This window comes from Andrena cerasifolii, chromosome 4 (genome assembly GCF_050908995.1).
Source record: "Andrena cerasifolii isolate SP2316 chromosome 4, iyAndCera1_principal, whole genome shotgun sequence".
Lineage (NCBI taxonomy): Eukaryota > Metazoa > Arthropoda > Insecta > Hymenoptera > Andrenidae > Andrena > Andrena cerasifolii.
Genome location: NC_135121.1, coordinates 1493847 through 1737639, shown reverse-complemented (window position 1 = coordinate 1737639; position 243793 = coordinate 1493847). Strand labels below are relative to the sequence as shown.

The 243793-nt window shown below is 41.3% G+C and overlaps 7 protein-coding genes, 3 long non-coding RNA genes and 1 pseudogene across 10 annotated transcripts; 4 read left to right on the top strand and 7 right to left on the bottom strand.

The window, feature by feature from the left end:
- Positions 1-1117: 1117 nt before the first annotated feature.
- LOC143368050 (ubiquitin carboxyl-terminal hydrolase MINDY-3 homolog) lies at positions 1118-208772 on the top strand. The gene is made up of 5 exons (XM_076810408.1): positions 1118-1473; positions 60269-60698; positions 153818-154086; positions 206209-206506; positions 207080-208772. Exons 1-5 carry the CDS (start codon positions 1371-1373, stop codon positions 207384-207386), a joined length of 1407 nt encoding a protein of 468 aa, XP_076666523.1. The 5' UTR covers positions 1118-1370; the 3' UTR covers positions 207387-208772.
- Positions 16666-18635, bottom strand: LOC143367929 (E3 SUMO-protein ligase ZBED1-like). The gene has a single exon (XM_076810196.1). It carries the CDS (start codon positions 18406-18408, stop codon positions 16666-16668), a length of 1743 nt encoding a protein of 580 aa, XP_076666311.1. The 5' UTR covers positions 18409-18635.
- Positions 31755-36102, top strand: LOC143367928 (uncharacterized; annotated as a pseudogene).
- LOC143367927 (uncharacterized) lies at positions 36449-37508 on the bottom strand. The gene has a single exon (XM_076810195.1). It carries the CDS (start codon positions 37154-37156, stop codon positions 36449-36451), a length of 708 nt encoding a protein of 235 aa, XP_076666310.1. The 5' UTR covers positions 37157-37508.
- LOC143367925 (uncharacterized) lies at positions 85300-86632 on the bottom strand. Its single transcript, XM_076810194.1, has one exon. It carries the CDS (start codon positions 86350-86352, stop codon positions 85300-85302), a length of 1053 nt encoding a protein of 350 aa, XP_076666309.1. The 5' UTR covers positions 86353-86632.
- LOC143367924 (uncharacterized) lies at positions 88812-93721 on the bottom strand. The gene is made up of 4 exons (XM_076810193.1): positions 93226-93721; positions 93074-93082; positions 90731-91394; positions 88812-89414 (listed from the first exon to the last, which is right to left on the bottom strand). Exons 1-4 carry the CDS (start codon positions 93627-93629, stop codon positions 89208-89210), a joined length of 1284 nt encoding a protein of 427 aa, XP_076666308.1. The 5' UTR covers positions 93630-93721; the 3' UTR covers positions 88812-89207.
- On the top strand, positions 141193-142482 carry LOC143368095 (uncharacterized). The gene is made up of 3 exons (XR_013085149.1): positions 141193-141392; positions 141912-142046; positions 142258-142482. It is a non-coding gene; the product is annotated as an uncharacterized LOC143368095 (long non-coding RNA).
- Positions 163410-164270, bottom strand: LOC143368098 (uncharacterized). The gene is made up of 3 exons (XR_013085151.1): positions 164127-164270; positions 163911-163959; positions 163410-163838 (listed from the first exon to the last, which is right to left on the bottom strand). It is a non-coding gene; the product is annotated as an uncharacterized LOC143368098 (long non-coding RNA).
- LOC143367923 (uncharacterized) lies at positions 167726-172940 on the top strand. Its single transcript, XM_076810192.1, is given in 6 exon segments — positions 167726-168123; positions 168226-168313; positions 168572-168664; positions 168666-168685; positions 172725-172753; positions 172798-172940. Coding segments are annotated over 6 exon segments (597 nt in total). The 5' UTR covers positions 167726-167899.
- On the bottom strand, positions 193470-194598 carry LOC143368338 (uncharacterized). The gene is made up of 3 exons (XR_013085216.1): positions 194214-194598; positions 193884-193941; positions 193470-193786 (listed from the first exon to the last, which is right to left on the bottom strand). It is a non-coding gene; the product is annotated as an uncharacterized LOC143368338 (long non-coding RNA).
- On the bottom strand, positions 194708-195843 carry LOC143367922 (uncharacterized). The gene is made up of 4 exons (XM_076810191.1): positions 195449-195843; positions 195082-195186; positions 194915-195002; positions 194708-194843 (listed from the first exon to the last, which is right to left on the bottom strand). The coding sequence occupies exons 1-4, from the start codon at positions 195489-195491 to the stop codon at positions 194708-194710; spliced, it is 372 nt and encodes a 123-aa protein (XP_076666306.1). The 5' UTR covers positions 195492-195843.
- Positions 208773-243793: the final 35021 nt, after the last annotated feature.

Below are 243793 nucleotides of genomic sequence, written 5' to 3'. Positions count from 1 at the left end.
AAACCTTCCAGATGCGCTGCTCGCTTCAAGCCCACATGCGTACAATAAATCTTTCGACTACAAAGGATTTTGAATTACGCTCTACATCTAGCCTCGATATCCCTAGGTCTTATATTAAGTGCTAAATTCCTGTTCCTATTAGTAATCCTCTAGGTAGTGATCGGAAAGTGTGTTCCGCGTTTTCTATTGGTCGACGCAATTGGGGTCTAAACCGGAAGTAGAGAGAGCAAGAAACTGTAAAAAAGAAAGAGACAGAAATACTGATAGAAAGAGACGGAAATACTGATAGAAAGAGAGAGAAATACTGATAGAAAGAGATAGATAAATGTTTAAGTTATGTTATTTCCGGTTTTGCTTCAAAATGGCTGCGGTTGTACCAATCACTCCCTAGAGGATCACTAGTCCCTATTACTGGCTTCACTTTAAAAAATATGGAAACGTTTTAAAAGTGCTCATTTTGCTATTTCTTCCTAAAATTGGAACATTTTATGATATAATTAACACTTTACATCAGTGCAAATCATGATAATCATCAATTTATTCATGTTTGTAAAATACGTGTTAGTTGCCGTTTCCCGTCTTTCAGACTTTCAAGACATCTGAAGACGTCTTAAAGACGGCTTATAGACGGCGTGTGCTATCTGGGTAAGGATTTGAGTAAATTCATCGAAATCTTCATATTCATTTTTGATTTTTTTTTAATATGATTTAATTGTTTAAAAATGCAACCTTCTCGTTTGTAACACATACATTAATAGTTTAACTTACTTAAGAAAAATTCTTTCCCTATTTATTTATGCGAGTTTTTTTGTATGGCTTCCTTAAGTATAAAGGCACTGTGATGGGGACAAGGCACCGTAATCGGGACACGTACCCTAATAAATTCGATGTAACGTAGGGCGGTATTCTCAGTCGCTACTTATTCTTAAGCAAATGCTTAAGCATTCGGCATCCTTTACTAGCTACTAGGTTAGAAGAGGATGCCGCATGCTTAAGCATTTGCTTAAGAATAAGTAGCGACTGAGAATACCGCCCCTAGTAAACCCACCACTGCCTAGTACTAAAGTCGGCTGTGGTCTATCCTATACTTAATCGATGCCTATACCTCGTCCTCATCTGTGATATTTCTGTGACCGACTCTGGCTACATTTGTTTCAAATCTTTAAGTGTGGCCACATTTAAAATGGCGACGATCTTGGTAGTCATCTTTCTCCTGAGATAGGTTATACGACACAAGTTGGCATTTTTCAAAAAACGCCGAAACAATCCAAGCTTGTCAGTGTTACAAAAGTAATATTATGATTATATTGAAATAATTGATATCTGTGCATCGCGTATTAATATTTCATTGACCGAAGAAAACGTAAATAATGGCTGAAAATGTTCAATGTGATGACGAATTTTTGAGGTCCATAAAAGCACTGCTCTGGGGAAATAACGCAAAAGAAGATGTGTTTAAACGATGGGCCCAAGGTAAGTTTAGTTTTCGATATTTTTCCGTAGTCTTCATGATTCGTTCATTGTTTTTAATCAAACTTCTATTATTTTGATATTATGGTACTGGCAGCTTACAGGTTATTTATTTAGTCTATTTTAATTACTATTTTCACGGAACAGAGATAGCGCGATAACAAAAACATGTTAATTAATTATTTTATTACATATTTTTAAGTCCTTACAGTAATGTTTTACAAATGTATTTATCACTTTTGAGAAGACTAAACAATTACAAACTATTAAGTAATGTTGAAACATTGACATCATAATATATATATATATTGAATTAACACTTTGGTAGTCCCTATTACATATTTGTAATCCTGGTCATTATTATATTAAGGCTTACCGAACTTAATTTATGGTTACTTAAGTTTTGGTGTTGTATCACATACAGCGAATTCTGAATTTCACACTGACTCTGAGCTAGTGCCAGAAAATGACTTGAATTGGTTGATTCTTATAGAGCTATCTTAGTCTCTATCAGAAACAACCAATCCAACTCATTTTTTGGCACACACACAGAGTCAATGCCAAATACCGAATTCGCTAATAATCATCGTGATATCTGTATTTATATTTTTTTCAAATATTGCTAGCATCTTCATATACCCTACTTTATTCTCCAAAAATTTACCAATTTAAAAAGTTATGTCGAGGGATGTATGTGCAAACTCAACTATTTTATACGCAAAATATAAGAAGTGATGTGTTCATTTATTTCACAGGGTTTTGCATGGTTTGAAGAAATATTTTGATGAATCTTGTATATTGTCAAAATATTGAAGTGAATGAATCGAAATACACAGATGTTAATATTAAAACTATCTAACGATAACATATCAATGTATATAAAATGTTAACCTGAAAAGTTTGGAATTATGAACTAAATGGACTTTTTATTCCAAAATGTGCAGTTATCGATGTGATAAATTCTGTTCAGATAACTTATGCATTTTTTCGCAATTTATATTATAATAAACATTTTATTTTGAGGTTACAGTGTACATGTTATTACTTGCCTATTTGTTAATCCCTTGCCTTATGATTTGATTCCCATCAGCGTGTGCCATAGCCAAACTATAAATCTCTGGCGCAATGGGCCAAACATGGGTGCGCCACCAATACATACAAGTCTCACTCGTGCTTCTCATGTGGTGGCACAGAATCCGCGCCACGAGTCTCAGTGGTGCTTCTCATGTTGTGGCACAGAATCCGCACCATGAGAGTCACTCGTGCTTCTTATGTTGTGGCACAGAATCCGCACCAAAGGACTCACTCGTGCTCCTCGTGTTGTGGTACAGAATCCGTAAAACGAGTCTCATTCATGGTTCTTATGTTTGGCGCGAAATCCACACCACGAGTCTCACTCAATATTATAAGGCAAGGTGTTCATGAAATCATTTATTTGTAACAGTATAAAAAATAATACATTTTCATAATGTAATCTTCAGTATTTTCATAATGTTCTGGTATTGAATTCATTCATGAATCAATATACAGGGTGTCCGCGGGAAGACTGGACAGCTGGATATCTCCTAAAGTATTGGAGATAAAATTTTTTTTTACTTGGAATTGCATGGTTCAAGAGGGCCAATTTATTAGCGCAGACGAATTTTTTCTTTGATTATTATTTTAAAAGATACGATGGTCAAGTTCGGTTTTTTAAATGGATCTATTTTTTTGGAAGAGATCAGTTGATAGTGCGTTCCAAGACAAATTCAATAAGCATTAATTTATACACTTGATTTCCACTGGTTTTTGAGATATTGCACTTCCAAATTTACTGATTTTCCCTGAAGAAAAGCTGCTGGAATAGCAAGCACCGGGGGCAGTCTTGCTGGCGTCACGGGTAGCATTGCCTGTTGAAGCTGATACCTACCTGCCAAAGGTCTACGCCAGGAATGGCAGGCCCAAAGGTTGGACAATTCTTTTCCGTCAGAAATGCTAGGTAGGTACATCTGCGGTATCGAAAAGCGCACTGTTAATGTTTCAAAACGTCATAAAAGAGTGACCCAAAAATGAAGCCTTTTTTAGCCTCTTTTTGGTCCCACGATTTTGGAACTGAATTTTGTGCCAAATGATACCTTGTGATGAGACACCAATCAACAAATTTTTAAGCTGAGGTGACAATTAGTTGGTCGGACAATTAGTTTATCCGGTCAGGCATAATAACAGCGATGCTGAGCCTCGCCCCTTCTATACTTTGCATTTTCTAACTCCACGACGTTGTATTGATTATTTTATAAAGAATAAAGACGATTCATTATTATTATTAGTTTCTCAGATATGGGAGGTCAAAGAAGTGAAAATTCGTTAACGCGTCAGCCCATATTCTATGTCAGTTCGATAATTTAAACAATTATTTCCAGGAGTTTTGCTGACTGCTAACAACGAATTTGAACTTAGATTTTCTAAATTCACGAAAAAAGAAATATAAATGTGTGTGTAGTGGGTGCTTTTTTTAATATATCATCCACCATGTTGAATCGGCCATTGTGAATTTTGAATATTTAAGTTCAAATTTATTGTTAGCAGTCAGCAAAACCCCTGGAAATAATTGTTTAAATTATCGGACTGGCATAAAAGTTCGGACATCGAAGCGTATGGGCTGACGCGTTAGCGAATTTTCACTTCTTTGACCTTCCATATCTCAGAAACTAATTGTCACCTAAATTTGAAAATTTCGTGTGGTTGATGTCTCATCATAAGGTATCGTTTCCAATAAAATTCAGTTCCAAAATTGTGGGACCAAAAAGAGGCTATTTTTTGGGTCAATCTTTACTTAGAGTTTGTACGCAAAGAGAAGTAGGAAAATATGACTCAGTTTTCAACTTCAATAGTCTTTTAGTTCGCACTTGCTTCTACGCTTGGATGGCCGGTTCTTTTGGGAGGGATGCAAGTTGGATTGGTTAGGGTTAGGAGGTGTGAAAGTTGCTAGACCAGATTGTATTAGGATCAGGGGGCTACCACTCTCATTTGCGATTTTGAAACAGTGTTTCAACTGCCACCTAGGCAGTTCCAACTTTTTCGAACTAAAATTCAATATGGCCGTGATCACGTGTTCATGATGATTCAGACACGTCCAGTGTTTTAGTCGAGTAGCAAGTAATTTACCGTTTGTGGACACTAAAATTTAGTTGAGTAGTTTAATAAAACAATGGAAAATTATTGAATTACTCACTACTCGATTAAATTACTGGACGTGTCTGATCCTATCGAAAAATAAGTTTTATAAAATCAGTTTGACAGTAACAGGTATGTATATGGTTGAATATATATTTTTTATGTAGTATATGTAGAATATCTTTTTAAATTATATTTTTTTTATAGAGCTATGCCACGACATATACTACATTAAAAATATATATTCAACTATATACATACCTGTTACTGTCAAACTGATTTTATAAAACTTATTTTTCGATAGGATTGTTGATAGGATTGATGTGTCTGTTCCAGCCTTTACAGATAAATCATGAACACGTGATCACGGCCATATTGAATTTTAGTTCGAAAAAATTGGAACTGCCTAGGTGGCAGTTGAAACACTGTTTCAAAATTGCAAATGAGAGTGATAGCCCCCTGATTAGAACCAACCGGATTGGCATCCCTCCCAAAAGAACCGGCCATCCGAGCGTAGAAGCTAGTGCGAACTAAAAGACTATTGAAGTTGAAAACTGACTTATATTTTCCTACTTCTCTTTGCGTACAAACTCTGTGTAAATTTTATGACGTTTTGAAACATTAATGGTGCGCTTCTCGATACCGCAGATACACCTACCTATACTGAATCCATCCTAAGAAACACCAAACGTCCATACCGTTTTGCGACCGTTCTGCGCAGCCCCTACTACTGCCTACGGGCCCGACGCAGGTGATTGCTCGTAGCGCTTTACCTGCCGGTTTCCCTGCCCTTCCAAAGGCAGGACGTGATCGATGTCAATGTAAACGGTAGTTCTTTGGTTCCGAACAGATATAACATCAGTTAAGGAGGTGTTCTAAATAGTCTATTTAGAATGCCATTTATTACGTTTTTTTTAGGATTTATATTCAAAGGAACGATAAGATTTTTGTACAAGTTTTTTTCCACATATTTATTGATATTTAAAGTATGTACAGTATTTCCTCGTTAGCGACTCGATTTTGTGTACACGATACCGACTCTTCGCTATCCCCACCACTTTTGTCTCACTCTTGCCCGGCGAAAGCTGGAGCGAGATGGAACGAGAGCAAGCGAGAGGCACTGAAAGCGAGCGAGGACGGTACGAGACCGACGACGCGTTGATGTTTTGTCTCGCTCCGTCTTTCGGACGCCTGACATTCTGTCCTTTGCGCTTGCGACCATCGCGCACGCTCGCCGCGCACGCAGTGTTCCATCTCGCTCCCCCCTCCGGCCAGAAAGAAGCGAGAAACGAACACTCGGAATTAGGGTTCTGTTCACGATACCGACTCAACGCCGGTCCCGACCAGCGAGTCGCTAACGAGACAATACTGTAAATTAATTTTTTGAAGTAAAAATAATCAAAATTACATGAGTTGTATTTGATTTTATGGAGTCCTACTGGCAGAAGTCGAGTAAAAGTGTTAAAATTTCCAATTAATTATGAAATGACTGTAATTTTTATGACTATTATCTTCTCTGTCAATAATAGTTATTAGTGACCAAAAAATATTTTCGTTGACAATAATGGTTATTTGTAATTAAAAACGATATCCATCATCGATAATGGTTATTCATAACCAAAATGATTTAATGAAAGATATTAACTCTTATGCCATAACTTTTAAAATTTCGGTTATAACAATTACTGTGTCTGAAATTTACTAAGTTCATTCAAAACAACTGCAAAACAATTTTTACAAAACACAGGCGGTTGCCGTGAGTAGTCGGAAATAATTGTGCCACCGTGTGTATGAAGGCGTCGCGTGCGGAATGGTTGACAGAGAGGTAACAGGCGGTAAGGCGGAGAGAAACGTAGGCGGTTAAGTGCGGAGTCGGACCAATCAGCGCCCTCTCAGAATCATCTCTGCGCGGAAAAGTTTTTCTTAGGATGGATACAGTATAGCATTTCTGACAGAAAATAATTGTCCAGCCTTTGGGCCTGCCATTCCTGGCGTAGACCTTTGGCAGGTAGGTATCGGCTTCAACAGGCAATGCTACCCGTGGCGCCAGCAAGACTGCCCCCGGTGCTTGCTATTCCAGCGGCTTTTCTTCCAGGGAAAATCATTAAACTTGCAAGCGCTATATCTCAAAACCAGTGGAACTAAAGTGTATACGTTAAAGCTTATTGAATTTGTCTTGGAACGCACTATCAACTGATCTCTTCCAAAAAAATAGTTCCATTTAAAATAATAATCGAAGAAAAAAATCGTCTGCGCTAATAAACTGGCCCTCTCGAGCCACGCAATTCCATGTAAAAAAAAATTTTATCTCCAATACTTTAGGAGATATCCAGCTGTCCAGTCTTCCCGCGGACACCCTGTATAAGCCAGGCCTGTACAGGGATTTGCTTGTAGGCACCGAGCCAGGCCGCTCTTGTCTCTCAAGAGCGAAAGGTCCCCATGGTTGGGTACAACTACGACTCTTGCCTTTGGTCGCAACCACCCGGTTGCTCTTCGAAGGCAAGAGCAAAAGTTGGACAGGCCTGATATAAGCAACCAATGTAATATCAGTTCCGGTTGCCTGAAACAATTTGTAACACCTAATATTCAGTGTGTGGAATACTATTCGGCCAGGCTTTAGGTTTAACATTATAGAAGATAAAAAAACTTAAATTAGGGAAATTTAAATGGTTTTCGAATAGTGTAGTACTGCGTGTGTCTGCTTCGGAGGTGAAAACGTTTCAGAGATTCCAAGGTCACCTGAATTTTTCTAAATCGAACTATGTAGTTTTTTTTATACATTAATCGATGTGTTTATTTATTCTCTATAAAGGATTATTAAAGTAATTGTGTCGAGAAATGATTGGTTAAAAAAATATTTTAAGTAAAATACCCGTGCTTCGTTACGGTAGAAATAATTACAAGGAATTGTGGCGTGCAAAAGTATTCGGCCACCGTTTATAATCGCATAAATTTTTTAAAATTAATCCAAACGACTTGAGTTTTTTTAGAAGCTAGAAGGATTAGTTTGCTAAGTGACGTGATTCGTCGTTTTGAAAAAAAGCACTTGGTCGAAATAGCAAAAAAAAAATAGTAAAGGTCGTTTTTTTAAACTTTTTTTGTGAGCCTGTAATGAAAATTAAAAAAAAACCGTTTGTAGGTTTAAGTAAGGTTTATATACATGCCTAAAATTTCATTAAAGTCGGTTAACGTTGCTCTGAGCTATAAACGCTTAAATATCGCAAAATAAGGTCGAAAATGGTTGATTTCGGGAATTTCGCGATTTTTGACCTCATTCTGTGATATTTAAGCGTTTATAGCTCAGAGCAACGTTAATCGATTTTGATGAAATTTTAGGCATGTATACAACTTGCATAAATCTACAAATGGGATTTTTAAATTTTCATTACAGGATCAGATAACAAAGTTGGAAAAACGACCTTCACTATTTCTTTCGCTATTCCGACCAATTTCAATTTTTTTCAAAACAACGAATCGCGACACTTAGCAAACTGATTCTTCTAGCTTCACAAAAAATCTCAAGTCGTTTGGATTAATTTTAAAAAAGTTATGCGATTTTAAACGGTGGCCGAATACTTTTGCACACCACTGTATATATATGTACATGTTGGTTTTTAGGCGTTTGTAGCTAACCTTTGTAAGTAAAAGCCAAGTTGATATCTAATCGGGCCTAAGAGATTTTAAGGAGCCCGAGAAAATACAGTTTGCCCCTTTTCACCCTCTTGGGGACGGAATGTCCAAAAATACTTCCTAGTACTTTCTAAATTTCACATTCGTAGGTTAAACAGTTTGAGCTGGGGAGCTGGGCGTGGATGAGTCAGTCAGTCAGTCAGAATTTCTATTATATATATAAATGTAATTTTGCAATGTAGTACATATTTGGACCTGCATTTCCATGCTTTACTCATGTTTACTAACAATTTCATCATGCTTGTAAATATCAGTTATATTTTTGTATCTGCAAGTGTCTAGCGTTTCTTGTGATCATTACTTTTATTTATTCATTTAAGCGATTCAAGATTATGTGATTTACCAAATCAATAAATGGAAAAAAGGAATGCATGGCATGTGGTAGCGAATGTGTTATGTGAAACCATTTGAGTAAACCAGTGTCTAGAATGTGGTAGCGAATGTGGTATGTGAAACCATTTGAGTATTCGTTTGTAGTTTAAATAAATTATTCGATAAAGAAATTATCTAAATTGCAAATCTTTCTTCAAAAATACCTGTATACTTTTTTTCATCAACGAGAAAATAATTACCCAGTCAATGCTTTTGGTAACTACAATACTTGAGGTATGAGATTAAGTCAGGCTTACAAACATGATGAAGTTGTTTGAAAAAGCATGGCAGCGTAGGTCTAAATATGTTCTGTGTTGAAAAATTACATTTGAAATATCTTTTAAAACTAATCATTTTTCGACCCAAGTAGCTGAATGCTTATTTGTAGAGAAAAGGGCATTCTATAGCGCTATGTGTTTGTAGTTTATGAATATTGTTTGTAATATTATACTCGCATTAGCATTATTATCAGTGTAAAAGTCGTAGAATTTTTGTTACAAAGAAGTCAGAAATTCAAACGAGTCGATTACTCACAAAACGGCCGCGTGGTGCTCACTGGCGCTGTGATCCGCGCCACGGATCATGCTGTTTTCTATAGCGTGTCTCGGGAGGCAGGAGTGGGGTTGACAAATAGGGAAACCGCTCAGGCTTGTTTTCAGTGGGCGAAGTTGCGCACATCCACGCATGCGCGTGATGATCCCGCGACGTCAAATCAATTTGGCGGAACAAGCAACTAAATAACTATTATTGTTTGAAATCAAGAGATGTCTAAAGTTGAAAATTTACATTTTTTTTCAAAACCGAATTTCTCGAAAACATAGGGTGATAGCGACAAACGGTTTGCGGATTCGTTTTCAGCGCACAAAAATCTATAAGAAATGGCTATTGAGTGTCATAGATCAGACAGGCTGTTGAATGGGCTCTTGAATCAATGAAATATGTTCCTTTTTCACTACAATCGCGTTACGTCTCAAAACAGAAGCACATAGCTACTCCACTTCGCGACTATATATAAAACACATGTACTTAAATAATATTTTCTGATGCTCAACTGTGAAATATGCAAATTTTATGAAAATATAGATAAGTCGCGAAACTTGGTCAAAAATTAAAAACTTTGATCCGGTTTGGACCCGGTCAAATATTGACCGAATTAAAAAAAAAAATTGCCTCCATTTGTGTTTCCCAGACGCAACTTTTCCGCACTAGGCTGTTTAGAGTTTCGAAAATTTTATTTTTTCGGCCCACCCTAATATACACTTACATGTGTAGTGTATTATTGTACTACTTAAACATAAATATAAATTCATTTAAAAACTAAATTTACAAAATAGATCTAAATTGTTTAATAAAAATATGGATATAAAAATACGCGTATAAAATTTATAGAGTAATTCATAATTCTAGTATTTCTGCATGAAAATCTTCTGTTTCTGTAACTTCACCCGGTGGGTATACATTTTCCATCGTGTTCATTATTTGGAAATCTCTTTCTCCCTGGTCAATTTTATGATCATTTGATGTTCCACATTGAGGTTACAATAAATATTCTATGAATGTGCCATTCTGCTATACACAAATACAAACATTTACATCCAAACCAATATCATTAACAAATATATTAAAACAGAATTTTATTATTTCATTTTGATGACAATCTTGTTGCATTTTTTGCCACACATGAAAAAGATTCCGATTCTCAGTTTCACCCGTCCATTGATCTTGCCTTATAGAGCATCTGAATGTCTCCAGCTTTGCTGGATGAATATATTGCTCAGAGGTTTGTAATACTGATGCAGCACACGAAGTCGTTTGCACATCTGTTGTTTCCTGACTTTCTGTTGATCGCTTGAAAATTTTTGAGAAATCAACATTTTCCACTGCAAATGGATATAGTCCACAAGCTCTAAAACCATGACTTAGAATTGTTGGGAGGTCCATTTCACTGAAAACTTTTTTCAGTAATACAGCGAAATCACTTTTTGGCACACTCAGCACTTAAAGAAGTATAGAGTAGAGAAAGCTCTAAATTTGTATACAGTAGAGAAAGCTCTAAATTTGTATAGAGTAGAGAAAGCTCTACTCTATACAAATTTACACTTTTTCTCCAATGCGTTTTTAGTGGAAAAAACATGCTCACGTCCATCGGTTGCATGAAGTGAGTTGCATTTGGTGGCAAAATTGCCAATACTATGCCACGCGTGTGGCAAAACTCGCTTAGCGGCTGCGTCAAGTGCGACACATGCCCGTCCATAAATAAAATTATAGGTAATTCGTAATTCATTTTTACGATCCACAGCCAAAATGTATTTGCAACATATTCATAGAAAAGCATGGCAGTCATCCACCCTTTGTCTGAGGTACCAGCACAAAAGTCCAATGGTAAATTGGCATATATGTTACTGGGGACTCTCTTATAATTATTGACTACCATCGTTGGGACTAACTGCTCCGCCGTGACAAGGAGTGACAAATTTCCTTTCTCGTTGTTATTTACAATTTTGTACACATTTTTTAATCCTATTCTTGCAAGTACGGAACCTCCTTTGGGATTTAATAATAATGAGATCTCGTCGCTATTAACCTTTAGAGGGCCGGGCTGACCACTATAGCGGCCACCTAAGAATTTGGATACTTAGCCGGTCATTTTGGTGGTATATATGCATAAATTTTAAGTAAATAAAATTTACAATTTCAATAAAGAAATCCCGGCACTCTAAATGTTAAAGATCCTAATAGCATCAATATTCTGTAGATTTTATTTTTTAAGATATTTGCCAATATCATTAAACCACGACGTAACATTGTCTTCGGAGACTGAAGTTCGTGAGAGCGAAACATTTTCGCACATTCTCACTTTTAATTGTGGATGTCGACGTAAGAACGACTCAGACCAATGCCGACCTGGTCGACCATTGTTGGAAGGAGTTGAAATATTTAATTTTTTAATTGAAACACCCACACTATTTAATAAGTGTTCTTTGGTCACCGGATTTCCATGGGTCGACATAAATAATATCCACTTTACAATTCTATTTTTGTCGGCCCCACTTATGACCGTAGTAGGTCCTGATGTATTGCTATTGTATTTTTTCTTTATTTTGTCATGGATCGTCATTTGTGGTACGATAAATACTTTGCTGGTAGTATTTATAGGAACACCCGATTTCACTGCTTCCAAGGCGTTCTTCACTGCGGCTTCATTATATGTTTTACGTTTCTTCACAATTTTACTCATTTTGATAGTTGCTGAGATAAATAATATGAAATGATATACTTAAAGAGTACAGGTATAATGGCCATTAGAACTGTTTATTACATATACAGGGTGTGACATTGTTCGGAAAACACTCGAAAGTTGATTGTAAAAGATTCTTAGACAGGGCAGAAAAATAATGTGCACTGGCTTTTGCGTGTAACACTTGTCGCAATGTATTTTAAAAGAAAACACTTAACCAACGATGTTGAGTTTAACAATTTGAATGATTTTAAGGTGTAGTGATAATATTTATCATTGCGCTGTATTGTGATTATTCAAGAAACTGATACGCCGCGTGGATGCACCACGTGGTGTCCACGCAATACTATTTATTGGGGACTTGTGAGTGGTCAGTGGTGATTGTGGATCTTATAAAAAGGAGTGGTGATATGGATGTAAATGATTGGAACAATAAGTGAGTGTGAAAAACCAGGGAAGGATTGTAGAATTGCACTGCGCTTTTCGACACGATTTTTCGCGGTGAATAACACACAAGAGAGAATGATTGAACATGGCCGTCGACCGTTACGCGTCTTCACTCTTCTCCTAGAGCGCAGCGCGGCACCCCGATTGGCTCATCGATCCGCGCTGATTGGTTGATCGATCAGCCCAGATTGGTGTTGCTCATAGATCAGCGTCGCTGAATCGCGGCCCGCGAGGTGCTGCTGTAGAAGTGAGTGTGGCGGAGAGGGGAACTAGCTTAATCCCAAACAGCCATCTTTTATGTCGGTATGTGAATATTGAATAACTTAAAAAAAACAACCGATTTCCACATATGAGGTATTTTTATTTAATTTGGTCTTTTACAATTTATTTGGACTAGTTTTTGAATACAACATCAATCAAGTGGCGGCCTTTATTGGCCAAAGCAAAATGTGTCCTTTTAGCTGCGTTTTCCATCACTTTTTCGAGCATCTCGGGCGGTATAGCGATGATTTCGGCACGAAAGTTTGCCTTGAGCTCGTCAATGGTCTGAGGCTTGCTAGCGTACACTTTGCTTTTCAAATAACCCCACAAACAGAAGTCCGGAGGGGTCAAATCTGGAGATCTGTGGGTGGCCAGTCAATGTCGCCTTTTTTGACACCACACGTCCAGGGTATTTTCGTTGCAGAAACTACATTGTTTTATTTGCAGTGTAGCATGGCGCACCGTCTTGTTGAAACCAGTAACCGTTCAGACCTTTTTCACACATTTGTGGGCAGACATAATGAGCCAACATCCACCGATATCGATTCCCATCGACTGTTTCGCCTTCTCCGAAGAAAAATGGCCCAATGATGGTTTTGGCGCAAACGCCGGCCCAAGCAGTCACTTTTTGGTCATGCAATGGTGTTTCATGGATCTTGTGTGGATTCTCCGTTCCCCAAATGCGGCAATTTTGCTTGTTAACGGCGCCAGAGTGTGTGAAATGGGCCTCGTCAGTCATCAAAATTTGCTTCCAAAAATCAGGTTCAGCGTCAACCATTCGAGCAACTGTTTGGCCGTATTTCAAGCGACGTGAACGGTCTGTCGGCAATATTCTTTGAGTCAATTGCACTTTATACGGAAACAAATGCAAATCATCCTTCAAAATGCGCCGCAAGGTGGTTCCACTGACGCCAAAATACTGAGCGCGGAGACGATACGACACATGTGGGTTCTCGGCAACACTCTCTCTTACCGCCTTCAACCAGTTCATTGGAACGTCTTGGGCGTTGATGAACGGCACGTCGACGATGTCCCACTGTCCCGTGCTCAACAAAATTCGACGCCAAACGACGAATAGTGTTGTCAGACGGTGCTTCTTGGCCACGATGTTTTCGACGATATGCACGTTGAGTTAACACAACTGAACGACTATTTTCAATGTACTGCGTCACTATTTCGGCGCGTTGTTTCGGTGTGAAGCGATTCTTGGTTAAAATTGTACTGAATTGACGTTTCAAAAACGTGTTTATTCAAGTCAATCCGTTGATAAATGTTAAAGTTATTCAATGTATACATACCGACATAGAAGATGGCGCACCTTGTATCAATAAACCCACCACCGGTTATGAATAGAGTATAATATGTACATAACTATTAGAATTAAAGTATATATATGTTACTATACGGACGTAACGGAACCATGGCACACATTGCTCTACGAACGATCGCAGTACGAACAGAACGATCTGGAATGAAAAGGGAGGGAACAAAGCAAAGCTCTCGTGGCGGGAAGCGTAAACCTCTTCATAATATTATAAACTAATTTGTTAAGTAAATATTGCATAAATCTTTATTAATTTATACTTACAGTGTCTATGTGTATTAATATTCTATGTGTATTAATATTCTGATGCTTTCTGAGAAGGAAAATGGAGGGCAAATAAAATTGGATTTAGCAGTTACAGAGGGAGCCAGTGGGCTTCGAGGGGCACGGTAATAGGGACAAGCGTTAAATTCCTGTCCCAATTATCGGATTCACTTTAAAAATACGAAAACGTTTCAAGAGTGCTCATTTTGCTATTTTTTTCATAAAATTTGTACCTTTTATGATATACCGTCACCAAGGGTAACTTTGACCACCTTTCGTAAATATTTCTACTTTCCTTCCTTGTAACTTCCAAAATAATTCAAATTTCATAATGAGGAAAAACACTGACAAGGGAAGGTCCCAAACCTGAAAATTAAAAAAAATCTGAAACTTTGTGAATGTGTAGGGGATTTCTTCCTGATTACAACGCAATTTTTGTTTGCTGCCCAAATTCACTCGAAGGGGGTGAAATTAACCTCTGAAAATTCGGCTATTTTCCGATTTTGTGTTATTGTCTCAGCAGATGTTCGTGTGGAGACCCCCCTTTCCACCTCTTTTAACGCATCATTTACGTCTTTCTGACAATATTTTTTCATATAAACTGTCTTTGTTTTATTTTGTCCCTTTCTGTCCTTGCCTATTTAGTTAATATAGAAATATTTGAGGTTATATGTGTTATGTTTTAACACTTTGCCGGCCGCTTATTTATCGTATCGCCGTTACGTTGCTGCCGGCGAGTTTCACCGCTGGCGAAAAGAAATCACGCGTACGTGACAGCGGCCGATAATAGTTGGCGAAGAGAAGTCACGCGTACGTGACAGCGGCCATCAAGGTGTTAAGCCGTTGTTTGCGGCCATAAAAGTAAATGAACGAAATGTATACAACTGAAAAAAAATATAGAATCTAATACAACATCGTTACAAATAATGTTTAATATTAAATAATTACCTTAACTATCACATAGAAAATGTAAAAACGAAGCATATATTTGAAACACGTGTCGCGGCTAGGTACTACATCTGCCGCAGGAGTGAGCACTTAAGGCGTTAGGCCACCTTGGACGAAGCAAAGTTATAGTCATTTTCGGTAATTTGTTTTTTAGGGAAATATGTGAAATGAAATAAATGGAAAATTCTATATGATGCCTGTTACTGTACTACTCTCGACGGAACAAGTCGTATTTTTTTTCGAACGAAATGGCGGGGGTAAATGCTATTGTGGCACATTCGGGGAATTCGAGGTCGCATTCGAGTCGCGGTGGCAGTCCCCTGACACCTTGTCCCTCGTCGTGGGGTACCGTGTTTCCTGAAACAACTCAAGAAACGGGGGGGGGGGGGGCTACGAAGGTAGCCTCCGCAGCCCAGTCCACTGATTAGCTTACAACTACTCTTCCGATTCTTCGTAAAGATCTTCAACCAGTCCTCGAGCAAGAGTCTTCCTTGATCTTCGGTCGACGAACGACCCATCTCGATTAAACGACTCCACTCTTCGGGGGTTTGGCGATCCTGCGACGGTATTCGACCTCGAACTTCCTCCGTCGTGACTTCGCACTCGGCCTTTCTGCGACGATGCTCGCCCTCGAACTCCCTTCGTCGCAGCTCAGCAACTCGGCGCACTCCAGGCGCCTCCACGCTGCTCCGGTGTGGTCGGTGAACTCCTGGACGTACCTGCGTCCCTGTCGGAGTCGCACCTCCACCACCAACACTCTGACGCTCCCTGTATAGCGTCCTAACTCGGCCTCTTGTGATGATGATTCCCCGAATCCGACGAGCCCCTCGATTCTTCTTGCACTTCCAAGTCGAATCGGCATAGCTGCACGTTGTATCGGAATGACGTTCGAGGACTCATGCCGTCCTCACGGAAAACCGTTCCTTTCCGTCTCAGGAGATGTCAAAACGTCAATATTGCACGATACTCGCGAGAGAGCCAACTTCAGTGCGTACTAGGGATGGCGATACATGCCAACTGTACCGATATTTCGTATCGATATATATTGAAGGACAAATTATCGATACAGATGAAATATCGAAAACCAAGTATCGATACAGATGAAATATCGAAAACCAAGTATCGATATCGTCAATATCGATACTTTTATTCCATTACCCACATACATTTAGGACGACTTTTAGGCGTGTTTAGACGTTTGTATGCTATCTGCGTATCTGCAGTTCGAATAAAATAAAAAAAGAAAAGTAAATATTTTTTAAATTACAAGGTTTCCATGAACAATACAACAATTAGAAAAAATAGTTTTATTCAAAACGTATTTTCATTCAAAACATATTTTCATTCAAAACATATTTACATTCAAAACATATTTTTATTCAATACGTAGTTTCATTCAATACGTATTTTATTTCAATACGTATTTTATTTCAATACGTATTTTATTTCAATACGTATTTTTAGTCAATACGTATTTTTAGTTAAAACGTAGTTTTATTCAAAATACCAATCTTCCAGTTAAACGATTTCTGTCTTCATTTAAAATTCTACCGGCTTTAGAAAATAATCGTTCGGATGAGACGGATGTTGCACATATTGTTAAATATTTTTTAGCCAACTTGCTTAAATTCGAGTTACTAAATTGATTCCAAAATTTCAGTGGACAATCTTTCATTGGTATTGGAGGTTGATTTAAATAATATTTCAGTTCTTCCGGCATTTCATTTTGGTTTACCACTTCCTTCGATTTGGTAGAAGTTATTACCAAATTTTCATGGTACGACCATAAATCAGTTTTTTGAACTACTGTCTGCGTGGAAGTTTGCGTTTGTTCTGTATTACTAGTATTTAAAACTATACTATATACAGCCCTGATTATTTTGTTAATAGCATGTGAGCAGGCTATTTTATCCGGAAAGTGAAGTCGCTTAAATCGTGGATCCAAAATAGTGGCTATTGCAAGATTTGATACTTTTCTTACGCAGCCAAATCTTTGATCGAACTGTTCTAATAACAGTTGTTTCAATCGAACACCAGTATTTGTTTCAGGATTTGTGACTTGTAAATTTCTTCTTAGAGTATTTACTATCGGAATAATCTTACTGCCTGTTAGGTAAGATTCTCCGGATACAATATTTGTAGCATCTTGAAATGACTTTAAAAGTTGAGCAAATTCTTTAATACTCTGTAATTCTGAAGAAGTTAGCATCTGTGGAGCTGTAGGAAACTGTAACAGTATTATACCTATTTTTTCTGATAATTCTATAAATCTGTCAAGCATAGCATATGTAGAATTCCACCTTGTTTCTACTGATTGAACAAGCTTTAGATCTGAAACCGATCGCAGTTTGTCAGCAACAACTACAGATTTCTTGAAGTGTTTTACTATCGTTTTTACTTTCTTGCATATAGATTTTATACTATCGTTAGTATCGTTAGTATCGTCAGATTCCATCATGTTTGCAGGTACCAAGTTTAAGCTGTGCGCAAAGCATGCTAAATGTTTATCGACACCAAAAGCATCTCTGATAGCTTTTTTTATATTAGCTGCACTGTCAGAGACAACTATTATTATACTATCTTTATTGATCTCCCAATCGTTTATTACTAGCCGCACTTGAAGGTACTCGGAGGTATGTGTCTCATCCAATTTAGTTACACCAATTGCAATGGATTTATATTCATCATTTAGTATAAAATGACATGTTACTCCCAGATAGCTCTTCACATTTAATGAGTCCGTCCAAATATCGGTGGTAATAGATAAATGCTCTACGTTTGAGAGCTGAGATTTAATCCTATTCGACATCACCACGTACTTTTCCTCTATCATGTTTGTTACAGTTTTTCTGCAAGGTAATTTATATAAGGGAGTGATAGCTTTTACAAAAGTTTTAAATCCCTCTTTCTCAACAATCTGATATGGCATGCCATCCTTTGCGATCATATATAACAGTTTGTTAGTTATTTCAGCAGCTTTTAATCCGTTGTCTTGATATGACCTTTGTTTGACGAAAGTCGCATCTAATTTGAGCTGCTTTTTGGATATTCCGCTTAGTGCGGCTGATGATGCTGAGGGCCCAGAAGTTACAGATCCTGTGGATAATGTCGGGGCTGGATCTACTTCGTCAAAATGTTCCAAGGCACCATCTTCCTCTTCATCCTCATGCCTCCGCTTTAGTGTCGGCGTAGACTTATCTGTGGTAGTATGAGCCGTCACCATTTCAAGTTTGCGATGCATACGCTTAAGGTGAAATCTTAAATTCGTGGTATTGCCACATCCCTTCACCTCTTGCTGGCAAATTATGCATATTCCTCCCGTAGATGTTTTTATGAAGAATTTCCAAACTTCGCTTTTTGAGGGCACTAAAATAGACAATTAAATAAGATAGACAACAGGTTAAATATTTTAGGAAGAGATTCTACAACTACTATATATTATACGATGAATATTGAAAATTATGAAGAGAATGTTTATGTTTGTAAAAGGATCATAGGAAATTTATATGCATACTGTTGTGTGATGTGACAACAGCTAAGACACCAATGAATTTGAAATAATTATGTTACCAATACCAATGCTGAAACGTACAAGTAAAATCTGTTTAAATCAATATAAAGCATGCGTGTGCGACAAGAAAACTGATAAATAGTTCATAATTACATAAATAAATAATATGTGATACTCACCTTTCAATAAAAATTCCGCGTGACCGGCACGTGCCACGTGCATACGAATTTCAATATGGCCGCATCGTTGTACATCGCTGTTCCGTTATGGTTTCGTTCAAGGTTTAATTATAACGGTTGAATGTATCGAAATACGATATTTGTGATTATGTATCAATACTGCAATATATCGTTACATTAAGTATCGATACAAAATATCGAAATTCGGATTGAAAAATATCGATATTTCGATGTATCGATACCTGTATCGCCATCACTAGTGTGTACGTTCAGGGAGACAGATTACATGTGGGGGGTGGTGGGGAAACATATGGGGAAACATGGGGAAAACATATCGGGACCAGTGGAAAACAGTGGGAGAAACATATGGGAAAGCACTGGGGGAAACATATGAGAAAACACTGGGGGAAACATATGGGGTACGCCCCGGTACTCTTGCATCAGTAAACCAGGACCAACATTGTCCCACACGCCGTACGCTAGACCATCACAGTAAACCAGGACCAATATTGTCTCAGACGCCGTACGCTAGACCATCACAGTAAACCGGGACCATCATTCTCCCAGACGCTGTATACTAGACTATCACAGTCTTCTCAGAGACATTGGTAAAAGGGATAGTGGACAGAAGGCCAAAGTCGATTTCACCAAGTAGAAGATTTCATAAAAGCATTAGGTGGTCTCAATACACATGGAAAGATCCATCTCACAATTTGTTCTATTTTTCGCGTCTTACAAGAAGGGACCGCGATCACGAGATATGCGGATAACCTCAGGAGACGTCAAAACGTCAACACCTCCTTGTCATCGCGGGTGACTCGTCGAGGAGCCAACTTCAGAGCGCGCTCCCGTCCTTTGCGAAACGCGCGTCACTCCCGTTCCGTTTATCGATGACCTGTCGTTTTATACGTTACCCAATGAGAACGATACAACTATACTCCCTTTCATTTAAGAAGGAACCTGCCGACCGACGAGTTTAGAGCGGTTCTGCGCAGGTTGACGCTCATTGGTGCCGGGAGCAGCCACTATTGGCTGTACCCCCACCAACTCTTTTTCGGAGCCAATGAGCTCATTCTACATGCGCGAAACGGGTTCCTTCTTAAATGACTTTTGGTGTAGGATCCGGATTCCCTATTAGTAGGTCGGCTTCCCGTGCTCCCAGAGCCGACCCAGCAATGGCCAGTTCCCCTCTCCAGCAGCTTCCTCGCCGAAGCCTTAAAACCGCTCCGATGTCTTCGACCGTCGTCGTCGCTCCGCTGCTCCTGTGTCCATTCCCCGATGTCGGCGGGCCTCGACCGCCGTCGCCGCTGCGTCAGTGGCTGTCTCTCGCCGCTGCCGCTGCTTCTGTGGCTGTCCCTCGTTGCTCAGTTGCAGGGTGAATCGCACGCAACGGCTCCTTGCGTATCGCATGCAACAGCTCCTTGCGTATCGCATGCAACAGCTCCTTGCGTTTCGCACGCAACGGCTCATTGCGTATCGCACGCAACACCTCCTTGCGTATCTTCGGGATCCGTGGCTACGCATCCCACTTCTGACACCAATGTTGCGCCGGAGCGTTTCCACCACCGGCCACCCCGATGCAATGGATAGAATAATGGTTACACGGGCGTACACACGACTGAACTATATTGTTACATAGGGCAATATCGGTTACAAATGTACAACCCGCACGTTCGAACGCAATGGCGTTCGGTATAAGACCGTCTTCTTCTCGGCCTCCCGATCGCCCTCTTGAAGGGGGCCGACCTTCTTCTATCTTCAGCTACGAGCACCACCAGGCAATACACGGGCCGATACCCGGTGCTCGCAACAATACCATTGGTAATAGAATTTGAATTATCCAATCCTTTCGCTCCATATATTTTAAAGGCTTTTTCAAAGGTGCTTCCATTGTCTGTCACAGTGGCAACAATTTTATTTCGGCTTAAACTAAATTCACAGTAATTGGTTTCTAACATGTCCACTACTCTGTTAAAAGTATGTTTGGTTCACAGTCTCCGACAAGCGAGACATGCTGCCCTTCACTGATACGTTGTAGAGGCAAGCCAGAGAACTGTGACACCGAAGAAAAACTTCTCTTACTTGACGACCAAACATCAGCCGACGTGCAAACATATTGAACATTTTTCAATGTCGTTTTAATTTTTTTTTACGCTTGAATAATAAATCTATTTTTCTGCTGATATGATATCGGTTCCATAACGGTTATATATCGGTTTTATAAGAGTAATGACACCATTGGTTACGCATCGGGTATGCACGTTACGTTTTAAAATATTTACGATCAATGTCACATTTTTCGAATGGAAATTCCATTTCAATCAAAATTGATTTGCCTAGTCTTCTTATTATTTGCAGCTCCACGGTGTCTTCCTTATCATTTTTATGTTCTCCTTGGATTCCCTCCTCACGCGATTTCTTCTTCTTCTTCCTTTTCCGCTTCACGGATTTCTTTTTCTCCCATGTACGGTAAAGATCCACAGACATTTATAATTAGTAAATGTGAGAATCATGGTATACCTGCCAATGGTTAATGGTTATAGATGATTCCAGCGGCAATCGGGAAAGTTAAATAGCCTCTGCCGGCGCACACTGGTATAAAAGTCACGTAGTGGCAGCAAATGTGGTTCACAGAAAGGGAAGACGAAATCTGAACACGCTACTGTTTTCATTTGACGCGTGAAACGGTGCCTTTGAAGTACAGTTTCCCTTTTGCCGGTTATAAGTTGTGTAAATCCGGAGATGTTGTAACAACTGTAACTACGTAGAATGTTTTGTAAACCTTTTATCAGTAAGACTTTCGCTTGCAAACAGTGGTCGAAAATCGCGGAAAACCTGGCCAAAATGCTAATCTTCATATTTATCATTTATTTTTATGTAGACGGATATTTTAGGCTAGGGCACGCGAATATCCAAATTTCATTTTAAAATTTTGTAATATTAAATAACTTACTTTTGTTGGACTTGTACTATGACGTTCAGGTTCGGCGAGCACCTGAAGAATGGCGGGAGATATTTGGTTTTTGCCTTGTCTATTGCGTTTCATCGAAGAAATTAATATGCATAGCATTACGAAACATGCTCCTATGCTGAAAGATGCAATTTATAGCTACCAATTTTTCTTTATCTTAGTTCTATATGGCCTAAGCTTTAAATTGGGCCTAATATCACCACGGCATTTTACGGCGTACGTAACTTACTTTGTATAAGTCTACAGGGTGTCCCACTAAGGAGTGGACAGCGCGATATCTCTTAAAGTATTGTCGATAAAAATATAAAAAAATAGGGAATTGCATGGTTCGAGGGGGCCCATTTATTAGCGCGAACGAATTTTGTTTTCGATTATTATTTTAAAAGATACGATGGTCAAGTTCGGTTTTTCAAATGGAACTATTTTTTTTGAAGACCTGAGTTGATAGTGCGTTCCAAGACAAATTCAATAAGCTTTAATGTATACACTTTATTTCCACTGGTTTTTAAGATATTGCGCTTGCAAAATTACTGATTTTCACTGGAAGAAAACCCTCTGGAATAGGAAGGACCGGGGTCGGTCTTACTGGCGCTACGGGTGGCATTGCCTGTTGAAACTGATACCTACCTGCCAAAGGTCTACGACAGGGTTCGCAGGCCCAAAAGCTGGACAATTCTTTTCCGTCAGAAATGCTACTTAGGTAGGTACATCTGCGGTATCCAGAAGCGCATCGTTACTTTTATTTCGCACTTACTTCTACGCTCGGATGGCCGGTTCTTTTGGGAGGGATGCAAGTTGGATTGGTTAGGTTAGGAGGAGTGAAAGTTGCTAGACTAAATTTCAACCATAGGGAGCAGATTGTATCAGAACCAATCCAATTTGCATCCCTCCCAAAAGAACCGGCCATCCGAGCGTAGAAGCAAGTGCGAAATAAAAGTAACGATGCGCTTCTCGATACCGTAGATGTACCTACCGAAGTAGCATTTCCGACGGAAAAGAATTGTCCAGCCTTTGGGCCTGCCATTTCTGGCGTAGACCTTTGGCAGGTAAGTATCCATTTCAACAGGCAGTGCCACCCGTGGCGTCAGTAAGACCGCCCCCGGTTTTTGCCATTTCAGAGGGGTTTCTTGCAGTGAAAATCAGTAAATTTGCAAGCGCAATATCTTAAAAACCAGTGGAAATAAAGTGTATACATTAAAGCTTATTGAATTTGTCTTGGAACGCACTATCAACTCAGGTCTTCAAAAAAAATAGTTCCATTTGAAAAACCGAACTTGACCATCGTATCTTTTAAAATAATAATCGGAAACAAAATTCATTCGCGCTAATAAATGGGCCCCCTCGAACCATGCAATTCCCTATTTTTTTTATATTTTTATCGACAATACTTTAAGAGATATCGCGCTGTCCACTCCTTAGTGGGACACCCTGTATACCTCTTCATTGTCTTCTTCATGAACACGAGTTTCAATACTTCTCTATAATAGATAGCACTGTCCAAAATTTAACTCTTTTTCTATTCTGTAACATTCAATACCCGTTTCTTATAGATTTTTGTGCGCTGAAAATGAATCTGCAAACCGTTTATCGTCATTACCCCCAGTTTTCGAGAAATTCGATTTTGGAAAAAAAAATGCAAATTCTCAACTTTGAACCCTCACGGCCACAACGATATAAGTTATTATTGAATTATAAACATTTAAACAAGTTTAAACAACGATCAAAGGGAAAAGGACACCCGTAATGCACCAATTTTTGCAGATATCTTTCTATATATTTAAAAAACTAAGCGTCTAGGAGAAAATCTGACTACTCCACGCTATGCAGCAGACATTTTTCCTCCGGAAACCATCAACAGAAATGGTGAAACACCTTTTGTTTTTAATACAGAAACGAAAGAGTTCGGCAAAACATGCGGCGCGGGGAGTACTAGCCACGCGCGTTACGTGATTCTGTGACGCTGAGCGGCAGTGGACGCGCATTGGCGCCACTGTCGACACCGCACGTTTTGCCAAACTCTTTCGTTTCTGTATTGTTAACAAAACGTGTTTCACCACTTCTTTTGATGGTTTCCGAGGGAAAATTGTCTGCTACATCGCGTGGGGTAATTAGATTTTGTTGGTTGAAATGTATAAAGGAGTATTTATTCAGACGTAGCTTACATGATGTCTCGTGAAGGAAACGAATAGATCGAATCGCTTGAAGTCAGCGCAGAGACTAGGAATAAGAAACAACAGACGGTATAGACCGCGTTCGTCCTGCGCATACTTAGGCGCGCTATATGAATTCGCTCGCCTGACAATCTCGTATCAGATTTTCTCCTAGACCCTTAGTTTTTCAAATATATAGAAAGATACCTACAAAAATTGATGCATTTCGCGGGTGTGTACTTTTCCCTTTGATCGTTGTTTAAATATATTTAAATGTTTATAATTCAATAATAATTTATATCGTTATGTTCGCGAGGAATAATAGAATAATATGACGGAACAAGCAACCGAATAACTATTACTGTTTGAACACAAAAGATGTTCAAATTTGAAAATTTATATATTTTTTTTCAAAATTGCATTTCTTGAAAACTGAGGGTGATGCCGACAAACGGTTTGCGGATTCGTTTTCAGGGCACGAAAACCTTCTAGAAACGGCTATTGAATGTTACAGATCACAATGGCTGTTGGACAGTGTAATTCCTAAGATCAAAAAGGAATATTAGTGCACCTTTCTTATAGACTGGGCTTCAATAAATCATAAATGCTATTAATATAATCATTCCGAAAAATGTGCTGTATATAACGTCTGACTTTAAAAGCTAAAAAATGATAAAAATAACGAGAAGCAAGTATCAAAAGTTATCACTTCACAGTTCCTACATGATAGCCATGATTCTTATTAATGAAATTATGCTATTTCTATCATTGAATTCTGAAGATTTTAGACCACTGTTGCACGTGAAGACAAGAAGGCGCACGCACGTGTTGTTTCCTAAGTTTAAAATTGACCATTTATGACTTTTTTCCTTTACTACCTACTATACCGGATCATAATAATCTGCATCATCTACTCCCACGGTTTAACAAATGAGAAACCAATTTTGGAAGACTCCCCTCCCCTGCTTGCCTAAAAAATGGAAACGTATTAAAACACGAAAGTTTCTGGAAGCATCGCATTTCCTTTGGTGACTTCACCGTTTTCTGTTCGCGTGGTGAATTTTTACGTGTTGTGTGTATTTCAAGAAATGGAGTGGAGCCAAGAAGCAATTATAAATTTCATTGACGCCCACAAAAGTTTTGTGGGACCCGAAACATCCGCTTCATTACCACAGAACGCGGCAGCAAGATGCGTGGGATGAATTACGCGAAGAAATGGGAAAAAGTGTAGAAGAATTGAAGAAGAAGATAGAAGGTTTACAGGCATCATTCAGGCGTGAACGATGTAAAGAGAGAAAAAGCATCGAAACTGGAAAAGGTGGTTAGTTTTAATTAAAATATTACTGTACTTACGCAGTGTTGACATTTTATTTTACAAACTCAGAGAATTGAATGAAACAATTTTTCAAATGCTTCTTACATTACATTTAAAGTACATTACATTACATTTATGAAGATATGAATGAAATATGTCCATGCATTCTTTATGAAAAATACATATATTACATTTTTATTTGTTTTTGCAGGAGCAGGCGTTGTTTATAAAAATTCCTGGTTCCCGTACGAATCTTTGCAATTTATTCCGGACAAAAACTCACCATGGCGATCATTGAGTACTGTAAGTAAATATATATAATAAATTTGAAAGTGTTCGAAAATGTAGAGTAAATTTGATGGTAATGAGGATATTTAGAAATATATTACCTTTAAGTACAACTGCTTTGCCATTTTAGGCAACTTTCGTTTAAGAAACACTCAGTCAATTCTTCGTGAATTTCTTTTGCTTTTAGTGGTGGTCTTCGCGTAACCCTTTGCATTGGGAAAAATGATGCGTGGTCATCACTCCTTCTACAATTTTTATTATTCATTTCGTTAGTGAATGTGCCGTCGATGGTCCCTGGCGGAGCACAAATCGCTGCCGAATCAGTATTTCTATTAAAAAAATGGTGTAAATACACCGTGGCCATGACGATTGCTTCTGCCTTTTCCAGCTGTAAAGGTTGAGTTGAGCCAAGAAATGGGTTTTCAGAGTAGCCGGAATATTGTAGATAATACGCTAAAAGTACTTTCTACAAATATTCGTGCTCTAAATAGCCTATAATTGAATACTCGTTGTTTTGTTCCCTTCGCGTGTTGTTCAGGATATACTTTCATAATTTTATCACTCAAAGCGAAGGCTTCCTCCACAATAAAGAAGTATGTCCTTAGAAGTACTTCAGTCGACCTTACGTTTACGGGAGCAGCATACGGAATAGATAAATTATTATTTAATAATTTAGAAAATTCCGTATTAGAAAATTGTTCGCTGTCCGAAATTCTTTCCTGGCAACCCACGTAACGGCAAAGTTAAAATTATACGTTGCATCGACAACAGCCAATAGTGCAATGCTGAATGTATTTTTATAATTGTAATAATCACAATCAATGCCGTTTTTTAATTGACACTGTAGCACTATATGTTTCTCATCTATTGCGTTCAATACGCGTGGGAATAGGGCGGTCCAAAAATTTGAACATTCAAATGTGTTGGTGCTCATACATTTTTTGTTCCTTTTGATGAGAAAATGTCTTACAAAAATTTCGAGGAAATTCGATAATATTTAGAACTGCCTAAAGGAGGTTGAGCTCTTACTGCTTTAACATGAGACTAGGAAACTTTAACTGAACACGAAAATTCTCAAATTTATTTCATATATTACAGTTCATTATACCTAGTGATTATACTATGCAACAATTTACAGAAAGTACCATTGCTTATTTCTCAGTCGGCTTGCTTTTCAGTCCTTGCGAAAAGTGTACTTTTCTTGGTATCTGGAAAGTGTTTCCGGCGGCCCACCACATCTTGAAAGTGTAATTGTTTCTAACTTTTCTGCTTGGTGACAGAAGAAGTGACAGTGGTAGTAAGAATGATTCCCCTTTCAGCACTATCGTTGACAACTTTAAGGACCTTCTTTGCTTCTTGGAAGGAATTAGTGCACCCATGTTCTTGGTCAGAAATGAACTACCCAATCGCAAAACTTCAAACAAGAAATGGGAAACAGATCAAATGAAGTAGTCAAGTGTTTTGTTGCTCAGGTCTTCTGTCCCGGTGTATCTGACCGATCTGCCTTTCGCCCTTGAAATGTGTGTTCTTGTAAGCGGCCCAGTGGGGCCATTTCTTGGTTCAAGTACCACAAATGGCGACTTATTGCTGCGATTGCCTTTTTTGAGATTACTTCAGAAGTTGTCCTGTAGTTAGAAACTTCGCCTGCTCCTGCAAAAACAAAAAAAAATGTAATATATTTTTCATAAAGAATGCATAGACATGTTTCATTCGCGTGGATCAACACAAAAAGCAAACCGAATTCAAGGTAGGATTTTTTCTCAAGACTTTTCAGCTTGAACTGTTTTAGAAAGAGATTAATCTTGAGCACGTAAAGCAATTTTAACATTCATTGTGCGTGATGAATAGCTCCAGGAACTCGGAAGTTACTACAACGTGGAGGAATCTCTCCTAAAAAATCAGAGTGAGGTCCAATACTTCTCGATAGTCTTCGCTAAGTAGATTTCCTGACTTACTCATGTATCATTTGCAAAATTTATTTCTTCAATCTTGAGTAACTTTGGCTCTCCGTTTAGCCGGCTGTCGCTGTATGGTTCGTATTCTCGCTTTTTAATCTTAGGTCAAAATGTATGGAATCGACAAAATATCAAAACATTTGGGCCAGACGTTGCACCAAATAATGCATTGAAGAAATTTCCACATACCGCTTTAACTACGTGTTGTCAACATGCTAGCCAAAGCAGTTCTTTCTACAGCTTTTGCTCGAGTAGAACACATGCCCCATTCAAGCGACCTGTATTAACGACAGTCGTATCAGAGAACATTCCAATGATCTGATCCTGAACGTTCCAGTCAGGAATTACCTGTAAAGCTACTTGTCCAATATTCTCAGGAAAGAACAGGAGTTCCCTTTTCAACTTTCGGAATTCCTAAAAGTTTTCCAACTTTGAGGCCGGAGACTAAAACTGCAACTCGCTGCAAAATAGCTGAGAGTAGTGTTTCTTCCAAATGGATTACTAAAAAAGAACCATCATACGAGCGGCTTTCGTGTTTGTAGTATGTTGGAAACGATGATGCGTTCTCGGCTGATGGATAAAGGAAGCTCGGCTGCGTCCGGGTGCCCATAAGTTCGTTAGGATGTCTCATAGAATTGAAGGTGCGATAAAATATTGGGACGCCCGCTAATTTTATTCCTTTTGGTGTGCTAAGTAAGTATGCAAAATTTCGGTACAATCGGACTATTCTGAACACTGCCTCAAGAAGCTTAAAGTTACGATATACTACACACTTTTTTATTATTTTTTATTTTTTTATCCACTTTTAGAAAATAATCGTTTTGCTTGGAACAGAGGTTGCTGGAATGTATAAATATTTTACCACCATAGTTCAAAGACTGGACAAATGGAAAATTTGTACCACCTTCGTTCTTGCACCACTTAACGATATCTTAACGATATTATCGATATATCGTTAACTATCAATAAGTTGATATATTTCCAGTTCCATCACACATTTGCGTACATACAGGGTTGCATATTAAAAAAACAGCTGTTTGTGAAATCGCAGTTGCGTTCGAAACTTTGAGACAGGGTTTACAATTGTTAGATCGAGTCGAAATGTCGCACACATATTTATCACAGCAAAGGGAAATAAATCAAGGGGCGTCTCGGACCGAATTCTTAAACTTAAAAAAAAAAGTTATTACAAGGGACACCCTAAAGTTCGTGCAACTGCAACCAGAATATAGGCTGCTTTCCTGTTGCTCATGTTCCTGCGATCTAACAGAGATGCAAGATCTCCAGAAGTAACAGTCGATGCACTCATTGTCGCACGCTTCTGTATAGTTTGCGACATTGATGAAGCTGTGTCATCAAAGCATATCTCCGTATCTTCGGCCAACTCATCATCCAGGTCACTAATTGGATCGGCCTGTTCGCCATTCGAAGACCTTGGCAACTGTGCTACCTCGGTCGCCTGACGTTTCCTCATTTCTTCCTTCTTAAATCGTTCAGCCTCTTTCAAGGATTTCATTGCTCCTTTACATTTCTTCTTGGAAAAAATGTATTCTCACCCCGCCCGTGACATATTTTCGTTGCAACCTCTTCAATTTTTATGAGGTTTAAAGCATCATGATAAGCAATGTAAGAGGGGAGATTGATTGACTTCACAAAATCAGCTTCTCTGCGAAGATGAGCAGAACTTTTACGATTCTTATTACGGTAAATGTTTCAGCACTTTTCCACTAATGAATCCATCTTTCGGACAATGTTTCTCTCCTCAGAATTTGGAATCCAGGCTTTGTTCCAAATCTCACAGATCTTCTGCACAGCAGTTTTTACGGCATCCTTTTGAGACATATTTGTCTTTTCGTGATAATGAAAGTAAACTCTCAAAACTTCAAGACTTGTTGCTAACACTGTGCCACCAAAACCTGCCAGTGGCTCGCCAATGAGGTAAGTGGCACATTTAGAGCACGTTTCTGACATTATTAGTTACTTGAAAAAGAATGGCCGTTGAAAACACGATCAGTGTTGATATGTGAATTTATTACCTTTTTACTCGGTAGTATCTATTGGTGAGAATTGACACACGCGTTCTTGCCCTCCAATACATCAGTACAACGAAACAAAAACGTACTGAAACGATAGTGATGTTTCCTCATTTAAACAAATGACGATCGAGGTACGAAGAATTTACATCGGACGGGCGAAGTCCCTGAGGTGGGAGTAGGTTATCATCGACGGGCGGTGACCACCACCCTACCACTCGCATATCAACTCTGGCTGTCCCGACAACAGTATCTATATGGTAAAACTTCAAACCTGATGGGGCAGTCCTAAATATGATCCAAATCGTTGAATTTTTTTGTGAGCTGCTTACTCGATAAAAGGAACAATAAAATCCTGAACACCAACAATTTATGAAAGTTGATTTTTTGCCTATGGTTTTTGAACCCTCTAATATGGGAATTTCCACAAATCGTCATACTTCGTAATTATAGAGAGCCACTCCTCTTGCGATATAGGTATCTAAGACAACAGTAATTAAATTAAATAATTACTTAAATAAATCTACGTGCGCGCTCCGGCGTGTGAGTAAGTGAGTGAGTAAGTGAGTGTGGCGGCCGTCATGAGTTCGACGTACGGTGGCGATGGACCTGGTAGGGCGACCGTAGAGCGAGACAAAAGAGCATGACACGGGCAGTCATGCGATGTGCTCATGCATCGATATTGAGGAAACCCCCCACTTGGGGTGAGCCAAACGGGCTTGGGATAGGCTGGGTCCGACGGGCGACGTCTCCAAGCGGCCGAAGGAGACGAAAGCCTGGGAGGCGCATGTAAGACGGCATTGGAAAAGCGTAAAAGTGTTCTTTTACTTCTTTTAGATCTGTGCTTTTAATTACTAATATTTTTTATCCCTACTCACGGGCACGTGGGAGTTATTAACCTCACTCCTACAAATTGTGTGCTCGTCTGGGATTCGGTCGAGATAATTGAAAGTGACAGTGTGCAGTTTTGGATAGTGAAAACCAAGTACAGCGCGTAAATAAACTATTGGTCATGGGTCTTAGGGGTGAATCTATCCCTCTGGATCAGCGGATATTTGTAAAAAAGAATGTCCGCAAAATTGTTTATAACATTGATAATTAATGTTAAATTTTTTTTACATGAACGTATTCTGCGCAATGAGAGGGGAAACGTTTGAAAGAAGTCATATATCGCAAACGAACTGTTTTCTTAGAAAAAGTTTGTAAAGATTTCTGAACGATTCGATTGTGTGTCTCGCACTGCTAAGCGGGACCAGGCTTTCCCCCAAGAACGGGAGTGAACACCCAGCCGGACGCCAGCATCCATTTAAAAAAGTGGTCTCCGTTTTTAAACCGCGAGGACAAGACCAGCTGCCCTCAGCCACTCCTCAATACCTCTGGACTCTACCTGAACCTTTGCTTCAAGGCCATTGAGTCGACTATCGGCAACCAGCAGGGCCACATCGTCTGCATACCCGACGACCTAGCAGCCTATAGTAAGCTTCCTGAACAGGAGGCCGTCGTAAACCATATTCCAGAGAATATAGCCCACGACGGAACCCTGCGGAACCCCCACATACATAGGCCGGCGGATTCTTCGGTCCACGGCCTCGTATGTGATCTCTCGCCCCAAAAAGTAAGAAAACAAAATGTCGTCCTCAGATATAGTGCGAAGTTATGTCTCCTCATTTCATCCGCCACAGCATCCCATCCAAGGGTATTAAGGCATTCTTGATCTCCAAAGTAAGTAGTGTCGCGTACCACTGTTTCATGGCCGCGGTGTCCACAAACTTGTGGGCCACGTCCAGGGCGTCAAGTGTCGATCTACCTTTCCTAAAGCCATATTGATTGGGCGAGAATCCGTTCACGCGAATCAGGTCTAGTATACGTTCTCTCAGTACATACTTGAAAAGTTTTGGCAGTGCGTCGATCACTCTCACAATCAGTGGCCTATGGAAGGCGGACAAATCCGGGTCCTTGCCTTCTTTGGGTATATCTCCCCCCCCCCCCCTCACCAACACTCTATTAAACAGTGCAGCAAACACTGTGGGGTACTCATTTGCGACGGCTTTTATCGCCTCCGGAGGGACCTCGTCCTGGTCAGCCGCTTTCAGTCGCGATCTCTCGTGCCGCCGAGGTAACCTCCTCAGATGTGATCGGGGTGAAAGTCAAATCCACCCCACTCCACACCGAAGTATCACCGAGGATGGCCCGTATCGCCTCCATCTCTCCGACTAAAACGTCGGGGGCTTCCACGGGAAATAATATATTCATTATTGCCATGACAGCATCCGCTGTTAGCGGTCCAGGCGGGGCCCTACACTTCGCATACTTCATAACTGCTTTGTAAGGGCCTCCCCGCACGTTCTCCCGAAGTTCTATTGAGGTGACTGCGCGCCAAACGGTATGTCTCACGGCTCTCCGGGTAAACACCGTCCGAGTAGATACTACCAAGGGGTAGGGTAGTGGTAGGCACATGCCTCTATGTATAACTCTACACAATCGAAACGCCCAGAAATCTTTAACAATATTTCCTGACCAAACGGTTCGTTTGCGACATATCGCTTCTTTCCAACTTGTCCCCTTCTCAATGCGCAGAATACGTTCATGTAAAAAAAGTTAACATTAATTTTCAATATTTCAGTAATTTTGATGTTGAATCTTGCGAGTTTGTTAACTGGGAAAGGCAGTTGTGGCTGCTGAAAACAACGTATCAGCTGCAGGATGAGTCCATGCGTGTGTTCATCGGTATGCGGCTGATGTGGAAAGCATTAAACTCGCCGCACTGCAAGTCAGAGCTCATCGAGATATCCATGGAACAGTTTCTGGGAGAAATGTGGGGCATGTTCTTGTCCCAACCGGGTCAAGCTTTATTGCGTTGGGAATTTGAACAAAGGATATCATTGGGAATCCAATCGTCTACCTCATCGAGGGAATACCGGATGTCGTGTTACGGGACAAGTCCCGTATGGGACGCTTTACAACGACGGCCTCCCTCATGCAAGCTTTAGAAATGGTCACCCTGCGGGAGAGAATATCGGTGCAAGCCACGCTAAGGAGAACCTTATCTCCCCCACCTGGCCAGAAGAGCGAGCAAGTAGGATAGGAACTACGGAAGGCCGACGGCAGCAAGTGGTGACCGAAAGCGGGGTCTCGGTGCTTAAAATGCTACAAGCAGCGTGATCAGGCTGCCGAATGCAGACAGGGCGTGAAACAGGTGGAAAATACTTGCGCTACGTCAGTACTGTCCAGTTTGTCTCCTGGGAGGCAAAAGTCGTCCCCAACATCGTCCGCCATTGTCATGGCGCAAAGACGCGGCCGAGTCAAAGTAACAGTGAAGCTCGGCGTCACGCATGGCGTCTGAACTTTCTTGTCTATTTTTTTTTTGACAATTCCAAATACTTTTTTGCAATTTTGACCTGAGTTTCGTAATGAGCGATCTCGAAAACCTTAGTGTAGTGTAAAGTAGCCGTATATGAGACACATTTTTTAAAAACACCATAACTCATGACTGAGAACACTTTAATTAAAATTTAATACACGGTTTAAAAGTAGGATATGTACTCTTTAGGTACCCACTGGAAGTAACTATAACCAAAATTCGGTTTCTCCATAATAAAATAAAAACGAAAGTCCTGCAAACACGCCGGTTATAAAAATGGGTTCCTAATATAAGACCCAGTTAGTTTTTTTGCTGAAACTTTTTGTTTCTTTTTTTACAAGTTGGGCATGTAAAATCTGTTTCTTTTTACCACCGCAGTCTTCGCGGACCCATCGATAACATTTCATACACTTAACCCAGGCTTGGGAATTAAGTGAACGAGGCGGCCGATTTTCAGAGGCAACGCCCCCTTTCTCCCGCCACGCGTCTTGGCCCCCGCGGCGGCCTAGGTGCTTGGAGCGCCTCAGGCCCGTACCATATGAACCGCGCGTGGCGCATTGGGGCGATATTGTATTAATAGGTTTCTACATCGTTCCAGAGAGCACGATTTTCGATGCGTTTTTATTTTGTTCACCCAATTCCCAAGCCTGACTTAAGCCATTGTTCACCATGTAGATCTGAAGAGTAGTAGAGGCCTGTGCAAAACAAGCATTCTGCATCATAAGTTTCTTCATCATCGCTTTCATCATCCAAAATAATTTCTTCTTTACTCTCATCAGTTGAACTCTCACTATCTACGGGTTTCCTTTTAGTGGATTTTTTTTATTTGTATTTCAACTTCTTGGTAACTGTTGCTATTTTCTTGTCTTTTACTAACTTGCTTTTACCTTTTTTGTCTAAGCTTTCTTCTAGCTTCTTTTTGTAGGGTTATGCGGCGATCACACCGGAACCTCGAGCATGCTTACTACGAGTTGTAATAGACACTTGTGGCAGTGATTTTATTTGTGATGGGCTTATGATTTTAGTCGAAGCGTTTGAATAATTCCGTTGAGTCGAGATTTCTGAATGGGTTTCTGAAACTTCGTCAAATTGTTTTGAAGTCCCTGGTTGAGCGTGCTCAATGTCACCTGGGGTTACACGTGCTTCTAATTGTTCAGGAATAAATACTATGGTCGAAGATGCTTCCTCATCGTCAAAAACAGGGAAATCATGTTCTCGAAAATATCTTTGTTAAGAGGAAACACACCAGTTTTCTTGAAAGCATTGACCGATGTCTCCATTGTAGCTGCTCGGTTATAAGCAGCAGCAAATAATCGAGCAACTTAAGAAGGCAGTTATAACTCAACCGGGGTGATTTCTTAACCAGGCTTTGATTTCTTTGACATAGTATGTTTTTAACGGACTCGTGAAGGCCACATCTATTGACTGTATGCAATGGGTGCTGTGTGGTGGAAGACAGACAATGGACACGTGATTTTCTCCAGCATTGGTAATATCACATCCGACTTCCGCAATCCAAAGTATCTATTATCCATAGCAAGACAGTACTGAACTAGTTTAGCTTCCAGTTATTGGCCTAATACAGGCTTTTTGCCAAGTGGCTTTGGTGCCAAACCTTCAGGAGAGAAGTGCGTATTTTTTACATAACGTTCCAGAGTTCTTTTAAGGACATCAAAATGTTTTGCCGCCGTTTTATAGCCCATAGTATGTTGTCTAACCGCTTTAACCGCCAATACCATCTGATCTTTGTCCCACCGTGTTCGTCTTTTAGCGGAATCGACCTAAGACAAAATTGGGCACCTAATATGAGACGGGTCTCATAATAGGAACTTCCAAGTGTCCCATATTCGGAAACAGTAACATGATAACTAATAAGAAGCTTAACGGTTACGTCCTCATTATTTAATGATATGCAACTAGTAAACCTTAAACTCCATTGCATGCACTATTGGGATTGGCAGTCGTGACGTCACCAAACGAAGATGGCCGGAGAGAGTAGAACGATTCTAGTTTACAATACGGCGTGAACGTACATTTTAAACTTAAAGTGCAGTTATTGTTTATTAAAATAATCAAAATGAAGCTTACAATAAACAACATATGTATTTTCACAAATTCAACACCTTCATGCCGCAATTTTCATGAAGATGAACGAGTTTTAAATGCGGATCACGTAATATTTTGCGGCAGGACAAGTGTCAGAAGTGGTGGGGATAGCGCCAAGCTCCTGACGTGTAGGCCAAACCGAGTTCTTAACGTAGAAATGTATACATCAGAATAGGTGTGCGTGAGGTCCGAAAAAATTCAGGAGCTTTATTGGTTAAAACATTGAATAAACATCAGCCACACGGCTTCGTTCAGGCGGAGTCGAGCAGCGTTCCCGTTACCCCACCATACCCTTCGGGGGCCCAGCAACTTCAACTGCCAATCTACGATCGTCAGGTGGTGGCGGCTGATTTCTCCTCGCGCGCTGCTCGCGAAACCGAACTCACCAGCCAGTATATCTGAACACGACCTTAAGTCAGTTTGTAAAGAGACTTTCAAAAATAAAATATCATGGAAAAAGAAAAAACAGTTTTGTGTGACAGGTTTAAGATGTTATGCTCTATACACATATACAAAAAATTAAGGTACCAATTTGGGAGCAAAAATCACAGCAGTATTTTTATCCAAAGGCGTTTAAAAAAACAAAAGCAATAAAGTACGGCATCAAATATGAACCATCAGCAAGGAGTGCTTATGAAAAATGCACTGATGTTAAAGTTGCACAAATAGGTTTAGTTGTACCAGAATTAAATCCTTGGCTAGGATATAGCCCAGACGGCGTGACTTTAAATGAAAATAACAAACCTAAAGAATTAATAGAAATTAAGTGTCCATTCTGTGGCGAAACGAAATCTATATCAGGCATTGCTCAATCCCTTACTTATTTAAATAAGGATTTAACATCGAAACAAAAACAACTATTTTGCATAGATTCAGCTTGGAATGGCAGTCTTGAATGTACAAACAACTGACTTTATTGTATACGCGTCTTTTGATAATAGTTTTCTTATCATAACAGTTCAATTTTAATCCTGAATTTACAAATAATATGTTACAATTTTTAAAAAATGTTTACTACAATATAATGTTGCACCATGTTTGTATTAAGGAGGGATTAATAAAATAATTTATGATTAAATTAAAATGCATTTTTGACACAATACAAAAAAATTATGCAAAAAACCTTTTATACAATATATATTATAACATAAGTTATACATACTTCTAAAAATTTAATTTACCAGGGTTGACTGGTGGCTCGCGAACCACCAGGGACACCTCCGCCTTGCTGCCACGCTGAACGGCCCCTTCCATACCTACCAGACTCTGACGATCGCAGTCGAAAAGAGAAGGAAAGAAGGAGAAATCCACTGTGATCGTCAGAGTCTGGTACTTAGGTACGAAGGAGGCCGTTTAGTGTAGCAGCAAAGCGGAGGAGCCGAGCCCCTGGTGGCTCGTGAGCCACCAGTTAGTCAACCGTGGTTTAGATTTACGACTGCACATAAAATGGTTACAATCTTCTCACTTTTTGGTGCAAGACCTGAGGCCATTTTACTACACAGTATTTCAAATACTTTTAATCGCTGGTTCAGTCTTTCAACATGCACTCTTGCGCTTGCAATATCTGCATTCTCTACAGCATCATCTGAAGAGTATTGAACTTGATCCTTAAGGAATGGCGGTCTAATCAAATTTACATTATATTCGGAACATAAATCAACTATTAAAAAACCTCTGTCCACCGTTACTGACACACCATCCTCTAGCTGTTGCAGCAAAAGACTTTGTTCAAATATTGCTTTATCAGAGGCCTTGCCTCCGTACGGTTTGCTTACAAAAGATATTATCCCACCTGGTGTTACTCCAGTCATAAATTTTATAGTGTATCTCCCTTTATAATTTGAATAAGTAGTTATTGCACAACATAAGTTTTTTGGTTTCTGTATTTCTATCTCTGTGCAGTCTAATATTATTCGAGTGTTGGTATACTTATTAAAACATAATGGCATATTTCTTAAAATTTCATCTCCTGATGGAAAATGAATATATGGTCTTAAAACCTCATATAAAATGTCTAACATATTACAAATAACGTCCGAACAATATCTGTGACTAACTACTGGGAATAAAATGGATAGAAATGAGTAACTTAAATTCTGTTTCAGTCTTATAAAAATCATTAAAACTCGTTCCTGAATACTTATTACACCAGTGTGTTTGCTCAATTGTGGTGCAGCTGTTTTGACAGCAGCTACAATACTGTCAAAGAATTTAAAATTTTGTATTCCAGTAGCAGTACTTAACTCTTCGTCAGTTTGGTAAAAAATTAAAAAAACAAGTGCTGCTCAAATTTCCACTTTTAACTTGTACTTTAACACCAATCAAACCTTTTCCCTCTACATTCAGTTGTTCAAGGGGTATGTCATTTTGAGCAGTAGTAAGACTATTGTCCTCTTCCACAAAATAGCAATTGCATTCAGTTTCTTCTGTCCTCGAATTTAACTCGATACGTTTCGTGCGATTTCCCAGTCCAATCTCTCTTTCGTTAACTGTTGTATTCCAAGGTTTATGAGTTTCTGTGCTCGACTGTGGCAAATTCCCAGTTGGTACAGCTGTTTCGTTCAAAGCACATGCTCCAGCTGAATAATTTAAAAAATAATATAATGTAAAAAAATTGACCGCTTAACTAATTATTTATTATCTATCAGAATATAAATTTTGTTTTTATCAAATTTAAATATATTAGCTGAATATTTTTTTAGGTTAAATATTTAAATAATGATTGAAATTTATAATACAATTGATATGCATACTAAATTTCAATACTTCAATAGAAAATATGAAAATAATAATATACCTGGTCTTGTGAATACAGAGTAGTCATCTTTAACAAAATGAAGTGAGCAAACTCTCATACTTTGCGTCACTTCTTTCGACTTCAAAAACTTTCTGCAACGTGTTTCATAAATGTGATTGTTTGAGACGCTTAATTTGTGATCCTCTAGGGAGTGATCGGAACAATGTATATCGTCACTGATTGGTTGCCGTGATTTTGGAGCAAAAGCGGAAGTAGACAGAGAAAGAAACCCTAGAGAGATCAGTCCCTAGAGGCTCACTAGCTTAATGGAATCCAAACGCCACCATGCGGTCAAAGCAACAACTACACGCTTAGTTACGAAACAAAACAGCATTCCTAAGGGATTCAAGTGTTCTGTAGCGGAGATAAGCTGGGGTCTCATATTATGAGAGGTCGTCATATTCGGTTACTTTACCCTATTCATTTTTTAACAAATCAAAGGTCCTCTTCATCTTTTGACCACTGTGCGGCGGGGCGAAGGTTCCCCAAACAGTCAGATGCAAGACGGGTGCAGAGGTTTCTGGGTTTAAGCGGGCATTTCCGGAAGCTAGTTCCGCGGAATTCCGAGATTGCTCGTCCGCTGACGGACTTAATAATAAAAAATTCCAAGTTTGTTTATGGGGAAAGTGAGCGAGAGGCGTTCGGGCAATTCACGCACATTCTATGCAGCCAGGCCCCTCCTACACCTGTATACGGTCGGTGTTGAAACGGAGCTGCATACCGACGCTTCTATGTACGGATTCGGGGCAATTCTGCTACAGCGCGACAGCGAAACCGGCACGTTGCATCCGACCTACTATACGAGTGGCAAGACAACACTGACCGAGCGGAACTATACTAGCTACGAGTTGGAGGTGCTCGCGATAGTCCGGGCGTTGAGAAAGTTTCGCGTACACCATTTAGGCGTATGATTTAAGATATCATGGACTGCCATGCGTTCGTGCTAACCATGCGCAAGCAGGATTTGTGTGTTAGGGTGGCCCGGTAGGCTTTGCTATTGGGGGATTTCGAGTGCGTCATCGAGCATAGACCGGACCGAAATATGTGTCACGTTCACGCACTCAGTTGCTACCGGTTGCCGTCGTGGTGCCTGTTAATGGAGGGGGCTACGGATAGTTCGATCATACAGCTGCGGGATACGCAGATCAGGATATGAAAAGGGTTTTCGGTCGTGTCGAAGGCGGAGTTGCCGGCGGATATGGAGTGAAAGGGGGCATACTTTTTAAAGACATAGGTGATGATATACGCTTGGTTATCCCAAAGCGTATATCGAGCGTGTACAGCACACGTTTATTCTGGTACTTGCCAAATTGGTCGATCCGAGGAAGGAGTGGCATCGTTTTCTCGACTTGGCTCAGCAATGTCTAAACACAATACATCGCAGCATAGAAACCACGACATTTCATTTGCTGTTAAGTGCGCAAGTGTGGTTGCGAGGCGATCCGCGGATTCGGGAACTGATAGAGGCCGAATGGGTTTCGCATTTCTAAGACGAGCGCGATGACATACGTGAGTGCGGTAGGAAAAGCATCGCGAAAATACAGTGCGAAAACAGGAAAAGGTACAATAAAAATCGAATTGAATGTAAAACGTATCGCGAGGATGATTGCTTTTGACTAAGCGTACTTAGCGCGGGCGGGAGTTGAAACTCGGAAAAAAGTACTTGTGCCCATACAAGGTAGTCCGCATGTTACGTCATGATCGGTATCTAGTTGAGAAGATAAGCAATTACGAGGGCGCGCGCGCGTGCGTGTGTGGCGCTCGACGCGAGCACGGTGGCAATGGCCCTGGTGGGTTAACCGACGCGCAAGACAAAGGATACGTGCAAAGTCATGGGGATGCGCTCGATATCGAGGAAACCCCCGATTTGGGGTGAGCCAAACGGACTGGGGACTGGCTGGGTCCGACTCGGAGGTCTGCAACGGGCAGGTTTCATCCGTCCGACTATAACTCGATGCATCCGAACTGCCCGGACCCGAACTTTCACTAACCCGCCCATACCCGCCCGACGCCGCCTAGCGCTTATCCAATCCGCCCGTATCCATGTCGGATGAGTCGAGTCAACGTTGATTTCTGTTCGCCCGAGACGCTCGAACAGTCACCAGTCACGGAAAAGAATGAGTCGCATACACGTGTTGACTGGTGACAGCTTCGGGCGTTTCCGTCCTTTCGGGCGTTCGGGTGTCTCGGGCATCTCGGGCATCTCGGGCGGACAGAAATCAACGCTGACCTGAATCGAAAGACGGTCGTGTACCGGGCGGGTTGACCTGCCATATACCCGTCCGTCGCAGAGCTCTGGTCCGACACGCAATGTTTGTAAGCGGCCGGAGGAAAAGAAACATCGGAAGACGCATGTAACAGCGGGTTCAGACCAAACGTGGGGCGCAAATCTGCGCTAAACTGTGCAACACGCAAATTAATTAAAAATTCAAAATCCTCAGATCATATTCTACAAATTTTGTTAAACTGTCCTGTGTCTTCTATACGTAGGTCGTTTAACAATTCGTTGCCTGTGTAAATGCATCTACTTCTTAATAGCGATGTAACTCAATAGTGTCGTTTCCGCATTTTCTCTGCTCCTTCTAAAGAAGTAACTGGTAAATTATAATGGATGTAGAACCTGCGACTTTGATACGGTCGTCACGATTCATAGTAAACACTTTAAGCACTGTGGAACAACTGCGAACATGACCGAAGCTGCTGAGCGCCGTTTTGCGCAGATTTGCGCAACGCGTTTAGCCTGAACCCACCTAAAGACCGCAGTGGAAAAGTGTAACGATTACATCTCGTCGGAATAAACGTGGCTGTTTTCTTACTTCTTTTAAACCTGTGCTTCTGTTTTATATCCTAACGTACGGGCACGTGGGAGTTATTAACCTTACTCCTACACACCTACAGTAATATATTGCCTGTTTATTAAACAAAATATGCCTTATAATTAATATATTCCTTCATATTTTTGTAGGTTAACAAATAAAGCTATGAAGAACTACCCAATGTTACTAATCTTGGCGTAAGCGATGACCTGTTTACAAGAGGAAGGAGGCACTATTGCAAAAACACCGTTAGCAACAAAGAAGAGAAGAGCTGGGTTAGATGAACAATTCGTTGAAGCATTTGAAATGTTAGAATCTTCGCGAGTAAAAACTGGCAAATGCTAACAATTTGCGAATATGGTGGCCGAAAAACTGCGGGCATTTGGCGAAAGCAAAAAAAATGCCGTTCAAGCGGACATCATACAATTATTTTTAAGAGCAAAAAATGGTTATTACAATCAGTATCCTCCACTGAAATCCCATTTCCCATACAAGGTGTCTCAAAATTGCGGGACAATCCCGAACATGCATTATTCTGATCCCTAATGCAGGGCAACATCGAAAAGTGACGTTTTACTGTTTTGGGATGTGAGGCTTCGTTCTCGAGATATAAAAATTTGAAAATTAGCGGTCGAACTTCCGGGCCGCACAGTTTAAGGCCGAAACTAGGACTGGAGAATCAATCCGTGCTGGTTCAAACCAGGAAAATGGGTTAGCGAGGCAGGCTCTATTGTGTGTGTAGGTCTATATATATATATGTGTGCCTCTGCGTGCGTGCAAGCGTACGCGCTTAGCTGGCTTGGCTTTAAACTGCACAGCCCGGTAATTCGACCGCTAATTTTTAACATCTCGAGAACTTTCAAGAGGACTTTCCGATGTCTGTTTGCATGAGGATATTGCATACTCCGGATTGCCCCGCACTTTTGGGACACTAATGTAAGTATATCTCACTTCCTTTTACCCTCAAAAATTATAAAGTACTATGGGTCCATCCCGTATAAATTATTCTACTTCATCTTCATCTTCTTCGCCCTTTCCTCTTTCACCATTCCCACAATATATTTCATTTAAAATATATATGTGTAACAGTATTATACCATAGGTTTATTGCATATTGTACTACCTTGTATAATTGTAAAAATGATACCTAATTATATACTTTTATTAAGTATGTATGAATGTATTCCATCTTACCTGTTCGTATTGTTGCAAACTCTTTACCAGTATTTCGTACACTTCCATCACGATTATGCTGACTGATTGTTTCGACACTTTGAAGAAATATTGAAAACTAGTGAAGGAATCTTCAGTAGCCAGATTTCGCATGTAATCGCCAACCTTTCTTGCGCGGAAATGTATTTTCGGTATTGTAGTTTTTTCTATATGTCATTTCCAATTAAATTCAATATCAGTTCAAAGTCAATCACTTTGGAAACGTAAGTCCGGCAATAATGCAGAACCATTATGAATGTCTTTATTCGAAAGGAGCTGTCTCTGCCACCACCGTCGTTATCTCTTGATTTTTAACAGTGTAGCACATACAGATATATGCAGCGGCCGATTGTTCTGCGGACATGATACTCGTGCGAAGGGTGAAACTATTCTGAAAGTTCTATACACATTTCGAACCGTACACTTGGGAATGTCTATGGGACATTCGGTGTTTATGACTAAATTGTCTTACTTCTTTTACCTACTTGACCATTGGACGTGTGCCATTCCTTTTATGCATCTGGTCTTTACCGACATCAGGTGGAAAGAGCTAGCGGCATCGCGGCGAACCTTATTTTCTTTTATGCATTGTCCTGAGGTTCCTTCTTCGCTGCCACATGACAGGCAAACCGTCAATCTGCACTACTCTAAACACTCTCTGTCCTTCAATTTGTAGCTGTCGCGAGCCATGGGACTCTGTTTGAACTGGCAAAAATCGGTAGAAATGTACGTTTCACGCGTAAGAACATGGCATCACGGTGTCTGAAGTGATGCTCGGCTCCGAGCTCGGGTCAGATCTGGATGCGGTTTAATAGGAGCCTCACTGTCAGGTTTTTTTAGGTTCTTTTCCGACCTAGGCGATGACTCCCATGCGGTTGCAAAATATCTATAGTGTGGTGTTGTAATACGTTTATCAACTATTACTTTATTAATGTGGCACAGGATTTCAATAGAGTACTTAGTACGCTTCGGCGTGCGTTCAAAACCGTCCCACGTACCATTGTCACGATACGTTACTCTCCCTCTCCTTGAGACACACATATATACTGATCCACGCACACACACACCGATACACGCAGGCCCGCAGGCCTATATCATTACATATAGTATTTGGAAAGAGTTACCAATATTTGCCCTGATAACCATCTGTCTCCAGTCTGACATCAGATTGGTAGCAGGGTCTGGCTCTGGCATGAGAGCGCAGAGTCTGACGTCAGAACCGTAGCAGACGGCAGAATCTGCTGCGGATCTGGTGCCGATCTGACATCAGGCACTGACATCAGGCTCTGCATCTCAGAACGCAGCCATCTGCGGACACAGACGATTACGGTTCTGATGTCAGAATCTGCTGCTCAGATCTGGCTATCAGGGAAGCAAATAGCAATTTATAATGTGAAGCAAATTCGCGTTAAGCGTTTCGAGGCAAGTTCGAAATCGCGCAAGCAAGCAGCGTAAGCAAAGCAAATTACCGTTAAGCAAGGTCTGTAACAGAACTTCCGATAGTTCAGAGCAAAGGAATCACTGACAAAACTGAACAACACACACGACAGGGCGTGGCAAGTACCCACTGTCGGTAAAGAAGATCTCTAGCGAAATGGAAGGTTCCACGTGCTGTTAGCAGCTAAAGCGCTTTAGTCGAGCCCTCAGACCATGGACATAGGAATATAGGGACGGAGAAATAGTTGCGACTTTAGGCGAGGGGAGTGATATTCATTTGAGGGGGGGGGGGGAGAGCACCTACATCTGCCTGGATTTGATTGGTTGCATTCTACGCATTCTCCGTACCGCTAATTATGAAAAAGTGTTTGCTACAGATTAGTACATACAGACGTCTAATTGTAAGTATATACTAACGGAGTGATTATTCACGAATATTAATTGTAAAAATAATGAAAATTGAAGAGAAATATGCATCTATAATTATTAAAATATATTAGGTGAATTAGAGTAGAGATACTGACGTAACATCATTTATTGTTCGAAATAACAGAAACCAAATTGCGATAAAATTAATGATAATTAGTATTACATTAATAGATAGTAATAATATTAATAAAAAAACGTAAGTATATTATACAGGTCAATAACATAAGGTATACTTCAGGTATTGTGTGTCATTTATTTATTGTCCTCTGAAAAGTACAAGTTTATTTAACCCTTAACTGGTATACTGTTTTTGGCAAACGTGACTGGTATACTGGAGTCGTGACAGACCTCAAATAAAAAAGGGCACAGAAATTTGTAAAGTCGACACTAGAGCAACCACTATGAATATTTTCTTTTTAGGTAATGTAGAGTATAATATAAGCGTAGAAAGTTAAACTATTATTATAAAATTAATTAGAAATTCAGTTTACCAACTTAGACAACCGAAAATTGTACATCGAACTTTGGGTGCTTGGGGTCATGAGCGACCCCAGAATACCAGTTAAGGGTTAATGCATGGCGCTGACTACATGAATTGTCGAGTCTACTTAATCCTATATAATAAAGTCTTATTTTTATGTATCTTTCGGAAATTGCGCGGATTAAATGTGCGAAATGATGTTCCATACATCCTTGATCATTACAATGTTCATTTAATTAATCAAATACGGTTGTCCATGTAAATTGATTTGACACATTATTAGCGATAAGCAAATGATCATTTTCGCCATTTTTAAATATTTTTGCCGAATTGTTTAAACATCTTATCTCTTTTTCGCACTTTCGGCAAATCGTTACAACATCAAGTGATGGCTGAATCAATTTCCCGCGACTTTTTGTTTGTATTAAATTATTTATATGTTCGCCATTTACTTCTAAAGCTCCGACGCAAATTTCGCATGTTAATTTCTTTTTTAATTGTTTGACGACATAGCCAGCAATATATTCAATTACATTTCGTGAAAATTCTGATACTTCTCGTATGTCTAAAACGTAATTGTGTTCGGAAAAAAAATTTTCACTGTCATTTGATTCCGTGTCATTTGACTCGTTATATGTGCGAACTAAGCGTGAAGTCGAATTTATGACATTTTCTGAATTTGTAGCTTTGTTGAACGATGATACGTGCAAAATTGCAATTCGTTCAAGTGGTATGCAATTACCAGTACTTGTACCCCGTATATCCGCATGAACTAAAATTTTCTTCATTGCGGCTTTAAACTGCCGGACTGTGGGGTTATTATTTCCCCCACCGTGATGACGAATACAACCAAATAATAATTCAATATGGTCCTGACTGATTTTATACAAAGGAATATATTTTAATAAATTACTCTTCTTGCAAAGGTTGTCAAACAATGTTAACACACTTTGCATGCAAATAAGTAATCCTAAAAAAAAAACAGTTTTGCGGCGTGAAGATATTAGAGAATTAGCATTTTCATTTCTTAAAGATATGATGTATGCTTTGCTTTCAGTAAATTTAAGTGTTACCGATTCAATATTTTCTGAATTTAGAGCTTTTTTGAAACCTATTTGTTTGATATTTTTGGAATTGAGAACATCAAATACATCGTTAAACATTTCTAAAAATTGTATTTTAGCTTCGCAGTTGTTAAAGTCATTCAAGTGCAATACGCTTTTACAGAATAGAAGCACATCGGCTGTGGATTTACTAAAAATTTGAGTTGCTAGACGCACTTTCACTTTCTGCTTTGAGTAATTGATATGGGCACTTCTTAATTTATTGTCTAGATGCATTCCTTCATTTGGTTGAATTTCGTGCAATTGTTTCAAATATGACCATTTTATATGATGGCCATTCCCATCAAGTAAATTCGTGCAATCTCCTAAAGTATTACGAATTAACTTAATCATGTGACACGGGTCCAAAACGGCTACAATATCCTCCTCTGTTGTGGGATGACGAAATGATGTGTGTAACGAATTAACGTTACTAAAGTTACATGTCTCATGTTAAAGAAACTATTTTCAAACCAGTCTCATGCATTGCTTCAAGGCACTGTACAGTGAAAGTGGTTTTATCTTCTGCAGATGCTCCTTTCATGAAGTAATATGCAACAGACACTTTCCAGCTACCATTCAGGCACACAATCATGAAAACTAAAACTTGTGTAGCAACAATATCAAGCTCGCAAGCAATATCTTTTCCATAATCGATATGGCCACTAAATTTTGAACCATCATATTCAACATGTTCGCAAATTGCCATTTCGTCAAACATTAAACATCCAAGCTACGGATAATTAGTGTTTTTTACACGCTCTGTAATGGAATTCATTGCTACCGAAGTAATACCAGGTTTCCCATTTACTGTCCTGTACCATGCAGATATAGTTTACGGGTGCGGCAAGCAATTATTAAATTTTTCACGAATGTATTCGTATGCGCGGGGTGAATAATAGTGCAGCGTTAATGCAAAGCAGCGCTATTGCGGTGAAAAAGATTTAGGCAAACATGCATTACGTTTTCGTAGCAGACATCGTTTAAAAAGTTCACCATTAGACGCACCTAACGTTTTCAATACCTCAGCTTGACTTTCTTGTAACAGATGTTTGTTCTTCATATCTTCTAAGACACTTTTCAGTGTCAATACCTCATTACTTTTGCGTCGTCATTTTTGGCGCATAGCTTGCATCTTCATTTTCATTTGAGTTTGTAAGAATTCGATTCTTTTTCTTAACCTGCATTTCTCTGGAGAATTATAAACAAAGATCGGTGACCATCCTTTTCGGAGTGCGAGATCCAACTGCAGCTTGCAGGCTCGTCGCTCTCCTTATGTAGAGTCTTACCAGTCGCTGCAACTCCAGTGTAGCGACGTAGAGAGGGGACTGGTGGGATGAGCAATGGGGTAGACGGGGAACTTGTAGATGACTCACCTAGTGAAAGGCAAGCCAGACTGGGTACGGCTAGGAGTGTTTTGGGACACTTCTCCGGAACTTCTTGCTGACCCAACTCGATCCAAAGCTTCAAGGAAACACGGAAGGTGCCATTGTCAGTTTTCTTCTGACAGATGTTATCCACGGCGGCCAGGGTAGTAGAGTTATCCGTGTCAGCAGGCCACCATTCCGGCGAACGGACCTTCATGGTAAAGCGTCTTCCGTTCGCATGGACAATAAATGGGCCACAGTTCGTAGAGGTGATAGAAAAGCCAGGATGCATCGCATGGAGAACGCCCATTGCAGATGCAACACTCACCAAGGCAGCTTCAAGATGGATGGAACGTATCCGGAACGGTCGGTCGGTAAACTTCTCGTAAAGGTTCTCCTTTCTCACGAGCATAGTAGCACCGACGGGAATCCAACCGACAGCAATCTTCGAAATTACCATTTCTTCAGCACGGCGACGTCTAGCATGTCGGCATCTAGGCATTGTAATGCAGTGGACCCCCCAAATGGGGATCCGGCTCGAAGGACCAGAACTTTCGATAGTTCAGAGCAAAAGAATCACTGACAAAACTGAACAACACACACGACAGGGCGTGGCAAGTACCCACTGTCGGTAAAGAAGATCTCTAGCTAAATGGAAGGTTCCACGTGTTGTTAGCAACTAAAGCGCTTTAGTTGAGCCCCCAGACCTCGACAAGTTAGCACAAGCTGGGGGGTACGACCCCCGAAGGGGAAGGGTCGCTCAACTAAGAGTTTGATTGTAAATTTTAAGTCAGGACTCACTATAGTTCCGCAACACGATCTGTAGTATAGGCCGTTTCTATCCCTGGTGTTGGTGCACAGTTGCCGAACATGTCCGACCACCTTCGCCTCGAGGCGCTGATCAGTCACCCGCCCAGCCCGCGAGTGCTTCACTACTGCTCCTAGCCGGCACCGTACCCACACCGAGAACAGGAGTTATCTTCTTGCAATTCCTCGACGAGGATCTCCCCTCCTCCTTCCCGCTACATTCTTCTCTGGTGGCTGCAGCCTCCCTGACCGCCCCACAGTGTGCGATTTTGGACAAAAATCGCTCGACAGCGCAAATCTTGACCGATTTCGATAATTCTTTTTTTAAAATACTCGTAAAGGACTTAGCAATAAGGGAGTGCTGCAGTAAACCCTGTATCCGTTGGTCTAATCCACAAAAAATATTATTTAGCATAACATAACATAAATAACATTAAAAATTAATTTTTTGTAAATTTAATATTAGCTATAAAATAAAAAATTTACTTCAAATTTACAAAACTTATATTTTAAATAAACTATAAGTATAGCTGATTTAAATAGTCACCATGAAAGAAATGGTGGTGATGATGGTAAAAATGAAACAAATGAAGGTGCAACTAATGATGCTGATGAGAATTTGAACTACAAAATACAGTATTTCCTCGTTAGCGGCTCGCTGGTCGCGACCGGCGTTGAGCCCGTATCGTGAACAGAGCCCTAATTCCGAGTGTTCGTTTCTTGCTTCTTTCTGGCCGAAGGGGAGAGCGAGATGGAACACAGCGTGCGCGGCGAGCATGCGCGATGGTCGCAAGCGCTTACCGTGAGCACGAAAACCGCTTCGCAAAATCTTGACGCAGGCCCGACTCACGGTAAGCGCTTGCGACCATCGCGCACGCCCGTCACGCACGCAAAGGATAGAGTGCCAGGCGTCCGAAAGACGGAGTGAGACAGAAGTGGTGGGGATAGCGAAAAGTCCGTATCATGTACACCAAATCGAGCCCGTAACGAGGAAATATTGTACCTGCAACGAAAGATCTATTAATCTTTTTGACAGTGCTGTTTTTATAGTTTCTTTTGTTCCCCTTCAGTTAAAAGGTAAGGATGCTGTTATTTGGTCAAATAAATCTACATTATCAGTCCACTTTTGCCGATGTATCAAATTTGAATTTATTAAACAAACTTATGCATACGTAAAAAATGAATACGAATATTACACAGCTTTTTTGAAAAAAGTTGAAACATATTGTTTGGATTTGAATGGCATGTCATTTGATTTGAAGTGCACAATGATAGACGGCAAAGTATGTAATATACTAACTGAGCAAAAAGCTTCAACTTGCTGTAATATTTGTCGAGTTGGACCTAAATTTATAAATAATCTGGATTATGTGAAAAGTCTTTAAAGTAATGAAGATTACTACAAATTCGGCCTTCCTGCACTCCACTGTTGGATCCGTTTCATGGAATATGTATTACACGTAGCGTATAATCTTTGTTGATTTCAGGCTTGTAATAAATCAAACTCACTTGACTTTATATTGCTGAGCAAGAAAACTCTTTATTGTACGACCTGTTGACGTAACCACATGGCATGCTTTTACCCGGTAGTAGAGAGGGCGCTTACCGAGCGCCTCTTTGAGGGCTTGCAATCGTCGCTTGTTTTGGCATAGCGCGAAATTCAAACTCCTCAACAATCTTGATTTAAAAAAACGTTCACCAAGGGCAGCCAAAGAAAAACAGTTAAAGAAATTAAGGAAACAAAGTATACAAAATTCTTTAAAATGTAATCTTTCATTACTTATAGATGTTATGTATGTGGAATTTTCCCATACGCCGCTCTCAACCGTTCTTCGAGCTCGCGTCTGCGAAGGGAAACCGCCCTAAAATCCTTTCGTTTATCACACAGCACTAATGGGGGTCGTGATTTCGACCAGCTGGATGACCATGGGAACGGGAGTGACACGACGACGACCTCGAAGGATTTCCTTATATGCAGATTCCTAACGAATCCCCACTAATTTTTGGACTATATAATCCCTTTGGTTTCTACCCTCTGCGGTTCAAACCTATACAGTCACTCGTAGAGTCACGTCGTGTCACACTCGTTGGTTAAATCTAGTAAGATCGGGCTAGAGTCCCCATCAGAATCACAAGTTAACCTCGTTGAATCTGCGAGTCCCGTTTATATTCTACTTGGCACTTTGAAATAGCCACTCGTACGCCCCGCATCGCCAGTTCGTCAACACCGTGCAACCTAGTGGTAATTTACACTATCTATTTAAATAACCAATCGCGACAGTTACATTTGTACAACAACTAATTATTGAATTTATGAATGGTGTTCGCTTGTAAATCGAGTAGATTCGTTAAACCCATCTTTTACCCAGCGGTCCTTATAATATTGTTGCGCCGGGGCGTTTTCACCACAGACCACCCCGACGCAAAGGAGTAGAATAACAGACACGGACGCACACACGACTGAACTATATTGTTACATCGACCAATAGTTTACAAAGGTGCGACCCGTACGTCCGAACGCAATGGCGTTCAGTACAAGATCTCCTTCTCGTCGGCCTCTCCGATCGTCCTCTTGAAGGGGGCCGACCTTCTTCTATCTTCAGCTGCGAGCACCAGCAGGCTATGCACGGGCCTATACCCGGTGCTCGCAACAATATTAGTAGCACATACCCACAGATACAACTTTACCGCTCGAGTTGTATGAAACTTAATTAAGAGTTACGAGGCATTACTAACATTTCCCGCGACTCCCTGATTACGCATCGGGTTCGTTCGTATCCAACAGCTGCCTGATTTCTCATCAGGGTCGTCTGTGAATAATCCAACCTCCTAACAGCTTCTCGACTACGCGTCGAGTTCGTCTGTGTACATTATCCTAGTGACTCCCCGATTTCGCATCCGGTTCGTTCACGACTAATGACCCTCCTGCGGCTCCCTGATTATTAAAGTCAGGTTCGTGCGTATTTGACTCCATTCCTAGAGGCTCCCTGATTTCGCATCAGGTTCGTCCGTCCTCTAACTAACAAGCTCATAAACTGAAATTCCTTGGGAAATACCCTTCTCGCCGGTCTCTCGCGTTGCCGCAGCCCCGGCTCGTAACATAGATATTGTTAAGCAAGCTTTTGGAACAACCAACACTGGTAATGTAGCTTGTTCCTTTTTTGCCCAAGCCCAAGGTTGATGGGACATTTAGACACAAAGGCAAGCTTCGTAGCACAAGTGGTGATAGGAGTTATAGGCACAAAGACAAGCTTCGTAGCACAAGGGGTGATAGGAGTTTAGGCACAAACACCAACTTCGTAGCACAAGGCAACCAGGGAAGGTTTAAGCAATAATCGCGCACCTAGGTGACACCCGTTAGAGCACAAGCGTGTGTATTTAAATGCTTGGTAATTGGATTTACCGCTGCATTAATATAAGAAGCAGCTTGTAATATTTCTTTGAAATAGAAGTAGCTGTATGGTCGTACAAGACCTATGCGAAAGTAAGCCTTGTAAACACTATAAGAAATCCCATCGTTCGCGAAGCGGGATCAGCTGTTGCAATAGCTTATTATGATTTTGAAAAAGATGCTCTACAGACGCATTATTATCTTTTACTATATTCAGGTTTCCCTGAATGTTGAATCACTTTTCCCTTTTAATAATAATAATAATCCAACCCTCTTTTCGGCCGATTTTCAGAAGCAACGCCCTTTCCCCCGCGGTACGTCTTGGCCCCCGCGGCGACCATGCTGCTCGAAGCTCGTCAGGCGCGTACCATATGAACTGCGCGTGGCGCATTAGGGCGGCAATCATATTAGTAGGTTTCCACATCACCTATTATCGATGCGTTTTTTTGTCAGTGGCATCCCCTGTACGTCTATTCGACTGTATCACATGATAAATAATAAATTTGGAAAATGTTTTTAAATTTCACTTTCAAAATTTTAATTAACCCTCGACTACGGACGCTCGCAGTGACACGGCGAACGGTTACCGGGTCATTTGGACCCACCGTAAAAGTTTCTTATACACATACGTTTTTAAAGTTTTCGTCCACATCTTTCCATGATAGTATTTTTTTTGCGAAACATATAAAATTGTATAATTTTCCAAAGACTCAACAGAAACACTTCTTACTTCTTAGTTATTGCAGTCAACACTGTTGCAGATATCCTTCCGCAATGTACTCTATCCCCGCTACGACTGAGTCGGTTCGTTATTGTTTAACTATCGGCGACCGTAGCAACAGTCGTGTCACGATGACCCGGTAATCGCTGAGCGAGGGTTAAAAAACTGGAAGAATCGACATACCCTAAACTTAGGAATTTTGCGCTCCGAATTTTCTCCATGTTCGGATCGACATATTTGTGCGAATGTCCATTTCCGAAAATGCGTAGCATTAAGACAGAACAACGTACACTGCTCAATGATTCCTCGCTCTTGTCTTTGGTAAGAACAGAGACGTTCAGCCTCCCCGTCGATATTTTAAAGGGTCTAGCAGGGTAAGCATGGGCTAATGGCCCCCATGCCGATTCTTGGAGTATAACTTTTTGGCAACAAAGAGAGGTTTGATTTTCTGTTAGGGTTTTCACAGGAAGTATCGCGAATCCAAAATAACAAGGTAGGATGTCTTTTTCAAAAGAATTTATGACGGACCTACAAAAATCATATACCTGTTGCTCGCGTTTTACTCCGAGATTTGCAGCTATCATACTATTTCAATTACCAGTACGCAATTTGAACAAGAAAACAACAATAGCTTGTGTGGCATCTTGTAACGAGTTATATCGGTAGGACGACGATCTGTCCCCCACCAGAGATTGTTACGAGCGATATAGGCTTATGGTGAGACCTCTCCCAAAAATCGCTTGTGTAATCAGGCTGTATCTTTGCGTATTTTTTACTCCCTTTGCCTCCATAGACCCCAGAGGACAGCGAGTTCGCCATCCTCTGAACGCAAGTCGATACCCACAGTCAATCTTAGGGACAGAATCTTCTTTCGCCGGAGTACATCCTATAGCCTTCATCTATCTAGCGGGTTTTACTCACTGGGCAAGCGGAACTAAGGCTTCCCGGCCAGGGCCATTGGTGAAGACATAGCCAGGGCACCAGAAAGGCGATTACCTCGACTCCTCCCCCCATCGGCAGCTCGAAACCGATAAGACTTAGGTTATAAGGACTACCAACCCACTTGTTAGTCAGCATGACCTAGCCGGGACCTCTTGTCCATTATTTAATAATAAACTCCATTATACCAATTACCTCGGCTTCATTCACTCGGTAGCCCTGGATCACCGTGCTGAGTCGGCACTACGGTACCTCCACCGCCCCCTCCGTCACCACTCCGGAAAGTAATTATCATTCCCCGAAATTTTATTCAGTTTTCCCATGTTAAACCTGTAAATACTTTCAACCGCTCTCCAGAAAGTGTAAAATCACCTACCGTATCTTTAATGTTTGAATTGTTATTAACTGAAAGATGTTCAAAATAATTTTAATTCTTTGGTATCGATTATATCGTTATTTGAATGTATTCTTAAATTCAGAACATCTTTCTAAAACGAACAGTTTTTTTAATAAATGACCAGGAATGTGCCGATTTCCTTTAGGAACATATAATCTTCGCATGATAAATACCTGCTTCCTGGTTTCAGCCGGTACATTCACGATATTTTTCGTAATCTCACAGACGAAATAGTACCTATGAGTGGAAATAATTCTAGCAAATGGCGTTTTTATGAATTCAGTAGCTACTTGTTCAACATTCCTCAAATCCATAAGAAATGATGGACCTTCTGTTGAGGATCACGATGGAGCAACAGATTCAAATTGAGGTCTTCCCGGTGAAGATTTGTCAGTTGATTCTTCGGATGAAAGTATTTCGGTTGAAGATGTTCTGTGTAAATATATTGCGGCTTAAAAAGCTCCGGATGAAGAGCAGGGTTCAGTTAAAGAAGAGAGTCCAGCTGCAGAAAAAGATCCAACTACAGAAAACGCTCTGACAGAAGATTCCTCAAGCTGACGAAATTCCTGAGATTTTTTCAAGATTGGAGGCGGTAGTCGTCGCTTTCTTGTACAGATCGCGCAATATAACTTTGCCTCTGAGCGGCCACTCAGTAGGCCGTACGTGCGAGAGAGTCTGACCGTTGGCGTTTTTTCAATTCCTTTGGAAAAACATGCGATCTCACACGGAGAAGTAGCATACAAAATAACAGGTTAGAGTCATATTCATGCGTGTGCGATTGTATGTTTTTCGAATCGAATTCAAAGAACGCCTACGGTCGAACTCTCTCGCACGCACGGCTGAATCACGGCCTACTCAGTGATCGCTCAGAGGCAAAGTTGTATTGCGCGATCTGTACATGTAAGTAAATGCAGCACCTTTTGCGTAACATGTCACCAATAGTCACCACTCTTTTCAGAACTTTAGAATACTTCACTGCATTAACTTCCGTCTTGATTTTCCGTATCTGAACAGGCGATTTGCGAACCAAGATATTACACCGAATACACTTAGCATGCAAGGTTTTCCATTCAATAAATTGTACTTTCCCAGCCGACATATTGAACACACAACCACAGATGAGCGCAGACTGACAAAAAAATATTTAAAAACACGTAACGAACAGCGTACGTGGGAAATTACATGACGGTCAAGCTGTGTCGCGGAGGAGCCAAGCCAAGCCAGGCCAACCAGCGTCGCACGCGGAATTGGTTGTCGACGCTGGTTGGCTTCGGCCTCACTTGCCTTGGTTAGCTTGACTTGGTTTGACGGTGGCGCCGTTTCGTTTCCCACCTTGACGTTGATTGGTTATTCCCCTTCCGCGAAATAGCTTCACCACCATGTAATTTCCCACGTACGCTGGTAACGAAGTTACTACTATTGCAGATATGCTTAGTGAAAGCATTAAGCAAGTCTAATTCAGAAGTGACTACAGATTGTAAAGACCAAAGATTAATTAATGCCACAAGTTTTGGGAGACGAAGCGAACCCTATGACACTCTATGCAGGACTACTCTCGCGCATTCATCTCTTGCGCTGCCCGCGATTCACACCTACAACATACTAGGGTAAAGGACCCAATTACTGTCACCCTAAGCTGTTTTACTTAAAATAACGAATAAATCTTGTGAAATGATACATAAAAAAAATTTAGCATACAATTGAAACTGTAATTTATACGATACAAAAAACAGCACTTAATTTTTTCTTCGTTAATTTGGAAAAAACGATCAAACATTTTAAGCGGATATTAGTAGAGTGAAAACGATGACATCCTTAGTAGCAAAAGAGAAAACAAGGCGTTAAGGAAAATGCTGTAATTATAATGTTTATGCTATTAACATAACAAAATATAATGTTTTAGATAATATAAGCATCATAGAAAGTACTAACGATCGGAATTCAACGATTCATTAAGTCTGTTTATTTATTAATTGGGTGATAGTGATTGCTACAAGCGTTTCAAGCATTTTGGTATTACTGCCGTAGCAGTAGTTGCTCATGTACGTGAGACGACATAACCTTAAAGTGAGATAAACAGTATTAGGTTAGCTGGCAGTAATTGGGGTGTCAGTAATTCAGTCTGTTGAGACGTCCATGAGGTGGGATAGGAATGAGTGGAAAACGACGTGACTCTAACCTCCAAGTATATTCTAAACATTAAGATACAAAACAAAGTATAAGTAACTCCGAACTCGCTCGATCCGCCATGACACCATCATCTACCACGGCCCCGTGACGCACGCTCTCTCGCGGCGCATCTGTAGGCTCGTGCGGTCCCCAACACAGTCAAATACATTTTAAGGGTATCTGTAATAGATCCCGAAATATATTTTTAAAATTGGATTTATACATAAAAATCAAAGTTTTAAGATCCACCAAATTTTTTTCATCAAGTAAACATATTAAACAATAATAAATAACAAGAACAACGTATACTTTTAGTCTATAAGTACAAAACTATAAGATAATGTCAGAGTCAACGCTTAAAGTGTCAGTAATTGGGTTAGTAATTGGGTTCTTTACCTTATTATTGCACAGAAAGAAGGCCCCCGGCAGGCGGTGCAGTCCGTCGCTAGCTCCACCTAAACGCCTGTCTGTGTGCATAGTAGTAACTAGATGTGAGCGGTTCCGCTAATATCAAAAGTACGTGTGCCCTGTCTTTAAGAGTGTGCCCAATTAGGTGACAAAAACCAATCGTCACAGCGGCGGACTGCACCGCCTGCCAGGATCCACATTTCTGTACAGTAATAGTACACTCTTGATACGCACTTCAGTCATCCAAATCCTCCACGTGCATTCTGAGAAACCATTCAGACGTCGCACTTCTGACACACACAATACTTTAGCATAAACATCCTTTCTCGGTTCCCATCGCTCTATTCCAAACATGCTTTATCAATCGAATAGTTATAATTGTCTTTCCCCTTTATATATTAAAGCCATGACAGAAATTTTAACACATATTTTGAAAAAAGAGAGAATTGCATGATCTAATAAACGAAAAGGCTAAATAGGAGCAAAATAACGCATGATTATTGTTGCTATCCATTCATAATTGTTAAGGGTAAGAGATTTGAAAACCAACTTTACATATTAATATAGTATACGGAATATTAAATAATACCGTAATTGACAGGATACTTGACAAGAGAAACGGTGGCATAAAAAGCAGTCCAAACTCAAATTTACATATATTTCAGGTTAATATGTTTCTCAAATATTCTTAAAACATTTGAAAACAAATATTGATCATTGTTTTATAGTAAGAAAATATATATAATTAACGAAAAAAAACTTAGCCTAAGGGGACTTGGAAGTTCGAGGCTCGAACCTACGTTTAAAAAGTTCACAGCGTTTTAGCAGGTCGATACTTTTTATTTCAAATATTATTTATTGTAAGACATAACAAGAATAAATCTTTTTATACAGTCTTTGGCATCAAAAACATAAAAAACTACCATAATATCACGTAGTCAGCTAATAATTACTCAGCGCATCTGAGATTCTTAGCCTAACAGTTTTCGTTACATGACTACTTATTAAGACATACCAATATACTGTTGCGCCGGGGCGTTTTCACCGCAGGCCACCCCGATGCAAAGGAGTAGAATAATAAGACACGGACGCACACACGACACCACTATATTTGGTGGTACATAGGGCAATGTCGGTTATAAAGGCGCGATCCGCATGTCCGAACGCAATGGCGTTCGGTTCAGGACAGTTTTCTTCTGCATAACTGATCGTCCTCTTGAAGGGGACCGACCTTCTTCTATCTTAAGCTACGAGCACCAGCAGGCAATGCACGGGCCGATACCCGGTGCTCGCAACAATATCATTAAACTATTTGTATCGCCGCAACGAACTTAGGAATGTAGGAAGAAAAATGGTCCGACAAAACTCCTGAGACAAATCTGTGTGTCGGCAACTTACGACTAAAAGCTTACGGACTAACCTATTATCTAACTATGTCAATGGAGTCCTTGGGGCGGCGGGGGGAGAACTCGTCATATCACCGGTCAACTAATTAGGCCTCAAAAAGCTCTGCTAACGGGCATGATGCTCAGCCATGTGTCTGCTGGTGCAACTCAACCACCAGTATTTCCTGAAATTCAATCTGTGAAAATGAAAGAAATCTCTCTCTGACATTTTAATGGAGAATTTGAACTGTTCGGTATCAAATATGATATCCTCTAGGCCAACTGCTTGTCCGCCTTATTTCGGCACCAATGGTAGATTAACGGCACATTGTATGCATCTTGGAGAAACCCCATCTTATCGCAATACATGAAGGCTTGCGGTGGGATATAGCCAGTTAGGATCTGTCTGGCCGTCATCACATCATCCAGCCTGCCTAGGTCTTTTGTAATTTCATTATCAATAGCAGGTAGTTTGCTGTAGTATTCCCTAGATAGTTTCAGCGTATAATATAATAGATCGATGCGAGCAATCTCCGCCCGATCATACAGCGTTTTGCTAATTGTAGAATTATCAACAAAGTGTAGATTATGGCGAATCTGTACAATTGAAACGGAAACTTTCAGAATAATAATCGCGTAAGCTCGGGAATTGTGTAATTCCCATCAAAATAATAATACCTAAAAAGTCTTTCATTTCATTAACAGTTACATTTATACTTTTCGCTTGCTTTTGCGTTGAATATAAATTGGTTTGATATACAATTAATTCTATTAATTCTTTAGAATTTTTTTTGTTGAAAAATATTAAATAGGCTCAAAACATAAAGTGCAACCATTCTCATTGAGTTCAAAATTTATTACCGGCAAATCGCTTTTTTCCCAACGAAGTGTTGGTTTCTTGCCGGAACTTTTTGGCCGCTTCGAAAGATTCCTCTGTCTACTGGATTTTGAACGCCTCCCTCTAGCTATGCATGCACCTCTGCTTCTTGCTATGCATGCACCTCTGCCTCTAGCTATGCCTGCACGTCTGCGTCTTTTTCTATCTGCAGTGTGGTCAACCGTGCCGATGACATCATTTTCATCCCCATTCAGTACCCATTCATTGAGCGTTCATCGCCGTCGCCCTAAAAGTTTTCGTAGCTTTCATCGTTATCATCGGAGCTATTACAAATATCGGAAATTAGCGGATCCGGCGGAGCAATAGCTCTCATTTTCGCTCGTGTCATCATTTTGACACTAAGAAATAATTTTAAAAAGCAACAGAAACCATTATGCGAATGAGAAAAAAATTTTCCTTTTTATTTTGTATACGCCCAGTGTGGCGTATACGTGACATGACTTTCAAAATGCAATTACAAACTAAAAATTGATCTAATCTTTACAAGCAATATTCTTTTAGTATAACACTTAATTTACACGTATCTACCAAATAAATTGTAAAAAAAAAATAATTGTTTGAGAAACCGATAGCTCTGAGCGGTAGGAAGCTGGTGAGGTTAGGAACGATAAAGGTGCACTTCAACACAGCACATATGAGTGAGAGTTCGGTGTATTTATATCTTTGACACGCCTCAAAAGTCAAGCTTATTACAATGAGCGTTAGCTGAGGTGAGCAAATCGCGTCGCGAATATATTTATGAGCGCAATGAGATCGATCGCACGTGCACCAACACGTGCGTCACTCGCGGCGATCCACAATCGATGCGAATGTTAAAAAATGCACATAAGCTTGAGAAAATGATTTCACTGGTGACGAATAATCGTACACTGCGGCTATATGAGCCTTTTGAGGATTGAGAAATTCACTAGTTGAGAGATAACGCGGATCGTATTCGATCCGTCTATCACTACACGCTACGTGAACAAGAGTGAGAATTCAAGATGGTGATCGTTTCCGTTACGCGTCGTCTCGAATATTCTCGAGAATCGATCGACATGGAGCGTTTTGATTGGTTGTAGTAATAAGCACGATGATTAATTAATTGAATTCAAAGTAAAAGCACCATAATTAATTGAATTGAATTGAATATAAAAACACAACAATTAATGAGCTCCGCGGGTGGTCAGTCCCTTTTTATAGGGCAATTGGTCACTCCTTCTCTAGGATTTGTCACATGACAAATACCTAGGTGGGAGACCCCATCCCACAGTCTCAGCTTGGGATCTTCCAGGAAGAATCTTTCCATCGCTTAAGAGCGATAAGTCTGAGAATTTGTTTACTACTTACTTATTAGTCACGTTCCTCCATTGCACCCTTTAGGTGTCTTTCTTCGTGACTAATACGCATTATTTTGCTTGACTCCCATTCTTATATTAATTCATATTTTATATTTCTATGCTATTGCTTACAATACACTCTGTACGATCGGCTTCGTACAGTTTACTTACTAAGGGTTGAAATTAAGTAAGATCGATTAGCGGGAAATAACGGGAGGGCAATCTTCTGGCGAGGATCAGGAGCACAGCTCTGCAAAGGTGGTGTCGACTCCGTTGGTTGATAGGGGCCTCCGTCCCACGCTGAACGTCAGCTGGTGTTGGCTGGGCCTCCTTGGTGTTCGTGCGGTCGGCTAGCTGATGTACAGCTGGCTGTCCGCTACCTCCTTGATGCTGGCTGTCCTGCTCGCTGTTGCCGCCCGTGCATTCTTCGCTCGATCTCTTCTTATCGTAGTTTACAGTGGCAATGCCTTATCGGCGATACGTTGTATAATGTTTTGTATAATGTTTTTCATACGAGGTGGTTATAATACCTCAGAGTACGAAATAGTAAATATAATGATTTAAACGTTTAATTAATATTTGACTCCACGTCGCTGGACGTGACAGTTCCATATTTTTATAATGAGTGCCTAGGCAACCGAGTTTAGGAGCCCGGTAACCTGCGAAGAGCCCTAGTTTGGACTAATTTTCATCAGTAAGATCTTGCCAACTCAGTACAAATAATTTCATTGGGATGAAATCAAAATGATACAAATTTCATGTTTTATACATGATATTAGATTAGTAGATAGGAGTGATGTTGCGACTAGCTTCGAGCATCGAGTGCTGGTGATCCAGAAGGTCACTTGCTTGAGGCAGTTTCAACAATTGATGGAGATAATTTGCAGGCAGTTATCGAATCACTTCGGCACGCAGTTAACGAATGATACGTATGACGTGCGATCGGATGAATACAGACGATAACGCGTGAGGTGCGATCATCAGAAATGCGTGTAAAAAGAGGGAGAAAATGAATAGAATATTGCAGAGTTATTACTGATTCACTTTAATTTAGCTGTTATTAAATGCAGATATTTTTTAGTTTTACTTAATCATTGTTCTTCTTCATTTCTACTAGTACGCCACAATACCACATCATTCAATTTCATTATTGCAGGATTTTATTTTAGTCCAGATGAACCCACAGCATTGATACAAGCGGAAGGAGGGCCTTGTGCAGTAATAGCTCCTGTTCAGGCCTTCATTTTGAAGCAGTTACTCTCTGAGTCCGACATTGCAACTTGGAACAGTATAAGTTCGGACAAATGCTATCAGTTTCTCGTGCAGGCTTCTACAGAAATTCTAAAGCAAGCAGCTCGAGAAAAAAGTCCAAAGTTTTCTATTGTGTATATGGATTCTAAGTTTTCGGATGAAGAAAATGAAGAGAAAAAGAGGTGGTCAAAAAAAATGTCCAAAATCGAGAACGAAGAAGAAGGAGGAAGTGTACGAAATGAAGAAAACGAGAACAAGAGTGAAGAGGTGTTATTGGTCGGAACGAATGAGGATTATATGGGTATCGATATCGATCACTTTCACTCGCAGTTAAGGTAAGAAATGATTTATAGTGTATAAGCCAAAACACTTCAAATGGCTGTCCCAAATAACTTTTAAACTGAACGTTGCGTTAAAAATTCTTGTACACAAATGTTGCATGGTTTTTAGGGGGGAATAGTATGGCATACTACTCCTTGTCGTTGTCCTTTTAAGGCTTACCAGTTAAGGGGGTGTGTCCTTCGTTCTGTTAAAGCTGAAGTGACGACCTGGTGGACGGCTCTAATGCCCTCCTTACCTGCTGAGCTGTATGAGAAAGACCTCCTCCATATCAATTTGACTTCTATGCTAGAGCTGTAGTTATTCGAATAATATCAGTAAATGTTTACATTAGTGAAGGATTCTCCGATTTCAATGACCTTGACATATGTTGTCAAGGTTAGCATACTAAACAGTTCCTTTTAAACTTTTTAGCGGTCGGCTTAAGTTTACGAGATATTCGCAAAAAACTTTAGTTAACACTATAATTACCGAATTTAATATATACTTTACGCGCCCGCGAGCAGAGGGGATTAGTGACCTACGAGCCTACAGTGTATGCTATACACTGTTGGAAAGATCTCGCCAAGACGAATCGAATGATACGATTTTTAACTTCGAAATCAGATGGGATCACCTCGAAAAATGGCTTCAAAGTTCGAGATTTTGCGGTTTTGAACAAAAGAAACCGGTAGTAAAATCCCATCCGGCCCGAGGGACCTCGGATAGACACCTGAGGGAAAAACGAGGGATGTAAGCGATACTCTAGCAGGCTGGGCGGCAAATATGCCTCATGACCTTAATTTCAGAGCCGTGTTGCGCCTGCGTTTGCCCTATGGGCCCCTTTCGTATGATCCGCCCCTGAAATGAAGGTCGTGGAGCACATTTGCCGCCGCAACCTGCTAGAGTATCGCTTGCATCCCTCGGTTTTGCCTCAGGTGCCTATCCGGGGTTCCTCGGGCCGGATGGGACTTTACTACCGGTTTCTTTTGTTCAAAACCGCACAATCTCGAACTTTGAGGGCATTTTTCGAGGCGATCCCATGTGATTTCGAAGTTCAAAATCGTATCAATCGATTTCTCTTGGCGAGATCTTTCCAACGGTATATAGCATAGGCTGTAGACTCGTAGGTCACTAATCCCCTCTGCGACTTAACATTGTCCTTTCGACGGCGACGAGAAGATGATTGTGTTAGCAACGTCTGTATAGGACCATTTCAATGTACAATTATGCCATGTTTTTGGGAATATCTCGTAAACCAAACCCGAGCGGCAACAAATTTAGAGGGAAATGTTGTTCAGAATGATGATCATGACAACATACGTACGTGAAGCTCAAAGTCATCGGAAAATCCTCCCCTAAAGTAAACATTTACCATAATTTCTTCGAATATACGAATGTTTGAATAATCAGAAGTATTCGAATGGTCGAATATTCGGTATGATCGAATTTCGGATTCTACTGAATAGGAATCTGAACATGAAATATTTTTTCACGCTTTATCGTGAAATTCTTTTTGTATTGGTTCGAGCAATACGTTTATTTTCATATTCTTAAACTGCGCGCCGCGGTCGAATACCCTTTTCCACGAGTACCCTCAAAATGTAAAGAAAATGCATGCTGATAGCTAATGCGCGTGTCAATATCTTTTTACTTATACGTAGAATGATCTAATATTTTGTACAAGATAGACCCTCTGATTTCCTAATCGTTATATTCTTGTTTCTTTTCCTAAATTTGTGGAACCAGTCTTCCCCTGCCATCTCTTTCTCTGTGTTAAAATGATGTTTTAAACCATGACGTCTTACAAAATCAAAAACGTACTTTCGGACATTCTTGGGTGTAATACCGAATTCGCGACTGGCTAAATAAATTAAGCGATCAGGGAACTTCTTTTCTGTCTCTGCATCCATCGTTGGCTGTCCACCACGACGCTTAGTTACTTAGGTCTATTTCTGTACACTCAGATGTGTTTATTTATATTTTCGTAAAGATCAAGAGTAATAAAATTTTGTGTATACAAGGTCTATTCTAAAAACATCAAAGAATATTTATAAATCATTATTTTTCATTAAAATTTATTAATAACGCAATTATATCAAGTTTTATTTTAAATTCGTCGGTGTACGAATACTTTCTACACCGACTGTACCTATGCGAACACTGACTCTGGCCACCGCGTATGCCACACTCCACGAACAACAGCATGTCCACATCAGTGAGCAGTTCCAATTCGACGCGCGTGTACTTAAGTATCGCGTCCCACGTGAATACGGGTAACGTACAATAATACGCGGGATCCAATTCGTAGCTCGCTTTAGAGTCGATGCGAAAGCTCTCGAACACGTCCGCGAGTAATAGCACGTCCGTTTTGAGATACAAGTCACTATACTCGCCTAACATCTGCGTATTAAAACTGTTCCACACGTTCGTTGCGTGCGCGTAATCAGACTCCGACGCGTCGCTATCGTTCAGTCTATTATGGAATGCTTCGCGAGGCGGCAGTCGCGTGTCGTTCAACTTGTCGTACGTGGTTACGTAATCGTATGGGAAGACCCCCTTCCTGGTCAGGAGATCGAATTGCTCGTCCGGTAGATGTTGAAACTCTCGTCGTAGAATCATCAGTCTCTCTTTCCCGAGATCCGACGCGAGTTTCTGCAGACTCGCTGCCAAGAACTTGACGGAATCGACGAATCGAAACTTCAACATTTTTCGCCAATCCTTGTGTTCGCCCTTGAGGTCCTCCACGTTCTTCGTCTTCGTTCATCTCTAAACGAGATGTAACGTTCTTTCGTTAACGGTAGCAGGCTGATCTTGCCCTTGAACGCGCCTGCCAACTCCTTGATCACAAAGTGCGCGTCGTAGCCGAACAGGTTGTGGAACACCACAGGTATCGTGCACGAACGTTGATACCGCAAGTTGCACGACCTATGAGCAGCGCTCCTGTACTCTCCCGCCGAGTGACAATGATCGCGCACTTTCACGTCATCTTCATCTCTGTCGAAGAGTCCCCCGCACATGTGACATACGGTCGCTTCGCGAAAACTCCGCCACTGTTGCTTCGTTAACGACGTCATGGGTTTCTTGGTGCATAAACACGAGAACGCAACGTTCGCAAATTCGCGCAGTTCGCGCACGAACCACTCTACACAATCGGTAACGCTGCGATACGCTCGATATCTACACAGAGACTCGTCGACAGAACAATGTACATAGTACCCTACCCTATAAGCTCTGTGACGTTGATACGCGCATGTGCGACTATGATCCATCGGTGATTGCTAGATGTTCTCCAGCAAGCACTCAAAGTCTGCGTATACAACGAACGGCACTCGTTCCTTGCGCTCATAATGTTCGAATCGTAAAAATTTGTCCTCGTCGGACGGCAATTCTACTGCACACTCGTTCAATCGCAGACAATCCACGGTGTGCTGCTGTAATCGTTCCGCCGATGAAGAAAAGTTCAGGCACCTGAAAAGTATACGGAAAAACAATGCAAACGCTTCGTCGCATATCGCTCGAAATCTTTTTTTTTATTATTATTATTATTTGCTTATCGCAAACGAACACTTGATGCCCGTGTCTGCCGAGTTGCCTGGAAATCAGTCGACAGAGACTGCGAATACACACGAAATGATAAGGCTGCAAATCCTTGGAATCTTGAACGAATAGCAGGCTCGCGTGTCTCCTTTCTCGCTTGTTGCTGGTTACGCGTAGAGACACACAACCTTCGTCATCGGACCATAGGTACACGTTCACGGATACATCGTTCGCCACCTCGAACTTCTGCAACTGGTCCATCGACATGGGAAGTCTCAGAGCATCCGTACGGAGTAGCGTCGAATAATGCGAATACGACACAATCCTTTCCGCGTGTGTAGCAGTCGGAAACAGACTGGCAACGACCGACCACAAAAAACACGTGTTTTCTTTACACTTAACGTTCACCACCGCTTGTTTTGCCACGACCACTTGTGGAAGCGGCACGTTGCAGCCGGCGCGGAGTGGATTGTGTTTGTTAATATTTATTAGAATATTCTGCACTGCCCGTAATGTACATCCGCTCTCGCGCTTCAGCAACTCCTCCATTGCGATCAACGTCGGAGCTACCACTTGCTTCGTGTACCACTCACGAACATTTGAAGACATAAAAAGTACTTGATTACGCGTTGTCACTCTTCATGTCCATATCGTCCCGCAACATGAATTCGGCATTCAGAACGGTGTTCATGGACACACTGCGATGCTTCGTAATGGCGTCTGTAACGCGTGAAATCACCGTTCGACGGGCATTCTGAAAGAATCGGCGTGGATCGGCGGCCGCCACGTTGATTAGCACCCAGGTCAACAAACGCTTCTCGAACGCGGTTTCAAGTTCCTCCCACACGACCTTGGGTGCCGTCGCTCGACCGGCGAGTCCGCATCCTTTGCGCGATAACCGTCCACGCACTATCGCACGCAATGTTTTTGTCCGTGTGAGCAGCGATACCATCCGCTGTTTCGTACACCCCGGCACGTGTTCGCTTTGCTGATACTCAACGATAAGTCGTATTGATTGATCAGATCTGTCCATTCAGTCGCGGAATTCCGCGGTGGTTCTCAAAAGTCCGGACATCCGAGACAACGCCACGAACGCGTTCTTCATCTCCATATTTTTTTCTTCCTCTCAAAATCGGATAGGTACACCAGGCCCAGTACGTTTCGGACGCTCTCGCACAAAACGACTAAATTCCTCTGATAGGAAAGTACATACGGGCATTGCCCTTACAGGATACAATCCCTTGTGCACTTTCATTACGTTATTTTCAATATCATGTAATAACATCTGTTTCTCGCGAGATCTTAATGAGACCCGAACTGAACTGAACACGGGTCAACGGGAGTTGTAAATTCCCGCTACGGTACTTCCGACATTAAGATGAACGCGGTACCCTAAACGACGCGTTACCGTGGTAAGGGTGAATAAATGACACTGTATGTGATGAAAACAATTAACACAGTATATTGAAGTATAAGCAATGAATGGTTACAATGATTTAGTGAAAGTTGACAAGATAACTGTTAGTCTGTACAGTTTGCTGTTTGTTTTCTCCTCGCTCCGGAGGAGACCGTGATTCTACCGAAATCTGATCGTGTCTGACTCTCTGACGGAGTCTCTTCTTCCAAGACAAAATCCTCCCTTTCAGGCTGATTGTTTGGCGGGCCATATAGTTAACGAACTTCTATTGGCCGCGACATCGCCAAAGGAACGACCCAACCAGCCCCGTAGAGAGGGAAATTTCTGGAAGACGTACTTGTCGATAAAGAATGAATTATGGATAAACAGCCTGACACTAAGACATCGTCTAAAAGGTTAAACAGGATGCCTGGCCAATGTCACCGAACCCCGCGACCGCCGGAGTTGGCTCACAGAGGGTCATTGTGAATCCACGTCAGTCGCCACCCTCCAACGGTCCCAAGTGTTAGGCGGGTAGAGGCGACAGACCCACCGTCTTCCAGGCAACCTCATAAATTACGGAATTATTTTCCCTCGGGCCCTTTCCCGAGCTAATTACGAAAAACCCGGACTTCGCGTACATGGTCCTTGTCCGATTCTATTACGGGTAAAATTAGCCTAATAATAATAAAATACAAGTACACTTAATAATAGATGTAACGCGTAACAACATCAATGGTGTATACACTATCGCTGTGATATACACCTCCTCTATGTACGCGTCTTTATACGTCTTCTGTCTGTACGTGACTTTGCCTCCCACAATGCATGACACGATACATTCCCGCGCACTACCGTATCGCGCTATATGGTTCAACAGTTCGCGCTTCACGCGTGTAAAAATTTCTACACCGTAGTTAAAAACCACGCTGCCTCGCGCAATGATTGCATGCATACGGTGTCGTACATCTTATCTCTCAAATAGAAAATCTTCTCATCCACCAACGAATACAATAATTTTGCGTATCGTTCCCACTCATCAACTAGCTGTAGCTTTTTATGCTGCACACTCACTCGCAATGCCTTGATATTGCGGACGATTAATAATAAACCACGTTCGCTGCTGCTGCTGCTGTCCAGTAATCGTTTTTTGTCTTGGAACTCATCGATAAGTTTCACGAATTCATCGTACCTGCATACCCAGTTCTTACATTGCCCAATCGTGCGCAAACCCATACAACTCTGCGACAACGTTTTATACACTTTCACAATTATATCCATTTTTTCAGCACTATAACTATGTTCGTGCCTCTTACACCTATTACTCCTTAACCTCCTCCAGATCTAACAGTTTCGAATACATCTCTAATTTTCTTACATTAAGATGTCTAACGATAAGTTGTACCCGACGTTTACTACTGCCGCGTACACGGTCTGAACACTGAAACACTTCGATAGGTCTAGTACATTGTCACACCTCTCCATAAAATCACTACATTGTGCAGCAGTACACAAACTCTTAGGCTCGATTCACACTATCGGTCCGGTCATGGTCCGGTCATGGTCCGTTCTCGTTTCGATCACATCCCTGAGTGTCTACACTATCGATCCACTTACGGTCGCGGACCGGTCGCGCTTTTGCTCTCGATGCGATCAGATCCGTACAGAAGTGGTCCATTCTTGAACTTCTCGAAGATCAGTTTATATCCGACCTTCGTACTGTCGAGTTCGTCCTCACTTTTTCTCACATAATGGCAGTATTTTCGGTTGAGGAACTGATTATAATTGCTGTCGCATTGGACGAAGAAAATGAAGAAAATGAACAGTATCAAACAAGAAAAAAAAAACAATAGGTCAATGTGGATTCACCCCAGTTTGATTGACAGAAAAATTGAAGGGGAATATTTCACATTATATTCCCATTTAGTGGATGATGGGGACAAATTTGTTCAATATTTTCGAATGAGTGCGGGTACATTCGAAATGATATTATCGAAAGTTGAAAAAAGAATTTTGAAAAGAAATACCAGATTTCGCGAAGCTATTTCTCCGAGGGAAAAACTAGTTGTATGCCTAAGGTAAGTAATACTCTTTTAAATATTAAAATACTAATAAGTGTATTAATACTGAGGTAGTCATCACAAAATGCAAAATTAACATACACATACCAATCTGTAGTGTGTCACGCGTTATAAATTTGGATACTTTGATGCGTCGTAGTTGTTCATAAATGATGCGCTAGTTTCATATTCCCGAACATTATGTTGTCGCAACGGAGTCAGACCAGCAGGTAGAGCACATCTTACATGTAGACTATTAAGTCGGTCCGATGAATGTACAGTTACTCACAAAATTGAGCGTACACTTATGTTGGTAGTGAAAATTGGCGGGAGAATGAATAAAAACGAACATATTTGAGTGTAAAAAAACACAATATATAATTATTTGTATCGTTTAGCGAACGATTAGTACATTTAAAAAGAAACATTAAGTATTTATGTATATTTAATTGAAAACATAAAAATACAGGTCTTTTACTGACACAAAATTGAGCGTACATATTGATATTTAGGGATTATAATATATGAATAAATAGATATTAATATTTTGTTGCATAACCTTTCGCTTCAATAACAGCTTGTAACCGCCTTGGCATGGATTCGATGAGTTTTTGAATGTAGGAAGGCGAAATATTGTCCCATTCTTCGCGTAATTTTAATTTGAACTCTTCTTTATGTGTACAATTGTGACTTAACAATTTCGATTTCAGTTCTCCCCAAACGTGTTCGATCGGGTTAAGATCAGGTGACTGGGGAGGGGTTTTTAATAATTTTGGCACATTATATAATAACCACTCTTGCACCAAATACGATGTGTGCTTCGGATCGTTGTCCTGTTGAAAGTGGTATACACGCGGTATTTGTAACTTTTCTGCAGATTGTTTTAAATTTTTTTTAGAATATTTAAATATTTCATTTTGTCCATTATACCTTCAATGAATTCTAAATTTCCGGTACCATTGATGCCTATACACCCCCATACCATAACCGAGCCTCCTCCGTGTTTTACCGTTGGCCATGTGTTGCGAACATGATGTTCTGTAGTGGGCTTCCTCCACACAATTTGCTTTCTCCCATCGCGTCCAAATAAATTTATTTTGGTTTCATCGGAAAATATGACACTTTTCCAAAAACTGTCATCACAATTTATATAGGTTTTAGCGAACTGTAAACGTTTTTCTCTATTGGCTTTAGAGATGTAAGGTTTCTTCCTGGCCACTCTACCGTGATACCCTTCTTTACGTAGAGTTCTTCGGACTGTTTCTACCGATATACTTTTTTTAATACGTGTTGAAACCTCCGTTGTTAAATTTTTCATATTAATTCCTGGATTTATTTTAATTTGTCTGCAAATAAATCTATTATCGATGTCCGATAATATCTTCTTTCTTCCTCGTCCAGGTTTATTACGAACTGTTCCTTCGTACTTATAATGATTTACTATTTTCTGAATTCTGGAATGGGGTTTACTCACAATTTTACCCACTTCGCGCAAAGACTTCCCTTGGCAATATAATTTTATAATTAATTGACGAATAGAAATGTCTGTTTCTTTCCTCCTGCTAGCCATTTCGCTTATACTCAATAAACAGATAACAAGTAGTCATTTGTTTTTAGTTTCTTAGCAACCGCATATCGAGACCCATTTCACGGGACTTTCCCTTCAATAATACCATCATTCAACCTATGCAGACCGCGTAATTTGTAAAATTAGTTACGTGTACGCTCAATTTTGTGTCAGTAAAATACCTGCATTTTTACGTTATCAGTTAAATATACACAAATACTTGACGTTTTTAAACACAAAATTCATCAATCATTCGCTAAACCATACGAATAAATATATATTGCGGTTTCACACTCAAATATGTACGTTTTTATTCATTCTCCCGCGAATTTTCACTACCAACATAAGTGTACGCTCAATTTTGTGAGTAACTGTATTTCCCAGACACATTTTGTTTCTTCCATATTTTGTATTATATAATAAACGAAATTCTTAATTATTTTTGGTGCTTTTACTTTAAAATAGACCAATTTAACATATATATATGAAACGCGTGGTAATGTTAAATTGGTCTATTTTAAAGTAAAAACACCAAATATATATAAGGCTCCTTAATTATTATCGCTAGCGATGAATAAATAAACTGAAATACGTTTCTCTGTAAACAAAGTTTAAAATTTTATTCGCTAATTTACAACAATTATTTACATTATTTACACTCCTACCTGTAAACAAAGAAACGACAATTAAAGTTTACAACTCTCGCTTCTCTATTTATTTTACTCGATCTATAATATCCTTTTGTATACTTTGTACATGTGCTCTATTACGTAATACCCATCTCCCCTCGTTCCATCTAGCGGTCGTCCATTAAAAGGCGCGCGAAGCATGAGGAGCGCGGCAAGATTCGGATTAACGAAAGTATACTTTCGTTACACATATATATATATATATATATAACGTTGCATATTATATATAAAAAATATTGGTGTTTCTCGTTAATTTCGTATTTTTGCGTTTGGTTCCAAACATATTGCCAGGGGTTGTAGCATTAAAGCTTTCATTGGCATTTTGTGTATGCCCGCCTAAGCATCTTTCTAATAGGTCGTGATTAGAAAGACTTTGGTAAATGGGAAAAATATTGTCCTCGACATCTGAATGCTGCGGAGGCGGGTGCTTGAAATTTATATCTGAGGCCTGAGCGGCACGATACCCGCACTAGCTGTCGGCACCTACCGGGCAATTATCGTGCCTTGGATTTTCATCCGTGGAACATAAATGAAAATAAGTTGCCATTATGGCTTTCTCCATTTCATCAGCGGATTCAATATTCCTCCTGATTGCTAATCCGTAGTATTTCGTTAGCTTTTTTATCGGGGTGTCAGTTAGTTTCCCTCTTCCGCCAAGTTTCTTTTCTTTCTTCATGTTTCGTAGCCGACTGCCCATTCGTTTTTCAACGTGGGAAACGCATTCACTTTTTGTTACATGGGAATCGTCTCCATACGGTTTTAAATCTAAAACAGCTTTAAATGTTTTAGAGTCACCGTCTCCGATGTAGTTTCCATATTTTACTCCATATTTTTCTTCGGATATAGAAAACTTTTCTGTGATGGAGTCGACCTCCATTTTTCCCGCCGAACGTTCGTGGTTTGATGAGCACTCTTCTTTATGTTCTTCATACTATTCGGCATACTCCTGTGTGTCTTCTTTTTGTCTCCAAATCGTACATGCTTGGCAGTAGCTGCTTTTGACAACGAGATCTACCACTTTGCCGCTATAGTAGCCAATCAGTGTTGTTACACCAAACAACGAAGTGAAGCCGCGTTTTTTCCACGAGCCATCGTCGGAAACTTTTAAATTTGTTGGTGATCTTCCTTTTTCCTCGGTTTCTTCTTTTTCCTCGTGTACTACTTTTTGGCATAAACTGTCGAATACGGTTTTCGTGGCAGTATGAATATGCCCCACCACAAGGTCGTACATGGGTTTACTGAGCCGTTGCTCGATGTCCATAATGCCGCAGAATAAATTTATCCCGTCTCTACCGACGCCTAAAAGTCGCATAGCGAAAACTATTCGTCGATTGATTTCATATCCGGTATCTATGAAAGGCCCCGATGAAATTAGGCGACGGCTGCAGTGGCACGAAACAACAACTTTAAATCCGAGGCCCCGAATTTTTTCTTTTTCGAATTTCACATCTTTTTTACAATCTTTGCAAATAACTATCTCTGACAGCGCACCAAAAAAGCTTACGAATTCTATTATTCGATAAGAAAACTTAGAAGCACATGTAATGTCGGAAGTACTCGCAGTCGATAATTTCCTAGCAGACGCACTTTCTCCTACAGGTTCATCTTCTTTTCCAAGATACTGATTCCCGTGAAACTTTCGCTTTGGAGGCTTCGATGCACGAGTATTGTCGTCTTTGCTTCTTTTTGGATAGGACATTTTGATGTACAAGTCTGTTGTTATGAGATGAAGAGCTGAAGTGGAAGCCCTCGTGTTCACTAATTGCACTTTTATTTTAAACAATTAACTTTAATAATAAAATACACTTAATTAATCAGGAAACGACAAGAGTATCCTCGAATACTCTGCTGCGCGCAAATAGCTTAGTTATAATGACTGCTCGCTAATTGTCACGGTTTGGAACTGACGGGTCTTGTTTTTGGGGTCCTATTATATGTACCAATTTTTGGTGGTGGGGTACAGGGTGATGCATCCATGGTGGCGCATCTACGATGACGTGGCTGCTGTGATACAGACCTAGTACCCCTTTGATAACGCGTCAGAGTCATGAACGAACCTCAGTAATTCGTCACCGCACAGCTAATAGTAAATACATTTGTGTTACCTAAACTACAAATATACCGTTTAGCAGGTATACAATGACTCACATAATAATTCAAGAGTAGATCTGCTTAGCTATTGTGGCAGCGCAGACCGAGCGAAGGGTCCTGACACAAAAGCCGCTGTGTGCGTGGCGCTCCCCTCCGCGCTCGTATACCTGCGCGCAAGAAATGGGCTGTGGGGCCCTTAAAACTTCGAATTTCCAATTGCAACTTTGGGAATATACTCTATGGAAGTAGTACTATAGATTAAAGCAAATAAATCGATTTTTACACCAGGATCCCCCTTAACCCGAGAGTAGGCGCGCCAAATAATTTACGTTAGTAGGCGCACGTCGGTCATTTCGACCGATGGTAATGTAATCAGAAATAACTTAATAAAAGGGCTAAAATAATATAAATAATGCATAACATTGTATTTTACTTACTTCAGAATCGTTATACGTAAATAATTTTCATTTTTTATGATAAAATAATTAATCGTATTATAATATTATGAGTTCTGGAAAATTTATTTTTATACAAATGATGCATTGTAATTGATTTTAAAAATAAAATGTTATATAAAAATTTGTGCGAATGCAAAATATAAAATTACATTGTCTATTTATCAATTTGAATTTATCACTTGATTTTTAATTTTCAATAATAGCAATTATCTAATATATTTTATATTTATATTTGTTTTTCAAAAAATATACTTATAAATTTATGGTTTCATAAACGTATTAAATATTTATATTTTCCTCGGATTAGAAACTGCATCTTGAGAATAAAGAATAAATACTTACGTTTCCTCCTCTACATCTGATATCTCTATTAGGGTGGACTTTAGTTACTCTTGTGCAAAAATTTTTTTTTAAATTCATTTGATGCGACCCTTGCAATCTGTTCTACTCGGTAAAAAACTAATTCCCTCCAAATTTCAAGTTGATCGGACAAAGGGAAGACGTGTCGCAACGAGTTTGTTTATGCAAAAAATTTTAATTTTGCGAAAAATGAAAAAGTACACATTTTTTCAATCCCACTGGTCATTAAACACTATTTTAATGTAATATTCTTATTATATCAAAGCAAAAATTAAATTGTTTAATGAATTTGTTTAAGCAAAATTTTTAATATTTATTTTTTAAATATAAAATTTGATCTCACATTAATATAAGGAAAAGTAGAAAAAGACAGTTAAATACTTATAATTAAATATTTTATTTATAGGCCTAATTATAATAAGAGTATAAATAATTTTTAAAAATCTGTACTTAATGTTGTTTTATCAATTTTTGGGTATTTTTCCCTATAATCGGTTACAATTTGTAATATGAATTGTTTTTCTTCTTCGTTTTTGTATAACGTTAAATTATAATCTTTCATTAATTTTACTGCTCTTTCTGCAACGTCATTCGCAACTTCTAATTTTGTTATAATACCTATCGCTTCGATATCATTATTATTAGTTTCCCATAGTGCTGGATTAATTAAAAGAAAATCTGAATTTATATTGAACCGTTTGAAAAAATTATTTGATTCAGATGATACGAAATGTTGTATTTCCAAATTCGCAAGATTTTTAATTTCTATAGTCGTTGTCATGTATCTCTTATAATTATTATTATTGTTTACATTTTGTAGTGCTTGCACCATCGATCTTTTTGTTTCTAATGAAACTTTTTTATCAAAAAACGATAGCGCCGCATTCTCCGGTGACAAGTACCATAAATGGTTCACAATTTTTTTTAATGCCACATCGCTTATTTCTTCGTTAACATTTTTGTAATGAATTATATTTTTGATGAATTCTAGATCTACACGTGGCGCCATAGCAGCCATTGGGGTCAAAATCCACGGCTCAATATAAATGTTAATTAGAAATACACATGTATCTCTAATGCTACTATACTCTTCCTGGTTGAGAGGAAATTTGTTTCGAAAAATAAATATTTTTAAAGTGTATATTATTTTAGCCATCCACCTCGCATGGTGAAATGCGCCAGGCATTTTGAATGAAATGCCACCGAAAGGAATCCCCCCCAAGAAAAATTATTGCTAATTCTAAAAGTTCTTTGTAGTCATCTCTTGGGTGACTCATTTTGTGTAATTTTTAAAAATTTCGATTTTTTTTTGTATATCATTAATATGTTTCAGAACGTAATCGTCGTGCGTTCCCGGGATGTAATTATTTTTATTAATTTCAGGCCAACTATTTTGAATTTTTTTAAAAAGTTGAATATTCGAGCCTGTTGTTTTCGGCATTTTTAATTCAAAGACCCCACGCAACACAATTTCGTATATGTGATGGCGACAAGGAAAATTGTTTGTTCTAGCAACACACATGCGCCCTGTAATCGTCCCGTATTTGACGAAGTCGTGTCACAGCATAAAGCTTCTACGTGGTCCGTTAAATTCCATTCTTCTAAGGTTGCAAATATCGCCAAGGCCTGATTGCTTCCACGACTGGAAGGAATCGCAGGTATCCCCAATAATTTTCGTACACCGTTGCACGAAATTACCACTGGAAGTCGCTCCACAGTTTTCTTGTACAGTTATCCCCCTGTACAGTTATCCCCCTGAGATTAATTTCTCCGAACATTTCCCGCAGATGTTTGGCGTGATCTGCGCGAAAATTATGGCGAAATCGCCGAAGAGAACTGCGATTAATAATTAATTCATTTGTATTGTGACCTAAGCTCTCTGCTGTTGCCATAATAATACGAACAGCATCGCGATCGCTGATTTTGCACGCATCTAAAGCTGCAACTAACTTTGAAGAAAATGCTTGGACTTTCCCTCTTCTCCTTTTTCGGTCACTCGGCCCAGGTATATTCGAATCACCTTCAACTTCTGAGTCACTGGATACCTGCAACCCCTCAGGAACATTCCCAATGCTCGAATCTAACGGAAAATCTCCAATGCCCGAACCTAACGGTACATTCATTGTCATTTCGTCGCTGGATGACGACGAAGATTGTAGCTGCACTGTTTCTGTAATGTAAAAATAAATATACTGAATTTATTTCTAAAACGTTAGAAATATATTTAAAAGAGTTAAATTTTAAAAATATATGTTACCTTGTACAAGTGATTGTTGACCTTGTTCTTGTAGTGTTTTCGTCCGTTCTTCTCGAAGAGTTTTCCGCTTTTCTTTTTCTGCTAAAGCACGATCACTGGCACCCATTAGTCCAACTCGCCCTTTTTCCCTCTGTTTCAATAGAAATAATTTATCTTCTTCGATTTTTATCATTTCTGAAGCATTCGCATGGGCGATGTCAAATAAATCGTCCAACGAATCTTTGAATTCTTGTTCCCGCTGTATTTGGATTGCAGTTCGACGATTGACAGATTTATATAATGTTCTCCATTTCTGATAAAGAGACTTCAACTTGTCAATGCTATCCGACGTCTTCTTCACTGGTATTCGTGCTTTCTCCCAAAATATTTCAGTTTCTTTTATAACTAGAGTAGCACTTGTTTTAAGGTCCAGCTTTACTTTTCTCATATTATAGAAAAGAACTCGTAACACTTGTCCGTTACTCGGCAATTTTGCACCAACAATTTGTTGTTCGTAGTAGTCCAATATAAACAATTTATCACTACTTCTTGTCTCCATTTTTGCTCACTGTCACACTAACAAATTTCGATACTTCGTGATGCGAATACCTCGAACTCTCGACGTAAAAAGAGGTTTCTTTTACTAAGGGACTAAGGGACCAGGAAGCAGGTATAAAACTGGAAATAGAAGGATAGCTCTTTGGAAGGGGTACTGGTTATACCGTTGGCAGCTGCAGCGGCCAGAGCCGAGCGGTTCCCGCGCGTAGACAATACAACGACGCGACCGTTTGGCGCGCTCATAGCTCTACTCCGTAATGTAATAAACCAAAATATTGACAATATTGTTGAAACTTTCAAGTAAAATTTCGTATTATACAACCAAAAGATGCTATTTTTATGTTATAACAGTAACTCTTATCATTAAAACATAAAATTTGAGTTGCATGTAAAATTAAAGGGAAATTACTGAAATTTTCAAACTTCAAACCGATTGCGACACCCTTTCCTGTTGTCCAATTGAGTTCTTCTTTTGCAGAACTTATTTTTTTTTGGATCTGGAACAGATCTAGGGGGTTGCATAAAAAAAATCAGATGGTCGAAAAATAAGGTCCACCCTAGTATGCAATCCTGTTCCAGCCGGGCCTCGCGTTGTTCAGTTGTTTCTTTGGTTCTTAGCTCTGACTGGTGTGGTCGCACTGATGCCAATCGAGCTTCGCATTGTGCTGACGATACTTCAGCTCTTACAAGAGGAGGCCGTGATATCTGGGACACGGATTGTGTGGGTTTGGTACACCAATATGTGTCTTACATGCTGGGTCTACTACTCCAGTATTTCCGAAATATTAATAAAAAAAAGATGTTGATACGTTGAAGAAGAACAGTGATAGCGAAGTTTATTGTGGTGACGAATAGCGGCACGGGCAAAAGGCAGGTCTCGCACCGGAACTATCACCGGTTCGATTATCACTGGGGTCATTTTTTACTTTTATAATAAAAGGTATAAAATGCTATTTTTTGCATTCTAATATATGACATTTATCGTAAAAACAATAACATTGACGACACTATGCACATCTAACAAAAGATGTATGGCCACAATTACATTCTTTTGTTCTAATTTTAGGTAGAAATTGCACTTGATTTACATTTAGGAAAATGTTTCTAGTGTCTATTAGTTTACAAGCATACCATGCGTACTGTACCATGTTGTGGCGGCTCGCCGCACAAGGAATGGCTCTGGACACCAGAAGCGCGAGCGGCGCTGTGGCAATCACGCGATTTCACGACCCTACGTTTTTCTCTCTGCGCTCGCAGTTTTTTCCGCTTCCCACGAGACCGCTTGCGCCCGACGCATTGTATAGTAGTTTTAAGTGCATGTACTATTACTGCATAGAAAGAAGGCTACTGGCAGGCAGTGCAGTCCGCCGCTGTGACGATTGGTACACACTCATAAAGACATGGCACACGTATTTTTGTTATTGGCGGAATCGGCCACATCTACTTACTACAATGTAACAGACGGAGGTTCAGGCGGAGCTAGCGGCGGACTGCACCGCCTGCCAGGAGTCTCCTTTCTGTGCAGCAATAGTAAATAGTAGGAGTAAATTAGTGTTAATTAGGTTATTAATAAGTGTCGAATCGTCTCTCCAACTATGTCCTAAACTCCAAACTGGTGACCGATGACGCGAAAATGGGGAATGAAGATACACGTGTTTCAACCAAATTGGAAGTGGCGAAATTAAGCGTGAAACCATCGCTATTCTGTCGCCGCAATTGGAAGCACAGTTTCAGACGAGCGGGATTACGGTGGACGATACCAAGTTCAATTACGTAATTCAGACCGTGAATACGGAGATTCTTTGTGATATGAGCGACATCGTCACTTCACCACCAGCAACCAGTAAGTACGAAACATTTAAGGGTCCGGCTTATCATGGTTTTCACGGACAGCGAAGAAAAGCGTCTCCGGTTGTTGCTCACCGAACTGGAATTGGGAGATCGCCGACCTGCGCAATTATTGCGACGAATGTGTGAATTGGCAGAAAGTAAAGTTTCGGACGGCGTGTTCAAGTCGCTTCGCTTGCAACGGATTCCTACACAAATGCAGACGATCCTCGCAACCAGCAACGACGACTTAAATCAACTGGCGCAGATGGCTGATCGGATCGCGGAAATCATCGCGCCGGCGATCTGCAGCGTAAAAGAACAGCCTCCTCCATCGGCGGATCTGCGGACACAGATTTCGAAACTCGCCCGCAGGTGCAGCAACTGCGACTAAGTCTTAGTGCGGTGAAAACTCGTTCTAGACGTAGCCACACCTGCGGTCGCGGCCGCGATCGGTCACACAGTCGAGGGTGAAGTGGTATCCGTTGCCAGTCAATGCCGAGGAAAGATTTGTGCTGATACCACCAGCGTTTTCAAAATCACGCACGGCACTCCGAACAGCCGTGCCAGTGGCAGAAAGAACAGCCGGAAAACTAAACCCCAGGATACTCGCGGCGACAAATACCCGGGAAATAGTCCAACGTCGCCTCTGTATCCGCGATCCCACATTGGGGATAGAGTTCCTGATCGATCCGGCGCGGACGTGTCAGTGATACCAGCCACACTCAGTGACAAACGAAACCGCACCGATCTAACCTTGTTCGCCGCAAACGGGACGCCTATTCCAACCTGCGGATGCAGATTACTACGGTAAATTTGGGACTCAGAAGAGCGTACCAATGGCCCTTCATAATTGTAGACGTGGGGAGGGCAATCCTTAGCACCGATTTCTTGTTGGTTGATCTGCGACGCCCGCAACTTAGAGACGGAACGACACACCTCAGCGTTCCAGGTACATTTCGCACGGACCCCATCCGCGTGCTCTCGCAATTAAGAGGATAATCCATTTCGAGAATTGGTAATGAGATATCCTGCCTTCACGAGGAGTTCAATTTTGCCTCCACAAACACCGCACAAAGTGGAGTATTTTATAGAAACAAGGGGACCTTCTATTGCCGCCCGTCCCTGCCGCTTGACGCTGGACAGACTTCGAGTAGCCAAAGCAGAATTTGCATTTATAATGCAACAAGGACAGTGTCGCCCCTCGAACAGTCCATGGGCCAGTCCGCTGCACTTGGTGAAAAAGCCGAACGGCGACTGAAGGCCGTGCGACAACTATCGTGACGTAGACGGAGTCTCTACGCCGGATCTGTACCTGATCTCATTTATCCCGAACTGCATATACACGCTGCCCGAGACGAAGGTGTTTTCGACCATCGGCCTCATCAGGGCACACCAGCAGATTTCCGTTCACGACACGGACATCCCGAAGACGGCCATCACGACTCCATTTGGCTTTTTTGAGTTCACGTTCATGACCTTTGGTTTACGGAACGCCGCACAGTCGTTCTAGAGGTTCATGAACGAGGTTCTTGCAGGATTGAATTATTGTTTCGTCTAAATTGACGATATCCTCGTCGCTTCCCGGGATGCGGACGACCACATGCGCCACCTGGAGTTAATATTCCAGCGGCTCTTGAAGAAGAACTTTCTGTTAACCTCTCCAAGTGCGTTTTCAGTTCGAGTACCGTCAAATTCTTCGGCCATCAGATCAGCGCAGGCGGATTATGTCCTACACCGGACAAAGTTTCCAGCATTAAAAGTTATCCCAAACCTGCGAATATCAGGGGTCTCAGGCGTTTTCTCGGGATCATCAGCTTTTACAATCGCTTCCTGAAGAATGCAGCGCGGATCCAGGCACCACTGCAGCCTGCTGTTGCGGGTCACAAGAAGAATTTGTCGGTGAAGTTAAAATGGAGCCTGGACATGAAGAGCGCTTTTCTCGACCTGAAGGAAGACCTGCAAAGCTGAAGGAGAGTTGAGTCTCACCACGGATGCATCACACCCACACAGGAAAAATACTCGACGTACGACCGCGACCTCTTGACGGTCTACGCGGCGGTGAAGCATTTCCATACTGTTAAGGGACGGAAATTCATAATTTTCACAGACCACAAACCACTCACCTACGCCTTCCAGCGGAGATCCAACCAGGCTTCATCGAAACAAATTCAGCAACTCCCCTATATATCGGAATTCTCTACAGATATCAGGCACATTTATGGTGAAACCAACGTCGTCGCGGACGCACTATCCCGGATCGAAGGGGTAAACCTTCCCACATTACTACCTCACGATTTGGCGAGTTTGCAGCAGGATGGAAATTCTGCGAAACAGTAGACAGACCTTCTGGCGAATCAAAGATTGAAGATGGTTCGCGTCAAGCTGCCGGAGTTCGCGGCGGAAGTCTATTGCGATGTTTCAACCAATCGCATTCGACCATACATACCGAGATCTCTGAGGAATAGGATCTTCTGGAGGCTGCATGGACTCTCTCACCCGGGTACACGAATGACTGCCCAGGCAGTCACCGAGAGATTCATCTGGCTGGGACTGCGGAAGGATTTCAGCAACTGGACCAGGGGCTGCGACAAGTGTCAAGCGGGTCAGTGTCTCCCGCCATACTAAGACGCCCCATGCCGACTTCCCCGTCTCGAATCCACGTTTCTCCTACATCCACATAGACATCGTGGGGCCTCTGCTTTTTCATCCGGGATTTCGCTATCTATCGACAGCAATCAACACATTCACGAGATGGATCGAGGCGTTCCCTATTCCGGATCAGCAGGCCAATACGGCCTGATTGGATTTCTCGCTTTGGAGTCCCACAGAAGCTCACGACCGACCAGGGACGCCAGTTTGAGAGCAACTTGTTCAAGTCGTTCAAAAAGCAGCTGGGAATCGACACTGCTCGGACCACTGCACACCACCCCCAATGTACCGAGCTTAGCGAACGCCAACACCGCTCATTAAAATCTGCCCTAACCTGCCATTTACAGGGTAGCACAAACTGGGTGGATGCCTTGCCCTTGGTGTTGCTGGGCCTCAGGAGCACAATCAAGGCTTATATCGGAGCCTCACCGGTGGATCTCGTCTATGTGGAGGGCTTATACCTACCCAACTAGTTTTTCGTCGAGTCACCCTCGGTGGAGCCGTCGGAATTCTTGCAGCAACTGAAAAGGCACATACACACCATCCGACCAACTCCTACATCGAGGCACCAGAAGAAGGGCACATTCGTTCAACCCGAGCTGTAACGCAATTCGCATGTATACCTATGACATGCCGCAGTTCGCATGTGTATCTACGACATGCCGCAGTTCGCATGTGTATCTACGACATGACGCAGTGCGCACTCCACTTCAACCATAGTACGACGGCCCTTTCCGGGTAACTAAGAGGCAAGACAAATTTTTCGACATCAAGGTCTGGGACGAAACACGAAGACTGTCCCTGGACCGATTGAAGCTTGCGTTCATCCTCAAGGATGACAATGGAGTATCGGCCATGACAGGTGCAGCACCAGTACCAGCAATATCAGCATCAGCACCAGCGGCGACGGCGACAACAGCTGCACCCCAGGCTGCCACAACCATCCGTTCGGGAAGAGTAAGCAGAACCCCTCAACGTTTCGTAGTACGTTTCCACTCGGAGAGGAGTGTATGGCGGCTTGCCGCACAAGGAAGTGCTCTGAACACCAGAGGCGCGAATGGCGCTGTGGCGACTCTTAGTCGCGCGGCACGAAGCGTCGATTTCTCTGCTTTTGTACGTTCAGCAAAAACGCGATTTCACGACACCACGTTTTTCTCTCTGCGCTCACAGTTTTATTCTGTGTCCCACGAGATCGCTTGCGTCCGACGCATTGTATAGTAGTTTTACAGGATATATCCGTTTGAATGCTCGGAAAATGTCTATACATTTTGTGGATTTTTTTTACCAATCAATAGCTTGATAAAGATTTTCCATTTTTATATTATGTTTATATATTATTATGAACTACTTAAAAAAAGTTTCAGTTAATAAACTTGTTTTTCGGAAGTTATGAATACATATCCGAAACTCCCGATTTTTACGGCTACACGGTGGCCCTGACAAAAGCTGTATATCATATATGAAATCAAAAACAGTAAAAGTTTGTTTATAAAATGTGTTAATAGCTATCGATCTACGGCGCCGATTTTGAAAATTTTGAAATATTAGGAAATGGTGAGATTAAAGGGTGACGTTAGATTTTTGTAAGAGAAAAGTCCACTTTTTTTATAAATAATAAACGGTGAATTGACAATTAAAAAAGGCGCCGTAGATCGATGTGGAATCTTATTATAATTCTGCATGCAAAATTGAAAGTGAATTGGTTGAACGTAGTGCGAGTTTTTAGGGTCACAGTAATGAAAAATATAGTTCCGCCGCGATCGGTTGAGCCGCCGCACTGCACCGCCCCGTGCTACCTGGGTTGTTTAACTCAAATGCCTATAACTTCGTGAATTTTCCCAATTTATACATCGATCTTGATTATATGAAAAATCCCATTTTTGACACTTTCAAACGGTTATACTTAAGTGCATGTAAATAGTAAGAATAAATTAGTGTCAATTAGGTTAGTAAAAAATGCCGAATTGTCTCTTCAACAACGTTCTAACCTCAAAAATGTCAATATAAATTGGCGCTTATAGCTGGTTATGAATAATCGCGTGTATTTTAATGTATGTTATAAATATATGTTGTAAAAAATAGTATTTTATTTTTTATGGAATAAAAGCATGAAAAATACATTTATACCTTTAATTAAAAAGGAACAAAAAATGACTCCAGTGAGAATCGAACCTATGAAAGTTCCAGTGCGAGACCTGCCCTTTGCCCGCGCCGCCATTCGTCAATACAATAAACTTCGCTATCGCTTCGATTCTTCAACGCATAAACATCTTTTTTTATTAATATTTCGGAAATACTGGAGTAGTGGACCCAACATGTGAGACATATATTGGTATATAACACCTACACTACAACATATATGAGATTCATCAATATCCGTGTTCCAGATGTCGCGGCCACCTCTTGTCAGTCCTCTCTGTTGTTGAAGCACTGATGCCATTCAAGTTTTGCGTTGTTCTAGCGTTTCTTCAGCTCTTAGCTCTGACTGGTGTTGTCGCTCTGATCTCAACCGAGCTTCCCCTTAAAATTGCCGTTTCTTCAACTCTTAGCTCTGACTGGTGTTGTGGCACTGATGCCAATCGAGCTTCACGTTTTTTTGGCGTTTCTTCAGCTCTTAGTTCTGACTGATGTTGTCACCATACAATATATTTAGGAGGCTATTTTTCCTACTATCTTTTCGGGTATGAAATTGTCGGTCTTGTTTATAAAACTTATTTCTTGATTCTGCCGCATCCTCTCCTAAATACCCTGGAGGCTTAATACAGTTTTCAAGTATTTGCTTTCCATGTACCAAAATCTTATGGTTGGTGGGCGGCATAGGGTACAATGGATAGTTTTATATATATATAATTGAGCCATGTCGAACAAAATTTTTCAAATTTTTCCAAGTTGATTGGATATTAGCAAGAAATGGTAATTAAAATTATTTTCAAGTTTGAGTACACTAACGTCTACACCTGCAATATGGGCTAATATCTCGACTTTTGAAATGCTCGACGAGTCGTATTGCCATCAGTTATGTTACCACTACCTCCTATTTTGGGCTTGTCTACATTCAAGCCAAATCTGTCCCAAAATAATTGTTGAACTGTCACGTCCTGGGTAGCGGTGTCGAGGACAGCGACAAGGAATGGGGTTACAAGGGGTTTTAGGAAATGAGAGAGTTTTAGGCGCAAAGGCGAGCTTCGTAGCACTTGAGGAGTAGGAAATTCAGGAGCGAAGGCGTGTTTCATAGCACAAGGCAACCAGGGAAGGTTAAACAATACTCGCGCACCAGGGTGACACCCGTTAAAGTACAGATGGTTAGTATTTAAAAATCCTGGTAATTGGATTTACCTCTACACTGAAATAAGAAGCCACACGTAATATTTCTTTGAAATATGCTTAGCCATACGATCCTGCAAGACCTAAGCAAAAGTAAGCCTTGTAAACACCATGAGAACTCCTGGTGTTCGCGAAGCGAGATCAGCTGTTGCGATGGCTTATTATGATTTCGGGTCTCCGTAACCGATGGATCAATACGATAATTCGAAACGTTATTTAAGACAAGGGCGTTTATTTTGTAGAATGCACATGAATATGCCATGCACTATTAATGCGATAGCGGTAGAGTTAATATAATAATACGTAAGACGTTAAGCATTCGCACATAAACATGTATATAAACGATAAGCAATAGCAATATATATGAACATGAAATACGTGGGTATTAGCAATAGATAATGATATCAGATGCAATGAGTATTAGAAATTGACAATAATATGAAATGCAATAAGTATTAGCAATAGATAATAATATCAAACAATAAGGATTAGTAATAGATAGAACAGAAATGCAATAAGCAATAATATAAAATTTGAAAAGCGTAAGCATTAGGAAATAATATAAATGGAGATGATACACCAGTACGATAAGTAATTATAATCGCTTACAGTGGATGCCGTACATTAATGGTCCTTTATTGCACAAGGTAGCAATGATTCTAATATAATGTATAATCACTGAAATGAACAATGAGGTTCTGTGTTTGGTTTATCCTTTGGTACAAACCCAGACCTTTTTTTTTTTTTGACGTGGAGAAATCCCTAACGGATACCCCGCCCCCCGGGGGAGGGACGGGGTTATGTGGGGCTTGCACCCACTAAAACTCCACGGTGGTCTTCCTCGGGCGGAGTCGCGCGCACGAGGGGAGGGACCTTACGCGGGAGCAAACTAGCGATACATCCGCTTGCCCTCCCCTCAGCACAAAGGCGAACTCGGCGCTGAACAACCCCGCGCGATGACGGCGGGGCCTTCCCGAAACTCCGGCGACGCGCGACGGACCACCAGTCCGCGTCGCCACTTCTGGGGGTCGCATGGTGTTGCGGAGGGGTGAGTGTGCCCCCCGACACCCTCACCCCGCGACCACCGCGATCGAACAGTAACCCGGACAGTGACCGGGCGGGGAGACGGCACCTGGTCAAACGATCCGCGGGACCGTTCTTCCGCCGCCGCACCCGGGAGGGCCGCAAGCGGCGACCGGGCCTACACCCGGCGGACACCCCGGGGCAGGGGCAGAGTGCAATGACGGTGCCGTTGACCGCCGAACTCACCCTATCTGTTCGATCGCCTACGACGGGAGCGCGTTAACATAAGCGCCTATAGCGCGGCTCCCGGGGGGGGGGGGGGGGGGGTAGCGGATGTTCGGCTACCCCCCGACAAACCCAGACCTTTTTTTTACGTGCAGGAAATCCGGAGCGGATACCCCAGTCCTCGGGGGAGGAATCAGTGTTATGTTGGGTTCCAACCAACTAAAACCTGCACGGTAACCGCATAAAGCAGGGAGATCAGGCAAGGAAAGTGGCCGTTCTTGCGCGAGATCCAAACTAGCGATGGATTCGCTATGCCACCCTCCAAGAGCCCCGGTCTCCCCGCTCATTTGCCAGAGTAAGCACTTTCTCAAGGGGGAGAGAAGCTGCACGGAAGAATCCTCAGCTAAACCGGGGCGACGCTGCGGGTTACACTCCGGTGCCACCAGCCGCGTGAAGCGCACTGAACGGGAGAGAACGGGCCCGGGCAACACCCGGTTCACCAAAACCCCCCCACGGTCACCACTCTGCGCCGTACGAAGCTATTGCTTCATCAGAGGTGGGAGGCGACGACGGCGGGCGCCCGGCGAGAGGGATGGGGGGATAGACCCAAATTCAAGAACTCCCCGCCGGTACCCCCCACCCCCACCCCCCCCCCGAATTCTCAATCTTAAAGTTGCGACCCAAACTAACATTTACTAACGGTGATAATAGATAATCTCGTCCAAGAATAGCGGCGCATGCCATTGTTTGATCCAGAACTACAAAAAATTTTACTTCCATTGAAACGCCGTTGACGGCAACTTTTCTTTTAAAAATACCTAAAACTTTTACCGGAGATTGATTAAGACCCCGATACGTCTGTCCCTCGCATGAGCTTACAGAATATGAACCGACGGGTAACAAATTCGATTTAATTAAACTTACAGGCGATCCCGAATCAATCATAGCGCTAATAACAAACTTCGTGGCTTCTCCCTTTCCTTCAGAAATTACAAACGATATCGGTACCAGAAACGGGATCTCAGGAGAAGTCGGTTGAATCAGGTGCGTGGACGCCCCCACTGTTGAAGTCGTCTCTGCGCCGCGTGAACTTGCCGTCGCTGCCTCCTGTGTGCAATTCCTTGCACGGTGGTCCGTACTGTCGCAACGAAAACAGAAACCCCATTCGCGACGTGGTCGCGCGCAGTCTCTTTTTGTATGGCCCAGATCGCCACAATTATAACAACGAGCCTGCCTTGCACGTACAGGTGCATCCTTTGCGCGTACTGGCGTCTCCTTCGCATCTACAGATGCCCCATCTTTCTGTGGAGTCCTCGAAATCCATGGTTTCTTCACCCCTTTGCGGTCTCGGTCGCTCCTAGCTGACTCAGGGACTGGAATATATCTGTATGCGTCCAATAAATCTTCGGGCGTATTAAAACGATGTGATCTGGCTTGGTCTCTCAAGCGAATATCTGAGATTCCATCAATTATAAGATCGACGAGTTCGTCCTGATCGACGGTGACTTTATTCGCCAGCGTAACTTTTCCAAAATAGTATTCGCAAAAAGATTCGTCCCTTTGCCACGATCTCTTCTCGAATTCCTTGCGCAACGCCGCCTTATTGGGTAGATTATCAAAAATACGCTGCCACTCGTTAAGGAGATCCGTAACCGTTGTTCTCATATAATCAGGCTTTGAATGAAAACCATTTCGCAGCCTTCCCACGCAATCGTAGGCTCATCACAACTCTAGCGCTATTATCATCCAAGCCATAAATGTCTCGCAATAATTCCAATTGCTGCTTTCAATTATGAAAATCATCTTCGGCTGTACCCGAAAACTCGAACAGAAGATCAGAAATAGTTTTGATTCCCGAATCGTCGGGTGCATCGAGAGCGCACCAGCAACATTCGTGGAAGGTGGTGTAAACTGCAACTCTCGATCACGCTGTATATTTCACTCGTGTGATGTCTCTTGCTCGCGCTCGCGTTGTGCTTCATGCTTGCAACGCATAGCTCGCATTTCCGTACGCATCATCTCCATCATCTGTGTCAAGATCTGCAAAACCGTGTTGCTCTCGGCCGTCGGGCTCCCCGCGGATGCCATTGTCGGTCCCTCCGACGATGCCGTAGTCTCAATCAGCCCCGAACCACAAGAAAAAGTCTTCTCGACATCCGGATCGTCTTGCAACAAACGCGCGATCAACTCTGCCTTACTACCAGTCACCTCAAGGCCGCGTTCGCGTAACATTTCCTTCAACTGTTGTATCCCAAGTTTGTGCAACCTTCCTTTCTGTCCTCTTGGCATCTTGAAAGAAAGCACTTATGCACACTAAATAAGTCACGAGGTTGTCTAAAGTACGTGTCACCCTTCAAACACTAAGTATCCCGAAACAAAATCTGCAGGATGTGGCAGTCTGAAGCACGTAAACGGTAGTCGCGGTTAAACGTAAAGTCGCGCACTACACCCAAAATGTTCAATAATCCCACTTCTGAGAATTTGTGGTAACACGTGTAAGAATAAATGCCATATATGGTTATTTATATATATTTATACATATAGTTATAATGTAGCGAACCTCCTCGAGCCTGGCTTGGTAAGACAACTGACTATGCCGGTCGAACGCCAGCGGCCGGCGCTCCCGCGGTGTTGCCATACCCTACGCACAAACGAGCGTCGGCAACAATAAACACACGGTGATCGTGCCTCACACGTGGCACCTCAATACGTAGAAAACACCGCGTCTCCTACAATAGCATCTCGATCAACTCGACACCCTCGGCACGTGAAATAAGAACCTTGCGTAATTCCGCGTCGGCCCGTCTCGTATCGCGCCCAGGCCGTCGGGGAGGGTTGGATGTCGCGGGGGGAGAGAGGGCAGGTTCGTGCCCACGACCAGTGTGGGGATAGGGAGTGGTACGAGGGTTTGGACGGCCCCGGGGCTGTCCATGTCGAGAACGTGTCGGAGGGGCAGAAACCAGAGTCCCCGCCGACGCAACAGCAGCGGCCGTCCGCGGGGGTCCTCGGCGATCGCTCGCCGCGGTAATGTGGGCCTCAGGAGGCGGCTGCGACGGTGAGCGCGACCTATAGCTAAGGGTGGGGGCGGGGGCAGGTGGACTTCTTGGGGACGGCAGTGGCAGCGGTGGTAACGAAGGCGCCGGTATCGATGGCGTTGGGCATTCAATCCTCCCTCGTCCCGGCGTCCTTCGAAATCCCGCGCTGCTGCCACCTTTTTCCTCGTCGCTCTCCGAGGAACCGCTGCTCGAGGCGATCTGTCACCTCGTCTTCTTCCTCGTCGGGACCATCTCCCATGGCTCCCCCGTCCTGGTAGGGGTGATGGAATTTTGGGGGGCCTCCCCCTTCCTCCTCGATGGAAACTAGAGGCCGGAAGACGAGTGGCTGCGCCTTGACGATTCTGACCGGTGGCCCGGTGTAAATACATGACGTCATGACGGGGCCACCACGAGATGTCGTCGTGATAGTGCTCGTGGTTAAAGTGATCCCAATCGATGACGTCATGACGGTCAGGGAGTCAGAACGGCGCAGCTCGTCCGAGTAGTGGGAGTTGCCGGTCAATTTGAGGAAGGCGAGGTCGCCGCTCCGCGTAGGTGGTGGGAGGAGGGTGCAGCGGGCGGTGGTGGTGACGGCCCCGGTCGTCTTGGTAGAGGTGGTTGGCGAGGGTCTCGTGGAGCTGCCAGAAGCAGCGGTCTCGTTCCTGTTACGAGTACTAAGGGTGGCAGTGGTTGGCTCCCTCGTGGACTTGGTGGTGGGTGCAGGGACCTTACCAGTGACAGTCACCCTTCCCGTCGATGGTCTCTTGGCCACTGCCGTCGTGGTCGCGGTGGAAATTGAATTACGAGGGTTCGGGGGGGAGTAGTCTTGCGGGGAACCGGGGGTGAAATTGTGCGTCGCACATTGTGGGCGCTCGTGCTTGGGGGGGGGGGGGAGGGGGAGTCATGCGCAGCGCGAGGGAAACCGTCGCAGCCCTCAAACCTGAAGGGTGGCTCTGCGGGGGGTCGCCTCCGCTGCTTGTGCTGCAGCTGGAGCTGCGCACCCCTTCCGTACAGGACGCACGCGGAGCAGTCCCAGCACTATCGGCCGTGGAGTGGAATTTGGCCACGTGGGCGTTAGCATCCTTCGTAGGGTATTTACCCTAGTAGCATTTTTGGTTGGCATACAGTTGGGCCACGCACATAATATTAGTTGGCCAACAGTTGGATTTGGCACTTTTTTTCAGGTTGGGCCAACAACAGATGGCCAAGGTAGGCTTTCCCACTGTTGCCCAACTATTTATGGGGCCTACCGTACTATATCTAATAGTAATCCAACGGTAGGCACACGGTTGGATTTTGAATTATACTTATTATTTATAGGTAATGGGAAAATGTTAGAATTTTAAGTGGTAAAATTAAAAAGTATCTGCCTGTACGGTTGCTTCCTGATATTTTCAATTTCACCAGTTAATCGGAAGTGAAAACAATTTAGGTATATGCATAATATTAAGATATTTATTATAAATCATATAATTAGTACAACTTTTATAAAAGTTTATAATTATAATTACAGAGCGTCATACTAGCAAAAGGAATGGAAATAAAGCTTTCATCATTATTATTCTCTTTAAAGTTAGGTAACAATAACCATTTCTTATTTAAATCTGACGAACAAATATATTTTTCTTTTTTACGACTAACTTTCCATATACCTATACGACTGCTTTCTATAGGTTCTTTATAATAGTCAGTCTTATACAGGGTTAGGCGATTGAACTGTTACCTATTCAAACGACCATATTTTTTTTGGGTGAAATTATTTTTTATTGATTCAAATTACAAAAATGTGTGGAAATAATAAAAATTTTAGAATCCATTCACTTTAGCTCGATGTGGCCACCTTTTGCCTTGACTATGGCCTTCAAACGATTAAAAAATGAGTTGCATGCTGCACGAATATGATCTTGCGGTATTTTGGCCCATTCCCGTACAATGGCTTTCTTCAGCGCATCCATACTGGCATATTTTTTAGTCCTCACCTTGCTCTCCAAAATGGCCCAGATGGAATAGTCCATCGGATTTGCATCTGGCGAATTCGAAAGCCATTGTGTGGACGAAATGAAGTGTGGAACATGGTTTTTTAACCATTCTTGGTTCACACGAGCTTTATGAGCCGGTGCCGAGTCTTGTTGGAATGTCCATGGTGTACGACCGAAATGTTTGCGTGCCCACGGCTTTAAAGCAGCTTCCAAAACATTTTCCCGATAATAAGTCGCATTGACTTTGACACCACGCTCGATGAAAACGATTGGACCGCGTCCTTCGGCGGTCACAGCTGCCCATACCATTACTTGAGATGGAAAATTACTTCGGGTTGCCGTTCGTAGGCTCAAATTTTCGTAACTGCGTTCAGTTAAGTAAACACGATCATTTTGAGAGTTTATGAACTGCTCAATAGGGAAATTTTTCTCATCAGAGAACACAATGTTTGGAAATTCGCCACATTCGTGCAAGCGTAACAACTCCTTTGCTCTTTCGAGTCTAACTTTTTTTTGCTTTGGTGTAAGATCATGTGCCTTTTGGAACTTGTAAGGCTTTACCTTGAGCTCATTTTGGAATATGCGTCGGATGCTTCGCTGTGATATTTTCAGTTCTTTGGCCATTTGATTACCACTACGGCGTGGATTTCGTTCAAGTCGAGCCTTCACTTTCCGAACCATTTCAGGTGATGTTGCTGTTTGTTTTCGTCCACCACCATAGCGTTTGGCAATGCTGCCTGTATCATTATAACGATTTATGGTGCGATACACAAACATTTTATTCACTTTGAGATGCCTGAGCTCACGAACAATAGCTGGTTGTGATTTTCCACTCAAATATAACGCAATCACACTATTACGTTTGAATTCCATTTCGAATAACTTTTGTTCTATAAAACTTAGACGCAAATGCTTGTGGTAGCTTGTAAACAATATAAACAGCTGTCATTGGTATGAATTTGACATAGTTGGCAATATCGCGTTGCCAGATATACCGGTGTGAAGTTGGTAACACTTCAATCGCCTAACCCTGTATAAAGAGTACTCGCATTTTAATTTATAAAAGGAACTACCAGTGATTTTTTCAATTGCCTTTATAACAACAATATCTCCGCATTTTGTATTAAAGCATGAATTAATGTTTATAATATAAATGTCATCTAAAATTACTTTAAATATTTTGTTTTTCTTTTTTACTATTCTTAATCTTGGTGACAATTTGTGAATAGATTTTAATGCACCCAATCTTTTAACTATTTGTTCTAGCGGATGGTTGTGGGATCGGACCATTCTTTTGATTTTAGTCATAAAATTTTCGAAAGGAAAAGCAGAGAAGTTATCTAGCTTGCCAAAATTTGAAGCATCAGCTGTTAAATGTAAAAGATTGTGAAAATTGTATACTAGAAGTTCTTTGGCGTAAAAGATCGGGATGTTTTTAACAAAACATTGTAACAAATTATCGGCATATTGACACCATTCAGAGTTTACACTAAAATCGCCACATAATACATAAATTGCACAATGCAATACTAAAAAATGTTCATACAAATTTTGTGTTAGGATGTTTGCTAAAACAACAGGGCCTAGGTATAGAATAAAAGATCGAAATTCTGTAGCTTTCCAATGTTTACACAAATGTATATGACGTGGTCCCCTAGAAAACTTTGTTGGGTTGTCACGTCCCGGGTGAGGTCTTTTGGGAACGATGACATTAGGAAAGGAGAAAGACAGGCGCGAATCTAAAATCCAGCACTCTGCGGTTTTGAGGGACCTCAGGCGCGAATCTTGAATCCAACACTCTGAGGTTTTAAAGGAAGGAACGTCAGGCGCGAATCTATAATTCAGCACACTGATCGTTTTGCAGGGAGGAACGCCAGGCGCGAATCTATAATCCAGCACACTAGTCGAGCAGGGATGTTTAAAGGCTAGAGCGTATTTGGGGAACACCCGTTAGCACTTTGTTTTGGTTTACGTAATATCAGATTTACCGTTGCATAGGCACAAAAAGTTTCCTCGTAATATTTCTTGAGAAATTCGTCTATACGTGCAGCTATGCAAGGGAATGTTAGTAAACACTGTCACTGTTCTCGAGTTCGCGATCCGCGATCAGCTGTTTCGCCGACTCGTTGGTTTGTATCTTAGTACGTTCGTAACTAATGGTTGAACACAAATAACTTGAAGCAAGATTTTAAACAAAGCGATTTATTAACTTCGTTAATCGGCTATTATAATCGTGCGAGGGGGCTTTTAGCATTGGCACAATATTTGTAATATGGTTATAACATTTAATATATATATATGGACATGAGATACAATATAAGTCGTTTAATAATGATCGTTAATAATAATAATATGATAAGATGGCGATAAGCAGTTATAAACGAAATAATTGAATAGTAAGATTGCGATAAGCAGTTATAAACAAAATAATAGAATAGTAAGATTGCGATAAGCAGTTATAAACGAAATAATTGAATAGTATGGTATGGTGGTGATATGCACAATAATATTAAGTAATATAAATGGCTTACGGTGATCGTCGAACACTGAGTTTAATATTAACACTTTAAAGATATACTTTTCAAGTAAGACTTCTACCGAAGAGTGATTTCTGTCGAAGAAAGAGGACTCGGCCTGTCAGGACCTCATATTTATGTACTTTCACAGGAGTATTGTGGGGTACGCGCGGTAAAGACCTTGACACATTTCGGTTTAAGACGCAGTAGGACTTCCGGGGTTTTTATAAACGGTATGGCTATTAATAGAGATATTTTATGTCACGTACGCCAAATGCGTCGTAATTAGGTTTCTGGGGTTTTTATACTTGTAATAGAGATACTCAACTCATCGAATGGATTTCGGGTGTTTTACGGGAAAGGGGTTAGAGTGGCTTGGACTTCATGAGTCGTAAAGAGGGGGTTGAGACTTGGTCTCGATTTAAGAGGGATTTGTAATGAGGGACTTGTTTGAATTTGTTTTTGGAGGGAATGATTCGTGCCTTGTAAGACGAATAGGCGAAGAGGGTTTTGAAACGATCATCTCGTGATGGGGACCGCTAAGGTACATCAGCGAGGTGGAGGTTTGTATTGATCATCCTGTGTTGTTGACCGCTAAGGTGCAACATCAAGGTGATCGGTGATTGAGGAGATGGGGTAGGAGTTGAGTTTGATAGACTTTAGTCGAGTGATTTTGAGGTTTACTAGTGGAATTTGGAATAGGAAACGCGCGAAAAATCGTGGGACGTTACAGGGTAATGTTTTTTTTTTTTAATTTTTTCCAATCTTTCTGATATTCTACATACTTTTAAAAAATTCAACTTACATTTCTTTGGCGCCTTATCAATCCAAACACCAATAAGTTTTTTCATTACACCTAAACACACTAAGTGCATATAATCTAATGGCACCTGCATCACTAATCCTATATCGAGTTCTGTAAGAATATTTTTTTTTATTTGGTGATGTTCATATTCTTCATTATTAAAGCCTAAGTCAGTTCTAAGATTCAAGTTCGAAGTATATTACCACGTAGTTCTGTCAAGGAATGTACCTTCTTGCGTACATTTTTCACAAGCGTGAAGAGAATTATGTGACTTGATACACTTTAAAAAGGCTCTCGCAGGGGTATCAGCTGTTATGCAGCTCAATCGAAAAGCATACTTTTTGTCATTTATTATAATACCGTTATTTTCCAAATCAATACATTCATCAACAAAGGGACGAAGATAACTATTAGCATCGTTTGGCTTAGATGCAATATAGTAAAGTTCTACAATAAAAGGTTCTTTATTGACACTCTGGTCTAACACACATAAAATAGGCCAAAAAGAATTAGTTGTACTAGATCGTACTGGCAAACCATCCACATTAATAGTTACAGATAAAAATGAATTTCTTTCGATTTGCAATTGTGATATTTTCATATCCATTATTGGATAATTTATTTCAATTAATCGGGATGAAGCTCTTTTTAGTATATTTACTAAAAGTTCGAAATATATGTATGCACTACCACTACATTGTACAATAGGGTGGTTACAAGGCATAGGGGGAAATTTTTTTTCGTCGTATCTTTGACGGGAGCCCCTAAAAAGTTGCCAATGGGTAAAAAATGAGATTCTGAAAGTTACAGCTCGATCGGATAACGTTAAGACCTGCCTCAGCAGCCCTAAATTAGTAAAAAACAGCTATTTTTCTAAAAAAATCGAAGTTTTTCCGCTATAATATTAGAACGGTTTATCCTAGGAACTTGGTTTCTTGTAGTTTTGTAGAGCATGTTCCTGGCTACAATTTTTATTGTTACAACTTGCTTGACAAACGTACAAATCGAAAGATATTTTACTTTTTCGAGGACTGGACCCGGAAAATCGACTTTTTCAAGAATCTGTAAAAATTCGCTTAAGTTGGTAATTTTTTTTTTAATGTGTTTCTACTATTTTGTAGTTATATAGCATCAAAGAGTTCAAGTAAGATACTTTTACAAAATAGATTTTCAACCACGTATACTTGAGCTCATTTAAGAAGGAGCTGACTTACTGACAGACAAGTTCAGACCTGTTCTGCGCATGTTGGCGCTCATTGGTGCCCAAACAAGCTACTATTGGCTATACCTCAAACAAACGCTCCCTCGGAACCAATGAGCTCATTCTACATGCGCGAAATGAGTTCCTTCTAAAATGAGCTCAAATATAGGTGAAAGGAAGGAGTGGGTTAGGGGGGGGGGGAGAGAAAAGAAAATATTGTCATGCGAATCAATTATGTATTATAATTAAACCATAGTGAATTTATAACATGAAACTTAGTTATTATACATACATATACAGTATTTCCTCGTTAGCGACTCGATTTTGTGTACACGATACCGACTCTTCGATATCCCCAGCACTTTTGTCTCACTCTTGCCCGGCGAAAGCTAGAGCGAGATGGAACGAGAGCGAGCGAGAGGCGCTGAAAGCGAGCGAGGACGGTACGAGACCGACGACGCGTTGATGTTTTGTCTCGCTCCGCCTTTCAGACGCCTGACACTCTGTCCTTTGCGTGCACGACGGGCGTGCGCGATGGTCGCAAGCGCGTATCGTGGGTACGAAACCGCTTCGCAAAATCTTGACGCAGGCCCGGTTCAAGTCTTTTTTGCGCCCTAGGCGAACTTGGCAATTTGTAATATTTTATTTTAAAGTATATTTTAAACAATACCAGCAATGAAAATACCATTATGCACCTCTTGTCGACTTTCCGCCCTAGGCATTGGCATAATTTTGCTTATAGGGACAGGCTAAGCTTACAGGCAGAGATCATTATGTACATAGCCAAAGAAAGTACATATATAACGCGTCTTAGACTAAATAAATCATTTATACTTTTGAAAAATGTAATTCTAATATTTTCTATTTTATGTACATATTTGTAACAACTATGCCAAATTTCCTAAATGAAAGGAAAGCCAATCTCGACGACCTTCGTACAATTGTATATATCAGTAACCAAGCAACAATTCATGCGCAGTCGGAACGCATACATAATTGTACGAAGGACGTCGAAATTAGCCTTCCTTTCATTCAGGAAATTTGACCTAGTTATTACAAATATGTATATAAAATCGAAAATATTATAATTTCATTTTTCAAAAGTATAAATGATTTATTTAGTTTAAGACGCGTTATATATGTACTTTCATTGGCTATGTACATACTGATCTCTGCCTGTAAGCTTGGCTTGTCCCTATAAGCAAAGTTAGGCCAATGCCTAGGCAGGAAAGTCGACAAGAGGTGCATAATGCTATTTTCATTGCTGGTATTGTTGAAAATATACTTTAAAATAAAATATTACAAATTGCACTGCAACTGTTTTAAACTACGATTAAAAATTCAGAGTAAGGTCATTAATAAACTCAAATAAATGTATTATAATAAAGGGCGCAATTTGACAAGTTCGCCTAGGGCGCAAAAAAGATTTGTGACGGGCCTGCGTCAAGATTTTGCGAAGCGGTTTTCGTGCCCACGGTAAGCGCTTGCGACCATCGCGCACGCTCGCCGCGCACGCAGTGTTCCATCTCGCTCCCCCCTTCGGCCAGAAAGAAGCGAGAAACGAACACTCGGAATTAGGGTTCTGTTCACGATACCGACTCAACGCCGGTCCCGACCAGCGACTCGCTAACGAGACAATACTGTATACATATTAATAATAATATATAAATTAATAATAATTGGTAAATAAGTCGAATTGGCAGCTTTGTTAGATTGAGTAATTAGAATCAAGCAGGTGGTAGAGGTTTTGAAAGTGTAGATTTCAATGCGTCGGGGAATAATTTTCGACATTCGGCAACTACTTGCAAAACATACTGCTTCTGCTCTTCATCGTTTGTGATGGTCGCATTGTAGTCTTGCATTAATTTGACACCCCTTTCGGCTGTGTCATTTACAACCCTAAAACGTTTCACAATTCCCTGTACTTTAAAAAAATCTGGGTCTTGATTCCAAACTTCCGGATCGGAATGTAAGAAATGAGTAGAAGTGTTGAACCTTTTGAAGAAGTTGAATGTTGTTTGTGTAATAAAGTAATCGACTTCTTCGTCCAGAAAAGAATGAGCTTCTTTCAAAGCGATTTTGCCTTTAACTATCCTATCGTCTTCTATGTTTTCTTCCTCACTGTTTTGTTCAAAAGACAACATTTTTGCAGCCATGTTTATTTTGATTCCTTTATCTACAGTTTTATCAAAAAAAGCGAAAGCAACTTGCTCTGGGTTCAAATACCACAAATGATTAATAAGTTTAGACAATGCTACTTTTGAAATGTCTCCATCAATTTTTTCATAATTAACTAAGGTTTTTAACAACTGTAAATCTTGGTTGGGGGCCATTGCAGCTTTAGGAGCATTAAACCAAACTTTGACATAAACATTAATTATAAATAAACAAATACTTCTGATAGCATCTATCTCGGAGTCACTTAAAGAAAATTGACCCCAGAAAACAAAAATTTTTAGGGAGTAAATGGCCTTCGCCATCCACCTGGCGTGATGCATGGCACCTGGCGCTTTGAAAGAAATCATGTTTGGAGCAATACGACCTAAAAATATCAAACACAACTGTAAAAATTCTTTATAATCTTCTCTGGGCTGATGCCGTGATTTTTCTAATTGCGCTGAGAGAAAACTAGAAATCTGTTCAAGATCATTTACATTTGTTTTGACCTGTTCATCATCAAGAACAATTTTATATTTTTTTTTTGTCAATTTTGGACCACCCTGTCTGAAATCTTTTAAAAATGTCAGGCTGGGGGCCAGTAGTTGAACCCATTTTGCAATCAAAAACTGCCTTTAGTATTACTTCTAAAATGTGGTGGCTACATGCTAAATATAAAAGACTTTTTTTAAATAATTGTTCTAATAACACACAGGCTCCTCTTAAACGACCAGTATTGACAGCGGTAGTGTCAAAACACATTGCTTCGATTTTTTCTATTGCCCCCCATTCTTCCACTTCAGAAAAAACAACTTTAGCCTGAGTATATCCCTTATTATTTTCCATCAAAGGAACTCCTATCAACTGCTCTTCATCACCACAACTTATCAATACTGCCAACCTCTCTACATTTTCTTTTTTAGATATATCTGGGAGCAATTTCCCACCCCAATGTAGGACAGCACCTTGTAAGTCTGAATTTTGAAACCTATTTTTAATAATTTGTACTCTTTCCTTACGAAATTTCTGTCTGCGGTTTCGTACGGTGGAGCTACTGATTGCTAACTGCTGTGGATCTTGCCCTAATGCTTCGGCGGTAGCCGAAACAATTCTAACTGCGTCTCTATCCGAAATGTTACATCTATCTAACAATACTGACAATTTCTCTGTAATAATTTCCCGACCTCCTCGGCAGTACTTTCTTTTCTTCGGTTGTAAGATGTCGATTCCTGTGTCCTGAAAGTCCTCATGATGCTTCTCTTGTATGTCCTGATTTCGATGTGGTTTCTGTTCTTCTAAATCACTGCTTGAGCTTAAACATTCCATTTCTACATCTTCATCTTCTAGAAAACGACAAAAAGAAAGGATTAGAAACAAAGAAGAAAGACAGAAAATTGAGAACAACAAACATATTTATCTAGATACAAAGGTGCCAAGGTGCTAGGTAGGTACAACAAAATAGATCCATATAGGTACTAACTACTATATTTAAACTACAGCCTTGGCTTACCTACAGGTTGCAGTTTTGAATTTTCCAGTCTGACCGCCTTAGCTGCTTTTCTCTGTTTCCTTCGTTCTTCTGCTCGTAGGAATTTTGTATCAACTCCTGCCATGCAGCCAGTACGCCCCTTTTGTCTCTGAAGGAGCAAAAACTGTCTGTCTTCTTCATTTGTATTCTTCAGCGCGTCTTGGCGTGCAATATCAAACAGGTCATCAAGGCTTGACTTAAAAGCTTCTACTTTTATACTTTGAGCTACGCTTACACATCTGCTTGCATTTTTTTGCAGTTTTCTCCACTCCTCGTGAAGTTTTTCAAGCTTCGCAATACAATCTTTCAAATGTTTGGTATATATCTTAGCTTTCTCCCAAAAAAGTATGACTTCCTGGATTGTGAGTCTTGCAGCATCTCTGGTTTCTAGTTTCACTTGACGTTTATTGTAAAACAAACTGCGTAAAACTTGTCTATTGGATGACAACTTACTGCCAGTAATTTGATGGGACATACAGGGTGTCCCACTAAGGAGTGGACAGCGCGATATCTCTTAAAGTATTGTCGATAAAAATATAAAAAAAATAGGGAATTGCATGGTTCGAGGGGGCCCATTTATTAGCGCGAACGAATTTTGTTTTCGATTATTATTTTAAAAGATACGATGGTCAAGTTCTGTTTTTCAAATGGAACTATTTTTTTTGAAGACCTGAGTTGATAGTGCGTTCCAAGACAAATTCAATAAGCTTTAATGTATACACTTTATTTCCACTGGTTTTTAAGATATTGCGCTTGCAAATTTACTGATTTTCACTGCAAGAAACCCCTCTGGAATGGCAAAAACCGGGGGCGGTCTTACTGACGCCACGGGTGGCACTGCCTGTTGAAATGGATACTTACCTGCCAAAGGTCTACGCCAGAAATGGCAGGCCCAAAGGCTGGACAATTCTTTTCCGTCAGAAATGCTACTTAGGTGGGTACATCTGCGGTGTCGAGAAGCGCATCGTTACTTTTATTTCGCACTTGCTTCTACGCTCGGATGGCCGATTAAAGAAGGTGGGAGGGATGCAAGTTGGATTGGTTCTGATACAATCTGCTCCCTATGGTTGAAATTTAGTCTAGCAACTTTCAATCCTCCTAACCTAACCAATCCAACTTGCATCCCTCCCAAAAGAACCGACCATCCGAGCGTAGAAGCAAGTGCGAAATAAAAGTAACGATGCGCTTCTCGATACCGCAGATGTACCTACCTAAGTAGCATTTCTGACGGAAAAGACTTGTCCAGCTTTTGGGCCTGCGAACCCTGTCGTAGACCTTTGGCAGGTAGGTATCAGTTTCAACAGGCAATGCCACCCGTAGCGCCAGTAAGACCGACCCCGGTCCTTCCTATTCCAGAGGGTTTTCTTTCAGTGAAAATCAGTAATTTTGCAAGCGCAATATCTTAAAAACCAGTGGAAATAAAGTGTATACATTAAAGCTTATTGAATTTGTCTTGGAACGCACTATCAACTCAGGTCTTCAAAAAAAAAAATAGTTCCATTTGAAAAACAGAACTTGACCATCGTATCTTTTAAAATAATAATCGGAAACAAAATTCGTTCGCGCTAATAAATGGGCCCCCTCGAACCATGCAATTCCCTATTTTTTTTATATTTTTATCGACAATACTTTAAGAGATATCGCGCTGCCCACTCCTTAGTGGGACACCCTGTATATCCAATTAGAAAAATCTTGTCTTTCTGTCTGGAACTTACACCACTTGTAGCTGTAGAGGACGAAGTCGATGGTTCTGAATCCATTATTATTTACAGCTTTGGAAAACAAGAAATGGAATCTAGTCACACACACACACACGAAATATTTGTCCCCCATTATATTTGTACCCCAATCTCTCGGGGTCGTAAGGCCTTATTAACTCCGTGGTACGCGGTGCCAGTGGCTTTATCACTCGCTGGGTGATTACAAAATAAATGATTGTCTGTTTTACCACACACAACTCGCTGATTAACAAATCACCCGATTATACAGAAGAAGGTAAACGGTTTACGCTAAACTTCACGACACGGTACCTCAGAGGGCTTGTTCAAGAGTGAGAAGCCGTGTCACCTTCGAAGAGCTATTTATACAGCCTTCGCAGGGGATCTCATCCCTGAAGCACCGCCGAAAACACGCGGGAAAAATCGGCGTGAAAATGAATGGACAGCGGATGATATCCACTTCCGCACGCCAAAAAATATTGACCTGGGCGAGTCTGGCTGCCGGATGAGTAACGCAACCATAGCCTGACTCTTCGGATAACACTACCTAAAACACGGAGGCATGCTAGCGACGAAGTCGCTACACGCCAAATTAATTTTAAATGATTGATTTGAATCGTGGCGAAAAGTAAACTCGTTGGGCTAACAGTTGACGAGACGAGGTGTATGAGGTCTATGTCATGAACGTTTGACTAGACCAGGTGATGTTGTCTGAACGATGAATGTATCAAAAGACCACCCTTGCTTGAAGAGCGCTGATTGAATTCTGATCTTTGTCGACCTCTTTGACGTCGAAGGTAGACAAGACATCAGAATTGTGGGAGATGCCAAAATTGTTGATTAGCTAACTTCTCCTCGAAGGGGAGGAACCTTTCCTCTGCGATTTCGGCGGTGGAGGAGGAACCCTCTCCTTCTTGGTGATGTCAGCGGAGAAGAACCGGACATCTGGCTACTAAACGTAAGATCCACCAAAGCGTCTTGCCGGGGTCGTGGTTTATAACGGTATTGTCCCGCGAGTCAGCAGTAGAGGACGGTACATATCGGTCCCAAGTCACCGGGTAGCAGGTACCACCCGCTGACAGAGCAATCAACGGATTATTACGGAGCGCGGGTCGAAATCCCAGAAAAAAACGGCACTGTGTCGAATGCCCCCAATTCGATATATGGCAGGCAAATATTTTCCAGTGAACGCTTCGGAAATAAGCACTGCCCGATCGTAAACGAATAAAAATGAATTTCGCTTCGAAAACTTTGAAATTGCCGACTGTAAACGAAAATGACGTTTCGCTTCGTTTCGAGCCCGCTTTTGTCCCGTAAGATGGAATAAGAAATATAATATTTAAAAAAATATACATTTAAAAACTTATACTGAAACATTGATGTGTTTGAATGCAAAGAATTCAACAAGCAACAAAAGTATGGGTAAAAAGTAATTTTATCACGTTTATAGCGAATTTTTACAGATTCTTGAAAAAGTAGATTTTCCGGGTCCAGTCCTCGAAAAAGCCAAATATCTTCCGATCTGTACGTTTGTCAAGCAAGTTGTAAGAATAAAAATTGTAGCCAGGAACATGCTCTATAAAACTAAAAGAAAACAAGTTCCTAGGATAAACCGTTCTAATGTTATAGCGGAAAAACTCCGATTTTTTTAGAAAAATAGCTGTTTTTTAATAATTTAGGGCTGATGAGGCAGGTCTTAGCGTTATCCGATCGAGCTGTAACTTTCAGAATCTCATTTTTTTACCCATTGGCAACGTTTTAGGGGTTCGCGTCGAAGAAATTCGGACATCGATTTGTTGTAACCACCCTATTGTACAACATTGATATTTGTTGGCGTTTGTAATAAAGTCCTTGAATCTTTTGGTAAAAATTGATGATGTGGTTTTAATTATTTTAGCAAATCATTCATAGCAGAATGGAAAACATTGTGTTCATGAGACCACGAAATCAGAGATGAGTCAAGATTGGTGTCGTGACATTTAATATCAGTTCTCAAAGCAGAATTATCACTGGTAGAATTATCACGGGTGAAAGTTATTTCACCTGAATCATTACAAGATATCACATCGCTTCCATTATACAATGATGGCCCTAAATACGAATTATTATTAGACATACATGTGGAATCAACATTGATTTGTAGTTCTCGTCTAATTTTAGCCTTTGTTACAATCCGATGCCGCGTTTTTGTTCTTTTTGATAGACCAGAATACTGTCGTAAAGAATTACTGTTTTCAGTTTCCTCTTCTCTGCTCTCTGCCTCTATCCCTATCCTTTGCAAACCTAAACCAGCTTGTGATAACATCAGTTATTTCTGCATTGCTTGCTTTTTCCGCCACTTTGTTTCTACGTACAGCGCCTGTAATATAATCATTATCATTAGTCATATACACTCCTCACATTAATTAAAGGATCACCTCTGGGAGCCCGAAAAATAGGGGCAAGTTCACATGGTCATAACTCCGGTAAAAGTAGTCGTATCGATATTTTGAAAATATGGTTGGAAAGCGTGGAATCTCTACTTTTAGCTGTTTTTTTTTTGTAAATTTCAGATGCATTACTTTTCGACAAAGTTGTAGCAATATAAAGAGCACTTGGTCAGTTTGAAAAAAATTTCTTCAACTTTGCGATATTCCACGGCGTGCATGAAATTTAATTTACACAAATTCCACTTACACCACTCGAAAGCGGCTACTTTCCTGTGTAAAAAGCGAATGTTTGCACTTCACGTAATCACCAATTGCAGAAAACACAGGAATAAAATTCAACATTCTGTACCCAAATGAAGATTCCACGGTCACGTCTTGATATTCATCCATTTTTAATTTCTTAGCTGACGCACTTGTGTTCGTTTCCCCTTTCTCACAATCAGGATAACGTGATGGGTGCCTTTTTATAGGCTTACTGGCCCGTCGATGAGATTTTCGGCTACCTTTTCTGTCACATTTTGGAGCCGAATTCATGACTTCGTGTAGGTATATTTTTCGATTTGGAAACACTGAGAACCGATGCACACTGTTGCTTGCTATGCAAAGCATTGACTGCTATGCTCATATTTTTGACGTCTAAAGGTTTATGGCTAATACTCTTTTCTACCCACTGATTGTATAAATTTATTACTAACTCCACCCCTTCCCCTTGGGGGATTCCCGGACTATTTAGACCCAAAAATCACCCTGCACGGCATCCGCTGAAGGTTAAGTGCTATAAATGTAGAAAAACGGGCTGGTTTCTTAATCAGGGGTAATTAATAGTAGGTGTAAGTATCCGCGACGCGAACGGCCGAACCGCTGCGATCGGTCGAGCCGCCGTGCCGCCCCATGCTACTCATGCCGCCTCATTCAAATGCCTATAACTTCGTCAATTTTCCGAATTTTTACATCGGACTTGTTTTATAATATTTCTAAAACATCAATCTATGAAAATATGTAAAAAAAATAATCTGATTTTTGACACTTTCAAACGGTTATACCCCCTTAAGATGCATCTTCGACTTTTTCGATTCAATTAAAATTTGGGTCTCTGATGTCCTTTCCAAAATATGCTTAAAAATTGCACAAATTCCATTTTCTCTTCAGCTCACTGTATCTTCGCGAGGGATGATCGGAACATCAATGTCTTAAGCCCGTTTTAAAGCGGAGAGTCTGTCGATTCTTTTGAGTTCCCCCAGAACCGGCTGCGATAATTTTTACCTGTGGCCTCCGTGTTTGAACTTACCGTTTCGGAAAAAACTGTGGCTTCAGCGACCGCGTGACAGCCGCGAATGCAGTACCGCCGGCATTGGCATCACCCAAGGCATACCGCGTGGAGGTTGCTCGGTCGGATCTATGCTCCTTTTCTGCGTGCGCGCGTGTTTGTGTGTGTGTGTGTTGGGGGTGGGGGCGAATCGATGGATCGCAGGTAATTTAAAGTCTTAATATGGTGTATTACCACCACGATTTTGAATAACAACCTTCAATCGTTGTCTCATGTTAATACAGCGACGTATTAGACGTTGAGGTAATCTGCGCCAAATTTGTTGTAATGCTACCTCTACCTGTCGCAGAGTAGTGGGGCGAGGATTGTATCGGCGTAGTCGACGACCAAGCATGTCCCAGACATGCTCGATCGGATTCAAGTCAGGGCTTACAGGAGGATGAGGTAACACGGCAATGCGGTTTTCTCGAAGAAACCGTCGTGTAAATAGTGCTGTGTGACAACGAGCATTGTCTTGCATTATAATAAATCGGTTCCCAATTCTTGCGCGTATTGGTAGGACGTGCGGTTCGAGTATCTCAGCCACATACCGTTGAGAAGTTAATCCAGGAGGTGGTACCACGACCAACGGTGTTCAGGTAAACCTGGATACGCCGTCCCAAACCATTATTGAACCGCCATTGTAAGCAACAATGGGGTCGTTACAGTTCTGGGGTAACCGCTCTCCACGACGGCGCCAGACACGTACACGTCTATCGTTGCCATATAAACAAAATCTGGATTCATCCGTAAATAAAACATTTGACCATTGCATCTGTCTCCATCGCATGTAACGGCGAGCATAGTCTAAGCGCAACCTCCTATGAGTCCTGTTTAGCATAGGAACGCGTACTGGTCGACGGGAATGAATACACCTCTCTTTAAGCCGATTTCTGACGGTCTGCGTACAAACAGCACGCTGCAACCTACGATTGATCGTATCGCGAGCCAATCTATTGCAGATACGTCACGGTGTCGAAGAACGTATCTTACAATACTTCTATCATCCCTTGCGGTTGTCTCACGATTGCGGCCCTGGCCGCGTTGCCTACCGAACAGGCCAGTCTGCTGAAATCGAGAATGTGCTCGACTAATAACGGATTGGCTTACACCCATCTCACGAGCAACTTGCCGTTCACTAGAACCATTCTCTAAAAGTGTAATGACACGCGTTACTTCCATTTCGGTAAGCGAGCGTCGTGGAATACTAACAAGGGGAGGCCGCTACATCTGGGACACGGATTTTGATGAAACTCATATATGTTCTAGTGTAGGTGTAGTAGACCAATATATGTCTCACATGTTGCGTCCACTACCCCATAGTTTCCGAAATATTAATAAAAAAAGATGTTTATGCATTGAAGAATCGAAGCGATAGCGAAGTTTATTGTATTGATGAATAGCGGCGCGTGTAAAGGGCAGGTCTCGCACCGGAACATTCGCAAGCTCGATTCTCACTGGAATCATTTTTTTTTTCTATAAATGTATTTTGTATTTTTTTATTGCTCAAAAGATAAAGTACTGTACAAATTTACACTATCGGAAATATATGTACTGCAAGGAGTTGGATATAACGGCATTACTGCTCGAGTGGGCCTTGGCTGTGCATGCTGGGCTTGTAGATGGCTTTTGTCGTTTGTGAGGATAACCTCCGGCAGAGCTGCGCCTCGTTGAACTCGATGCACCTTAAATTACAATTTTTACATTCTAAAATATGACATTTATCGTAAAAACAAACGAAACAATAAAATTCACGACACCATGCACAGTTAATAAAAGATGTATGGCCACGGGTACATTTTTTTGTTCTAATTTCAGGTGGAAATTGCACCTGATTTATATTTAGAAAAATGTTTCTATTGTCTGTTAGTTTACTAGCATACCATGTGTACTGTGTCATGTCAATATAAATTGGCGCTGATAGCTGGTTATGAATAATTGCGTGTATTTTAATACAATCTTCCCTGCTAGTCAACTCCCTCTTTAATCGCAACAAATCTGTTGCATTTTGCAGTTTGGAAATAAAATTTTTCACCTGCCTAAAAGACGGAAAAAATATATACAATTTATTTGAAAAAGTACAAAATTAAAATTTTGACTTGCCTAAAAAAGTACACGTCACACGGTTGACACAATGGTGTACACTTTGGGGGTATTACTTTCAAGGTACATATTGGTAAATGTTTATCGTCATAGAATCTGTCATCATACAGCATGGGGTTAATTTGACCTCCCCATGAATCTAATATTAACAAAAATTTGTTATTTTGCACATAGCGTTTTATGACATTGTCTAGAAATGACTCGTATGTCGGTATGCAAAGTTTTCCTGATTTTGTACACGTCACAAACACGTTTTTAAATTTTTTAGTAAGTGCATCTACTTGTACCTCTACCCGTGGACCAAATGTTGGGGCCGTTTCTTGAAGGCATACAAATACTTGCGGAAGCAATTTTCCTGATAATGTTATTGAATATTGGGCTGTATACGAATGGGTAATTTTATTTATATTTTGCACTCCTACAATGGTTGATTTTTCGCCTTTATAGGATAGCGTTCGCTTGATTGGTGTCCTGTATTCACATCCTGTTTGATCGGTATTTATGACATAATCGGGATTGAAACGTTCTATTATTGCACAAGTTTGTGTTTGAAATTTGGTTGCTGCCTTGGTTGTATCTTCCAATGATGCATTGTCAGCACCGCTAACATATTTTGTAACATGGCGATGGCTAATCTTGTGCTTTTTTTTAAATTCATTCGTCCATGTACGTGACGCGACAAAATTTATTGCATTCGTACCGTATTGTATTGATGCTGTTAATGCCCACTGCTGTAACATTCTGGTAGTGACATTATGTAAATTGTTTCTGGCTTCCTCAAATCTGTCATATGTCCATTTGTCAATCATTGAAAGCTTGTCTCTCAAGGTCCCCCCTTTTTCTACGTCTTTTTTCCAAATCATTAATTGATCTTTCCTTTTTAATAAATGTGAACCCTTTTTTCGTAGTGTATTCAAATTCCAAGTTGGATGTAATTGTGCTAAAGTAGTGCAGTGGATCTGATTTGGGTAGAAATATATTTAGCAATGGTACAGTACGTCTTCTCTCAACTCTGTCGCAGGACTCTCCCTCTGCTCTCGCGACTCGCAAGAGTCGCGACTCGGTCGGTTGCCGGTCTCCGCTGTAGCGCTACGTTCGCACAGATGTCGGGCGCGCTATTCAAACCGCTATAGTAGTAACTGCTATTTTGGTATGAAGTGGTATTACAGAATACTTTCTGCTTTTTTCCTCCGGTTCATAAAGACTATCGTCACTTGATTTGCTTGGGGAAGTTGATGCGTCGCTTGTTACATTTTTAAACTCATCGGTAATCATGATGTCGTCTTCTTGCAGCAACTCTTCTTCATCAGTAAAAGATATTTCTTCAATCATGTTATGAAACCTTTTCACGAGTTCGTGTGCTATTAATGTCGATCGTTGTGTTACAGTTGTAACTGTAACATAGGAAACTGTTACAGCATTTCGTGCATCTTCGTTATTTCAACTTTTTTAAAGAGGAATATGCTTTCAGACTTCGTTTTTTAGTCTTGGAGTCGGAGAATTATCCCGTCAAAGTTTACATGCTGGTTCTCAATAACCAGGGTACCCGGGTACCCACCTATAGAAACGTAAGATTTATGAACGAATTCCGAATGAACGAAACAATTTACAATAAGATATCGTTGCAGGGATCATTCAGTAAATAAAACCAAATATTTATGTGCAAAAAAAAACGTAATTATTTATTTATTTATGCATTTTTTACATTTTGTAAGCGTGACTGCATGCTCATCGCAGACTGGTTTATCGCATACGATGCAAGATTTCCTGGTTTTCCTGCGTTTCCTTATCGTTGCTCTATAACATATGTGACACGAACCTGTTATCATCTTTCTTCCCGACTTATCTAACCCTTGTGAAGTCCCAGGCTGAATGTCCGGAGGACTGGTCGATCGGCCACGAACGCTGTCGACAGCAAGTTTAGTGGTGTAATGCCTTATAATTTGTACATTTTGAACCCGGCATTCAATAATAGGTGTAGCGGGTTTTGTACCCAATTGTCTAAAAAATAGTCTACGCTGATTAGTTTTCTTGTGCAACATTTTATTATTTTCATAATAAATAATGTATGCAGCAAGACTAGCAATATCTACCATATTATAAAAAAAAGCGAGAGGCCACCTGTTTGTACCTCGACGAGTTGTATATCTACCTAATAATTGGTCCATTGTATCCACTCCGGCCTTATACTTATTGTAATGCAGAATAATTTCAGGTTTTTTTCTCATATCATTTGCCACAGCCTTATCGGAATGCATCGTGGAAAGTAAAGTTACTGCTTTATTCTTTTTCGGTATGTACGAGCAAATTACTACTTTTTCATGAAACCCGAAGAGGGTCGAAAATTCTTCCCTCGTTTTAGAGGGAGCCATTGATTTTGGTATATATGATTTATTTTTCCTCAATGTACCAACGATTGTTAACTTCCATGATAATAGATGTTTAGCCAATGGCAAAGAAGTGAAAAAATTATCCATACAGATATTTCTTCCTGAACCTTTATAGTTTGCTGCTAGCTGCTTCACTACTCTCTCGCCTTGATTAATTTCACGCGTATTTCCTGTTTTGCCGGTGTAAATTAATCCATTTAGTGGGTACGCATTTTCGGCGTCACAAATCCACCATACCTTTATCCCATATTTGGCTGGCTTTGATGGGATGTACTGAGTGAACCTTGTTCGTCCTCTGAAAGGATAAAGTTGCTCGTCGATTGTCAAATGTTCTGTTGGTTTATACATTGAAGATACATTTGAATTCAGCATATTCCATATATATCGAATTGGAGCAGCTTTATCCTCACGTATACGTGCTTCGCGTGCATTAGAGTCGTCAAAACGTATAAAACGTACAATGTTTCAAAACCGATTAATTCCAAATGTTGCGCGGTATAGAGGATATGATGAGGCTTTCCACATATCAGTTGTGTGATCAGTATTTGAGTTATTAGCACCTGCACATATCAAAACACCCAAGAATGCGTACATTTCACTGGACGTCACGGCTGTCCATGTTGACGTTTTTCCGTGATTTTGGGTATTATATTCTTCGTACGCTGCCGATGCCTTTTTGTTAGTGTGACGAACTATTATATCTATTATTTCGATAGTGAATATTTTTTTGAAGGTATCAGAAATTGCTTAAGTTTCTGTACTTCTTTGTGGGCCAGCTCTTTGTCGCACAATATTGTGAATTGCTGTCTGATATTGACCAGGTGGGCTTTTCTGCCACACTGTTTTATCTTTCGAAATAAATGTGGTCACAGTTTCAGCTACGTCCTCCACTTCGCTTTCGGAGCAGGTCTCGGCCTCTGAATTGTTTTTCGATGCGGTTTTAGCTCCACCGTCCGCTGTACATTCCAATGCAGCCTCTGCTTCGTCCTGCACAGCAGCCCTTGGTTCACCTCCTCCACTTTGCTCTGTTACAAATAATAGAATATGAGTATAAAGGCAGTAATAAAATAAGTATAAATACATAGCAGTGTTCAAACTTACGATTTTCATTAGTATCTTCGCTGTCAGAAGACTATGTTTTGCGACTGTCTTGTTGCGCGCGGCACAGGACACCAGTCGTCGTCGTCGCTATCTGAAGGCACCTTGATTTCAGCATCTGTTTCGCCCAGTAATTCGTTCAAACACAGATCCTGTTCTTCACGATTTAATCTATAGAACAAATGTACATCGCCAACAATGCTGTGAATGATATCCTTATGTAAAAGACCAAAGTAACAATCTACAGTCATTTATCTTACCTTGCACAAACTCTGCTTTCGATAACTCTTCCATAGCACTAGTATTTGATTTTGTTGTCACAAAAATTGCGTACACACTTTGTCCAATATCACTGAAGGGATATGAGAGTGTCTATGTTCCCTTATTAAAGTACACAATAGTTCGAATGCTAAATCTTTATTTCGGGTGTCTTATACCAAAGAAGATGATATATCCTGTTAAGGTGTCAGCGAAGACTGGCGTCTGCCGGCCACACAATTTGCCGGTAAGACGCGCGCGACAGGAAACGCCTCCTAATTGGTTGATCCGGCGCCAGTGTCAACCAATCGGTAATTTTCCTGGCCCAAAATCGCGCCTCCTATATCGCGCGTCTTCGGCGCGCTTCTATCGGAACGGGGGTGCGACTTTGGCGGGAACCTGGCAATGAAGCGGGATTTCCCCAGGCCCGAGGCGCGTGACGCAGCCGGTCGCTGGCCGCCTGGCCTCGCATCATGGGTCCTTCGGAAACTCGGGGTTTATGATACCCGCAATTCGCCCGACCAGCGAGCCGCTAACGAGACAATACTGTACCGAGAAACGGCTTCGCCGGGAGCGCTCTTCCGCGCCGATATGGACGACCGCGACCGCGAAGACGTGCGACGGATCAAACGGGCGAAACAGATAGACTCCGAGATCACCGATTGCCGTGTGCTACCCGAAAGCACAGCGAGCGACCACGACTTGCGCTTGGTTCAGCGGCACCGCGAGCGAGCGGAACAATAAACGGGGCAAGCGTGCCGTGCATTATCTTCGGACACCTGCGAGCGACAGCTGAGACGGAGCACCGTTTCTGGGTATGTTAATCCCGTTTTGCTTTCATTAAGAATATATTTTACTCTTTTATGGTATCCTTTAAACTCTGTGTACCGATTGATTGAACACCCTTTCTCCTCCCCCTTCCTTGGTAAGAATAAACAAGGCGTGCTTTAGCACCTTAACAGAGCGCGAACCCGGTAAATCATTCCAACCGCTCGAGGTGATTTACAGGAAGTCTCTTCAGGACGTAACATGTAAATGTTCAAATAATTCAGAATTATTTTGTCACAACTACAGTACAAACGTAACATTTATAATGTCACGTCCCGGGTGAAGGTCTTTTTTAGGGGAATGACATAGTTGGGGTAGATCGGGAGGAAGCCTTGGCACGAAAACCAGTTTCGCGACACAAGGCTAGTTGGGGGAGTTTAGGCACGAAAACCAGCTTCGCGGCACTAAGCAGGATAGGACTTTGGCACGAAAACTAGTTTCGCGGCACAAAGTGAGGCAGGAGTTAGGCACGAAAACAAGTTTCGCGGCACTAGGAACGATGGGAGTTAGGCACGAAAACAGGTTTCGCGGCACTAGGAACGATGGGAGTTAGGCACGAAAACAGGTTTCGCGGCACTAGGCACGATGGGAGTTAGGCACGAAAACAAGTTTCGCGGCGCAAGCAACCAGGGAAGGTAAAGCAGTAATCAAGCACCAGAGTGACACCCGTTAGACACAAGCATGGGTATTTAAAGTCCTGATAATTGGATTTACCGTTGCATTAATATAAGAAACCTCGCGTTATATTTCTTTATAATAGAGGTAACGGTATGGTCGTACAAGGCCTATACGAAAGTAAGCCTTGTAAACACTGTAAGAAATCCCGGAGTTCGCGAACCGAGATCAGCTGTTGCAGTGGCTTGTTATGATTCGGTAATTCCGTAACCGAAGGATCACTACAATAATTCGAAGCGTTATTTAGAATAAGAACGTTTATTCAGTTCAAAGCATATGTGGTAATATTATAATAATGCGTGGGACGTTGAGCATTAGCACAAAACATTTATATAAATGGTAAACAATAGCAATATATAGATGAACATGAAATATGCGAGTATTAGCAATAGACAAGAATATGAAAAGCAATAAGCGTTAGGAATGTTAAGATGATATAAACGATAAGCAATAATAAGAAAAGCATAAGCAAGAAAGTGTAATATAAATGGCGATGATATGCAGTGTTATAATAAGTAATATTAATTGCTCACAGTTGTTGTCGAAAGTGAATCTCTCGTCGAGAGTAGTTGCACTGAATTTAATGCACGTTAGTTAAATTGTTACTTTCGTTGAACTGTCTCTATGGAAGAGCTTTCCGTAGAAGAAGAGTCCGTAGAAGAAGAGAAGAGTGCTACGGCCTCTGGGGCCCTTGTATTTATACAGTGTTTAGGTATGAGGGGTGTGCGCGGTATGCACCGTGACTCATGCACGAAATATGCGTCGCAATAAGACTTCCGGGTTTTTTATAAAGGGCATTCGAAAAGGACTTCGCAATATTATTTCCGGGGTTTTTATGAGGGGCGCTCGAGAAGGGGGACTCAAACTAGTTACATGTGGTTTGCGTGTTTTGATTGGAACGGGGTAAGAGTGGCTTTGACTCGGTGGGTCGTAGGGAGGTCGTGAGACGTAGTCTCGATGTAAGAGGGTTTTTGGGACGAGGGACTTGTTTAGACTTTGAAGGTGAGGGAGGAGATCGTGCCTCGTAGGGCGTAGAGGGAAGGGGATTTCGTAGTAGATCATCTTGAGATAGGGACCGCTAAGGTATATCGTCAAGGTGGTCGGTAGTTGGGAAAAAGGGGTAAGATTTGAATTCGAGGGATTTTGGCGAAGATTTGGAGTTATTTGTGGGGAAGACTCTAATTACGACTGCGCGAAAAATAGTGGGACGTCACACCTCCCCCCTTATATGAAGAAATGCCTGCATTTCTTAACATTAAGGAGCGGGATGGACTTAGCTGTTCGCCATCACGCGAAAAACAAATATATATTTATGGTGCCCCGAAAAAATGAAAATAATAAAAAAAATTTGATTTTTAATAATGAAATTATTACTAAAGGGAAATATATACAAGGGATTTATTTACAAGGAAGAGGGGGGTGGAAGGAAGGTTTGTTAGGACGGGAACTATTTACAGGATAGGTGGGGAGGGGACTTAATAGGGGGTGCACTCATCCAGGAGGAAGGTGAGGTCCTGACCGCTCTGATATAGGTCATCGAACCATCTCAAAAAGTCGGGTGTCAGCCCCTCGTGGTCTGGGACCCTGGTGGCTGACCTCGTGTCCAGGATTTCCACCACTCCTGGCCAAGGTGGAATGACGGAAGGAACGGGGAAGTCGGGACCTAGGGATGGTGTTAGGATCTGGTAGGGTGCTGGAGGGGCGAGTCCCCGTTCCGTCGCCGCGTACGCGGGAGGGTTATACGGGGGCGGGGGTGTTGCGGCCTCCTGCATCTTCTCCCAATCCGTCGGCGTTGGCGGGGGCGAGTCATCGATGGTGATGACCTCTATGGCCTCCCTGATGACGACGGAGGATGTTATCCTGGGAAGGAGGGGCGAAACGCTCCTTCCTTCCTTTATGGCCTGCCGGCGCCGCCATCGGAGTTGGGCCAGTTTATGGCCCTTTCCTCCACCCTTATGCGGCCTTCTGGGGGAAGGCCCATCTCCTCTAGAGGCGGGCATGGCTGGTATTTTTGCTACTTTTAGAAATGGGTTTAAATTGATTAATCACATGTATATAGGTTTGGTGTTATTACGCTCAACCGGGACTCTCGCGCATTCGACCAAGGCGCGCTTTATTCGCATGTATTATCCTGGTCCTGCCTTTCCAGGAAATTTTTAAATTTTGTGAAGGGATTACCTCCAGTATTGTGTGCGGACCAGAGTACTGGTCACCAAATTTTCCTTTTCGCGGTTCTATTAGAACCAAAACTGAGTCGCCCGGTTTGAAGGTCTCTTCGTTAATCTGTTTGTCGTAATATCTTTTGTACCGAATTTTAGATTGATTGAGCTTTTCCGCTGCGGCGGTTTGTAATTCTTGCACCCTCGTGCTTAGTTTCGAGAAGTAATGGTTATATGTTTCGTTGTCAAAATCTTCGGGTACCGGACTTCGGCTGGGCACCCGGGCTACTTTCCCGAATACTAACTCGTGCGGAGTGTAACCAGTGCCCTCGTGGACACTAGTGTTATAAGAGAACGCGGCCAAATCGGTCCATTCGTCCCAGTCGCTGTATCTACCGATAAACATTTTCAGATATTCGGTCAAAACGTGGTGCGATCGCTCTAAAGAGCCGTTAGTCTGCGGGTGAAAGGCTGTGGTTCGAAATTGTTGGATTTTAAATTTCCGTGCTACCGCTTTCATGAAGTTACTAGTGAAATTTGTTCCTTGATCGGTGAGGATGGCTCTGGGAGCTCCGAATTGACAGATGAATTTTTTGATGAATGTATCTGCAATTTTTATTGACGTGGATTGTTTGAGGGGCTCACATACAAAGTATTTGGTCAGTAAATCCTGGATGGTTAGTATGTAGGTGTTGCCTGCTCTTGTGGTAGGCAGAGGCCCTACTATATCCAGCGCAACCTTATCGAAAGCGCGTCCAGGCGTATCAGTAAGAATCATCGGTTGTCTGGTTTTAACACGGACGAGTTTCTTCCGTTGGCAGTCCGCGCAGTTCCGAACGTAGCTTTCTACGGCTTTCTTCATACCTTTCCAAAAGTAGTGGGAGCGGATGCGGTTATATGTTTTAGTTACTCCCTTATGTCCGGCTATCGCGGATGCGTGATTTTCCGTAATTATGTTTTGTCGTTCCGATTCTACGGGGATTTGAACTAGTTGTAAACAAATGGTAACGCTAGTGTCCTCGTCATTGACGGCTTCGAGGACACCCATAATAATATCTTGCCAGTTTAGCTGGTCGATATTTGTCGTTTTAGCTATGCTAAATGAATGTATTATCAGTTCACGTACTACGTTTTTGAGAGAGGCAAGGGCGTCATCCCATGTCGTCGCGGTTAAGGGCGTATCTTTAGTTTCCTTAATAACCAGTCCGATAAGGATTTGTCCCTTATTGTATTTCACGTGGGCTTTGCCCAGTGTGAGGTCGCTTGGTGCCGTTAGAGTTCCCATTGCTTCCAAATGTTTAGCTCCGTCGTCGCACGGCTTTCCATCCGCGCTTAGAAAGAAGACGAGTGTATCTTTTCGTAGGGATAGCGGGTCGCGGCTGATTGACGGCGTCACCCTGATGTCTCGATCGGGGTCTGCCTCGTATGCTGCTTCGTGAAGATCGTCCAGCTCGATTATTGAGGAATCCGAGTCTGAACTCGATTCGTTTGACCCCATTGATACTGCCTCGGAGTCTGGATCATCCGGTTCCTGTGGTGTGAATGGTCGCGGAGGCGACATGATTGAATGGGGAGTACTCAACCGCTCACTTTCTTCTTCTTGGTTCTCCTCCTCTACACTACTCATCGTTTCTTGTAGGGTATTCGGAGAGGAATCTGGTGGTTTCGTCGTGGGTGTTTCCTTTTGGCGCACTTTTCGGTACGGCTGTGTTCTTCGGGGTATCGTTCCCCAATGGGTGCTGGCCGTAGGTGTTGCTGCGGAGGTTGGTGCGTTGACGGTCCGAGGCCTCTTGGGGCTACTTGGTGTACCTGATAGGTCCTCCCAATCGTCGTCTGCTTCTTCTCGCGGTCTTACAGGACAAGCTGCTACTGTAGGAGGGTTACGGGATAGGGCGTCGGCAAGTTTGTTGCTTTTTCCTGGCTGATAGCGAATTTCATATTTATATTCCGCTAGTTTTAGGCGCCATCTAACGAGGCGTGACGTCGGGTCCTTCACCTTATGTAACCAAATCAAGGGTTGATGGTCGGTATATAAAATAAATTTCCTTCCATAAAGGTAAGGTCGGAAGTATCTGACGCAGTATACTATAGCTAAGAGTTCCTTTTCTATAGTCGAGTAATTTATTTCGGCCTTGTTCAGGAGTCGGGAAGCGTAAGCAATCGGTAGCTCTTTATCTGTGACAGCTTGACTCAATATTCCTCCTATAGCATATTCGGAGGCGTCTGTAGTAACGTGAAATTCCAGTTCAAAATTTGGATATTGCAGGATAGGTTCGTTCTGCAATGCTGATCTTAGATGATCGAAGGCGCTTTGCTGGGACGGTCCCCAGGCGAATGCTGTGTCCTTCTTCAGTAACGAGGTTAATGGGCGAGCCGTTTTAGAAAACTCTGGGATAAACCTTCTGTAATATCCGGTCAGTCCAAGGAATTCTTTGATTCCCTTTGGTGTGCGAGGTGCAGGGTAGTTCCGGACTGCTTGGACTTTTTGTTGGTCCGGTTTCACACCCTCCTCGGTGATTATGTGTCCCAAATATGCGACTTCTCTGTGCAGGAACTTACATTTGGAAGGTTGGAGTTTAAGGTTTGCCTCTCGTAAGCGATGGGCGAGTTTTTTAAATTTAATTAAGTGTTCCGTGAGGGAACTTGCGTAGAGGACGATATCGTCCAAATAAACGAACATTTCTGTGCCCTGGAGCCCCGTAAGGGTGTGGTCCATCAGACGTTGGAAAGTCGCCGGTGCATTACAAAGCCCAAATGGCATTCTTACAAACTCGTAGTGTCCATGAGGTGTAGAGAATGCTGTTTTTGGTGCGTCTTCCGGCTTCATAGGTATTTGGTGGAATCCCGAAGCGAGGTCAAACACGGAGAAGTACTTGGCTCCTCCTAATTGATCCAATATCTCATTGATATTTGGAAGCGGGTATGCGTCGGGAACGGTCTTTTTGTTGAGTTCCCTAAAATCTATTACCATTCGCCACTGGGGTTCCCCATCAGGTCCTGGCTTCTTGAACACGATCCAGACGGGTGAGTTGTAAGGAGACAACGATGGTTTCACAATTTCATTTTCCAGTAGCTTGCGTACTTGTTGGTCGATTTCCTTCTTATGTACTGGAGGGAAGCGATATTGTTTCGTGTTGACAGGCACTGGGTCCGTCGTCTGGATCCTGTGCTGGATGACATTTGTATGACCTAACTTCTCGTCTGGTAGATGGAAAAGGTCGTGATTTTTCCTTATAATTTCTTGGACATGGTGTTTTTCCTCTTGATTCATATGTTCCGTTGAGATTGATTGGAGTATTCGTTCTACCCTCGAAGGGGTTTCCTCGGAATTTTCCCGTGTTTTTGATCCAGACGTAACCGCAAGAGACTTAAGGGAGGTTAGGGGAAGGGTAAATTTGGCGTAATGCGCAGGGGTTGAGGGTGAGTGCACCTTCGCGGGTGCCTCGAAATAGTGGATCGACGGATCCGGGGCTAAGAGGGACTTGTTTTTTATTAGGTCGGGGATGGGAGTAGTGCCTGTCGGCATTGTAGTCTCTTTTGGTCGGTTTTGTCTGGGTTCCGGAATTATCCTGTCGAATTCCTCTAGTTCAACGGTGGGTATTGTGACTGCTGTGTCTACCCCATTTGAATTTATTATTTGCAGGTATGCCTTGCCGTCTTGGTTACGGACAAGCGCGTTACCGGCATGGACTCCTGTACCTAGGTCTAACCGGGGCAAATACCCTTCTTCTATATTCGGGTTACCTACATGTACGAAGAAGGTGGTCTTTGATCTAGCGGTTAATACGATCGGGTTCCTGTCTACAAACGGAATTGAAGTTCCGTGGAACTCTAAACGCTTTTCTAAGTAGTTTATTGTTACGTCGCGTTCCATTAAAAATTCTGACCCTAATATTCCTTGGGTTTTAATTGGGAAGTCGTCGTCGACTACATGGAACGTGACGTCGTTGCCCAAGATGGTTACTCTTATTGTTCCAAGGGTAGAGACGGGATCATGTGAAATACCTCTCAATAATACTTGGTTTCCCGGGTCGATGTCTTGGAATCGCTTTACGGCCTGGATTTTTAACAAATTTACCTCCGAGCCGGTATCGATCATTAATTCGGGCGTTTTCCCGAAGTCCGTGGATTGGATTATTACGGATGGGACCTTACCATCGGTGTTTAGTTGCGCGGTGGCGATTCTAGTAGCGGTCTTTCCGTGTCCGCTTGTATTATGATTGGACGCGCTCCTGTTTGGCCCGTTCCACGGTACGCATCCATAGTTGTCCGTGGGGGCGGGGCGTTTCCCGAATCCCTTTGTCGGAAGGTTCCAGGGTTTCGGTCGTTGTTATTAAACATACGTTTCCTGCATTCCGAGATCAAATGGCCGGGCTTCTTACAATATCCACAAATTCGTAGCTCCGTAGGCCTTGAAGGAGGAGGTCGGTTTTTGTCCCAGTAAGGGAGCAGAGGTTTGGGCGCTTGGTGTCCATATTCCGCAGCGCGGTTTGGAGGATGCCTTTCGTAAGGTTGGGCGGTTGAACCTTGATTACCTCGACAGGACCGCGCGTCGTGGCCCGTTTTGTTGCAGAGTTGGCAAGTTAATTTCGGAGTCTTCTGCTCCGAAAATCGTAGGCGGTCCCTGTCAATCTTCTTGTCTACGAGCACGGCTTGATCGAACGCTTCGTCGAGCGTATCGAATTGGTGTTGCTGTAGCCTCATCCTAATGTGGGGGGGAAGTCCATCGACGAACGAATCTAGGGTTAGCCGATCTAATTCCTGAGGGCGATTTCGCGCGAAGTCGCGGTAGTATTCTCTGTCCTCTTCTAGAATGGCGAATCGGAGGTCCTTAACGCGTGAAATGTATTCCAGTATGTGCTCGTTGTTTCCTTTTATGACGTTAGCGAGTTCCCCACGATAGTGGTCCGATGATTTAGCAGGAGAAAAGGTACGTTTGAGTTGCTTAATTAGGTCGTTTACGGAGTCGAAGGCCCGATCCTCAACGGCCAAGTACGCATGGTCTTGCAGCTTATTTCTCAACAACCTCGTTAGCTGGGGTTCGGCTTGCGAGGGAATCAGAGCCTTAGCCCTGTTGCAGGCTCTCGCGAATTGCAACACAGACATGTTGTGACCATTAAACTTTGGGACCGTTTCTACGGCGTCTTTCAATTTGATCTGGGGCGATGGACCTTGGTCCGAAATGTCCCCGAAATTTAATACCGGTTTCCTATCGAAACGGGAGGAACCTGGAGTGGCGAAATTGTTCGCCGTTGGCGGGGGTACGAGAAGTTTTTCTATCATCTCGCGGATGGCGTGAATTTGATCGGAGAGGCCTTCAGGCGCGGGGTGCCTCGAGCCTGTAGCTATGTCCGAGTGCGTATTGGATTCCGGGTTTCTAATGTATTTCCCGTGCAAGCTCTCGATTTCGGCTTGTTTCTGTCGTAATAATTGCACTTTCTCCATTAATTCGGCGGTAGCGGAGTTTACAGCGTTAGCGGAAGCGCCCGCGATTTGGTCTAGTACGCAAGAGTCGTCGGTTTCGCCGTACACAGACATGGTTGTATTGTTTGGGGTTGCCTTAGAAATATTCTAATGTTTTCAGCGTCCGGTAGCCGTTATTTAAAAATCAAGGTGTTTTAAACCTGGGTAAAATTATCAAATCTAATGTAGCTCTTATTTGAGAGGAGGTAACTTTCTGAGCACTCGTCGCAGTTACTTATGGGGCGCCCTGGAATTAGAGGATTTCTGCACCGAGGGCAATATTTAGGTACGTTATACGTATAATAATAATGGGTCCAATATACTTCTACCGTATCTGCAGGCGAAAAGCTAGAGCAATTTAGGCAAATCTCGCTGCCGTCCGTGGTTGTTGCTATGCCGCCAGAAACGCAGATCAGCGCATTCAAATATGCTGAAATGCTTTGTAGTCTGCGGCTCCGGTAAGATAGCACGCTTCGAAGAGGGTATGTAATGCACATTCTAGATATAGGGACGTTGTGGGTACCGTATATACAAAGAACCTATTCTTTGTTAACGGTAGACGAACATCCCACCGCTGTCACCAAATTTATGTCACGTCCCGGGTGAAGGTCTTTTTTAGGGGAATGACATAGTTGGGGTAGATCGGGAGGAAGCCTTGGCACGAAAACCAGTTTCGCGACACAAGGCTAGTTGGGGGAGTTTAGGCACGAAAACCAGCTTCGCGGCACTAAGCAGGATAGGACTTTGGCACGAAAACTAGTTTCGCGGCACAAAGTGAGGCAGGAGTTAGGCACGAAAACAAGTTTCGCGGCACTAGGAACGATGGGAGTTAGGCACGAAAACAGGTTTCGCGGCACTAGGAACGATGGGAGTTAGGCACGAAAACAGGTTTCGCGGCACTAGGCACGATGGGAGTTAGGCACGAAAACAAGTTTCGCGGCGCAAGCAACCAGGGAAGGTAAAGCAGTAATCAAGCACCAGAGTGACACCCGTTAGACACAAGCATGGGTATTTAAAGTCCTGATAATTGGATTTACCGTTGCATTAATATAAGAAACCTCGCGTTATATTTCTTTATAATAGAGGTAACGGTATGGTCGTACAAGGCCTATACGAAAGTAAGCCTTGTAAACACTGTAAGAAATCCCGGAGTTCGCGAACCGAGATCAGCTGTTGCAGTGGCTTGTTATGATTCGGTAATTCCGTAACCGAAGGATCACTACAATAATTCGAAGCGTTATTTAGAATAAGAACGTTTATTCAGTTCAAAGCATATGTGGTAATATTATAATAATGCGTGGGACGTTGAGCATTAGCACAAAACATTTATATAAATGGTAAACAATAGCAATATATAGATGAACATGAAATATGCGAGTATTAGCAATAGACAAGAATATGAAAAGCAATAAGCGTTAGGAATGTTAAGATGATATAAACGATAAGCAATAATAAGAAAAGCATAAGCAAGAAAGTGTAATATAAATGGCGATGATATGCAGTGTTATAATAAGTAATATTAATTGCTCACAGTTGTTGTCGAAAGTGAATCTCTCGTCGAGAGTAGTTGCACTGAATTTAATGCACGTTAGTTAAATTGTTACTTTCGTTGAACTGTCTCTATGGAAGAGCTTTCCGTAGAAGAAGAGTCCGTAGAAGAAGAGAAGAGTGCTACGGCCTCTGGGGCCCTTGTATTTATACAGTGTTTAGGTATGAGGGGTGTGCGCGGTATGCACCGTGACTCATGCACGAAATATGCGTCGCAATAAGACTTCCGGGTTTTTTATAAAGGGCATTCGAAAAGGACTTCGCAATATTATTTCCGGGGTTTTTATGAGGGGCGCTCGAGAAGGGGGACTCAAACTAGTTACATGTGGTTTGCGTGTTTTGATTGGAACGGGGTAAGAGTGGCTTTGACTCGGTGGGTCGTAGGGAGGTCGTGAGACGTAGTCTCGATGTAAGAGGGTTTTTGGGACGAGGGACTTGTTTAGACTTTGAAGGTGAGGGAGGAGATCGTGCCTCGTAGGGCGTAGAGGGAAGGGGATTTCGTAGTAGATCATCTTGAGATAGGGACCGCTAAGGTATATCGTCAAGGTGGTCGGTAGTTGGGAAAAAGGGGTAAGATTTGAATTCGAGGGATTTTGGCGAAGATTTGGAGTTATTTGTGGGGAAGACTCTAATTACGACTGCGCGAAAAATAGTGGGACGTCACAATAATAATTAGAAAAATGCCAAATGAATAGAAATCCGTACATGAGTAGAGATTGGAACATTTACCTTATGGTCACGGCGAAGCGCTTGCATTTTTGCTGATTTTGTAGATTCGCGGTTGCCACGCGAATGTCTTAGATTACAAACGTCTCGAAAGTTCTCCAGTAATATAATACGTATAATATATAGTAGTGTACATAACGCGTGTGCTTGGGTGTTGCCTGGGCACAACACAATTCAATGGGTACAACAAAAATTTGTTCTTTGTGCTTATTGGAGCGCAAGCAGCTCTGTAACAATTCAACAAAATTAATAGTTACAAATTTTTACGAATGTATAATTTGTTGTTTTGTTTAACAACAGATAACAAATTAATATCTATAAACGATTTCATCATTTAAAAATATTTACAAACCTTAATTATTATACATGTTGGGGTGCTCCGCGTCGTCCTTCACGGTCGTCGTCCAACGGACTCCGAAGTTTCGGGTGAGAATGCCGGGACGGTAGGATTCGGTTGCGAACTGAAGGTTAGGGAATCGTTGCGGTTTAAGGGGGCCGTCTCCTTTTTGTTATGGTCCGAATCGATCGAAGCGCCCTTGTAAACAGACGGACCCTAATGAAACTACTGCGGTCGGTAAAAAGAAGTTGTACAATGGTGACATCTACCGGTACTCTACGTAGACGAATTTTTGACAGCATAGTTGCCGCATGTTCTGTTGTCTCCGTCTCTGCCGCACTGTTGCCACAGCTCCTTCTATTGAGAAGCTTGGAGGAATACGGCACAAGAGCTGCGTCTAGGCAGCGATCGCCGGGCTCCATGTACCGCTGATGGAGGGGGGAACATCGACAGGAGCGGTGGTTATGTGTGAGGAACTGCGGTGCGTCAGTCACGCACACATAACCACCGCTGTAGGTGTTTCCTCGTGCATCAGCTGTAGCTGGAGCCCGCCAATTCCTGCGTCTAGCATCAGAGCCTCGCTGAACGTAAAGGAGGATAGCACTATTGAAAGATAGAGAGGTTGAGTAGTGAAGTTAGGAAACATGTCAATGAAACAATACTAATTTAGTATTTATTTATACATAGAACGATGCAATACTTTGTTTAATCAATGTGCAAATTCAAAGCATACAATTTGAATAAGGTACATCACCGAAGTGTAACATGCCGATCGTAATGAAATTTATGAATGCTGTAATTCTTCTAAAAACATATGCCGCTTTTTTTCATCTAACTATACATCAAATTATCTTTTATATCAACAAGAATTGTCTGTTTCAATAATAGTTTTGTACATGGTTTTCTTCGGAATTGTTATTCCACGGTTGTAAAAATTTATCAATATAAACCAGAGTTCAGTACTAACAATACTGATATTTGGGAATGTCCCATTAAACGATTTTATTTAGCTACGATCCTCTGTTTGTTTGTTTGTTTGATTCAAATCTGGAAACTCAATTTTAAACCACTTCCAACCATCCAATTCCCTCGAAACTTTGCAGAGGTACGTAGTTTGGTTGACAATACAAAATTATGAAAAAACTCCGAGTGGGTGAAAAAATTACCTAGTCACCAATAAATAATAACCCATAACAATAAATCAACCATTCTTCAAGCAAACTGTTAAACTGCATACAGCAATAAGAGTAATGTAAATCCACAAACACTAAAAACTAGAAAAAGTATATTAAAAAATTTGTAATAAACGATTTTATGAAAAATGCATTAAAAACTAAAAAATAATTATTTTCTTATATTACAATTTCGATGGTGTATTTTCACATAAAATCGTGGAGCAGGATATCTCGCAACAAATTCATTTCGACACTTGAGGCTATACTAAATTGATTCATATTCTGTTATGAAATATCCTGAACCACGTTTTTATTTAAAGTTGAAAAACACCATCGAAATTGTAACACAACACTAGAAGTATTTTTTAGTTGTTAGTGCCTTTTTGACAAAATCGTTTAACAGAACATTTTTTTATATATTTCTTGTTTCTAATCAAGTTATAGTCATTACAATAAATCAATCCAGCTTCATTGTAGAATTGAAATTCGACATTCAAGGTTTCGCCCCTTTGAAATGGACAATTACAGATAAAAAAGTATATATTTTTTTAAGAATACAGTATTGTCTCGTTAGCGGCTCGGTTTGGTGTACACCAGACATGGGCAAAGATAATATCTAGATAAACTCGAATAAAAGATACTTTACGTTTATTCGTTATTCGCAACTTCGAATAACACGATTTATCTTTATTCGAAACATAGCGGATAAATAAATTTATTCGAAGTGAATTTATTCGGCAGCGGAAGATAATTTTTTTATTCGTGGAACTTTCATTCGAACCGTCGAAAAGGTTTTCATCTTTATCCGTAGTTTATTCGACTTTTATTCGAAGCCTTCGCGCTGAAGATGAAAACCTTATTCGACGGTTCGAATAAAAGTTCCTCGAATAAAAAAATTATCTTCCGCTGCCGAATAAATTCACTTCGAATAAATTTATTTATCCGTGATGTTTCGAATAAAGTTAAATCGTGTTATTCGAAGCTGCGAATAATGAATAAATCTAAACCGTGTTATTCGACGATTCGAATAACGAATAAAGATGAAGTATCTTTTATTCGGCACGTTATTTAAATAATTGATTATCTAGATAATGCCCATCTTAGGTGTACACGATGTGGACTTTTCGCTATGCCCACGACTGAAACCGAGGGAGAACGGGCGGGCAGACGCGACGCGTTGATGTTTTTCTCGCTCCGTCTTTCGGACGCCGTGACACTCCGTCCTTTACGTTCGCGCCTGTCGCGCACGCAAAGCGTCCCATCTCGCTCCCCACTTCGGCCAGAAAGAAGCGAGAAATGAATACTCGGAATTAGGCCTTTGTTCACACTGACTGTTCAACACCGATCCCGATCAGCGATCCGCTAACGAGACAATACTGTAATAATATTATCTTCTCTCATTTGGTGTATTTCCTCTTCTTCTTTGACGGTCTTCCTACAATTTTCTTAGGTCGCTCGTACCGAAAGATGACATAGGCAGTGTGGATCTATAACACATTATGAAGTTCATTAGGAAATACTTAATTATAGTTTTGTAAACGTACAAAATTTTACTGTAGATGTATAAGCTGTTAAACTTTACCTGAAATATGGTACTTATCATTCCATTTGTCCTGACATTACTGTCCCATAAACCATGTTTGCAGTAATTTGGTAAAGAATCCGCCTGTAACAAATGATCGCAGACATTTCTGTAAGTTTTATATAAAAGTAAAAATTTGTTTCAATAATTCGTCGAACATCATGTATACCTGCGAGGCCCGTGTGAATCAACCTGGCGCATTTGATCGAGCCCGATTCCGTCTGTCTGCTCCTGTGAACTAGAGCTGTTACTTTTTACCCGTCGGGTACTCGGCTACCCGAAACAACTTCAAGGAATTGAATGCTTTATTGTCTATGGTATTGTTTGATATTAGATAAAAATGATCGAACAATACCACATTCAATGGCTTGAAGTTGTTCCGGGTAGCCGGTTACCCGACGGGTCAAAAAGTAACAGCTTTACTGTGAACTTAGAAATGTGTCTGAAAAAATTAAAGGGTGAATTAAATTTATTATTTCCTTCGTCACTTTCTTAGCAAAGTGACAACGGTGTCGATCGACTCGCGTGATCGTATGATCCGCGAGTGAAAGTGCCATCGCTGGCACTTGTCACCACTGACGATAGTCAGCGGTGCGACGCCGGATCGATCATATTTATTATTTTCTTCTTCACTTCTTTGGGGAAGTGACGGCGGCGTCGATCGACTCGCGTGATCATATGATCCGCGAGTGAAAGTGCCATCGCTGGCACTTGTCACCACTGACGGGGTCAGTGGTATCGCGCTTTACAACGCGGTGCGACGCCGGGCCGTTATAATAGTTTCATTATTTCTGGAGGGAGACCTTTTTCGCTTTTTCAAGCTTTTCGGTTTTTCTTTCGCTCTCTCTCTGCTAGAATAAATTGTGGCTCCCGAATAGTCATGCACCTATTGTGCCGACTATCTATTAATTCGAGTAGCATGCATTCTAAATAAAATTGAACAAGTTTTGGCTCCATTTCTCTTTTCCAAAACGCATCATCTCTCTCTACTTTTATAGATTTCAGCCCTTTCGGGGTCCAAAGGCAAAATATACAGTACTTTCTGTCAGTAATGTGTAACTGGCCTTGTATTTGATAAAAATAGTGATGCGTTTTACTTATTGAAATACCAGCGTTACGCGTGAACATGCGCCGGACAGCGGGAACTTGTTCAATAGCTTCTTCTGGCGTAAAGTTCTCCGCTGATTTGGGGCATTTGATTTCCGCAATACCCTCTTGACCGATGATACCATCCGGTGAAGCTCCTAAGAAGGGAATGCACCTGTCGATGAAAAATCCACATTCCGCAATATCTGTATATTGCTTCTTCAATTCTTCGCGAGCAATATTCTCGCATTCTTTCCCGTATTCCACCGCGGGTGCACTAATTATCTTCGGATAAAGAATTGATTTTACTGTATTTGCGCAAAGCGTGTCAGGTCGGCGACGGCACACTTGTCCAAAATTGGATGCTGTCAACAATTTGGACCTGTACTGCAACCATTTGCGGTTCTTTGCTTGTCCGATTGTTTCATCTTCAATAGCATGTCTTTTCTCTTGCCAGTCACTGAGCATTTGCATATGCTTTTCCCGCTCCAGTTCATACATTTCGGATGGCATGTCTGGCTTCTGTGCATTTTGTCCATAATCACAATCTTTCTGCGAGGGCAATTGCTTGCGTACATATCGCGCAGCCTTCGTTTCCTTCTGTTTTGCAGCTTTCTTTTCCTTTTCTTTCTTTTTCTTTTCTTCCATTTGGTGCAGAACCTCGGGCGTTTTCTTCTTCATAACCGCATCCAATCGCGAGTGCACTTGGTTACTGTTGTACTCCACGACAGCAGCAGCACATCTCCCTGTATAAGATCCTCTTTCGGCGAAATTTAATCTTTTTCCGCCAGTGTACTTGGCAATTAGTCCGTTCAAACTTTCCACAGCGTTATTAGTAGTATTATAGAGTAAGCTCTCCGCATGAGCTAATAGTGGACGAAGTATTTCTTTCACGTCCTGGTACACTCCAATTTTCATCAAGTCTGGAACGATGTTTTTCTCATTCTCTTTATTCTTTCCATCGCAGAAATATTCTAGTCTTGCACACTCTGCGTGTTCACCAAACACGTGGCTTGGAACATTCTGTATGTCGCCATACAAATTCTTCGTTCTCTCATCGATTGATACATTCTGATTGTATCTAAACTTTGCGGCTTTCACGATGTCCGTGCGCATCCGCCGAATGCTACTTTCCACAGTTTGTCTCAATGGTCCAGATGTGGTCTTTTTTACAATCGCTTTCATTTTTGTGCAAAAGTTTCGCAACAAATGATTCGTGCATTCAATCTTTTGTACACGAATCTATCTCTTATATGGGTCCGCATCAATAATCTTCTTATACACGCTACTGTCCCCATCAGCAATCAGTGTAGAATAAACGAGCCCACGTTTTTCTACGCTAGAGTTGAATCCTTCTACTATAGCATCGCTTTCCATAGCAGTCGATGCTCGAGATGTTTTCCAGTTTTTGAAACATGTGTGCTTTCGGGGTCCTTTCTCGTTTTTCGCAGCAACCCGACAAATTCTGCAAACTTTGTTTCGAACGCCGCAAAATAAAACTTTTTTCGTGTGATAGCCAACTATCACGCCGACTCCAGGCGCAGAATCGTAACATCCACTGCGGTAGGATCTCTTCATCCAGCTTCCGCCGGCCACAACGGGGATGTGAGGGGTCCCTGACCCGGGAAGAACGTCGCCTCTTTCAATCGCCAAACGTTTTTCTTCTTCAGCCGCTGCTAACATCTCTTCTTCTGCAGCGGCAATTGCGGACTTGACGAATTCATCTTGATTCTTCACGAATTCTTTCTTCGACATGCAACGTATGTTCACTCCTGCAAAAGTGTGTTCCAACTGAGCATAACTGCCTCCACATAAAATTGTTGCATTAACGGCGCCCTGATTGCTATCCACTTCTTCGGCTTCGTTCGATTGATTGTGGATTTCAGCTTTGTAATGGCATAAAGTGCACATTACGCTGAAGATGCTCTTGAAGCCACACCGTTTCACACCAGTTATACGTAGGTGTTCAATGCCGCAGTCTTCCCTATGTTTTGCATGTTTACCTATTTTCTGCAATTGAGCAAGCACATTTTGAAAATTCATTACATCGTTGCTATTTAGGAGACGCGATTGCTCTTGCGACTCGTTCTTCGCAAATTTTTCTATAACGAAGTTTTCTTCTTCGTTACTTTCAACATCAAATTCTTGAAGCGCCTCTTCAGTTTCTCCCAAACTGGCCGTATCAGTGTCTACATCGGATGGCGAGTGCATTATCTCTTGGTACTGTTACGTGCCGCAGCCTTTAATGTTCGAGCGGCACGATTTTTAGACGCAATATCGATTAGGGGTATCCCACAGTCGTTAGACTATCAAGTATTGCTGGATTGAGTTTATGATTTAGAAAAAGCAAGGAAGCTCGCCGCAGTCGTAACAGTCGATTCTTTTAGTTAATAATTATTTAGGTACCTTCTCAGAAGGATAAGGGGTAGATTTTGGGATCGTCGTTGCTCCAGTCCCATACGGGTCTTTTCAATGGAATCAGATAGGTAATTCACTAGTAGAGTTTGAGTATAAATAAAATTTTAATGTTGAATAACGGATGAAATCAAAAGAACATAACATAAATTATGGAAATGATCGATCAATAATTGTATAAAGTTCAGGTACTAATATAATTGATTATAATTTCTGACTAGGGAAATCCCACAGTCGTTTGACTGTCAGAAATTATTAGTTAGATGCATTCAATTTTAACAGTGCCAAATAAGTGGTAAAGAAAAAGATAAGACAGGGAACTCACCAGACAGTCGCAATAATATAAATGTAAATCTGCTTTTAAATTCGCTTTTTGAGTTTTGGAAAACTTTCTGGATCGCTGATAAACCTGAATCAGAAAGAAGAATTAGACGCGAAAACACACACACACTTGATTTGAATTATAAATTGAAACGGAAATAATGTAAATTAAATTATTAACTGAGTAAGTTAAGCGAATAATTAGTTTTGAAAAGTTTAGGATTTGAATTGTTTCGCAAAGTTGAGTCTTTCACGCGGTTACACAGTAGACCGGAGAACTCTATCTCTATAAGACTTCGCGGACCCAATGACACGCACCTCACGATTTATCGTCACAGAGTGTTGCAGCTTCACGCTCTCGGCAGCGGCCAGGGTGGGTCCGCGTCGAAAAAGCTTACACTGCATCTTATCGCTTGACCAGGCATGGGCCCGTCTACTTAGCGAGGCGGGGTGTATGTGTGTTTGCTCACATCCATCCGTCATACTCTCTTGATTCAAATATATGATCGAGAAAATTATTTTAACTGTATTTGCGGAACATAGGTACGCACTATAAACCATGACATCAACACAGTACAATTTCACACAGCTGAAGGCCTTTTCCTCATCATACATAAATTTATATACACAATTTCTGACTAGGGGAATCCCACAGTCGGTTGACTATCAGAAATTGTGATAGGGGTCTAAAAGAACAATTCCTAACTAATTAACAATCCACGAAACGTGCGACAAAACCGTGGGAAGGCGTCGTTCCCTGCATGGGTGACCGGATGTAAAGTATACAATTCTGTCAATCTTCCAAGAAGGAACCCAGTGTGCGCATTCCTGATGTAGCCGTTACTGGTTATGTTACAATGTTTAGCGCGACGGTCAGAGGTGCGCTCAACGAGGGCTCTCCCACAATGCTGCAAGGCATTGTTGAACCACACTCCCGCCGCTTACACAGAGCGAATTCGGTACAGCAAGAGAGCCACTGGGTCTTTCGGAGCGCGACTTTCTAGTGAGAACGCCGCTGCGTTAGCACCGCCTTATCCTTATCACGGGACTACTAATTTATTATTAACTAACTAGGCGGGAGTATGATCAACGAGGGATTTCCCATAACGCTAGGCGTTGCTAATGCATACCCCGTCTTAAAAAGAAAAATTTTTCGTTCCGAACGTAACATCCTTCCCTCCTTGGAATCATCGTCGTCCCCGACGATGTATACTGAAGGTATAGGTACAGTAGCGCTTATGGACGTATATGTATATGGATGTATGTGCTCAGGTTGCATTGGACTAGGGAAATCCCATAATGTTTGCACATTGTCGCAATGCAATCCTGTTACAATTTAGATGGGTCTAAATAGGGGCTCGTACATCAGGTCGTAGGTAACATGTAGAAAATGGTTGCGTTTGTACTTTGTGGATCGCGTAATCTGGGTACCTCCGATGTATAAATGTATTGGCTCGGTCCTGTGACCCCTTGTCACTACCTTGTAAGCGCAAGTTAATACCGGTTTGCCGATGTTTTGGCACCTCTCTACGTTGACTATGGCTATTTCAGGGCACTGCCGCAGCATACCGCATATGTCCTCGTCGGAGATTCCTTGATTCTCCCTACAGTGTACCTCCACCAAGCCCTTGAGGAACTGCAGGAACCACCCTCCGACGCTGGGATGCATGTTGTTGGCACTCAGGATCCGGAGTTTCTGCATTTGTCGCAGCGGTTCCAGTGTGAATTCTCCTTTGATGTTTGTGTAACCACTGATGTTTAAGGACGTTACATCCTGCATATGCAGCGCAATTTCCGAAACGAGGCCGGAGGCTACCCATCCGCAAAACGTGAAGCTTAGGCTGGTCACATTTTTGTACCTGAAGGGGAAAGAAACTGCCATCTCCACTGGCCCCAGCTCCAGTTCAACAAACTCTCCCCTCTCGGCTGCTTCATTGTCCTCCTCCATTTCTATTTCAGGAACAGACTCTTTAAAGGAGCAAAAATGAAACTTGATTATTGTTAAAGTGGCGTGGAGGTTAATATTGTCAATTAACACTTGTAGAATGGTGTGATCTATTAGGCCATCGCATTTGCTTATGTCTAGATAATCCAGGCTCGTTAATTCCTGAAGCATTTTCGATAAGTTTTTAGGTTTTAATATTATACAGTCGTGGAGAGTAAGCTGTTGGAGATCTTTGGTTATGGCTAACAAGGATCTACCGGTAATATCTGTCCCCAGTGCGCAGAACGATCTCAAGTATCTGGCAGATCCCAGCACATTGAACAGCCCTGGGTCCACTGGTCCGTCGCATCTCCCTAGTTTAAGGCAGGTCAGTCGTGGTGCTGGAGGTTCCATTTCCCTCAATGCCGACGGTCTTATAGTTACCGCGGTTAGGTCCAAAGACTCCAAACCAGGACAGTTTTTAATCGCAATAGCCATTACCTGTGGTTTTAAATTTTTAGCCAAGTTTTCTTCATTTATACCTATACTCTTCAGACAAGCGCCCACCCTCATCATCAACCAGTGGAAGGAATTGGTTGTTATCAATTTCCCTTCCCACGCGTTCGGCCAACACCAGTTGTTGAGGTCAATATGACGCATATGGTGATAGGAGGCAAGCCTACCTTGGCGCCATCGTCTGGAAACCATTTCCAAGCGACCCCGATCTGCGAATGGCAAATAGCTGGCAATTTTTGCAATACATTCCGTTGGTAGGGGAATTTTGTCGCTTAAGTCAATTCCCGGAAATGGAGTCACATCGGGTCGTGGGGGAATTAGCTTTGAGCTGTTCCATGAATCCGCCATCAGCACCCTCAATTTCCTTTTGTGGCATATTATTCCGACGTCCGCCGCAGCCAAGGCCTTCCTTGTTCCGTCTAGAGTTGCGAACGTTAGGAATGCGCAGTTTCCCGTTGTTTTCCTCATTACCACCGCATGCTCGACACCATAAGGGCGAAATACCTCGATCAGCTTCTCCTTTTTTGTATATGGAGACAAACGGCTGATAAACAATCGCCGTTCCGTGGAGTTTTGTTGCCACTGACTGGACGATGCCATTTCGCTATACACTACAGACAGTTAAACACAAGCAAGATCAAATTATGAAATAATAAAATCATTATCAAAGGAGCAGAAGAACAATAAAAGAGTTATAACTAACAACAATTTCTGACTAGGGGATTCCCATAGTCCTTAGACTGTCAGGGTTTGTTGTTATACATATTGCTAGCAATTTATCATTGCCCTCTGAATAGGCAATGGAGGTTTGTTTTGCGAAGTATTTGATTCTTGTAATGGTATTGGTGCTGGTTGGCTGGTTGAAGCTTCCTCTGGTTCGTGGTTCGAGTCACGCTTCCTTAGGAACCGTATCCTGCATAAGGTCTTCAGGGGGTTCCAAAAATGGTAAATCATCAATCCTATTATGATTACGGCCTGTACCGCTATTGATCCGTACGTCAATGACAAATGTGATTTCCTTGCTCGATGATGTTCTCCAATTTCCTCTATTTGGGCTTCAATTTCATACAACGAATCAGATGTGCGTTCTAATTTATTAATGTCATTTGAAAATAGATTCTCTGTGGTGTGTTTCTCTTTGGAGTACTGATAGATTTCAGGTGATATCAGGCTAACGTTCAGTAATAGATTAGGAATGTAGTAATAGGAATCCTTGCTTAAGTACGTTTTTGATCCTAGCAAGGTATGATATCGTGTTTTTGCAAAACATTCCGGATGTATTTCCAAGATTCCTGTTCCAACTATGGTGGTGTGAGTATTCTTCTGTCGACCGCATAGGATTTGCATCGGTTCCGGTTGTTCAAATGAATATAACCATCCGCGAAGCGTAGTTAATTTTCGCCAGGAAGGTATATGATAGGGCATGATTCTAATATTACACAAGCGTAAGAATTTCGGATCTGGTTGAAGTAATAGAGAAGTTTCGCATGTTCTGTGAGCTATGTCTTGCAATGGGACGTCCTGTGGGCAAATGTAGTAATGCCATGCCCAGGTGCAGGAATCTATGAATGCATTATCTGATCCGAAGAATTTGGAGTGGTCAGTGCTTATACCTAAATATGGAAATTCCGGTAAGATGAAAGCCGAAATTGCGGTTCTATTACTACTTCCTGCATCGCCAGAACTATTAACGTACTGAGGAATTGGTAATACGTGTAGTTTGTACAGGTCGTATTCAATCCGATTTACTAATGGTATCTGTACTGTTACGACTATTTTTCCTGTTATATACTTTAGGTTGACACGAGATATCTTGACGAGATCCTCGATTCGTTGATGGTCCCTCGGTATTGGAAGTTCATAATCGACCATTGAGTTATGTATTTCATTTATTATTGTTTTGAAACTAGATCCGCTCAGTAATGATGGGTGTAATTTTCCGTTGCGTGCAGTGCTCAAAGCCGTGATAAAACGTTGCGTGGTAGTAATGTAATGATTTAGAGAGGTTTCAACAGATGCTGAATATTGACTCATTGCTACGCTGTAGTTCAAGGCCAACTGTTTATCCACTTGCAGTACTAAATCCAAAATCTTTTGTCTATTAGTTTTTACTTCTGCTGCAACTCGGTTGAAGGTTTTATGAACATTATGGAGGTCACTTATGATTATATGTGTTTGATTTTTGACAAGTTGGGTGATTTTTCTCTGATCGGCATATGTCTTATCTATTTCCTTGTTAATGTATTCAGAATCGTAACTGTCTAAAGTTCCAAATGGGGCGTGGCTAATTGAACCTATGAATCCGAAAGGTGCATTCCTGCGTGTAATAGCTTTAGGCAAATTATGTGATTCATATTCTGGCCTCTTAATTTCCATGCTCAATTCCATTAGTTCCTTTTGTAGTTCCGATGCTTCTCACACTCTATTTGTTAAGTACTTTGTTCGTAAATAAGAATCACATGGTATCGTGGTTGGAAATTTAGTGCAGTGGCGACGAGTTTGTTCAATGTTCCCGACTTCATATGGGAATTCTGCTACTACTTTATCTATATCTATAACTATTATGAATCGCCAATCAGCCCTTTGAAATCTAATCGCGTTGATTTTTTCGAAGTATAAACCCGGGTTCAAATCCGTACGTGTCAGTCTGTATAGTTCCTGGGTCCGCGCGGTATGTTGCAGAGCAAGTAAGATTATCAGTCGGGTCAGTGTCATCCTTCTTCCTGAATCAGTCCAATCGATCAATTTAGTTGTAATTTATCGACATGTTTGGTGAGCATTTTACCACTTTCATCCCTTAACAACACATTATTGCCTTCCAATATCCCAATAATCTTATATGGTCCGTGATAACGCTTGGCGAATTTTCCCCTTTTTGGTTCTACTAAAACACGTACCATATCCCCTATTTTGCATTTGAAGGGTCGGGCGTTCCTATCATAGTACACTTTTGATCTTTCCTTTGCTTGAACTAAATTTTGTCCTGCTATTACTTGCATTTCTGAAAGTCGCGTTATTAAATCATGTAAATATGAATTGTATGTGACTAAATTCTCGTCGTTCGGGAAGGAACTTGGGCAACGCGCAAGTTTGCCAAAAACTAATTCATACGGAGTAAAATTGGTAGCTTCGTGAACAGATGTGTTATAAGAAAACATAGCGAAGGGTAGGGGAAATATGGGTAAAATCGGGACGCTAAGGATGAAAGCTCATAACTTTGACATTATTAATGTAAAAAAGAAATTGAAAGTAGGGTTCATTAGACTAAACTCTTTATTAATTAATAGTATAAATCCATTTGATTTAAAACAATAAGAAATACAAAAAAATTATGATTTAAAATTTGGTCCGTTTTTACGGTTTTACCCCATGGCCTGGGTAAAACCGGGTACCATACTAAAAACTGGCCCTAGCACCTATAGCAACGGAATTCGTCCAATTCTTCAGTCCCCCAACCAGTGCAGCCTTCGTGAGCCCACTTACAACAAGCTGTACACTGCACCCACCCTTCATTCAATTTGGATGAACCATAGGATTCTTTGCAATAATTGCAAATGTCTTCGTTGCTCCTCTTATCATTGTTTCCATCACTACTACTATCATTATCCTTCAGTCTTTTATTTAATTTTGTAGTTTTCTTTTTTTTTAGTTGTGGTCCTTTAGCAAAATTTAGTTTTAATTTTGATAACTTCCTCTTTTTCGGTTCTTTGTTATTTTCTTTGCACTCCTCAAGTTCCTGTTTATAAGGAGACGAGGTAATAATGGCGGTTTTTCCTCGACGTCTATTCGTTTGAATTTTGCGAGTCATATGTGGGACTGGAATAATATCCGCAGGTGATACGATTAGTGTTGAAGAAGACGGTTTTGTTGGTGTAACAACTGTTGCTGCTATTACAGATTTTTCTTTTGCAGTTGTCAGTTTAACCGTTGATGTTATTTTATTGTTGTAAGAACCAACTACTTCTTCAACCAGATCTCTGTCGGTGGTAGTAGCAGCAGCAAAATCGATATCCGAAAAGATCTCAGGATTAGTTGGACAAATTCCTGTTTTTTTAAAACCTGCCAGAGCATTTTGTACAGTTGCTGCTTTGCAGTATGCGTCTCCAAACAATTTAGATATTTGGAACTGACTTACACTGCGCCCAGGATTATTACGGAGCCACGTCGTTACCTCTTGGCTGTAATACGTATTCAAAGGACGCATGAAACTTATGTCAAGCGGTTGCAATCTATGCGTGCAATGTGGTGGAAAACTAAGAATAATTACACCATTATCTCTTGCTTTTTCAATTAGAGGCAAATTTTTGGTGTGCGTTGTGTGGCCATCGAGGAGAAGTAGAACTGGGCATTTTTTTGTGGGTTTGACCGATTCAATAAAATGGTGTAACCAATCTACGAATAAATTACTTTGAATCCATCCGCTTGGATGGCACGCCGCAACTGTTCCGGGTGGTGCACCGTCGAGCAACTCGGCTTTCATCCGAATTCGGGGAAATATAAGAAATGGAGGGACATACATTCCTGATGCACTAAAGCAAATCACAGCTGTTGTGAATTGCCCTCTTTCTGCTGAACTAACTATTCCCACTTGTTTTCGCCCCTTTGTAGCGATAATCTTAGAATGTGTTTTGGGCACAGTGGTGATACCCGTCTCATCGACATTAAATATTCGATTTGGTGGGAATTTGTGGGTATCTATTAATTGGGTTAAAAGGTTAAAAAACTTAGTAACATTAATCTTGTTAAAACCCATTGCTCTCGCTATTGACGTTGGTTCTGGGGACCGAATCGAAAGTTTAGGGTGGCGTTTCAGGAAACCATACAGCCACTCATCTCCTGCCAGTCCTTTTGCTTTATTAAAATTATGATTTATATTATTTGCTTCGGCCATTTGAAACGCAAGTCGTCGTATGTCCGTACGGGTAAGACCAAACAAACGATTTTCCATTGTCATAATATGTTGCATTATAAGATTTTCTTGCTCAGCAGAAAAAATAGTGTGGAAACGACCTAGGCCTTTCTGAGACGCGATTTTTATATCTCCACAAATTTTTAATTTTTGTACTCGATCCTCTAGTGTAGATTGAGGCACCTCGTATCGTCGTGCTGCTAACCTATAACCCATTTTCCTATTTGTAACATCCAGAATAGCGTTCCGCATGTTTTCTTCATCCCACGACTGCCGGGTAGTGACTCGTTTGTAATCACGGGGCATTTTGTTGAAGCCTGAAAAATAACACACATTTTGTCCAAAATCGGGTACCCGATATTACCCCGTACGGTTTTACCCCAGCATACAATTTTGTAAATATTACGGATTATCAACAATACCATGGCGAAATACAAACAAACTGTCTTAGTTATTTACACTTTAATATGCAACAATTAACTTAATTCACACAAGAAAGTACTTACCTGAACACTGTCAAAAGTATTGTAGGTTCTTTAAGTATCGAAAATTAGATCATAGCCTTCCAAAACACACCAGACGATATAACCTCACTATGCACGATTGTAAGACGATCGTCTTTTGTTGATGGAACAATGCACATCGTGACAATATGTGGCTGCAACGACGCGGGAAAATTTAAGGCCATTTTAAAAATAATAGCACGTCCCGGTTTTACCCAGGTACCCGGTTTTGTCCATATTTCCCCTACTAATCTATCCCAATCATCAAAATCATTCATATAATGGCTAATATATTCGGTTAACACTATGTGACTTCTTTCTAATGCGCCATTAGTTTGGGGTCTGTAACCAGATGTAGTGACATGTTGAATTTTGAAGATTTTTGCTAAGTTCCGAATTATCTTATTAATGAAACTAGTAAACTTCCGGAGGCACCTGAGTGTCTCCGTAACAAAGGGCTATTTCGATATTGCTATCCTCAAATGTATTCCTTAATATTTCTATTAACGTACCTTGAGGTAATTCGTCCGTAAAGTCACCATTTTGTGAAATTCTTAGACCCCGTATATCTAGATCTATAAGAATCTTCCTTAAGTTCTGTAGACCAAGTTCCAAATCCCGAATAGAAATTTTATCAAAATGTTTCTTTTTTATTACTACGCTGAATATCCTATATTTACCGCGTTTGGTTATAAGTATCTGTCCTATTCTGGGCTTTGCCTCTTTCAGATCATTACTATTAATAATCCCCAAGTCGGAGAGCAATATACTTACTGGTGTAATAAGTTCACAATCGGATGAAATGAAATGAACATAATTTGATCGGTAATACGTTAAATTTTGTCTCGTAGAAATTACGATGTCTTTACTTTTGTATCGCGTGCTCCGAGATTCGATATCCGGAGGTATGTAATCAGCGCTCGGAATATACAGGGTGTCCCACTAAGGAGTGGACAGCGCGATATCTCTTAAAGTATTGTCGATAAAAATATAAAAAAAATAGGGAATTGCATGGTTCGAGGGGGCCCATTTATTAGCGCGAACGAATTTTGTTTTCGATTATTATTTTAAAAGATACGATGGTCAAGTTCGGTTTTTCAAATGGAACTATTTTTTTTGAAGACCTGAGTTGATAGTGCGTTCCAAGACAAATTTAATAAGCTTTAATGTATACACTTTATTTCCACTGGTTTTTAAGATATTGCGCTTGCAAAATTACTGATTTTCACTGGAAGAAAACCCTCTGGAATGGCAAAAACCGGGGGCGGTCTTACTGGCGCCACGGGTGGCACTGCCTGTTGAAATGGATACTTACCTGCCAAAGGTCTACGCCAGAAATGGCAGGCCCAAAGGCTGGACAATTCTTTTCTTTTGACACAATCTGCTCCCTATGGTTGAAATTTAGTCTAGCAACTTTCACTCCTCCTAACCTAACCAATCCAACTTGCATCCCTCCCAAAAGAACCGGCCATCCGAGCGTAGAAGCAAGTGCGAAATAAAAGTAACGATGCGCTTCTCGATACCGCAGATGTACCTACCTAAGTAGCATTTCTGACGGAAAAGAATTGTCCAGCTTTTGGGCCTGCAAACCCTGTCGTAGACCTTTGGCAGGTAGGTATCAGTTTCAACAGGCAATGCCACCCGTAGCGCCAGTAAGACCGACCCCGGTCCTTCCTATTCCAGAGGGTTTTCTTCCAGTGAAAATCAGTAATTTTGCAAGCGCAATATCTTAAAAACCAGTGGAAATAAAGTGTATACATTAAAGCTTATTAAATTTGTCTTGGAACGCACTATCAACTCAGGTCTTCAAAAAAAATAGTTCCATTTGAAAAACCGAACTTGACCATCGTATCTTTTAAAATAATAATCGAAAACAAAATTCGTTCGCGCTAATAAATGGGCCCCCTCGAACCATGCAATTCCCTATTTTTTTTATATTTTTATCGACAATACTTTAAGAGATATCGCGCTGTCCACTCCTTAGTGGGACACCCTGTATATGGAGGATGAAATTGGGGTTTTTGGGAATAGTTGTCGAGGAGTTGATTTTTGAGTGAAAGGTTCTCTACCTCCCTCCTTAGGAATTCGATCGGCAGTTGGGTCTGGAAAGGGTGTCGAAAGTGCTATAGGATTCGAATCTATCGTTGGAGTAGGTAATGTTGAATGATACCTAGGCTTATTTATGATCGTATTATCTGATATTGTTGATTCTAATTCTGTTTCTTCCGGGATATTTTCCAATTGAGGAGCCTTGCTGGCTAATTCTTCAACCCTTGTATTTGGAATTGGATTTTCTTTCGCGGAATCCCTAGCTTGTTGTAACAATTTTTCTATTCGCCTATTCAATTCTTCGTCCCCAGTATCGTCATCATATGGAGCTAATTCTTGTAATATTTCTTGTCTATCTTCGTCCAAAGTGTCTCCCTCAGAAAGAGCATCCAATAGAACAAGTTCCTCCTCAACTTCCTGTAATAAAGCGCTTTTATCCTGTAATGATTTTTCAAATTTACTGAAAGACTTTTGTAGCTCTTCTAAATCTATAAAAGTGGACTCTTGTTTATCCTGATTTTCACTATCACTATCGCCAGCTTCGGGTAAATTAATGGCAATAGCTCTATCTAATTCGGACTCGCTCCCTTTTTTCTGTAATTCCGCACCGGCCACTGTACCACCCTGCGCCTCTGGAATTTTAGGATTCTCCTCCATCCGTTCAGGATGAAACCCCAGATTCGGCAGCGTACTCCTACGTTGGCGGAATACAGGCGGATCTGACTGTTCGTCATCGGAATCGTCATCCTCCGCAAGAGAAAGCTCTTTAAATGTACCTAATTCTTGTGTTTTAGACAACGGTAATGACTTAGACGATCCCGGCACTTCAGTAGCTTGAATCTTTGAGCGTGTTCTAGTTGCTATTGCACTGGTATCCAACGGTACAGGTTGTTTTGATTTACCTTTTGAACCTACTGACCTTCCTATTTTTGAAGGTTTATTTATTGGTAATAATTTTGGACAATCAGGAACGGGTTCCGAATTTGCGTCATCAGAGGAATCCGATAAACTGAAGTCATCCGACGAACGTAGTTCATTTACTATGACTGGATTCCTTAACAAGGCATCAGCATTTGTGTTTAATTTTCCTGCTTTATGAATAAATTCGTACTCGTATGCAGCGCAATTTCCGAAACGAGGCCGGAGGCTACCCATCCGCAAAACGTGAGGCTTAGGCTGGTCACATTTTTGTACCTGCAGGGGAAAGAAACTGCCATCTCCACTGGCCCCAGCTCCAGTTCAACAAACTCTCCCCTCTCGGCTGCTTCATTGTCCTCCTCCATTTCTATTTCAGGAACAGACTCTTTAAAGGAGCAAAAATGAAACTTGATTATTGTTAAAGTGGCGTGGAGGTTAATATTGTCAATTAACACTTGTAGAATGGTGTGATCTATTAGGCCATCGCATTTGCTTATGTCTAGATAATCCAGGCTCGTTAATTCCTGAAGCATTTTCGATAAGTTTTTAGGTTTTAATATTATACAGTCGTGGAGAGTAAGCTGTTGGAGATCTTTGGTTATGGCTAACAAGGATCTACCGGTAATATCTGTCCCCAGTGCGCAGAACGATCTCAAGTGTCTGGCAGATCCCAGCACATTGAACAGCCCTGGGTCCACTGGTCCGTCGCATCTCCCTAGTTTAAGGCAGGTCAGTCGTGGTGCTGGAGGTTCCATTTCCCTCAATGCCGACGGTCTTATAGTTACCGCGGTTAGGTCCAAAGACTCCAAACCAGGACAGTTTTTAATCGCAATAGCCATTACCTGTGGTTTTAAATTTTTAGCCAAGCTTTCTTCATTTATACCTATACTCTTCAGACAAGCGCCCACCCTCATCATCAACCAGTGGAAGGAATTGGTTGTTATCAATTTCCCTTCCCACGCGTTCGGCCAACACCAGTCTCTTCGGAGGCGTGGGTTCGTATCCCACCGCTGCCACCAGATCTGTTACGTGCCGCGGCCTTTAGTGTTCGAGCGGCACGATTTTTAGACGCAATATCGATTAGGGGTATCCCACAGTCGTTAGACTATCAAGTATTGCTGGATTGAGTTTATGATTTAGAAAAAGCAAGGAAGCTCGCCGCAGTCGTAACAGTCGATTCTTTTAGTTAATAATTATTTAGGTACCTTCTCAGAAGGATAAGGGGTAGATTTTGGGATCGTCGTTGCTTCAGTTCCATACGGGTCTTTTCAATGGAGTCAGATAGGTAATTCACTAGTAGAGTTTGAGTATAAATAAAATTTTTATGATGAATAACGGATGAAATCAAAAGAACATAACATAAATTATGGAAATGATCGATCAATAATTGTATAAAGTTCAGGTACTAATATAATTGATTATAATTTCTGACTAGGGAAATCCCACAGTCGTTTGACTGTCAGAAATTATTAGTTAGATGCATTAAATTTTAACAGTGCCAAATAAGTGGTAAAGAAAAAGATAAGAAAGGGAACTCACCAGACAGTCGAAATAATATAAATGTAAATCTGCTTTTAAATTCGCTTTTTGAGTTCTGGAAAACTTTCTGGATCGCTGATAAACCTGAATCAGAAAGAAGGATTAGACGCGAAAACACACACACACACACACTTGATTTGAATTATAAATTGAAACGGAAATAATGTAAATTAAATTATTAACTGAGTAAGTTAAGCGAATAATTAGTTTTGAAAAGTTTAGGATTTGAATTGTTTTGCAAAGTTGAGTCTTTCACGCGGTTACACAGTAGACCGGAGAACTCAAAATCTTTGAAAAGTTTAGGATTTGAATTGTTTCGCAAAGTTGAGTCTTTCACGCGGTTACACAGTAGACCGGAGAACTCTATCTCTATAAGACTTCGCGGACCCAATGACACGCACCTCACGATTTATTGTCACAGAGTGTTGCAGCTTCACGCTCTCGGCAGCGGCCAGGGTGGGTCCGCGTCGAAAAAGCTTACGCTGCATCTTATCGCTTGACCATGCATGGGCCCCTCTACTTAGCGAGGCGGGGTGTATGTGTGTTTGCTCACATCCATCCGTCATACTCTCTTGATTCAAATATATGATCGAGAAAATTATATTAACTGTATTTGCGGAACATATGTACGCACTATAAACCATGACATCAACACAGTACAATTTCACACAGCTGAAGGCCTTTTCCTCATCATACATAAATTTATATACACAATTTCTGACTAGGGGAATCCCACAGTCGGTTGACTATCAGAAATTGTGATAGGGGTCTAAAAGAACAATTCCTAACTAATTAACAATCCACGAAACGTGCGACAAAACCGTGGGAAGGCGTCGTTCCCTGCATCGGTGACCGGATGTAAAGTATACAATTCCGTCAATCTTCCAAGAAGGAACCCAGTGTGCGCATTCCTGATGTAGCCGTTACTGGTTATGTTACAATGTTTAGCGCGACGGTCAGAGGTGCGCTCAACGAGGGCTCTCCCACAATGCTGCAAGGCATTGTTGAACCACACTCCTGCCGCTTACACAGAGCGAATTCGGTACAGCAAGAGAGCCACTGGGTCTTTCGGAGCGCGACTTTCTAGTGAGAACGCCGCTGCGTCAGCACCGCCTTATCCTTATCACGGGACGGCAATATGTCGAGGCGACGATGCTTCGAAGAAGGGGTTCTGATTTTACTAATTTATTATTAACTAACTAGGCGGGAGTATGATCAACGAGGGATTTCCCATAACGCTAGGCGTTGTTAATACATACCCCGTCTTAAAAAGAAAAATTTTTCGTTCCGAACGTTCAGTGCCTTTTTGACAAAATCGTTTAACAGAACATTTTTTTATATATTTTTTGTTTCTAATCAAGTTATAGTCATTACAATAAATCAATCCAACTTCATTGGAGAATTGAAATTCGACATTCAAGCTTTCGCCCCTTTGAAATGGACAATTACAGATAAAAAAGTATATATTTTTTTAAGAATACAGTATTGTCTCGTTAGCGGCTCGGTTTGGTGTACACCAGAGATGGGCAAAGATAATATCTAGATAAACTCGAATAAAAGATACTTTACGTTTATTCGTTATTCGCAACTTCGAATAACACGATTTATCTTTATTCGAAACATCGCGGATGAATAAATTTATTCGAAGTGAATTTATTCGGCAGCGGAAAATAATTTTTTTATTCGCGGAACTTTCATTCGAACCGTCGAATAAGGTTTTCATCATTATCCGTAGTTTATTCGACTTTTATTCGAAGCCTTCGCGCTGAAGATGAAAACCTTATTCGACGGTTCGAATAAAAGTTCCTCGAATAAAAAAATTATCTTCCGCTGCCGAATAAATTCACTTCGAATAAATTTATTTATCCGTGATGTTTCGAATAAAGTTAAATCATGTTATTCGAAGCTGAGAATAATGAATAAACCTAAGCCGTGTTATTCGACGATTCGAATAACGAATAAAGATGAAGTATCTTTTATTCGGCACGTTATTTAAATAATTGATTATCTAGATAATGCCCATCTTAGGTGTACACGATGTGGACTTTTCGCTATGCCCACGACTGAAACCGAGCGAGAACGGGCGAGCAGACGCGACGCGTTGATGTTTTTCTCGCTCCGTCTTTCGGACGCCGTGACACTCCGTCCTTTACGTTCGCGCCTGTCGCGCACGCAAAGCGTCCCATCTCGCTCCCCACTTCGGCCAGAAAGAAGCGAGAAACGAATACTCGGAATTAGGCCTCTGTTCACACTGACTGTTCAACACCGATCCGGATCAGCGATCCGCTAACGAGACAATACTGTAATAATATTATCTTCTCTCATTTGGTGTATTTCCTCTTCTTCTTTGACGGTCTTCCTACAATTTTCTTAGGTCGCTCGTACTGAAAGATGACATAGGCAGTGTGGATCTGTAACACATTATGAAGTTCATTAGGAAATACTTAATTGTAGTTTTGTAAACGTACAAAATTTTACTGTAGATGTATAAGCTGTTAAACTTTACCTGAAATATGGTACTTATCATTCCATTTGTCCTGACATTACTGTCCCATACACCATGTTTGCAGTAATTTGGTAAAGAATCCGCCTGTAATAAATGATCGCAGACATTTCTGTAAGTTATATATAAAAGTAAAAATTTGTTTCAATAATTCGTCGAACATCATGTATACCTGCGAGACCCGTGTGAATCAACCTGGCGCATTTGATCGAGCCCGATTCCGTCTGTCTGCTCCTGTGAACAAGAGCTGTTACTTTTTTACCCGTCGGGTACTCGGCTACCCGAAACAACTTCAAGGAATTGAATGCCTTATTGTCTATGGTATTGTTTGATATTAGCTAAAAATGATGGAACAATACCACATTCAATGGCTTGAAGTTGTTCCGGATAGCCGGTTACCCGACGGGTCAAAAAGTAACAGCTCTACTGTGAACTTAGAAATGTGTCTGAAAAAATTGAAGGGTGAATTAAATTTATTATTTCCTTCGTCACTTTCTTGGCAAAGTGACAACGGTGTCGATCGACGCGCGTGATCGTATGATCAGCGAGTAAAAGTGCCATCGCTGGCACTTGTCACCACTGACGGGGTCAGTGGTACCGCGCTTTACGACGCGGTGCGACGCCGGGCCGTTATAATAGTTTCATTATTTCTGGAGGGAGACCTTTTTCGCTTTTTCAAGCTTTTCGGTTTTTCTTTCGCTCTCTCTGCTAGAATAAATTGTGGCTCCCGAATAGTCATGCACCTATTGTGCCGACTATCTATTAATTCGAGTAGCATGCATTCTAAATAAAATTGAACAAGGTTTGGCTTCATTTCTCTTTTCCAAAACGCATCATCTCTCTCTACTTTTATAGATTTCAGCCCTTTCGGGGTCCAAAGGCAAAATATACAGTACTTTCTGTCAGTAATGTGTAACCGGCCTTGTATGTGATAAAAATAGTGATGCGTTTTACTTATTGAAATACCTGCGTTACGCGTGAACATGCGCCGGACAGCGGGAACTTGTTCAATAGCTTCTTCTGGCGTAAAGTTCTCCGCTGATTTGGGGCATTTGATTTCCAAAATACCCTCTTGACCGATGATTCCATCCGGTGAAGCTCCTAAGAAGGCGATGCAGCTGTCCATGAAAAATCCACATTCCGCAATATCTGTATATTGCTTCTTCAATTCTTCGCGAGCAATATTCTCGCATTCTTTCCCGTATTCCACCGCGGGTGCACTAATTATCTTCGGATAAAGAATTGATTTTACTGTATTTGCCCAAAGCGTGTCAGGTCGGCGACGGCACACTTGTCCAAAATTGGATGCTGTTGTCACGTCCCGGGAGAGGTCTTTGGGAACGTCGACAAAGGGGAATAAAATGGCAGGCGCGAATGTCGAATTCGTCACTCTGAACGTTTTGGAAGGAGCCAGGCGCGAATGTCAAATTCGTCACGCTGAGCGTCGAGGAAGGAGCCAGGCGCGAATATCAAATTCGACACTCTGAACGTTTAAGGGAGATCAGGCGCGAATGTCAAAATTCGTCACGCTGAACGTTTAAGAAGGAGCCAGGCGCGAATATCAAATTCGTCACTCTGAGCGTTAAAGGAGGTATCAGGCGCGAATATCAAATTCGACACTCTGAACGGTTATGGGAGATCAGGCGCGAATGTCAAAATTCGTCACGCTGAACGTTTAAGGAAGGAATCAGGCGCGAATGTCAAATTCGTCACTCTGATCGTTTAAGAAAGAAGCCAGGCGCGAATGTCAAATTCGTCACGCTGAGCGTCGAGGAAGGAGCCAGGCGCGAATGTCAAATTCGTCACGCTGAGCGTTGAGGAAGGAGCCAGGCGCGAATGTCAAATTCGTCACTCTAACGTTTAAGGAAGATCAGGCGCGAATGTCAAAATTCGACACTCTAATCAACCAGGGAAGGTTTAGTGGCAAATGGACACACTGGAGACACCCGTTAGTGTGGTTTGTTTTTTTTTGACTGGGCTATTGCATTTGCCGCTGCATTTACGTAAGAAGTTGGTCGTAATACTTCCACGAAATCCGTCTACGAATACGGCTATAATTGGCCCATGGGAAAGAACGTTTGTAAACACGGTTGTCGCTTTCGCGTCCGCGGACCGAGTTCAGCTGCTGCTGCAGCTTGTTTTGGTTTGGGAATCTCCGCAACCGAAGAATAGGTACGATCGTTTCAAGCGTAATTCAAAGTAAAGAGTGTTTATTAATTCAAAACACTTTAACGTGCCATACACAGTTTGTGATGGTTTTATAGTTTACAGATTATGCGTTAGACACTTAGCATGAGCACATCACATTCATGTAATAGTTATTAAGAGCGATGTAAGTATGAACATGAGATACAATATACGATAATAAGGTGGAAAGGTAAGCGCAATAAGCGTTGATAGAACAAAATGTAAGTAACCGCAATAAGCGTTGATAGAACAAATAATAAATGAGCGCAATAAGCGTTGATAGAACAAAATATAAGTAACCGCAATAAGCGTTGATAGAACAAATAATAAGTAACCGCAATAAGCGTTGATAGAACAAAATATAAGTAACCGCAATAAGCGTTGATAGAACAAATAATAAGTAACCGCAATAAGCGTTGATAGAACAAATAATAAATGAGCGCAATAAGCGTTGATAGAACAAATAATAAATGAGCGCAATAAGCGTTGATAGAACAAAATATAATATATAAAAGTAATGATGATAATTATATAAGAATGGATGATGGTGATATGCCAAAATGTGAAATGGTAATTATAAAGGCTTACGATATTTGATGAACTTGTATAAATTTCACTGTTTAAACAATACTTTCGTAGGTGCATCAGATCCTTGCGGATGATATATTCGAAAGAGAACGTTTCCGCGAACCCCTCGTATTTATATGTTTGTTGCGGGGTACGCGCGGTAAAGTCCTTGACATATTTAAGAAATAAGGCGCAGTAGGACTTCCGGGGTTTTTACAATAGGTGCGTCTATTATTAGACGCATTTCTGTCACGTACACCAAATATTCTCCGCAGTTACATTTCCGGGGTTTTTATGGCTGGGGAATAATTTGCTCAACCCGTCGAATGGATTTTGGGGTCATTAACGGGAAAGGGGTGATCGTGGTTTTGATTTGTAGGGTCTTAGAGTAGAGATGAGACGAGGTCTCGATTTAAGGAATTTTTGGGGCGAGGGATTTGTTTAGATTTAGTAAAGAGGGGGGAACTCGTGCCTCGTAGGGCGAATAAGCGAAGGGGTTTCGCACCGGTCATCTTGAGATGGGGACCGCTAAGGTACATCGTCAAGTGATTTGCGATTGGGGAAAAGGGGTTGGTCTTGAGTTTGAGGACCTTGGTGGAGTGATTTGGATTGTGAGAATGTGTTATTAGGGTAATATTGCGCGGAAAAAATGGTAGGACATCACACTGTCAACAATTTGGACCTGTACTGCAACCATTTGCGGTTCTTTGCTTGTCCGATTGTTTCATCTTCAATGGCATGTCTTTTCTCTTGCCAGTCACTGAGCATTTGCATATGCTTTTCCCGCTCCAGTTCATACATATCGGATGGCATGTCTGGCTTCTGTGCATTTTGTCCATAATCACAATCTTTCTGCGAGGGCAAATGCTTGCGTACATATCGCGCAGCCTTCGTTTCCTTCTGTTTTGCAGCTTTCTTTTCCTTTTCTTTCTTTTTCTTTTCTTCCATTTGGTGCACAACCTCGGGCGTTTTCTTCTTCATAACCGCATCCAATCGCGAGTGCACTTGGTTATTGTTGTACTCCACGACAGCAGCAGCACATCTCCCTGCATAAGATCCTCTTTCGGCGAAATTTAATCTTTTTCCGCGAGTGTACTTGGCAATTAGTCCGTTCAAACTTTCCACAGCGTTATTAGTAGTATTATAGAGTAAGCTCTCCGCATGAGCTAATAGTGGACGAAGTATTTCTTTCACGTCCTGGTACACTCCAATTTTCATCAAGTCTGGAACGATGTTTTTCTCATTCTCTTTATTCTTTCCATCGCAGAAATATTCTAGTCTTGCACACTCTGCGTGTTCACCAAACACGTGGCTTGGAACATTCTGTATGTCGCCATACAAATTCTTCGTTCTCTCGTCGATTGATACATTCTGATTGTATCTAAACTTTGCGGCTTTCACGATGTCCGTGCGCATCCGGCGAATGCTACTTTCCACAGTTTGTCTCAATGGTCTAGATGTGGTCTTTTTTACAATCGCTTTCATTTTTGTGCAAAAGTTTCGCAACAAATGATTAGCGTACTCACACATTCAAAGGGCCGCGGAGACGGCCCCCTTAAAGAGTTGGAACACACCGTAAGGTTTAAACAAGTTTATTCTGTCCCGATCTGGGTGACACTGGTACTATGCCTTAATCAGGCGTGAATATTGTATAAGGTCTGTATCAAGTACCCATCAAGTCTGTCTCAAATTTGCGCTCGCATTGCTCGTACATCGTTCTTATACTTTAATCGGGACGAAGTGGGGACCATCGGGGTCTCCGTCTTTGGCCCGGTTTTCGGGTGTTACACCATGTACTGATGGTCTCGAAGCGTTTCCGAGAATCCTTACGCGGTTGTGCCGGATTTCGGCGTTCGATTGTGGCAATTGGAATGTACCGCGGTGTTGTTACGCTTGGGCGTTGGTTGGGTTACAACATACATACCTACATACATACACAACAGAAATGTCAAAAATCAAACCATAAACTGTATATAAGAAGGGGTACTATCTCCTAGACACATTGAATAAAAGATATGTATTACGTGTGTAATTGCTTTTTAAGATTGTCGGTTTATTCAGTTGTAATTACGATGAAATATTTAAATTAATAATTATGTAATTTTTTTTGCACAATTGCAATTATAATTACATTTATGATTACAATTACAATGTAATTGTGCTGAAAAATTTTGATTACAATTACAATGTAATTGTGCTGAAAAATTTTGATTACAATTACAATGTAATTGTCCTGCACAATTACGGTTGCAATTACATGTGGCAATTACAATTGTAATTGTGGTCAACTAAAAAATTAGCGATTACAGAAAGTAATCTGTAATCGAATTACACAATTACATTTTAATCGTAGTTTGAAATTTGTAATTGATTACATTTTGCCCAACTCTGCACACCACCCAATCCAACCAATCCGGATCAGCGTGTTGTCGGTTGTGAGGAAAACACGCCACCCGATGCGTAATAGGCAATGTGCTTCTACTGGTTCTAAACACACATGTTCATACGCGACAGTGTGGTGTTCCATAACCTCAACCACACTATATAGATGAGCTTCACTCTGATGTTTCTTCGCGTCGAATGTGGTTACGTGTTACATATGTGCACAGGTCGCATTGTGTGGGGACGCGTCGGATGACGTGGCGATTCAATAGTATGTTCTCGCCGTTACCCGCCGAGGTGTCTACCTTGCTTCTCGGATAGCTTACACTCAGCCGCTTTGTAGCTCTCTATGTTTTTTGACAGCAGATTCATACATTGAATCCTTAAATTCATAATATTTTTGTAAGAGGCTAGAATGTTTAGTTTTTAAATGAGGCAGTGAGAGCAACAACGAACTAACCCACATTGAAAAAAAAAATTTTCCCGTATTTTATATGATAGTAGAGCCTATTGGAATACATTGTTACTACTGTTACGTCCCTACTTCCTATTTGTGGCGCGATTTTATGGAGTTTATATTTTTGTCCGCTTTCGAGCAAATCCTGGGATTCTACGCTCTGGGATAGTCGAGAGAGAGTTATTGTGTGGTCATTAACGCGATATATTATGCTAGTTACTTTTTTATTGGTCGATTGGTGTCAGTTTCCAAGGGATGGGGTGATCGGGGATCCCCGATGTCTCTGCGACGTCGTTTAGGTTGGGTTCAGCCCAAGGGCCCACGTCTATTATCATCTCAAAAGATTGTACTTGTTGGGAGTCCAGGAGCCTGGATGTCGCCGCGCAGACTCCTACCAATTGTTCAGGGGTGGCCGGCGTACTTTTGTAGCTGATTGCTAATCTGTGTAACTGGACACGTTGGCCCGCACGATGTTTTCTTGGCATACGGTCTTTGGAATTTATTATAATATAAGTTAGACGTCTGATAAATCACTCTCTACCTTCCGCTCCAGGTGCTACCGCGGGCAACGTTCTGCCCTAAAGAGGTTCTTTAATATTTAAATAAATCGCGTCGACCACACTCTACGCTTAAACTTTGGTAAAACCCCGGGCAACGTTCTGCTCATAGGTGATACCATTAATCAACGCATCCCGTGAACTGTTAATGCACATTTTCGTAATTGATTTCACTTTTCCAAAAAACGAACGCTCAATTTAGAGGATGGGTAAGGGGGTGGAAACACTTCACTCACTGATATAATTTATAAACAAAATCACCTTTATTTTCTCTTCGTGGTATGATTCTAACACTTTATAAAGTTCTTTTCATAATAATTTGACACGGTGTGAAGAACGATAATTTATATGAATTCAAAATAAAAGCACAATAATTATTGAGCTCCCCGGATGGTCAGTCCCTTTTCTCTGCGAACTTTGTCCTCCGAGGTTCTTTCAAGAGATATACTAAGTCTCCTGCTTTAAAATTTTTACATTTTTATCCACCTATATTCATAGAATCGGCGGGTAAACTTTACCTCGTGGAAACCTTTTTTTACGCCGGAAATTTATTTTATTCGAAAGCTCGTGTCGTATAACATGTATAAATATTATTTTTGTGCTTAGGAATCAATCCCTTGTTAAGTTATTTAGTAAAATAGACTCCGTTATTTTGACATATATAATAACCCTATTCCTACTTTTCTGTTCGCTACCTTGAATAGTGGAATTGCGTGAACTCACATGCTTTACGCCATAACATTGGCGGAGCTTTCTGAAAGCGCCTTAAATTTTCCGTCGAAACGTCTCGCGAAGACCTATTGACATCTATCCGATAGACTGGATTGGACACGCGTTCGAGGAACCCGTGAAGACCAGTGTACGGGGGATCGAGGGACATTTTAACTCCCCCGACGCGTACAAAGACGTGGGACCGCAACTGCAAACTTTTGAAGAAAAATACACGCTTTTTATGTTTGTGCTCTATCGGAACCGGCTTTACCCACCGCAAGAGGACGAACTCGCCAGGAACGCGTTTGGTGGTTTCCGTAAAAGTATTCAGAGCGCGACGCGTTCATGCGGATACGGACATGTGTACGCAGCCCCAACATGACCGTGGGTAAAACATGTACCCAGTTCTGATCAGCGTGAAACATAATAGCGACCTTAAAGCTTCGATGCCACCCCTCAATGCACGCCGTTGGCAGCCGGGTGGTGCGGATTCGCTGACAACCTATGACCTTGAGAAGCGCCGAGAACAGTGAGGACTCCAGTACTCTGGTTCGTCGTGAGAATTCTAGGGGTTCCGTATTGAGAAACCTAATTATCGAAGAACGCCCTCGCGACCACCCTGGCCTCGACATCTTTTAACGGAAACGCGAAAATCCTCAAAGGTTACGTAGTATTTATACCCCTGACACTTATCCAAAGGACCGACTATGTCATGGACATGTCAGAACCGCCCGTCGATCGCGACGAATTGCACGGGGGAGAGACTAGCATGGCGAGAGAGACAGAGCCGAAACAGTTTTTACACCATGCGGCTATGTCGCGGTGCATATTAGGCCACGCGTAAAGGCTGCCGTTCCAATGGGCGGCTGGCGACTGTGACTGGCGACTGCGCCACTAGTGTAAGGGAGAAGTATGTACCTGTTTCTCCCTTGCACTAGTGGCGCAGTCGCCAGCCGCCCATTGGAACGTCAGCCTTAACGTTGACGAATTACTCGGTCAGTGACCTTTGAACACCCGTGGAACAAATGGAACACGCGTTTACGCAAAGCTGTTGGAGAAAACGCACTTATCACCTTGCACGTCATTTCGCAATATACAAGGTGTCCCAAAAATAGTGGAGTTCCTTGAAAGGGGTGACTCGAGGCGCGATTTGAAACAACTTTTTCCTTAACGAAAATGTTCTGCAAGACATTGTTAACCAGATATGAACAAAAAAAAACCCGATCAATCACAGCGCGAGTCTCCCGGCCGTACTAGTAGTATGGCTGCACGCTGCGTTTGTGCTACGAACAAGCAAGTCGGTATGCATAGAGACGTAACAATTCTCCTGCAACTTGAAAACCGGTGTGAATGGGTCACTGTGCCGATCTTGGTCATTGAGGGACGCGCGTAGTGCATAGTTAGTCCCAGGTATACGACATAACCCCAGCGCAGCGGGTATTCCAAAATGGCTGCGTTTGTTTCGTACCTTATCGCGCCACGCAGCCGCTGGCGGCGGCAATTCTCGCCGTGACTCGCTGGCTCCTTTCCTCAGAACAAAGAATGGCGGGCAGCCTACCCGCCCAGCCCGCGACGAACGATTTTTAATGGATAGCTGCCTCGCCGGTGTCGCTGTTCGCTGCACCCAGGACTGATGCTGCCAAGATGAAGCGCGGAACGAGATACCGGCCCCTTGCCGTGCCATCGAATTCCACTCCGTGTGGAGGACGGGCACCTCCAGGCCTTGCGGAACACGGGCGCCTCCAGGCCGTCCGTAGACGTGGTGAAATGTCAACAATACAGGGTGCACAAAGGCGGGCGAGATTTCTCGAGCCGTATCTAGTGTTTCGTGCGGGTTGGAAAACGGAGATGCGTCGTGTCGCCGAAATGATGCGACACGAAGGTTATGTATAACAATAACTAATTGTAAGTGTTTAATGTCTTGCACCGCTCAGCTCGAGCGCCAGTGTGTTTCTTCAGGACACAGGTGGATTCTTCTCTATTGCCCCCACTCCGCTGGTTGGAGTCAGTCTGCGGCGCCGCTCCTCAGATACTGCAATTAAGTAGTACTTCCCAATATTATATACAAATCTCTTCTAAGCAAATAGTTTTTCGATATGTATAGCTGAATACTTTTTGTAGGAAATGACGAGTTGGATCGACCGGTGTATTAAAAATATATTATTCTATTTAATGAAACAAATTTGACCTTCACATGTCTTCTACGTGTTCACCCACAAAAACATCAGTACACCAAATTATCCCCCACCCCACCCCCCTCAAACCATACAACTTTTGTTTGAAATATATTTCGGTATAATCAACAGTTTCAAAGATATTCGTAGCAATCGATTTAAATGACTCACTCTGTGTATGCACTGTTCTTCGTTAAGGTTAAGTTTGTCAATTAGTGTTTAATCGATGATAAGAGTGGTGGGCCTGATACGTATATCTATTTTACTTTAATCCGTTACATTAACAGTGACGTTGAAAGACATGATACATCTATTCAATGTGGGGTACGAATCTGTATAACTTGTTATACGCCTGTACATATTTCTATAAATATTTCCGAGACATATTGAGGTTCAAAAGGATCTCTAACGTGTGAACATCATTTTAAGGACATGTCCATTTATATGTACAATTTCGTCATTTTAAAATAACTGTTATTTCTAGTGTAGCTATGATGGAGGTCATAGATGTTGGGCGGTTAGCGCGAGTGAGGAGTAACTTTCATCTTTGTGACGCACAATTATGCACACTAGTCTAAGGTTTAGCTGATAAAAAATCATCCAGACGTGGGGACCTTCGTAATTAAGCGCTCGACACCCGAGAACAATGGGCCCATAAAAGACAAGGATAGCACTAGCCATTAAGAAGAGAGAAATGTCAAGTTCCGCATTTCTTATCGGATCTTCACGAAAGTGACACCAATCGATTCCTTGTGTTTTCCTGGTGAAAATGATGTTAAACCCGGCGTAATTCGGGCTATAATTAACGAAATTATATAAGAATCTAATTTGCAGAATTTGAAGCCAACTTCATTAAAAATAGTCCAATTTAAATGGAATTGCGTGTATTTAAATCGGGATAATGCCAGACATTCATTGGCGTCAATTTCACATCGATATCATGGTAAATAAAGGACTTGGCGTATTATAAAATTGATGACACATCGCCCGATTGAATCTATATACATGGTGCGTCGAAGTCGATGAGCGGAGAACTTCAAAGTGTGCTGAAATTTATACAAAGTCAAGTTCTCTATTTTTCATCGTGTCGATACGAACGTGACACAAATGGATTCCTTGCATTCTCTCTATTAAAAGGCACCCAATATCATGTAAATAAAACTATTTGTAACGAAGACAGCTTTAAATTCTGCGAATTAATTTTTTATGTAATTCCATTAATTATAACCCGAATTATGTCAGGTTTCGTATCATTTTCATCGGGAAAACACAAAGAATCGATTGGTATCTGGCTACTAATGATGATGGTTAGTCTTATCTTTGTCTTTCTGGTCCTCTATTCTCGAGGATCGAAGCCCATAAAATTCAATGAAACGTGAAATCGAACCCGGAATAAGAGATACTCTCCAGATCTTGAAATTATCAGCTCAACCCAGGATTACTGTATTACGATAGATATAAACAACAGCCACACGGCTATGTTATAGGAAGAGCTGCGCAGCGTTCCCGTTACCTTACCATACGCTTCGGGATCCACGCAACTGGGAGTGACAAATCGATTAACACGTGTAAGGCTCAAATGGAAGATCAATTCCCCCTCGATCGCTGTTCGCGAAATCGCCCAGAACGGCCAATATCTATGACTTCCAACCATAGTTATTTTCTAAATACAGTATTTCCTGGTTTAAACGAAGGATTCTGGTTTCAGATTGATGCAAAAGACCTAACCTCCTCAATGTTTTTCTTCTCCGGTGTGAAAGACCCTTCGATCTACAGAAGCTAGCGCGTTGACAGCTGAAAGCAAGAAAACCGGCAGGCCCCAGATAACACACCCAGTATGGAAAACTAAAATGCTCATGTTTTTGATAGATGGTCATGAAAGTATTACCAATGGTGTGCTGAATGTTTCTCGATGAAAATGAGTCCAAACACGAAGCAATTCAGTCCATTTTTAATACACGTAGTGTATGTCATGGGTCAGTCACCCAGAAATGTGATTTTCACTCGCCGTGCGGGGACCTCTGTAATCTTAATCGTGTATTCATACTTAAAAATAGTCCGAGTCGCTTCGTGTGTGGACTCATTTCCATTGACAGAATCTCACTAATCTACCGGTAATATTCTCATGAAGGTGTAATAAGAAATGTGAAATTTTTAAACCGCACGCTGTCCTCTCGCTGGGGTGTTACTTCACTCACTTTCAGTTTGTGTCGCTCATGATACTTGTCGAACGTGTCAAACAAGAATCCAAGCAAGGGTCAATTTATTAGATGCGGAATATTTTCCGTGTCCCGGTTTCATGAAAACTCCGGTCGGGAATCTTTTCGCTTAAACCGAGGAATATTGTATATGCATACAGAAATTGAAATTTGTTACAACAGGATAAAATGTTTTAGGTTATTTACATCGAATAGCGTGGAACAGGTGGTCGAATTCTTATCGGAGATGCTGGAAATGTTAAAGGACCGATATGGTGTTCTATTGCTTCTTTATAGCGTAATTGCTACAAAAGGTGTTATTGAATGTCGGTTGGAAATGTCAGATCCTTTAGAAGCAATGATCGATTCAACGTACGGTTATGGAAGTCAGAGTCTTATAAATTTGATGCTCACCGGCAGGGCAGTCAGCTACGTATGGGATCATGATCAAACCATTGGAGACCTCAGTAAGACATTTATTGTATAAACAACCACATTTATTCTATTGCATTAACATCAGAACTTGTTGTGTAAGAAATATAATGGGATAGTGGAAAGGTTGAAACAAATAGAAAGATATTTTTGGAAATAGAATAGTTTCATCTATTAGTTAAAATTAATTCAATTAAATCAGTTAATTTGAGTAATATTCAAATGTTTTTCATAACGAAAATCACAATTAAGAATTTTTAGGTCAATAGAATGTTCTAGAAATCGATTTCTCTAAGAGATTGAAAGTGTTGGATCTTATAATCAGTTATTTTTTTACTGTGCTATTGTATGCAATATATAGAAACTGCGGATGAAACTTGACTTCTTTCATCAAGGTATACAATTTATTTAAAATTTTGAATGCTTATGACTAATTTATGTAAATGGTTTGATATGGATATGTAATGTTTTTTGACTGCGGATAAAATAGGACGGTGCGTTCCTCGACACCGAAAACGCCCCGATGGGAGTGTACTGTTTAAAGAAGGGATGAAGGCTAGAGCGGTGTTACAGGAGCAAGAGTAGTCCGCCTAATTCCGTCTGTGCCTTTCCCGACATCAGTAGGTGTAACATTTTCAGCCAATAACAGAAACACGTTACCTCAATTGTTTTAACTTTTCAAAACCTGTCAATCAGTGAAATAGCAAAACAAACGACACTTCGATCGGCGTGGTCGGCGCCGGAACGTAGCCGCCAGATCGCTCCGATCGGCGTAGTCGGCATCGGTCACAGAACAAAAAACTCGCCGATCGGTGTAGTCGGCTGTCAACGTGTTAAGCTACTTGATACTATGTTTTGAAATCGTTTCCATCAGAAAAACATTTGCTCTAATCCCAAGCTTTTCCTGAAAAAAGTTCGTTTAAAATGAGCAATGTAACGAGACATGTAGATAATAAGGAATCCGGGGTCTTACGGGCGGTACTAGGAAGTCGCAACGGATAAACACTACCCTCGTTTCGTCTGATTTCTTGGGGCCTAGTACGCTCATCTATATATATATATATATATTTTCCCTTTTGGAAAACAGACCGAACAGACACTCTCCTGGGTTTAGACAACTAACAAGCGCCTTTTGATACGGAAAAGGCGTACCTACACGGTAATACAGTACTCCTGGCAAAGTAGGGCGTTAAGAGGACATTCTACCGAAATAAACACTTAACGTTTTCGTATCTTGGGGGTATATTCTACCACTCTTGAAATACATGAAAAAATCTTTGTTGCTTTTTTATTTATTTTGTTTACATAAATATTTCGCAGTGAAGTTACAATTTCGGACAACTGGATCATGGAAAATAAAAAAAAAATATATTTCTAATTCACAGGAGTATGGTTATCTGGTATAAAATATTATAATATTAAAATGGTGGTCGACCATAGTTGAAAGTACCGAAAGTGGTATTTCTTTTCTATTTAATCGATATAAAAAAGTGGGAAAATATTCAAAAAGTTAACATATTCCCGGCAAGCCGGATAGCCATGCTCCTGCAAATTAAAAATACGTTTCGTTTTTTTATTTCCGATGATCCAGTCGTCCGAAATTGTAACCGTCAGCAAGGGGTCAAATCCTGAAGATGCTAACTTCACTGTGAAATATTTATGTAAACAAATGAAATAAACAAATAACAAAGATTTTCTCGTGTATTTCAAGAGTGGTAGAATAAACCATGTGTAGGTCAAGGTCGAATCGCGTCTGGATCGATGGCGCGGCTCGACGATTCAAAGATGTAATAAATATATACAGAGATCGAAACCTTTTTTTCGGAATCGTGGTTGGGGTACGTGTACCATGTATGGATTTGGGTGATATTCAGATCGATTTGGGTAGTCGTACCGGTGAAGATCGAGGACAACGCGACGCGTATATTGTAGTCTTGTACTGTATCTTTCGATATGCAAGGTATTCATAGTTTTCGTCTGCTGTGAGTATGCGATGTTGCGGGTAAACGTACCGAGCGCGAGTACATATGTGCATACACGATGAAACGAAAGTGAACTATTTAGAATGGTTGGTATGAATCAAGGAAAAGACGAGGAAAACGATGCGGACGAAGACGAGGGGCTAAAGTTAGAAGTATTCAATGCTGTGGCTTCGTTAGAAACACTAATACGTTGGCCGTCATCGTCATTGTTATCGTCAGTATCGTCGGAAAACGAGGAGCAGAGTGGTGCGGCGGTGAAAAGGGACAATGTAATGGTACAGGAGTTGGACAGTTTAACAGCGGCGAAGAAGTCATCATTTTCGTGTGCCACCATTGTTCGGGGCTCCGTGGACCAGCGGGTTTCGGCACAGGATCGATCGATTTTCACCGGAGGATCGTAAAGTGTTGCGACATATAGCGCAATACAATGGCGCGAGGGAGTGTACGCTGTATTGTGTTTTAGGGGACAAGGACCGAAATCGAAAGAAGGTGTTGTACGTTACCGGTGCCGTGTGTACCCCGTAGACACTGTTGCGCGATATCGAGAACAAGTCGGTAATCGTGTACAATTTACCTGTTACACGAAAACCATGGAAGGCGTATACGTTTTTGTGCATCGAAGTGGTACGATATTTGGAATTGAAAAACGCGTTATTTTCAACCAGGGTGCGAGGTCTACATTTGGATGTAATCACGTGGAAGAGTCACATGGAGAATTACGAGATGTTTTGCAATCTACGGGATGTAATTATCCGAATGATGCGCTAGTATTTCAGATGAATCGAGGACGAGTGCGGTTGAATGTTCGTTTGGTTAAGATTGCCCGGCGACGGACGCTTAGTGTCAGTGTACGCAGCGATGTAAACTAGTAGTGTCGTTATGTGCGGAATTGTAAAGTGGTGCAACATGTACATAGTGAGATACAAGTGCAGGAAGAAGAAGAAGAAGACATGGATGTGTTCATGAGAGCATTCAGAACGCTGTCCCGAATGGCCGTGCTGTTGCGCACTGTCCGGGAATTCAGGGACTGGTCGGATGGATGCGACGCGTGCATACGGCTCATCGTCGATCATCAGCGCGGACAAAGAGGTATCGGTGGCCACGAAGCAGCGTTTGACGTCGCTCATCGAGTGTATGAAGACATTGCGCGTGATCGTAAGAGGAAGATTTTCGCGACCAAGGTGGTCCGGATTTTTGGCTCGATCAACGGCGTCTATGGTCGTGTGGGAGGACATGGAAACCGTGTTCAAGAATCGTGTTCTGATCGGTACAGTTATCAATGTAGGACTCGTGGATCTGCGTCGGTTATTTCAAGACGCCCGACGAACGGTGGTCTCGAGCGTTACAGAGGCTATCGTCGAACATACAAGCGTGCCTGTTAACACTGTTCTGAACGCGGAGTTCGCGATACGGGGCGAGACGGACGTGAAGAGTTTTGCAAAGCAAAATCGAGTGCTGTTCGTGACTTCGAGTTTGCGCGAGTGGTACGCGAAACAAGTGGTCGCTCCTACGGCAAGTGGTCGTTGGCGGCAATGGAGGAGTTTCAAGAACAAGACAGCGGATGGACCCTCCGGGCCGTACAAAACCTTCTATGTATGTATACTATGAACCCGCTATGTATGTATACTATGAACAATAATAAACGAACGACTTTTTACGCTACTGCATGTATCATTCGTAACCATCTTTTCTACGTATTCGTAATATACCCTAGTATATTTTTTGTTTCCCCTTTTCTCTGCAAAATACATCTCTCAATTTGTGGAAGGTTTCGTTCCTCATATATATAATACAAACGGAATAGATCTTGAAATTTTCCAACCACCTACACTTACCAAAAGATACATAGATATATTTATTGCGCAATAACGTTGAAAGTGAAGATCTCTTTCACACTGAGATACATGTATGCGACACTTGTATCGCGAGCTGTCTACGATTTCATTCAGACGACGATACACGTATGCTACGTGTATGGTGGATACCGATTATACATTGTTTATAGAAACGTTTTCAGAACAATTCTCGTATTGTGATACTGATTTCGTGTATCCCGCAAACGTCGGCCGCATGATACTTTTCGTATGAAGTCGGCAAACAAAACGTTGTAACTAGTGAACGCTTTCACACAGCACGCGGCGAGATGGCAGACATTCTAAATTAATTAAAATATGTATGACTAACATTTAGAAGTTCATGAAATAATACATAAAAAGTTCCTTTTTCATGTCTAATGCTGTTTATGGGATGAATCCAAAGCTTCCTGTTCGCTCGTTTTTTACTACATCCTTGTGTAAAATACAAATACATAACTCTTCATATTTTGTCCGCAAATGTGTGGGGCACGAGAAAATATTTTTTATTAAAGAATAAATGATCGACACGTATCGCGATACGTGTTTCGTCCTGCATCGTGTGAAAGAATCCCCTCGTTTCCATGTTTCATCTATCGACGTCAGACAAAAAGTATCGTGCGGCCGACGTTTGCGAGGTAAACAAAATTAAAATCGCGATACGACAACCCGTCGTGTCAACGATTCCTATGGAAGCTATAATGATCAACGGCAAATCGGTATCCATCATACACGTATCGCGATACATGTATCGCCGTGTGAAAGAGCTCTATCTTTGCACGTCCTGTTGAAACGCACATGCAGCTGCATTTCTCTAACAGCCAGCATTCATGCATCCGATCATATCCTATACTTATGCCGCGTAAAATTCAAATACAAAACTCTTTTCATTACAATCATGTGGGAGATGGGAATTGGGAAATGATAAAGCTGAATGAAAAACCCACAGTATCTGTTATATTTTTGGAAATGTTACTCGGCTACACCTCGTCGTCGGACTGCCTCTCGATCTCTCGACGACGAGTCACGCGCTAAGGACCGGGCGTCCTTATCCAAACAAATGCCGTCATCAAGACGGCGACGCATATCGCTGAAAGCCCGAGGTGTCTATGCCTCGGTGCCCGACTCGACGCCGTAGCGATCCAACCTAGACACTATATTCCCACAGTTCGGCCATCCTGACAATATGGTCGTCCCGACCATGCACTTAAATGCTAAAAACTGTAACAAGATTATATATAACACACACAGACAAAACACACACAAACTCTTGTTACCATTAGCTATAAATTTTACATTAATTCTTACGTAATACACTATATACAGGCGTACTTAGGACTTTTCGTCCCAAAGCCGCATATGGTCCACGCTTATCGTGCCAGTGTAGGGGATTTGCGTTAACTGAAACCCTTCAACATCGGTGACCACATATCTGTCAAAATCTAACACCTTCTTGACCACATACGGCCCTTTGAACTTTGGAATAAGTTTCTTATTTGCTCCATACAAAAATGAACATTTGTCCAGGCGAAACGACAATTTATTTCGTGCCGCAAGACTAAATACTTTCCTCAAAATCTCGAGATGTTTAGGAACATCCCGAGTGGCCACGAGGATGTCATCCAGGTATAACAGAATTTTATCCTGCTGGATTAGTTCGGCGAATATACTATTTACAAACCGCTGCAAAACCCGTGGCGCGTTAGTCAACCAGAATGGCATACGCAGATATTCAAACTGTCCAAGAGGAGTCACAAAAGATGTGAACTTTATGGACGGTTCGGCCATTTTCACGTGATAAAATCCATTCGTCAAGTCGAGGCAACTAAAGTAGCACTTATCGCGCAACCGATCCAAATGGTCATCGATCAGGGGTGTCGGGAAGTTGTCTCTAATTGTAATCTCATTAACCTTTCGGTAATCTATGCATAACCGCACTTCTCCGTTCTTCTTCGGTACGAGAACAATGGGGCTAGCGTACGGGGAATTACTAGGCTGGATGATACCATCCTTCAACAGTTTGTCCAAAACGACCCTTAACCTTTCCTTATCAAAATAAGACAGTCGTCGCGGACGAAAGCTAATGGGCTGGTAGTGTTTCAAAACAATCGCCATCTCGATTTCACTCGGACCTAGATCAGAAATCGCGTGGTTGATATAAGTGGTTTCAAAAATACTCCTAAGATCTTCACTTACATCGTGGTCAATTTGCGGGTCTATATTCAAGTCCTGGGACACCCTTTCGCCAACGATATCGCAAGCAATGTGTAAAATTTCATTGACATCACCGACCTGTTCCTTCTCACCACCCATCCCTCGCGAAATGGCAACTTCCCCGCTTAACGAAACGTTAATACCAGGATAAGACATAAAGTCCCTACCTAGTATCGCAACAAAGACCATTGTCTCGGTCGGCACAACATGAAACATCAGATTCAACGGTATTTCATTAACGCTACAATCATTCTCGAACAAACTTAATACATTCAATTTCGACCCATTTATGCCGTGATACGGAGTCATACTCGACGGGACAGGTTGGCGCGCGTGATACGGAACAAAGTCATCCTTAATCAAGCTAATGGGAGAGCCCGAATCGATCATCGCGACCACGCTAAAAGTGCAAGGGTTACCACTGCTGTCCTTAACGGTGTAACTCAGGGTCGCTGTATATGGCTCACCACCAGCGACGGATTGAACGACGTTCGTAGTCGCCGCAGAGGTCGGCGGTTGCTCTTTCGCCTGCTCCTTTGGACAAGTTGCAACTCTATGGTCCTTGCTGCCACACCGGTAGCACGCCCCCTTGTCGCGAACCTGCGGCCGCTGGCACGCCGTCGATACGTGGCCCATTTCGCCACAATTGAAGCACCGCGGCGGGCCCCGCCGTGTCGCCGTCGCTTCCCCCCTCGGGCGCTTCGGAAGATCCACCTTGTCGTCCTTCCGACGTGTAGGCTCCTTCGTGTCCTCGTCCAACGTCATCATCTCGAACGCTTCCAACAAGTCCTCCTGCGTCTTGAATCTATGCATTCGCGCCTGATCACGCAGACGCGAATCCGGAACCCCGTCGATCACGTAGTGGACAAGCTCAGCTTCCGGGACTGAAACTCGATTCGCCAGTATCACCTTGTCATGTAGATACTGCGCGAAGGTCTCACTAGGTTTCCACACTCTCGCCTCAAACCTCCTCCGCAGTACCATTTCGTTCTGTCGCTGATTGAACATGCGGTTCATCTTTGCTAAAAGATCGTCTACCGTCATCTGCATGTACGCCGGCCCAGAGTGGAACCAGGCATAAGCCGTGTCCTTCAGCCTCATGCTCACCAATATCTTCACCGAGTTTTCGTCTAACCCAAACCTAGTACGAAGAAACAGTAACTGTTCCTTCCAGTTTTCAAAAGTGTCAGCCTCACCTGTAAAGGCAGGCAGCATTTCACTGACTTCCCGAATCCGAGGGGGCACTGGATTATTTCGCTCACCCCTTGTTAGAGTCAGCTCCCTCTGCAATACGTCTCTCTCCCGTCGGAGGAGATCAAGCTCTCTTTGGACGTGTTCAGGAATGGTTTCACGCGTTTCCACATGCCTGGTCCTTTCTTCCGGGGGACGCTCGCCATGTTCGAAACGCGTATCCACACCACTCTCCCACGTCGAGTCAGATGTACCATTCTGGTGCGGTTCCAATCCTGTAGCACCTTCTTCGTGGTGCACAAACCACGAATCAACGTCTGTGGCCGTCAGTCGCGTAAGCAGCTCGGCCTTCGTGCCGGTCGTCGGGAGGCCCAATTTTTTTAGAAACTCTTTCAACTGGGCAACGGTGCACGCCGAAAGTTTATCCATTGTTACAAGATTACAGAAACGCTAAACCAAAGTCAATGTCCGTCACTCAGCCACCGGTAGACGAGCACACGTGAAAACACAAACGCGCACAGCTGTCTTCAAATACACTAAGTCCCACAATTACCACTCAATGTCTCGGTGTGCACAAAGCTCCACGAGGTGGTTTGGACAAATTGTTCCCGATTTCGGTATGCACACAGCTCCGCGAACCGAGATCACCAACTAACAATTGTTAACACAAGGCGGAACAACTTCTAACGCCACTATCCATGAGTCACGACGACGTCCTTCCACTATAAATTATCACAACTTCGGAACACGAACAGACATCGAGCGAACCGGTCGCGAAAATTCGCAATCCCACTTCTGATGAATACTGTGGGAGGTGGGAATTGGGAAATGATAAAGCTGAATGAAAAACCCACAGTATTTGTTATATTTTTGGAGATGTTACTCGGCTACACCTCGTCGTCGGACTGCCTCTCGATCTCTCGACGACGAGTCACGCGCTAAGGACCGGGCGTCCTTATCCAAACAAATGCCGTCATCAAGACGGCGACGCATATCGCGGAGGGCCCGAGGTGTCTATGCCTCGGTGCCCGACTCGACGCCGTAGCGATCCAACCTAAACACTATATTCCCACAATCATTAAAAATGATCAGAATTATATCATGTTTGGTTTAATTTTAATTGCAAAACTCCAGCAATCCATTGGTGGTACAGTATTGTCTCGTTAGCAGCTCGCTGGTTGGGACCGGCGTTGAGCCCGTATCGTGAACGGAGCCCTAATTCCGAGTGTTCGTTTCTCGCTTCTTTCTAGCCGAAGGGGGGAGTGAGATGGAACACTGCATGCGCGGCGAGCGTGCACGATGGTCGCAAAAGCGCTTGCCGTGAGCCGGGCCTGTGTCAGGATTTTGCGAAGCGGTTTTCATGCTACGGTAAGCGCTTGCGACCATCGCGCACGACCGTCGCGCAGGCAAAGGACGAAGTGTCAGGCGTCCGAAAGACGGAGCGAGACAAAACATCAACGCGTCGTCTGTCTCGTACCGTCCTTGCTCACTTTCAGTACCTCTCGCTCATTCTCGTTCCATCTCGCTCTAGCCTGCGCCGGACAAGAGTGAGGCAGAAGTGGTGGGGATAACGAAAAGTCCGTATCGTGTACACCAAATCGAGCCCGTAACGAGACAATACTGTACTTGTATGGAGATCTAATATTAATATAGCAATTCCTATTTTCATTACTGAGTGGCCTATTGCTGTCCTTGTCTTTATGACTCTAGGATCTAGGACCCCTGAAGCGCGTGGTTCGAGAGCTTCGATCCGAGAACTTTTCACGGTCATAAAAAAAGGTCGTCCCTTCAGTGATTTCAGGAGACCGTCAGTGTAAATGCCCAAATAACGGTGGCAACCAAATTTTAATTTCACTGAACGGATACGGGTTCCACACTGACATCTGCTGTCATCCCTGATACGGACAAGTGTGCGCTGCTCCATTGTAAAGCACATAAACGATATTTTTAACACTGATACTGACGGCCTGGAACTGGCGTGTACGGAAGAACGTCGAATTTCACTGGTCGAATACGGAACTGACAAGTCTCCATTCCAAACAAGCAACAGATACCTTTTACGACCACGGAACTGATATGTGTGTTTAAACATTTAAGCTACGGTTCTACCGGCAGATCCTGCTGCCCATCTGACACATCCAACAACGCCATCTGAAGGCCACAATTACCAAATAATTTCCTACGCGTGACGTCACATGGACCTACGCACCAATACAAATGTACCATTATTGCTGTAGGTGTATCCCTACCCTTACATAACCAGCAAGCAGATTCTGCAGTTTAGTAAATAATTAATTCTATTTATTTCAAGAAGTATTTATTCTTTCTTTAATAATATACAGGATTGGTAATTGCAATTGTTACAAAATAATATAAATAGCGCACATAAATTTGAAGAGGAACTTTCAATATTTACATTTACAAATCAATATACAATACGTCGCGTAACCAGTGGTACCTCCTATTAGGGGCTATATCAGAAAATTTTATTCAGTATTTTCGACTTCGTTTCTGTGTAGAATCACCATATTCCCTGTTGTGTTAGCGCTGAAAACAAATACAATATTAGTATAAAATTAAATGTAATGTATGAATAAACAGGATACATGCCATACTTACTTCAGCTCCATTTCCACACAGTACACACCTTAGGCGATCATGCTTGCTCCTGCGAACATTAACATTTTAAGAAAACATGTGTTAAATTATTATATGCGAAACAAGGAGCTAAACTTTCGCCCTTCGCGCATAACCCTACTTTTCTGACTTACAGAAACATGTGAATTTCGATTTCCGCGCCGTAGATAATTGGAAATTATTCAATTCCATAATTACGTTCGCTTTATGGATACTTCGAGATGATATGAATGGATATTGATGTTTGAAATTATTTGGAATATTCTTCGGTTTTGCCGGCACTGACTGCCACTGCCAGTGACTGTCACCTCAGACCTCGAAAACGAACGTAAACAGGACGTAGAGTCTCTAAACAAATCATCTCGAAGTATCCAGAAGGCGAACGTAATTACGGAATTGAATAATTTCCAATTATCTACGTCGCGGAAATCGAGATTCACATTATGTGCAATACAGAAAAGTAGGGTATGCGCGAAGTGCGAATGTTTAGCATCTTGTTTCGTATATAATAATTAAACAGATGTTTTCTTATAACCGTATAAGAAATATGTTAATGTTATATGTTAATGTTCATAGGAGCATGCATGAGCGCCTAGGGTGTGTACGGTGTGGAGATGGAGCTGAAGTAAGTATGGCATGTATCCTGTTTATTCATACATTACATTTAATTTTATACTAATATTGTATTTGTTTTCAGCGCTAACACAACAGGGAATATGGTGATTCTACACAGAAACGAAGTCGAAAATACTGAATAAAATTTTCTGATATAGCCCCTAATAGGAGGTACCACTGGTTACGCGACGTATTGTATATTGATTTGTAAATGTAAATATTGAAAGTTCCTCTTCAAATTTATGTGCGCTATTTATATTATTTTGTAACAATTGTAATTACCAATCCTGTATATTATTAAAGAAAGAATAAATACTTCTTGAAATAAGTAGAATTAATTATTTACTAAACTGCAGAATCTGCTTGCTGGTTATGTAAGGGTAAGGATACACGCGTAGGGAATTGTTTGGCAATTGCGGCCGTCAGATGGCGCTGTTGGATGTGTCAGACCGGCTGCGGATATACCGGCAGACTCTGCGCTCCCCTATCAGACCCTGCTGCCAATCTTGCTGGCAGACTGCCGGCAGGTTCCTATCAGGGCTTGTATTTGTGGGTTGAATTTGTCCTATAGCAATTTTTAAACTATTTTTATCCCACGATTGCATTTGTGTTTTTCTTTTATAGGTCCTGATTGTATTCTAAAAAAATTAATAAGAACACCTGTAAGTAATTATCTATATAACATTTCGTAAATTAACCTATTTGTACTTCACAGATTTGAATACAAATTAATAATATCTAATATTTAAGATGAAGTGTTCATTGTATTTCCGTGTCATGATAGTAAATGCAGCTTCATTAATGACATAATGAAAAACAAATGCATTTATATTACCTGATATATCGAAAACAATTATTTACGAAGACACGGTGTATCAACCACGCCACACGGTGGTTCGAGTATACAGCGTTGTGGGGAAATCCGCTACAGGAAATCCTACTGTACACACATCGAAATACCTAGATCATCCGACCACGCTGACGAGTACATCAATTGAAAAGCTAGGTGTCCCATTAACGTTCAAGCTACTTGTGATAGTAAGGAATTATTTACAAGTGTTGATGTTACTAGTCCACGGTCGACTCATGACAGTCCAGTGTTGCGAACATCCGGATTAGTTAAAATGATTGCCTGTTATAAAGGAAATACAGTTATAATTGCTGATACCGGATATCGCTCCGTGGATTATGACACCATACAAGAATCCTTCTACTAATGTCCAAAGGCATTATAACATAGTCTCGTTACGGGCTCGTTACTCACCACTCCTGTCTCACTCTTGTCCGGCAACGGCGAGAGCGAGATGGAACGAGAGCGAGCGAGGACGGTACGAGACAGACGACGCGTTATTGTTTTGTCTCGCTCTGTCTTTCGGACGCCGGATACTCCGTCCTTTGCGTGCGCATTGGGCGTGCGCGATGGTCGCAAGCACTTACCGTGAGCACGAAAACCGCTTCGCAAAATCTTGACTCAGGCCCGGCTCACGGTAAGCGCTTGCGACCATCGCGCACGCTCGCTGCGCACGCAGTGTTCCATGTCAGTCCCCCCTTCTGTCAGAAAGAAGCGAGAAACGAACACTCGAAATTAGGGCTCCGTTCAACGCCGGTCCCGACCAGCGAGCCGCTAACGAGACAATACTGTACATGCAAAAACAAGGTTATTATTGAAAGACTCTTTGGACAAATTAAGAGGTATACCTAGTCAGGCGGTCGAAAAGAAGCGAATATTTGTGAATTTTTTTTGAAGAAACGGAAGCATATATTTTTACAAAACTTTTTGCGCTTAAAAGAGCAACATTTAAAGAACATTTGGTATTTTTTCGTAGAAAAATATTTATGTTTATAATAAAGTAACAACCGACATCCAAGAAGCATTTTTAAAAATTTGGTTCTGCGGTGGGCACTGCCATTCGGATCCAGATTATGTAAAATCATAAAACAAAAAAGATTCTGTTAGCATATTAATGTATCTTCCGATTAACGGAGGGAATTTCGGAAATATTATTTCGTTAATTTAAAACAAAATGGCAGTTATTTAAAATTATTGCACGCCATTTTGTTTTAAATTAGTATTTCAGAAATTCCCTCCGTTAATCGGAAGATACATTAATATGCTAACAAAATGTTTTTTGTTTTTTGATTTTAGATAATCTGGTTCCGAATAGCAGTGCTCAACACAAAACTAAATTTTTAAAAATGCTTCTTGGATGTCGGTTGTTTACTTTATTATAAACGTAAATATTTTTGTACCAAAAATACCAAATGTTCTTTAAATGTTGCTCTTTTAAGCATAAAAAGTTTTGTAAAAATATATGCTTCCGCTTCTTCAAAAAAAAAATTCACAAATATTCGCCTGTTTTCGGCCGCCTGACTAGGTATAACTGTTATATTTTTTGGTTCGTATTAAATCAAACAATATCTTTGATAGATTAAATATGATATTTATTAATACTTAAGACTAAGAGACGACGTCACGTAGCAGCTATATGTGACACTACGAGATGATGTAGTAGTCGCGTGTCTGTTGGGAGTCAGTGCTCACAACCAAGTAACACCTAGTAACTCAAGGTTCGGTTTTCATCAACCTATAACAATAACCCCTTAAGCGAAGATTCCCACTTTTGAATTCTCGAGTTCGGCTTCACCAGGGAATTATTCTCCCAGTCATCGTAAGTTGTTTTGTACTCCACAATGTAGCAAAGCACCTAGGTGATCATACACTCGACGAAGAATATAGAAAGTAATGATACTTCCATTGTCGAAGACCACGAAGACAAAGAGATTAACACTAATGATAACACCAAGCGAGCTGGCATGAGAAAAAGAGACGATATCGCACAATTACTGTACGTTACCTTGGTAAAAACCGATGTGGTTCTGTATTTTGTATGACTGTGAACTGAAGTTGATTTTTTGAAAAATAAATTGCATTTTATTTGGAAAATGTGAAAAACTTTCTTTAATGCACAGGAATACAAAGTGGCGTATGAATGATGTTACAATTTGTAACTTATAAATCAGTATATTATTAATTACAAATCAGTATATGAAGTTGAGTCAGCATATCGGGTAAATGGCCTCCACGGCTTTGCTGGCACATACGCACTCTTTTGTTGAAATTTTTCATGACCGTTTTGCATAAATGTGGCTGAATTTCGTTGATACAGCGCTCAATTTCCTCTTTCAAGCCGTGGGTGGTCGTGGGATTGTTGACATAAACCTTAGACTTCAAAAAACCCCAAAGAAAAAAGTCCAACGGCGTTAAATCGCATGATCGGCTAATTCTGATCACCAAAACGGGAAATTACACGACCAGGAAATGACTCATGCAATAATTGAATTGTTGCTCGGGTTGCATGGCATGTGGCACCGTCTTGTTGAAACTATATGTCGTCCACATCCATATCTTGCAATTTAGGCACAAAAAACTGGATTACCATGTCGCGATAGCGAGCACCATTAACTGTTATTGCCTGACCAGCTACATTCTCGAAGACGAATGGTCCGATGATGCCTCCAACCCAAAATCCGCACGAAACAGTGATACGTTGTGGATGCATTTGTTTCTCAACAATCACTCGTGGATTTTCTGAACAACAAATGCAACAATTTTGTCGATTAATCAAACCATCAAGATGAAAATGAGCCTCATCGCTGAATATGATTTTGTTCGAATAATCAGCATCCACTTGTTGTTCCATAATCAATTCAACGAAACGTATTCGCTGTGCGTGGTCAGTAAGCTTCAGTTCTTGAGTCAATTGAACTTTGTAAGCATGAAGATGCAAATCTTTCGTGAGAATACGCTGTAGAGAGCTCCTCGAAATGTCCAATTCTTGACCACGGTACCGAATTGATATCCCTGGACTCTCAGCAACACTCTCACGAACTGCTTCGATGTTTTCTGTTGAACGACTTGTTGAAGGACGGCCAGAGTGTTTAAGATCACTAATTGATCCAGTCTCCCTAAATTTTTTATTTAATCTCTTCACAGTTGATGAAGTTAAATCACTATTCCGACCATATTTTGTACGAAAATTGCGAACTGTAACTGCCAAACCTTCATTATTTTGAAAATATTGCTCAACAATGAAAACACGTTGTTCTTTCGTGTAGCCCTCCATTTTTAATAACCCTGAACTGTCAGTGGTCACGCTGTCTTTGTTTTTCGTTGGCAATACACTACAGCACAAATGGCGCCAAATTCAAATCTTGCGTGAATTTTGGGACACCCTTTATAAGAAAATTAATTCTGTAACGTCTAAATGTAGATCCGAATCAGCAGTTTCCAAACATCTAAAGCTCTCTCCGTTACAACTAGCAGTAAGGTGCGTCCCAAAATGATAGAGCCGCCTTAGAAAAGAGTAGTTCTAAAAGTTCGGGTTAGGTTAAAAAAATTACAATATCACGTTATTCGTATGTTTATTTCAGGGGTTGGAAACAGTTGTGATATCGGTTTCGGTTTTCAAAACAGTTATAAGTACCGAAACAATCTTAAAACAGTTACGAATGAAAAAGGTTCTGCCCTATATCAGTTTCGGTTCCGGTTCTCCAGAACCGATATTATATCGGTTCCATAATGGTTATACAGGGTGTCCGCGGGAAGACTGAACAGCTGGATATCTCCTAATGTATTGGAGATAAAAAAAATAAAAAAAATATGTTATAATATTTTTTTTAAGAGGTGAGTTGATAGTGCGTTCCAAGACAAATTCAATAAGCATTAATGTATACACTTGATTTCCACTGCTTTTTGAGATATTGCGCTTGCAAATTTACTGATTTTCACTGGAAGAAAACCCGCTGAACTACCTACCTACCTGCCAAAGGTCTGGGTTTGGATTGGCACGCCCAAAGGCTGGACAATTCTTTACCGTCAGAAATGCTACTTAACGTCATAACATTTACTCAATTTTCAACTCCAATAGTCTTTTATTTCGCACTTGCTTCTACGTTCGGATGGCCGGTTCTTTTGGGAGGGATGCAAATTCGATTGGTTAGGTTAGGAGGTGTGAAAATTGCTAGACCAAATTTCTAAACTATAGGGAGCAGATTGTATTAGGACCAATCGGATTTGCATCCCTTCCAAACGGTTGCTCTCTTGAAGAGACCCTCTTCACAGCAATACCTCCTCCCCAATGCCCACCTTCTCTCGCATGGAATAATACGCAAACGCATGCTTTTGTTTTGATATTGGAGCTCGTGTTTATACTCGAGAGGTAAGGGATCTGTGCGAATTTTTAGGGAAGACCACGCGTCGACGGCGGGCTACCCCATTTCTTCCTGTGCCTCACCAGGGGGCGTATTGACGGTGGATTATAGGAACGTAGATGTCTGGATGCCAGTTTTTGAATTCGGGAGACGATAGAAACACTTTATTACAAAACACACATGTACTATAATATTAAAGTAAATCGTATTCCTTTCGGGCAAGAGGACTGACAATGATCGAACTTACGCCCTACTTCGCGCAGACCGATTACACGGGGGGTAGTTGAGTCACTTACTCGTCCGCACTCACACTCCGCGTTCACAATTGCGTTCTCGCTAACGCGTCACTCGTCCGATGATCGACAATCGAGTCTCCCTAGTCCGCTTGGGCTCGCTTACATTATCGGGCGCTATCGGACGCTACCAAGCGCTCTCAAACAACTTTTACATAAGGAATACAAATTGCTTGGGTAAAACTAGTCCGATTTTCATGATATTTGGTATGCTTTTAATCGGAAGAACATAAGGAATCCATCGGCATCATTTCCATATCGATATGGTAAACAATAAACAATTCAGTTTTTCTGAAACAGGTATGAATCCTCGGCCGACCGTAGCGAATACAGATCGACCCCCCGTAGTCAAGGAGTGAAGATGTAAAATATTCATTTCAGCGTAGTAAGAAATTCTTTATTTCTTATCGCATCGATATGAAAATGATGCCGATGGATTCCTTATGTTCTTCCGATTAAAAGCATACCAAATATCATGCAAATCGGACTAATCGAACTTGCATCCCTCTCAAAAGAACCGGCCATCCGAGCGTAGAAGCAAGTGCGAAATAAAAGTAACGGTGCGCTTCTCGATACCGCAGATGTACCTGCCTAAGTAGCATTTCTGAAGGAAAAGAATTGTCCAGGCTTTGGGCTTGCCATTCCTAACCTAGACCTTTGGCAGGTAGTTTTTTTTTTATATATGTTTATTATAAAATTTTGTGTACATTCACTTTATATATAAAGCTCTGAACAAACATAACGAAAAACTAGCTACACAATAATACTTATTAGGACAGGCTAATTGTTCCAACTATTGGAAGCTCTTAGCACACACTAGCCGTAGAAACATCTTTGGTGATAAAAATTCAGGTACTAGTACTCCAAAAGGAATTGCATTTATGTAATCTCAAACGGATTGAGGGTACAAGTAAACTGCCTAAGGGAAAAAAAACCTATCGACCCAGAAGGAAGGTAAAACCCTGCACTCAATCTTAGACTTAAATTATAAAGAAAATAGAATAAGAACTTAGTCTAAACTTAAAGTAAACTTATAAAACTATTATTTACAAGGTGGCGCAAGCCACGAAGGACTGATTGAAAAGCCCAACCCTATGATGAGAGAGCCAGCAGAGGCATACTTATTAGATCAGTTTCTCTCAATGTGGTGCTGAGCACGACGGGCCGACAATTCGGCCATGTGTGCACAATCAATTGAAAGCCACCAATACTTTTCGTGGTTTAGACAGCGGAAGTTATATAGATCAACTTTTGGGATCACTTGTGAGAAAAAGAATCTGTCATTATTATTGATGTAATCTTCTGGCGTAAACGCAACTCTTTTGTCGGCTTTGTTCCTTCGCCAGTGGTAGAGTAAAGGGACGTTGAAAGCATTTTGGATTACCCCAAGGCTGTCGCATCGTGGATGTGATCTGGTTATCCTGCGAGGCCAGATATTGAATTATAGGGTTCTCAATTTCGGGTAACTTACTAAAGTAGTCTCTGGTGAGGGAAATTAGAAAAGAGTCGATACAGGTGATGTTAGCTTCGTTATATAGTATCTGGTTTTTAATATAGTGTTGCCAATCCGATTCTGGAGTGCGATATATTCTGAGACAAGCCCTCATGGAGGTGTGGTTAAAATTCCAAAGGACTGGCGCAGCATATGAGATTATGGGTCTGATAAGCAACATATATAAAATCAGTTTTGCTTTACTAGAAAGATGCTTGTTATAAAAGAGCCTGCTATTTGCGAAGAAGGCCCTCCTGGCTTTCTCTAGTTGCGTGTCGAAATGTTTGTTACCTCTAAGTAAATAGTCCAGTTGGATTCCCAAATATTTAACGGTTTTTTTATGCGGGATAAGAGCTTTGTTCGCGGTACCTGGGATTGTGGCAGAGATCTGGAACGATGTATTGCCAGCTTTTGTCTTAGATGTAAGACTCTTGACTGGTTTCTTAAATAATATCGTTTCACATTTCTGGGGGTTCAATCGAAGGTTCCAGGTCATGTAATACCGATTGACTTTGTCGACTAGAGAGTCTAACTCATTTTGAATTGAGTCCACTCTATTTCCGGAAACGTATATAACCACATCATCCGCGTATGAAATGAAACCAGCACCACCGTCCTCGCCGAAACCAAAGAGCCTTGGCAAATCACCAAGGAAAATGTTGAAAAGAATCGGAGAATTTACCGTCACCTGCTGCAGCCCTTCTTGGATAAAAAAATTCAATGGTTGAAAGATTTACACCATCCCAAGTTCGGAATGATTTTCCCGTGATCATGTCCCATATTTGGAAGATCAGCCAAGATGGGAATTTTTTCTTATGAAGTTTGAAAATTAACCCATCGAGCCACACGGAATAGAAGGCCTTTTCTATATGAAGAAAGGCGGCTGCCGCTAGGTGACTTTTGCCAACAGTAGTATTTAAGTCCGAAAGTAACTTATGAATTGCGTTGTTGTGGAGTGGCGATGTCTAAATCCAAATTGTGAAGAGGGAATCAAATCATTATCAGTACAAAAAGAAGTAATTTTGTCATTGATAATTTCCTCAAAAACTTTACTGATGGAGGGGGTAAGACTAATGGGCCGATAACTGGATGGATCGGCTGGGTCCTTCCCCTTCTTAGGAATTGATAATACTTTTGCTGATTTCCATGCAGTAGGAATATAGCACTTATGGCGTTGTTAAACAGAACTGTTAGGTCAACAATTATTGTTGCAGGTAAATGTTTGAGGCAAATGGACGGTATACCATCTATTCCACAGGAAGTCTTATTAGGGAGTCTCCTAAGTCTGAGCGCCAAAGAAGGAGGGCTGCAGAAAGGGAAAGGGCCCTCAATATCAACCGATGGGTTGGCTGCAGAGCATTCAGCGCTGAAGTTAACAATGCCCTCACTACTGGTTCTTAGTTCATTGGCCTCAGCCCTAAGGGTGGCAACGGTGGTGCTTACTGTTTCCTTCAATCTAGAATCGTTATTGAGATATCGGGGAGAATTAATCGATTCATAGAAGTCCCCTTGAATGTTAAGCTTATCTTTTGAGGACGTAAATATAAGGTTGTCAGCAACGACATCTGCTTCACTCAAATTACAGCAACACCTGTTCAATAGCTGTTCATTATTCTGATGAATCCGTAATTCTCTGACCCCCAGTTTTTGCTTTGGTCGGAATAAGGCGTTTATTTTCGGAAAGAATGTGTCTGAATTTCGGAAATCAATGTTTTTAATAGCATTATTCCAATAAGATTCAGACGCTGATTTGAATTCGGCTTTTAGAGCCTTAATCACTTCTTTATGAGCTAATTTGATATTTTTAGTATAGGCGAAACGAGCTTGAGGATCAGTGAGGTGAAGGTCATGTAAAAAGGAGACAAGAATTCTTTTTTCTTCCTGGAGTTTGCGGATTTTACGGTTAAGATATCTGAGGGTATTACTATAGGGTTTGACGACTGGAACAGACCTGGATATGGAACGATTAATAGTGTCATTAATGTCCAGAAGACCTTGATCAATCTCCTCAATGGTTAGATTACGGAATTTTGGGATCGAACTTTGATAGTCTCGTTCGGACCTTCTCGTGAAATCATCCCAACGAGCTGAACGGAAATTATAACGTTGAGGGCCGTCCTCAGTCCGACTAAACGGAATACTTCCATTCGGTATTTCGAAAATCAAAGAAAGTGCCAGATGGTCACTATCATACGGAAGTGTGTGGGCTTTACCATTAATGTTGTTAAGTAATTTTAATCTAGCATCCGCAATACAAACATCCAAATAAGTCTGAGCCGGCTTGAAGGATGGTACCGCAGTCGTAATTAAATTGATTTTGTAGTTACAATCGTAGTCTGATTGCCATTGTCCAAGGTAACGACCTCTAGGATTATTAACTCTGTCCCCTCAAGCCTTCCTTCTGGCATTGAGGTCTCCAGCTAATATATAAAAAACATTATTACTAAATAGCTTAAGTCTAACAAATAGTCTATCCAGTTCCTCAATGAACAGTCTGCGACTGTCATTCCTGACATAAGCACTAATCAGAACTAGTGGGTTATTATCACAGATCGAAATTTTCACGACAGAGTATTCCAAAATCTCATTGGGGATGGGGGACGGCAAAGAGATCTCTTCGAATTGAATTCCCTTTTTTATTAGGATGGCCGTTCCTCCACCCTGAATGGCATTGGGTCTGTTGTTTCTGACTATATTGTAGTCCTTAATTACTATTTTATGGACGGGGTTCAGCTTAGTTTCTGAAACAAATATAAGGTCGTGATTGTGCTCATTGAGAAACTGGAGTAATTCCAGTCTTCGATAGTTGGCTATTAGTGAGTTAACATTAATAGCCGCAATTCTAATTTGCGCTTTTATGGTATTATTAGACATTGTCTTTGGAAAAAATCGCGTTTAATAAAAATTCAATATTCGCAGTATTGGTAGTAATTTGGGTTGCTAGTGTTTAAAATTGGCTGGTCACTGCTGCCGTAATTTCCTCCATCATCTTGTTAGCCCATTGGGGAGGGGAGGATGAAGCGTCTGAGTGATCTTGAGAGCGTTGGAAGTCTCTATCCAGGGTAGATGGGGTCGAAAATCCCTTATTTTGCAGATTCATTGAGACCTTAGGCCTCACGGGTCCCACAGGATGCCTAGGATTGCTTACCGCTTGGGCAAAGGAGATAGCATCCCTGATGCTAGACGAGTGATTATTAATCTTTTGTATAGTAACCTGGTTCTTGATTGATTTGTGCTCTCTTTTCTTGGTCGCTGCAGATTTCAGAAAAGGGCAGCCCTTGTATGATGCTGGATGACCCAGTAGGTTGCAATTAGCACATTTAAGTGCCGATTTATTGCCCTGGATGTTTATGGTGCAGGTTCCAGGTGAATGCGATTGTGCACATTTCACACATCTGTATGGCAAGTGGCAATTTTTACTAGCATGGCCTAGGCGCTGACAGTTCTTGCACTGAAATAATTCCACCTTTCTTAGATGTTCCCATTTAACCCTTTGGTAGGCTAGCGATTTGACTTTGAAAAGGTCCGTAGTCTTGCTATTGCTCGAGAGTTGTACTAAATAATGAAATCTATCTGAAAGCGACTTGTTGAAGATAAACTTGGTTAAGCTAATAATTTCCACACCTGGGAGTTGTAATTCGGAGATTTCTTGCTTAATGACATCTGGATCAAAGGCGCCTCTGATGCCCTTAAGCAGAATCGATTTCGGCTTAAGATGTTTTGGTGTGTAAGTGTAAAATTGGATTTTTAATTCCAGCAATTTCTCACAAACAAGAGTGTGGTTTTCAATATTACTAACAAAAATGGAATGAGCCCCGACATCCGTTTCTTTGATTAGAAACTCGGATTTAGGAACGTTCAACTCAGTGATAATACCAATTAAAATCTTGATAGACGACTCCAGCATATTGATGGGAGGTGGTTTTGCGATCTTCTTATTAACAGGTATGCTCGTTCTAGAGATGTCTTGCTCTTCTAAATCCAGGTCCATAGTGTTATGGGCAACTAATGGTTGGAACCGATTGTTATCCGAAGTGATGTATTGATGGGTGGAAGGTTGTTGTCTTCTTAGGAAGAGACCAACCCTCTGTCGGTGGATGGTTGCTATTAGAGGGCCCTGGGGGCTCGGGCGTCTCACTAGATGGCGCCACTGACCCGCTTTTTCGGGCCTTGTTGATACTGGGCATAACCTTACTTTTTGGGGAGCCCCAAATTCTTTGAGGAAGTTTTTATGTAAGCGATCAAGCGGAATCGGTTGTGATCTCGGCGTTTTCTTGAGCTTACGATTTATTAAAGAATTTGTCGTACTGTTCTTTTTATTTTCTTCCATTGATTTGAAACCACGTTTTGCCCCCCGAGAAGGCATTTTGCCTATCCGTCTCCAAATAAACGTGCGGGACAAACCCGCGCCGCTTCAGGGCCAGAAAATGAATAAACACACGTCACAACACAGACAGTAATTTTGAAGCAAAAGAATTACTACTCGCAGAAGGACTTTCGCGCACAATTACGGAAAAAATGCCCGAAAATTCAGGACCGATCAAAACGACGACCACACTCCAACGGTCGCCATGACAGTCTCACTTTGGCAGGTAGGTGTCTGTTTCAACGGGCAAGGCCACCCGTGGCGCCAGCAAGACCGTCCCCGGTCCTTGTTATTTAAGCGGGTTTTCTTCCAGTGAAAATCAGTAAATTTGCAAGCGCAATATCTCAAAAACCAGTGGAAATCAAGTGTATACATTAATGCTTATTGAATTTGTCTTGGAACGCACTATCAACTCACCTCTTCAAAAAAAAAAAATAGTCCCATTAAAAAAAAAATCGAACTTGACCATCGTATCTTTTAAAATAATAATCGGGAAAAAATCGTCTACGCTAATAAATTGGCCCCCTCGAACCATGCAACGCCATATTTTTTTTATTTTTTTATCTCCAATACATTAGGAGATATCCAGTCTTCCCACGGACACCCTGTATATCGATTATACAATAAACTCTCGCTATGGCCTGGAGCACTACGACTAATATTAATTCAACACTTAATTTAAAGTATTGCTAACACTAACAGCTATAACTTTCCTAATATGTAGAAATTTACTTACTAATTTAATATTAATTATGAAGATTATTAACTATTTATTTTTTAACAGAATACAATGTCTCGTGGGTGAAAATGTCAATTGTTGTGAAATATAATTTTTTTTGTATTAAATTCGAAATGCTCGCCACTAGCTCAGGAATACAAGTTTATCTTGGTGTGCTGGCCAATGTATTATCATCTAGAAACGAATTTATGAGTGTATTCTTCTCAAGTGATTGACTGATTGTAGGGTTTTCAGATGATGTAGACGTTGGAAAACATTTTTACCCTTGTTTTGATTAGCCCCTTGTAATGCTGGAAAGTGAGGTTAATGACGACTGTGTAAACATTATTTGGGCTTGGAGCATTAATTGTGCAGGAGACTGATGAGATAATAACTGCACAACACTTTTATATGGAATAGTGATATAATAGTATAAAATGATAGAATAAGATAATACAGAACTTGACGCGCAGGGCTTCACTCGGAACGGTTGATAATAGACTATATACCATACACACTCACACCATCCATACTACGCTCGGCTACATTCACTCCATCTTTTCACCCATAGGTGTCTCACGCATCAAGCCGATTCACAAGACAACAACCACGCATACTCTCACGCATACCTGACAGTTGCGGCATGCCTTCGTTATCTGCCCCTTCTGTTTACAAATGAAACAACATGTTGAGTCGGTACTAAGGTAAATGCAATATGCCGTGTCCTCGTAACTTATTTGAAAAGATTTTGGAATAAGGTGTACTCTCCTTTTCATATAAGAAGAAACCCGTTTCGCGCATGTAGCCTGTAGGTCTTGGACTGCCGCGAGGTTCCTGTTCCCCCGCTTTACCACCCATGATACCCTCTCTCCTTGCACCATTCCGATTCTCTTTCATATACCGGGTAATTAAATAAAACGTGCATTCTACTAAATTCGTACCATAGGGTAAACGATACAGTAGTTGACCACCTACGAGCTTCAGTTTAGGTAAACGCTATAGAATAAGTGACTTGAATTTTATAAATGAAATTTTGTTATACCAGGCGAAAAGAAAAGTATCGAAGATGATTATAACACCAAAGAAGCTTTGAAGAAATCAGTACTTTCGATGTTATGCTATTATAAAGAAACATAACTCAAAAGTATAGTTATTGGTCGGCCGTGGCATAGTTGTTGACCGGTCTAGGTACAGTTGTTGTCCACTTAGTGAATATAAAAGGAAATGGCATACTTTTTACTTTAAAATCATTTTTATTAAATCCATCTGTCACCATATCAAAATCAAAGACATATTGTCTTGGGGCAGGGTGAGTTTCATGTACACCCTTCACGACGTATGCCGTGCACTTTGCCGCGATCTCATTGACTTCTCATTCGCTTTTTTTTTATTCTTACATTTCTCTCTCACCTGCTTCTTCTTTTCTTCTTCTTCTTCTCTTTGCATCTCTTAGACTCTATCTTTCTTTTGCTTTTTGCTTTTGTTTTTTTCGTCAAGCACCTTTGGCCTCCGAATTATCGTACCCATCCCCGGACCAATGAAAAATCAGGAGTCATCGGAGGTCATACCCGAAACCATATACAAGCAGGGCACATTGCCCGGTGCCTCCAAAGATGTAAAACAATTTTCAACGCGGTCTTTCAGCACGAAAATTACGAGTGGTCAATAACTGTATTACTGTGCATTCGTCGAACCATTTATTGAACACTCCCCAAAACATAGCATAATAAGGAGGTGAGAAGGGGTATAATTTGTTTTCACGGATCCCTCAAAAGCTCTTCGGTCCGATTCGATATCGATACTTGGTTTAAGCCTAGTAATACAAATGCCTAAAAACCAATTTCAAATTTTTACCCTATTCAACCCTTAAAGGGTTAACTCTGAATATGGTGTACTAAGTAGGTGTGCATTGAATTGGGGCGTCTTAAGTTTTGAATAGTAGGTGTGAACGAACATATACCTACATATATCAATATCCGTTATACGGAGGTTACTTTACCGAAATTATATAAAGAAATTGCTACAAAAAGCAGATATAAAAGTAATTCCTTTTAATTATTCTACCGTACCGAAGCACGCGTATTTTTCTATACATAAATCAAAACCCTAAACCCAGTATTTGAACTTTTTCAACTTTTTTTTACATATTTCAGTTTTATAATTTTTCCGTGTTTTTGTTTATAATTTTTTGTTTACTTGAAGTTTATTGAATAAAATAATATTTATATTGATTAATGGTCTTTTATAACAAAAACTCATCGGCTGACTTTTCGTCATCCGACTCTTGTTCATTATCATTTGAAGAAATTAATAAGTTTTTAACTTGTTCAAACAAGCCTTTAATTTTGTTTTGTTTATGGACCCTCAAACCACTTATTATTGGGTCGGATGAAACCAACATAAAGTGCATTATGTCTTCATTTCAAACAAAACGTGAAAACAGTCTACTAAAATGTAATTTTGCCTGCTTAAAAATTTTATTATTCGCTTCTTGAGCTTCCTCGGACAACCAACCAATGGGTAGCCCAAAAACTTTCATTATGTTAGCACCGTGTATCAAAACTTTATGTACACATGGAGGCATTTTGTACCAATCGTATAAATCAACGAATAGTTTTGCGGTATCAAGTGTGTACTTTTCAAACTTGTCAAAGTCAATGTCGTACCCACTTGTCAAAACTTGTAAAATAATAGAAAATCGTTCTATTAAACGAATGTTTACTCCTGTTGCGTTTTGTACCAGTTTTTTCGTCCCTCTTTTAACTGCTTATCATCTCCTTCAGCGTAAAATTTTTCAAAATCTAAATTGTAGGCGATGTGAAGAATACATTCCATGAATCTAATATGACAATGGAGAGTCGATAGCGCGTAATAGTAATGGTTTTCTTCAACGTGCAGTTTTTGAAGAAGGTCTAATTTATTCATTTGATTTGGGGTTGCTCTGCATATGTTGCAAGATGTCGAAGATGCTTGATTTGTTAAGACGTTACATACTTTTCCATCCAGCATGGTACAATATAATTTGTGTGAAACATAATATTTTTTTCTTTTAATATTTACTTCTGTGATTTTTAAATTGTTAATTTTTTCATTTGTATAGTCATATTCTTCTTGAATTTCTGTATTGGCTTCCTTCGTAAACTGAAATTTAATTGGCCTGCAAAGTCTCACCGAAGATGGACGTGTATTTCTCCATATCGTTTGTCCATCTGAGAACATTATGCTCAGTGGTACATATGATACCATAAATATCGAGCTATCAATATTTACTCATTCATTATTGTTCCACTTTTGCTTAAACACCTGTTGACCGGAAGCACCATCCAAACCCCATTTCCCATGTAGAATTAGTTGTTTATTCCTAACGATTTTTAAATTTTCCTTTGAAATTAATGAAAAAATTCTTACAACAGTAAGATCCAACAGTGATTGTAACTCAACTACTGCACCAGTCTCAATGGTGGTTATATTTTTAGGATAGCACTGTTGCTTTCCTAACAATATTTTCTCGTACGGAGGATACTGCATATTGCCAAATAAAAGAAAATTAAGCTTACGAAGATTTTCATACTTAGCTTTCGTTAATCCAATATCCATATACATTGCTAAATTTTTATGTATAAAATCATTATCATGATTCTCGGTCATTACAGACTCTTTTATTTCCACGTCCTCCACCGTGGGGTCTTGAATTGGAATAACAGCTTTCGATAAAATATTCTGGCTATAATTTCTTCGAAGTCCTTGGGCACGTCTTTGTTGTGTTCTAAGACTGCATTCCTCATTCTTTACACGCGGACGACCCCGACTTCCTTCGATATTAGGTGGTGTACTTCCAATTAAATCAGCAAAATTCTGAGTTTCGAATACATATTCCAGTTCTTTAGCCAGGAAATCATTATACTTTTTTCAAAATCAAAACGCACCCGTTTAACACTCGCCCAGTATTTAGAATACTGCCTGATAAAAGTTTTATTAATACACTCGCGAAGTTGGTGCAGATGTTGAGAGTCATAGGCGTATGCGTTTTTGATCCTATTCATTATTACATCTAACCTCGATTTTCTTTTATTTGATTCAGACCATAACCATTCGCACAACTGGTTTTGTTCAATTGTAAAAATCAACATTGTCTAACTTAATATAATTTTGAAAACACAAATTCAATAATAAGTAAAAACTAAAATGAAAACTCGATATTTAAAAAGAATGTTTAAAAAGAAATAGGAAATAGTCCTGAAAAGGACAGAAATAGAATTCTTATGTAAAAAAGCAGTAAAAGCTTTGATAAAGACTTGGGAAAAAATTGGGAAATAGTCGTGAAAAGGAAAAATAGTGGTTGCGAAATCCTCGGAGTGTGACCAGCCTGCAGTGCTTCATTCGACCTGTACGAGTTCGGCCCTCTCCCCACTAGAGATCGGCAGGCTAAGCTACCGCTGATGGAGGGGGAAACACCTAGAAAAGTGGTGGTTATGCGCGCGTGACTGACGCAGGCGCAGTTCCATTTAGTATGCTGCATTTAGTATTGCTCTACATATGTTGCAAGATGTCGAAGATGCTTCACCTGTTAAGACGTTAAGTACATGCTAACTACACTAGTTACATACTAAATGGAACTTTTAACTGCGACTCCTTGTAACTTGTCACCCACTCTCCACAATATACGAATAATGCGTAGTCGAATCGTTTGTAAACACGGGGAGCAAACACATCTGCTCGCGACGGTGTCTAACCGCGAACTCGGTGCTTTTGTTTTGAACTCTTCTCCACTTTGTATAAACCATTGTGCGCTTTTGCGCTGATGACGACGCTGCCGTCAGGTCGTCTCACTTTGGCACCGTCTTATAGAAGATCACTTTACCCGCACAGCACTCAGGCGTCTCAAAAGCGCATGGACCCAGGCGCTCGAGGCGCCTTAAGTGTCCCACGGGCAGTTTATATACGTCTTCTGAGAGCTTGATGTTACAAAATGAGACGCCTTAAACAGGCCTAGATTAAGACTGAAGCAGGCGTTTGAAAGACGCCTTTAAGATGTCTTTAATAAGACGTTTATCGGTACCCACATAGCACAGACGTCTTAAGAGGACATTCTACTCTCTCGGTCGAAAAATCCGCCACTTTTCGGTGATGGTTTTTATAATGAAATACACACTTAACGTTTTCGAATTTCGGGGGGTATATTGTACCACTCTTGAAAAACAAGAAAAAGTCTTTGTTGTTTGTTTATTTTACTTGTTTACTTATATATTTCGCAGTGAAGTTGGCATTTTCAGAATTGCTGGCGGGTGAAATTTTGGACGACTGGATCATCGGAAACAAAAAACCAAACATATTTTTAATTTGCATGATTTTGTGTATTTATCCACTTTCTTGTGCGCCATATAGCCTATCTTGTAAACCACAGATTTCAGTCTCTATCAATTACTGTACGCGGTTCCTTGCTTAGAATTTATTGTAACTTTTAAAGCAATATATGAATATTGTACATTTTTTCTTGCCGAATTCGAGTATTTAGTCGGATTTTGGCTAGGAACTATCGTTCTTTTTATATATCGGCTTGAATATGGCCAAAATAGGCTTTTTTTGTCACGTTTAACCTCAATTTTCTCAAAATCCTGACGTGCTACGCCATTTTTACGGACAAATTCGTTTTCAGCGAGCAAAAATTCATCGGAAACGATATATTTCATTAAGGTTATGCAAAAATCGCATTTTTTTATCGAACAGTGTTATAAAGAAATTGTAACATATGTTTGTTGTGGAAGGTGCCTGGATCGAGATTCTCTGTATAGAGTCGTCTATAGAGTCTGAGCTCGCATTGCTCGTACATCGTTCTTATACTTTAATCGGGGCGAAGCGGGGACCATCGGGGTCTCCGTCTTTGGTCCTGTTTTCGGGTGTTACACCATGTGCTGATGGTCTCGGAGCGTTTCCGAGAATCCTTACGCGGTTGTGCCGGATTTCGGCGTTCCATTGTGGTAATCGGAATGTGTCATGGTGTCGTTACGCTTGGGCGTTGGTTGGGTTACAACATGTTGTTCCAGATACTCGTTTCGTTATTTCGTCGAAATGACTGTAACGAGTTATATCGGTGGGACGCCGATCTCCCACTCCTTCCCCATCCCCCCCACTCGCGTCTGACGCGGCCCGCCGCACAGTGGTCCCAAATCCCGAAAACGTGGCCAAAACGTTCAATTTGCATGAAAACTGGTATTTTTATGTTTTTAGGTTCGCTGACTACGATTCTGAACTTAAAAGTAAAAAGATGGCGAATCCAATATGGCGGACAAGTATACAAGAAGAGTTGTTAGTTGTACTCGCAAAATGTTTTTTTTTTGGGGGTATTTCTAAGGTCGCTGATCAAAACTCTAAACTCAAAATTTTGAAAAGCAAAATGGCGACTCAAATATGGCGGACAAGTATACAGAGAAATTGTTAGTTGTACTCGCAAAATGTTTTTCTCTGTGTATAAAATGCCCTAAAAAATACAATCATTCATTTATTGAAGTAACAAACATTGCTGCACAAATAAATTTTGCTGAAATGCAGTATTGCGGTAAAATAAATACTCAATAATGAAATAAAAATAAATATTTATGGTGATAATATTATTCAGTTTTTAGTCGCTCTCTGAAGAATAAGTCGGACTGTTATTATTAGCATTATCATTATCATCATCGCTTGTATCATGTTGAGAAATATCACAACTTCATTCTGTAACTGAAGGTGGCAGAAAAGGTTCAACCGCTTGTGGAGATAACGATTTCAGTTTTTTCGGAGGAAGTTTTCTACAACGTTGAATAAAAAGTTGCACAGAATCCGCATCCGCAGCTGTCCGCAGCCAATTTTTACGTAGTTTTATAGCATAATGTTCATATAATAACGTTTAATAGGTCTTGTGACAGAACAATGAAGAACAACAAACTGTTTCTCTGTTTGAATGTAATTCTCCTTTTCGCGACTTCAATAATTTTCAAAGAATTTCTTGCTAATTTGTTACTAAATACGTTACTATTTTAAACTTTGGTTTACATATTTTAATTGTACATACCTTCAGTAGATAAATCCATTTTTACCAAATTAAAATTGATATACTACACGACTCACAGTGCACTGCGAAATACAATATTATTTTTCGCCTTTTCCGAACGCTCGATGGGACGCGTGCGAGAGATACATTCGACATTAATTTTAAAACAAAATAATAACGCTCGTTACATAGCAACTACCAAAATAAATTCCCAAAGCGATTTACTAGCGAACCCAATAGTGAAAGTTCCTTATATAGAAACTTCATTTTTAGACTTTTGGCTAGCTTTTTGGAATTTGGAACCACTGTGCGCCGCTTCCGGGCGCCGCCGCGAAATGGCCACGCACCGAGAGGCGCTCGCGCTGGCAAAGTGACCGCGGCGCCGCATATAAGCCAGCGCGGCGGGCCAATCGAGAGTCTACCTCGAGCGCCACAGCACAGTGGTCCAAGAGCACCTAAAAAGTGGCCGAAAATAAGGTAGAAAATTTCCGTAAGGAAAATTTATCACCATTTTCAGGAATAGTTGCAGTGTATGTAGACAAAATGTTTTGTGGATTTAACGATTCCCGTTCCATTGGCATTGGTTTTATGTTGCCAAGTGTATTAAAATGAGTGATATGTCTATTCATTATAATATCAATGTTTTTCATTAATTTATGTTTAATTTATGGAATTTTATTGTTATATATTTATTTGTAAATATATATCAATTAAGAATAACACAGACAAGTTAAGAACGTTGAGAGGAAATTGTAATATTCAATTCCTTATCGTTACACTATAATCATATTTCGCAGAATGTTTACCTTTCGATTCACCATTCTCCGAGATTCCACCTCTTATAGAGAAAAATAAAGCCTGAGTGTACTATGTGTAATGTATACTTTAATGGAAAACTGCTACTTTTTGCTACTTTTGTTGTTTCAATTAAATTAATGTTATTAACGAACAACCGTGCGCGTATAGGTGGACGCAAAATGCAGCAGGCTAAATGTACAATTATAGGTGTGTCTGCCCCGATCAAATATGTACATTTAATTATCTATTTGTAGCGGAGTAAACCTCTTACTTAAGGAATTAACAGTCACTTTATTTTATGCGAAAATAATACACAGAGTTTGCATTTGCTAGAGACCGTTTAAAACGGTCGACTGCCTTCCTCGACAGTTACGTTCCGAGTGTGCCAAGCGCTCTTTTCCGTTGGCCACCAAATTTCCCCTGGCACGTCCTTTTCCTCGGCTTAGGGCAATAAACAGCCCACTCAAGTGGCCTTGAACTCTCCTGCAGGCCAGGATGGGTTTTGTGCTTACATTCGGCCTCCCTGACGTACAAGCCGCCCTCGGCTAATTGGTTACCGACTAATTTAGTCCTAATATCTTCAGATCTAAAAGTTCATAAACATTCCAAAATTCAGATACCTAGTCACATATACAGGGTGTCCCACTAAGGAGTGGACAGCGCGATATCTCTTAAAGTATTGTCGATAAAAATATAAAAAAAATAGGGAATTGCATGGTTCGAGGGGGCCCATTTATTAGCGCGAACGAATTTTGTTTTCGATTATTATTTTAAAAGATACGATGGTCAAGTTCGGTTTTTCAAATGGAACTATTTTTTTTAAAGACCTGAGTTGATAGTGCGTTCCAAGACAAATTCAATAAGCTTTAATGTGTACACTTTATTTCCACTGGTTTTTAAGATATTGCGCTTGCAAATTTACTGATTTTCACTGAAAGAAACCCCTCTGAAATGGGAAAAACCGGGGGCGGTCTTACTGGCGCCACGGGTGGCACTGCCTGTTGAAATGGATACTTACCTGCCAAAGGTCTACGCCAGAAATGGCAGGCCCAAAGGCTGGACAATTCTTTTCCGTCAGAAATGCTACTTAGGTAGGTATCGTTACTTTTATTTCGCACTTGCTTCTACGCTCGGATGGCCGGTTCTTTTGGGAGGGATGCAAGTTGGATTGGTTCTGATACAATCTGCTCCCTATGGTTGAAATTTAGTCTAGCAACTTTCACTCCTCCTAACCTAACCAATCCAACTTGCATCCCTCCCAAAAGAACCGGCCATCCGAGCGTAGAAGCAAGTGCGAAATAAAAGTAACGATGCGCTTCTCGATACCGCAGATGTACCTACCTAAGTAGCATTTCTGACGGAAAAGAATTGTCCAGCCTTTGGGCCTGCCATTTCTGGCGTAGACCTTTGGCAGGTAAGTATCCATTTCAACAGGCAGTGCCACCCGTGGCGCCAGTAAGACCGCCCCCGGTTTTTCCCATTTCAGAGGGGTTTCTTGCAGTGAAAATCAGTAAATTTGCAAGCGCAATATCTTAAAAACCAGTGGAAATAAAGTGTATACATTAAAGCTTATTGAATTTGTCTTGGAACGCACTATCAACTCAGGTCTTCAAAAAAAATAGTTCCATTTGAAAAACCGAACTTGACCATCGTATCTTTTAAAATAATAATCGAAAACAAAATTCGTTCGCGCTAATAAATGGGCCCCCTCGAACCATGCAATTCCCCATTTTTTTTATATTTTTATCGACAATACTTTAAGAGATATCGCGCTGTCCACTCCTTAGTGGGACACCCTGTATAACTTTCGGGAGTAGCAATCACGACACCCCGATCCCCACTCCCAATTCAACGGGGTGATCAAACCCGGTTAAGAGTGCAAATCGAAATGCAATGACTACTGGGATGGCGTCTAAGGAATGATCTATAGGAAAAGTGAGGGAAATTCGGTCTGCTCCGGGACTTTACCCCGTGAAACTGCTGCATTACAACAGCCAATCCCAACGAGTGCCCGGTATGAACCGAACCTGGTCGCCAGCCTCGCCAGGGGCCACCTACAATCGAGCGTGCGACCAAAGCCGCTCGACCAGAAGCTACCCTGACTCCGACTGCCCGTGGTCCCAGCCTCGCCGTAGGGCCTCCGCCCACACGGCCCTGACCAGGGACCGTGCCAGAGAGCCCCCGACTCCGACTATAAATTAACTGTACTTATAATCCTTTTCTTTTCTTTTATACTTCCAAACAATTTAATACTCTGCCTTGACTTTACTAATAAATTCAACGGCCTCTATGTTTATATTGTCCAGTTCCAATATTATTTCAGTCAGAACATCCCGAACTGTCATTAAACTGTAAATAAACATTTAGCGTTAGCAGCAACTTACCATTCACTATTCAAGAGCATCAAAAATAACCCATTTTTTGTAGACTGTCCACCGCAACCACACTTCTATGGCCCCGTCCTTTTTTTAGCTGTCGCATATCTTCTACCTCGTAACGATCATTAGGCAAAACAGCAATAATTTTAAAAGGACCCTTCGACTTCGCCATTAGCTTTCTGCTGTGACCCGTTGCTGGTGGACTTGAAGACACCATGACCACATCTCCTAATGCATAGGAAGGCGGTTTGAATCGCCGCGCATCAAACCTTGCTTTTTGTTGCGCCTGTTCTATCTCTGTTGAGCGTTTTGCTTTCTTACGTAACGCTTCCAGATCTACGCGATCCAACGTTGATTGAATTGCACCTAGCAACACAGCGTCGGCAGTGCTCCGGGGTTTAAAACCGTACAAAAGCTGAGCGGGGCTACTACCTGTAGTACGATTGGTTGCGGAATTTATACCACTCTGAACCTTTTTAACAAATCCGTCCCATTCTTCCTCAGGCGCACCAGCGCTAGTAGTTGCCAGTGAATTCAAGATGGTCCGATTCATCCTTTCGCATTGCCCATTCGCCCTGGGGGTAGCCACTGCGTTTAATACATGCTTAATCCCATATTCTTTGCAAAAAGCAATGAAACGATGCGATGTAAAACTCGTGCCTCTATCGCTCACTATTCTCGTAGGGACTCCGAATATTGCAAATAATTGGTCTAAAGCCTTCAAAACCCATTTGGTCTTAGTGTTTCGTACCGGCTCAATAACACAAAACTTCGTAAATCCATCTACTATCGTCAATATTTGCGTGTTTTTACGTCTGCTTGTAATAAAAGGACCAACATGATCCAGGTGAAGGGTATGGAATGGTATAGCAACTTTCTCTATAGGGTGTAACAATCCAGGTTTTCGACCCGACGTGAATTTATAGTATAAGCAATTTAAACACGCTCGCACGTACTTAGCAACAAACCTTCGCATGCCCTTGAACCAATAATTATCACGAACCTTTTCAATGGTTTTTTCAAATGCCAAGTCTCCCTGGTCATCGTGACACATTTTCACAACGTTAAAACGTGAAGCTCGAGGGACTACCCATTTATTCCCTGCCTCTGTTCGACGAAATACAACCCCACCCCTCAGGTCATACTTTTCAAAATACTGTTTCGTTTGGGGTTTTACATCCCCTGACTGTAAAATCTTTTGTATAATTACAATATCATGATCTTGAATCTGTGCCACTTTAATCCACTCTGCTTCGGTAATATCAATAAGCATGCAATTAATCGGATTTCTACTTAAATAATCTACATGAGCAGCCTGAGTACCCGGGCGATAAATGATCTCAAAATCAAAATCCTGCATGTACACCCACCATCTGGCAACTCTAGGTTGAATATCTCTTTTTGCTACTGTAGCTCGCACAGCGCTGCAATCCGTGACTACTTTGAACTTAATTCCTAATAAATAGACCCTAAACACTTTTAACGCAGCGACCACCGCGAGAGTTTCCAAATCGTAAGAATGGTATTTCTGTTCCTCTACAGATGTTTTACGACTGTAATAGGCGACCACCTTTTTCTCGGAGCCGGCCTTTTGTATTAGAATAGCGCCTAACCCAACCGAACTCGCATCGGTGTGCAACTCCGTTTCGAGCTTAGGGTCATAAATAGCTAAAACCGGCCGGTCACAAAGTGTTTGCTTTATCATAGTGACAGCGCGCGACTGCTCCAAACCCCATACCCACTGAATATCCTTACGTAAAAGATCAGTTAATGGCGACACCTTCCTTGCAAAGTCCTTCACAAACTTACGAAAGTACCCCGCAAGCCCGAGAAACTGACGCACTTCTTTTACATTGGATGGAGTCGGCGCCTTCATCACGGCATCAACCTTGTGGCACCCGGGTCGCACTCCCTCAACGGATATCTCCCTACCTAAATACTCAATTGTCTTTTGAAAAAACTTGCACTTAGCTGGATTAAGCGTAAAATTGTATTTCCGCAAAGCCTCTAAAACCAACTCAAGATGTTTAAATCCTTGTTCAATATTCTCAACAGGTATTAAAATATCATCAATGTAAACCAAAGCAACATTATACCTTAATTCACCCAAAGCTTTGTTGATAGCTCTCTGAAATACAGAGGGAGCGTTCGCCAAGCCAAAAGGCATGCGCAAAAATTCGTATTGACCGTCTGGTGTAATAAACGCTGTCTTCTCAATAGATTCTGGATCCATCGGGATCTGATAAAACCCGGACGTAAGGTCAAGTGAGATAAAATATGATTTACCCCCTAAACGATCAATTTGATCGTCAATAATCGGTAAAGGATATTTATCCCGTTTCGTTATTTTATTGAGTGCGCGAAAATCTATACACAACCGCTTTTCACCATTTTTTTTTTTGTAACCAAAATAACCGGACTAGTATGTGGAGAATGACTTTCACGTATAATACCATTAACCTCTAATTCCGCCACCATTTTTTTTACTATCTCACGTTCTGAAAATGACATACGGTAAGGTCGATGACATACCGGCTCATCACTAAGCAATTCAATTTTCATAACTGTCGCGTTAGCTCTACCCATCTCTTCAATCTTAAAAGAAACATTCTTTCGATAAACATTCAAGAGATCCACCAAACGTTCTTGATCCCTCACCTCAAGACCGGGACAATAAATATCATCGATTTTAATTTCCTTCCTATGTAATAACTCGATAACATTAACATCAGCGGCTTCATTTATAACCTTTTTTGCATTTTGTTTAAAAAATGTTAAACCTGATGCATCTACTGATGCTATAACGCCCGGACTACCGAGAACATCCCGCCCAATTAATATGTCCCGCGTAAGTTGGTCATCTGCTACAATGAAAACTCCGACCTCAAACAGGATATTGTCAATTAGAAAAGTAATTTTCGAGCAAGCGATCGGTGTTACTAATGTATAATTAAATGCTGACAAAACCCTTTCAGTTCCGTGCAAAGTTATATCCAACTCCCTAGCCACACTCTCTTTCATCAACGTGCAATCACTGCCTAAATCTACCATACATTCCTTCTCCAAACCATTTATAACACACTTTTTAAACGGTTTGCGCACATCAGTGACCAAACAAACCTCTAGCGGACTTCGTGAATTAGCCACCGTTAGTCAAGAAGACTTCACTTTGCCTTTCTCAGACTTCTTACGGTAACATTGATCTTCCAAGTGACCCGATTTATGGCAGTACCTGCACGTGAGCTTATCCCTTTGCGTACCAACTAATTTCACTTCCCCCTTATCCGGACAATTCCTTTTCAAATGCCCTGTCTTACCGCAAGCATAACACGAACCCTCCCTAATAACACCAGTCATTTTGTAATCTCCCTGTTTCTTTACGTTTTCGACTGGAACATCCCGTTTTGCATAATGCTTAGTTTCCTTTGCTTTTAAATTCTCAGACGAGAAAATACTCAAACATTTATTAAACTCCGTAAGTGTTTTACAACGGGCAGCCTGAAGAGTCACACGAACGTTCTGATCATGTATCCCGTGCGCTACAAAATCTACTAACTTTTCCTCCGAAAGCCCAAGTTTTAACTTATTAATTTTTCCCAACTTTGTAAAACAATACGTTTGCAAGTCCTGACCTGGGGAGCTCGTATAATTTGCTGCGTCGTGAAAAAGCTTACCAAACTGTGCTTCTCCCGAAAACTGTTCAATTATAGCATGCGAAAAGTCTTGCCACGACATACGCGAGTGGTGTAGCTCATCATACCACAGTTTTGCATTACCCTTTAATTTGCATACCGCCAAATACAGTTTCGTTTTGTCATCCCAGCCATATATTGACGCGTTAATATTAATTTTATCAATCCAATCCGCTGAGGTTAAATTTTCTGCGGCTGGATCAAATTCCGGCAGAAACTTCTCGTTCAAAAAATTATTTGAGCGCATTGAGCCTGCTTTCACAATACCTGTTAATGCATCAGCTAACCTCGCAAAATCGGAGTCTCGGGTAGGCGAACTGCCGCGTCCCGAACTTTCGCCATAATTTCTTAGACTTCTTGTGGGAGACCTCGTTGAACTTCGATTTCGATGGGACCTTTTTGAACGACGATAGCTCCTCGTTGTGTCCTGATCCCGCGAATCATTCCTAGTTCGTTTCTTTAATCTTTTCTGACGTTGGTCATCATTCCTCTCTGGAGTACCGTCCCGCCCCATTGTCACAGCACCACAATATTCTACCAATTTGGAGCGTTGATTAGTTTGCCTCCTAATCCGTTTACGCGTTCACTACACCTCACACGATAACTGATTGTGAGCTAGAGTGTATCCCACTTCTGATCTGTAGCGGAGTAAACCTCTTACTTAAGGAATTAACAATCACTTTATTTTATGCGAAAATAATACACAGAGTTTGCATTTGCTAGAGACCGTTTAAAACGGTCGACTGCCTTCCTCGACAGTTACGTTCCGAGTGTGCCAAGCTCTCTTTTCCGTTGGCCACCAAATTTCCCCTGGCACGTCCTTTTCCTCGGCTTAGGGCAATAAACAGCCCACTCAAGTGGCCTTGAACTCTCCTGCAGGCCCGGATGGGTTTTGTGCTTACATATTACTCTTTCATACATCGTTATTTTTAAATTTTATCTGTTTCTTAATCACGGAAATAAAATCGCATTCAACGGAAACGCCTGTGTGTCCTTACTTCTCACTGCTTATACTTCAATACAATGTATCAGTTTTGTCAAGAAACTCGACCAGTCGAGTTGTCGAGTCTTTTAGTTGATCAGTTGCATCCAAGCAGATCAGTTTGAAAAACGAAAAGAAAAGTATCCTCGGAGTGTATAATAATTGTAGGTGCTTAAATGATTTTTAAACATAAGCTGTGTATCAAATTAAAAAGTGTTTTTTGACATTATTAATAATTTCCTTTCGAACGAGATTTTTTCCATATTAAAGGATAATTTTATTATTATTGTAGAATTTCATACATAGTACCAACTAAAGTATAGGCTTTATAGAATCAAGGCTAGACTAGGGTAAATTATTAAGTATATAATAATGGTTAAATTTACGAAACGACAAATTCTGGAATATGTTCCCCCAAAAGCAGATCTATCAGAAGCTATTAATTATATTCTGAAAGAATTGAATATTGTCTTGGAAGATGCTTGTGTACAGGATGTGCAGCGTTCGAGAGCTGCTCTTTCGACTTTAAGAACGAAACGAAATAAAAAATTTCAAGAGGCACGTCGAATTAAAGAGAAATTCGAAAAAAGAAATTCTAGTTAGCTAGATTCCGAGTTTGTAATTCCCAATATTACAATTAATGATGAAAATCAACAACCTTCTACTTCTTCTTCTTCGAGAGTAGGTCGACTGTCTTTATCATTTGAAAATAAATCGGATCGATCAAACAGCGGAGAGGCTGCAAACATAAGCAAAAGCCTTAATCACAACTCACAAATAATATTACAGGCATGTCGTTATGCAACTAAATTATCTAAAGAAAAAGATTTATGTGCTATTTTGAAAGAAATTTCTAAAAGTCCGGAACAACCAAGAAAAATTAGAAAATTGTTAGATACAAATATAGCTCCTATAACTAAGAAACCTGAAAAAGCTTTAACATTTCTTTTGGACAACCGAATGTCAAAAAATGTGTACACCAATATGTGTTTAGAAGTAAAAGAAGGTGGTGCGGATATTTGGCCATCTTATAATAAAGTTCTTGAAGCCAAAGCCGAATGTCGGCCACCAAAAGAAGCAATTTCTATGAGGGAGACTGAAGTTTGCAAAATCATTGCAGGCATTATTGAACCACACTTCAGAAAGCTTGATCAAATTGCAACGAGAAGTAATACTTCAAGTTATGAAAAGTAAAAACAGTACAATAATTGAAACTGTGTTACTGTATTCTTGGGGCTTCGATGGAAGTACAGGTCATTCGGAGTACAAACAACGATATGAATCCGACGAACGTGATCCAAACCTAAGCGATAGCAACTTATTTGCCACAACGCTTATTCCTCTTCGTCTATTAGGTACAGATAATAGCATTTTATGGAATAACAAGACTCCACAATCTGCTAGATTTTGTCGACCGATAAAACTCCAAACTATCAAAGAATCCAAAACTCTTATTCTCACTGAAAAAAGAAATGTAGAGGAACAAATTAACCAGTTAGAAGCATTAGAAGTTGCATTAGATGATACTCATCGTATTCAAATTCATTTTTCAGTATTTGTTGGGATATTAGGTTTTTGGACAAAAACGTGTTCGCCTCGTGTTCGGTAAAACAAAGAGATATCACCTTTTGCAGATAATAAAGATATATATATATATATATATTTGCGTACAACAATAAATCAGCAGTGATCCTACTAGTATAAATACAAGTGTGTTGACTGCTTGATCACTGAGGTATTTTAGGATTATAAACTTTAACATTTGCTCACAATGTTTCTTACTTTTACTTTGTACACTCATTCGGATTACAAACGGAAGTGAGAACACGCTCGCGTTTTCGCCGGGCCGGTGCCCTTGTTCTGGAACATTCCCGCGACTCGCAGCGCACTCTGTTTTTAACGCGCGAAGTATGAAATTGTTCAGCGATGCTGTCGCTTCCAACAGAATGCATCCAAGGCAGCCACTTTTCATCTTAGATAAATTCTTTAGGTAATGAATTGTGACACCTAAGTAGCTCTGTTTGGAGCAAGCAGTCCAATTGTCACATGTCACACAATAAAATTCAACATCTAGGAGATCTTTAATGAAAGTCTGTTTCATAATATCATATCGCGATTCGAGTTTTTTAGTCATAGTTTTCTTCGAATGAGCCTTATAGAGGGGTGCCAAGACTTTAACTGGTGTTAAAAAATCTTCATGTTCTACCATAGAAATAGGAAGTAAATCTTTGCATATTATAAACAAAATTGCATTCGTAATTTTATTCGACATAGAACCTCCTTCTGTAGCATTGGAAAATAAATATATATTATATGTGAATTTGTTTATAAAAATTAATAAAAAAAATATTAGTTTTTATTTTATTACTTTTATACGCACCTTTGTAAGAATATATATGTGAAAATGCTTCTCGTATTCCACAACTATCAAATGAACTCTGTAAATATAAGTAATAAAAAACAGTTATTTTTGTCATAATTCGTAGGTAATAGACTAAGACTTAATGTACTGGAATATATAGAATACTTTATTCTGAGTTTACTAGCACGTGCATACATTATTCTTGCACGTGGAGAGCGGCCATATCGTGACCACGGATGGACTAGACTTGCGCCTCATGCGCAGGCGCATACATACTAGCGTAGCTCGTGCTACCAACCTGACAATTTTACGATAGTATACGACACCCTGTTTTAAAACTTCACTTACAGTGCATGGTTTTTTTGATGGACTGAATATTGGCTTGGTACTCTTAACTTCTTGTATTGACCTCTTTACTCCTACTTTACTGATTTTGGTGTTGCTGCTGTTGCTATTTTTTGAAGACGTTTAAAAAAATAACGGATGTTGGGTCTTCAAATGTTTCAACATGTTCGTGGTGTTCCCACATGCTTTGTATTCTTTCTTACAATACACGCATCTAAGTAAATTTTTTTTTTTAATTTTTTCAACATGATTCCATATTATGCTTGATTGAATTTTACATTTGGAAATTACATAATGATAATCAATTTTTTAAAGATTTTTTAAAGTTTCATTTATAGAATATGAGAATGTACTTTGATTTTTGTGAAGTTGAACTGCAACTGGGCTGCAAAACATCTGCATCTGGGTTAAGAAATAGGAAGTTGATTAAAAGTTATAAATATAATTTAGCCCCCAATATAATAATAAAAATAATAATTATTTAAGATAAACGCTGTTTACATTCTATTATTAGAGATATCCATTTCTTCAATACTGAGATCAATATTTTGTTGAATATTCTCACAATTCTCATCGATATCTTCAGTAATTTCTGTTAGCTGTAATTCAATCATTGGAACTGGTACGGCAGTACTGCAAATACAACAATAATAATAGAAATATATAAAATTTATAATTTCTTATTTAAAAAAAATAATGCGTACTAATTTACATCATCTGATGATCGAAACAGGTTTACAATTTCCTCATTGTAGTTATCCTGGCAATATTGCAAAATGTATTCATCGTCGTCTACAACAAAACATTTTCATTCAAAATATATTAATTTACGTTAACTAACAAACATAGCTTAATATTCACTTTTACTTACTTTTTAATTTCAAATATTCTGATATGTCTAAATCAGACATTTTAATCAGTTGACGATCATTTATCTGAATATATATCGTAAATTTTCTTGTATTCAGTTCTGGCTCTATATTTTTACAATACAATTATTTGTATACTGTAACTGTTTGTTGTTGTAACTTATAAGTATCAACGGTAATTATGCACAACAGGTATTTCAGCACCGATTTCCATGTTTTTTGGATATGTTCTCGGGGACATAATTCTGAATAACTTTTTCCTATACGTGTTACCGCCTCATCAAAATCATTGAAATCGGTGCTGAAACACCTTTTCTGCATAATTACCCAAATGAGAATCACTCATAAGGGAATTGATCCTTAACTTACGCTTATTTTCTTCCATGAGTTCCATGTCTTGATAATAATTCATTAAACCGATAAGATTTTTCAAACGGCAAAACTCTGATGACGAAGGAAACGATTAGACTAACGTCGTCATTCAAAATGTTAAATTATTGATAAACAAAAATTAAGTTATTAATAATTAATACTCACCTGATTAATATTACTGTTAAACATCGAAAGGCAAACAAGCCTTCCCACGTGGCACGAGGGAAGTAGTTGGGACAATGGTAGACAATGCGGATTGCGCAACAATGCTATGGGGAGTGGGGACAAGCTGCGCGTCGGAGGTCCGTTCCTTCGTGGAAAAAATGTTAATTTTTTCTTGATTCTTGGTTAGAAAATAATCGAGTTATCGAGAATCGATTCCTAGAATAATCGGTAAAATAATCGATTCTTCAGAAAGAGAATCGATCGATTCTAAAAGAATCGAATAGAATCGCCCTTCCATACACGGAGCACACGATGGACAACCGCTGTGACAGACGCTTTTCGCTCGCGCCAATTTCCAGTATACTTGTGCTCCGGCTATTGTACAGTGGCGTTCCAGATAGTGTACGATAGTATAGTCAATAGTTAGTGCGTTAGTGTAATAAATAGTACATAAGAATCGATAGCAAGTAGTACATAATTAATAGGAATAAATAGTGGTTAAGACAACACGTGGCAGTTATTACACCAAACCACAACATATTGATTCTACTGCGATTCACTCCCTCAAACTGTACAGTATCATTATGCCGTCTTACAACTACGTCTGATGCAATCAGCGATCTGCTTAAAAATGATACGGGGCTTTCCATGTCTAAAACGGCGTTTACATTACCTACTGCGCCCAACGTTGCCTTAACGGTGTAACATGGTATGACGCTCGTGTTGAATTGCACCAAGTGCGTCGTCCTTGCCGCTGCCGCATTCGTCGTTGGTTTCGAAGTCCTCTCCTTCGCTGTAGTAGACCGTTGTGGTCAAAACCGCTTTCTGTGATCCGTCGCTCTGCAGATATAACAAGATCCTCTGTCTCTCTTCGGTTTCGAACATGCAGCAGATCGCTGTCCTGTTTCATTGCAGTTGAAGCACCTGCTGGGTGGCCTCCACTCTCCTTGCGAAAAATGTGTTTTGCTTGCTGGTTTACTCAGAATCTTTGAATTCGCAAGGGTCATTTTCTTTGTGGGTGGACGATTTAAATTACGTATGCGATCATAAATTTTTAATTTATTCTTGAGTTGGCTTAACTGCTTCGACTCCTAATGTTGAGCCTTGCGACTTGGTTCGTCTGGAATACCGTCGACAATATACTGAATCAGTGCCTCCGCTTCAATGTGACCTCGAGCTGCGATTTTTTTCATGACCAAACTCTTGCACTGATTCTTCGCGTTGCATTCTTCCATTACGCAACAATTCATGCAGCTCCGCACTATTGATCTTCGTCAAAAATTGTTCCAAAAGAAGGGATTTCAGCTTTCTCCACGTCGCAATACCTTGCCCGCCCTGCATAAACAATTTCGCCAGACTCGTTAGACACCTTTTTGCAAGTAATAATGTTTGCAAATCCGTCCAGCCAAGAAATTCAGCGTTCTCTTCAAAATCCTGGATCCATATTTTCACTGGATATCCATCTGACCCATTGAATTGCCGGATTGAATCATCTGTCGCCCTGCTTCGAGTGACCAAATCACCGGTACGCAACACGGTTGCGGTGGACGCCGCCGTCGGAGCATTTGCACCCACCTGCAATTTCCGAATCGTCGTATTCAATTCCTCGTCTTCCGATTTTTCCGTTTAAGTAGCTGCCTATGCATTGGTCGCCTTCAATAGATTCAAATCCGCCAAGTGTTGGCATATTCGATTGGCTATCTCCTTATTTTGTCCACTATAATCCAAATTCAGGATGTTGCAAACTATTAGATCACCCAGATCAAGTAATGCCGCTGCCCACGCAATCTTTGCTTCCTATTTTGCCGATACTTCCACAAATTTGAATCCCATAAAACCATCTTCCGATAACTTCGATCGCCTTCTTCTCCCGTGATAAATTTATATAGCGTGCGAATCGATTTCACGGACGCTTTCTTCAAGTTCTCACTAATAGCCGGAATGTCGCTTAGTGCGTGATGATTTCTAATCACAGACGTATCCACAAACTACACAACATACTTGCTCAGATCCCACTTCTGAAGCTGTAGTGGACTAAGGTGGGGCGTGAAAATAATGAAACTAGTAGCCTAACACTACGTATATATACTAAGAATACAGCGAACTCTCGTGTGCTGTGACCTCTAAACGCCAGTCGCCAGCTAAAGACTGCGTGTCGCGACAACTGCCGCCGAGAGACGTTGCCATCGAAATCCCCGCTACAAAGGCAAGCGCAACGCTCGGCATCGACAACGTCGCACCTTGCCCGTTCCCGGTATCCCTATACATATGTTGGGCGACATACCTTAAATTAAATATATTATAAACATTGTGGAATTGTGAGTAGAATTATCAAAAAATGTGATGAAGAAGCTGAAAAGCGTCAACTTGTTCATCTACTAAGGCAATCCACTAAGCGTGCGGCCGATTACATTGGTGTATCGGAAACGACAATTAAAAGAATTCGGTGATAAATCTGGACAACGTAAAGTTTTCAGCTTCCAAAATTGACGAAATATATTGTAAAGCTCGGTATTCGTTGTTATCGTTAAATCCTTCACAGAAATGGTTTTTGTATTTTTCCCAAATATGTAGAGCGTTGACTGATAGTTCACCTGTGAGGTAGGTGCAGTAAAATAATCGTAGTTGACGGGGCATCAACTGCCTCATCAAATATTTCGTATACAATGGCCTCAGTGTGTAGTAAATTTCTCGCTAATGCAACTTCCCTGAAAGTATCATATCGTTTTCCTTCATAAACTTTCAGATCATTATAACATGTGACACCTGTAACGAAGTTCAATAACAATTTTAGGTGAAATCTTTCAGAATTTTTTAGGCTAACAGAACAGACTCTTCCAATAACTTCTTCTTTCCTTTTACGTTTAATCTACGTTTTCTTAGCATCCAAACAATAGTGTTCCGGTATATTTCTGTAAAGGATATTTCTGGCAGCTGGATCTATTTTATTCAATTCAAAATATACTGTCAAAGCTGTGTCATTTTTTTGTAGAGCTGCTTGCTGTTTTCGCTGGCTGCTTAGATGACGAAGTTCCCTGTTCTTAGTGTAGTTGTCGTTGTCGTTCCCGAAATTCTCCAGCAGCTTGAGCAGATTTCTTCGATGACGGTTTCGATACCGAACAACTGTCTTCATTATCATTTATTCTTCTTTTTCGAACAGGCATTATTACGTTCAAATCTACAAATGTGCCAAAGCAGGCTCCATTACAATAATTTTTGGGTAATTTAATTGCGAATTGTCATTGTCGCTCCCTACGTTCTCTTTTATATTCAAAATGTGTTTTCGCTGGCTGTTTAAATGTAGAAGTTCCCTGTTCTTCTTGCTGTTGTCGATGCAGATTTTTTCGCTGCCTGATTAGCTACCGAACAACTGTCTTCACCTTCAATACCATTACTTTCTCTCATTTTTCTTTTTTATGGCGGCAATGTTACTTTAAAATCTACAAATATATACAAAGGAAGCAGTAATCTCTTATTTAGTGTAATCTAAATCGCAAAATGTAAATGAAATATTTATCTTTTAATTAGTTCTTGTGTTTCCGTGAACGTGTAAAGTCTACAATGTTCGATGAATATTTAGAACAAAGGACACCGAACATATATCATCACATGTACACTTCACTTTGAATTGCATGTTATTAATGCAGATTTGTTTGTAACAAAAAGTTGGCAAACAAATAAAGTCTTTTATTTTACAAATAAACCCTGTAAATCAATGATCACGGGGTGAGCTATGTGATTTCCCCAGGGTGTTGGGCGCCAAAGGCGCCAGATGGTTGTAGAATTTTAAATTTGGACAGTATTCCATTAAACTTGGATAAATGTAGAACAGATGGACAACAAACATATCTTTTTGATTTCAACATGAATTATTTTCATGTCATTCCCTACCTTATCGACACAATGAAGTATATAATGTATAATTGACAAACCTTTAAAACCCTATAAAAAGTGGTCGAAAAAATTGTATTAATCAGGCATAATAATATAGCGACCTAACCCTGATCTTTACCGCATCTGTATGATTTACAATAACCCCATTTTAAAGCTTTACAAAGAACGGGTCGATTAAAAACTACGACTTCCATGGTTTTTTGGTTATTATTTTAAAACACAACATGAATTTAAATTTCAAATAAACATGAATTTAAAATTCAAACAGTATTCCATTCAACCTTGACTAATGTAGAAAAGAAGTACACCGCACATTTTTTAAATAACCTCCATTTAAAGAGTTTCACAAAGCGTGACATAATCGGCTGAAAGCTATAACTTCCGTGATTTTTTTAGTTTATAATTTTTAAACGCAACTTGAATTTTAAATTCGAACAGTATTCCATTAAACCTGTATAAATGACGAAAAGAAGAACACCAAACACATATCTGTATTATTTAAAATATCCCCAATTTATAACGTTACAAAAAGAACGTGACATTTAAAGCGTTACAGAAAACGTGGCAAAATCGATATAAAAAGTAATGAAATCGTCGTCACATATGATTTTATAGATATAGGGTAGATATATAACACATTAATATAATATGTCGGATAGATACATAAACATTGGTAAGTTAAATATTAGTCGTGTTAGGTGTATTGAGTGTAGTATTCCATTGAGGAGATCATTCGGTTGGCAGAAGAAGATTAATACGGTATTTGAAGCTAAGAAGTGGTCCAGAATTTTGGAAAATGTGGTTACTGTTGGCGATGTGTTATGTGGTAAGTGCCGTATGATTATTTATCAAAAGGAGAGTAATGTGAATGTAGAGGAACAGGAAGTATCAATGCGTAGTACTGTGCTCCAATGAAAAGAAGTCGACAAGAAACTCTAGGATCCGAAGCAGGTCCGAATAGTATATCCCTATTGGCCGGCGGGACAACGTTGATGAAGTAAGCAAACGGGACACGGGCGGCGGGAGCCGATGCGAACGAAGAACCCTTTTTGCCCCTGTGATATTTCGACCGACTTCGTTTCATCGGGGCACAGGACATCCCATCACCAACCACCTTCTGAACTTCCGCAACCTCAGGGATCTTCAAGATAGCTATCTTCGCCTGAAATATCGTCACCTGAAAAGTCTTCGGAATCACATCCTTTCTGTTCATCAAGTGAAGATCCTATCCATGATTTGTATTAAATCTAAGTGATAATCGGGCAATGGAAACCGAATATGTTAAAATGCAATTTCAAAGAGTTGTTCCAATACACAAATACTGTTTCGTTTGTGGTTCTACGAAGAGTATAATTAATGCACCATATGAAGCAAGGAAGCAGGCATTCGTTTTGAGAAGATTATATATGTAACCGTCTCCGGTGGTGAGACGGTTGCCGGTGGGACAGAGAAGGGATATATTTATATGATGACGATTCAGTCGGGTGGTCCGGGTTCGACGAATGACCAAGAGCGGGTAAACAGTAACAATGTTTACTACAGGTGCGCGGTGAACGCGTCCGGTTGTGGCGCGGCGGAGGAGCTACGATCCTCTGAGTCCAGCGCTTATGACAACGGCGACTTCGGCGAACTGGGGAATGTAGAATGCGGATTTCTGGCACGTTCTGCCCGGGATGACCTAGATGGCGCGTCCGTGCGGGAGTCGTGTAGATAGAGTGCTTGCGTACAATAAGGCTTTTGCCTATGGGGCGCAGAGACACCTCTTCGGCGTAGGTAGAGCGCAAGGTTTTGTCCCGAATTATTTCGGACGGAGGCTGGTAATGGCGCAGTAGTGGTTATGGTCGACACTGGCACACCTTAGGGAATCAAAAATGTGAGCGTCTTGGTTTGCTGCTTGAAGCGATATAGCTATCTTATGAGGTAAAGAATCGACCCACGTGCTTTGCGTAACAAAGGATACTGCTTTTATTTGATAGGATTTGGGTGCTTATACAATATTCCGTTTCGTTCAAAGGATCGACAACGACTAACATCGCATTGTGCGTCTCGCGCCGCGTTTCCGTTACACGGGAGGAACGTTCGAAGTGTAGGCATTTAGGTGGGGGAAGATATATGCACAACTCCCTAGCGGCCCTACTACCGCCTTACGTATATTATTCTGATGGATATTAACCGTACAACAGTTACGTGGAAATGTATTTAATAGCAACCACCAGTTCCGCAGGTGTGGACAATGGCGAGCAAGATAAATTGCCACAGATAGACAGAATACAAAAAAAAAAAACTACGAGAGCTCAACGTGGCGTACCAGAGGGTACGCGAGTTCTCTACGTTCTGTGTGCCGTATGATAACGCTCGCCTGCGCGCGGTCGCTCGCCACTCCTTCACTGTATTCATGGAGGGGGAACCGCCGATCCCCACAGGAGTGTTGGCTTAGTCCGAACCTCCGATGGCTCACTATGCAGCCACTTATCAAAACTGAGAGTAGGACGTGTTCAGGGTTGAATAACTAATCGCCAACTAATTAAACTCAATATGTGATATATTTGTACTCTTGTGAGAACTGGAACTTGAAACCATCTCTAGTGGATTCTTACAATGGAATGTACCTGACCCCGAAGCCATCGTTCTCTTCTCCCTCCCCACTCTACCTACCGAGGTGGTGGAAACGAGTAGAGGGAGCCGCTCGACACGTTCCCTACAGGAGATGTTCGAGTGCGCCATCTATCCTCAACACTATCAGGCACAAGAGCCCCTGATTCTGCTCACCGCGACGTTTAAATCTCGGCCGCGGTACATCTTCGTCCGCGAGTACAGTCGCGGGGTCACGGGCCGCCTAGCGGCCGCGGCGCGAACTCGGTCTATTTCTTCGCCACCGTGCGTTCACGCGGTGCGTGACGTGACTTCGTCACATATACACCAAACGGAAATCGTATATGGAGAACACTTATCGAATTTACGCGTGCATTCAAATAGTACATTAATAGAAATTAATGAATTGAGAAAATATTTCGAATTCATGTCCATTAACTGCGACTCTAATATTCAAGATAAAATAGGCCATTTTACACTTTCAGAGGAACGTCTTCGAGTTTTTACGGGATTAACTTTGGAAAACATAATACAACTACGGGAAATGATGGTTCCAATGAGAGAAACTAAGTGTCGAACTGTATCGCAGGCTATTGTCGTTTTTTATTTATACTACAAACTGGCAATTCAAATAAAATAATAGCCGCAATTCTGGTAATGCAACGGGAACAACATGTTTCTGATTTTTGTGCATCAATTATAAACTCTTTTGAAAAGGACATATTGCATACCCAATTTGGGTTTACTGCTATTGGAAATGGGTTATGAAATAAACTGTAAAACAGTATATTCTTTATAAACTCTAGTTTATTTTACTCAGCTCGGAAGGACGTCGTATCGTGCTGAAGGCAAGACTCGAAGTGAAGAGAAAACGCAAAGGCAATTCGTAAAATCCGTTGTCCACTTGACAAGGGACAGGCCTGCGTTCTGTCTCTTACCCTTGCAGTTAGAATAAGGATTCCCTGACAGACCCATGTGCCCGCTGGCCTCTGGTTTATTGCTTTTGTCAGCGGTTCTCATACGTAACCAAATTCATTTTTGTGTTACCAACAATCCAACAACTGCTTTTCCTCGAGAACATTTAATTGAAATAGAAACATCAACTATTGCTAAAAAATTGCACAATATAACCGATCAGTTGGCTTTAATTTTCGATGCCACGTATATTCGACACGGAAGAAGCTCAAATAATGAATACCAAAGAAAATTATATTCCGGCCAAAAAAGACACCATTATGTAAACCATTTATAATTTGCACAACAACTGGATATGTTATTGACATGCTCCTTTCTATGGTACTCAAAATGACGGACAAATAATGAAAATTGTTATTGCAAGATCCAAACGGTTTGCGGACTCTAATGAAAAATGAAGACTTATGCATCGTTGATCGAGGAAGGAGGATACCTGATACTTATGCCAGCTCTTAAATGAAAACGTCATTAACTAGCAACTAAAGGCTGCCGTTTCAATGTGCGGCCGGCGGCGGTCCCACTAGTGCAAGGGAGAAACAGATACATACTTTTCCCTTGCATTGGTGGGACCGTCGCACAGTGGTTCCAAAATGGGAAATTTTGGAAAAAAATTGGGTTCTCTATGTATTCTTATAGAAAATTTTGCGCTGATTCCGAATATATACCATATTCCTATACCTAAAATAAACGATTCATGTGTTTTTTGGCCAAAAACCATGAAAAATCACGTTTTTTTCACATATTTTGCGATATTGAGCAGTTTTCTTCTGCCTCCATGTAATTTTGTCCAATAGAAAAGTTGTATAGAATTAAAATATGCGTTTTTTTAAATTTTTAAAATTTATTTTTAACTGTCAATATTCGTTCTTTGAACGGATTTTGTACTTGTACAATGTTTAGACAATTTTGTCGAAACAAAATACGTAAAATGATTACTGATACTAACCTTAATCGTTTTAATTCTGCAATAAACATTTTGCCTCTTCACTCAAAGGAAGTTTCCTTATTTTTAACTCCGGTTGTAATTTTGATATAAATGGATCAGAAGAAATTAGTAACGTATGCATTATGTCCTCATTTGTTGCCTCTCGAGATGATTTCCTGGTATTAAAAGTTCTGAAGTATTTGTACTCTTTGTTTCGCGCTTCCTGGGCTTCTTCCGATAAGGTTCCAATTGGAAAAACCGCTTGTTCGATTATTTCCTGGCCATGTAATAAAATTTTGTGCACCGAAGCTGGCATACAGTACCAGGGGTACAATTTTATAGCCAACTGTGCGGTTTCGCGAGCATATGCACCAAATTTAACTGAATCAACTGCATAATTGCTCGTGATTAACTCCAATATTATTCTAAATCTTTTAATAAGATTTTCATCAATTTTAGTTATTTCTGAAGTTATCGTGTAATTTTCAAAAAATCGCCTTGATGCATTTCCGGTTTTAAAAAACGCATATTTTAATTCTATACAACTTTTCTATTGGACAAAATTACATGGAGGCAGAAGAAAACTGCTCAATATCGCAAAATATGTGAAAAAACGTGATTTTTCATGGTTTTTGGCCAAAAAACACATGAATCGTTTATTTTAGGTATAGGAACATGGTATATATTCGGAATCAGCGCAAAATTTTCTATTGAAAGGTGACACCCACAAGAGGGATCGACGGCCAACAGTAGCAATTAGGTGTTAACCTTTTTTTACGAAAAAAAACTTACTAAAACGTTTGCATACGGTACAGACGGTGATGGACGGTGAAATTTTTTAATGGGAATTGTACCTCAAAATATGTACTTTCAAACCTTTCCAGTTTCGTTGCGGAGGTAGACGGAGGTACCTGAAAAAAATGGTGATTTCTAAAACACCTCGGTATTCTTTGAGATATTGTTATATTCTGACAACAGTTTCAATTCTACTTCTTTTTGCTCTACACTATGTAAAAATGAGTAATAAAACTACTCCGGAAAAAACAGGTCCACTTAGTGATATGTAGAAATTTTGGCCATACTTCTTTAGTGCGAGTTTTTCCGCACTTGTAATCGGTTTTAGAGGCTAAGTGAGAGGAAATGATCAATACATAACCGATGAAAAAACATACCAAAAAAAGCAATACGAAATTGTGACATGATTTTTTTACTTTTTTTACGCCTCTGAACCACTGTGCGTCGCCGGCTGCATATTGGAACAACAGCCTTAAGGAAGCTTATGATTCTCGGTTTGTTACAAAAGTTCGTTAGGTTATTGAAGCTGTCCACGGTATAATAGGGTAAAAATACTGACTTCTCCATCACCAAATGCACAACACATTCCTTCCAACAGTTCGGTCGTTCTGCTGAATAGCTTGCTTCCTGCACAATGTATTTGGAAAGCGATTAAATTCAGATAAACATTACCCCGAAGAAATAATTTCAAGAATTTCCGAACAAAAAGATCAACCTAATACTTTAGGATTGGAGGTCGAAATTATGCAATACATATCTAGAAACAAGTATATGTATAGCTGTATTATAATCATTAGTAGGTATTTACAGCAATAATTATCATGTTATTGCCTGCAGTAATATATAAATTAATAATAATAGTATGCAAGTGATATGTGAAAGCAAAGAGTGCATTTGTGTAAGAAAACAGACATTTTTCTACTGTCTTTTTTACGATGCGTTTCTGCATTCGCGTGTGCGGGGTGGCAGTCCAATCTCGGCGTAGCGCGTTCATAAGCGTTTTCGACATGCGCCTCGTTATAAAAGCCGACCCTTTCAATTGCACCAAATTCGTCGAAACTCGAAAAAATGACCCGTGTGTGGCGTGCAGTTGCACTAGGAGGAACGTCCTTTGCCCGAAATCGGCCTGCGCCTCGATAAAAACCGTACGCGTTTGCACCAATGGGGCATTGCCTGTACATAGATGTCTTTGAGACATTTACAAGATATTTGTATATTTTTTGGGAATATGAGGTTCAGTTTCTCTTTATGCACCATATATAAGCGCCGTTTTATAATCCTTTTATTATTGACACTTATAGATCTACAGATACAAAGGTGGCAGTAGTTAATGAAATATTCTGATTAAATGAAATAAAACTAATATTCAATAATGAGACCAGAAATTTTAAAACTAATTTGTTCATTTCAGAATTGCGGGGGATAGATAAGCAGAATTCCATTGGATTTCTTGCGCTTCTTGAACATTTACGTTACTGTGAAGTTGGAACTTTTTTAAAGTGTCCATCTAATCCTGTTTGGGTCGTGGCTTCAGAAACCCATTTGACTGTACTTTTCTCTACTGAGAAGAGATTGGTGAGCCCTGAAACACCTTCAGAACAGGCAAGGAGAGTCTTCAGAAAATGCGATCCTGAAGGAAATAATTTTATCCCCGCCAGTTTATTACAAGATGTTCTTGCGGAGCTTGGATTAGTCGCAGATACGGAATAGTAAGTATCGCCTATGTAACATTTTCCACAGTATATATAATATTTATACATCATTTTGTAATATGCAGGCGTGTCTGAGCATTTGAGTCATTTAGTAATCTTTCACCGAGTGCTACGCCAAAATTTTTAAATTTTCTTAATAATTCAATAACGCGTGCTCTCGGGGTTCTCCCACTCTCGTCCTCGTTGCCCGGGGGTACCGCGTGGCGCTAACTGCGAAGAGGCTACACTTCATTCCATATAAAAGCGGACCTACGCCCCTTTCGATTTGCGACCGATCTGTGCAGCTCCCACGGATCTGACACATGTGATTGGTCGTAGCACTTTTGCGATTGGGCCTAACACTTTCCCTGCCGGATTCCTACCAATCAACGGTATATCGATTCGGCGATCAGATTCTTCCGTTACTCTTAATTTTCGTCTTATTTTATCACGTGGAATCACTCATTTAATTGTCTACTATCTGTTACCGAACATCCTGTATATAAAAAACAATTACAGAATTAAAAGTATTTATTTTATATTGTCTTATAATCTATGATCTTGTGAACTGTAATTTATTTTTTGTTACAGTGTCGATATAATGAGGAAAAAGTTGGACAGCGAAAATTTGGGGATTATTTTGCGATCTTCCTTTATGGACGAATTCTTTCCTGAGGAATCCCAATCTTGTCCTGACACATTCCCCCTGTATCATTATAATGGCCTTCAACGTAGCAACTGGGAAAATAAACTGGTGTATCGTAAAGGCCAAGCGGTGTTATTGGAATGTAGTATCAAGGGTATTTTGGAAAGCAATCCTATGTTGACAGTACTCCAAACAAAATGGCCCAGAATTGAAATTCAGTGGGACGTTGGACAGAATCCGAGCCTTAATTAATTAGGGTTGCTCAGATTCTATTTTTAACAATGCTGTTAGAGTTCGTTCGAAAGGAAATCAAGAACAAAATTACACATCTCTTTGAAAGAAATACTGATTTAACTTACATACAACTTCATTAAAAATATGTATCTGTGTTTAAGGAAGCTAAGGATCTTCACTCTTGAAACTACGTCTCATTGTAAAAGTGTTGTATTTAAAGTTCAATTTGATTCTTCATTGTTTGGTTATATCAGTGTTAAATCTTCAGAGTGATTTGATGATCAAAGTGCACGCCGTGATTACCGTACGCCGTTGGGACACTTTGGTCAAGATCAATTGAATATTACCATTTTCAAATTAAAAATTAAATGGTAACGCTTTAACAATAGCCTTAAATTTCATTATTTCGAAGATGTTAACCAAAGAACTCTGGTAAAACAGGGTCTAGTTGGAATCCGAATTGGTGTAAGCGATGTCCTTACATCTCAAGGTGCCCAAACGTGTCTGTTATCATTCATTATAAGGTCATGTTAGACCGTGATATTTGGCCACCATGGTTCAAAACTTCGGCGTCTACATTTGTAATGTGGGACTCGTGTTCCTAACTCAGACCCTGCTAATTAGATGTGAGTTTGTTACCAGTTTCTTTTGTTTGTATGCTCCAAATGACGAACTGCAACTGAATTTCAAGTTAAAAATGACATCATTCAAGATTTGATTCGTTTTGATGAGAGCTGCACAACGGTTTACACTAGGGCTGGGGAACTGGGCTGGGGAACCTTCTTGCCTGCTCCGCTGAGCCGTGGGAGAACGATCCCTTCCATACCTATTTGGCTCCTAAATACAATCTACACTGGCGGCTCGCGTGTCGCATGGAGCTCTCGCTCCTACATAACTGGTATTGCTGACAGTGCGGAAACCGGCTAACTGAGAGTGAGTCTCGTGCGTCCCCCAGCCCTGGTTTACGCTAATCGTGGCCCGCTCTTTGATCACAGTATCACTTCAGAGATATAACATTGTCCTTGAAAAGATTAAACTTGTTTGAATGTTAAAAAAAATTAAATCATTCTTGTACAAACAAAATAAGGTGAATTTTGTTCCAGAAATATTTTTCTGATAATTTCAAACCATTGAAATACTATTTCCCAGCTTGATACAGTCTTCCCTTCTTCAATGTGACATACGCGGAACCGAGCAGTTGCAATAAACCGTGGAAGGAAAAGGAAGAAACATGGCGCACCAGCAAAAAACAATCCATCGACGGCTCGGCAATCAAGAGCGGTAAATCATATGCACTGTACAAATAATCTACTATTAAAAATTAAAGTGTTTATATTTTTTATAAATTTTTATGGAAGTATTATGGATTGATTGGTGACGTTTTCTAATGAAAGTGAGTCTAAACCGGGCGTAATTCAGACTTTCCAGTGTGTGAATCACACACTACGTATACTCAGAAACACGCTGGTTTTCTTTCTCTCGGTTGTCGACGCGCCACCTAAACAAAACAGTGGAGATCAGAAGAACAACAATTTGCATTAAGGGGGGAGACCACTGTAATAGTCTGAAAAGTAAGGGTGTTTTCGGGAATTTTTTTCAACCAAACAATGCAAGTAAATCAATGTATTGCTTAGCATAGTTAATATGTACATATCGGGGGATAAGAATTTTTTTTTCATTCAAATTCCTAAATCGGTTTCCTGTATACTCTTCGTCAAAATTTGCGCTGCGGCAAAATCGTGCTTGTCGCGTTGCAGTGTCCAGGCCATATGGTTAATCCGAATGCAAAAAGACAAAAATATTTAGAAACTAGAAGCCTACCTCTGTTACATGACGATAAAAAAAGTCAAAATCGCAAGGAATTACAAAATGGCGCACCACTGAAAAAAATCATGTTTTCGGGGTACAAAATTAGGGAAATGTTGATAAAAAAAATATAAAGAGGTCATTAAATAAAAAAAAAACTGATCGTCAGGTAATAGAGACGGCTTTTTCGTACAATAAATGCCCTTGCTCGTGTCAGTTGGACGTATAGTTTTCTCTGTAGACTGTCAACGCGGTTGAAAAATGTCATTCTGAGGAAAACGCGTTCAATGTTCCGCGCGGCTCAGTCGCGCGCTTGACACCGCTTCACGGAAAATACTATATCTCCGTCAATTTTGCGAATTTTTTTTATAAAATTTTGAGAGAGCATTCTTGAAACGTATGTCTTTCATAAAATGTAAAAAAAAGAAAAATCGATTTTTCCGATTTTTTACAGTGGTCTCCGCCCTTAATGTGGGGAAGACCGTAGTATCACTTTGAGTGGCACAAGGTTTGGCCAAATACCATTTCAAGTTGATGAAGCCTTTCCATGCAAATGCTCCTGCTGGGAAAGTTTCGTCCAGCTCGCTCCGCATTTTGAATACAGGGTGTCCCAAAATTCAGGGAGTTCACAGAATATGCAAGGATATTTCCTGATGCAACAAGACATAGAAAAGTCCTTTAGGGGGCTTCGTTCTGGAGATATTAACAGTTGAATATTAGAAGTCGAACTTCCGGGCTGCGCAGTTTAAAACCAAGTCAGCTAAGCGTGCGGCAGCGTACGCTGTCATTTGCACGCAGGAGACACGCGTAGATATAGACCGCAAAGTAGAGCCGACGGCGCTAACCTATTTTCACGGTTTGAACCAGGGCCGTCGACTCTACTATGTGCGGGGGTCTGTGTCTACGCGTGTGCGGGCTAAGGGTCAGTGCTCCGTGCTCAGGTCTGTCGGCTTTGAACTGCGCGGCCGGGAAATTGGACCGTTAAAATCCAACTGTTAATATCTCGAGAATGAAGTCTTGGATCCCAAAACGGTAAATGACTTTTCGAAGCTTGTTGCATCAGGATATTGCATGTTCCAGATTGACCCAAAATTTTGGGACGCCCTGTATATATCGACACTAATGAAAATTTGAAATTGTGCATATTCTCTTACATCTTCATAATAATATTACCAATGGATGGGCAAGATTTTTCCGATAAAGATGAGTTCAAATACGACCTCATTCAATCTAGTTTTAGTTTTTTGTACTTCGAATCACTTTGAATTCGTTAAGTGTGCATCACGTATGATTTAAGGTACGGTGGGGTTCTTATAACTCAACGGTGACAGGTTCCGGCCCATATCATTTAGAGAAGTCCAGAAACTAATTTCGCAGCCCCGCTTTCACGCGTCACTGAATTTTATGGGTTCCGGCACCCCAGAACAGAGTGCGGGGAGACAAGGAACTGGCAAGTGCTATCATTGTATTTTATGATCCCATTGTCCTTGAGCGTCTAGCGTCGCTCACGAGGATTCCCAAGACTTAAATGAACAAAAAATTGTGGTAGGGATGATTCTGTGTCAATTATTCGCCTGTGAATCCTTTTAACGTCGCTGACCGTATTAAGCCGAACCTATACTCCAAATGGTATCCAGTTTGGACTCACTTTTATCAGGAAACGTCGCCAATCCGTTAATGATCATCAAGATCTAATAGAAAATATAGGAATTACAATTTTTATTAGTAGATAACTGGTGGCTTGATTGCCGTGCAAGCGAAGGCTTGCTGAGGCGGCAAAATACAAAGCGCACTCCGCGCTTGGTTTGTTTTCAGTGTCTCCAGTGTTTGTTTTCGATGCTTTCTACAGATTATCGACATGAAAGCGCGCCAAAGACATAGATATATACCATTCCATCTAAGAGTAGACCTACGCCCCTACCGATTTGCGACTGATCTACACAGCTCCCACAGAATGACACTCGCGATTGGTCGTAGCGCTTTCCCTCCCGGTTTTCTACCAATCAACAGTATATACCTGCGCGGAACGAGTCTACTCTTAAGCGGAATGCAGTATAGGATGCAAATTTCAGGGCGTGAAAGTGTCACTCAATGTGTTAAAACTACGATTGCACAAGAAACTTCAACATATATATAATGTTATTAATTAATTTATTTCAATAACATGCGAGTATTAATTAATTTATTTCAATAACTGCTTCTCTGCGCAGTTTATTTGAAGCTAGAAGAATCTGGAAGCTAGACCTTCATATACAGGATGTATCTTAATATGTAGGATTCACTTCAATGGTGGACGGGGGACAGAAAAGCAATGAAAAAGGTTCGCATAAACACGTGCCCTATTTGATCTCGTTTCCGAATTGTAGGTACATATTTTTGTACTTCAGTTCTGTGTCACTCCTCACCTTTATCTTCGCCCTGAGTGCAAGCCTGTTGTCGTCGTCGTGTTGCAATTTTCATAAAAAATCTAATAAATGTGAATAATGCACAGGCAAATATAAGCCACATGCGATGTACGACATCAAGTGGAACTTCTTCCAATACTTCACTGAATTGATTGCTTAAGAAATTTACTGAAAATTAATCTGTTAATTTCACATTACTAAAAACAAGTCTAATTACAAAGAGTTATACAAACATTTAGTAGAATCAGTTACACTATCTCTGTTTGCCATTAATAATTATTGTAGTACAAAAATGGTTATAATTCGGAAACAAGGTCAAATATAAACACATGAACTTTATATGAACTTTTTTCATTGTTTTTGTGTCCCCCGTCTATCCTTGAAGTGGGTTCCACATGTTAAGATACACTGGAATAGGAATTCAGAGCGGAATGAAGGGACATAAAATTATCTGGAAAATGAAAATAAAAAAGATAACAAAGAAAAGATTAAATATTTGGAAGAAATTTTTCTCATATAAGTGTGAGATTCAAAACAGAGAAAAAGCTGAACGAAATAAAAAGATACATATGTACATGAAAAAGGTGGCTACAAGGAGTATTCTGACCCATAACATAATTTCAGTGATACGCATCACAGAACAAAGTTCCATATTAGACTTTGAAGAATTACTACTGATAAATAAGAAGTCGACTGTGGATGTTTATGCACGATAAATATGCAAAAAAATATGACACTTATGCACATAACATATGCAAATGCGGACTAAACATATACAACATGTGTATATATAACATAGTATAATAAGCAATATATGAATATGTTATACACTATTCACGATATACATATATTTAACAATACTTTTCACAATCATTCTATTACATCGTAGTTCGCGTTACAATAAATTATGAGCATTTGTTTTAAATTTGATGTAAATTTATTGGTGACGTTTGTCTGTCAAAATTAATTTATATGCGGAGAATGACCGCTCTACGTCGCACGATGTTATCGGTGCGTGCTTAAATGCGGCAGCAACCTTTTGCTTGAACATTTGAACTACCTAATAACATAAATGAAATATCTATGTAAAAATTTATTGAAATCCAAAATAATTCCATATTACCAGTTAGGGGAATTTAAGAAATCCTTGACAAACCTCTTTAGTTTTGTCAACATGGTCGGCATAAAATGATGCTGCTTCCATGCTACCCCTTCTGGTTCAAACTGGTTCTACCGATAGTGAAATATTTTTTAATTGCTCCCGGTATTCTTCAATTCGAAGTCGTGCTTTTAAAAAACCTTTATTAAAGTACGTCTACACGACGACACTTTTGTGTCTAGATCAAGTGTCTTTTGTGTCCATCCAGAGCTAGTTGCAGTGTCTTGAGTCTAGCTCTAGCTGCAACTCCCGCGACGATAGGTTGATTTCAGTGTCGCGGACTGCTCTAGGCAGTTTCCAATCTTCCGAAAATTTTTTCGAGTGTCATATACACTTGATCTAGACACAAAAGTGTCATCGTGCAGACGTACCTTTACGGAAGATATTACAGTAGAGCGTCAACTATCCAAACCTCGATTATCCGAACCATTGTTGCATCATTGCTACTCCCACCACTTCTTGGAACCACTGTAGCGGTAAATACCGATTGATACACATGTATTGCGTAATATAAATTACATTTCAAATCACACCATTAGTTTTGTATTTAATAAGTAAATTTAGGTGTAATTCCTATAGTTAGAAATTGAGTAAGTACAGTAAACACTCGTACTAAACCCGACGAAAGGGGCTGGCGGCGGGCGTACGACGCGTTGCGAACACTACCTATTCCATGCGTCCAATGCCGCGAGTGAGAAAACCCTAGAGCGAGCGAGAAAGAACGAAACAGTTGCCACGAAGTTGCCGTCGACCCTTTCGTTCCCTCTCGCTCGTTCTCGGGTTCTCTCACTCTCGACCGAAGGATTCCAAGAAATAGTGGGAATAGTCACCGGGTGTACTACGCATGGTAAAAACAGGGCTGTAACGAGGATTTATTGTACATGTACGCTTCATTCTCCGACCTGTTCGATTATCGGAACAATCCGATTTTTCGAACCCCTTCGGTCCAAAGTAGTTCGGATAATTGACGGTCTACTGTAATGTATTAACTATTGGGAAGTGAAGTCGTTCTTCTTCAGCAATTCTATGTAAACTACAAACTAAACGTGTAGCATGTACCTATCATGATTTGGTAAAACAATTTTAGTTTCTACCCTGCTTTGTTGATGAACGGTTCTGCATCAGTTACGAGCAACAGAATATTCTCTTCGTTACCATCAGAGATGGGCAAAAAATTATTTTAAATAAAAAAGTGAGTTTGACTAAAAGACGAAAATTTTATTCGAGACTCATGAATAAGACTAACCCGAGTCAATGTTTAATCGAAGCGCTCATGATTGAAATGATGGGGATTCAATCGTCGACCATGATTGAACTACTTCAATCATGAATGAATGAACAGTGTTCTCATATTCAATCGTACTTTAGTCGAGTGATGCTCGACTAACCTTGGCGAGCCTCGAGCCTCGTGAGAGCCTTTGATCGATGCCGCACGAGGCCCGAGCCGAGCGACATTGTATCGTTCACCCGTCAAAACTGGCGCCTGATTGTAGTTCAATCATGGCCGACGATTGAATCCCCATGATTGAACTACTTCAATCATGGGCGCTTCGATTAAAAATTGATTCAGGTTAGTCTTAGTCATGACGAATAAGACTAAAGTCTCTTTTATTTGATACGTCATTTAAATAATTTGTTATTTAAATAATGCCCATCTCTGGTTACCATTGTGTAACAAAATATGTATAGCCCAATTAACAAACCAAGCTATGGTTGCATGCTTTCTTTCCCCTCATTTCTTAGAACACAGTAAGTGAGACTTTGTTACTTCAACTTCGCAGAGTTTTCCTATTATCAAATTTGCCACCAGGTTGCTTTACCTGCTTCTTATAAAAATCTGCATTTGCATAAACATCCGCTGTCTAGTAATAAGTAACACATATAGCTTGACATTTGTACATATAGGATGGGTTCAAATGGGCCCTGTAACCGCCGGACGAGGGTTAAAGGATAAATAGACTTGGAAAATATCTAACCGAAAGTTAAAAAAATGTAATACGGAAAGACCAAAAAAGAGAATAATGCATGAAATATACTTAATTCTACATAAGTGTAATTCTACAAACTGAACGTAATTTACTGTACAGTTGGAGTCTAGTCACTTTATAAGTTTCTCAACCATGTTTTTAGTATTTTTTAAACCTACGATGAAACATTACGTTTAAATAAATTTTTGTATTCTTCGCTGGTACTGCACACAAATATTCCATATGGTTTGAAAACCAGGGAAATTCTCAGGTAGAAAAATATTTTCTAAGCCTTTAGTGACTATTTGTCTACTATTGGTATGTCACACTTTCAAGTTCTTCACTCTAATGTCGCAAATTTTTGTTTCTACGAGGGCGAAAATGTATAAAATATATGAACTGTATATCAGTAACACTAGTTTCATCAACTAATTTCGAACAATTACGTAAACTTGAAAAATAATCAAATAAATTTGGCATCTGCAAATTGATAAATAGATTATTGAATTATAATATTATTTTCAATGGATGGAATGTTTTGTCTCGTTATGTGTAATGTATAAAGGTAGGTAAGTATACAATCTATGCTCACAAAAAAAAGTTTAAAAAACGACATTTGCTATTTTTTTTGCTAATCCGACCAATTGTATATTTTTTCAAAACGACGGAACACGTTACTTAGCAAATTATTCCTTCTAGCTGCTAAAAAAACACTCATGTCGTTTGAATCAATTCTAAAAAAGTTATGCGATTTAAAAGTTGTAAACTTTCTTTCGTCTGCCACTGTACATTCTCTGGCAACATCGTCTGAGTATCGGCGGACAATGTATGTAGGCTGTTTACAAACAATGTCTGTCAGTTTGGACTGGCCTTTACTCATATGTATATGACAATAATTTAAATGGATGCATCGATGAATGTTATTGGTTAAATCACGGCTGGGCAACCCGCGGCCCCTTCTCCGACTTGCCTGTTCTGCTGACTGTAAGGCAGGGCCTGCTAGGTAAGCCTTACTGATGAGTCCATTAATAGGCCCCGCACGAAATGTAACCTTCCTTTTCTCACCTTCTGTCCTACTTTAAAAGGGTTCCAGCACCCCCGCCAAACACCCATCTTGCCTCTTCCGCAATTTCTCCTGCACATATCTACGCCTCATTTGGCAACGTAATACATTCCCCAGTTCTTCCCTTCCCTTCTTCAATCTTTTAATCACAACCCTTACCTATTCCTTTTCTATTTCTATCTCCGCTATTTCTACCCTTCCTTCTTCTTCTTCTTTCTTCTTTTCGTCCGCACTCGCCCACTCCCAAGAGCTTCACAAAGTACTGCTTTCATTCCATCATCTCAGTATCTTCATTTACATTCCCTCTCCCTTTCTTCCGTTCTTTGTAATTATCCGTACGTCCGTCTCTTTGTCTGTCTTCCCCTCTCTTGACTCGTTTATACAACTTTCCCTTTTTCCTGCTTTGCCTCTCACATAATTGCTTACATCCTTGTCTCTCTCCTGTACTCCTCCTCTACTAACTACCCATTCTTCATCTCCTTAGCTCTCACCTCACCTTCCTCTTCTTGTCTTGAGAACATTTTCTTACCACCTCCCTCTTCACCCTTTCTCCTTTCTCCTTCCTTTCACTTTCAATTTTAACCATTCCTCCACAGCCACCGTAAGATACCTTATGATCTTCACCATCTGAACCTCACTCCCCTTTTATCACTCTTTACTCCATTTCCTACTTGCGCCATTATATACGTTCCTCTGGCCAGCCCCCCCCCCCCCCCCCCCCTCCACCTTCTTCCTCCTATCCTCACCATCAATTGATAATGAGTAGTCTGTCGTCTATCTGACGTAGTCAATCACCGCTGTTCCTCTTCCTTTTATATAAATGTACTCCCCCATCTCGTCATTTTTTCGTATCCTATTCATAATTCCCCACCTATCTATTTTTATCTTCTCTACCAATCCTCTTTCCTCTCCGTTAATTACCTTATCCTATTATTTCTGACAGTCCTCCCCATCTTCCTCTCTCTTTATCCTCTCTGCTCCTCCATTTTTGCTGTTCTGGCATTAAAGTCTCTTCTCGTTAAGACTCCTTCCCTTCTTCCTGCATATCCTATCTCCTACAACAGCCTCCTATTGAGAGACTCTGTATCGTTAACTACGTAGACCAGCGCTGTCCAGCAGTGACCCCTCACGCGTCTACTTCCCCACACAGTATTCGCAGGAACTAGTAGTTTTAGCTCGCTGTGATGACGTGTGCCACTAATATACACGTAATGTGTAGCGTTTGAGCTACTTTAACGACGGAGACGTTAGCCTGTTATGGCCACCTCTTTAGCGTCGCTCGATATCCATGAAGATGCGGGCAGAATTGGGAGATCCCAAAGGGCTCGCGAGGCCTGACTTAAACAGTGCTGACGTAGACTGTTACTATAACCCAAATTCTGCCTTTCTCATCCATCTCCTCCTTATCTCAGCCCTTCCTTCACAATTCCTTCTACCACCCTCTTAACATACTCTTTAATCGTCTACACAAGCAATTTGTATTCCTTATGTAAAAGTAGTCCGATTTATATGACATTCGCTATAAATTTCGTCACACAAACATAAGGAATCCATTGGTGTCACTTCCATATTGATACAATCAAGAATAAATAATTTCTTAATACGCTGTAATGAATATTTTGCATTTTCACCCTGGACAAGGGGGGGGGGGGCTGACCTGGAATCTCTGCGGTCAACCGGGGATTCATAGCTGTTTCAGAAATAAAATAATTCCCTATTCTTTATCGTATCGATATGGAAGTGACGCCGATGGGTTCTTTACACTTTTTCGATGAAAATCATACCAAATTTCATGTAAAGCGGACTATTATTAACGACGTCAACTTGCAATAACATAAATCATTTTTTCATGGAATTTCCGTCTATATGGTTCGAATTACGTCGTTCTTGGTGTTAGTTTCATCGGCGAAACACAAGTAATCCATTGACGTCGTTTTCGGAAGGATCTGAAGAGAAATGCGAAATATCCTGGACATTTCTCACTTCTTAATGATATTCCAACCCCTTCGAGGGTCGGAAGTCATAAAATTCGGTGAGACACTGCGAGGGTTGTCCTCCCCACGGGGTGCCAGGCGGCATCTGTTTGAGTCCAGTGGCTTCAGCATCACCTCGTAGTTCCCTCTTCACTGTTACTCAACCCTTCTCCTCCATTCGTGTATCTGTCAGTCCTACTATATCCCATCTTTCTATTTCCTTTCAACGTTCTGCATTTGTGTTTCCTAGTCTTGCTGCGTTCCGAAAGCCTATCCTCCCTCCCTATCCTCCTCTGCTGCCTTCTTTCTTCCTGATTTCTCCTCTGCTCTCCTTCCCCCTGTCTCTCTCACTCCTCTTGTCCTCCTGCTTCCTTTACCTCCCCCCTCTTATCCCATAATATCTCCAACTTCTCATTCCATGTTTGGTATTTCCCTTGTATTCAAACCTTTCCGTATCCTGATCTCGTCCCCCTTACTCTCTTTTCTCCCTGTTCTAATGCACCCTTAAATTCAACTGCACATTCTTTTGTATGAATATCATGTGTTGTATTTTTCTCTATTTCCTTCCGCTTAATTTTTCTTTCTTCTCTATCCCCTGCCTTTCCCCTTTTATTTATTTCATTTTGGCTCACGCAATTCGTTCTCATTCGTTCTCTCACACTATTATTCTTCTCACCATTTCTATTTCCGCTTCTACTTCCAACTATTTCCATAAAGTTTTCATTCCTTCATTCCTTCTTTTATTTTACCTCTTCCTGCCTTCAACCCTCTAATTACCATACTTGTGCTCTTCTCTTCCCATTCCATCTGCTCTATTAATCTTTTAAATACCGTTACTACTTGTGTGTACAATAGTATCCGGGTAAATTTAAATGGAATCCACTACCTTTCTTTATTCGATTGTCTTCACCCTCATTCATCACCAGCTCGAACTCAACGAATCGCAATAAATTAGCAAGGAAAGTACAGAGATATATAGAAATTTAACTTTGCACAATTTTCGTCCTATCCGTATGAAAATGGTACGAATTGAGTGGTAGGATGTAACGTTTCGATCTAGTAGTTCCTGTAGATAGTTTCCCTAGAATAAACTATTGTCAAAAAACGTTGTTCTTTTTGTAAACTTTTTTAATAAATGAATAATTCGTTCATAAGGAAACGTCTAGAGAAGTGTAATTACAGTTTGTAAGCAGTTTCATATTGAATTTAAAAATAAATTAATTAAAAATAATCAAATTAAGTGTGTTTCAAATTGGTGATCCCGACGTGATTATCCCCACCTCCCCCGAGTTTTAAGCGGTAGTTTTGAATTCCTGTACCTGCGAAGAGATGCCTTCGGACGATCAGTTACGACAGTGTTATGAAATTGATAATACAAATTTAGGATCTGGATATGGTTTGGAAGATAAAACTATATTTAAGTAACAATTATAATAGACATACAAAGGAGATGAACATGGAATAACAAGCGTCTTCAGACGAACAATAAGGGTGCCGTCCCACTTTTGTTATGGTTCGAATCGATCGAATCGTCCCTAGTAAACAGACGGACGCTACTGAAACTACTGCGGTCGGTAGAAGAACTTGTACTGAAGTAACATCTCCCGGTACTCTGCGTAGACGAAATTTTTCTGAAAGCGTTACGGCATGGTTGCCACAACTTCTGTTCTCTCTGTCTCTGTCACGCTGTTGCCACAGAGTGATCTCTTTCTGCCAAGAAGTCTTGAAGAAATACGGCACGAGAGCTGCGTCAAGCGTCAGACCCTCACTGAATGTAAAAGAGAATAGCAATAATGAAAGATAGAGAGGTCCGGGAGTGAAGGAAGGAAAGATATCAATGAAACAATACTAATTTGCGTATTCATATTTTTTATTTATACGTAGAATAATGTAATATTTTGTACAATCAAATGTGCAATTCCAAAACATACAATATGAGTTTGAATAAGGGACATCACAAGTGTAAGACGCCGATCGTAATGAAATTTTTGCATGATATAATTCGTCGAAAAATACATGACACTTTTTTATCTGTAATCATCCACATCTACGGGGTGAGAGCAGTCCCCAAAGTTGGGTTTGAAAAACCTATATTCCTCGATATTTAGAGAAGTGTTTGGTTTAGGGAACAAAATGTTTCAACAATAATTGCCCGTTGTTCAAATACAAATTTAAATACGTAATCCGTTTCTAAAACACCAGTTTGTACAAAAAGTATATTTCAAATTAATTTTTTTGTACATGCTTTTCTCCGGAATTGTTAATCCACGTTTGTGACAATGTATCAGTATAAACTAGAGATCAGTACTGTTGAAGTTTACACAAATATGTGTACGTGTGTCCATAACGCTTACTGTTGGTAACTGGCGCCATCTGATGCGGTGTGCGTTTTCCGCTAGGATATTCAGGGACCTTTGCATTCTTTCTGTTCGCCTATGTACGCAGCGCGACGTTGTAATTTTTGCTTTTTCAATCCGTTTCATATACGCTAATCTTATATTGTATTACAAAGAGTCTAACGTTTTTCATTAAAGTATGTTGCTGAAAATATATATATATATATATATATATATATATATATATATATATATATATATATATTCAGCAAGCACTAACAATACGTATGTTTTTGAATGCCTCGTTTCAATTCTCCAATGAAATTTGAGTCATAACTTTTGCATATGTTGGCACCCCTGAACACACCTCCCAGGGGGGAAGAAGGACGACATCTGGTGGGGATATATACTATTGCGAGATGAGAAGAAGCAAGACTACCCACAAGCTGAAATGTCAAAGGGCCAGGGGAATCGCCCGCTCGCTCCACCTTATCCCCTCCAACAAAGTCCGCCACGTAACGAAGAACGCGAACGAAACAAATCGCGACAGAGTGAGATACAGTATTTCCTCGTTAGCGACTCGATTTTGTGTACACGATACCGACTCTTCGCTATCCCCACCACTTTTGTCTCACTCTTGCCCGGCGAAAGCTAGAACGAGATGGAACGAGAGCGAGCGAGAGGCACTGAAAGCGAGCGAGGACGGTACGAGACCGACGACGCGTTGATGTTTTGTCTCGCTCCGTCTTTCAGACACCTGACACTCTGTCCTTTGCGTGCGCGACGGGCGTGCGCGATGGTCGCAAGCGCGTATCGTGGGCACGAAACCGCTTCGCAAAATCTTGACGCAGGCCCGGTTCAAGTCTTTTTTGCGCTCTAGGCGAACTTGGCAATTTGTAATATTTTATTTTAAAGTATATTTTAAACAATACCAGCAATGAAAATACCATTATGCACCTCTTGTCGACTTTCCGCCCTAGGCATTGGCATAATTTTGCTTATAGGGACAGGCTAAGCTTACAGGCAGAGGTCATTATGTATATAGCCAAAGAAAGTACATATATAACGCGTCTTAGACTAAATAAATTATTTATACTTTTGAAAAATGAAATTCTAATATTTTCTATTTTATGTACATATTTGTAACAACTATGCCAAATTTCCTAAATGAAAGGAAAGCCAATCTCGACGACCGACCTTCGTACAATTGTATATATCAGCAACCAAGCAACAATTCATGCGCAGTCGGAACACATACATAATTGTACAAAGGACGTCGAAATTGGCCTTCCTTTCATTTAGGAAATTTGACCTAGTTATTACAAATATGTACATAAAATCGAAAATATTAGAATTTCATTTTTCAAAAGTATAAATGATTTATTTAGTCTAAGACGCGTTGTATATGTACTTTCTTTGGCTATGTACATACTGATCTCTGCCTGTAAGCTTAGCTTGTCCCTATAAGCAAAATTAGGCCAATGCCTAGGGCGGAAAGTGGACAAGAGGTGCATAATGCTATTTTCATTGCTGGTATTGTTGAAAATATACTTTAAAATAAAATATTACAAATTGCACTGCAACTGTTTTAAACTACGATTAAAAATTCAGAATAAGGTCATTAATAAACTCAAATAAATGTATTATAATAAAGGGCGCAATTTGACAAGTTCGCCTAGGGCGCAAAAAAGATTTGTGACGGGCCTGCGTCAAGATTTTGCGAAGCGGTTTTCGTGCCCACGTTAAGCGCTTGCGACCATCGCGCACGCAGTGTTCCATCTCGTTCCCCCCTCCGGCCAGAAAGAAGCGAGAAACGAACACTCGGAATTAGGGTTCTGTTCACGATACCGACTCAACGCCGGTCCCGACCAGCGAGTCGCTAACGAGACAATACTGTATCTGGTTTGTTCGCATATTTCGATGGGGCTTTATTTATTTGGACACTGTGATAAGGAGCATTATCCATTACTATTATACTATTTGCTGGAATGTTTGGTAATAGTTTTTCAACCGTCCATTTTTCAAAATTAGTGTAATTCATCTGGCCGTGGTAATCGCCTGATTTGCTGCGTGATTTGAAGATGAGGGTTGCGTTTGGGACAAATCCGTTTTTACCACCAGCATTTACAATTATCAACCGGTGGGACGAACTCGTATTTTTTAATATTCCCAATTCCTCGTTGCTCTGCCAACACTTTCCGAACGACAAAGTGTTATCCACCCACGTCTCATCTATATAAATAATATATTTATCCTCTCTTTTGTACTGGTATAGTGGTTTTAACTATTTTCCTCTCCAAGTCACTATGTTCGGTCTTTCAATCAACACTTTTCTAACACTGCTGCATTTCTTCCATTTAAATCCCATAGTTTTGAGTAATTTGAGTAGTGTGTGTATTTTCCATGGAAAATGAATTTCTTCACGGATGGCAGCTAATAGTTTCGGGCCGCTCGGTACGATTTTCTTCACAATATAAAAATTGTGTATAATATTTTTTATTATTATTTTGTTCTCCTGAGAACAGTGAAATTTTTTTTCTACACTTCTTGGTCGTTTTTTCCCTGGCGATGGTAGAGTCCCTTTTTTAGGATCATTCGATTTTTCTTTTGAAATTTTGGTGATGGTTGATTTCGAGAAACCAGTATATTCTGCAGCACGAGCATTTGGCACGTGTAGCGGAAGAAGAAGTTTCATATGTAATGCTTCCTCTGTGCATTTTTCTGATATTCTTTTTACCATGGTCCGCGCATCACTACGGATCGTTTCTCCTTTTTTATGTGTGGCCATTATACTTATGTATAGTAAATAAATACGTATTAGTAATAAAACTATAGTGCACTACACTACCACTACACTAACACTTAATATTGTAACTTATGTTAATTTATACTAAGTGATAATATTATATTAATACGAAACAAAAACTATAATGCTAAGAATATAAAAACGAAAATGAAACTGAAACTAAAGCTGGACGATGTTCGCTGGAAGAGTGTTCTGAAGAAACTGCTTAGTGCAGTTCGAAAAGTCTTCGAGACATCATTTGTTTATCCTGATCATTCATCGCACTCTAAATAGTAAGAGAGTTCTCTTATCTTTAAGAGTGTGGCGGAGGGTGCCGCGCTGCAAACATTATCGATACTTACTTACTTACAAAGTAGTCGCTTTTTCGATATTCAGTGAGAATATAATTTCAATTCACAATACTGAAAACATCCTACACAAAAATGTTTGATTTACGTTGTTTAATAATTACAAATGTAGATAAAGTTTGCTATTGTTTTCTCCGCATATCTATTAAAAATACTTTTATTTTTCTTAAATATATGTAAATGAATTTATATTTTGTTAATGCGGCGAGATCTCATATATGCGGTTTCGTGTATTTACGCAATATATTTATCCCAGTATCCCGCAGATATGGAAATTCTACTACTATGTAATAGGGAAGTGGCCAGTTACTTAGTCACACCACGAATCGTCTGCTCGCTCCACCCAATCCTCCCATAAAAAATCCTTCATATTTGACTGTAACCGCTAAGAACCGAAAAGTAGGACTTCTTCGAGGGGATACGTTGACGTGAGCGGGCGATTCCCCTTGCCCCTGTGACATTTCAGCTTGTGGGTAGTCTTGCTTCTTCTCATCTCGCAATAGTATACAGGGTGTCCCACTAAGGAGTGGACAGCGCGATATCTCTTAAAGTATTGTCGATAAAAATATAAAAAAAAATAGGGAATTGCATGGTTCGAGGGGGCCCATTTATTAGCGCGAACGAATTTTGTTTTCGATTATTATTTTAAAAGATACGATGGTCAAGTTCGGTTTTTCAAATGGAACTATTTTTTTTGAAGACCCGCGTTGATAGTGCGTTCCAAGACAAATTCAATAAGCTTTAATGTATACACTTTATTTCCACTGGTTTTTAAGATATTGCGCTTGCAAATTTACTGATTTTCACTGCAAGAAACCCTTCTGGAATGGCAAAAACAGGGGGCGGTCTTACTGCCGTCACGGGTGGCACTGCCTGTTGAAATGGATACTTACCTGCCAAAGGTCTACGCCAGAAATGGCAGGCCCAAAGGCTGGACAATTCTTTTCCGTCATAAATGCTACTTAGGTAGGTACATCTGCGGTATCGAGAAGCGCATCGTTACTTTTATTTCGCACTTGCTTCTACGCTCGGATGGCCGGTTCTTTTGGGAGGGATGCAAGTTGGATTGGTTAGGTTAGGAGGAGTGAAAGTTGCTAGACTAAATTTCAACCATAGGGAGCAGATTGTGTCAAAAGAAAAGAATTGTCCAGCCTTTGGGCCTGCCATTTCTGGCGTAGACCTTTGGCAGGTAAGTATCCATTTCAACAGGCAGTGCCACCCGTGGCGCCAGTAAGACCGCCTCCGGTTTTTGCCATTCCAGAGGGGTTTCTTGCAGTGAAAATCAGTAAATTTGCAAGCGCAATATCTTAAAAAGCAGTGGAAATAAAGTGTATACATTAAAGCTTATTGAATTTGTCTTGGAACGCACTATCAACTCAGGTCTTCAAAAAAAATAGTTCCATTTGAAAAACCTAACTTGACCATCGTATCTTTTAAAATAATAATCGAAAACAAAATTCGTTCGCGCTAATAAATGGGCCCCCTCGAACCATGCAATTCCCTATTTTTTTTATATTTTTATCGACAATACTTTAAGAGATATCGCGCTGTCCACTCCTTAGTGGGACACCCTGTATATGTCAGGTAAAGGAAAATCGGGTTACTGCTCTGTCACCTCCCGGGTGGCAGTGTTGGGGACAATGACAATGTGGGATTGTACAGGAACGTTAGGTACGAAAGCGTGTTTCGTAGCACTTGGAAGAAGGAAGTTTAGGCACGAAAGCGACTTTCGTAGCACTAGGAAAATTGAGATTTTAGGCACAAAAGCGAGTTTGGTAGCACAAGGCAACCAGGAAAAGTACAGATGGTTAGTATTTAAAGATTTGGTAATTGGATTTACCTCTACACTGAAATAAGAAGCCACACGTAATAGCTCTTCGGTGTTCGCGAAGCGAGATCGGCTGTTGCAATGGCTTATAATAATTCGGGATCTCCGCGAGAACGAAGGATTAATTCAATAATCGAAACGTTATACAAGGCAAGAACGTTTATTTAACCTTTAGAGGGCCGGGATTTTTTCATTGAAATTGCAAATTTTATTTACATAAAATTTATGCATATATACCACCAAAATGGCCGGCCAAGTATCCAAATTCTTAGGTGGCCACTATAGTGGACAGCCCGGCCGGGGTATTAAAGGTTAATAGAACGCACAAGAATTTGCCATGCACTATTAATGTGAAATGCCATAGCAGTAGAGTTAATATAATAATGCGTAGGACGTTAAGCCTGAAATAGAAAAGCATTAGAAATAGCAAATAATATAAGATGCGATAAGTATTAGCAATAGACAATGATATAAAATGCAATAAGCATTAGCAATAGAAAATAATATAAAATGCAATAAGCATTAGCAATAGAAAATAATATAAAATGCAATAAGCATTAACAATAGAAAATAATATAAAATGCAATACGCATTAGCAATAGAAAATAATATAAAAATGCAATAAGCATTAGCACTAGAAAATAATATAAATGGCGATGATATCCACTGGCACGATAAGTAATAATAATCGCTTACGGTAGATGCCGTAGATTAACAATCCTTTTGATCGAAGTAGCACTGATTTGACTTTAACACTTGTAATTTATTGGTATTATCAGTTTAATGTAACTTGTACGATAAGTGGTTTCTGTAGAAGAACTTTGTACGGTAAGTAGTTTGTACTAAAAGTGTTGTACTCTAAAAGTGAGCTCCGGGCGTTGGATCCCTTGTATGTATGTGGTGCTCTGGAATATCAGGTATGAGGGGTATCCGTGGTATGCACCATGAGTCATGTGCATAGTATGCGTTATATAATTGGAATGTAACGTGCCTCATGTTCAAAATATGCATCGCAATTGGGATATCAGCGGTTCTTATTTGGGCCTCCGAAAAGGGGGTAGTCAACCCAATGTATGGATTTTGGACGTTTTGGTTGGAAAGGGATAGGAGAGAGTGGCTTTGATTTGGCGGATCTTAGAGAGGGGGTGAGACGTGGTCTCGATTTAAGAGGGATTTTGGGGAGTGAGTCGTGCTCTTGATTTAGGAGGGGATTTTGGGACGAGAGTCTTGTTTAGATTTAGAAGCGTGGGAGGAGATTGTGCCTCGTTGGGCGAAGAGGGGAAGGGGATTTCGTACTTGCGAGATGGGGACCGCTAAGGTACATCTTCTGGATGGCCCAGTGCTTAGGGAAGGGGTTAGAATTGAGTTTTTAGGGATAGTGGCGGAATCGTGTAGTGGTTTCTGGGGAAGGCCCTAATTAGGACGCGCGAAAAATAGTCGGATCTCACAGCTCAATTACCCTTTCAATATGGTAGCAGAGTCTGGTTTGTAAAATACAGATTTGTAAGAGGATGGTTAAAGGTTAAATAAAAGGACGTTGTCGTTCATTCGGCTGGTTAGCAACTACTGTTTTATTCGCAAAATCGGCTGCGGACGGAGGCCTACCTCGATCGTCCTCTGTTTTTGGCCAGACACTGCACGGCGAACGCCTTGTCGCTTGGCGCGCTTTACAAATATGCAATTCTGTTCTTACAATTCGGCCAGACCTGATGATCGTCCGACCTGGGACGCCGAACTAATATGTAAAAATTACGCTATGGTTCCTTAAAAAGTACATATAATGAAATGATTAAGTAAGAAAATAATAAACGCCATAAATTGATAATAGCTTGTGACGAAGTCACGTCACGAGCCATGCGAACGCCCGGCACCGAGGCCAGGGTGTTAGTTCGCGTCGCGACCGCTAGGCGGCCGCGAGTCCAATACCGATCCCGCGGGCGAAAATATACGGCCTCACGATATAAAGGCCGCGGCGAACAGAATCAGGAGTTCTGGTGCCTGTCGCTATACGGCTTCAAGCAAAACAAGACGCTCGATTTTTGAACTCCTTGAGGTGTGTCAGGGATCGGCCATCGCCACCACTGTACCGTAACCAGCCTCCGTCCGAAATCGGCCGAGATTCATCTTGCGCTTCACCTACGTCAGAGAGGTGTCTCTGCGCCTATTAGGCCGGAACCCTACTGCACTCTGAAACTCCATTATACGACTCTCTAACGAACGCGCCTCTTAAGGCCATTCCGAGCAGAACGTTCCACAAATCCGCATCCTAGTTCCTATTGACTCGCTGCCAAAGTCGCCGCCGCCGCCGCGAAACGACGCGTCCGCCGAAACACGGGATCCGTAGCTCCGCCACCGCCGGAAACAATTGCAAACAGAATAAACACCGCAGGTTTAATGTAACAGAAAACACGCTCCAATAAAGAACTTGTTACTTGTTACCCAGTGGTTACTCATTCGCCGAACCCGGCCATGCCGATTGAGTCGGCACCAAATCCCTTCTCCGTCCCACCAGTAATCGACACACGCAAAACGACGAGCGATTACAAAGTGGCGCCCGAACAGGGACGTTAAAAAGGAGAAGGGCGAATGAACGTAACCGTAAGCTGGGTACACAAGCTAAGAAAAGCCGTACTAGTCAAAGTCGCGGAGCATTACGGAATCGACGCCACTGGCACACTTGACGAGCTCCGACAACGAGTCACGAAGCATTGCCGAGATCATAAGATTATGGGACCACCAACGATAACCGTGTCCAGCGAAACCTCCCACCCGCCGGAGATGACGTCAAACGCTGGACTCAGCCTGATGGCTCCGGAGGCTACACCAATGGATCGAATCAGGAAGTGCGGAACCAGCTACAATGGCGGCTCTGGAGCCGCAGAATTCCTACAACGGCTAGGGGACCTGAAGCATAGTTATATGGTCACCCCCACTCAGATCATGCAGTGTCTCTCCGAAATACTGAAAGGAAGAGCTCTTGGCTGGTATTGCCTCCGTCGCACGGAATGGCAGTCATGGGAGGACTTCGTCAATGATTTCCGAGCATTCTTCCTCGCTGCTGAAGACAAAAATGAGCTAGAGGAAACCAAAACCCGGCGCGTACAACGGCCGGAGGAAACGGCCACCGATTTCATATTGGACCTACTGCCGCTAATGCAACAGTATGGGAAATACTCGCTCGAACAGCAGGTAAATCACGCCTACCGGAACCTCCGCCCTGAGTATAGACGGTTCATCAAACGGACCGAATTTAAGACTCTGCCAGAACTCACGAAATTGGCTGCAGACCAAGACAAAGTCACGGCCGAGGAAAAAGAGGCGCCGGCCTCGGGCGAAAAGAGACCGCCAAATCCGCGAAACAGCCGAATAGGAAGACGAAACACGTCCGTAGCAGCAGACTGGCGGAGGTACAGTCCGACTACGACCGGGCAACTTGCTGCTGGCGATGTGGCCAGCGCGGGCATCGCCGACCAGAATGCCGACGGGCTAGCAAGCTATTCTGCTCTTATTGTAGTACAGCCGGACGCACCTCCAGAGACTGTAAGTGCAATCCCTTTTCGGGAAACGAGGCACGGCGCGGCAACCGAGGCGACCGACAAAACGCCCTAACAACAACGCCTCAAGCGGAAAAGTGAGCGAAGACCCTCGATTGTACCTCGCCTTCCAGGTCGGTGACATCAGTTGGTGGGCACTGGTCGACACCGGAGCAACTGGGTCATTTATGCGACCAGATGTCGCCACCGCATGCAAGCGACGGGGATACACCCTTGTCCCCGTCACATTCACGGGTAGTGTCGCTGACGGCGCAGAGGTACCATTACAAGGGGAGATGACGCTACCCGTCACCATCCACCACCAGAAGGTGGAACACACATATGCTGTGCTCCCCGGACTGTCCCATGCCGCGCTATTGGGAGTAGACGTCTTAGAAAAACTAGGCCTGGAAGTACAGATTGGTACGCACCGATGGGCTCGCCACGCCGAAACCGCGGCGGTGGAAGCTCCAGGCATCCGACGATGCACGCCGGCTCAGGAAGCCGCCCTGCAACAACTCCTGGACGAGGAGTTACCGCCACTCGGGAAACTACGAGGGATGACCAGCCTCGCCGAGCACCGTATACGGATAAAGGCAACCGAGCCGATTAAACAACGATACGTGCCCAGGAACCCGGCCACACAAGCCTTAATTAACGAGGCAGTGGACCAAATGTTAGCTGACGGAATAATAGAACCGTCCAGCAGCCCATGGAGTTCACCTGTGGTCATGGTCGCCAAGAAAGGCAAGAAAAAGAAACGATTTTGTATCGACTTCCGCCGAGTAAATGCCGTCTCCGAAAAGGACGCCTATCCTCTGCCGCAAGAACAAGCAACGCTCGAAAAATTACGCGAGGCGCGCTATATTTCCACACTGGACCTTGCAAACGGCTACTGGGAGGTACCATTCGTCGAGGAGAGCCGCCCGATAACGGCCTTTACCGTCCCCGGACGCGGGCTGTATCAGTTCCGCGTCATGCCGTTCGGCCTCCATTCGGCCCCCGCCACGTTCCAACAACTATTAGACAGTATCATCGGACCCAGCCTAGAGCCAAGGGCCTTTGCATACTTGGATGACATTATTGTCTTAGGCCGAACGTTCGAGGAACACCTGGAGAACCTACGGGAGGTATTGCGCCGATTACAACAAGCGGGGCTCCAATTAAACGAAGAAAAGTGTCGTTTTTGGCAGACGGAACTACAATACTTCGGCCACGTCGTATCGGATCAAGGGGTCAGGACGGACCCCGAGAAAGTGGAGGCAATCCGGAACACGTCTCCACCGCAGAATTTACGCGAATTACGACGCTTCTTGGGGATGGTTTCCTGGTACAAGAGATATATTCCCCAATTCTCCGACATAGCCGCACCGCTACTCCAGCTACTCCAGAAACGTACCCGCTGGGCGTGGACAGAAGAAGCCCAAGCCGCCTTTGAAACACTCCGCCACCAACTGGCCACCGCACCGGTATTGACTTGTCCCAACTTCGACCGGCCGTTCGTACTACAGACAGTGATTTGGGGCATTCGAAAGATGCGCCCGTATGTCGAAGGATATGCGTTTACCGTCCTAACCGACCACCAAGCATTAAAATGACTACAGTCGATCGACAGTCCCTCCGGACGCCTGGAGTCTGGAGCTCCAACAATACGATTTCAAAATTGAGTATCGAAAGGGGGAGAACAATCTGGTAGCAGATGCACTTTCGCGCCAAGGCGAGATTGCGAATGTGGATATCGACGCGTGGTACAATGCAAAGAAACGAGCCGTCGAGGAGACACCGCTCCTCCACCCGGAATACGAAGTGCGCGATGGCGAATTGTACCGCCACTTCCCAGACACAACGGGTGGCCACCTCAAAAACGAGTGGAAACAATGTGTGCCACGAACCCGGCGTAACGAAGTACTTCGGGCGAACCATGACGCCCCCAGAGCCGGACACCCTCGGAATTAAGACCACCACTCGATTGGCCTGAAATTATTATTGGCCAGGGATGTTCCGAGACGCAGCCCGTTACGTTCGACAGTGTACTAAATGGCAAGAGTACAAAGTGTCGCAACAGGCACCAGCGGGACTTATGCACACAACACCAGCCGCCTACCCGTCGGATGTCGTGTCAGCCGATCTGGTCGGACCACTTCCACGGTCGAAGAAAGGCCATATTGTAGTCGTGGTATTGCAGGATAAATTCACAAAGTGGATCGAGCTACAGCCGCTCCGACAGGCTACCGCCCCGGCCGTCACCAAAGCATTTCGCGAGCGGGTAGTCATGCGCTTCGGGTGCCCACGCCGAGTCATTACCGACAACGGGAAGCAGTTCGAAAGCCAAGAATTTATCGGCCTACTACGAGGGTACGGTATCGACCATCGGAAAACACCACCATATACCCCGCAGTATAACCCCGTGGAAAGAGCAAACCTACAATAGGGCGCGACACGAAGCCACGGGGAATGGCAACGGCGACTCGCCGGCATCAAGGAAAGCATCGAACTCGCGCGGTGGAATCTGGTGCGAGCTCACCAAAACCAGAAGCACTACTACAACCTGAGACACCGAGATTGGCGCCCCGCGATCGGCGACGAGGTTATGAAGCGCGAGTACCACCTAAGCGCGGCAGCAAAGCAGTTTAATGCTAAGCTGGCTCCAAAATTCGCCGGCCCGTACACCGTTGCCAAATTTACGGGACCGGTCATCGTAGTATTGAAGGGTGCGCGCGGTAAGACCACGCGCGCGCACATCAGCGATCTGGAAGCCGATGGGCGCGGACGGCGCCACCGTGGAGACTATGAAGGACGATAGGGCTTCCCGAAAACATTGGCAATCAACATGCCACGCAACGAACATCCACCCGAACGTTCCGGGCGCGGTACTGCCGTGCCGCTCGGATCTGCGCCAGTCGGGCCACCAGAGAGACAACCACGCCGAGCCAGGGTCCGCAGCCCTCAACCTCGGCCGACGCCAACGCCAACGCTTACCAGGGTGCGATCACGCGGCGCCGGCGGATCGGCAATCGGGAGGGCCAACCCCTGGACCTCAGGCAACTGGCCGGTTTCACCAGCCTCCAGCTCTCGCCAACATCGCGTCCAGGGCCAGCAGCGGGACAGATTGCCCCGCCGACCTTCGTCGCACTATACCGCCGGCCATTACCACCAGGCCGGAACCGCAGGGCGCCCGACCGACACCCGGCTCGCCCTACAACCAACCAGCCGCTGGTACGGCCCGGATCATCGTCGCTGATACCGCTAGGCCTGTAGGGCCTCCAGCGACCACGCCACCACCGGTCGAGGTCACCCGAACATCACCGCTGGCTCAGCCTGGCCTTCAGGGCCCCTCCCCCCCAGCGGCCTCGCCATCACCGGTAGTCGCCGCAGCGTCACCAATGTTTGCCCTTCCTGGTCGCGGTGGTCCTCCAACGACCTCGCAACCAGCGTCTCGACGCCCATGGACCTGGGCCGAGGACCACCCCGGCATGATGGTGTTCCACCCGCTCGCGATGCGGCCACGGCGGGTGTACGCGGTCACCACCTCCAACCGCCGTAGTACTGGGCAGACGTTTCCGCAACGGGGACCGCGGCATCGAGGTTCGGAGCCGACGGCCCTCTGCCCCCGCGGAATAGGTCCCGCTGCGTAGGTTAAGTTAGATTAAGTTGGTGATGGGTAATTTAAGTTTGTTGGGTTGCAACCCCCGTAGAATAAGGTAGTTTAAGTTAACATGTAAGCACACATGTACCTGACGGGAACACACCGGGTGCGTTCCGATTCACGCATACTGCGCATGAAGTGCAGAGACAACCGTTCCGTTTTAGTTACTGCGCGCAGTGGTGGTGCAGAGAATTCCCTAGAATCCTTTCACTTCCGGTGCAGCGAGCATGCAGCAAACGCAGAAATTCCGAGGTGAAGCAGTCACTGCGCGCATGCGTATTTATTTCTCTAATTCAAATTTGCAAGCAAAACATGTGTGGAAACCCATAGCCTAACCTGCCTAACAGGACACGTGCATACTGCATAGCACACGTGACGGCTTTAGAAAAATTCATTTATTTATTTGTAAAATGGTGCTCGTACAATTGCAAATAACTGTGGGAGACGAAGTATTGAATATCTTGGCGGAAGAAGAAGTAGTAGCAAAAGCAGAGAAAGACCAAAATGTTCTATTACAATTAATAGAAAATGCCAGACAGAATCCTGTGGAGCCTGGAAATAATATTGTACCACTTGTACCACCACTTGTGAAAGACTCAGTAGAATATATAAAAAAAAAACTGTGATCATTGTCAGACAGTATTATAAATGTTACATTATTACATATTTTATAATAATATTAAATATAAATAAAATATTGACAACACTGATTTCTGTGTATAACAATTTATTATAACATACAGCGACTTTGAGTTACAAAATGAAGCACGTAGAAAGTGTTTCTCTATATCTGTGTTGTAATATAACACGATGTATTCAATTATGTCATAAACAATACTTTTGAAGAAAATAAATGATAAGGCATGTTCCTAAATTATCTCTCAAAACAAAAAAAAAACTAAAATATATACTATTCTATTAACAATAGAAAACCTAACAAGGCATAAACACCTTCAACAAGAATGTGTTACCTATAAAGAAACGAGCAAAAAAGAGAAAGTACTGGTGATCATCAAACAATGTTTAACTGACAAAAAATACATAAAAGCAATAAAAGGGTATTTGGAGGCAATTTAAGTACTTAAGATTATATAACACAAAACTTATACTCTATCCTAGGGTAATAGTGCTAGCAATATCTATATTTATATAAAATTATGATATTACTACATATGTACATATATGATCATCTTGCAAAAAATATTGTTCATATTTCATACGGGCAAGGCATTCATGATCCTTATCCTTTTCTCATTTCCTAAATGTACCGTATTATTGTGGACAACAGGGTCTCTTTCATCGTCCTGGTCGCATACGTCAGCGAGCATTACATCATTTTTCATGACACAAATATTGTGTAAAACACAACATGCAATAATAAATTCCGGAATTTTCGTTATGTCTGTTAGTGGTAAACAATCTAATAAAATTCGGAAACGAATTTTCAATTGCCCAATTGTTCTTTCTATTACCATTCTGGTTGATGGCAAGCGAAAGTTAAAGTTCATCTGACGAGGTGTCAGATGACCATTGTGACGGAATGGCACCATCACATGTGGATGAATGCCATATGCTGCATCACCAATAAGATGCGAATCATTGGGGAAATACTCCTCTGGCATTTCCAGGAATTGAGCCACTGGAGAATTACGAAAAACTCTGGAATCGTGGACAGAGCCCACCTGTCCAGCGTAACAGTGTGTGAATAATCCCTGTGCATCGCAAACAACTTGCACATTAATCGAAGGATAGCCTTTCCTATTAATGTAACTATGTGGATCCTCACGGGATGCACGAATCCGGATATGTGTTCCATCAATGGTACCTATTACATTAGGAAAGCCATATTTCGTTTCGAATTGATTCATTACATCTACAGCATTTTCATGTTTCGGCCAACGAATATAATCAGGCGCTATACAATGTAGAGCATAGGAGACTCGGCGCAATGCCCGAAAAGCCGTTGCTTTGCCTATTCCAAACTTTGTGGATACAGATCTACAAGAATAATATGCCATGTGAATTAAATGCTGTAATTTTTTACATAACATTATATATGTATATATGTGTATGGAATATACCTGTAAGAATCTGGTGTAGCCATGAACCAAATGGCGATAAGTAACTGTTTTTCTTCTGATATCACCTTTCTACCCACTGATGCATTATTTATCGCACGCAATCCAGGGCCAATTATTCCCAGGACGATCTCAAATGTCTCTGGGAACATTCTAACAAAGAGAAATTCAACCGATACAATTTAATGAAATCTAATAAAAATAATTAATTCTCTAATGATCACAGCTGCCACTTTTCTAGGTTATTATTTCAAAGAAACATCATCTCACGTTATTTTTTTTAATACAAATGTATAATTATGTACATATTACTTACCGAAAATGTAGCTTGAATAATGAGTTAGAATATCCCGGAATAACACGTTCTACATAACCCGTTAACTTTTCCACTACTATCTCCCCACGTGTTTTTTTATTTATAATTAAGAAAGTGTATAATATTTCTAATTCTAAATTATCAGTTAATAAACTTTCACTTTCCTCAGACGAATCACTGCTGCTGCTAATTTCAGTATCACTGTTACTTAATAATATCGAGGATATTGTAAACAAGATTTTTTTATCCATTGTAGGGTCCATCTTGATTTCGCATGAAACGCAGGAAAAAGCGTTCCGTTTTCAAGAATGCATGAACCGCAGTAACGAAACGGAACGATATGAATGCGCGCAGTGACTGCGCTGCGATCTCTGCACTCACTGCGTGAATCGGAACGCACCCACCGTTTTTCCTCCCCGAAGTAGGAAGGGGGTGTGACGAAGTCACGTCACGAGCCATGCGAACGCTCGGCACCGAGGCCGGGGTGTTAGTTCACGTCGCGATCGCTAGGCGGCCGCGAGCCCAATACCGATCTCGCGGGCGAAGATGTACGGCCTCACGATATAAAGGCCGCGGCGAACGGAATCAGGAGCTCTTGTGCCTATCGCTATACGGCTTCAAGCAATACAAGACGCTCGATTTTTGAACTCCTTGAGGTGTGTCAGGGGTACCGTAACCAGCCTCCGTCCGAAATCGGCCGAAATTCATCTTGCGCTTCACCGACGTCAGAGAGGTGTCTCTGCGCCTATTAGGCCGGAACCCTATTGCACTCTGAAACTCCATTATACGACTCTCTAACGAACGCGCCTCTTAAGGCCATTCCGAGCAGAACGTTCCACAAATCCGCATCCTAGTTCCTATTGACTCGCCGCCAAAGTCGCCGCCGCCGCCGAAACACGGAATCCGTAGCTCCGCCACCGCAGGAAACAATTGCAAACAGAATAAACACCGCAGGTTTAATGTAACAGAAAACACGCTCCAATAAAAAACTTGTTACTTGTTACCCAGTGGTGGTTACTCATTCGCCGAACCCGACCATACCGACTGAGGGGGCACCAAGTCCCTTCTCCGTCCCACCGGTAATCGACACACGCAAAACGACGACCGATTACAAAAAAATAAAGAAATAAAATGAACATGTTTCAATGCTTAATACTAAGCAAAACAAAAATTGAGCCGAAATATATATATATAACAGGAGTTTTATGAGATAGTACAGCAAAAGCAACAGAACATTAAACAAGAACAGAGTAACAGATATAACCGAACACAATCTCTAATACGCGAGAAATATGTAAGTGTCGATGCGTCTGCACGTAATGGCGTCTAGCTATCGAATGACAGCTTGACAGGCAATCGATCCGATCGCCTTCTTCTCGCTGTCCTCTTGTTCCAATCGCGAGCACCAGCATGCCTTGGATTTCATCCAAAGGGTGCTCGCAACAATATATATGGCAACAACATGACGGTAGTGCACGAGATACCGCGAAGGAGTTCATCACTTTCCGACTTACACGGACAGCTCTGTCACTGTATGCATCGCTCTCGAGACCGCGAGTGCGCCTGTGTGCTTGTCGCTCTCGAAACCCCGTGTCCCCACCACTGACTCTGTGTCCCTGTGTGCGTGTCCCACTTAAGACGGGTCCGAATTGACTCCGTCACCGCATAGCGAGGGTTAAGCCATAGGATGATCTACATTACCGGTCGGTAAAGTATAAACCATTTATAACCTTAATCACAGACGAAGTATAGGATAAACCTATCAACCAATGCATTTTTCTGTCACCGGTTTGGGGGATCCTAGAACCCCGTTACCATCTTTGTGTCGCATGCAACGTTATCGATGAAGCCTCGAAACAGATTGTAACGCTACGTGTGGTAGGAATTAGAATTCAAGAAGTGTAAAATTAGGACATTCGAAACCCACGATTTACAAATGATTCTGTTAGAGTAACAATTTAAAGATCGTTTTAGAAACGTATTCCGTGCAACGACCAAGAAAGAAGGATCACAACAAAACATGAACTCATACGCCTTTTAACTTTGCTATCCTATTCGGGTTTATTGAACGCAAAACAAATTTATTTAACATAAAAATTTATATAAACAACAACATTATTTGTGAAAGACATGCTTTCACTATGTAACGTGGAATACCTCGCCGAGGACGTACAGAGTTCAAAACCATCGAAGAAATCGACGAAGTGAAATAAATCATGCAAAACAATCGAAGAAATTCCTACCTGAAGGAGAATAAAATTCTGATTAGATATCTAGACCGAACCAAACTCACCGAATGTAAGTTTGGCTCGATCTGGACCCTTAAACTAGATCGTAGGCTTCAGCTTGATGACGTTTTGCAAGACGCAATGCATTGCAAAACGTTACCAAGTCCCGGCACACCAACGCGGAGGTACCTACGAAAGTGACCCATTTCTACGAAATATATCTGGTCCATATTAGACTAATGCATTTTTGAAAATTTGGAAAAATTTTTATGACTAAAGTTCTTAAATTAAAACTTATTGCTAGGACTATGGCTAGTAAAACTAAGCACTTGTGCAAGTTGTTCCGCGATGTATAAAATTTTAGGTTTAGTGGCTTACAGTTAGTTTAATGCAGGGGGGGGGGGGTAGAAATTTAGTTCATATAGCAGCCACTTTGGCAGCAGTCATTTATTATTATACTATTCTTTTATAAAGGGACCATGCGAGGTCGAGATATCAGGTGGTAAAAGTGGCATTTTTGATTTCTCGTAATATTGCCACTAGTGCGTCTTTATATTTAGCACGTGCAACGGGCAAGCAAAAGTAGCGAGCATAGTGACCAAGTAGTACCAACAATGACTGTCATTGTTTATTAAGAGAATCTAATGATTCGAATGTAATTACTGTTAAGAGAGAAGATTTGAAAGAACTCACACGAAAGAGTTCAACTTCAGAAATGTAACTCGTATTCGATACATTAAGCATCCCGAATGCTTGTGAAATTAAAGAAAAGAAGTTTAGAATGTTTGAAACGCGATATTAAAACTCCTATCGCGAATTTAAAATTTATTCATTGTATTTTTCTACGTGTATTAAACATTTGGGAACACACGCATTAAATGTTACTATTCACGAATACTAACATTAAGTATGTATTTGTGGTCACTATGCTCGCTACAGCAATCATTTTATTCGATAGCATACAGAAAAATTCAAAGAATGAAAAAGTTTCACTCACCGTTCGCTGAAAACCGTTTCACTGCTATCTCTGCAGACAGGCATCCCTCTTTAGCAATAGCCCTCGATTTGCAGGCCAATGTCCATGGGCGAATCCAGAGGGAGGCAATAGGGGCGACCCCCCCCCCCCAAGAGTAATAAAATAGAAAAATATGATGACATTGTGTATAATTCTGTATAAATAATTAATGTGAATTTAATTATTTAGGCTATAGTATTAGATAGAGATATTAAAATATAAGTTACAAGAAAATTTTAAATCTTTTAAAAGAGGGTTCAAAAATGTACTTATGTACTTTTACATATTTCGCCCCCTCCAAGAAAGGCTCCTGAATCCGCCTCTGCAGGTGGCTCGGCAGCTTCGCGGTGGGGGGGGGGGGAATGGACCCCGGTTGAAACCCTGACCAGCTCCCAGCATGTCCGGGAGGTCCAGGAAGTCCAGCAAGTCCAGGTATCTCGGCAACTCCAGGGTCCCCGGAGGTCCTCCAGTTTCGGAGGACTGACGACGACTGAGTACATGGAGCTCCGAGAGCTCCCCTCCTAGACTTTGAGAAATGATATCCCCCGATCAAAACAAGGTCGACGGTTAATTACAATTCCGAAATCCAACGAATTCTTCGGCAAAAATGGATTTTCTGCTAAAATATCGATTCCAGTGGCTATTGCTATGGCAAAGAATATTAACAACATTTCCACTAACCGCCCAGTAGAAATTATTAATAACTACGATCGATAGAACTTGAGATATCAAGCAATTAGTAACATTTAATCTTTAATTTGCATATGATTTTCGACGCCGAATGAATTTTCTTTTATTCTCAACCCTGATAACTATCTGTCTCCAGTCTGACATCACATTTGTAGCAGGGTCTGGCTCTGGCATGAGAGCGCAGAGTCTGACGTCAGAACCGTAGCAGACGGCAGAATCTGCTGCGGATCTGCTGCCGATCTTACATCAGGCACTGACATCAGGCTCTGCACCTCAGAACGCAGCCATCTGCGGACACAGACGACTACGGTTCTGATGTCAGATTCTGCTGCCCAGATCTTGCTATCAGGGAATGTTTAATTGTTCGATACATTAATGTTAATGCTTATACGTATCATATAGTATTATTTATAATGTATAAATACATTTTAGTTGAACTTGGTGTAAATGAATAGTTGCAAGAATATTTGGAGAAATATGAGTGACATACTTGTTTCTCCCCCTTAGTTGCTAACATCGACAAAGTATTGGATAGAGCGATAGACCTATTACCTTATGGGAATTTGCGTTCACATCGCTATCACGTAGAGACACGGTACTCTATGAAACACTGTTTGGCAGGCACAGGCACTGACTCTACAATCGCATTGCACACGATTACAGAAGCACTTCCTGTTTTTAAACATCCTTCAGTTCCTGAAAAAGTCTTCTAGGTAACGGGTATATTTCAATGGAATCCTGTTAAAAGGCCTCCCCCTACATGGTCCAGTAATCGATGAAATTGATGTGCGAATTGAGAAATCATGAGATAATATGCACTATGACGTGCACACACTTCACTGAACCGATGAATTTCTCAGGGCTAGACAAAATTTTATTTCCCAATGCGGGTTTCAAAAGTAACGCCATTTGCATTTGAATCCATGCACCCCACGACACTCACGAGTCATGCAACTTTCTGCGAGGCTTTTAAGAATTAGATTTCACTATTTTGGGAGATCGATTGGATATTGAAAACTAACGTCTCTTTCACCACACTCCCTTTAATACGCGAGAAAGGTGATACAAAATAGTACAGCGAACTAACAATTTAATACAGATACTCTATACGGCGCGAGGCGTTGCCACTATAGGCAGTTTCAACAGAGTGAGGGCAAGCGTCACCTCTGGAAGCTATTTATACAGCCCTCCAAGAGGGACGCGTCCCTCAAGCGACGCCGAAAATGCGCGGTAAATTTTGGCCCGAAATCGCTTTCGCAGGCTGGGAAAACCCTGACCTGGGCGAGTATGGCTGCCAGATGCACTCGGCCATAGCCTGACTCAGCCAGGCCCACGGGGAAAAACCCGAGCCTCCATCGCGTAACGGTAAAACTCAGCCCTTAACAACTAACGCAAGCTAACGCCAAAGTCGCTACATCACCCCCCCCCTCCCCCGGTAGTAATTAGCACTAATTACGAAAAACCTATCTGTAATCTATCCGGGAATTTGACTCTTCTACCATACCGTGTAACAAAACGTCCTATCGGCGTAGACAAATCCGGAGCTGGAACAATTGGTAACTCATTACGTACTACCGGTGGAATTACAGGTGGAGTTACCGGTGGAATCTAGTCATTAACTCGCGGTGTCGCAACGTCAAGAAGTACTATATCGTCAGAAGGCAATACCTGAGTGCAAACCGGCTGATTCGGAATATCATCCGCGATCATAAATGCAGACTTTACACGATTAATCGAAATGACCTTAAGCTTACCATTAATATTTACTGTTAACGTTTTTGAGTTTCGATTTACCACTACGTAAGGCCCATCGTAAGGCTGCTGCAAAATAGCTTTAGCCGCGTTATGACGAACAAAAACGTGCTTACAATTATCAAGTTCCTTATAAACAAACACGCGCGGAGTACAATGTTGCGATGGTTCGGTAGGCTCAATGTTCTGAAAATGGTCACGCAATACTTTAACCAGTACAGCGGTATCGGAGTTTGTTGACGGCGATAAAAATTCGCTCGGCAAACGTAACGATCCACCATACACCATCTCGGCTGAGGTCGCCTTCTGGTCCTCCTTCCAGGCTGAGCGTATTCCCAGCAGAACGATCGAAAGCACCTCTGTCCGATGGAACCGCTCCACCACGCCATTAGCCGCGGGATGGTAAGCCGTGGTGTGAAAGTGAGTCGAGCCCAATAAAGAATTTAATTCTTTAAAAAGTTGGGACTCAAACTGCTGCCCTTGATCCGTGGTCACACGCAGCGGGGTCCCAAAACGGCAGATCCAACCCTCGAAGAACGCTCGTGCAACCGTGGCTGCCTCTTGGTCGAACGGCGGAATCGCCTCTGGCCGCCGCGTAAAGCGATCTACGCATGTGAGGAAGTAGCGATACCCCTCGGACACCGGCAGGATCACGATATCTATGTTGACGTAATCAAACCTCGCTGACGGTGGAGGAAACGAGCCCAGAGGAGCAGTAACATGCCTCTGTACCTTGGATCGTTGACAAGGGATGCAACTCCGCGTCCATTCTCTGCAATCAGACTTAACCGACGGCCAAACGTAACGTTGAGTTACTAATATGACCGTCGCCTTAATCCCAGCATGGGACAAACCATGCAAAACATTGAAGACGGCACGTCTTTCGTGAAAGATCCTGGAATTGTCACCAGTTCCAGCGTCAAACCAGAATCTTTCTGTCAAAATTCCTGCAGCTCCGGGTCAGTAGCTTGAGACGATGCCATTGTCTCAAAGTCAATCGCCTCTTCCACGGAGTCCAGTACAATAATTGAAACTGTGTTACTGTATTCTTGGGGCTTCGACGGAAGTACAGGTCATGCGGAGTACAAACAACGATATGAATCCGACGAACGTGATCCAAACCTAAGCGATAGCAACTTATTTGCCACAACGCTTATTCCTCTTCGTCTATTAGGTACAGATAATAGTATTTTATGGAATAACAAGACTCCACAATCTGCTAGATTTTGTCGACCGATAAAACTCCAAACTATCAAAGAATCCAAAACTCTTGTTCTCACTGAAAAAAGAAATGTAGAGGAACAAATTAACCAGTTAGAAGCATTAGAAGTTGCATTAGATGATACTCATCGTATTCAAATTCATTTTTCAGTATTCTTAACCTTAATAGACGGAAAGGTATTAAATATTATAACAGGAACGAAATCCATGCAGATATGTCCAATCTGCCACGCAACACCTCGAACCTTTAATGATTTGTCGAATAAAACGAATGGCACTTTTGTACCAAATAGCAACGCACTTGTGCACGGGATAAGTCCATTACACGCATGGATAAGGATTTTCGAGTGCTGTCTTCATATTTCATATCGGATCCATCTTAAAGTCCGGCAAGTTAAAGGCGAGAAAAATAAAAGTGAACTGCAAATAAGGAAACGGGAAGTGCAAAATATTTTGCGGGAAAAGCTAGGTCTCATAGTAGATAAGCCAAAACCTGGAGGCTCCGGCAATAGCAACGACGGGAATACAGCTCGAAGAGCTTTTGAAAATCCTGCTATTCTTGCTGAATATCTCGGCTTAAATTGTCAACTACTACCGAATTTTAAAACCATTTTAATTGCTTTATCTATGCATCTTCCAATAAATTCCAATGAATTTGACAGATTATGCTCACGTACAGCTGAACTATATGTTGTAAACTACTCATGGCTTCCTATGCCTGCAACATTACATAAAATTCTTATTCATGGGGCAGATATTATAAGTGCAAGCATCATACCTGTAGGAATGCTTGGCGAAGAAGCTAGTGAAGCTCGTAATAAGCACTACAAAAATTACAGAGAACATCATAGTAGAAAAATAAGTCATGCAATAACATTGACAGACGTATTTTATAGATTAATGGAATCATCAGATATTATAATATCGAGTCTCAATCTCAACTCACGTTTAAGAAAGAAGAAATTCCAATCTATTCCTCAAGAAGTAACCCATTTGTTAGCTGCTCCTGAAGTAAATGTGAGCAGCCATACTACTTCTCATGTCGATAATGATAGCGATAGCGATAACGAGAATAATGACACGCACACAGATCTTCTACATACTTTTACGTATTTAGAAGAAGTGGAACTGGCAGAAGAACTGACTGAAACCGACTGACAGTCTAGCTGAGATAGTCATTAATAACAATGAAACTCACTTTTCTAGTAGCGAGAGAAAAGGGGACCCACTCTAATAAAGTGCCCGAAATTACCAGAAATGGTAATTATGGAGCCTAGAATGGCACTGCAACCTTCTCGTGATAGGCTCTAAACACTACAGATATTGTAGGTAAACTACATACGTTCCTATTAGAAAATCCTATTTTTAAAATTTTATAGTAATTGTACTCGATATGCGATTTTGAATTTTAGGTTTTTAACGTCGGATTAGTCATCAGCGACCTCGAAAACCCCTAAATAATAAGTTTCCTAAATATCTGATGAAATCTTGAATTTTGGTCACTGTTTGGGTGCTCCTGGACCACTGTGCGTTGATGCAAGGCGGCGCCCACCATGGTACTCGAGGCGTTGCAGGTAAGCGCCACGAGAGCATTGGGCTCGGGGTGCGCCAATAAGGTTGCCCGCGACAAATCCTCCGTGCAACGACGGAACGCTTCACGGGCCTCACCAGTCCACGCAACCGGACTGTTTCCCTTAATATTATTGCCCAGTAAGTTATTCAATGGTGCCCGAGCCAGCGCCGCCTTGGGTATGATACGTCTGTAAAAGTTTATCATACCCAAGAAACAACGCAACTGGTTAGCGGTCGACGGTTCAGGGAAATTGATAATCGCGTCCACCTGTGACCGTCTCCGGTTGGCGAGACGGTTACCGGTGGGACGGAGAATGAGTTAGATGCCGACTCAGTCGGTAAGGCCAGGTTCGACGAATGATCAGAAGCGTGGTTCAATAAATAAGAATTGTTTATTTTTTTTCCTATACAATTCCGAGTCGCGGGTTCTCGGTGCGTCTCGATCGCGGCGGCGTTACTTCACGCGGCGGCGGCGCTTGCGACGAGCTGGGGGACGGAGGATGTGGAGATAGTGAACGTTCTGCCCTGACGGTCTACAAGGCGCGTCGTGCGGAAGTCGTACAATAGAATTCCAATGTGCAATAGGACTCTGGCCTATTGAGCGCGGAGACACCTCATCGGCAAGGTAGGGCGCAAGATTGCTCTCGGCCTATTTCGGAAAGGAGGCTGGTAATCGGCACAGTG

Coding starts and splice junctions, on each gene's coding strand:
- LOC143368050 (XM_076810408.1), top strand. CDS start 1,371: ATGGCTGAAAATGTTCAATGTGATGACGAATTTTTGAGGTCCATAAAA. Junction 60,699..153,817: donor CACTTTCACTCGCAGTTAAG/GTAAGAAATGAT, acceptor AAAATGTTTTAG/GTTATTTACATCGAATAGCG. Junction 206,507..207,079: donor TTAGTCGCAGATACGGAATA/GTAAGTATCGCC, acceptor TTTTTGTTACAG/TGTCGATATAATGAGGAAAA.
- LOC143367929 (XM_076810196.1), bottom strand. CDS start 18,408: ATGCATCGCAAACTTGAAATGGTGACGGCTCATACTACCACAGATAAG.
- LOC143367927 (XM_076810195.1), bottom strand. CDS start 37,156: ATGATTTTTATAAGACTGAAACAGAATTTAAGTTACTCATTTCTATCC.
- LOC143367925 (XM_076810194.1), bottom strand. CDS start 86,352: ATGAGAACAACGGTTACGGATCTCCTTAACGAGTGGCAGCGTATTTTT.
- LOC143367924 (XM_076810193.1), bottom strand. CDS start 93,629: ATGGATATGAAAATATCACAATTGCAAATCGAAAGAAATTCATTTTTA. Junction 89,415..90,730: donor GCGAGTACTCTTTATACAGG/GTTAGGCGATTG, acceptor ACCCTGTATAAG/ACTGACTATTATAAAGAACC.
- LOC143367922 (XM_076810191.1), bottom strand. CDS start 195,491: ATGAATTATTATCAAGACATGGAACTCATGGAAGAAAATAAGC. Junction 195,003..195,081: donor AGAATATTTGAAATTAAAAA/GTAAGTAAAAGT, acceptor GTTTTGTTGTAG/ACGACGATGAATACATTTTG. Junction 194,844..194,914: donor TCATCAGATGATGTAAATTA/GTACGCATTATT, acceptor TTGTATTTGCAG/TACTGCCGTACCAGTTCCAA.